At 48.3% G+C, this 244,611-nt stretch overlaps 3 protein-coding genes, 1 long non-coding RNA gene and 1 other non-coding gene across 15 annotated transcripts; 2 read left to right on the top strand and 3 right to left on the bottom strand.

Moving 5' to 3' along the window:
• The first annotated feature begins 17,170 nt into the window (after window positions 1-17,170).
• On the top strand, window positions 17,171-67,119 carry CTNNBIP1 (catenin beta interacting protein 1). Of its 4 annotated transcripts, none has more exons than XM_041773084.1 (5): window positions 17,321-17,377; window positions 39,931-40,015; window positions 45,287-45,405; window positions 45,964-46,054; window positions 66,417-67,119. In XM_041773084.1, the coding sequence occupies exons 3-5, from the start codon at window positions 45,310-45,312 to the stop codon at window positions 66,473-66,475; spliced, it is 246 nt and encodes an 81-aa protein (XP_041629018.1). In that variant the 5' UTR covers window positions 17,321-17,377; window positions 39,931-40,015; window positions 45,287-45,309; the 3' UTR covers window positions 66,476-67,119. The 4 variants fall into 4 exon arrangements, with proteins under 4 accessions (XP_041629021.1, XP_041629018.1, XP_041629020.1 ...); XM_041773086.1 differs by lacking the exon at window positions 17,321-17,377 and adding an exon at window positions 39,652-39,780; XM_041773087.1 differs by lacking the exon at window positions 39,931-40,015 and having other exon boundaries at window positions 17,171-17,377.
• A 10,793-nt stretch (window positions 67,120-77,912) lies between these two features.
• LOC121500993 lies at window positions 77,913-88,570 on the bottom strand. The gene is made up of 3 exons (XR_005990473.1): window positions 88,468-88,570; window positions 81,551-81,648; window positions 77,913-78,032 (listed from the first exon to the last, which is right to left on the bottom strand). It is a non-coding gene; the product is annotated as an uncharacterized LOC121500993 (long non-coding RNA).
• A 969-nt stretch (window positions 88,571-89,539) lies between these two features.
• On the top strand, window positions 89,540-171,080 carry CLSTN1 (calsyntenin 1). 4 transcript variants are annotated; one of them, XM_041770634.1, is made up of 19 exons: window positions 89,540-89,846; window positions 134,796-134,918; window positions 146,553-146,582; window positions 147,759-147,954; window positions 149,325-149,533; window positions 151,127-151,276; window positions 151,394-151,579; window positions 154,132-154,380; window positions 154,743-154,864; window positions 159,900-160,062; window positions 162,996-163,052; window positions 164,221-164,378; window positions 165,448-165,596; window positions 165,903-166,129; window positions 166,619-166,789; window positions 167,174-167,319; window positions 168,453-168,588; window positions 168,864-169,048; window positions 169,505-171,080. In XM_041770634.1, exons 1-19 carry the CDS (start codon window positions 89,756-89,758, stop codon window positions 169,700-169,702), a joined length of 2,946 nt encoding a protein of 981 aa, XP_041626568.1. In that variant the 5' UTR covers window positions 89,540-89,755; the 3' UTR covers window positions 169,703-171,080. The 4 variants fall into 4 exon arrangements, with proteins under 4 accessions (XP_041626568.1, XP_041626566.1, XP_041626567.1 ...); XM_041770632.1 differs by lacking the exon at window positions 162,996-163,052 and having other exon boundaries at window positions 89,553-89,846; XM_041770631.1 differs by lacking the exon at window positions 146,553-146,582 and having other exon boundaries at window positions 89,555-89,846.
• LOC121501082 lies at window positions 136,143-136,253 on the bottom strand. The gene has a single exon (XR_005990521.1). It is a non-coding gene; the product is annotated as a small nucleolar RNA SNORA40 (small nucleolar RNA).
• Window positions 171,081-171,411: 331 nt separating the features above from the next.
• Window positions 171,412-223,643, bottom strand: PIK3CD (phosphatidylinositol-4,5-bisphosphate 3-kinase catalytic subunit delta). 5 transcript variants are annotated; one of them, XM_041770627.1, is made up of 24 exons: window positions 223,518-223,643; window positions 199,618-199,736; window positions 184,734-184,906; window positions 182,515-182,743; window positions 182,210-182,439; window positions 181,678-181,857; window positions 181,180-181,329; window positions 180,583-180,672; window positions 179,310-179,531; window positions 178,160-178,256; window positions 177,941-178,071; window positions 177,465-177,515; window positions 177,230-177,397; window positions 177,012-177,133; window positions 176,730-176,873; window positions 176,500-176,599; window positions 176,158-176,336; window positions 175,957-176,069; window positions 175,614-175,692; window positions 174,884-175,051; window positions 174,146-174,269; window positions 173,891-174,036; window positions 173,577-173,709; window positions 171,412-172,896 (listed from the first exon to the last, which is right to left on the bottom strand). In XM_041770627.1, exons 3-24 carry the CDS (start codon window positions 184,872-184,874, stop codon window positions 172,759-172,761), a joined length of 3,135 nt encoding a protein of 1,044 aa, XP_041626561.1. In that variant the 5' UTR covers window positions 184,875-184,906; window positions 199,618-199,736; window positions 223,518-223,643; the 3' UTR covers window positions 171,412-172,758. The 5 variants fall into 5 exon arrangements, with proteins under 5 accessions (XP_041626561.1, XP_041626562.1, XP_041626560.1 ...); XM_041770628.1 differs by having other exon boundaries at window positions 199,618-199,732; window positions 223,518-223,540; XM_041770626.1 differs by lacking the exon at window positions 223,518-223,643 and adding an exon at window positions 201,538-201,670.
• Between the last annotated feature and the right edge of the window lie 20,968 nt (window positions 223,644-244,611).

Below are 244,611 nucleotides of genomic sequence, written 5' to 3'. Positions count from 1 at the left end.
AAAAAATAAACCCAGACCATTTCAACCACTTTCCTGTTCCTTCTTCCACCCCCGCCCCCCCCTTACTCTATTCATTACTAAGAGTGCTCTTCTTTGCCTCTCAAAATGTTTTTCAGCATTAATATGTAAATTAAAACTGTCAGCATTCGCACAGACCCCCAAGAACAAGCCTTAATTGCTTCCAGTCTGTTTGGCCCTGGAATTAAAGAGTTAGAAACTGGGTTAACTAGTATTCAATATTTTCTTTTGTATTTAATATTTTCTTTAAGTTGCAAGAAGCAGGTTAAAAATAAGGCTCTTCTAGATATTCCCTTAGAGTGTAGTCTTTTAACACCCTAACACTTTCTTTCTGAAGTCCCTTTCCCCGCCATACTGCCATTCTAGCAGCAAAGCGACGACACTAAGCTGCTGAAAGCCTCCTGAACCAGGGCTCGCCATTGGCCACGTTCTTAAGCTCACAGTGGAGTGTCTGCGGTCCACGCCAAGGACCCGGGAAGTCGAGAGGTTTGTGGCTGCTGGGCTGCCCGTTGGAAGCTTCATAGTGCTTGATTGTTTTCCTCTGGGAAGACCACATTCGTTATGCTCCCAGACAATGGACTGCAATTAAAAACAACTAAAGTAAAAAATTATTTTCTGTAAAGGTGAAGGAGAGTCACCAGCTTTGGGTTTTGTGGTGATTGTTGAGTAAAGAGAAAGATAATGTAGGTAAGGATTCTTTCTAAGATAAATGCAGCAGCCACAGATCCTCTGCCTCTAATTTCTGGCAATCTGGGGAACTTTGGAAGCCTTCCCACAAGAACCTCTAACTTTGTGTTACAGTCATAATTTCAATACATGATTTAAGCGCTTAAGTTACCTCGATTACGTATGTTTAAAACGTGAGTAGTTCAGGTACTATTCTTTGTTAATGCTAAATTGTTATTCGGGGCTCTTCTTTCCTATTAGAGGAGTTTAAGGGATTTATTTATTTATCTATCTATCTATTTATGGTTTGTGTGAAAACCTGGTTCCTTCAGGCCTAGCATCACTCCTCCAATACTCATAAATCAGGCCAGGTTGAAACTGAGGCAGTTATCTGCACAAGTAATCAAAGAGGTAGGTAATTAGGTAAAAGGCAAGTATTTGGCCTAAATCAGATTATAACCAATTGCCTAAACCCTGTGATTTGATTACGATCTTGCCTTGGGGTACCTGGGTGGCTCAGTAGGTTAAGCGGCTGCCTTTGGCTCAGATCATGATCCCAGAGTCCTGGGGATTGAGCCCACATCAGGCTCCCCACTCAGCGGGGAGTCTGCTTCTCCCTCTCCTACCCCTCCGCCTGCTCATGCTCTCTTTCTCTAAATAAGTAAAATCTTTTAAAAAATAATTTAGATTTGGTTTATAAAGTGCTGAGCTTATACTTTTTAAAGATTTTATTAATTTATTCATGAGAGACAGAGAGAGAGAGGCAGAGACATAGGCAGACGGAGAAGCAGGCTCCATGAAGGGAGCCTGATGTGGGACTTGATCCCGGGACCCCTCGGTCACACCCTGAGCCAAAGGCAGATGCTTAACTGCTGAGCCACCACCCGGGTGTCCCTATACTCTTTTATTTAAATATTTTGTGTCATATTTACTCAGGAAAGGAGCCCCTATACTTTTGGAACAAACAGGTAAAATCTCAGTCCCTTGGCCTTAGTCTTGTGGCCTTTCTTTTCATCCTGTCTTCTAGGAGTATTAGTAGATTGTTCCTCTGCAAGAAAATATGAGCAAGAGGGCAGCCCCGGTGGCGCAGCAGTTTAGCGCTGCCTGCAGCCCAGGGGGTGATCCTGGAGACCTTGGATGGAGTCCCACATCAGACTCTCTGCATGGTGCCTGCTTCTCCTTCTGCCTGTGTCTCTGCCTCTCTTTCTCTCTGACTCTATGAATAAATAAATAAAATATTTTAAAAAAGAAAGAAAATATGAGCAAGATTCTGTATAAAGGAGTACATATAGACATACCAAATCTACTTTCCAGCCTCAGAAAGGAAAACATGGACTCTGTCTTTAACTTGTGAGCTTGGTGGAGAAATGAGGGATGAGTGCATGCTCACTCCTGTGCATGCCTCTCTTCTGGGGTCTGACTGGACCAGTGGCATGTCTGCTCCCATAAGGCACTTACGACCTCCCACAGTGCTGCTCTTGCCAGAGTGGGAGGTTGACTATGCCAGGTTAATTCTGTTACAATCAAAGCACTGGGCAAATTGTGCACTCTAGGCCCTTTTGGTTTGAAAAACTCAAAATGTGCTTTTTTGGTGAAGATTAGGATTTGAGATTGGAGAGAAGAAAACTTTGTTTTAAGATTTTATTTATTCATTCATGAGAGACACAGAGAGAGAGAGGCAGAGACACAGGCAGAGGGAAAAGCAGGCTCCATGCAGGGAGCCTGATGTGGGATTCGATCCCAGATCTTCAGAATCACAACCTGGGCAGAAGGCGGCGCTAAACTGCTGAGCCCCCCGGGGCTGCCCAAGAAAACATATTTTGAAAAATCTTCACAGTAATTACTATGTGGGAGCAAGGACAGTTTCTATCTGCTACCTTTTCTGACTATGATGTCATTTCTTCTTTCCTTAGGCATTTTCTGAGCACTGATATATGCCAGACACATTGCTTCAGTTTCTTTTGTTAAATTTTCTTTTCTTTTTTATTTATTTTTTAAGTAGGCTCCATGCCGGCACTGACCCCAACATGGGGCCTGAACTCATAACCCTGAGACCAAGGCCTGAGCTGACATCAAGAGTCAGATGCTTGAGACGCCTGGGTGGCTCAGAGATTGAGTGTCTGCCTTCAACTCAGGGCGTGGTCTGGGAGTCCCAGGATTGAGTCCCACATCAGGCTCCCTGCGTGGAGCCTGCTTCTCCCTCTGCCTGTGTCTCTGCCTCTGTGTGTGTGTCTCTCATGAATAAATAAATAAAGTCTTTTTAAAAAAAAGAAGAAGAGTCTGATGCTTAACTGACTAAGCCACCCAGGCGTCCCATTAAATTTTTTTTCCATTAAATTTCCTAATATGGATATTGGATAGAGTCTTTTTTTAAAAAAATATTTTTTTAAACTTACTTATTTAGAGAGAGAGTCAGGGGAGGAGCAGAGGAAGAAGGAGAGAATCTCCAGCAAACCCTGTCCTGAGAGCAGAGCCTTACTCAGGGCTCCATCCCAGGACCCTGAGATCATGACCTGAGCTGAAACCAAGGGTCAGATGCTCAACTAACTGAGCCACCCAGGCACTCCTAGTGTCTTTTTTTCTTTTCTTTTCTTTTTCTTTTGAATGACTCTTTAAGGCACGCCTGAGCGACTCAGTCGGTTAACCTTCTGCCTTGGCTCAGGTCATGATCTTGGGGTCCTGGGATCAAACCCTGCGTTCTGCTTCCTGCTCAGTAGGGAGCCTGCTTCTCCTTCTCCCTCTGTCCCTCCCTCTGCTGCGCCTCCTGCCTGAGCTCCCTTTTTCTCAAATAAATAAATACAACCCTTAAAAATAAAAATAATTAAATGGAGGCATTGTATTTGGTTTGACTAAGAGAAGCTCCTGTTCATATTCTAGATATGTGACGTAATAAGAAATTAAGATCATAAAATTAACTAGGAGTATCTAATGTGGGGAAAAGCCTATATTTGTTACTTTTGTTTTTTCCTTTCCTGGAGGTGAGAAAAATTTCTTTTTCTATTATATTTCCTTTTAATGATATAAGTTCTGCTAAGGAGATCTTATAATAATAAATGACCCAAGACGTTCTACTGAAAGAATGTTACTGAGTTTATGGGAATTCGTGTGTATTATAGCCTGTCTCAGCAGGGTGTTATTAGCTGCAGAAATGGAAGGCATATTAAAACTAGTCCCTTTATCTTTTCCAGACACTGCAGCCCATTTAGCATGCTGTTTCTGTGTGTCTCTTACTCTAAAAAGAAATTAAATGGAAATTGCCTGCTCAAAGTTGTTTTTAAAAGTCACAATGTGTCACCTGTATGCTTGCTTGAGGACTCCCTGCCTCCTGTGAGCCTGTCTTTTCTTTCCTAAGAAAGCTTTTCTACTTTTTAGTGAAATAAGTGTCCCTTTCTGTTCTGCCTGTAGTTAGCCACCAATTAGTAAGATGAGCAGAAATGCTCGCATGCTGAGCTGGTGCTAGCAGGCATGGGAGAAGCTGACACTACTTCATGGTACAAGCTATATAAGCACCATTTTATCTCCCAGGAGAGGTTCTCAATAGGTTTGGTCTACCCCCTGGAGTCTGGAGCTATTTCAGTCTTAACTACTCATTAAAGTCAACCTAAGATATTGCAAAAGCCTTTGGGTTTTTTAAAGTGAATTGCCTCCACTTGAATTCAGCCAAGAATAGTTCACTTTTACTCCCCAGGGCTACTTCCAACTTAACTTGAACTTTCCCCTCAGCCTTAAACCCCACCAAAAATGTTGATGCCCCTAACAAGCCTCACTTCTTATTAAAGACTCAGGACAATTGCTGAGAATACATGCCTAACTGCTAAAGCTGTGCCCAAGAATATGAGATAAGAAAATCAGGGCTTTGGGGGAAAAATAGATTTTCTTTTTCCCTCAAAAAAAAATTATTTTTTAATGCAAAAAACAAAATTACATCTAAACATTGATGAGAGTACATAGCACTGTGCCAGACCTATCCATCATTAATTAGGTGCCTACTATGACTTTCTCTCCTGTCCATTTGGAGCCCATTGTAGAATTGGTAGCTTTGGAGCAACTGGCAGAAATGGGAGAGTTCCTGGGCAAGGCGGAGCCAGCCCTGACAGGAAGAAACTCCTCTTACGTTTACAGAGAAGTAAGTGCAAAAAGGGGCTGATTTATTTCTGGAAACTTGTAAAAATAATTCATCTTTGCATCCATAGAACCAGTGAAAAAACTGGGGTCAAGGGATCCCTAGGTGGCGCAGCGGTTTGGCGCCTGCCTTTGGCCCAGGGCGCGATCCGAGAGACCCTGGATCGAATCCCATGTTGGGCTCCCGGTGCATGGAGCCTGCTTCTCCCTCTGCCTGTGTCTCTGCCTCTCTCTCTCTCTCTCTGTGACTATCATAAATTAAAAAAAAAAAAAAAAAAAAAAAACTGGGGTCAAGGACCCAGTTTTGTGAATGATCGAAGTAGTTCTAGACTAAAAACATACTAGTTTATACCCTACCCCTGAAAGTCTTCAGGAAAATTAAAACAGTTATTTGGGGCTAAAGCAAGGTGACTTAGGGTGAGGAAAACAATAGGCTCTACCTTTTATTTGGTTTCCATCAGAATGGGAAATGCCTTGATCATACCCACTTTGTTATGTTATGTTATGTTATGTTATGGTTACTCACCATTCATGGGCTTAACCATGAGACTGGATGTGGCCAATGGAATGTTTATAGATATGACTTCTGGAGATGTCTTCCATGTACATCCACAGTTCAGCTTGGTACTCTTGTTCTTTTGTCATCATAAAAGGAATGTGTCTTGTATAGCCTCTGGTCTAAGGAGAATGAGGAGACATGTGGAACAGACTTAATCCCATCTTGCTGCTAAACCCTGCTGATCCCAGCTCAGATAGGCAGAGTCGGTCAACCCACTACCTGAAGTAGGCCCCACACCAGGCAGACCTCTGAGCAAAAAATATAAATGCTTGTTTCTGCCATTGAATTTTGAGGTGTTTTCTTAATGCATTGACTGATACATCATTTTTTTTTAATTTTTATTTATTTATGATAGGCACACAGTGAGAGAGAGAGAGAGGCAGAGACACAGGCAGAGGGAGAAGCAGGCTCCATGCACCGGGAGCCTGATGTGGGATTCGATCCCGGGTCTCCAGGATCGCGCCCTGGGCCAAAGGCAGGCGCTAAACCACTGCGCCACCCAGGGATCCCTGATACATCATTTTTTTTTTAATTTTTATTTATTTATGATAGGCACACAGTGAGAGAGAGAGAGGCAGAGACACAGGCAGAGGGAGAAGCAGGCTCCATGCACCGGGAGCCCGATGTGGGACTCGATCCCGGGTCCCCAGGATCGCGCCCTGGGCCAAAGGCAGGCGCTAAACCACTGCGCCACCCAGGGATCCCTGATACATCATTTTTTAAAAAGATTTTATTTATTTGAGAGAGAGAGCATGAGCAGGGGGAGGGGGAGGGACAGAGGGAGAAGCAGACCCCCTGCTGAGCAGGAAGCCCAAAGCAGGACTCAATCCCAGGAATCCAGGATCCCAGGATCCTGACCTGAGCCAAAAGCAGATACTTAACCCTCTAAGCCACCCAGGCACCCCTGATACATCATTATTGTTCTATTTTAGTCCATTCTCCAAGTTAAAGTCATAGTTCTCTATTTATTTGATAGAGCATGGGTAAGTGAGTAAGGGGGAAGGCAGAGGGAAAGAATCTCAAGCAGGCTCTCCTCTCAGCATAGAGCCCTATTTGGGGCTCAATCTCACAACCCTGAGATCACGACCCCGAGATCATGAGCCGAAATCAAGAGTTGGATGCTTACGGGAACCCTGGGTGGCTCAGTGGTTGACCATCTGCCTTTGGCTCAGGGTGTGATCCCATGGTCCCGGGATCGAATTCCACATCAGGCTCCCTGCGTGAACCCTGCTTCTCCCTCTGCCTATGTCTGTCTGTCTGTCTCTCTCTGTCTCTTATGAATAAATAAATAAAATCTTTTTTTAAGAAAAGAGTTGGACACTTAACCAACTGCACTCCATAGATACAAACCCACCATATCACATCCTTGTTTAAACCTCTCAGAGGTTCCTATTTTGGAATAAAGACCAAATGTTTAGCATGATCTATAAAGTCCTGTGTCATCAGTGCCTGGCCTCTTTCTCCATCACTCTGCACTCCAGCCACCCAGCCTTCTCTCGGTTGTTTGATATCACCATGCTGTCTTTTCTCCCCATGACCTCTTCATGGACCTGTCCCTGTGTGTGCTAACCTCTCCTCCCCACCCTTTGCTTAGTTAATGCCTAGTTAAGTGGAGGCTTAAATGTTACATTGCAAAGGAAGTTCTTGACCCTAATGCAAGGTTAGATTATCAATAATATGGTCTCACATCCTGTTGTATTTCAGCTTTTAGCACTTAACTATAATGCGGTGAATTGGTTTTTTTTTTTAAATATTTTATTTATTTATTCATGAGAGACACACAGAGAGAGGAGCAGACCCCATGCAGGGAGCCCAATGTGGGACTCAATCCTGGGACTCCAGGTTTACACTCTGGGCCAAAGGCAGGCGCTAAATGCTGAGCCACCCAGGGATCCCTATAGTGGCGGTGAATTACTCATTTGTTCAACTCAGCTTATGCATCATGAGGGCAAGGACAAATATTTGTCTGATTTGCCGCATTATCCCCTGCTGAGTGCAATGGTGTGCACCTGGGAGGCTGCTAATAGTTCTTGAATGAGTGATTGAGTATAGAGACTGCTTGAACAAAAGTCGGGGGCACAGAATAGGTCACATGTGATGTTGATGAAGATCTAAACCCATTCAACTGAAATATCCTGTAAGGACTTGGTGTAAGAGAGTATGAATATTTGAATATTGCAACAAGGTAAAAAAAAAAAAGAAAAAGACACCTGCTAAGGAAAGAGTCTCTTGTTAGTCACAGAGCCAGGCTGCTTATAAAGAGAGTTGGATTTCTAAATGTGATGGTATTAGAAATGAAAACTCTGATTATAAGGGAATGTCAGGGCACCTGGGTGGCTAAGTCATTAAGCATCTGCCTCTACCTCGGGTCATGATCTCAGTGTCCTGGGATCAAGCTCCACATCAGGCTCTCTGCTTAGTGGGGAATCTGTTTCTCTCTCTGCTCCTTCCCCCGCCTTGTGTTCTCTAATAAATAAAAAATTTAAAAAGAGGAAATGTCATTGGCAGAGGAACTGACAATATGGGAAGGTTTTGGACTGTACTAGAACCACCAATGAGTTTCAAGCAAGTGAAGGTAGTCCTAGAATTTGAAAATAAAAGCAAATCCACGTCCTTTTGTAGTCACAGCTTTGAGGTTCTTAGCTTTTTTTTTTTTTTTTTTTTTTTTTATTCATGAGAGACACAGAGAGAGGCAGAGGGAGAAGCAGGCTCCCTGCAAGGAGGACTTGATCCCAAGACCCCGGGATCATGATGTGACCCAAAGGCAGACACTCAACCACTAAACCACCCAGGTGCCCCAGGTTCTTAGCTTTTTAAATCATGTCACAGTTCATCTAAGAGAGAGAAACTGTTCTAGGTATCATAACATATACAGAGAAAAACTAAAACATACCAGGAATGACATGAGCTTTGAAATTTGAAGTGAGAATCTCATGAAGGTTTCAGACCAAAGTACAAAGGAAACAAAATCAGGGTGGAGGGAGCTTCAACTTTCCAGTTTTAATGTCCTTACCCCCTTATGAGCATGAGAGACACATCTCCAGGGGAGCCTTGGAACTCACCGCCTCAGGATTCTCTAGCACCTGCAAAGATCCTGCCGAGCACCCCTGCCCTGCCCCTGTGCCATCACTGAAAGGAGGCTATGGAAGCCATTTCACTGTCCTGTCCCCATTTATCAGTAACATACACAAGTATACTAAGTGGTCTTTTCTTTTAAGGAAAAAAAGTGGTAAAGAATTTTAAAAAATTATTTAGCTACAAAATATCTCAGTCTATTTCCCTTGGCTCTATTGCTTGCACTAATTAAAATGGTTTCAACAGAGTGCAGCTTCCTTTTTTTTTTTTCTGCCTGTGTTGGCTCTCATGTTCTTTGCTTAAATAATTAATAATCATTACTATCTGTTATACAGCATGTGGGAGAAGAGTGAGTATTGGATCCCAGGACATTTGCACCATGCCTGTCCCCTTTGCATAAGCTTTCATCTGATGCTCTTCATTAGCTGGCACCAGGGTGTACATTTGCTGCCCTCAGCCTTCAGTGTTTATTAACTATAAAAAAGAGCCCCATCTGATTCACCAGCTGGGGGCAAATACTGCTGATGGGAAGTAATTTCCCAGAAGAACAGAAATGAAGAAAGTGAGAGGAGGGGGATGTGGAGAAGAGAAACCCACAAAATTCATTTAGATTGAGCAATCTTTGCTGGCCCAAAATGCAAAATCTAAGTGTCTGTCACAGTACCACTAAGGCAGACATTGGTGTCACAAACAGCAAAGGGTTCAAGGAGACTCGCAGGAAACATATGAATTTGAAAAAGGAGGTTTTATGGTCTCAGGTTTGAGAATTTCTACTCTTACGACAGTGCAGGGGAGGAGCAAAGCTAATATATTTCATATTAACAGGCCCTTCTACTTGTTTGCAAAAATAAACTGCTGGGCAGTCTGTACCTCAATAGGGCAGGGAACTGCCAGTCAGGAATGGTCTTTAGCCTCACCCTGAGTATCCTGGGAGCATTGCAAAACCTACTGATAGAGAGCATGTTGGTATGCGCCGGGGGAAAGAGCTGTTTTATTGCTTTTTCCCAGAGAGTAAAGGCTATTTGCTTTTAGGAAGGGTAATTTTTTATACTTAGTTGGATGATAACCAGCAGGGGGGTGGGGAAGGTGATAAACAGACTCGTATGCTTAAAGGCTTATTAGCTGAGTGTTTGGATCCAAAGTGAAGTCTTATGTCTGTCTTTACTAGGTGATTGGAATGCTTTTGCACAAACTACAAGACTTGTTGGTCTATCAAAATACTGAGCCAAAGAAACAAATAATCATTTCTTTCTCTTGTTTCCAAGTGCAATACAAGCAGGGTTCTGAGATTTAGGAGGATCCACCCATGCAGAAACCAATGCTCTAGGGACAGGTTGGCAGAGAACCAGATGTTCACAGCTGCTGGTAGCCCACTCGTGACACACAATATGTATATTCACTGATCTACAAAATGCTTTCATTGTTGTGTTTAATGATTCCTTACTATCTCCCAAGTAAAATTAGATGACAAGTTATCTGCCAAAATGAAACAAAGGAGGATGGCACATGACTGTGGCACTCCTTGTCTGCTGAGCACTCACCCCCTTATCACTCTCTGTGAAAACTTAGATCTTGGGACGCCTTGCTGGCTCAGCGGTTGAGCATCTGCCTTTGGTTCAGAGCGTGATCCCGATCCCGGGGTCTGGGATCGAGTCCCACATTGGGTACCCTGCGTGGAGCCTGCTTCTCCCTCTGACTGTGTTTCTGCCTCTCTCTCCCTGTGTCTCTCATGAATAAATAAAATCTTTAGAAAAAAAAAAAAAAGAAAACTTAGAGCTCTACCAAACATAAACAGGAAGATAAATATTGGAACCAAGGCAAAAGACAAATTTTTAAAATTTTTATTTATTTTTTATTATGAGAGACACAGAGAGAGACACAGAGAGAGAGGGGCAGAGACACAGGCAGAGGGAGAAGCAGGCTCCATGCAGGGAGCCGGAAGCGGGACTTGATCCCCGGTCTCCAGGACCAGGCCCTTGGCTGAAGGTGGCGCTAAACCACTGAGCCACCAGGGCTGCCCAGCAAAAGATTATTTAACTTCCTATCTTACTGGAAATTATTAATTAACATTGAAAATTTGGCTTTCAAAACACAAAAAGAATTGGTCCTCATTTTTCTTTACTACCATACCTCTGCCCTATTTATTTATTTATTTATTTATTTATTTAGATTTATTTATGATAGACATAGAGACGGGGGTTGGGGGGGGGAGGAGAGGCAGAGACACAGGAGGAGGGAGAAGCAGGCTCCATGCCGGGAGCCCGATGTGGGACTCGATCCCGGGACTCTGAGTCACCCAGGGATCCCCTACCTCTGCCCTATTTAATGCAAAGTCTCTTCCTTTCTCTCCCATTCTGGTTTTGTACCTGCTAAACTCAGAGGCAGGAAGGCCATCTTATAGGGTCAAACTTGAGGACCATTCTTGGCACAACTGCTTCAGAAAGCTCTCCTTCCCTCAAGTCTGCTGTGGCTCTGCTGTTGTTTCATACTTGGCCTAAAATTTTTACTATTATAGTTATCCCTTGGGTAGACAGGATAGAGATTTTTTTGCTCTGGAAAGCAAGTATTTAAAAATACGTACAAGGGCTCCTGAATGGCTCAGTCAGTTGAGCATCCAACTGTTGATTTTTGCTCAGGTCATGATCTCAGGGTTGTCGGATAGAGCCCCACATCAGGCTCCAGGAGCTCAGCGTGAAGTCTGCTTGGGTTTCTCTCTCCCTCTGCCCCTCCAGCTTGTGCTGTCTTTTCTAGAAAATGCATAAAGAAATCTTTAAAAAATAAGAATAAGGATACATAGGTGTCTGGGAGCACAGAGAGGCCCTCCCCAAAGCTGAAAGGATACAATACAGAATCATAGGGGCACCTGGGTGGCTCAGTAGTTGAGCGTCTGCCTTTGGCTCAGGTTATGATCCCAGGGATTGAGTTCCGCACCAGGTTCCCCACAGGGAGCCTGCTTCTCCCTGTGCCTGTCTCTGCCTCTCTCTGTGTGTCTCTCGTGAATAAATAAATAAAATATTTTAAATAAATAAATAAATAAATAAATAAATAAATAAATAAATAAATGAAATACACACTCATAAATGTAATGACTGAAGAGTGAGGAGAGGGTTGATAGCATTGGGGCTGGGGGTGGAGCTGGGCAAGTAGGAGTGGCTGCCCAATGGAAGGGATAGTCCTGGGTGAGGTATCTACCTGGGTTTTATTTATTTATTCATGCAACAATAATTAGGTGGGCATTTGCATATGCCAGATATTGTGCTAGGTGAGAGGGTTTGCAGTGACATCCTTGCCCTCCTGAATTTATGCAGGCCATGCTGGACTGGGGCTAGCGTAGGTTAGGAAAAGTCTCCTTTAAGAAGACCGAATAGGGGATCCCTGGGTGGGTCATTGGTTTAGTGCCTGCCTTTGGCCCAGGGCATGATCCTGGAGTCTCCTGATGGAGTCCCACATCAGGCTCCCTGCATGGAGCCTGCTTCTCCCTCTGCCTGTGTCTCTGCCTCTCTCTCTGTGTGTGTCTCTCATGAATAAATAAACTTTTTTTTTTTTAATGAAGACCAAATATTCAGGGGCACCCAGACGGCTCAGTCAGATAAGCATCTGCCTTGGGCTTAAGTCATGATCTCAGGGTCTTGGGATCAAGCCCTGCATGCACTGGGCTCCCTGCTGAGCGGGGAATCTGCTTCTCCCTCTCCCTCTGCCTCCTCCCACCTGCTCATGCTCATGCTCATGCTCATGCTCAAATAAATAAATAAAATCTTTTTATTTATTTAAAAATTTTTAAAGATTTTATTTATTTATTCATGAGAGACACAAAGAGAGAGAGGCAGAGACACAGGCAGAGGGAGAAGCAGGCTCCACGCAGGGAGCCTGTCGCAGGACTTGATCCCAGGTCCGCAGGATCACAACCCGGGCTGAAGGCGGCGCTAAACCACTGAGCCACCGGGCTGCCCATAAATAAAATCGTTAAAAAAACAAACAACAAAAAAAAAAACAACGCAGCCCCGGTGGCGCAGCGGTTTGGCGCCGCCTGCAGCCTGGGGTGTGATCCTGGAGACTTGGGATCGAGTCCCACATCGGGCTCCCTGAGTGGAGCCTGCTTCTCCCTCTGTGTCTCTGCCCCTCTCTCTGTGTGTCTATGAATAAAAAAAACAAAATCTTAAAAAAAAAAAGACCAAATATTCAGTCAGGTGAAGGAGGGAGAAATGGAGAAGAACCACTCAGGCAAAGGGAACGGCACACTCAGAAGTTGTGAAGCACGAAGTAGTACCCTGTGGTCAAGGAACAGGCAGAAAGCCTATATGTGGCTGGAGCCCAGTCAGCCGAAGGGGTTCAAGACCAGGCTGGCGTCAGATGACACAATGCCTTGTAGCCATGTTACAGAATTGGAACTTCATCACGAAAATGAAGAGAAATCGGGGATCCCTGGGTGGCTCAGCGGTTTAGCTCCTGCCTTTGGCCCGGGGTGCGATCCTGGAGTCCGGGGATCCAGTCCCACGTCGGGCTCCTGGCATGGAGCCTGCTTCTCCCTCCTCCTGTGTCTCTGCCTCTCTCTCTCTCTCTATGTCTATCATGAATAAATAAGTAAATAAATCTTAAAAAATAAAATGAAGATAAATCATTGAATAGCAGAGGACTGATGCAATTGGTAACTTTTACTTTTTATTTTATTTACTTATTCATGAGAGAGAGAGAGAGCCAGAGACATAGGCAGAGGGAGAAGCAGGCTCCATGCAAGGGAGCCTGATGAAGGACTCAATCTCAGGACTCCAGGATCATGCCCTGAGCCAAAGGTAGACACTAAACCGCTGAGCCACCCAGGGATCCCATGATTGGTAACTTCTAGGGACAATGGAGTTGGGGTGGTAGGGAAAGGCTGAAGGAGAGAGCTCTTGGGAGTTATTGTTGGAGTCTGGATGAGAGTTGATGATGGGTTAAGAGAAGTAGAGGTGGTGGGAAGCAGGGAGATTCAACATAGGGTTTGGTGGTGGAAATGACAGGAACTGGTTATGAGGGATAAAGGAGACCCAGTGAGTCAAGGACACACTTAAGCTTCTGGTGCAAGCAACCAGGTGGGGTGTGGTGGCAGTTACTCAAGGTGGGAAGCACTGGGGGAGAGGCCGATCTGGGGACCTATTAGGTGTGAGATGGTGTGAGCAGAGCTGGTGCAAAGTCTACTGAAATTGTGGAATGCTGTTAGAGGTCTCTCTTCTTCTCTACCGGTTCCCCTTCCCTCCTTCCAAATATTGGTCCCTTTCTTTTTCTTTTTTTAAGATTTTATTTATTTATTCATGAGAGACAGAGAGAGGGAGAGGGTGGCAGAGGGAGAAGGAGGCTCCCCACGGAACAGGGAATCTGATGCAGGACTCGATCCCAGGACCCTGGGATCATGACATGAGCCGAAGGCAGACGCTCTCCCACTGAGCCACCCAGGCGTCCCAATATTGGTTCCTTTCTGTCTTGTAACATCGCCTTATTCTTTCAGTTTTCCATGTAGTGTGTGGAAGATGAATATTTTTTTTTCTTTTTTTTTTTTTTAATTTTTATTTATTTATGATAGTCACAGAGAGAGAGAGAGAGAGAGAGGCAGAGACACAGGCGGAGGGAGAAGCAGGCTCCATGCACCGGGAGCCTGATGTGGGATTCGATCCCGGGTCTCCAGGATCGCGCCCTGGGCCAAAGGCAGGCGCCAAACCGCTGCGCCACCCAGGGATCCCCGAATATTTTTGAGGTCATATCCTTCTAACTCTGGATCCAATAGGAAAGAGAGCTTCCCTTCATATCCAATTCAGAAAGTTTTAGGGAAGGACTCCAGTTGGCTCAATGTAGGACACATCCTGCTTCTTAGCTAGCAGTCAAGAGAATGTACTGGTCCAACTTGGGTCCCATGTCTCCCATGTTTGTTTTTTTGTGGAGAGAAGAAGACAGAATACTGTCCTTGATAACCTCATCAGGAATGGGGGGGGCTGAGGGGTGGAGGAGCTGGGGGTGGATGGTAGGCAGGAGCAGTTTCCCAAGTGGAAGAGACAGTGCCTCGCTGTCAGAACTAACAGATGTTTCCTACGTTCTAAACCTTCAGTGTTTCATTCTACCATCTTACAGATGGGTGGAAGCCCAAGTCAATCCTGAACTAATACTGTTGTCTAAAGGAAGAATTTTCCAACTCTGAGTTGATAGGGTAGTTGAGGGACTGACCGTGATGATGAACGTAGTGTAACTTTGGACAATAAAAACAACAGATTTGTGAAACATTTGAAAAAAGGAAAAGCATCCATTATTTCACACAGACACGTTTCCATTTTATGCATTCCGTTCCTACCTTAATCCTTAAGCATATATCTTTTTAAAAAATGTATGCGGGCAGCCCGGGTGGCTCAGCGGTTTAGCGCCGCCTTTGGCCCAGGGCCTGATCCTGGAGATCCAGGATCGAGTTCCGCATTGGGCTCCATGTATGCATTTGCGGCACCTGAGTGGTTCAGTGGGTTAAGCGGCTGCCTTTGGCTCAGGTCATGATGTCAAGATCTTGGAATTGAGCCTCACATCAGGGGCTCCCTGCTCCAAGGGGAGCCTGCTTCTCCTTTTCCCTCTTCCTGCTGCTCCACCTGCTTATGCTCCTGTGCTCTCTCTCTCAAATAAACAAAATCCTTAAAAATAGTATGCATTTATACATTGTGTCTTGAATACCAAGCAATTTTTTCAGTTTTAATTCATTTGTTTAAATATCAATATTCACATAAAATAATTTGAATATGCACATTTTTTGCCTTGGCTTTACTGGGAAACATGAAGGATCAGCTGGTACACTGTATTGGCAAATATTCAGCCCTTGCCATGGGCATAGTAGCCTGGATAGTAGTAGGGAATACAGACATGACTAAGACCTATTTCTGGCCTTTGAATTCATAATCTCATGATTTTAATTTTTTTTAAAGATTTTATTTATTTATTCATAGAGACAGAGAGAGACAGAGAGAGAGAGGCAGAGAGACACAGGCAGAGGGAGAAGCAGGCATCATGCAGAGAGCCTGACATGGGACTGGATCCAGTGTCTTCAGGATCAGGCCCTGGGCTACAGGCGACGCTAAACCACTGCGCCACGGGGGCTGCCCTCATGATTTTAATTTTAATTAAAGTCTATCTCATTTTGATAAAATTAAAATATTCCTCAAGTGTAACTAAAATAGTTATTAACTGAAAAGAGTCATATGGACATTACAGAATATAAACACAATAAAGTAAAAAAAAATTATACCATATCCTTCTTGCATAAGGATGGGAAAGAAAAAAATGTTGAAAATGAGACCACTATTTTTTTTTTAAGATTAAAAAAAAAGGGGGATCCCTGGGTGGCACAGCGGTTTGGTACCTGCCTTTGGCCCAGGGCGCCATCCTGGAGACCCGGGATCGAATCCCACGTCAGGCTCCCGGTGCATGGAGCCTGCTTCTCCCTCTGCCTGTGTCTCTGCCTCTCTCTCTCTCTGTGACTATCATAAATAAATAAATAATTAATTAATTTAAAAAAAAATTAAAAAAAATAAAAAAAATAAAATAAAATAAAAAATTATTTGGTAGAGAGAAATGAGGGAGCACAGGCAGGGGGAGCGGCAGAGGGAGAGGGAGAAGCAGGCTCTTTGCTGAGCAGGAAGCCCATGCAGGGCTGAATTCCAGGACTCTGGGATCATGACCTGAGCCCAAGGCAGACCCTCAACTGGTGGAGCCCTCCGGGCGCCCTTAATGAGACCACTCGTAAAGACACGCCTCCCTTTAAAATGGAAAGTGGGTGTTCAAAGCAATTCATATTTTGCCCCCAAAGGGGTGTTTCTCCCTCCACTGTCTCCAGCCAGAGCGGTCTAGCAGATATAGAAACATTTTAATCATGGATCCTTTCTCCTCAGAAAAGGTCCGTCACCAAGACACTTGGTACTTGAAGTTTAAGGTTCCCACGTAGGCCCACCCCTGGGCTCTCTGGCTCCGTGGACCCCAGGCTGGACAGGCCTCCAATTCAAGAGTGGGCCTAGCTGCTTCAAAGGTAGCAATGTTCGCAGTTCCACCGCGCAGGAAGACCACGCCCCTAAATGTTTTGCAACCTCGTCCATTTCAGATTTTTCAGGGGTCCTGGGGAACCCGGCCTCACCGAGCATTCCGCCCCGTCTGACCGCTCCCATTTTTAGACACAGACTCGTATGCGGGAGAGACCATTATTTTTACGGGATCTCTGTGCTCCTGGAGCAGCTAGGGACAGGCGGAGGCGCGTTACCGCAGAGCCAGCTTCAACCTCAATCCGGGCCCCGCCCTCCAGGCCACCTCCTCCTCCGAGCCCCCGCCCCGCTCCTCTGGCCCACCCTCCCCGCCCCCGTTCGCTCCACCCCTTCGCTCCGAGAGCCGCTCCGCCGCTACCCAGGACCGCCTTCCACCCGCCCATCTCGTGGCCCCGCCCCGGGACCGCTGGCCCCACCCTTCTCCCGAGGAACCCAATGAGTGTCCCCACGCTCCGCCCAGCCCCCGCCCTGTACGCAGAAGGCCCGCCCCACAGACCGTATTTAGCCAATGGGTGTGCCCGCGCACCCCGGGCCCCGCCCACAACAGGCCCCGCCCCGGCGCCCCGCCCTCGCCCCGCCCCTTCCCCCAGGGCCTTGCGGTGGCCGCGCCTCCGCCGCCCTCGCGGAGCCAGATGCCGCCCCCTCCGCCGGTCCCTCCCCCGGCGGCCTGGCGCCTCCCTCCCTCCCCGCCGCGGTGACTCACGGAGCGGGAGGCGGAGGCTCAGGCGGCCGCTCCCGCTACTGCTGCTGCTGCTGTTGCTGTTGCTGCTGCTCCTGCTCCAGCTCCTGCTGCCACCGCCGCCGCCGCAGTTGCTCGGGCTGAGCGCGCCCCGGAACAGGCCGCCGCGCGCCGCGCACGGACCCGCAGCCCCCGCCGGCCCGGCCGGGTCGGGCGGCCCAGGTAAGCGCCGAGGCCGGCCCCGCGCCCACAGCGCCCGGGCCCGCGCAGCGCTGGAGCTCGGGGGAGCCACCGGCCCTTTGTCTCCCGGGGAGGGGCCGCGGAGGGCGCCCCCGACCCCTCTCGGACCCGCCGGCTGGCCCCCGGCGCGGCGCCCTGGTCTGGGCCGGGCCTCCCAGCCCCGCCTGGTCGCCGCCGCCGCCCGCCGCCTGCCGCTCGCGGCCCAGACCCCGCCGCAGACCACCCTCCGGCCGTCCTCACCTTCGCCCAGGGGTCGCCTCCACAGGTGTCCGAGCCACCCACTCTGTTGTCCACCGCACCGCGTCGGCGTGGTTGTCACCGTCCGTCCGTCGCACTCCGGGTGCCGTGCCCTCCTGACTCTCCCCTCACCTGCTCCCCGCGCTCAGCATCCCGGCCCTCTGGTGAGAGCCCCTCCATATTTCCCCAAACTAAATGCTGCCAAGGTTTGGCCACTGGGCCGCCCTTCCTCCCTCTTGTGTGACTGAACTGTCGCTTCCCCATTCCGCCTCTCCTGATGAGTATTCGTGGAAGGCAGGCACATGTTTCACCTGTATGATGGGTGTGTACATGTGAGCCTGCAAAATGAACCACTGGGAGCCCCATACTGCACTTGTCACCTCCTTTTCATCGCCCCCCACCCAACCACCTTTCTTAGTTTTGAACTTGGTAACCGAGGCACATAGCTAGGTCTGGATACCCGACTTCTGTTAGGCCCCACATGCCTCCCTCTATCTTGTGTGCTGAACTTGTCTGAGCAGTACTTGCTGTCAGGTTAGCCCCTGGGAAGGCTGAGGAGGCTTACATTGGCAGCAAATCAAGAGTTTTATGAATAATGAGATGTGTGGCTTGCAGCACCTCCTATCTGAGAATCTAAGTATGCTATAGCTGTTAATTATTTTGTCTCCTGTCACTCAGAGAACTTAGGGAAGTGTGCCTGGCTGACTGCTGGGTAAATTGAGGCATGGGGTGTGTCCTGAGGTTTTGTTCCCAAGTACCTTAGATCTTAGCTCCTTGCTGCAACTCCTGGGCTCTTGTTCCTGGTCTTAGACCTTAAATGATACTCATCTTTTGGGCCATTAAAGTGTCCAGAGATACTAGTTTCCTTTGATTTAAAGCAGGACTTTGAATCGTAAAAAAGGTGCTGGCTTTTTTTGTTTTCATTTGTTTTTATTGAAGTTCAATTTGCCAACATACAGTATAACACCCAACGCTCATCCCATCGATGCTGGCTTTTAAATGTCGGTGTGTCATTCACGGTTTTCTGGTGGAGTTAGTGGGCCTGGTAAATACAAGTTGCCTTATAACGTGGAGACTCATCCATTCAGTGGTGTAAGTGCTTACTATGTGACAGGTGCCATGCCAAGCACTGGGACTCCCATGGTGAAGACAGACACAGCCCCCTGCCCTCCTGAAGCTGACATTTGAAAGAGGAGAGAGTAAACAAATAAGCAGACAAAATCATTTCAGGAGTGTTAAGTGCTCTGCAGAACCGGTTTGGATTTTATTCCAAGTGCAGTTAGAAGTTGTTAGAGGATTTTAAGTGGAGAGGTGATAGATAAGATCTAAGTTTTCAAAGATCGTTCTGGGTGCTGTATAGAGACTGGATTGTAAGGCGCAAAGGTAGAAGCAGGGATGCCAGTTAGGAGATAGATCACTGTAGCTTCTGGGCAAGAGATGATAGTGGCTTGGGGGACCAGGGTGGTAGCGGTAAAAGTGAAGAGGTGGAACCAGTCTCCTCCCCCTGGGAGAGGCTGAGAGCTGTAAAGTTAAACTACAGGGAATACTGACTCAGATTTACAGACAATTTCTAGATCAGGTTTAGCTCAGCTAGCCTTACTCAGCACCTATTGTGAGCTAGATACTGTGGTAGACTTCAGGGATACAGAATAAAACAAGGTGAATAGGGAGTGGTTCCTTTTTTTTTTTTTTTTTAAGATTTTATTTATTCATTCATGAGAGACAGAGGGAGAGAGGCAGAGACACAGGCAGAGGGAGAAGCAGGCTCCCCAGGAGGAGCCCAATGTGGGACTCGATCCCAGATCCCAGGATCATGCCCTGAGCCAAAGGCAGATGCTCAACCACTGAGCCACCCAGGCGTCCCTAGGAAGTGGTTTCTATATTATAACAATGTGCTCACAGAAAGGTCACCCTCTCCTTGATGGACGAGAGTTTGTGGGTTTAAAAACCAGTTAGATGGAGGAGCACAGAACACACTGGGTTTCATTCCCATATCCAGTTGCATTACTTAAACGAGAACATTATTATTGCCCTGCCGATGCTGTAAGATGTTGTTCAAAGAAATTGGGACTGTTCTCATGGTAGATGAGAGAACCAGTCAGTGGCCATGCACTTGAAATATTAACCAGAATAAAACTTGATTTCTGTGCTGCTCCAAATCTGTGCTGTCAGAACATGTCAGAGCCAGGGGGTTGTGTAGACCAGCCCCCTCTTTTCTGGATAGGCACCTGTGGCCCCTAGAGGCTAAGTAACTCTTGAAATCCCATAGCACTTTGTATATTTTTTAATGGCACCTGTCAATTTTGACCTCTGTTTCAGCTCCAGTGTACCAGTATGACTCAAAGCTTTCTGAGGCTAGGATCTCTAGATTCATTTTGCATCCATTACAATGTTGAGGTCAGTGTCCTGCACATAAAAACAAAAACAAAAACGAAAACAAAAAACTCATCAATTATCAGTTGACTCTTCTGAGTGTCTCAGCACCTAAAACTAGAAGCCAGGAATCCTGGCCCTGGCCCTGTCCCTCATCAGACCACACTTCCCTGCAGATCCCTCTTCATCCAGGGTGCAGTACAGTGGTAAAGCCAGCAGTCTCTACCTCACTGAGTTCACAGAGCAGGGCAGCCCTCCCATGATGGATCTCTTCTCTCTCCAGCCCTGCCTCCAGAGAACAGCTGTGGGGGGCGCTGACCCAGTAGTTATTTGACACTCAGCAAAGATGAAGTGTAACTCTTCATCAGAGCATGGACTTTGTACCAAGACTATCTGGGTTTGGATCTTGGTTTCTGCCATTATGAGCTCCTTGACCTTCAGCAAGTAACTTAACCTCCCTGTGCCATAGCTTCCCCATCTGTAAAATACTAATACTTCCTTCAGGGATGTGTTTGGGAAGATTGAATTAGTAATACCTATCAGATGCTTAGAACAGCACCCAGCACTTTGTTGAAGTAGTAGTTATTACTCTATTCTTATTTGTTTCTTATCTGCCACCAGAATTTAAGCTTTTTGAAGACAGAGATTTTGCCCTTTTTTTTTTTTTTTGTCTACTGTTGTAGTCCAGTAGGCACTCAGTAAATATTTGTTAAATTGAATGACTTATTGAACACCTACTATAAAGAATCAAGAACAAGATCACCAGGTTGCATGGTCTAATGAGATTATATTTTGTTGGGAGAGACAAGCAGTAAATAGGTAAACAAAATGCAGGAAGGTGAAAAGAGATACAAGGAGAAATGAAACAGGGTACTAAGATGGAGATGACTGGGATAGGGGTTAGGATCAGAACTCTAGCTAGCTCTCAGGAGATGACTTTGAATGGGGACCTGGCTGATGAGTAGAGGGGACAGCGGGGAGGCATAAGTACCATAAGTGGTGCTGGAGCATGGTGAGCAAAGAGATGACAGGGGCCAGATCTGTGGCCATGGTGAGGAGTTTGAATTTTACCCCTCAATTCTGAACAATAGGAAGTCACTGCATGAGAACTCTTCCTTGAGGGTCCATGCCAGGAGAAAGAGCAGGGTGCGAGGAAGAGCAGTGAGTGGGTACTCCTTGTTCTGGGAAGGCTTTTGGAGGCCAGCAGGCTAGTAGTGTTGACTTTATTCCTATCAGGTTCCTCATTTCTCTGGCCTAGGGTACCCAGGAGATGCAGGAGCCATCAGCTAGGTTAACAAAGGCCCTGTCTGTGTGTCCTGCAGATTCCCGTGAGCCTTCTTCTCCCCCTGAGAATGAGAGTAATCAGTTTCTCGAGTTGAATGAACAAGCATTGCCAGCTCTTAGCATCTTGCCTTATACAAGAGTGGCATGTCTTGGGTTCTCTGCGCCGCTCTGTATTGGAGTTAAAGCAAATGGAGTTTTGCTACTGATTTTTGTGTGCATCAGGGATGGCCATACACATATATGTCACAGTGTTTTTGTTGAAGGTATTCTGAGATTGGATAGCTCTCCTCCCCCCAGCCCACCACCACCTCTCTTCCAGCCCCCTGCTGAGTATCACTTGGCCCCCTATAGTGGGCCCAGCCACCCATGAATACCTCCTGTTTGGTCAGGAACACGGTGGTACCTAGAAAGCATTGACTGTCTTTGGTCTGAGCCGAGTGCAGTTTGAGAAGCTCAGCAGAACATCAGAGAAATGGTATTTAGAACCCAGGGCTTCAGCTGGTCAGGAATCCAGAGTTAGACTTCTTAAACTGGGTGCTGTTGGCCAGCTTCTCATTCAGGCATGCCCCCTGCCAGTTGGTGTTCGCGATGCCACTTGCTCTGCTCACCTTGTGAGGCCCATACAAGTCAGTGGGAATCTAAACTTGGTGTTGCAGGTCACCTTCAGGCTCATGGGACATTTCATTGGCAGAATCCAAAATGCCTGTTAGTTGTATGTCCTCTGTAGCCTTGTAAAAACCAAACCCAGAGTGGGTGCAACCCTTTTCTCAAGTAACTTTTTTTCCCCCAGTGAGAGTGCCGCCTGCTCATCGAGAAAATGAATGAAAACGGCATTTTACATACATTGTCTCCTTTAATCCTCACCCTAGTTTCAGAGATAGCACCATTAGTACCATTTTACATATTCAGGAGCTGAGGCCTATAAAGATTAAGTAATTTGTTAGAGATCAAGCTAGTTAGGAACAGAGTCAGGATTGAAACCCAGGCAGTATGTCTCCTGGTCACGAGCCCCATGTTAGAGACTGCTTCTCAGCAGAACAGTAGAGAAGAGAAAGATCTCTCTTAAGCCCAGTGTGGGTGACACTGTTAGTGTGGCCAGAGTTAGCTGAGTGGCTGCTGCAAAGGGTTTGAATTCTACGCCCTTTCCCTGTCTCATCCGACCTTGGGCAAGCTAATTAACCTCACTTGGCCTTACTTTCCCCAACTGTAAATGGGGATAATGATACTTATACCTTCATAGCTCCCAGGGGCATGTGATGTTTGAGCCAAAGTGCTTTTGAACTTCTTTTATGAAAGGGCTCTGAGCACCAATTGCTGTTATACTTGGTTATTAAAGACCTATTATGCCCTGATCCTCCACAAAGCCTTGTTAAAAGGGGAAGACAACAGTCCCCAGAGGGAGAGAGGTGTCCTTCTGGGGTGGACACAGCTGGACCAAAGCATTGTCTTCCTCCTTCTGAAGTTTCTTAAGGATTGAGGGTCATGACTGTTTCTCCATTTTTCCTGGTCATGTACTGTATAAGCTTCTGTGAGCAGGTCTGTATACTATGCCTCATAATATGGTTGAGGACTACTGATGGCAAAGCAAAGAAGGGGAATGAAGGGCTTGGTTTCTAATCCTGGCTATGATGTTTTTATAAGACAAACCAAGAACACAGAGATACCAAGCTGTGATGGCTGTCTTCCATTCGTCCTTCCTTCCTACCCTCCTTCCCTCTATTGATTCACTGATTCAATTAATAAATATTTACAGAGCTTTTATTTGTATTTATTTTTTAAAGATTATTTATTTATTTATTCATAGAGACACACACACACACAGAGAGGCAGAGACACAGGCAGAGGGAGAAGCAGGCACCATGCAGAAAGCCTGACGTGGGACTCGATCCAGGGTCTCCAGGATCATGCCCTAGGCTGCAGGCGGCGCTAAACCGTTGTGCCACCGGGGCTGCCCTACAGAGCTTTTATTAGGATCTAGGCTCCACCAAGCATTGGGAATATTGTAATGAGCAGAGTAAAAATAGTTCTTCCCCATGCAAAGCTTATAGTCTAGGGCCAAGAGACATATTATCTATATGGAGTCATGTGAATAAAGAATGTTTTGAACTCTTAGGGAAGAGTCATATATATATGTGTGTGTGTGTGTGTGTGTATGTGTGTGTATGTGTGTGTATATGTGTGTGTATATATATAAAATTTCCAGGTATACACATTGGCTTCTGTGGGTACCTGCCCTAGGTGGGCATTAAGGTGGAGGACTGTGTTTAGCTTCCCAGTAGGGCAAGGAAAGAGTTAATAGGTTAGAGCCCTTCTATGTCATACATAACAAAAGCTGCACTTGGTGTGGGCAGTAAGAAATCCTTGCCACTTCAAGTCTTAAGCTTTGTTACTTGAGTTCAAGTCAGGAGAGAATGATCATAGGCTCTTCTGAAAGTTTTTTGAATTTATGCCACCAAACTGGTGTCTTTCTTAAGAAATGACCACCAGACCTTGTCTGTCCAGAATTCTCTCCCTGCCTGTCAGATCTCCCTCTGCCAACTCTGGAAAGCAGGCAACATAGTAGCAGGTGGTCTGTGGGGCCAGCTGCTTGGTGCTCTCCAGCATGCCCACGGGGTTCCTGAGGGAACTGGTACCTGTGGACACCGTGTGGGGTCAGTATATTCACAGCAGGGTGGGAGGGCTATCTCTTCCCCATCTTCCCAGCATTGGCCTCAGGATCCCTTTGAAGAGTGAGGTCAGGGAGGCCCAGCAGGTCATGGGAAAGCACACAGTGTTCTTCCTCTGTCCCTCCAGCAGGGCTGGGGTGGAGGGGGCAAAGGGCTGGCACAGGCATCTGCCCATATTCAGAGTGAGAGGAAGACCCAGGACAGCATACACCTGAGTGATGTTATTCTCACCCAGCCCCTGACATGTCCCTGCCTTCCTGGTGCTGATCAACTGCCCCTGCGGTCTGGAGGCTCATCATCATTTGTTGCTGGATCAGGAGGAAACGGCCTGCACGGCAAGAAGACCAGGTTACTCAGTGCCCCTGGACTCCTTTAAGCGTGGTCGGAGCCCACAGTGACGTTGGTTCAGCTGGGAGAATGTGACCCATTTCCATGTCCTCTCCCACGTGGAGACCTGGGTGGGAGGCTTTTGGAGACCAGCTCCAATTAAGGGTTTTTCAAGCTCGAGTATCTCCTGAGTATCCCACCCACATGTTTCCTGCTGCTGGAATCCTGTGGTCCGTGCCCCTGAGCTGAATAACAGCTCCAAGACAGATGAAGTTACTTCTGCGTCATCCTGCAGTCCTAGATTCAGCAAGCGGGGCTTCCTGTGGGGATCAGGATCCCAGTAGTTTCAAACACCTTTCCCAATATGGGGCCCACCCTTTTTCTTCCTGCTAAATCCCCAGGCAAACCAGAGACCCTGTTTCCAAGGACATGGGTTAACCTTGACACCCTCACCTTTCCCCCACCAGACCAACGCCTCACAGGCCCCTTCTCCAGACAGCCCTGGCTTCCCACAGACCCATCCTGACCCTCATCTCATAGAATGTTCTGCTGTAGAATATGAACTGAAACGTGTTTCAGACCTTCCAGGTTTTTCTATTCTCTTTAGGTAGAGAATACTTGAATGATTTTCTCTTTGTAATTTTGGTTCTCCTGAGAGGGTAGGGGGTGGAAGAAGGCTGATTTATAGCCATGAAGATGTGAATACTACCAAGATCATTTGGGGATTTTAAATGGGTAAAGTAGTAGTTCTGAGCCCCTGGTGATCCAATCAGATTTATGAAGATGGGAGGAAAAGATAGTAGGGAAACTGCCAAGGTCAGCTCGGGTAGGCCACAATCTCAGACCTGTGTGAGGACCGTTGCTAATCAGGTGTTTACCTTCCCAACTGAGGCACAGGGGCCAACCCCTACCCCCGTCTGTTCCTGCTCTTGCAACCTCCTGGTGGCCTCTCAAGACACATGGCATTCCTCTGGCGGATCGCTGGAGTTGCAGGAAGATGGGGTGCTGGCGATTTTGGGGAGGGGTCTGTAAGCCAGCAGGCTAGCTATGGGGGTGTCTCTCCAGGGCCTGGGCTCTGCTTTCCTGCACAGAGCAGCCTTCTGGAGCTTATGGCAGAGCGGAGTTGGCCAGAACAAGTGCACAGTCCTTCTTCCCCGCCAAGGTGAAGCTGCCACTCCACCTGAGAGGCAGCGTGCACCCATTGCCTCACGTTTTCCACAGGTGTTGGCTGCCCTGTGGCCGTCTCCTAGGGAGAGTAGAGGTTTGTTAGGCCTGAGAGCCATGACAGAGGAGCTTAAATGCTCACCACCAAGCACTGCCTGGACTGATGGGACCACCCAGAGGAAGAGCTCTCTCTTACTCTTGTAATGTAATGGGGTCTTGTAATGGGGTCTTTTGACCCCATTACACTTCCTTTAAAAAATATCATTCATCTCTTTTGGACCAGGTAATCCAGACATAGTATAGGATTTAAAAAGTTATGTAGTCTTCCTTCCTGGCTTCCTGGTCCCAAAAGAGACCTCTGTCAGACAGTGTCCTGAGCATCTTAGCCAGAGATACTCTACACGTGTACACATGTACATGTATGATCACACACACATGCCTGACATGCACTATATGTTTTCACGCTATAATATGTTCTGCATCTTGTTTTTTTCCCTTCACAATAAGTACTGGAACTCATTCTATTCCAAGACCATCATTATTGTCATCATTCAGCTAATACCTCTTGAGCACTTCCTGTGTGCTAGGTATTGTGGTTTTTTTGTTTGTTTGTTTGTTTTGTTTTAAGTAGGCTCCATGTCCAACTTGGGGCTTGAACTCATGACCTTGAGATCAAATTCACATGCTAGAGGGGGCACCTGGGTGGCTAAGTCAGTTGGGCATCTGCCTTGGATTCAAGCCATGATCCTGGGTCCTGGGATCGAGCCCTGCATCTTGCTCCCTACTCATCAGGAGTCTGCTTCTCCCTCTCCCTCTGCCCCTCCCCCCCAACTTGTGCACATATATACACTCTCTTTCTCAAATAAATAAATAATCTTTTTTAAAAAAGAGTCACATGCTAGATGCCCCATGTGTGCTGAGTATGGTTAAAAGTGCTTTATTTATATTACTCATTTACTCCTCACAAAATTCCTGTGAAGTAAGTACTGTTATTGTCTGCAGTTTGCAGATGAGTAAACTGAGGCATGGAGAGGTTATGTTACTTATCTAAAGTCATTAGAACATCTCACTCATTTTAATGGTTCTATGGCATTCCTTTTATTGATTATGTTTTAATTTCTTTTTTTTTTAATTTTTTTTTAATTTCTTTTTTTTAAGATTTTATTTATTTATTCATTAGAGACAGAGAGAGAGAGAGAGAGGCAGAGACATAGGCAGAGGGAGAATCAGGCTCTATCCACAGAACTCGATGTGGGACTCGTTCTCGGGACTCCAGGATCACACCCTGAGCCAAAGGCAGATGCTTAACCACTGAGCCACCCAGGCGTCCCTCATATTTTAATTTCTTAAAAGCAGTCTCCTTAAAAGCATGAGCATTTAAGTTTTCTATCTTTTAGTTTTACTATTCTAAGTTTCACTATTAATGAGGAATATTCTGATACATGTAATTTTATGCATGAAAGGTATCTGTAGGATAAATTCTAGCTGAATTGCCAGAGCAAAGAGTGCAGCTCTTGACAGAAGTTGTCAAACTTTTTTATTGTTGCTAATCAGATAGATAAGTTAGAAGGAGTATGTCATTGTAATTTTAATTTGCATTTTCCTTATGAAGAAATAGAGGAAATTTTTATTTCATAGCTTTAAGAGCCATTTATGAGCAATACGTTATACTGTTTGTTCATTTCTTTCTTGAGCTGGCAGTCTTTTCTTATTGATCTACAGGTGTTCTTTATTTATTAAGAAAATTTATCATATGGCTGTGATATACATTATACAAATTTCAACAATTTTTTTTTTTTAATGATAGTCACACACACACAGAGAGAGAGAGAGAGATCGAGAGGCAGAGACACAGGCAGAGGGAGAAGCAGGCTCCATGCACCGGGAGCCTGACGTGGGACTCCATCCTGGGTCTCCAGGATCGCGCCCTGGGCCAAAGGCAGGCGCCAAACTGCTGTGCCACCCAGGGATCCCCTAAATTTCAACAATTTGTCATTATTCTTTTGAGTATATATTTCTATGCACAGAGTTTTAATTTTTATATGATCAGATTTTTTTTGAAGATTTTGTCTATTCAGGAGAGACACAGCAAGAGAGAGAGAGACAGACAGAGACATAGGCAGAGGGAGAAGCAGGCTCCATGCAGGGAGCTGAATGTGGGACTCAGTTCCCGGTCTCCAGGATCAGGCCCTGGGCTGAAGGCGGCGCTAAACTGCTGAACCACCTGGGCTACCCACAATCAGATTTTTAAATCGTTTATAATGTTTAGGTTTCATTTCATACTATTCTCTTGTCCCACTGTTTTCTTGCATTTTTGTGCAGTATGCTCTCTATTTTAGATATCTAAAACTTTGCTCCACAGCTAAGGAATCAAATCTGGCATCACCAAAAAGGGGGAGAACCAGTATTGGGTGCCTCTCCTGGAGTGTCAGCAACAGCTATGATAGCTTCTTGCCAACCAGTTAGCCTTATTCTAATTCTAGATGACAGGCAAATCCAGATTGTGGGATGTCCTAAATACAACATTCCTGGACTCTAAAAAATGTTCATGTGGGCAGCCTGGGTGGCTCAGTGGTTTAGTGCCGCCTTCAGCCCAGGGCCTGATCCTGGAGTCTCAGGGTCAAGTCCAGCATCGGGCTCCCTGCATGGAGCCTGCTTCTCCCTCTGCCTGTGTCTCTGACTCTTTCTCTCTGTGTCTCTCATGAATAAATAAATAAATAAATAAATAAATAAATAAATAAATAAATAAATAAATAAATAAATAAATAAAATCTTTAAAATATGAATAAATAAAATTTTTAAATGTTCATGTTGTGATACACAAGATCTGGTGGACCATTCCAGGCTAAGGGAGGTGAATGAGCATGGGGATTGAATGCACTTGAGATCCTCCATTGGATTCTGGATGAAAACCAGTGACAGCCAGAGTGCCTGGCCTCAGTGGAGTGTGCGATTCTTGATCTCCAGGTCATGAGTTCAAGCCCCACGTTGGGTGTAAGGATTACTTAAAAATAAAATCTTAACAAAACAAAACAGGGACGCCTGGGTGGCTCAGTGGTTGAGGCTTTGTCTTCGGCTCAGGTCGTGATCCTGGGGTCCTGGGATCAAGTGCTGCATCAGGCTCCTCGCAGGGAGCCCGCTTTTCCCTCTGCCTGTGTCTCTGCCTCTTTCTCTGTTTCTTTCCTGAATAAATAAATAAAATCTTTAAAAAAAAAAAAAAAAAGAACAAAACCAGTGATAGCCAAAGTGAGGGGTAGGGGGGCTGGGGAAACTCGGATGTGGGTGTACATCAGAGAATTCTACTGGGTCAATATGAAATTCCTTGGAGGTGCAAATAGTGTCCCGGTTCTATGTGGGAGGATGGCCTTAGGAGACGGTGATGAGACATTTAGCAAAGTATCATGATGTCCATGACTTACTTTCAAATGGCTCAGGAAGAAAATCAGGGTATACACCCCCATATGCCCACAACATGGAGAGGCATGAGACAAATGTGGCAAAATGTTAGCGAGCAGTGACTCTAGGGGCAGGGTATTAGGATGTTCCCTGTACTAATCTTTCAGCTTTTCCGTGGCTTTGAAATTTTTTCACAATAAAAAGGTGAGGAGAAAAAAAAAACCAACTTTGTTCCATCTGGAATCTATTTTGGTCTGGTTCCCTTGGCTTTGCCCGGCGCTCCTGGGTTAGCGTCCTGGATTTCTGGCTACTTTCCTCTTCTCTTCCAGCATGCACAGTTGTCTATTTCTCTTTCTCTTAGGAACCTCTTTTTTGAGTGAGTTATTCTTTTTCGGAGTTGGAAATTTTTATGACCTAGTATCTTTCTGGCAGACTTGTGTGACTTTTCTAGAAGCAGGTGAGAACTATTGCGTGTTGGTGCTGGTAATTGTATTTTGTTTCTACATTGTATTATGTGCTCCAAGTATATTTATAGGAAGTTTAGTTCTCCGAGACGGAAAGTCTCAATTCTTGAGAATACCATCAAACTAGTATGTAGTGTCATTAATCTCTCTCTCCACAAACCTTGATAGTAGTTTTCTCTTCTCAGCTGAGAGTTCTTGCAAGAGGCCAGGTTCCGCTTGCATTATGTGGCTATGGACTTGTAAAAGACTCCTGTGTCTCATTTTATGAAATGTGACAGCCTTGGGTGAGTAGCTGGCTGTAAAACCAGGAGTCTTTTTTGCCAGGGGAGTGGTAACAAGCCAGTTCTGCTGGGAGCTTCTGCTTGGTGACTAATGGTTCTGTGGCTTTGGGAATGAAGGATGTCATTACAAATGGATGGTGGGGATTTGGCCGCTGAACTGGATTATCTGGGTGTGTCTGGCCTGGATGTTTATGCCTACACCCATAGGGAATGGGGACAGTTTCTTTCTCAGAGCCCTGACATGGGCCCCAGCATCCTGCAGTCCGTTATGGTCCTGAGTTCTGAGCTTCTCTCTGGTGGCCCTGGCCCAGAGCCAACCCTCTAGGTAACTGTGGCTGGGTTCCTGCTGCTTTCCCACCTCCAGGGAGCGCCTGTATTTTCCTGGGCCATCCCTCATCCCTCCGGCCACCAGCACGTGGGCTGGGGTTTTGTGGCCCATCAAGGAGTTCTCACCTTCATGGTAACCTCTCCCTCTCCACCACCTGGAGTTGATGTAATAACAGCATGTAAATTCTGGAGTTGTCTTTGTTTAAAATATTTTTGTTTTTGTCTATCAGCTTGTTAAACATTTAGGGAGGGAGGAAACTAAATTTTCATAGCCTCTTGGGAGGAGGTTTCCTCTTTCCTTGGATTATTTTTTTGTTCAGAGGTAGCTGGAGAGAAAGGAGAGGGGAGGTCACCGTCTGTGTCATAGAGCAGAAGTAGTTATCTAAACAAACAGTGTGGCTTATGGGATGTGCGGGTAGACTGAATCCTTGCGATTTGTAGCGATGGCATGAGTATGATTTTGAGGTAAACAAACATACCTGTTTTATGCAAATTAACCCATAAAGAGGGGGCTGTAATCCTAAAACCTTTTTTTTCAAGATTTTTAAATTTATTTATTTGAGAGAAAGAGAGAGAGAAAGCACAAGCACACAGAAGGAGAGGAAGAAACAGGCTCCTTCTCTAGGCTCTTGAGTAGAGAGCCCGATGTGGGGCTCAATCCAGGACCCTGAGATCATGACGTAAGGCAAAGGCAGGTGCTTAACTGACTGAGCCACCCAGATGCCCCCTAAAACTTCTTTTCTCTTTTTTATTTTTTATTTTTACTTACTCATGAGTGAGGGCTCCCTGTGGGGAGCCTCATGCAGGACTCAATCCCAGGACCCCAAGATCATGCCCTAAACCAAAGGCAAATGCTCAACCACTGAGCCACCCAGGCTCTCTCTCTAAAACTTACTTTCTTAAGAGTTTATAGGAAGAATTTTCACCCAGGAGGGCATGCTTTGAGCCTCCCAGCTGGATCCCAAAGAGAGTCATCCCCAGAGCTGGGTGGTGAGGACTGGCTGGCTCTGGAGGCACAACCAGAGGACTGAGACTTCGCCCTGTAGGCGACCCCATTGATTTAATGACCTAATTCTCGCAACAGGAAGTTGGAGGCCTTCCTGGCCCTGGGGTTCTGAGGGGATGCAGTGAACTCATTCAGGAAGCTTATTTATTTGAACCAATTCTAAGGGACTTTAATGGAGGGAAAGGATGGAGGGAGAGCTAAGGCAGAGAGAGAAGAGCCAGAGCAGCCAGTGTGGGGAGGGGAGTACTGGGCCGGGGCCATGCCTGGGCCTGCCTCTGAGAATGAGGCTTGTCCCTGCCATTACCAGAGCAGTGTGAACGTGTACATAGGTTTCTGAGTGAAGGGACTTTATGCAACTCCTGTTAAATAAATAGCACTGGCAGTCTTTCCTCTTCCTCTTAGAAAAAAAATCTTTTTAATTTACCAATTTAATTAAAAATTTTAAATGATGACCCTCCAGTGGACATAGCTGTGGGTGGTGAGGTTGACAGAACTTTCACTGGTTGAAATTTTCATTCTGGCCTCCTTCTCTGGTGGTGACACAAGGCCTGTGAAACCTCCTGGCCAGGTCCTTCTCCAGGATTACTAAGCCTAAGGTAGATTGGATTTTTGTCCTCCAGGAGACTGACCAGCAATGCAAAGTAAGTTTTCCGTTGGTTGGGGGTGGGTTGTCAGCAAACAGGGAGCATCTCAGAGGTCGATCCAGGTCACAGGAGAGGGAAAGGGTCCTTCTGTCACCAGCTTGCACCTGGGTGGGGGTGATGGGGGTGGCTCCGACACAGCCAGGTGTTCAGCCTGCGGTGAGGGTCATCCAGCCTAGGAGGCCTCCTGCCCAGATGGGGACAGAGTGTGCTTGCACCCATTCAAGGGCTGAAGCTTCCAGTTCTTCCACTCACTTATAAATAGACAAGGGCTCTGGAGTCTGTGTTACCCACTCCTGGAAACCTGCCAGAGGCCAAGGGTCATGAATCAGACTGAATCAGAGGAAGACCCGCAGCCGGGTGTTGTAGGTGCGCTTGTTCTTGACTTCAGGTCTCTGGCTCTGGCTTGGCCAGGTTTCAGGGCTCCAGCTGTTCTCTAGGAAGAAAAAAGAATCTTTTAAAATGAGGTCAAAAGATAGCCTTTACCTTGTGTCCTCATCCCCCTCTGGTGCAGAGAGAAAGCCACCACCACCTGCATGTCCCTCTGTCAGTAACTTAGCCCCGACCAGGAGTGTCCCCATTGCTGCCAGAGAAACTTCCTCCGCATTCCTTTCCTGTTTGCATTGTTCTCAGCTGAAATGCGACATGCTGTCAGAGCAGAGCAGGCCCGCCAGGTACTCTTGCTGAGCTCTAAAATGGGGGATTTCACCCAAATCGGGACTTGAAGAGACAGCAATAGCTGAGGGACTTATTTTTCTCAATCAGGCCAAAATCATAGGAAAAGTTTCTTTTTTTCTTTTTTTTTAAATTAATTTATTTTTATTTTTTTAAGATTTTATTTTATTTATTCATGAGAGACACAGAGAGAGGAGCAGAGACATAGGCAGAGGGAGAAGCGGGCTCCCTATGGGGAGCCTGATGTGGGACTCGATCCTGGAACTCCAGGATCATGCCCTGAGCCAAGGAGAGACACTCAACCACTGAACCACCCAGGCATCCCAAGCCAGAAGTTCTAAACAGATGCCTTATATCAGTGCAGTCATATCAACATGATCCAGTCTGTACACACAGGCCCCTTCGAGTCCTCCATGTCTCAGATTCTCTGTGGTGAGGATGTTGAGGCTGGGGATCCTTTGTGGTTCCCAAGTGAATCTCACAGGCTCCCTGAATGTGTTCATTCACAGAACAGAGCCCCATATGTGACTGGCGGCATTATTTCCCCATTCCCAAAATTCGGATTCTTTGGTGCATAGCCCACAGCCTGCAAGCTCTCTGAGGGCCCACAAAAATACTGGAGACTGAAGAAAATGGATCAGCTCCTCCTGAGAGTTATAGAAGAATTGTATTTAATGAGATGTGTGGGTTCATTTGAACGTCCCTGAGAAGGCGGCCTGGGGCCTGTCTGTAGACAGCTTCCAGTTTGGAGGTGGGAGGAGGTGCACAGACACCTGGAGTGCTGTGTCCGGTAGTGCTGCAAGGTGGGAAATGTGGGCAAATGTGAGGCCAGGGCTCAGGGCAGCCCAGAGAAGGTGTTACAGAGCAGAGAACAGTAAGTAGGAAAGGGTATTCGAGGTGGAGGGAGCACAGCTGCTAAGGCCTAGAGGTGTTGAAGGAGCTGGGGTGCACCTGAGGTGACGACTGGCGGGTGTGGGAGCAGGGGCTGCTGCAGGCTCCCCAGGGCATTTGGCACTATCCTGGGCACCTACCCACTAGCATCCTCCCAGCTATGAGGATCAGGAATGTCCCAGGCTTTGCCAGATACCCCCAACTGAGGACCTGTCTCTGCCTGTGTGTGGAGTCGGTGGGGTGTGCGGGGGGTCTTCTCACCTCCTGTCCAGCAGGCAGGTCCTGAAGGAGCTCTCTCTGGGCAAGTCTGTGCCTGTCCTGCAGCCCTTTGTTGTTGTTTGAAGATTGATTGATTTTGAGAAGAGAGACAAAGAGAGTAGGGGAGGGGCAGAGAGAGAGTGAGGGATAATCTCCAGCAGACTCTCCACTGAGTGAGGAGCACAACATGGGGCTCAATCCCACCACCCTAAGATCATGACCTGCCAAAATCAAGAGTCAGCAACCTAACCGACCTAACCAACTGAGCCACCCAGGCACACCCAGGCAGCCCTTTGCTTTATGCAATGTACCCTTGAGTGGCCTTCAAGTGGCCTGGGGCCTTGCTCTGGGGGATGGGAGTCTACCATGGAGGCCCTCCTGATGCTTCCAGGGTCCACCTTCCCAGCCTAACTGTGAGTTTCCATGTGGATGCCTTTCCCATGGTTGTCAGGACAGCAGGGCTGGGTGGCTGTGCTCTGCTTATTGTTGGGTTGTTTTCAATCAGGTCCCATGGATTTGATTTTAATGCTGCAAGAACCTCACCAGAGGGCCTTCATCAGTGGTTCACGACTGGAACAGAATGTGCTGGCTGCGTTGCTGTGAAAGGCAGGTTGTAGCTTAGAGGTGGGAGCTGTGTGTGGGGTGAATTCCAAGAGTTTGGAATCACTCCTGCACCCACGGACCTGCAGCCAGAGAGGAGCAGGGCTCCTCTCTATTCAGGCCTCAGAGTTGCTCCGGGCTGTAGCAGGGCCTTCAGATTGGGCTACACTCAGCTCCCCACACAGCAACTCCATGAGCAACTGCAGGTCCCTCCTACTGCTTCACTTCACCATTTCCCCATGGCTTTTCTGTGTTTTCCCCACTAGTAAGTTTTGATATCAAATCTTCAGAAAAGTTGGAATAGTAGTGAGCTCTGCCCTTTGTCTGGTTTCACCAGAGTTCACCTTTTGCCAAATTTGTTCACCCACCATCTCTGTGCATGCTCACATGCACTTGTACACGTTTGTTTGTTTTTTTCTGAACCATTCGAAAGTAAGCTGCAAGCATTGAGATGTTTCACAAAGACTTCATTCAGCCTGTATCGCTTAAGGACCAGGATATTATCTAGAGCAACTGGGATGAAATCACATTCAACACATACAACGTTGATACGATATCATTATCTAATCAATATTCCCTAGTAAATTTTCCCTAATTGCCCAGTAATGGCCTTTACGACCTCCCACCCCCATCCCATCAAGGACCATTCATTGTGTTATGCTGCGTTATCTTTTCTTTTTCTTCTTCTCCTCCTTCTCCTCCATCTCCCCCTTCTCCCTCTCCTCCTCCTCCTCCTTCTTCTTCATTATCTCATTTTCTGATTGGCAGCAGTTTGGGGTTCTGGCCTTTTTCTTCTGTAAAGTGGATTTGCATTTTCATTTCAATTGAAACAACTGATGCTTCCCTCAACTCCTGAGCCAGGAGGGGCTTGATGGGATGGAAGGGACTCATGCATTCAAATCCAGGCCTGGTGGGCTTGGGCAGATTACTAACCATCCCTGAGTTACAGTTGTTTTATCTGTCAAATGGGAATAACTCTTACCTTGCAGGCTTGTGGCAAGGACTAAAATTAAACAAGGCAATGTGATGAATGTGACTGACTGTTTGCCTGGCCCTTGGAGAACACTCCGGCAATAGCAGTAATTACTGTTGTTCCGCCCCACAGCCTGGCTTCACAGAGCAGGAAGGAACTTTGGGTTAGGTTTGAACTTGGTTGGTGACCTCAGGACAAATTCTTTATCCCAAGCTCATCCCCGTAGAATGATGCTGTGTCCTACGAACTCCCTGACTGCCATTACACCTGTTTTGCTCATGCTGTTGGAACATAGTTCAAGAATGCTAAGCCTGGCTCTGGATTGAGGAGGCTGCAGTGTGGAATTTATTAATTAAGGCAGTTGCTCATGAGGCCCCAGAGTCCAGGAGGTTGCAGTTTAATTACCGAGAGCAGAGCTTGTACAAATCCTCTCTGGTGCCCCAGTTTTAATGTTGCTAAGGGTCTGAGCTGCTGCCGCCCAGTGTAGAGCTATATAAACCAGGTTCAGTCTTGCCTCCCTCTCCTTGGCCCTGAGTGTGTCTTACCCATTTACATGTATCCTGGACAGTGATATAGCATGGTGGTTCAGAGCATGGATGATCTGGGTTCAAATTCTGCCTCAGGACAGAGTAGGACAGACTGGCTCAGTGATCTCTGATCTCCACATCTACATGTCATCATTTGTAAAACCTTATAAGGATATCTGTTCTGAACACTGAATAATTCATGTACATGAAGGGGTGAGCACCGCACTTGGCCAATAGTTAGAATCGTGTGTCAACTATTTCTTTAAAGGAGTTCTCAACCGGAGGTGATTTGACCTCCCAGAGCACACATGGACATGCCTCGAGACAGGTTTGGTTGTCACAACAAGGAGGAGGTGCTGCTGACATCTAGTGGACATCGCCCAGGGATGCTGCTAAATATCCTATGATGCACAGGACAGTCCTCATAAAAAGAATTCCAAAATCTCCAACCTGCTAAGGTTGGGAAACTCTGCTTTAAAGCATCCCCAGTGATTCAGGGCGGCATGTGGAGCATGGAGGTGGGGTCTTGCGCTCCCCCTGACCTTGTAGCTCTTCACCCTTTATCATTCCTTTAAGCCAGCTAGGAGCTGATGAGTGAACTGGGAGGGAAGGAGGAAAGGAAGCCAGGTATTTTAAGCCTTTGATTTCTTACTTTTTAGTCTTATTCCCACCCCTGATCCTGGAAGAAAAATATCACTCACTCACATTGTCTATTATCACCCTGTGATCTTATCACTAGAGTAACTAGTGTTTATTGAGCCTTTGCTGTGTGCCAGGTACGTGCCTAGTGCTCTCTCTCTGTGTTATCTCATTTTCACAGCCCTTGAGGCAGATGCCATTATCATCCCCATTTTACAGATAAGGAAACTGAGGCTTATTGATGGGAAGGCTCTAAGCTGTCTGAAATTCAACCCCTGGTTCTTTCCCCAAACTGTTTCATCCGCTCTCTCCCACCTTGGTTGATAGGAGGTTGCTCAGCTCCTAGGCCTGAGAGTCCCCGTCCCATGCACCTGCCCCCCCCCACTGCATGCTGTACTGCTGGTCCTCCTGAAGTCCTGACCACTCCTTTTGCCTGGATTCCCACCACAGCCTCCCCCTGCTTCTGCTTTCACTGCCCCCTGACTCTTCTCTGCATCTGAGTCAGGGTGGTCCTGCCAAAACCCAGGTTAGATTAGACTACACACTCTGCTGGCTGCCCTTTCTTAGAGGTCACATGAAGTTTTCCAGAGGCCTCTCGGGCTCTGGCCATCCACTGCCCTGTGCCCCTTGTCCCCGTGTGCATTCCCTTCCTGTGGCACCCATGGCCTTTCTTGCTATTCCTCTAGCACATCCTACCCAGGGGTCTCCTTCCAGATCTGCTCTGGGCTCCCACAGCTCACCCCATCACCTTATTCCAGTCTTATTCCACCCAGCCAGGACTACATCCCTGGTCCCCTCACCCAGCTCAGTTTTTATCATAGCACCTGTCGGTCACCTTCTTCCACCCACATTGTATTATTTCCCATTGATTGATTTTTATTTTATTTTTTGTCTGTTCTCCCCTCTCACCAGAGTACGTAGGGATTTTTGATTTTTTTTTTCATTGATATATCCCAATACGCAGTTGGTGCTCAGTAAATTTGTTGGTTGAATGACTTCCCCAGGCCCACCTGGCTGGTAAGTGGGGTGACCGGGATACAGTTCTCCACTTTCACACATGTTGCGCCGTCCTCCCCACCCCATCCAGGGCACAGTGTCTCCCAGATCTTGTTACTCACCACATTTTGACTCTGTCTCCAGAACACTTTGTAGGTGTCCATGGTAATAACAGCTTTATCTAAAGGGTGGTTCTGCTCTGCTAACCAGCCCCCATGGGCTTCTCTGTGGCCCGCGGAGCCAGTCCTAGCTGTTGAGCCTGTCCTCAGTGTCCTCCTTCCTCTCTACCAGCAAACTTATATTCATCCTTCAAGACCTAGCTGTAGTTTCCTGTCCCTGGAGCTCGTGGCAGCTAGTTCCTCCCCCTCCGTGTTCTTGCAGAGCTCTGCACAATCCTTATTCTGTCACTTACCACACTGGGTCCGAGCCCTGGGTGTTTTCCTGGTGCTTCCAAGCTGCTCTAGGGTCGGTGTCAGGCCCCGTGCATTTTTTTTTTTAAGATTTTATTTATTTATTCATGAGAGACACACACAGAGAGAGAGGAAGGCAGAGACACAGGCAGAGGGAGAAGCAGGCTCCACGCAGAGAGCCTGATGCAGGACTTGATCCCAAGTCCCCAGGATCACAACCTGGGCCGAAGGTGGCGCTAAACTCCTGAGCCACCCGGGCTGCCCGGGCCCCGTGCATTATATGCATCTGGCACTCTGGCAATGTTTGTGTCCTCACCTGACGTCTCTCTTTGACTCATTGTTAGGCACTGTTTGTGTTGTTTTCCGTTTGCTTTGTGTGGTGTGATTTCCTCAGCCCCTCAGTCACTTCCTGGAAGGCAGGCTCAGTGTCACAGCCCCACTTTTGTGTGTCTTGTTCCACGAGCCTGACACAGGGCCATGTACACCAAGACAGGATTTAGGAAATCCTTCTTGGGTTTGTGTCATGTCTACTTAAGGTTCCAGGGCCCTTGGCAGGTTGAGAGGTGCCTTGACATTCTTTTTCTCATTCTGGACCAGCTTGATAATTTGCAGGGCCCCTTGTTCAAAAAGGATTAAGCATTTTGAGACTGTGATAGCAGAGCTTTACACCAAAGGTGGGGCCTTCTAGGCCTCAGCTCATGAACCCACCCTGATCTCATTGTGTCCAGTGAGGGAGGACGTGATAGAGATCATGATTTCCTTTTTATGGAGGGCAAAATGAAGCGCAAAATGAAGGGCCCAGACGGCAGCCACCCACCTAAGGGTGCCTAGCTGATTGGCAATGAAACAGAACCAGAAATAGCCCGGCTCCTGGAGCATGCTAACTGCCTTCCACTGGCTCAGGGACCCCCAGGACTTTGAGCCTCAGTTTTCTCCTCTGTAAAATGGGGACACTAACCTGATCGTAAAATGGCAAAAAGGATAGCTGGTTGCGAATCTCTGGACAGTCCCATCAGGAACAGCACTGTAGCCTTTGGATGCCTTCCCCTTAAAGTCACTAGTACAGAGGTCCTCTCTGCTTCTTGGAAGGGCCTGATTCTTGTAGACAGTAGGAGACTAATTGGCTCTTGTGGTAGTTGAAGAAATTAAAGCCCTTCAGAAGTGGGAGAAGGCTGTCTCTTCTCATCTCTTTTTAAAAGAGTGTGGGGACTTGGATGGAAGGTTCCCCAGGGAGCCTTGGTATTTCGGTGTTTTGATATCTAGAAGAATAAAAGAGCAATTAATCGCTAAAGATGCCTGTTCCTGTAGGGGTAGTCTGAGCGTAGAGGGAGTGGCAGGGGTGGGTGACAGCTCCTCCATCTGAGGGCCATTGCTGGTTGAAGAGATACTCAGACCAGAGACCCAGAGGGTTCGAGAAGCGTCTGCCCTGTAGGGCAGGCTTTTGAAATTGCATTTTCTCTGGGAAACATGTTTTCTTCAGCCCCCTGGGTGAGTGAGCATCTTTCTTTGCCCAAAGACAGTGGAAGAGGGGTTTCACGGTTGCCCTTGGTCCTGCATCTCCCAAGGAACAGTTACCTCAGTGTCATCCTCAGACCTCTGTCCTCACATAGCAGGGCCAAGAGTTGGGAGTCAGCCTGTAACCAGGGGCTCCGAGGTCCATGCCCATAAGCAGAAGACGTGGCCGGGCTGGAGTAGCAGGCACCTCTCCCTGGTGCCCCCACCTGCCTCGGCCTGTGCTCCTGCCAGAGAAACCTGCAGAGGACCTCAATGATGAGGCTGTGGGCAAAAGAGGAAAAGACTGTGTTCTTTGATCCCTGCAAGAGGTGTATTTGGGGCCAGTAGACATGGGGCCAAGCCCATAGGGTTGTAAATTGCCTGCAGCTGTGTTTTATGTGTGTGGGGGGGTTAGTTTATGTTTACATATACAGCTACAGATGTTCAGCAGGCACGAGACACACATAAATGCCTGTCTGAGCACAAAGCAGGTGGAGCGCCGCGGTACCTGCGCCTGGCTCAGGTTATGTTTGGTGGGTGGGACGCCTTCCCGTGCAGGTGCAGGACTTGCCCATCAGCTGCCCTGGAGTGATTCACATCTCCAAGCGCAGCTATCCATTGGACTTGGTGACTAACCCATGGAAGGCGGGTGTGTGGTGACCTGCTTCAGCCGGAAATGACAAGCGAGTATAGCTGCAGTCAGCACCTTATCCCAGAGGCGTCGGTGCAGGTTCCCTGGGCCGGCCAGACACACAGGTATTTCTGGACCATGTCAGAGCCCGTTGCCATGAGCTTCCCGCCAGTGTTGTGGATCCGCCAGCGTGGGGTGTGTGCTCTAGCTCCCACTCCGGCAGCCCCTCGGGCCCTCCCGGCTCCTCCCATGACCCGTGTTCTGTGTTTCCACAGGGCCCCACCTTCCTATTTCTCCCCGGCCACAGCCCGCCCATCACAGTTGAGCAGCTGTTTGCCTGAAGTTAATTTCCAGAGGCAGGTAAGGACCCCAGGGGAAGGACTTCTGGTTAACAGGATATAGGGCAGTGCCGGGGAGCGGGTCTTGGGTCTGGGCTGCGGGGCCGAGTGCGAAGAGAGCTCATCTTGCTTCCTCTTCCCACCATGCCTGATATTGCTCGCTTCTCCAGCCGTGTGGGTTCTTCCTCTCCATGCCGTGGCATGGCTCATTTTGTTCAGGCTAAGATGTGTGCAGTCTCTGCATTAATAGTTTGTATTATTTCTGTGAATCACCATTATATGATGCATTTTTGTGCAACGTAAACATTGCACGAATGAAAATGTACAGTTTTTAATGTAAGCATTTAAAATATATCACAACTTTTTAAAAATGAGTAGAACAAATGACGGGCTGGGACACGTGGAGCAGAGGTGGATTGTGTGTGTAAAGGATTCTTCTGCTCTTGGGCCCCAGCCTAAGGTCACTCACTATTTTCTAAGCAGGTATAAGACCACCCCGTATATAAATGTATATTCCTGTTTTATAAATGTGGGTATTCACACAACATAAGCTTCAAGTTTATAAAGAAGAATAAGTGCAGATGGCTGTGTTTGTATCCAGGGCCACTTATGCCTGTCAAAGGGAGGCCAACTTTCTAATCTGTTTATCAGAATGAATCTGACTGCTGCATGTAACACTCAGCAGTCCTATTCTGGGATTCCTTCTATACTGTGGTTCTTTTTTTTTTTTTTTTAATTTTTATTTATTTATGATAGTCACAGAGAGAGAGAGAGAGAGGCAGAGACACAGGCAGAGGAGAAGCAGGCTCCATGCACCGGGAGCCCGATGTGGGATTCGATCCCGGGTCTCCAGGATTGCGCCCTGGGCCAAAGGCAGGTGCCAAACCGCTGCGCCACCCAGGGATCCCCTACTGTGGTTCTTCTAAAGTGACAGCCACTGCTTCAAAACTGGAGATCGTGTGCTGGTAGAGGTTAGATCCCTGCAGAGCAGGGCAGGAGTATGCTAGCTCACATACGACCTCGATGTTTGCCACAGAATGCAGTGTGGCCTCTTAGGCCATGGGTCACTTTGTCACTTTGTGTGAATCCCTTCCAGTGGCTGGGATCCCCTTCCCATCAGCCTTCCTTTAACAGAGACGTGGGTTCAAAACCAACAGGAATGTAGGGGGTGTGGTGGGGAATATGTGTATCTGCACTGAGCGTATATACCTTGGTTTCTCTTAATTGCATTTGTCCCAACAGATATAAGCTTCTGGACTCATACCCACTTTTTGCATAACACATGGCTATCTACAAGCATAGTTTTTAGCCATGGGTCTCTGCCTTCACCATTCATTTGGGTAGTTGATGGTTTCCTGTTTCTCTCTCATCTACCTTTTCCCCTAGTTAGCTCCCACAGTGGTGGCAAGGGGAGGAAGTAAGTCTGTCTCTGACTCTTGCAATTAACACGGAGGCATTTTCTCAGGACTTAGAATGGAAGTGCCACAGTTTTTTGTTTTTTTTTTTTTAAGATTTTAAGGGATCCCTGGGTGGCGCAGTGGTTTGGCGCTTGCCTTTGGCCCAGGGCGCGATCCTGGAGACCCGGGATCGAATCCCACATCAGGCTCCCGGTGCATGGAGCCTGCTTCTCCCTCTGCCTATGTCTCTGCCTCTCTCTCTCTCTCTGTGTGACTATCATAAATAAATAAAAATTAAAAAAAAATTAAAAAAAAAAGATTTTAAAAAATTTATTCATAAGAAACAGAGAGGGGCAGAGACATAGGCAGAAGGAAAAGCAGGCTCCCCACAGGGAACCTAATGTGGGACTCGATCCCAGGACCCCAGGATCATGCCCTGAGCTGAAGGCAGATACACCACTGAGCCACCAAGGCGTCCCAGAAGTGCCACCAGTTTACATGATGGGATATTTACAGAGCAGCTGGGAGACCATAATTGAGAAGCATCATTACCTTTGCCTCTCAGGGCTGAACTGCATGACTATTGTGTCCAAATTAGTTGCAGTTTGGACTTATGTAATTCACACATCCCACTGGAGCCCAATTATTGATCCCTACAGAGGAGAATAAGGATTTTCAAATGAAGTTAATCTGATAGTTGTCAGAACTGTGATGAAAATTTAGAGCATGTTGTCTTGGACAGGCACCAAACTCAAACATGCCTTAATATATTTGTAGCATATCAGCAACTGCAATGTTATGTGTTGTTTGGGTTGATTATGACTTACTCTCCAATTATTAATTTTCTTCACATCGATACCCCTGATACAGACTCTGTTTAGGACAGAATCGTGTCAGTCATGATGTCTTCATCTATTAGAATTGAAGTGTGAAAGGTGGGCACGTGTGCTTGTAGCTACTACATTCTGCCCCAAATCCAGCCCTGGGTGTTTACCCTTGTCAGGCAGCAGGGCAAAGCTCAAAGTAGAGCTCGAAGAATACTAGAAAGCCAGATTTTTTTAGAAATGATGAGTCTTCCTCCAAGTGGGAAGAGAGTTTAAAAAAACTGTCTCTACCAAGGAAGCTGAAGTGGGAGTAGCCTGATCCCAAAGACCCATTCAGGCCCCATAACACCCTAGGCCCATGGCTGGGTGGTAAAACCCCTCTAGTAGTGACAGTATGAGTGTGGAAGGTCCCCCGGACAGTGTGGCTTCAGTGGAAGACAATGGAGTGATGTAGGTCTGTACAGGATGCCAGGATTGTTGGACAGAGCGACATTCTGTAAAAATAGACCAGGTAAAGTGATTCACGCACACTCAGGCTTATGGTCATACTCACACACTTCTGCTGGTTCTGAGCCCACATCTCTGTTGGAGGAAGCATGACTGGTCAGGAAAGGACAGTGAGGAAGGGGTTCCCAACCACTGCGAAGCCAGGACCCCTAGGTCCTAGGATGTGCAGCAAAACCAGATATGTATCTTTGCCTGACTAGAGCCCGCCTCTGAATGATGAATAGATCTTGCTCTGGGTTCTGAGACTGGGGTGTGGTTTGTAACCTGGGATCAGAATAAGGGCTTGAACCAGAGCCTGTTGAGGAGTTGGGGTGGGGGTAGGTATGGAATCTTGCTGGAATTCTGGTTCTTTTGTGCGTGGTGACACCTAGTGGCAGGGCACTGGTTTTCAATGCTGTCTTTCACAAGGAGAGAGCAAACTGACCATTAGCCTTTGGGCATAGGATAGGGTGGAAGATTTTCACTCCCTGAAGCCCTGACTCCTAGTTTGAAAGCTTTGTGGAGTGTTTCAGAAGCCCTCTGGAGAACGGGAAAGCCCAAGGCACTCCAACTGCTTGACTAGGATCCCTTTGTCAAGGCTCAGTTTGGCTATAGAGACTGGATTAGGTACTTTGGTCTGTTCAGGGTGACTTTTGGCCCTAAATCAATGTAGATATTATAGAGAGGGAGAAGCTGTCCTGATTTTCCACTAGCCAGCCGGGTGGTATCTGTTAAGTGCCTCCCAGACACAGCGCTGGGCTGTGGAGGACAGGGTGAATAAGTGGGCCCTGACCTTCTAGTGGGGCAGGGGAGAGACGATGAACAAGTACTCCAGCAAGACGCTTTTAGAAAATTGGGAAGAGCCTGGATGCTGTGACCCAGAGGGGGTAGGGGTCAGGGGACATAGAGCCTGCTTCAGTTATGCTGTCAGGAAAGCTTCCCCAGAAAGGCGTCTGTAAGCAAGTTGAAGGATGAAAAGAAGCCAGCCCAGGCTCAGGGGACACCTAGTACAAAGGCTGCTGGGGGAAAGAGCTTCTTGGTATGTTCTAGAAATAGACTGGAGTCAGGAAGGCAGGGCGTGAGGAGGAGGAGGAGGAGGCAGGGCCGCCCGTGCAGGCCTCATGGGTGTTCGTGTGGGGTAGTGGAGTGGGAGGAAGTGAGAAGGGGTCCATGTGACAAGAGGTGATGTGATGACCCACAGCAGGACTTTCCCGCTCAGCTGTACTAGGGAGTTAGGGTTGTCCACTTCACCGATGTGCATCCAGCCCCATGGGGTGGTGGGGCTGCATCTCCTCACAACCCTCTTGAGGTGCCTCACCCCTCTTAACCGGTATTCAGAGCCCGGAGGAGGTGGCAGGCGGGTAGACAATATAATAGGGGGCCTGGGGGGAAAGGAAGTGAGGGGAAAGAAGGCCCCAGAAGGAGAGAAGAAGCAGAGCTGCCTTGAGTGTACAGCTCTGCTTAAGCTCCAGCTTGCCAGTGTTTTAGCCCATCGTGTGGACTTTTGGGGCCAGAGCCCCTGCGAGCTTATGGGGACTGAGCAGTGGACGGGGACTCCAAGGAGGTTGCTGCCTGGGCTCGGGCACATTTCTGAGTCTGCCCTTTGCCCACAGAGCAAGCCTGCCCGGGACAGCCTTCTGGTCCAGGGCATGCTGGCCCCCAAGGGATGGACGGCACAAGGAGTGTCCTTGGCTCGCAAGCCAGGCTCCCTCGGTCCTCTGAACACAGCTCCTTGGCACCAGGGCTGCTGAGGCTCCACCCCCACCAGCTGCTGCGTTATTTCTGACTCATCCAGGAGTTACAAGTGTGTAACCCAAACCCCTCCACGCCTGGCTTCCTTTCTGCCGGCTCCTCCTGGAGGGGGGAAACCCTGGGACTTCTCTCCTGGGACCTTGTTGCAGGTTGGGTCCTGGCCGTACCTGGACACAGCTGCTGCCGGCAGGAGCTGCCCTCTGACTGGGGTGGGGTGGCGAGGGAGGGTGACGGCGGTGAGCTCAGGGGCGTATCTGTGCCCCACAGCCCAGGCCTGCCTGTCCCCATCGAGGGACTCCTTGGAGTGCAGCCCAGGCGCTGGACCTCTGGAATTCGCCAGGGGCTTCTGCGGAGGGGGCTGCCCCAGTGTTCGGGGCTGGGTACTGATCTCATGGTTTCTCCAGCCAGAGGCACCAGCCGGCTGCCTCTGGTCATGTCATTCTTGCTCCTTGCGGAACTTACATGCTTTGAAACCCTGGGACACTTTGGGCTTCATTCAGCACATCTCCTGTGGCGCATAGCAGGGTTCTTGCTGAGGTGGGGCCGGAAGGTCGAGCTAGCCAGAAGTCTGGGTCAGCTAGGCGTCCCTGGGCCTGACAGCTCCTTGCAGAGGGTGTTGGCCGCCAGCGCCTGCTCCGGGAGCTAGCCGCTCAGTCTGGCTGTCCGGGGCCAGTAGGGGTGAAGGAGGAACACGCAACTCACCACCTGCTCTAGGCTCTCAGAAGTGAGCCCCTGAGGCACTCTGGGCTGCCTGACAACTCCTGCCAAGCACCCTGTATGCATCTGGTGCATCTCGTTCTGACCCCCACTTCAATGCTTCTCCCCCATCTGCAGGAGGCCCCAGGGCTGGCCAGGGAATGAACCGCGAGGGGGCTCCCGGGAAGAGTCCGGAGGAAATGTACATTCAACAGAAGGTCCGAGTGCTGCTCATGCTGAGGAAGATGGGATCAAATGTGAGTGCTTTTGGGGTGCTGAGCGACAGGTCCCCCAGGGAGGGTGCCTGATGTGGGCAGAACAGAGAGCTACCTCCTGTAACACCCCTTCTCAGGGAAGGTGGGGTGCTGGGCTTGTGGTTTGGCTCTGTGGCCAATTCATGTCACTCGGAGCCCTGCCGGTCCAGTTCCAGGGTTCCTGGTGAGGCAGTCTTCCCATCTCTGTGCCGAGCTTGGGCCAGGCGGGTGTGAGCCCCTAAAGGTCCTGACCTTCCTTTCCTCCCGTCTCCTTGGGGGGTGTCCATGGGGCGCTGTGCAGGATGGGCACTGAGAGGGATGGGCTTCCTGGGCAGGCCTGTGCTTCTTCCTAGCCTTGTGCTGCCCTGGAACCCAGTCTCAGATCTGATCTGAGCCGCAAGGCCTGTGGGCCCCGGAAGCTAAGTTTCAGAGTGGGGGTCAGGGTGTTTGCTGTGGAACTGAGGGGTCAGAACTCAGGAATAGGGGCCCAGGGATTAGAGGAAATACCTTCAGGGAGCCGAAGCGTGCCGCCCCCTTACCCACAGCTGTCTCCCCTTGCAGCTGACGGCCAATGAGGAGGAGTTCCTGCGTACCTACGCGGGGGTGGTCAACAGCCAGCTCAGCCAGCTACCCCAGCACTCCATCGACCAGGGTGAGTCCCGGCTAGGGCACCCAGCCACACCCTTCCTTCCCAGAGAAGCTCAGCTGTGGTTCCTGGGGCGGACAGGAGGGGTTGGGGCTTTCCCCAGGTGGGAGCCAAGAACCCCATCAGGTAATGGTGGGGTTCCCCCCTTTTTTAGGCCAGGGGGAGGCAAGAAATAGAGGCATCGGGTTGCCCCTGTGATTACAGAGGCTCTGATTTTTGCCTTTCCTCAGTCTTTGGCTTGACCGCTGCCCACCCGTCACCCTGTGAAACCACCCTCATGGGCTAGGACTTGTTCTGGGCGCCAACTATGCAGGTGCTTGTGTGTTCCTGGCTGTACCCAGATGGGAGGCCCCAATGGCTCTGAGTACCTGAGGTTTCTGCCTGAGAGTTATTTCCTCCCTGGGTGCCCTCATCCAATCATAATAATTGTAGTGGGTAACATTTGAGTTATTTATTGTCTAGCAGGCATCTGGTGAGTCCTGGACACTCAACATTTTGTTTAACTGTAGAGAGGTACTGGTGGTATTACTTGACTCAACAGGTAAGGAGGGCAGCCCTGATGGCCCAGGGGTTTGGTGCTGCCTTCAGCCCGGGGTATGATCCTGGAGACCCGGGATCGAGTCCCATGTCAGGCTCCCTGCGTGGAGCCTGCTTCTCTCTCTGCCTGTGTCTCTGCCTCTCTCTCTCTCTCTCTCTCTGTCTCTCATGAATAAATAAATAAAATCTTAAAAAAAAAAAAGATGGGGATCACTGGGTGGCGCAGCAGTTTGGCGCCTGCCTTTGGCCCAGGGCGCAATCCTGGAGACCTGGGATCGAGTCCCACGTCGGGCTTCCGGTGCATGGAGCCTGCTTCTCCCTCTGCCTGTGTCTCTGCCTCTCTCTCTCTCTCTCTCTCTCTCTCTCTCTGTCATGAATAAATACATAAAATCTTTAAAAAAAAAAAAAAGAACAGGCAAGGAAATGGGTTCAGTAGTAGTAAGCGATCGCCCCAGTCTTACACCAGTCACCAGAGGGCTTGTGATGCAAACCTGCTGCCCAGCTCCAGAGTAGGACTAGTCATGGTCTGTCCTGGAGCAGCAGGAGATGGGGTACTTATGGGCTCTCCTATTCTGGAGGGCTTCCTCTGACCCTGGAGCCCACAATGTCCTGACCAGCCCTTCCAACTATTCCTTTCCTTTTATTTTATCTCCCAGTGGATATTATTGGCCATAAAATAATGTCAGATGTGAGCTGGCTCCCAGCAGCAGAGTGCCGAGGGGCATGTTGCTGATCCGTGGGGCCCAGGAGGAGAGCAGGTGTAGCACTCGAGGCCACTTGTCTTGAAGCTGTCTTGCTGTCCCAGAGATCATAGGCCTCAGCTCTGGCACAGGGCCCAAGTTCCCTAGCTCTGACATCGGGTGTCACCTGGCCTGTGTACCTAACTCAGCAGAAACATACAGGGCGTCCCCATGGCGCCGGCAGCTCCCCGGGATAGCTACTCACCAAGTACAACCTGCCTGGGCCACACTCATGCTGCCAGCCTGTTCTGAACTGTCAGGGGTGGAGTCTGCCCCTCCCGGGGTTTTGTTTCTGAGAGAGATCCTTTCTCATCCACAGCTGATCCGGGTCTCTAGCACGGGTCCTCCATAGCCCTCCAGACTCCTGGCTCCTGAACCATATCTCCCTGAAACCCTCAAGCTGCTGGGTCCCTAGGACATTGCCTTTTCTCCCACCCTGATTTTCAGTCCCTGAGTTAACCAGAATTTAGGATGGATATAAGAATGCCTCTAGTAGGATTCTCTTAAAGGAAAAAATCATAATAAGTTGTAGAACTGTATGTCAGTGTAGAGACCAGTGCCCCCGCAACACACACACACACACACACACACACACACACACACACACACTCACTCACATGTGTATGTGTATATGGAAAAAAGCTGAAAGAATGTATACCAGGCTGTTAATAGGAAATTTTAATAGAGAGTAGAACTATATAAGGGACTTTAACTTTCCAAGTCATATGTTTTTATAAAACTCAATTTTTTAACATTGCACTACATTTCTTTTGTAATAAGGGGAAGTTTTAAAAAGCATTAAGAGAACTTTCCATCTCACCTAGCTAATAGCAGTTGAGAACAAAAATGAACTCTGGGGTTAAGGTCACAATAACCTCACCTGGCCTCAAACTGCTTAATAGTCAGGAGTGACCTGTGGGCTTGTGAGTGTGACCCCAGAATTTGCACCCTCCTTGTTGTGGGGTGTCCATGGGACACCCAGGCAGGCCTCAGATATGTCTCCCCAGGGAGCAGGCTTCTGGAGCTGCACCAGGACCCAGCTGGTGGCTGGGGTGGTTCTCTGCTGTTGGGGTACCCTGCCTATTGCTCTGGGTCCCCACGGTTACTCCTTTTTTCTTTTTTAAGATTTTATTTATTTATTCATGAGAGACATGAATTTTAGATTTTATTATTCACGAGAGAGAGAGAAAGAGGCAGAGACACAGGCAGAGGGAGAAGCAGGTTCCATGCAGGGAGCCTGATGTGGAACTCAATCCTGTAACTCCAGGATCACACCCTGAGCCCAAGGCAGGTACTAAACCGCTGAGCCACTCAGGGATTCCCCCCACCACGGTTATTCCTGAGCTGAACCACACAGGAAGACACACTGGTGCACAAAGTCCTGAGGATTCCTGTAGGCTGAGAAGATAAATGGACAGCTGAGGAGATAAATGGACAGCTATGCCTGGAAGAGCTTTACGAACATTGCATTATTTTTGTGTGCCTAAGGACCCTGCAGACAAATGCACAAATGCACAACAAAGCAGCGATCAGTACAGGCTTTCCCATTGTGGGGGCACAACCCTGAGAGTGGAACCCCATGTTTCTGCCCAAACTGTGGGGCTAAATGAAATGGGTCTTGGCTAAAATTCTAGCCTGCCCACCTTATCTGTAGGTAGGGCCGACCTCAGCTGATGCCACAAGGATGCTGCTGTCAGGGGCCCAGGTACTGTCCCGGATCATTGCTTCCAGTGCATGGCATCTCAGCATAAAAGACCCCCTCGTCCCCAAGGCCTAGGAGCATTCAGGGTGATGATGGGCATGACAGTCTGGCAGAAATCTGGTGTGAGCACCTCCTGCCACAAGGTGGCACTGTGTCTCAGCAAATGCCCAGCACCGTCCTCTGCAAGACAGAGCAGACTCCTTGAGTTCTCCTTAGTGGGGGCCTAAGGCCACCCACCAACGGGATAGAGCTTGGCATTGATCTACCATTTTCATTCATTCATTTAAAAGATTTTATTTATTTATTCATGAGAGACACAGAGAGAGAGGCAGAGACACAGGCAGAGGGAGAAGCAGGCTCCATGCAGGGAGCCCGACATGGGACTGAATCCTGGGTCTCCAGGATCACGCCCTGGACTGAAAGCGGCGCTAAACCACTGAGCCACCTGGGCTGCCCAGTCTACCATTTTTAGATTTGCACATGCTTCTCCTCTGGGGCGGGAGGGGTCTGGTCCTAGGAGCACTGCTTGCCCTCCCTAGCCCCGAGGAGGAGTCTGGGCTGCGCATCCCTCACCCCACACCCAGGCCTCCTGCCCTCCTGGTCTTCCCTTGGTGAGCCATGAACGTGTGTGCAGTATCTGCTGGGTCTGAGCAGGTGCCAGAGACCATGCTGCATCGGCCTGTACCTCAGGGGCTCACTAACTGGTGCTGAGCCTTGGACCACCTGGCCTTTGCTGATCTGAGACTTCCAGGGATAGCCTCCTTCTGGAAGCTTGCCTCCCCCTCCCTCTTCCTCTGTGACACACTGTTTTCTCTGTCTCTCCATCTCCCCTAGCCTCATCTCCTGCCCCCTCTGCTTGCTGTCCGAGTGCTCCTTTTCCTGAATCATGCTGGGGCTTTCCACAGTCTGCCCCTGGGGGTCTCACAGGCTCTGGTTGATGCCCTCCAAATATACACCCCCGTCCCAGACCTCTCCTGACCCCCCAGAACTTTATTTTTTAATTTTTAAAAAATATTTTATTTATTTATTCATGATAGACACAGAGAGAGAGAGAGAGGCAGAGACACATGCAGAGGGAGAAGCAGGCTCCATGCAGGGAGCCTGATGTGGGACTCGATCCTGGGACTCCAGCATCACACCCTGGGCTGAAGGCAGGCGCTAAACCGCTGAGCCACTCAGGGTCCTCCCCCGCCCAGAACTTTACAGGCAACTCCTTCCTGACCATCTTGCCACAGACAACTCACACTCAGATCCAGATTCCTGCTCTACCCCCTCAAATCTGTTTTTCCACCTGTATTCTCAGTGACAAATGTATCACCAAATACCCAGTGCCCTGGGGACTCCTTTTTGAAGACTCAAGTGTCTAGTAAGTTACCAAGTCTTTGTGATTCTTCTGCCTTAATGCTCCTCAAATCTGCTCTGTCTTCTCCATCTTGGTTTCAGTCCTCATTTTGTTCAGAGCCCATGTTTATTTTTGTCTTTATCACTGCAAACAGCTCCTGGCATCCTGACTTCTCACCTTGCCCCTCCAGTGCACTTCCTGCCCCTACCTCAGCAGGTCTTTCAGTGGCTCCTTATTGCCCTGCAGTTGAAATCCAGCCCCCCAGTGTGATGAGCAAGACCCCCTGACATAGTGACCTCATGCACCATAGCAAATGGCTTTCAGCTCCTGTCTCGAGCTGCCCTTTGTATTTCTGCATTGACCTCTGGGCTGCCAGGAGCTCAGCCCTGACCCCCAGCCTTCCCCTGCCTCTTGCAGGCTGGGCCAGGCCCTTCTGGGATTGCCATCACACACATGCACCCCAGCTGTGCTTCTCCCCATCCTGTCTCCTGGTCCATCTCTTGAGCAACCCTGAGCCCCTTGAGCTTGGGACTGTGGCTTCCCTCCCTTTGTATTTCTGGGGCTGAGCCCCCACGAGGCTCAGGGCATGCTTGGGCCAATGAATGGACCAGGGTGTGTGTCTGAGAGCCCACCATCCCCCAGAAAGGCAAGAGTGTGGAGCCGATTCTCTGAGCACTGTCTCCTGCTTCCCTTGGGGATGGCCAAGCAGACCTGATAGCCAGGCAGGACTGACTCTGAGCCAAGGGAGATCAATACCTCTCTGGGAAAGTCGCCTTGCTGAGAAAGCCCAGCTGGAAGCATACGGGTTGAGAGCTGTAGCTTCCAAAAAGCAGGCTTAACAGAATGCTGAGTTCATTCCTTTCTTATCGCTGGTGCTACTCTCTCGAGAACACATATTGATCATTTTTCGTTGTTATAAAATAATGCATAGTCATTGTGAAAAGCAGGGAAAGGGAGAAGCAGCGGAAAAGCTGAAAGGATTGGATCCGACCACACAGCTGCAAGCATGAGTACCTCCTGCTCAAGTTCCCATCAGCCTTTTAAAAATAGGCTTGTATTTACGTCATAAATTTTGGACTGTACAGTATAGACATTTTAATATCCACCTTAACATCTACACTTATGATAATTTTATAGTATTTTTTAAAAGATTTTATTTATTTGAGATAGAACGAGAGAGAGCTAGAGAAAGAGCATGAGTAGGGGGACGGGCAGAGGGCAAGGGAGAAGCAGGCTCTCTGCTGAGCAGGGAACCCAACACGGGGCTTGATCCCAGGACCCTGGGATCATGACCTGAGCCCAAGGCAGATCCTTAATGACTGGGCCACTCAGGCACCCAATTTTATAGTATTTTGAAACAAGTTTCAAGAAAACATTTTCATGATCACATAACATGCAGCCCCATGGCTTTTGCCGTAAGTCATTGACCAATCGTTACCTGTTGGACATTTCTTTCTCATTTTTGCTATTAATTACAATACCAGCAAACATTTATTGAGCTCCTCCTGTGTGCCGGCTTGCTTGTCAGGTAGCACACAAAGGTTACCCCAGGGAGTCACCACGACAGTGCTGTGAGGCACGGGCTGTCAGGGCCCTACCGGGGCCCTGCTGTAGGGAGAAGACCTGCCTGGAGAGGGTTGCTGGTGCTCGGGCCACAGAGCTGTCAGGGTGGGCACTGGATGTGGCAAGCATCAATCATCTATCCTTGCATGTAAATCTTCCTCTTCATCATTTATTTTAAGATGAATTCTAGGAGTGACTTTCAGATCATGTGTGTTTTTAAGCAAGACTGCGTTTTATCTGAGGAATAGGGGTGATTCGGGCAATTAATGTCTTTTAAAGGTACAGAGAACATTTGAGAGTTTCTCACTGCCTTTTTATTCTGGGCCCTTCTCCTGAAGTTTCTCTGAGTGCTCCCAGTCTCTTCCTGCCTCAGCACCACCCAGGGAATGGGGTGCCCAGCAAGTGTCCATCCTGGGCCCCCACTGGCACTGTTCAAAGCCTCCCTGTGAGAAGTTGCCTGGAGGACTCTTGTCCTCGTGTATCCCCTTGGACAGGGTCTTGTCCAGGTGTTCTGGAGCCCTGGTCTAGACACAGGCCATTTTGTTAAGGAAACTCTGTCCTTTCTCCACTGAGGGGCATCCAAGGACATCCCCTGATCTGTTGCCCCTCTTCTTGGCTCTGGGAACCACAGTGCTGGCGTGGTGGCTGCTCAAGCCGTTCCAGCCTCCTTCTGATCACGCTCTTTCCCCGAGAGACTTTCCAGGGAAGGTCCCCAGCCTGGAGCCAGCTGGGCTGTCCCAGGGCTCTTCTGGCTTTCCCCCTTGGAAGCCAAGACTGCTGCTCAGGGTATGCTGCCAGAGTGCCTAAAATAGGTCATTTGGTCTCAGGGTTACTCTGGGAACCTTGTTAAAATAGTTGTGGTCACAGGCAAACCAACAGGGAGCCAGTGACTGCGAGGAGGGCCCACCACCACATGGGCTTCACGGTTGACCAAGTGAGTGCCCTTCTCTGCTTGCTCCCTCTACATAGCCCTCTCAGTGTCCCCAGTGAGGTGCTGGCACGATGGGCCCCATTCTCCAGCCAGCCTTCCTCCTGGAGTCCTCTCTCTCTCTAGCTTCTGCTCTTTCACTTCCTCCATGCAGCCCTCTCTGACACCCTCTGGGGTCAGCCCATGCCCCTCCTCTCTCTCCGGAGCTCCCTGTGACTTTTCCTAAGCATAGCTGCTGCCACATTGTCTGGAGCCCTTTGGGACCCAGAACTGTGCAGTGTTCCCAGTCACACATTCAGCCCTCAGTCCAGCTTCTGGCATAGAGCTGGTTTACTTAGTCCTTGTGCAGACCAGGCCTCTGGGAGGTGAGTCCTGTAAGAGCATGGGCTGTCTGCTGGGGGTTCTGCTCCTTTCTTCCCCCGGGTGGGACTCCACGGCTTCTCCCAGAGGCTCCTGATGGTGACAAACCCTGGATTGAAATGGCAGTCAGGGCCTAGGAGAATTCCAGGCTATGGGATGGGAGGCTAATTATTTTCTTAAATATTTATTTATTTGTTTATTTATTTATAAAGATTTTATTTATTCATGAGAGACAGAGAGAGAGAGAGAGAGGCAGAGACATAGGCAGAGGGAGAAGCAGGCTCCATGCAGGAAGCCCCATGTGGGACTCGATCCCGGATCCCAGAATCATGCCCTAAGCCGAAGGCAGATGCTCAATTGCTGAGCTACCCAGGTGTCCCAAATATTTTATTCATTTATTTATGAGACATAGAGAGAGAGAGGCAGAGACACAGGGAGAGGGAGAAGCAGGCTCCATGCAGAAAGCCCAATGAGGGACTTGATCCCGGGACCCCGGGATCATGTCCTGAACCGAAGGCAGGTGCTCAACCACTGAGCCACCCCGGGCGTCAACTTTTTATTTTTAACTTTAGTCAACACTTACATGAGAATTACGTGTAACCTAGTAATAATAAAACTGAACAGAAAAGATCACATATACATTGAATCAAACTGAAAAATGAATCAGAAGGATTGTGTATGTGATACACAGAAAAAGTAAAAAAGCATCCCAAGATAGGGTAAAGGATGTGCTGAAACACAGGGCCCATTGCCCTGTCCAGCCTCTGGTCCTGGCCTGGGAGGGGCTCCTTTGACCTTTCTGCAGTCTAATGGGTTCTCTTGTGTAGAACCAGAACAAGAGCCTCTGAGGCTTCAAAGCACCCCCTGCAACTCTGCATTAACTTCCCAATGCCCCACAAAAAGGCAGACCTCTGTCTTGGAGCAGAGCATCAATCCAGGATCGATGGGCCAATTTCACCCACTTTAGCCCATCAATCCATGTGCTGAGTGTGGTGCCAGTTGACACCCCCCGCCCTCAAGCTGCCAGTCCAGCAGGGTAGACAGACACAAGAATGAATGCACACAGATTACAGTGTGACTAGTTCTGAGGAAAGGGAAGCCCAGCCCGAAAGCCAGAAAAGGTGCTAGTGGCTGAGCCTTGATGGATATGTGGGAATGTGTGTGGGGGGTGGGCGGGGGGTGGCCTCTGGAGCCTGCCCAGCGTGAGTATTGGGTATCTTCGTGTCCCCCTAAGAGACTGGTATGGTGGCTTTCCAGTGGGTGGTCAGTGGCTCTGGACAGAGTTTATCCTGAAGACAGCCAGGGTCACCACGGATCTGAAGCGGGAGGGATGGCCAGGTCAGATCGTCATCCATTTAGGGTGAGCCCTGGGGAGAGATTACGACAGAGGGTAAGGCAGGGAGATAGCTGGAGGGTCACGGTGACCGCTACATGTGAGGGGATACAGATATTCTTCAGAGGCAGGACATTTGGGACCAAGAACCTACAGGCAGGGTGAACAGCTGGGTGGGGGTGTGTTTGAGCCCTAGGGCCCAGTGTGAGAGGCTCCTGGTCTGGAGAGGCAGGAAGGGGAGCTCTAAGTGGGAGGGGCCTGGGGATGTCTAGCAGGGGCAGGAGCTGGGTCAGAGCTCAGGTGCCACGTGGGAACAGGTGCAGGAGTATGGGCCAGGGACAGGTGTGGGGTCAAGGGAGATCACAACAGGCAGAGAGGGGAGGACAGAGCCCCATGAGCACAGCACCAAGGATGGCAGGGGACGCACTGCAGCTCTGAAAGGAGGGAGGGACAGCAAGGTCCCTGGGCTTGTAATTAAAGGGTCAGTGGCAACTTTCCTAAAACAGTTTCTGTGGAGCCCTGGCTGGAAGCCAGATTGCCGCAGGACTGGGATCAGTGAGGACGTGGAAGAGGAGGACAGAGGTCTCTTTCAGAATCTTGGTGGAGAGGGGACATCAGCTCGGGGGTGGGGGTGGGGGTCAGGGTACACTCTGGAGCACTGAGTTCTCAGAGTACGGGCCCCAGGCTACCACCCCTGAATCACCGAGGGTAGTTGTTAAAAATGCAGGTTCCTGGGCCCTACCCCAGCCCCGCTGAATCAGAATGCCTGCCAGGTGAGCCTGGGAATTGGCATTTGAAATAAACTCCCAAGGCAATTCTGATGTCCACTAGAATTTGAGAATATACCAGGGCTTTCGGTGAAGACCTGATCGTTCCTTTTTTTCTTTTTTTTTTTTAATATTCTATTTATTTGACAGCACAAGCAGGTGGAGCAGAGGGAGAGGGAAAAAGCAGGCTCCCTGTTGAGCAGGGAGCCCCATGTGGGCCTTGATCCCAGAACCCTGAGATCGTGACCTGAGCCAAAGCCAGATACCTAACTGACTGAGCCACCCAGGCACCCCAAGACCTGGTCATTCCTGACCCCTCCTCCCCGATTCTTTCCCTTCTGCATACAGCCAAGCTCAATGGTCTAGGAGAGCTTACATTTTGGGTGGGGGGAACCGATGGATTTGAAGAAACCAAGTACCTCACCTGGGAAGATAACCCCAGAGGTAGGGGGCATGTGTGTGTCAGGCTCAGCAGGACAGTGGGAGGGTGGGACATCATGAGTGAGTTTGAGGGAGCTTGTCTGGGATGAGAGCAGAGCAGGTGTACTAGAACTCTGAGTTGTGACCACACAAGTAGTGGCTTTTGATGCTTTCTGCTGCAGTGTCATCCTGGCCGGTCAGATGGGTGGGATAGGTGTGATTTTTCGTGTTTCACAGATGGGAAAGTGGAAGTAGGGCAGCCCCGGTGGCCCAGAGGTTTAACGCCGCCTTCGGTCCAGGGTGTGATCCTGGAGACCCCGGATCGAGTCCCACGTCAGGATCCTTGCGTGGAGCCTGCTTCTCCCTCTGCCTGTGCCTGTGTCTCTGCTCCTCTCTCTGTGTCTCTCATGAATAAGTCAATTAAAAAAAAAAAAAAGAAAGAAAACGGAAGTAGATGTGTGGGCACGTTGCCCAGGTGGGCAGGATCAGACCCAGGACTAGGTCCTGGGGTGCCAGGGTCCACTGAAGGGCCCGAAGTCCAGGGAAGCCCTTGCTGGCTGGTCAGGAGGCCCAGTGCCTCTTCTAGGAGCCTGTCCCCTATCTGGTGCCATGTGCTCACCTTCCAGCAGCCCGAGTGCCTGGTGATGTGGTTGTCAGCCTGGAGCCTGGTAGGCGCCACTGAGCCTGGGACCTGGTTTGGCTGCTGAGACTTTGGTGGATCTGTGGCCACTGTCCCCATGGCAACCAGTGTCATGCCGTCTCTAGGTAAAAGCCATCCCCTGGGAACTTGAGGCATCAGCGCTGAGATGTATAGAACCCCCGGGCTTCTAGGCCGTGGCTGCTAAAAACAGCACGTGCCACGCAGTGGGTTTGTCTGGGAGGAGGCCTAGTCCAGGGTGGTGCTGGAGCTTCATCCCCATGGAAACTTTCCCCTTTGGAGGAGAGTCTGGGACCTGTTTTTCCAGGAGCCTTGCTGCCTGGCTCATCTCCCCAGAGCTAGTCGCCAAGCCACTGCAGTTTCGGGTAGCTAGGTAGCAGACCCTAGTTAGTATTGACAACAAGCTCATGGGGCTCAGGAGGACATACCGCCACCGAGAATCCTAGATCAGGAAAGGGGCAGACATGGGAAGTGGGAGTTGTCCTGGACGCTTTGGAGCATGTGGTCATGTTTTCTCTCTTGCCTGTCACCCGTGTGCATGGAGGATAGCTGGAGCTCAGCAGGTCAGATGCCCTGGACTGTTTGGAAGCTCTTAGCTGAAATGAGCTTCCTGTGTCAGTTCTTGCTTCCAGCAGCCATGGGAATTTGACGCCTCTGAGGTGTCGGGGTTCCATTTCTGAGTTTTTCAGTCCCTCCTTGTTCACTCTCACGAGGAAGGTGTTAGGCCCCTTAGGAGGTCAGAAGCATCTGACTCTGGAGTGGTCCTGGAAGCTCTGGCCAGAGAGGGGTGCAGGGGTTTCAGAGAGCCTTGCTGCCTTCAAAGCCCCCTTCTTTCTATGGCTGTGGGAGGCAGGGCTTGCAAGAGCTCATGGCTCCTAGGTGGGTGATGTGGACCCACCCACCAGTGACTGATGCTGTTCCTGGGAGGCTCTCTTTATTCCAGTGACATCTGTGCAGGGCTGTATCCTGGACCGTGGGGCCCCGGGCTCCGGCCACCTTTGGGAGCCAGTTCAGGCTTTTCATACCATGTGTCAATTTCTTTTTTTTTTTTTTTTTAATTTTTATTTATTTTTGATAGTCACAGAGAGAGAGAGAGGCAGAGACATAGGCAGAGGGAGAAGCAGGCTCCATGCACCGGGAGCCCGACGTGGGATTCGATCCCGGGTCTCCAGGATCGCGCCCTGGGCCAAAGGCAGGCGCTAAACCGCTGCGCCACCCAGGGATCCCCATGTGTCAATTTCTAGGCAGGGTCTGCCCTAAGAGCTGTTTTCCCTCCCTGTCCACCTTTGAGTGCTGATTTTAAGGTGGGCTTTGCAGAATCCAGAGCTGGAAGAGCTCTTGGGGTCAGTTTATCCCCCTGCAGCCAGGTGCTTTGGAGGAATGCAGGCAGGAACTGTGCATCCCGGCTGCCTAGGAGGCCTTGTCCCTTCCTTCCCGTGTGCCTGTCTTCTCTCTCTGGGCAGGGTCCCTCCTGGAGAGGGAGTGTGGTGTCCATGGTGTCCAAGGCAGTCCTCCTCTGCCCCAAGGCTGGAGCTCCAGGGTCTGTGGCTTTCCGGTACCAAGCTCCATCTTTCCTGGAAAAGCATGAGCTGCTCCTCTAGGATTTCTCCCACCAGGGTTGTGCAGCAAGCCGTATGCATATACCGTCTCCACATCAGCCTCAGTGCTGCAGCTCCCTCCATGCTCCTCTTTCCTGTCCTTTGTCATCCATAATCACTGAGCCGACTAGAAACATATGGCAGAGAGGAGCGTCTTCTGGCAATCCAGGAAACATACTGAGGTGTTTATGCATTGATGAAAAGACCTTGGAAAGCCTTTATGTTAGAGCCTCAAATACCAAGAGGGATTCTCTGCATGCTGGGTGTTGTCTGTGTGCCCCTGGAGCATTCTCCACACCATGCTTCCCCCTGCATCCTGTAGGGAACCGGGCTTCTTGATGGCCGTGTGCTGGTGCTGGTGTGTGGAGCCTGTTCTGGGCTTTCGATTCCGCTGGTGTGAATTCATCCTGAGCTTGCAAACAGACCAGTGAGCCCATTGTCTGTCTCCCGCCCCCGGTGAGGGGCCAGCTTCTCTTTTCTAAGCTCCTGCATAGTTGTCATTTTTCTCTGCCCAGTCACTTGACTGGACTCTGTTAAAGAGGCAGAGCTGGCATTGGGTGTGGGACGAGTGCCCTGCCCTGGTTCAGAGAGCTGTGTTTCACCAGCACCTTGGCCCTGTTCCCATAGCAGGTGAATCATGGGACTAGGGAGACAGCTGGTAGAGGCCGGAGGCCAGGGCAGGGAGTTGGGCTCGGGAGTCCTCCCAGGCTGGTGTTTTGGGTTCCGTGTTGCATTCTCTGCAACTATCCCATAGCTGTTTTGGTGATGTTTTTGAAATCCTAGGTCTTAGTTCCATTCTGAGAGGAGCAGATGGATGGGTCTAGTCTCTGCCGGGAAGTCTGAGCCGCCACAGTGTTCTGGGTGACTGGAGAAGGTCAGTTACTGCCTTTTCCCGAAAAGAAGTGGTAGTGGTGAAGGCATGGACTTCACGGTCTAGGTCTGGGTCCTCCCTGTGTCTCGAGTTGCTTTGACTCTGAGCTTCAGGCTCCTCATCTATAAAATAAGGATTCATCTTGGGTCCCAGGAACTCTCCGAGGTGCTGTGAATATGTGAATGATCAAGAAAAAGTCCCTGATAGCAGGGAATGTGCTTTCCAATGAGGAACCAAAAATCACTTCAATATATCTGCCTCTGTAGGTCATGCTGAGGGTACTGAAGCAGGCTACAGCTCCCTGAGGGACTGCCACAGGACACTGTTTTGGAAGCTGTGGTCAGGGAGGGCCTGGGGAGCTGATTTTGCCCAGACGCTGGCATGAAGTGCAAGAGCTGTAACATGAACTTGGGGAAGAGCATTGAGGTAAAGGAAATAGCAAGTGCAAAGGTCCTGAGGTACAAGTTACATGTGCCTGAGGGCAGAGAGCCCAGGAGGCCCATATGGACAGAGAGCCCAGAGAAGGATATGTATAAAAAGAGGTAAGGAGGAAGCCAGAGGCCAGAACATGTTGGGTCTTACAGGCCAGGTGTGGAATTTGGAGCTTACTTTGAGTGCGACAAGAAAGTTTACTTAAGAAGCCTTTAGAGAAAAAAAAAAAAAAGCCTTTGGAGAGGGCAGCCCCGGTGGCTTAGCGGTTTAGTGCCGCCGTCAGCCCGGAGTGTGATCCTGGAGACCCAGGATCAAGTCCCACATCGGGCTCCCCACATGGAGCCTGCTTCTCCCTCTGCCTGTGTCTCTGCCTCTCTCTCTCTGTGGCTCTCATGAATAAATAAAATCTTAAAAAAAGAAAGAAAGAAAGAAAGAAAGAAAGAAAGAAAGAAAGAAAGAAAGAAAGAAAGAAAGAAACCAACCTTTGGAGAGTTTTGAGCCTCTCAAGGAGTGGCAGGATCTGACTTATGTTTTTACGAACTTCCTTCAGATTGCTGTGTGGAGAATGGACAATCAGGGGAGTGGGGAGATCCAGGAAAAGAGGTACAGGAAGCTAGTGAGGGATAGTGATAGCCTGGACCGGGTGGTGGTAGGGGAAATAGTGATGTATTCAGGATATAGTTTAAAAGTAGAGCCAGGGGTACCTGGGTGGCTCAGTCGGTTGAGTATGACTCTTGATTTCAGCTCAGGTTGTCATCTCGGGGTTGTGAGATTGAGCCCCACATCAGGCTCTGCCCTGAGCGTGGAGTCTGCTTAAGATTCTCTTTCCTTCTCCCTTTGCCTCTCCTCAATCCCCAACCCCTGCTTGCGTGCAAGAGTTCTCTCTCTTTCTCTCTCTCCCTCTCTCTCACTTTTTCTCTCTTAAATAACTAAATAAATGGAGCCAATATGAGGCACCCACTGGCTCATTTGGTAGAACATGCAACTCTTATTTGGGGTTGTGAGTTTGAGCCCCACATTGGGTATAGAGATTACTAATACAAAACAAAACCACTAAAAAATAATAAGGGTGCCTGAGTGGCTCAGTCGGTTGGGTGTCTGACTCTTGATTTTGGCTTAGGTTGTGATCTTGGGGTTGTGGTCTCTGGGTTGTGAGATAGAGCCCTGCATGGGCTCCACACTGAGTAGAGAGCCTGATTGGGGTTCTGTCTCTCCCTCTGCCCCACCTTTCAGATAAATAAAATCTTTGAAAAAATAACAAAAGTTGAGCCAGTAAGATCTGCTGATGTGCTGTACACAGAGTGGATGGGGCAGGGGGTGGAAGATGGAATCAGGAAGTCCCCTCTCAGGGTTTTTGAGCAACCAGAAGGACGGCATTGCCATTGCTGAGGTGGGTAAGGCTGAGGGTGGAGTGGGCTTGGGAGCCACACCTTTTGGCATTCCACCAGCAATGTATGAGGGCTCCAACTTCTCCACCTCCTCCCTAACTCCTGTCATTGTCACTTTTTGATTCCAGCCATCCTAGTGGGTGTGAAGTGGTGCCTCATTGTAGCTTTGATTTGCATTTCCATAGTGACTAATGATGTTGAGCATCTTTTCATGTGCTTGTTGACCATTCTTATATCTTCTTTGGAGAAATCTCTTTTCAAGTTCTTTGCCCATTTTAAAAATGGGGCTGACTTTTTATTATTATCAAATTGTATTATTTATATATTCCAGGTATATGACTTACAAATATTTTCTCCCATCCTATTGGTTGCTTTTACATTTTTTTTAAATAAAATGATTGTATTTATTTATTTGAGAGAGAGAGAGAGCAAAAGAGGGGAGAAGGTTAGAGGGAGAAACAGACTCCCCACTGAGCAGGGAGCCCAACACAGGCTAGATCCTGATCCCCAGGCTCCAGGATCATGACCGAAGCTGAAGGCAGTTGCTTAACTGACTGGGCCACCGAGGTGTCTTTTTTTTTTTTTTTTTTTTTTTTTTTAATACTAAGTCTTCTCATTGTATTTTAATTTTTGAAACTTTTCTCTTTTTTATTTTTTATTTTTTTTTAAAGATTTTATTTAGGGATCCCTGGGTGGCGCAGTGGTTTGGCGCCTGCCTTTGGCCCAGGGCGTGATCCTGGAGACCCGGGATCGAATCCCACATCAGGCTCCCAGTGTATGGAGCCTGCTTCTCCCTCTGCCTGTGTCTCTGCCTCTCTCTCTCTCTCTCTCTCTCTCTCTCTGTGTGTGACTATCATAAATAAATAAAAATTTAAAAAAAAAGATTTTATTTATTTATTCATGAGAGACACACAGAGAGAGACAGAGACACAGGCAGAGGGAGAAGCAGGCTCCTCACAGGGAGGCAATGTAGAACTCGATCCCAGGACCTTGGGATCACACCCTGAACTGAAGGCAGATACTCACCACTGAGCCACCCAGGTCTCCTGCTTTTCTCTTTTTTTCTTTTAAGATCTTATTTATTTATTCATGAGAGAGAGAGAGGCAGAGACATAGGCAAAGGGAGGAGCAGTCTCCCTACAGGGAGCCTGATGTGGGATTTGATCCCCAGACCATGGGATCACACCCTGAGCCAAAGGCAGACACTCAGCTGCTGAGCCATCTAGGCACCCCATGCTGGGGCTCGAACTCATGACCCTGAGATCAAGAGTCACATGCTTGGGATGCCTGGGTGGCTCAGCAGTTGAGCGTCTGCCTTTGGCCTAGGGCGTGATCCCGGGATCTGGGGTCAAGTCCCGCATCAGGCTCCCTGCATGGAGCCTGCTTCTCCCTCTGCCTATGTCTCTGCCTCTCTCATATATAAATTTTTTTTTTAAAAATCTAAATTAAAAAAAAAAAAAGCATCACATGCTCCTCTAACTGAGCCAGCCAGGTGTCCCCTGCCTTTTTACTTTTTTGGTAGTATCCTTTGAAGCATAAATGCTTTTAAGTTTGAGAAAGCCCAGTTTATCGATTTTTTTCCCTTTATTGCTTATGCCTAGGGTGTCATATATGAGAAATAATTTCCTGACCCAAGGTCATGAAGATTTACTCCTGTGTTTTCTTTTTTCTTTTTCTTTTCTTTTTTTTTTTTTTTTAAATTTTTATCTATTTATTGAGACACAGAGAGAGGCAGAGACACAGGCAGAGGGAGAAGGGGAGAAGTAAGCACCACGCAGAGAGCCTGATGTGGGACTCGATCCTGGGTCTCCAGGATCAGGCCCCGGGCTGCAGGCGGCACCAAACCTCTGCGCCACTGGGGCTGCCCCCTGTGTTTTCTTCTAAGAGTTTTATAATCTTAGCACTTACATATATGTACGTCGTTGATGCATTTTGAGTTAATTTCTGTATATGGTGCAAGGTAAATTTCCTATGAATTTTAGGAACAATTTGTCAATTTCTGTAAGAAAGGCAGCTGTGATTTTGATAGGAGTTGTGTTGAATTTCTTTCTATGATGTTTTTGAACAGTGATGCTTTGTACTTTTCCAAGTACAAAGTCTATGCTCCATTTGTTAAATTTATTCCTAAGTATTTTATTATTTTTGATGCTATTGTAAATGAGATCGTTTTAATTCCATTTTCAGACTATTCATTGCTAATGTATAGAAATACAAATGGTGTTTGTATATTAAGCTTGTATCCTGCAACTTTGTTAGTTCTAATGGTTTTTTAGTGGCTTCCTTAGGATTCTCTATATGCAAGATCCATGTCACCTACAAATACAATTTTACTTCTTATCCTTTCCAATTTAGATGCTTTTTATTTCTTTTTCTTGCTTAATTGCCCTGGATTGAACATTCAACACAATGTTGAATAGACATGGCAGGAGTGTACATCCTTCTTCCTAATCTTGAAGGCAGAGAGTTTCCAGTCTTTCACCACTGAGTATGATAACAGATGTGAGTTTTTAGTAAATGCTTTTTATCAGATTGAGGAAGCTCCCTTCTATTACTAGCTTGTTCAACGTGTTTCCATGAAGGGGTGTTGAATTTTGTCAAGATGTGTTTTCTGTGCCTGTTCAGACAATGTATGGTTCTTGTCCTTTTTCTATTGATAGTCTGTGTTACAGTAGCTGATTTTCAGGTGTTAAAACACCCTTGCATTTCTGGGATAAATCTCACTTGTTGAGAGTATGCAATCCTATTTGTATATTGCCATATTGTTCACTAGTACTTTGTTGAGTATTTTTGCATATCACAGATATTATAAATATCTATATTCGTAAGAGATATTGGCATGTGTCCTCTTTTCTCGTGATGCCTTCGGTTTTAGCCATCTTTGTCTTTTGGTGTGTCAGAGAGTGTTGAGCAGGAGAGCCTGGTCACCTCCTCCCCCCCAGTGCTCATCTACATCAGGTGGGAAGGGATGAATGGAAGTTCTGAGCCTGAGCCCAGACAGTGTCAGCAGAGGTAACAATGAGGTGGACGCAGCCTCATCTGTGTATTGGTGTAGGAAAGCTAGCTGACAGCCTGGAGACAGTGAGCTGGGCCTTCTTCCTGTTCTGAGCCTGGTGATTGCCAAGGGAGTTACAACATACTGGACTTTAAAGGAGAAGGAGGGACCATGAGCACCAACCTGAACCACCCTCCACCCCCTGCCCCAGCTCTAAAGCTCTAGGAGCTCAATTACAACACCTAACTGAGCAGCAATCTCTCTCTCTCTCTCTCTCTCTCTCTCTCGCACACACACACACACACACACACACACACCGTGAGGTTGCTGGCCCAAGTTTCATGGAGAAGAGGAGAGAGAAAAGCAACATCCTTGCCTGGAGGCCTGCATGGTTCCTGGCCAGGCCCTGGTGGAATGATGAGTACAGGCCAGCCGATGGAACAGAGGGGGCTCCGGCAGGGCCCGTCCCCTCTTGGTGAGGCCTGGAAACCAGCAAGCCCTATAGGAACAGAACCAGGCCCAGCATGGGCAGCAGCTCTGTGGGCCCTTCCCACCCTCAGCTCTAGCAGCAAAGTGGGAGGCTCTAAAAATGAAAGCTGCCGGTTTCCCCACGCCCGCCAGGGACGGGAGACCAGCTGGCACTGTGGCACCAGTGGGACTCTGGCAAATCTGCTTCAGGTGTCCTGCTTAATAAGAGTCTTCAGAGTCCCTGTGTGACCTCAAGGAGGTCCCCTCAGAGCGTAGCCCCGGCACACACACCAGGCAGGTGGCAGTGCTGGCCGTCTTCAGCCCTGGGTCCGGGCTGTCCCTCTGCAGACTCACTCTTCCGTCTGAGGGCAGCCAATGCTATGTTTGTGCCCGCAGCTCAGTACAGAGGCCTAAGATCCCCAAGAGAAAGCCCATGAGACGGGCAAGGGAAGAAGCAGGTGGGCCACCATGGCTCATTGCTGACCACTCCGCCACCCAGTCCCTGCCAGCCCCTCCTGCTTAGTGAGCAGGGCAGGCGGCGCCCGAGAAGAGCCAGCATCTGGTAGGGAACCAGCTCAGCTGCCATGCAGGGTATGATGTCATCTTGGATTCCGTGGTTGCTAGGAAAATTCTGCCTGCAGTGATATTTCATGGTCCTAGGACTGAGGCGAGAACAGAATGTTCCCAAGAAGACAGGGAAGGATCTGTGGGGCTTTCCAAGCAAAGGAGCCCCCACCCCAAGAAATCAGATAATTTGAGCCTCTGTCTGGAAGCTTACTCCCCCTTTCAGGAATAGAAGTTATGCTGGTTGCAGCAGAACCCCATCAAGGCAGGTTGGGGTGCGAGTGGCAGAGTTGGTTCCCTTGGCAGCACTTTGGTGTACTGGTGACCGGAGTGTGGGCACATCTCTGTGATGCCACCACCTTGTGAGTGAGCCCTTCTCCTGCAGCACCCGCAGCTGGTGCCTCCTCCAGTCCATGTGTGTTGGGACAGTTAGGACGAGGGGGGAGACTTCTCTGTGGTGTGGAAGAAGGCTGCCAACACCATGCCTAGGGCCCTTCCTGGACTCTGGGTCCCACGCCAAAAGCTCTGCCTTGCACCATCCGCATTGGCTCCCTCTTCTGTGGCCTTCCCTGTGTCTGCTCTTCCCATCCTTTCCTTCTGGAGAAAATCCCTTGGACAGTACAGGAGAGAAGTATGTCAGAAAGGCCGCTGAGCATTGTTCAGGGCATGACCAAGAGCCATCCTTTAGAAAAAGGGGACGAGCACCTGGCTGGCTCAGTCTGCAGAGTGTGGGACTCTTGATCTCAGAGTTGTAAGTTTGAGCCCCACATTGGGTGTAGGGGGTTACTTAAAGATTTTTTTAAAAAATTCTTATAAACAAGTGCTATTTAAAAAGGAGAAAGCAAAAAAAATAATAATAATAAAAAATAAAAAATAAAAAAAATAAAAAATAAAAAGGAGAAAGCAGTAGGTCTCAGGGAGGACCAGGGCCCAGAGGGTTGGGCGGGACCTGTTGGCAGCTCACTTGCCCCGCAGCCTCTTCTTTTGGGAGCAGCTTTGGGCAGCTCCAGCAGGTCAGTATTTTGAGCTCTTTCCCTCCTCCCTCTTGCCTTTTCTGGCTGCATGTCAGAGCCTGTCTTATGGAAAACAAGACAAAGGAAGTGATTTCATGAGTGCCTGGACCAGAATCTCAAATCCATGATTAAAAATAACAATAATAAAAATTCTGGCTATTATCTATCTCTGTAGGAGCCAGGCTGACTGCAGGCTGGAAATGGGCCTGGCTATGCTCCTTCGAGCAGGTGCTGGCTTCAGGCAAAGAGGGAATGGCTATTAGAAGCCCTAATGAGCAAGAACCTCCAAAGGGACACGAGTCTTGAGAAGAAAGAGGGAGGTTCCCAGCACCCCTGGCTTTGGTGACCTTGGAGTAAGGGATGTGAGCAGAGCCCTGCTCTAGGACCAGAAGCTCTGGGTTCTTGTCACTCAGACCTGTCAGTGGCATAGCCTTGAGCAAGCCTCAAGCCTTACCCCTGCACTCCCCCTGCCACCCTATGGCAGGGTTGCTGACGTGTGCCCTGGCCAGGCTGTAGGGAAGGCCCAGAGAGGAGATGGGCTGCCCTTGGAAGCACTGTGTACTGGGGAGGCACCACAGTGTGGTGGACGAGCATGATGGACCAGTGTACTGGGGACCCTGGCCACCTTGTATTGTCCTGACTGCGGCCCGACACCAGAGGCCCAGCCAACGGTTCTTTCCCCTGATCTGCAGGTGCAGAGGATGTGGTGATGGCATTTTCCAGGTCGGAGACGGAGGACCGGAGGCAGTAGCTGTGAACCCTTTGGAACACCCTGGAAGCTGGCAAGGGCCAAGAGATCTGTGTGGACCTCGGCCAGCTGAGTGGCAGCAGATCACCTTCCCGATTCCCCCTGCCCCGACACCCCACCCACCCCACCCCACAGTCACTCAGCAGGGCTGGCATCGAGGGAGTCACCGGTGATGCAGTTACAATTGGCTTAAAGGGACGGACTCATGATTGGCAGAAAGAAACCCCTTTATTTTTAAATCTTGACCAACAGAAACCTTTTATTTTTATTTCTTTTCTTTTCCTTTTTCCTTTTTTTTTTTTTTTTTTTTTTTTTTAATTTGCGCCTCGGTAGATGGCTTCCCAGGAAGCTCTCCGAGATCTGGTGCTTTATTTAGGTCACTTTTTAGGAATGTGAAGAGGCCCGATTGGCTGCTTAAACTGGAAAAGGATTCTGATTGGCCAGCTAGTGGGAAACGTTGTTGTTTTTTTTTTTTCTGTGATTGGCTGCAGGTGTTCTGCTGGTAGCACCAGCTTCTCTCTTTTGAATGCTGAAAACAGGGTTTGGGACATTGGTTGTTATATTTGACTTGAAAAGAAAAAAAAAGAAAGAAAGAAACCAAGTGCGCTTTGCAATATTTATTACACAAAGAGCTTGCTACTTTCAAATGTTTGTGTTTGCATTTGATTGGCTTCTGAGATGTGTGTTCGGTTTCTCATTGGCTCCTCCATGACTCCTGTTGCCATGGGCTCCCCCCACCTTAGGGGGCTCAGTCCACCTGCAATGTGCATTTGTTTTAGTGACCACATCTGGCTCCACTGGCAAGGGGACCCTTCAAGACCCCATGCATGGTCTACAGCTGGAAAACAGAGCCCCCAAGGAGGTTTGAGCTGTCCTGGACCAGCCGGCCAGAGCTTAGAGGTGATCATTAGGCAGGATTTATGTGCATCACTTCCATGAGTTGGCCAGCAGCCAGCTCCCCATCGGGGGAATGGAAGTGCTGGAGCACCAGCAGGGCCTCTCTGGCCTGCCCCTGCTGAGCAGAGGAGCAGCGCACTGGGCGGCTCTGGCTCTCCAGCCATTCACCCCATCTCTACTTCCTGAAGCCTCATCAGGGGCTCCCTGGGTAAAGGGCGGGAGCTGCTCCCAGCCGGGAGACCCCACAGTGGAGCAGAGGGCTCTGCCTGGGACCCTAGAACCCTCACAGAGGCCCCAGCTTGGCTCACAAGGCCCTAGAGGCCTTTGGCTCTAAATACCCAGCCCCGACCTCTGCCAGCCAGGCTCTCAAGGCACCTGCTGCTGGGCAGTAGGCCCTGGCCAGCACTCCGGGTTCTCTCAGAGCCCAGGCCCGTGCCCCTCACTGCACTGCCTTCAGAAGGGTCTCTCTCATGTCAGCCTGCAGTGGACAGAGTCGTTTATTTACGAAGTGCCAACTGGGACCTTCACTGAGCAGGTCCCATCAGGCTGGCCCTCAACCCAGTCCCCAGAAACACACTGCAGAGCAGCCGTATGCAAAGGGCTGGAAGAGAACCCCAGGTCTTCCCACCTGCCCCCCCTTCTGCCCTTGAGGATAGCCCCCCCTCCTCCCTGTATCTTTCACCAGAGTGGACCCTGGGTGGGGAGGTAGAGGAAGATGCCGGCCTCAGGAGGACGGGGAGCCTCCACCCTCCTCCTGAGATAGTAAATGCCCCAGGTGCCCGGAGCCAGGAGAAGACTCTTGAGCCAAATTTCCCCCTTCTCAGGGCTGGGGCGGTCATGGATCACTGGAGCTGCCCTGGAACTGTGTGGGCGGTTCATGCTGTCCTCTGAGCATTGCCTGGGCCTTGCACCAGAAGGTCACAGTGTAGATGGCCATGACCTCCACACATGGGCCCCCAGCCCTGCTTAGCTGACCTGCTCAGGTTAACCTGCAAAGACCGTTGATCCCCAAGGAACAAGGACTGTGGGGACTCCAGCAGGGGCCTGAAAAGCGTCGTCTTCTGGGAGAGGTGGTGCGTGTGTGCAGGCACACGTGCACATGTGCCCCCACAGACACACTCACTCCTGGCTCTTTCCAGCCCTTCTCCCCCAGGTTGTGACATCTGTCACCAGGCGCCGGTGCCGTGTTGCTGTTTGCCCTCTCTCTGTACCTGTAGCTCCCATAAAGGCTCCGAGTCCTGGCCTGTGGTGCGCTCTCTGCCCCAGCCCACCCTTGCTGAGGTCTCTGCCTCCCTCTCGGAACAGTGATGGCCCCAATCTGTCTTGTCATTTGAGCAGAAGCAAAGGTGTTGCTGTGGCTCCATATTTGGACTAAAATTATATATTGGAGGGAAAAAAAATTAACAATAAAGATTTTTACTAGTGTGGTGTGTGAGCTGAGTTCTCTCCCTCGGAGTTGGGTACACTCACTGATTTCCCCATGTCGCACAGGCTCTGCTACTGGGCCCTCTCTCCTCAAGAAAGCACCACTTTTGCTGGTTTAATTGCCTGCAACCTGGCTCGGAGCTTGGGCTTTGGAAGAATTCTGAGATCTTCCCAGCCTAGCCAATGGGTCCGTAGAAGGCTGAGCCTCCTTTTGGACCTGGAGATTCTAAATATCGTCCTATATCAGACTGAGGTCAGTAGTCTTCAGAGGTGACCTCGCCCCTCCAGGCCCACCCGAGCAGACACTAAGCACCCCAAAAGGGGCTCCCCTCCACCCTAGGCACCCCAGCATCCTGTGCAATGGCAGCAGTCTTGAGCTGCTTGTAGCAAAAGTCCAAATGAAATATCTGCCTCTTCTCTCATCCCTGAAATGGGGGGTTTATTGGTGTTCAGCTGTATATTCAAGTTTAGAAGCTGAAATCATTCCTTCTTTAGGAATTTTTGCTTTGGAAGCATTTTCTAGAATCTTTCATTTCCATCCTTCATCATCCCATTTTAGGTCTTTTTCTTTTTCTTTTTTTTTTTTTTTTCATGCTTACATGGACTCACTGCTTCTATTTCCTTTTCAAAGAGTTTCACCGGGTGCTAGACACCGTGGGGTTTATAGAATATGAGGACGGACAACACAATCGACATCATTCACTCTCAGTGTTGGGAGAGATGTTGGAGGTTGCCTAGCAGCCCACACAGTGACCAGATGTGTGTGTTGCCTCTGAAATATCTCTAAAAAGGGCTTGTCTAGCCTTGGCTTGAATACCCTCTGGGACGGGGGACTCACTGCCTCACAAGACGGCCCATTCCATCTTCAGCTAACTTACATTCATACATTGAGTTGGCCTGCCTTTCCCTGTAACTTCCTTTCCTGGGAAGGATTTCATGGTTGTTGAGAAAAAGACAAAACCAGCTTTGTGAGCCAAACATCACAGAGACAAATCAAGAGCTCATGTAAGGTAAATTATTTGTGTTCTGAGTTGTGGTGTCGGGAATTAGCCTCAGAGCCAATATGCTCTTCCAAGCCGAGCGGTTGAGCAGAGGGAGGGGCTGGCCATCCTGGAAGCCATGGCCCAACCCCCAGCAGAGAGCCTGGAACGGGAAGGCCCGGAGGGAGATACCATCTCAGGGTTGTCTAACTTGTTGCGTCTCTAACAAGAACTAGGCCACCAAGAAAGAGGAGTCGGGACACCTCAGCAGGCCAAGGGGAAACACTGCGGGCAGCCCTGAAGTCAGGGTCCCTCAGCCCACTCACCTTCTGGTTTCACCTTTCTAGGTACAGGTGCATCCAGCCGGAAATGACAACAGGTGGATTGGGACTGCTGGGGCCTGAGACCACCTGGGGCCCGGCTGAGTGGGGGAGGTGAGGATGGGCTGAGAAGGGGGGCAGGGCACCCTGCCTTTTGTTGGTGTTTCTCAGCCCTGGGGGGAGGGTGGTTGAGAATGTAGCGCTACTTCTCCCCAGGTGCCTAGCAGTTGGGAGAATCCAGGCTGCTCCAACCTTTGAACAGGACCCTTTGTAGCCGGGAAACTGATCCCTCTGTGGCACTTGGTTCGGTGGTGGGGGCTGGAGCCAGCTTCCAGGGCTGGGAGCTCTGTGGGTCCCAGGGGACCCCACCACTACCCACCTGCCCTGCCTGCCCGGGGCATTCTCAATTTGCCGGTCGCCCATGACACCCACACCTTTCCCAGATGAAATAGTCCCAGACTGACCTGAGGCCATGTTTATTTACTTATTTTTTTAAGATTTATTTATTTATGATAGACATAGAGAGAGAGAGAGGCAAACACACAGGAGGAGGGAGAAGCAGGCTCCATGCCCGGAGCCCGATGTAGGACTCGATCCCAGAACTCTAGGATCACACCCTGGGCTGAAGGTGGCGCTAAACCCCTGAGCCACCCAGGGATCCACCCAGGCCATGTTTAGAAAATGTTTCTCAAAAAAAAAATAATACTAAAATAAAGAAAATGTTTCTGTGTCCAATGAGGAAACTCACGTCTCTTGAGAAATAACTGGGTGTTTAGGAGATTTGGGGTATTTGGGGGTGACCATTGCTGCTAGTCCTAATTTTAAAAAAGGCTTCCTGAAAGGATAAGGACAGTGAAATGGTTGTTGAGTATCAGCCAATGCCTTGCCTTCACTTTCGTCCTTGACATTGGAACTGCCCCCTCACGAATGGTTTCCCAGAGGGACCTGCCCATCCTGCCAAGCCAGGAGGTCAGGGGAGCTGCTGCCCAGAGCAGAGCCACACCCTGCCCTGCCTGGGCCTCTTCCCGAGTCCCTAGAGAAGGAACAGGGTGTGCAACAGGTGGCGTCCCTGTTTGCACACTTGTGGGAGCCCCGCCCCACATCCACAGCCCTGGGAGGGGACTTCAGACCCAGAACCTCTGAGTTTCCACTTCGTTGGCCTTTAGCCTCAACCCTTGAAGGAAGGGGGTTTTCATAAACATCTTTTATGCAGGTTACTGCCCCGTCCCCATCTTAATAATGCAAGGAATGTGCATTGGGTGCTACCTGTGTGCAGGTGCATAGGACTGTATATACACCATCTTCAGTCCTGTATGGGGTAAGTATGGTATTATCCCCATTTTACAGAAGAGGAAGTGAGGGTTACACAGTTTGCTAAAGGTCAGTGTGGACAGTCAGAACATGAACCCAGCTTGTCTGACCCCAGACTCCATGCTTGGAGCTGCTACTTTGATGGGGTAGGCGGTGGAGAGTACACCCCACATCACTGGAATGCCCAATGCCCTCTCTGGGACCCCAGGACCACTCTGGGTGTTGTCAGTGTTCTCTAAGTCCTGTTGTGTCTGGACATCCTAGGTTGTTAAATATTCATTGGGTGCTAGGTCCTCGGGCTGGGCTGAAGAAGGTCCTGGGCTGGGCTGGGCTGGGTGAAGCTGGCCTCCCAACAACTCACGGTGCCCCAGTGGCTGCCCCGAGCCAGCCATCAAACTCCTGCTCTTTACCTCTTGCCCATTCGTGGGGACCTGGCAGTTCTCCAAGCTAAGCTGGTTTTTCTTTCTTTCTTTCTTTCTTTCTTTCTTTCTTTCTTTCTTTCTTTCTTTCTTTCTTTCTTTCTTTCTTTCTTTCTTTCTTTTTTAAGCTGGTTTTTCTAGAATAGGTTCCTCTTCCACTTCTCTCTGGCTCTTCCTGTTCACAGCCCCTGGCCAGTATCTGGTTCGAAGCATAGCTGTCCCCATGTGAGGTCAACTAGAGAGGTCAGAATTTGGGGACTGCAGACTGGAATAGGAGCCCAGCCTCCCTACTGTGACCTCTGTACTCTTGAGCAGGTCTCAGTCATTTCCTCATCTGTAAAATGGGAATGATAATAACAATGATTGCACCTTTGACAGATTCCACACCAACAATGCTTTGAGTCCAGTTGATTCTCTCTTGACCTTGGTTTATACTGTTTACTCCCACAATATAAATCTTTATGTCCATGCAGTTGGGGGCTGGGGAGACAGTAAGACCCCTGGGCTCCCACTGGTGGGATTAGGAACAGGCTCTGCCACTTAGTAGCTGCATGACTTGGGGCAAATTATCCAACTTACTGGAAAAATGGGAAAGAGAGCATCTATCCCCTAAGGCTGTTGCTGAGAATTATGATATAATGCAGATGACAAGTTTAGCAGAGACCTACCCACAGTGGGTGGTTGGCCCATATGAGCATCATTAAGTCACGTGATGGTGTCCCCCACCTCCATCCCTTCTACTTAGAAGTTATTCAGAGGAAGGAGTGTGTGCAGCTAGCTCCTGGAGGGGAGGAATGTGGCCATAGGTACCGTCAGGTGCTTGTGAAATGCTGCTTTAAAAAATTTTTTTTTTATTTGTTTATTTGAGAGAGAGAGAGAGAGAGAGAGAGAGCGTGCTAAGGTGAGCAGGGGAAGGGGCAGAGGGGGAGAGGGAGGGAGAGAATCTCAAGCAGACTCCCTTCTGAGCGCAGAGCCCAACATGGGGCTCAATCTCACAACCTGAGATCATGACCTGAGCCGAAATCAAGAGTCAGATGCCTAACGGACTGAGCCACCCAGGCGCCCCTGTTAATCACTTTTTTGATGAGTGAGAAAGAGCCAAGATGATCCCTTGATAGCAGCTGAGGGATAGCGGCTCCTGCTCCCCTGCCCGCCCCACACCTCTCCCTCTGCTAAGCAGCTTTTCGAGGGAGGAGGGTGTTAATTGGTGTAGTCCCTCAGCCTTCACTCAAACCTGCAACCTGCGGGGTTGAGGGTTTCCCCAGAAGGACCTCCTCGAATCTGGACAGGCAAGGAGGGGCCTTGCCGAGCCCAGAGGCGGGGAAGTCCTGTCTTCCAGAGACCTTCCTGCTCACTAGCTTGTGCAGAAACTCCAAATAGAATCACAGCCAGCCAGGGAAGGGGATAAAATTAAATCCTTGATCGTGATCAAGTAGTTAAAAAAAACCCGTCACTGCCAGAGGCTCCTTCCCACTGCAGCCGGCTCTGCTTCAGAGCAAACAGGAGGACAGGGGAGCCACTGTGCCCTGAGCCCTGAGCCCCCAGCACCCCCCTTCCTCTCCCAGGTCACAGATCTCAGCCTCCAGGGCCTGAAGTCCCTCCCCACCCCACTGAACCTCAAAGGAGTAAGATGCAGCCCCTCCAGGCCTCAGGCAGTGGTTGCCATCAGGGGAGGTCCTCCTGGGCTCTGGGCTCAGCTGCACACACCTGGGTTCCAAATCAGGCTGTGACAGTTACAAGCTTTTTTGGTTTTTTTCTTGCGACAGGGTCCATCTGGGGGTGCCCCTCATCTCTGCAGGTTCCGGGAGGCTGGGGGACTGCTCCAGTTAATGCCCTTCCCCCTCACAAGATCTCAAGGTTTCAATCCAGCGCGGAGCTGTGGGGCTCAATCTCATGACTCCTGAGATCAAGACCCCCAACTGAGATCGAGTCTGACGCTTGGGCAGCCCAGTGGCTCAGCGGTTTAGCGCCGCCTTCAGCCCAGAGTGTGATCCTGGGGACCCAGGATGGAGTCCCGCGTCAGGCTTCCTGCATGGAGCCTGCTTCTCCCTCTGCCTGTGTCTCTGCCTCTCTCTCACTGTCTCTCATGAATAAATAAATAAATCTTTAAAAAAAAAAAAAAAAAAGAGAGAGAGAGATGCTTAACCACCTGAGCTGAGCGCCCCAGGTGCCCCTGATTACGAGCTGTTGGATGGGGACACACCACCCAGCATGGTCAAACCGGCTTCCCAGTCTGGGATATGGGAGTGTACAGAGTCACTTTGTGAGCCTCAGTGCCTGCCCCCCAACCCCACAGGCAATGGGCGGGGAGTGATTGGCTGGGGAGAATTTCACACCAACCAGACTGACTGAAGGCCAGGCTCCTCCTTATTGTCTCCATGAACTGACAACTCTGACCCCTGGGGCTGAGGATAGGGGAGAGGGTTCGGCCCAACTTTGACCTTCCCTGAGGCAGGGGCTGGGCTGCTCAAAGGGTTGTTGTTTCTTCTTCTTCTTCTTTTTTAATTAATTTATTTATGAGAGACAGGCAGAGACGCAGGCAGAGGGAGAAGCAGGCTCCCTGCGGGGAGCCTGACGCAGGACTTGATCCCAAAACCCTGGGATCACTCCCTGAGCCAAAGGCAGATGCACAACCACTGAGCCACCTAGGCGTCCCTTAAGGGGTTTCTTCTGAACAGGCTGCAGGTCGAAATAGCCAGGTATTGGGAGGTAGACAGGCCCAGACACCCACTGGCCTTGGAGCTCCCAGGCCTGGCTCTGGCACCTTCTGTGTGCCTCTCCAGCCTCATGGCCATCTTCTGTAGAGGGGCTCTGGGGCTGCGCCTGAGGGAGAGCATGGCTGTGCTAGGGCCACCTGGCAGGGCCGAGCCCGGCAGGCCCCTGGGTGTAAGGAGGGAGGCCTGAGATGTCCCTCGGCCTGGGAGCTAGGACGCTGGGAGAGGAAACAATGAGGCGGTAAAAATAGCTCTTTGTTTCCCGTAGGCTGCACATCCTCCTGCGTCCCTGTGTTTGTGTGAAAGAAAAACACCAGCCACCCTGGGGAGCCAGAGCAGCAGGCCTGGCCCCAGGCCCCAGGGTGCAGGGCTCAGCTGTGAGTCGAGATGGGGCCTAGCTCAGGGGCAGCAGGACAGGTCCCAGGGGGGGCCAGTCTCCCCCTCAGCTGTGCCCACACACCCTCCCAGGCCTCATTGGCCTCACTGGCCTCTGTGGGCAGCTCCTGAGCCAGGGCCCTTGGCACTCCCTCAGCAACAGCCCTGCCCACCCACCCTTCTCAGCCTGCTGCTCTTGCTGGCTCATCCCTTGGGAATCTGTCCCGGCTCAGGGGTCCAGCCTCCCAGGAAAAGGTGGCCCGTGGACTTTTCTCTGGCTGAATCACCCCCACCCCCCATCCAGAGCTGCCTGGGCTGCAGAGAGGACATACCCTGAGAGGGGCGGCCTGGACTCTGGTCCCTCAAGGTTTCTATCCGGAACCTTCCTTCTCCGTAGCTCTCACAGATCCTCCCAGCTCACGTGGCTTGCTCCAGAGGTGGGTAAACCCTGAGCCATCTGGATGACCCCCCTCCACCCCCAACTTCTCTAGACTCCTGGAGAGTTAACCCAGCCCAGCTGTAACACTGAGCCAGTCAGGAACTGCTGACCGAAGACTTGCTGAATATGAGCTGAGGAGGCAGGGATGAGAGGAGGCATCTTTGCCCTGTGGTCTCCAAGGCCGCTGCGGCAGGCTGATCTGGAAATAGGCTGCAGCAGAGCAGCGTCCCATGGGGAAGGACAGGCTGGGTCACCAAGGAGGCAGAGCAGGGCTGGCATACCCAGGCTTGCCTGCAGGGAGCGGAGGGCATCAGGAGGGCCCCTCAGAACTCCAGCACCTGCCCATGGGCCAACCTTCTCTCAGCCATGCTCTGCAGCTCATGCTGGAGTCAGGGCAAGGTAGTGGCAGAGGCCTGTGTGTGCCCTGGCTGGTCCCTAGCTCCTCCCCAGTAGCCAGACCGAGAGAGGGCATCTGGAGAGGCCCAGAAAGCTGCCTCAGAAGGAGAAAATATTTGGAGTGATGTGTCAGGGCAAGTCCTTGGGTGGTGTTGGAAAACCAGCAGTGCACCATTACCTACCTGGCCTGGTGCATTCCTGCTGGTACTGGCTGGGTCTGCTCCTGGCACCACATCCCTCCCCAGGCTGTGTGATCTGCTCAGGACCCCAAGCATTTGTCTCTGAGGAGAGGAAAGACAAGAGGGGATGTCCTAGTACCTGTCCCCCCTCTGAGAAGCCAGGAGGACGAGCTCATGCTTGGGTGCTGAGGGCAGAGAAGCTTAGGAGATTAAGCTCCTCAAGGTCATTAGCCAGAAGGAGAGGCTGGGAGGTGAGGAGGGAGTGGGGCACTGCAGAGAGAGCACTGGACCACCACCATTAGCCCCCGACTTTGGTTGATTCTATTCTATGTGTCAGAGCCTCAGTTTCCTGGCTGTAAAAAGGCTCATGGGAGTCAGTGCTGCCCCTTAGGTTCTCCCAGCACCCTCCCCCTTTCCAGTAAGTGTGGCCCAAGCTTTAGCTAATGACTTATGGGTAGATGTGAAGGGTCATTGCAGGTGGAAGCTTTTTTTTTTTTTTTCAGTTAGCAATGTTTATTATTATTTTTTTAATAATAAATTTATTTTTTATTGGTGTTTAACTTGCCAACATACAGAATAACACCCAGTGCTCATCCTGTCAAGTGCCCCCCGCAGTGCCCGTCACCCATTCACCCCCACCCCCCACCCTCAGGTGGAAGCTTTAAGAGCCGCTTGGTAATGTTCCAGAGGCTGCTGCCTATCCGCCTGGGTCCTGGCAAAGCCCCAGCCAGTCCACAAGTGAGGAAGGAAGAGTGTGGCTCTGTGCCCTGCGGGTCTTGGGTCCATTTGTGTCTGTCTGCACCATCGGCTGGCCTCTCCCAACCACTACGTTGCCTCAGTGATCTCGAGCCTCTGAAGCTTCTGACTCTTGCTGCCTCTGAGAATACGCTGTCCCACTCCCAGCTCAAGGGCCTTCCTGAAAGGTTGGGTCTGGAAGCTGCTTGCCTTTCTGGGGCTTGAGAAAACACCAATAACACCTCCCAGGTCTACACCCTGAACTCTGTAGGGCAGTAGCTGCCCTTTGCACTCAGGATACGAACCTCCCCTCCCTATCGTGGGCAGCCGAGGCCTCAGGGACCCAGCTGCAGGTCATCTCTGACCTCAGCTCTCACCACCATCCCCTCCTCTGCACCACCAGCCTCGCATCCCTTAGACATGCTGAGCCTGCCCCACCGCAGAGCTGGTTCTCTGCCTGCACCGCTCTTCCTACACCACCGAATCCTCAATTTTCTTTGTCAGCTTAAATGTCACCCCCTGTCTTAGTCTCCTCGGGCTGCTGTAACAAAATCCCACACACGGGGTGTCTTATGAACAACGGAAATGCATTTCTCGCAGTTCTGGAGGCTGGAAGTCCCAGATTAGGGTGCCAGCGTGGTCGGGTTCCAGTGAGAGCCTCTCCCCAGGTTTTGTCTCCTTTCTGTGTCCTCACATGATGGAAGGGCCAAGGGAGCTCTGGGGACCTCTCTTTGACAAGGGCACTAACCTCACTGGTGAGGGCTCCACCCTATGACCTACTCCCCTCCCCAAGACCCCACCTCCTAACACCACCACTCTAGGGGGTAGGATTTCAACATATGAATTTGAGGGGACACGAGCATTCAGATCATAATACCCTCTCCGAGGATCCTAACTGACCACCCTATTTTACTTTCTATTTTCTATCGTGCTTTATTTTATTTATCTGAAACATGCTTGTTTCTCTCTTGCTCCACTAGCAGGTGAGGACGTGGGAGCAGGCCACCAGGGCCACATGCAGGGGTAGCAGTAGTGCCTAAAGGGAAGAATGCTGTGTGGTCAGGGACAAGCCACCCTCTGCTATTGGGCCCTGGTGCTGGCTGAACCTCTGCGTAAGGAAATCCCACAGCGACACCATCCCTGGTGCTCTGCCAGCCTGCCATGGGGAAGAGGAAAAGCAGGGGTAGGAAGGGGCCCTCCCATTGAGCTTCTTCTTCCCCATTCAGACCTGGTTTTGCCATCCTGGAGCAGTTCATGCAGTGCTGTCTGAAACAGCAGGTGTCCCACAAAAGGAAAAGAAGGCTGAAAAAAGTTGCATGCTGTACACATTCTTATGGAAAGTCATGGCATGTTGAAGGCTCTGAGAAGTCCTGCAATGAAGACATCCATGTCATTTAGCTTCTACTTTATCTGACCACAGAACTCTTTACGTTTCTTACATATTCCATAGAGGATTCCGTAGAATATTCCATAAGAACTGCTTTTGTGGAGGAAGAGTACTAGGTGTAAAATCAGAGCTCAAGTTCTGAATCCTGCTGCTTGTCTTCTCCAAGCCACAGATTTCCCATCTGTAGAATACAGGGGTCATCCCAACCTCCCAGGGTTGCTTAAGGGTGGAACGAACCCCTTAGGGTTGTATCAAGTAGACAGGTCTTTGGTAAGTATCTTATAAGCTGTAAAGAGCTGTGCAGCTACGTGACCATTTTAACTTGCTTAACCTGGGAAATAACATACACTGTTTACCTGACAAGGTAAGGGGATGCCAAAGGGAAAGGAAGTGACTCATCCAAGATCAGCCAACCCAAGTGACCCTGTTAGGGCTCAGAGAGGAGGAGGAACTCCAGCAGCAGTCCCATGAACAATGAAGGCCCCAGGGCCAGAAGAACACAGGTGACATGAATGTGGGGCAAGCCCTGGGAAGAGGTATCTGGTGGGAGGGAGGTGCTGACTATCCCTGCTGATCCCTGCTTGAGGCTTCAGAAGGGACAGCAATGCTGGTGGCCCCTCTCTCCCCCGCCTTTCTTGTCCCCCACCCCCACCCCCACCCCCGGGGGACTCTGCCTGGAGCAGAGTGGATCTGTGAGTTTGCTCAAACTACCTTAACGAACCCCTGTAGGTGTTTAACCAACAGAAATGTACTGTCTCACGGTTCTAGAGGCCAAAAATCCAAAGTCAAGGTGTGATCAGGGTTGCGTGCAGGAGAGTGTGCTCTAGGCCTCTCCCTTGTATTTTCATATTATCTTCCCTCTATGTGACTAAATGTACCCTTTTTATGAGGACACCAGTCATATTGGATTAATCCACTCCACTCCATTTTAACTCAGATGATGTCTGTAAAGACCCTCCCTCCAAAGAAGGTCACATTCCAAGGTACTGGGGTTAGGACTTCAGCATATGGTATTTTGTTTTGTTTTGTTTTGCTTTTTAAAGATTGTATTTATATATTTGACAGAGAGAAAGAGCACACAAGCAGGGGGAGCGGCAGAAGGAGAAGCAGACTCCCCACTGAGCAGGGAGCTCGACCAGGGTTCGAACCCAAGACCTGGGATCATAAGCTGAGCCACCCAGGTGGCCCCAGCATATGGTTTTTTTCGGGGACACAATCCAACCCATTTTCCCCAGTGGGCATCTCCCTCCATCTCAGCAGCCCAGCTCCTTGGCCGGAAGCATGTGGATTCCAGCCTGCCGGAAGAGAGAGCCCATAATTGTGTTAATTGCCACAATACTAGACCTGCAATTAATATGCCAGGGGAACAAAGAGTAGATGCGCTAATAACACATAATTGGACCTAAACTGCACCCTCGGCAGAGCAGTGCAACCAAGCTCTGCTGTTTGTGCTCCTTTTCAAATTAGCAAAGATGAGCAAATTAACATCTGCCTCCCCTTCGCCCTGCTTAGACGGGAGCTCTGGGGGGAATCTCGGGGATGGGGCGTGTATGGCCAGGCCCCCAGTCAGATCCTGTTCAGGGGCCAAGCACCGGAGGCCCGGCCTTTGGAACTATAGGCAAGTGAGAACTTTGAAGGAGTGAGGAGTCTAGACCTTTCCTCAAGGATTTCCTGACATCAGGACAGCCTGTCTGGGCCTTGGCAGGTACCCAGCCCAGGGTGGCAGGGACTCTTGTGATTAGGGCGTGTGGAATAACTCACAGAGCACTGTGATTATGTGGGGCCCCAGGGAAGGTTTGAGTCAATGTAGAGGCTGGAGGTTAATGCTCTCCTCCATTCCTGGGGTGGCAGTCAAGTCCCATGGGCAGGGGGCAGACCCTCTTCAGAAGGACCGAGAGGTGTTTTTGGCTTCTCTTCCTTCTGCCCTCCCAGCACACAGGCCTGGACTGCCCCTGGTCTCTGTGGCTCCAGGGCTGGGCTGTCTGGGGCCTGCCCTGCCCATGCTTACCTCCTTTGGCTGGAAGGTGCCCTGCACAGGCCTGGAGGCAGCTGACGCGAGCTTTAGTCTCAGCTCGGCCCACTGCTTGCCCAGCTAGTGCCAAGCAGAGCCTCCTTACCCCGGGCCACATATCTGGGGCTCCTTGTCCTTAGTCTCCCCATCTGCCTCTTCCCTCTTCCTCGGGCTCCCAGGCCTCCCGCACTGAACGCTCAGGGACCCAGCCTGCAGCCTGCAGGTCAAGGACCCTTCCCTCATTCTCTTATCACTGCACCTTGAGGGCTGTGAAGCTAGGGGATCATGGGACAGTAGGATTAATAGATTCCTTACTTGGTCCCTTCCCCTCCCCTTTTAGGCCACTGGGTTGCCCCTGCCTCCCTGGACCTGGGCAGAGGGTGACAGCCCTACTTGCTCAGCATTTTCTTGAAATTTGGGTCCCTGTGTTTCCCAGGCTGTGCTGGCCTCCTCCCTGGCTTCTGCCAAGCCAGCCACAGAAAGGCTCATTGAGAATTCTCTGAGACTTATCTGCCATCCTGGGGAAGACTATCTTCCCTCCACAGACAGTCTCCTCATTTGCATCCCCTAAATCAATGCCCTTGGATGATCAAAGCCCAGCACTGTGATGTTGGGGAGGTTGGCTTGAGAGGGAAAAAGGAGCAGGACTTCTCCCTTTCTTCCTGCCCCTTGAGACCCGAGGGGGACTAGAAACAGAAGGCCCTTGGGAGTGCAAAAAGGAGCAGGAGCAGAAGTCCCTCTCTAGGTAAGGTTCTCTCCCCTGCTTTTCCTGCAGGCTGAACAGACAATGGGACAGTGCCAGGCCCATGTCAACAAGCCTTGCTGTGACGTTGCAGGCCCTGAAGATGACTGGGGCTGTGGTCAAACCAGAGGGAAGGAGGCTCCAGGAGGAAGCCACCTAGCTCATCCTCCCCAGTCACACATGCAAGGGCTCAGGCCTCAGGGCTCTGAAAGAACCCACAGGATCTGGGGAGGCAGAGAGAAGAGAATTAACCCCCCCCCACCCTGCCCCCGATACACATACCCCTCCCTGTCCACATGTGGCCAAAACCGTCCTCACTAGAGTGACAGCCAACATCGATTGAACACTGACAATGTGTCAAGCACGGTGCTGAGTCCTTTCTGTGCATTATCACATTTAATCCACACAGCATCCCTCTTAGGCGTGTGTCATAAGACACACATCCCTGTTTTATAGATGACAAAACAAAGGAGAGGCCACCGAGCTAGGAAGTGGCTGACTTTGGGTGAAATGAGAGAAGGTATAAGAAAGGCTGAGTTATCTGAAAAGGGCTACAGGCAGAGAGAAGACCCTCTCTGCAGGAGTGTGAGCATGGGAGCCGGCCTGGGATGACCAGGACAGGACTGTCCTTACACAGAGGGGACATATTGGCTGCCCTTTGGGATGGAGTAGGAGGCCTGGTCATTGGTCGGGCATCTGCTTCCCCTCATGCCCCACTGAACTTCTTGGCTCCCTCCTGACCACTCACCATATCATGAGCCAGACGGGGATCAGCCAAGCAATTCTCCCATCTTGGTGTCTCTGACTTTCCAGGGCCATGTAGAAACTTTCACCATCGAGCAGCTTCTGGGAGATAGTAATGTCATGGGTAAGAGCTTCTACTTTGGAGTCAGAACGACCTAGGTTCAAATCCTGACTCTCCCACTTAGCTGTGTGGCTTTGGGCAAATTACTTAACCTCTCTCAGCCCTGGTATTGTGCTCTGGAAGTGAAGGGTAATACGGTGTTCATCAGACCATGCACACAGCAGGCTTCAGGCAAGGCCAGCCCACAGTAAACACTCCTTATGTGAGCTCCTGATCTCTAGGGGTGGTTAATCCCTGAGACGCAGATGAGGAAGGAGAGAAAGAGAAATAATCCTGAGCAAGTAAATGAGCTGGAGGCTTGAAAGGGCCAGAAATTCTGAACTCTGGCTCTTGATTTTTTTTTTTTAAAGATTTATTTCTTTATTCATTCAGAGAGAGCGAAGAGAGAGGCAGAGACACAGGCAGAGGGAGAAGCAGGCTCCATGCAGGAAGCCCGATGTGGGACTCGATCCTGGGTCTCCAGGATCACACCCCGGGGCTGCAGGCGGCGCTAAACCACTGCGCCACTGGGGCTGCCCTGGCTCTTGATTTTTTATTGGTATTTGATGACTAAGGGAGTTTGAAAGGCAAGGAAAAAGCACAGAAAGGCCAGAAGAGTCTCACCGGAGGCCAGCTGCACTACTTCTCCACTGTCAAGTCACTTAACCCCTCTGAACTCCTGCTTCCCATCAGTTAAACAGGAATGAGTGAAAACATCTACTAAGAAGATTGCCATGAGGCCCCAGAGTATATAGATGCCCTCCAAAAAAAAAAAAAAAGGAGCATGCTAAACAAATGCAAACTCTAAATGAAAAACTCTAAACTCCTATGTGAAAGCAGTATTTAAAAAATATTTTTTTAGAGTGGGGGAGGGAGAGGCAGAGGGAGAGAGAAAATCTTAAGCATGCTCCACACCTAGCCCAGAGCCCAATGGGGGGCTCGATCTCACAACCCTGAGATTACAACCTGAGCTGAAATCAAGAGTTGGAGGCTTAACTGACTGAGTCGCCCAGGCTCCACTGTGAAAGCAGTTATAGCCATCATCAACTCTGCAGACTTTTCAAAGCATAGTCACATATATTATCATCCTGGTGCGAACAGTTACTGCTAATTGAGCACCTACTATGTGCCATACATGGAGATAAACCCTTGTTATGCATCCTCTCATTCAATCTTCCCAATAATCTAAAGGGGGTATTTATTATTATTATTATTATTATTATTATTATGTGCCCATTTTATAGTTAAGGAACCTGAAGCTCACAATAAGTAAGTTGTCTGTTTTTTTCTGCTAATAACTGGAACCCAGGTCTGTCTTAATCCAGATGATGTAAGACATTCCTCCTATTTTTTAAACCATTTTATCCTACCCTCCCCCCAATTCCAGGAAATATGATGGAACTATGGATAGAACCCAGGCCTGTGCTGCTTCCACTATGCTCGAGGAGTGCCTGTGTTCCCTCGGTGGTGCTGAGGAAGCTGTGCTGTTTCTTTTTTTTTTTTTTTAATTTTTTATTTATTTATGATAGTCACAGAGAGAGAGAGAGAGAGAGACAGAGACACAGGCAGAGGGAGAAGCAGGCTCCATGCACCGGGAGCCCGATGTGGGATTCGATCCCGGGTCTCCAGGATCGCGCCCTGGGCCAAAGGCAGGCGCCAAACCGCTGCGCCACCCAGGGATCCCAGCTGTGCTGTTTCTGCCCCTACCCTTTCTCTCTTTCCTTGCTCCTTCCCATACACCTATTCCAGTCCTGTCCATTGGGATGTAGTGTGCAGACAGGGCACATCATATTTGGCTTGTGTATCCACAGACAGTCCGTGCCTGTCCATATGTTGTTTGTGTGTGTAGTGCAGTGTGTGTATAATTCATGCTGCAGAGTGAAATAGCCACCCCTCCCCTCCGCTATACAGAAAAGTGAGTAGGTCCTGTGCTTTCCCAGCTGCCCGTCCTAAGAGAGGAGGGGACTTTGCTGTGTGTTACCTTTGGGAAAAGCATAAATAGAAAACTTCAATCCTTGTCCCACCTTCTGGGAGTGCAAAAGCGAGCTTCCTGGCTTCTATGGGAAGTTGAGATTTTCCTTCTTTGGAAATTCTCAGCAGCCAGTGATAGCTGATGTTGCATCTGTGGGAATTCCTACTTCCTTTGCAAATGGAGAGCCATAGAAAGCATTAGAGGGAGTCTGAAACAAACTGTCGAGCCTCAACCTGACTCCCTGGAGACCACAGGGATGTCCCTTCCTAAGTCAGAGTTTCTGCCATTCCAGAGAGGCGTGAAGCTCTGTCTTTGGACAGTGATGAACAATAATGATAGCTAATGTTGTATGTTGGCTCATTTATTCCTCACTAACCCCCAGTGAGGCAGGCACAGACTTATCTTTGTTTTACAATTGATACTAAGATTGGAGAGATGAAGTATCTTAACCAAGAGGTAGAAATCCACAGTTAGCAAGAAACACAAAAAGGCTCACTGCAGCTCTCTTTGTAAAAGCAAAAGACTGGAAACAACCGGTCAATGTGGGAGAATTAGAGAACTGATCATCAATAGAGAACTGATTAAGTTTGGTATGTCCACATGAATGAAAACATTACATGTATGTATGTCAGACATATAAATGTTATATGTATGTCACACTTTTGACACCAAATGTGTGAGTTTTCTACACCAAGCTATTCTGATTCTCTGCTGACACCAACTAGGTGTGCTGGAATTAAATTCAGTTCTGAGGGGCAGCCCCGGTGGTGCAGCGGTTTAGTGCCGCCTGCAGCCTGGGGTTTGATTCTGGGGACCCTGGATCAAGTCCCACATCGGGCTCCCTGCATGGAGCCTGCTTCTCCCTCTGCCTGTGCCTGTGCCTCTCTCTCTCTCTGTGTGTCTCTATGAATAAATAAATAAAATCTTAAAAAAAATAAATTCAGTTCTGACACTAACTACTTAGAATTAGTGCAGACCCCACAGGTTAAGGGCTCATTCTCACACTGTCCCCACTTCAGATGCCATTTGCAAGTAGTGGGTTCCCAGATGATCTCCACTTCCGTCTAACCTGGGTATCTTTTCAGGGATTCCTATGACTTCCTCCTCAGGTTCAATGTTTTGCCATAAGTGCTCACAAAACTCAGGGAAACACTTTACTTACATTGATCAGATTGTTATAAAGGCTGTTATAAAGGATACAAGTGAACAGCCAGATGAGGAATACACGGGGCAAGGCATGGAAGGGTCCTGAGCACAGGATGAAGGTGCATGACCCTCCCAGCACATGGTTATATTCACCAACCCAGAGGCTCTCTGCATCCTGTAGTTCAGGGATTTGGGGAGAGGCTGCATCGCATTGGTGTGATCATTAATTTGATCTCCAGCCCCCCTCTCCTCCCAAATTGGTGGGGGTAGGGGCTGAAAGTTCCAAGCTTCTATCGTGGCTTGGTTATTCTGTTGACTAGCTCCCATCCAGGAGCCTGCCTGGAGTAGGGTCATTACAACAAAAGATGCTCCTCTTATTCAGGAAACTCCAAGGGATTAAGCAGCTCTGTGCTAGGAATTGGAGATGAAGACCAACTATCTGTTTCTCATTATGTCAGAATATCATACTGCATGAGAGAGAGCAATGCAGCACTGAAAGGGATACTGAGATGGAGCCATCGCCTGGATATTTTATTAAGTGAAAAAAAGCAAGATGCAGATGTGATACACTTCTTTTTATCTAAGAAAGGGGAGAGAAATACATTCGAATACTTGCTTGTACTTTAAAAACCCACGGTGGAAGGAGAAGCCAAAAACAGACAAGATGGTAATTTTAAGGGCGGGCAGGGACAGAGAGGAGACAGGAATGGAACTAGACTTTTCTGAGCCCCTTGTTTTCTGGATTTGACCTTGGAGACTTGTAACTATTTAATATGGCCATAAAACAAAATTAAATGGATATTTTGCAAAAGGAAAGGAAATGGATAGAGATGGGTTTGAGCTCAGGTGTCCAACTGGAGCCTCTGGTACTTTTGCCCCTCATTAATAATCTCTTCTCACAGGAATGGAGAGACCTGTCTGGGCCACCAGAAGGCAGAGACGGGGCCAGATCTTGAGGCTTCTGGGGCTCCAGGGGGACCCTAGTAATGATGCTAGGGGCTATGGTTTTAGTATTTGGGGGAGTTTATAAGTGGTAGCTCTCATCAAGATTCCTACAGCCTTCTTCTGCTGCATTCCTAAAGTGGGTTAACTCCCAAGCATATCATTCACACACTGTCCACAGTGACTGCTTACCTGCCTCCCACCAACACTGGCTTAGCGCACACTGTGCTAACAGTCCTAACATGCCACCTAAGAGTAGTTCAGCTTCCTGGCAAAGAGTTTTCCTTCATGCAACCATGTTTCCATCTCTCAGCAACCCTGGACCTGGGAATGACTGTCTTGGTGAGAAACCCAGGCTGGATGAGGATGCCTCCCATGGCTTCAGAAGAGCTGCCAGGTGGCACAGCCCCACGTGTGACTGTGGTGGACCAGGTTGATGACTCCACGCTGCAGGATCCTGCACAGGCCTTTTTTTTTTTTTTCCTCCTTTGGTATTTGAGGTGTCATTTCACATAGTGGCTGAGGCATTATTTGGGGCTCAGACCTACATAAAATTGAATCCCAGGTGTCCTTCTTTCTAGCAATGGGTTCCTTGATCAAATTTTACATTTTTTTTTCATCTAGCACAATAAAAATACCTTCTGGAAAGGTTGCTGGAGGCATAAATGAAATGACCCCAGTAAAGAGCTTAGTAGAGACTGTTGTAGAATCATTTCAGAAGATTCCAGCACCCTAGAAATTCTGTGTTCTTCTACCCTATTGCACAGACAGGTTGACTATATGCCCTGAAGCTCAAGTCTTCCTTGGCCTGGTTATCAAAGCCCCCTCCTTATTCTCCCATGTCTGACCCTGACTAGGACAAGCCTGGGAGCCGCCTCATTTCCCACTGCCCCGGGACCCCTGGTGCTCCTGCTCTCTCAGCGGCTGGCTCTGCTCAGGAGAGACTCGTCTCTGCTAACTGTTAAGACTGGATCGATCCCCATCTCAAGGCCATTTTGAGGATTAACTAATCCATCACGTGGAGACCTCTGAAAAGTGCCAATATGGCCGAGGCTATTGTTAGGCAGACTGGGAACTGAGTTCACTGGTTTCCCTGGCTTCCAAGACAGTCAAGCTGAGCCTTGCAGCTGGACTAACTCTCCCGTGGGCAAAATCTCAGCGTGCGCAGGTTGCACCGAGCTCACCAGCCTTCTGTCTGCCCACCTGCCGCTGAACCTTTTTGATCTACCTCTTTGTTTCTTGCAGGGACAGTGAGGGTAAGAAGATAAAGGGATCAGGATTCCAGACACCAAAGAGCTTTTGTTTGTGTTTCTAATAGAACTGAATACATTACATTTTCCCTCTTGGCATCATCCTATTGACTCAAGACATAGTTCTGAGATTTATACCTTTCCGATTTTGTGTTTTGTAAATCTCAGAGGTCCCTGGAAACCTACAGGGTATTTTTTTATCCTCTGAGGTGTGAGGTCCACAATACAAAAATGAATACAGGATTTCATTTAGTTCATCTCTGAGTATTTATTGAGTGCCTACCGTATGTTCAGTAGTATACAAGCAGCTCGGAAGATTCCCAAGGGAAAAAAGAGAAGTTCCTGTGTTTAGACATACTATGTATTAAGGTCTGCGAGGCACTTTCATTGCATCATCTCATTTAATTCTGACAACTCCAGGAAATAGGTATTGCTATCTCATTTCATCTCTTCATAGGGTGAGGAAAGTGACTCAAAGTTCTGTGACTTGTTGAGATCACTCATAGTAGAAGCAGCTAGAGTTCCTGTTGGGCACTGTCTGACTGTACTGTCTGGGCCCTTTTCACTAGAGCACTAACCCAGGGACACACATGGGTTAGCTGGTCAATGGCACAGCGTAGCACATTATCAATCCTAGACACTGCCTGGTTCAGAGCAGGTGGGGATGGGGGAGGGATGGCCTGAGGGTCAGGAGAACTTCCTGCAAGAGACAGCCTGGGTGTGACTTGGGGCAAAGGTAGCAGGAGATGTGCTATATAATGCTGGCCTTGGGCAGAAATGAACTTGAGCACAGACTGTGTTGAGAGAGCAGGCCCTGAGGTCAGCTGGGTGGGGCGTGAGGTTGTGGGTTGGAAAGCCTGGCAGAGCTGTCTGGACCAGATAAAGTGGCAACAAGGAGCTCACAAGAGCCAGAGGGGGAGGGAAGCAAAAGCAACGGCTGGAGAGGATGACTCTGCAGTGCTGGTTAGAAGGAGTGAGGCAGTGAGGCCTGGAGATGGTAGGAACCTGATAGGCAGGTACCTTGGAAAGGGTCTACCCAAGGGGAGTCTAGTCCTTTCAGATCCAGGGAAGGGGGTGGCAGGGGAAGGAAAGATAGAACCTGCAGGCTTTGGTAGAGGATGCCTTTGAGGGACAAATGAAGGCAGGAGCATATTCCATTACAGGTCACTTTGGAATTCCCATCAGGTCACATCATGCTTCTGATCACTGCTGTTCAAGGTCCTCCTGTGGCCTGTGGGACCATCCTGCCACTTCAGGCACCTCGTACTCTGGTCTGAATTCACTTTTGGGGCTCTTCACCCACTATTCTCCTAGATAAACCCTCTGCTCCGCTCCTACTTCTCCCAGCCTCCGGGTTTGGGGGGCACCTCCGGAACCCCATCCCAAGCCCACCTCCACAAAACCCACCAGCCTGCTAGACCCTCCCAGCTATCACAGCTATGACAAATACAGTGTTCCAAAACACAGTCGGATAGTTCTTCCAGCACAGTCTGGAATAGTTCACATCTTACCTTTATTTAGCTTTTGCTGTTGGGGTCTCCCTAATGTCACCGCCCTGTCCTCGAGGGCTGATGGTTCTTTTCACTACACGTGTCACATCTGGGGACGTCATTTTACCTTTCAGTCTCTGTTCCTTCATCTGCAAAATGGAGCCAATCATGTCTCACAGGGCACAGTGCCTGGCACTGGAACCCATCCATGACTGTGCCAGTCCTCACCTCTCGTGGGGTGGTCCCAGGGGCCGAGGGAAGGTGGGGGAACCAGGGGAGAAGGGGAGGACTCAAGCCCCCGGGGAGGAACCCTTCTCCATCCAGTTGGAGCTCTGAATTTCCAAGGGACCATTGGCATCCTACTAAGATCAGCGAGAAAGGGCGCGCACGAGCCATCTTTAAAAAGCCATCACAGATTTCTCCAGCGAATGAAGGAATCTGGACATACGGATTCAGGACAGACTCCTGGGGCAGCGGGTGCCCCTCCCAGGGCTGAACCGCGGCAGCACGTGCTGCGCGGTCCTTGACTGTTGACAAACTGCGTTTTGCTGACCTCCGTCTCCTTGAAAACCTGTCACGACCCCGCAGGCTCCCTGTCATCACCTCCATCCGCAGAAGAGGACGCCAGGACTCTGGGAGGCGACGTGCCTTGCCTGAGGTGGCCCAGCGTGTTGGCGCTCAGGGGCCCCCGGGCTGCACCCTCTGCCCCTGCCCCTCCAGGGGGTCTGCACTCCGCGGGGCTGGAAGGCGGGCGCCGGCCCCGGGGTACTGCTCCGCCCCGGAGCCTGGGGCGCGCGCAGCGTGAGGGTAAGGGGTTGATGCTCTCGCCCGCGGCGGGCGCAGAGGGTGCAGCCCCCGGACATCTCGCGGCCGCTCGGGAGGTACCACGGGCGCGGCCCCGCGTGCGCGCGCTCCGAGCTCCGCCGGCAACTGGAGGCGCGCGCCCCGCCCCCGCCCCCGCCTCCCCGCGCGCGCCCCTCCCGCCTCCCCGCCTCCCCGCCTCCCCGCCTCCCCGCGCGCGCCCCTCCCGCCGCCACCCCGCCCCCGCCGGTACCCTCGCCGGACCCGAGAGAGCGCGCCGCCGCCATCTTAGTTGCTGCCGCCGCCTCCAGCCCGGCGCTGCCTCGGCGGAGGGGAGGGCGCCCGCGGCCCGAGCGCGCGGCCCAGCGTCGCGGCGGCGGCTCGTCGGACCCCGGAGCTCGCCGCGGCGCGGAGCAGCCGGCCTCCGCCGCCAGAGCCCCGCTCGGCGCCCCGCGCGCGTGCCAGCCGCTCCCGCCTCGGGCCGGCCGCGGCGCCGGGAGCCCGAGCGATGCTGCGCCGCCCTGCACCCGCGCTGGCCCCGGCCGCCTGGCTGCTGCTGGCCGGGCTGCTGAGCGGCGGCGTGGTCTGGGCCGCGCGAGGTAAGCGGCGGGCCGGGGCGGGCGCGGGGGAGCCGGGGCGGGCGCGCGGCGCCGGGGGAGCGGGGAGCGGGGCTCCGGCCCCGGGCGCGTCTGGGGGCGTGCACACGGGTCCGCGGCGGCCGCCGGCGGGGGCGCGCCCCGGGGAGAGGCCGTGGAGGTCTGTGGTGCGCTCCGGGGTGCCCCGGGCTGGGGGCGCGCGCAGCCTTGGCGTGCGCTTACATAAGAGCCCGCTCCTCCGCATCCCCTTCCCGGAGCCCGGGTCTCCGCCGCTGCACCGCGGACGCCGCATCCTCGCCCCTTTCCGCCTCCCCCCGGGGTCCTCTAAATCTTGTCTGTCTGCAGACAAGCCGAGGCTGAAACTTCTCGCTCCCCTCCCACGTTTCACCCAAAGGTGAAAATTGTGGTGAGGTTTACGGTCGCGGTCTCATCCCGCGTTAGCAATCTGCGTCTCCTCCGCTCCCGCCGACCCCGCGGTGCGGTAATTTAGGTCGTGCAGGGGCTTACAGGTTCTCTTCCATTCCTCAGGGCCGACGTTATTGTGCGGGTACCTGGCCAAAAAAAAAAAAAAAAACAAAAAAAACACAAAAAACCCCAAAACAAAAACCAAAAAACTTCTTGGTGAATCGATGGTTTTGTTGTTTTAACCTTCATCCACTTAACCTTTTAAACGGTGCACGCTTTCTGATATTGACTGATCTTGCCAACGAAAAGCTTACGCATTGCAGATACATGCCTCCGAATGGATCTTGGAATCGTAAACATTTTCCTTGGCCTTGGAGCAAAGTAATCTAGGTGTAGTCTATAGAGTACTTGGATCTTTTTTTTTTTTTTTTTTTGAATTTTTAATCAAAGATCTTGGGGGGAGAGGGCTGATAAAAGTCTAGATGAAACGATCGTGTTTCATATTAATAAGCTTTTTTAAAAAAATCCTCATTTTTCTCTTTCTTGGCATGACAGACGGAGAGAAGTATGGTGTTCACAAATTAAAGGGCAGAAGAGGCAAATGCATCTTTTGTTCCATGTTCCTTTCTTCACACTGGGGATGATAAACTTTTGATTACTTCATTTCTAACATTCTGTTGACTGTCATAGTCAAGTCTCAGTCACGAAGTATAGAATCGCTCTCACTTTGGTTTTTAGAAGTTACATCAAGTTGAGTTTGAAATGTTCTTTCCAGATGTGGAGTGGAGGTCTGAAAGTCTAATATATCCAGGAGAAAATGTCAAAGTTCTGCGTCTCTTGGGGAAAACCCACACATTTTCAAAAATATGTGCTTGGACTGAGTATTTTGGGAACAGTTCAAATATGTTTAGTTTAGTCAGTGATAATGTTTCTTGTTAAAAAAAAAACATATTTATCCATTCACCTCCACTTGCTTTTCATTATTGAATTACTTAAATTTATATTACAAATACAAATTTCAGCTATTAAGTGGTGGGCAAACAAATGTTACGTGAAAGATGTATTGAGCGCTGAGTCCTTTGTAATTTGCTGATTTTCTATGAGCTTTTCTTGGTGCATTTATAGTACTTAAGAATAATTAGTCTGCAAAATAAAAATACATTTTAAACATCAGTTATTCTGTTGCTTTTTTTCTTTCCCCCAGCCTGCGGTAGAAAACGTCTTGTGAATATTACAAGAAATGCTAATAAAATGGTTTCATTTTGAGGGGTTACAAATGGATTTTATATGTAAATATGCAATTTATAGAGGCACTTTCTCTGAGCTCATTTTGAAGGGTGATCATTTCAACTGATATTTGACTTCTTTATTGCCATAAGACTAGCTATATCTAATAATTATTAATGGGATAAATATCATGTATAAATTGCTAGAGAGAATGTTAGATTTTGTAATATAAATTGCATCTTGACTATTAATTAGTTGTTTAATAGAGAACTCTGCATTTCACTTTAATTTGTAGCTGCGGTTCTTAAAAAAATATCAAGTAAATCAAAATGTTAGGCATATCCTTGGCATGCCCTAGGCTACCTGCTTTTCTCTTCAGTCAGTCAACGATCAGGAAATAGTCAATTGAAATGGAGAATATAGAAAGCTTATGAGTATATATATTTTTAAATGCGAGCTTGGACTGCCATTTCAAAGCCAAAGAAATAATTTTCATTGTTATTTTCCTGCTCGTTTGTGCACAGACCTCTCAGTGAGGCCTCCCCTCACCATCCTATGTAAAATTTCATTTCTCTTTGAACTCCTGAATCCTCTCTTCCCTGCTTCACTTTTTCTGTTTCCGTAGCACTTAATCCCATTCTGACACCCTTAATTTATTATCTGTCTCCCCTCACTAGGACATAGGCCCCAAGATGGAAAGGTAGTTTGGTCTGTTCTGTTCACATGTGAATCCTATCACCCCCACATCCATATAGTACCAGTAGGTACTCAGTATTTGTTGAGTGATTGAATGGATGGGCAACTCTTTCAGTTTTGATCAGTTTTGACAGCATAGTATTTTGATGTCCTAGTTTTCATCTGGCAGGTAAATGTTACATACTGAAAAAGGCATTACAGAGGATAAAACACACCTAAATTCTGCATTGTGGATATAGAAAATCATTAGATAATTTTTCAAGGATCTGTTCTGTTGATTGCACTGTTGGGGATATGAGAGCATAAAAATCTATAGCAGCTTTTGAGGTCTGTAGTTTGTTTTTTTTTTTTTTTAAGATGTTATTTATTTATTTATTCACAGAGAGAGAGAGAGAGAGAGAGAGAGAGAGAGGTAGAGACACAGGCAGAGGGAGAAGCAGGCTCCATGCAGGGAGCCCGGACGTGGGACCCCCTGGGTCTCCAGGATCACGCCCCCGGCCACAGGCGGCGCTAAACCACTGCGCCATTGGGGCTGCCCTAGGTCTGTAGTTTTGTGGCTACCACTCTGAGTTTAAAATTTTTAAAACATTATTTATTTATTTATTTATTTATTTATTTATTTGAGTGAGAGAGCAGAGTGAGTGAGAATACAAGTGGGAGGGAGGGGCAGAGGGAGAGGGAGAAGCAGGCTCCCCACTGAGCAGGGAGCCCTGACAGGGGGACTCACTCAGTCCCAGGACCTTGGGATCATGACCTAAGGCAGACGCTTAACCGACTGAGTCACTCACGGCCCCTGTGTCTAATTTTTAAAAATGCTGTGATTCTCTGCTTTTTTGGAAAGTGGTTTCTTAATTTGTTACCTTTTTTTCTGAAGTAACTTTGAGGAAGAATGCTTTGAATGTAGACTTCAATATTATATATAATCTAATCGTTGCATTTCTGGGAGTAAATGTCATTTATTTCATGTAGGAGACCTATATAACTACTAAAGAAATGATAAAATATTAATAATTCTGAATGTATTCCAATTTAAGAGCTCTAACTCAGTTAACTGGAACCTTCAGTTAACTACAAGAGTTCGTCTTCTGGCTGCAGACCACTTTAAGGAGGAATAACATAAAACCAAGCAATTTCATAGGAATCCTTTTGCAAAAGGAAGTTTTAGGAGTTCATATCATATGTTATCCGTCTCAGTACTATTTGATTTTTAAGACAAAACAATATTTCAGTTTTAGATGTAAAGAATATGACCCATAAATGAAATTTTAATGAAATAAAACATTTTTGCATTCAAGTTAGAGAATGCTGTAATTCTATGATACTGGTTGCAGGACTTGGCTAAGTTCATTAAACCATTTCTTAATCTTTAAAGTGAGGATGTTAAAGTTTTAAGACATTTTTTAAAAGGATTGAATTATTTTTGTTATTGCTTTCTAAGACAGGAAAATATAATAGCGGGTGGGGTTGGGTAGAAAGTCTTCATTTATAAGAGTTGAAACAAAATAGGTTATAGATTTCAAGGATAATCTATTATACCAGGAGTCTGTTGGTCACATCTTCTGGTTAATTGAGGTTTAGGATCATTATGCTTTTAAGAAATGTATCTTATGGGCACCCCTGGTGGCTCAGTAGTTTAGCACTGTCTTCAGCCCAGGGTGTGATCCTGGAGACTGGGATCAAGTCCCACATCAGGCTCCCTGCATGGAGCCTGCTTCTCCCTCTGCCTGTGTCTGTGCCTCCCTCTGTGTGTCTCTCATGAATAAATAAAATCTTAAAAAAAAAAAAAAACGAAATGTATCTTGCTTTTTCTGTGGTCTTGATTTGGTAACAGCAGATGTATTTGAAGATATATTGTGTCTTTTATAAATGGAATCTAAGATAATTGATTTCTTATAAAACAGTTTAGTGGAGCTTCAGAAATAGGGATTCAGGATTGGTGGAAATGATTTATGCAGCATTGTGTTCTAGCAGTGTAAAAAATCAAACAAAGGTGACATTTTGATAGCAGTGGAGACTATGCAAAAAGCCAGAGCTGGGAACCCTTAGACTGATATTCCCTTCCCTGCTGTCAGGCTGATGTGCTGCCCAGTGCTCTCTAGGCCACACCACCTAGGAATTGGGATACTGCATTTGATAGGCCCTTTCTTGTCCGTGTTTTAGGCATATTTTTGTTCATTTTCTTGTTTAGGTGTAGGATGATATTGTTAAAGTTTTTCACAAGATGTGTTGCTATGGCTTCTTCATTTTTAAAGTTTTAAATGAAAATTCATTTACTTCAAAGTAACTGAATTGAGAACATCTTAAAAACCTATAAAACACATCTTCTGTTCCAGAACCCCAGTAAGAAGTAGGTGGTAACATAATAAAGGAAAAATCACGTTTTCCTTTTTTACCTTGGGTCAGACATGAATATGGCTTTTTAGTCATCTGTTTTGGACCGGTTTGATTCTCTTGTGACAAGAATTTCTTAGAATCAGCTACTTTTTGGGCAGCCTGGGTGGCTCAGCAGTTTAGCACTGCCTTCAGCCCGGGGCCTGATCCTGGAGACCCGTGATCGAGTCTCACGTTGGGCTCCCTGCATGGAGCCTGCTTCTCCCTCTGCCTGTGTCTCTGCCTCTCTGTGTGTCTCTCATGAATAAATAAAATCTTAAATGGTCTACCAACTGAGCCAGCCAGGCGCCCTCCTTTCAGAACATTTTCATCACCTTAAACAGGAGCCCTTAGCTGTCACTCTAATTCCCCTTTCCCCAGCTTTTGACAACCCCAATCTACTTCCTGTCTCTATGGGTTTGACTGTGCTGGACATTCCGTATCAATGGAATCATGTAACATATGGCCTGTTTGTGACTGGCTTGTTTCACTTGATTTTTCAGGGTTCATCTATGTTGAAACGTGCATCAGAACTTCATTTTTATGGCTATATAATATTTGACATAGGTTTGTGTCCCTCCAGAATTCATATGTTGAAACCAAATCCCCAATATCATGGTATTTGGAGATGGGGCTTTTGAGGGGTAATTAGGGAAAGAGGGAGAGCCCTCACGAATGGCATGAGTTCCCTTATAAAAGAGAACCCAGAGAGCTCCCTAACCCCTTCCACAAAGTGAAGACACAGCAAGATGATGGCTGTCTGCAAACCAGAAAAGGATCTCAGCAGAACTCAAACATGGTGGCATCTTGATCTCAGATTTCCCAGCTTCCAGATCTCTGAAGAATAAATTTCTGTTGTTCACAAGCCACCCAGTAGTATTTTGTTTTGGCAGCCCAAATAGACTAAGGGAATATTTCTTTGTGTAGATAAGCCACATTTTGTTGATATGTTCACCAGTCGATGGACACTTGGGTGGTTTTCTACTTTGTGGCTACTCTGAATACTGCTGCTGTGAACATTTGTGTACAGGCTTTGTGTGCACATATATTTTCAGTTCTCTTGGGTATACACCTAAGAGTAGAATTGCTGGGTCATGTGGTATAACTCTGTTCACCATGTTGGGGAGCTGCAGAACTGTTTCTCAGAGTGGCTGTACCACCTACACTCACTCTTGACCTCTGAATCACTCCTGGGAGGTTTTTTCTAATCAGATACATATTTCACAGTTGTCTATGTTTTCTTTCAAGGGTTTTAAGTTGCTGATGTTTTCCTGCTCTAGGGATAAACTGGCGTTTCATCCAACCAGCTTCTTCCACCATCCTCTCCTGTATCATTTTCAGTGTTGAAAGGCCTGCCCTCTATGCAAGTAGCCCTTCCTGTAAAAACAGATGTTTCTTCACACTTCGCTGACATTTGATCATTCAGCCTGGGCACCTGCTAGCACAAAAAGCAATGCTTTTCTGAAAAACATTGAGACTTGGGTTGGCTTACCTTAGGTCTGAAGCTTACCAGTCCTTTAGATCTTTGCCGCATCTAGTCCTGCAGCTCTTTTGTTTTTACCACTCTCATTTTAAGAGTGGCTGAGCCCCAGGCTCTGATTTCTGGCTGTGATGAGAAATGAGCTCATAAGGTGCGGACTCTGTGGTTAGGGGATAAGCAGAGTGAACCTCCAGGTTCCAGGGGCAGGGTTTAACTTTTAGAAAGGAACTGGACGAAATGTTAGAATTCTTTTCCTTTTTTTTTAAGATTTTAATTATTTATTCCAGATAGAGAACAGGGGGAGGAACACAGAGAGGGGGACAAGCAGACTCCTTGCTAAGTGTGGAGCCCCACAAGGGGCTCTGTCTCACGACCTGAGATCAGGACCTGAGCCGAAACCAAGAGTCCAACACTTAACTTGGTTTCGGTGCCCCCGGAATCCTAGACTTCTTAAACAACTAGTTTGGAATATGATGTTTCTTCATTACATTTTTTTCCCTTCTAATTGGCTAAAAAGTGTGCTTTGTTAAAGTGAATTCTTTTGTCTGGTTCTTTGATTTTATTCTTTAAGTAACTATTTGTTATTTACCCAATTTTTAATCATAGTATAAAACATAGAAATGTATGTCTTTTAGATACAAAGTGAATTTTAAACTCAGTAAATATGAAAGTCATCTTTGTTTAAGGCCTTAAAGTGTAACAAAGACATTTATTTGGAGCTCTTCCTAATAGTTATAATTTTTTTCTTATATAATACAGTACTTTAATATTAAGAATCCCCAAGAAAAAAATCAGTCATCATAAACTTAAATTGAAGATATGTAAAACTTGAGAATCATTTGTATAAAGTTGTCTATTAAGTGGCTTTTAAAGAACATGATTTATTCCATCTGAAATTCAGAATTCAGTCACATTTAATTTTACATATTTCAGATGTAGTTTTTTTTTTTAATTTTTTTTTAAATTATTTATTTATTTATGATAGTCACAGAGAGAGAGAGAGAGGCAGAGACACAGGCGGAGGGAGAAGCAGGCTCCATGCACCGGAGCCTGATGTGGGATTCGATCCCGGGTCTCCAGGATCGCGCCCTGGGCCAAAGGCAGGCGCCAAACCGCTGCGCCACCCAGGGATCCCATTTCAGATGTAGTTAATGAATATTGTGAGGACCAGCTGGATAATATGTGAGGCCAAGTGCAAAATTAAAATGCTGGCCCCGGGGATCCCTGGGTGGCTCAGCGGTTTAGCGCCCGCCTTCGGGGCAGGGCGTGATCCTGGAGTCCTGGGATCGAGTCCCGCATTGGGCTTCTTGCATGGAGCCTGCTTTTCCCTTTGCCTGTGTCTCTGTGTCTCTGCCTCTCTCTCTGCCTCTCATGAATAAATAAATAAAATCTTAAAAAACAACAACAATGACAAAAAGTGCAGGCCCCTTTGCTCAAAAATTATTAATAATTTCAAGATGACAAAGAGTACTACACCAAGCATGGGGCCCAAAAGACCTAGAAAATTGTCTTGAATATTGATAGACTTACCCTGATGGTAGGATATTAATAGTTGGAATGCAGACTTGGCTCTGGGATTTTCACCAGGGCCTTTGGTCCTCTGGACTTGTTCAGATGAACCAGCTGATGCCCCCTCCTCAGTGACACCTTCCCCTGGTGCTCCCCTCCTCATAGCAAGACTGCTATTTTCTGGTGGCCTTAGGGTAGGGGGTGAATACTCTTCTCTCCTTAGCACCAAGCAAAGGACAGAGTATACTCAGCTCACAATAATAGTGCCAGCAAATCAGAGGTAGAAGCTAATTGAGGAATAGGGTCACTTTTGATTTGGGGGCTTATAGCCTTTGCATCAGCAGATTATATTTACTTTTAAAATGCCTTGACTAATTCATGCTGGTTTCCTATTACTTATGGAATCAGTAATGAAGACAACAAAAATAATTAAAATTCTTGGATAATCCCTAATTTTTTTTGCCACGCTTTTCAAACGTTTATCAGAGTAGTTGGTAAGTAGCAAAATTCACTGGCTTGAATTGAAATTTTTTCCTAGGCTTTACTCAGGCTGGAGTGCAGGGATTGAAAGGTGGGCAGTGGCCATTCTCAGTATGGGAACACATCAGTTACCTGTGCCGTGATAATGATAGGGTATCTTGATAATCCCATCTGTATTATAAAGCCCTGAATTGGCAATGTTTTGAGCTTGCTTCTGAGTTTTTGTAAGATATCCATTAATACCTGGCCATGGTTCCTGAATGAAGCATTTTCATTTGGCAAGGGTTTAAAAAGTCCATGCCCAAGTGTAAGAAACTTTCTCATGCTTAATTAAGAGGAGCAGCTAATAAGCATCTTCTAAACATTCAAAGCCCAGAATAGAAAAGGACTTAAATGCTTTTTTATATGAAATTGACCTTATTTATTTACTTATTTTTCAAAGATTTATTTATTTATTCATGAGAGACAGAGGCAGAGACACAGGCAGAGGGAGAAGCGGGCTTCATGCAGGGAGCCTAACATGGGACTCGATCCTGGATCTCCAGTATCAGGCCCTGGGCTGAAGGCGGCGCTAAACCACTGAGCCACCCGAGCTGCTTGAAATTGGTCATTTTTAAACCTTTTCTTACTGGAAGAACTTGTAACCAGTGGGATATTTTCATAACATAGTCTCCCCTTCCCCCTGATGGCAACTTTAATTAATAATAACAACTGCAACATTAGTATTTGTTTGATTGATGAAATGTTTTAGAAAGTTTATAAATGCCAGTGATTAGTAAATATTTGCTTATTCAGTTGATAAAATTTATTAACCCCACTTTTTCTAGAATTTTTTTTTAAAGATTTTATTTATTTATTCATGAGAGAGAGAGTGACAGAGAGGCAGAGACACGGGCAGAGGGAGAAACAGGCTCCATGCAGGGAGCCCGATGGGGGACTCGATCCGGGGTCTCCAGGATCACACCCCGGGCTGAAGGCAGTGCTAAACCGCTTGGCCACCAGGGCTGCCCTAGAATTGTTTTGAGTATTCTTGAAAGGTTTGAGATTTTTACCACTACTTTAAAAAAGTAATGCATAAGACAAGTATGTATTTGTTGCATTTTTTCTTTTCCTATTAAGTGTGTGTTTATGTGGTTCTCAGTGCTGATGGACAGAATGAAACCAGAAGCAGTGAGAAAGCAAATACGGGCCACTCCGACCAGGCTTTGGTGGTTTAGGCCTGAAGGAAGAATATTAGATGGGTTTCCTGAAGTTTCTGTTTTATCTGGAAGCTCAGGTCAGTGGTGTAGGAGAACAGATAGGGATTTGGGGCAAAAGCCTTGACTTGGAACAGAGCAGTCCTGACTGTACCTTCTTATCTTTTGGAATTTTAAGTAGAGACAGGCAGACTGAGGCAGGTTGGTACAGTGGGCAGCAATAGAACCCCAGGACTCTCAGCAGTGGATATGGAAAGTCAGTCCATGCTCAGATCTGGTCAGATCGAGAGCTTTTCTCCTGAATGCTGTGGTATGTTTTAGTCTTCTATTCTTGTATTCTCACATTCAATGGCCTGGGCACGGTGAACTCACCCCACGCAAAAGCTCCTTGACTACCTCCGTTCTGTGCAGTCTCCTAGTGCAGCTGCTAACCTAGCTTGGACTTGATGTGTTGTTTCCTGGGGCCCATTTCTGATGCCCTGATGACCTGAAAAGGCAGTCTGTATCCACCTATTAGGAATTCAAGGTAGATCTCAAATTGCAGTTTTCCTGGAAACAATGTTATAAACCGTTTAAGTTCTAAAAGTGATCGTCAAGACTGATTTAACCCATAACACAAGTGGAAACCAGGCAAATTTGTAGTTAAACACAGCACATACATCATTACAGTATTAATTTTATAAACCAGCAATGAAGTGCTTGTTAAAATGTGGAAAGTTGGTCTTGAAGTAGTAAAGTGGCTTTAAGAGATTTCATCAGGGCAGCCCGGTTGGCTCAGCGGTTTAGCGCTGCCTGCAGCCCAGGGCGTGATCCTGGGGACCCTGGATCGAGTCCCACATCGGGCTCCCTGCATGGTGCCTGCTTCTCCCTCTGCCTGTGTCTCTGCCTCTCTCTAGCTGTGTCTCTATGAATAAATAAAAAATCTTTGAAAAAAAATGAATAAAATCTTAAAAAAGAAAAGATTTCATTGGGAACATCAGCCGTGATCAGTCACTCTTGGCTCACACCTGGACAGAAGTGGGGTGACTTCCAAGTGACCTGGCCTGTGAGAGGGGCAGGAGGGAATTGTGACCTGTACGTTGTGATCTTGAAGAGGAAGGATGCGGAAGAGGAAAGATGTGGGCCAGCACGCCCCCTGGTGACCAGGTGGGAGCACTGCAAGGGTGGCTGATGGGGTGGGGGGGCAGAAGGGGGAGCGGCACAGTGGGTGCAGTGGGCTTTCTGCCAACAGCCGAGTGTCTGGTGCACGCTCCGAGAACTGCCTGTGTGTGCAGGTTTCCCCTTTCAGAGGATGCTTACCAATATGCATCATTTAAAGGAATGACTTATGGTCAGGTTATGTTTTCCATCAAAGAAAATTTTACTTAAGAATTGATCATTCCAAAAAAAAAAAAGAATTGATCATTCCTCGGGGCGGCCCCTGTGGCCCAGTGGTTCAGCATCGCCTTCAGCCCAGGGCCTGATCCTGGAGACCCGGGATCCAGCCCCGCATTGGGCTCCCTGTATGGAGCCTGCTTCTCCCTCTGCCTGTGTCTCTGCCTCTGTGTGTGTGTGTCTCTCATGAATAAATAAATTCTAAAAAAACTTTTTTGACCATTCCTTGAATTGTCCAAGTTCCAGAATATATACGAATTAAATTTACTCCCTGCAGGCTTTTAAAAAATATTTTATTTATTTATTTATTTATTTATTTATTTATTTATTTATGAGAGGCAGAGAGAGAGGCAGAGACATAGGCAGAGGGAGAAGCAGGCTCCCTGCAGGGAGCCTGATGGGGACTCAATCCCAAGACCTCAGGATTATGACCTGAGTCAAAGGCAGAGGCTCAACCACTGAGCCGACCAGGTGCTCCAAGCCCTAAGTATTCTTTTTTTTTTTTTTAAAGGTTCTATTTATTTATTCATGAGAACACAAAGAGAGAGGCAGGCTCCATGCAGGGAGCCTGACATGGGACTTGATTCCAGGACTCCAGGATCACAGGCGCTTAACCACTGAGCCAGCCAGGCATCCCAGGCCCAAGTACTTTTGATTGGATGTGTACATGTTATTTACTGGAGGTCATCCATTCTAAATAGTAGTGACCTGGTGACTTCTAACAGTAATGAAAAAGGGTGCCTGCAGGCCCCCTCTTCAAATCTTTGTTTAGGATGATCTCTGAGGTAGTCTTTCCCTAAGGATGTTATGTGTATAGGTGTTACTTGTTAAAAGGGATGTGTTGGTTACCTAAGTTTGGGAAATGGGGTCAGTGCTGCAGGACGTCTCAGACCTTTAGCGGACTGTGTTGAATTGCTGGGGGTGGAGAGTGGCGGAATGTAATCCACATTCATCTAGCTAACGATGGTGGAGCCTTTCATGAAACTATTTGTATACCATAGAGCAGTTTGGGAAATGCTGTCACCTCCATACTGTAGGAAAAAAAAATATGATTTTGTACAAAAAGAATAGGTTAAAATGACCTAAAATACTGTCTCTTTGAGATCACTAGTCTCCCCTTTGTGTATATCTCCCTTGTAAAAATGTATCTATGTAGTCAAAAGTTTTAAACAAAACAAGTTCATTTTTACTAGTTGTTTCATAACCTCATGTCATTTATTAAACATTTGTCTGGGTATGGTGGGTGTATCCATTAGAGGGATGTATGTAGTAGGTTCTATTTAATCCTATAGGGTTCCAAGCTCTTTGGTCTCAGAAACCTCTGTGCTCTCAAAAATTATTTTTTTAAAGTTTTTATTTATTTATTCATAGAGATGCAGAGAGAGAGAGAGAGAGAGAGATGCAGAGACACAGGCAGAGGGAAAAGCAGGCTCCATGCAGAGAGCCTGACGTGGGACTTGATCCTGGGTCTCCAGGATCACGCCCTGGGCTGCAGGCAGCACTAAACCGCTGCGCCACCGGGGCTGCCCTCAAAAATTATTAACAACCTCAAAAAGGTTGTGTTTATGTGGGTTATATTGATCAACATTTATTCTTAGAAATAAAACTGAGACCTTATTAAAATATTTATTAATTTATTTAAAATAGCAATGATAAACCCATTAAATGATAACATTATTTACTATATTTAAATTGAAATATAGTTGGGTAACCTTACATTTTTAACAAAACATACTGTATTTTCCAGAACAAAAAGCAATTTATTTATTTATAAAGATTTTATTTATTTATTCATGAGAAACACAGGCAGAGGGAGAAGCAGGCTCCATGCAGGAGAGCCTGACGTGGGACTCGATCCTGAGTCTCCAGGATCATGTCCCGGGCTGAAGGCTGCTGAGCCACCTGGGCTGCCCCAAAAGCAATTTCGTAAGAAGACTGGTATTGTTTTACCTTTTTGCTAATCTCTTTAATGTGGGTTTAAGAGAAGTCAGCCAGATTCCCCAGTCAACTCCTTGCTATCTGTTGTTTGGTTGAAGTAGGGGAGGAAAATTTAGCCTCACACAAATAAGCAGCTGGAGAAGGGCGGCTTTGTGGTCCTCCTGAAAGAGTCTTGGGGACCCCAGCAGTTCTCAGATTGACCATAGTCTAATAATGGTGGTTGATGTCAAAATACAGTTGAGGGATATGTCACCTGTAATTTGCTTCTAAATAATAGAGGAAGTAGAAAGCAAAGCTTGCAAAGAATATGCTTTAAAAAAAGAGAAATTAGAGTTAATTCAGCAGATTCCTATAATCCAGAGTATTTCTTTCTTATTTACATGGTCATTTGCTTTCTTGATTGTAGAAGATGTTGTGGTTCTGGTCCCCAGGTATGGATTTGCCTGTAATGTAATATGGGCAGCACGTTCTCCAATGAGGGGCTGCTACCGGTAGGCCATCAATACCCTCTGTGTGAGGAATCAGGATCTTGTGTGCCGTGGTTTATCACTTTGGTTTTCTTTTTAATTTTACTACAGGACAAATTTTTAATGAGGGAAAAGGCAAGAATAGGTGAACAAGTAGAGAAAGATACTATCATCAGATTTTGGGGGGCTTTTTCTTTGGGAGTATACACTTAATTAGTATTTTTAGAATGAGATCTAGAAAAAATCAAGCTTTTTTTTTTTTTAAAGTTCAATACTTGGAAAAGATTACCATCTTTGTTTTTCCTCATAAGATAGCCCTTTAAGACCTTTAAATGGCTGATTTCATTGTAAAAAATGCTTTTAATAACTACTGCAAAGAGGAATTCTCTAGTGCTATTTGCTTTCTTTTCCTAAAAAATCTTTTGGAGTTTTCTCAGAATTGAGTAAGTTATGCATAAGTACTTGTCCTGTTTGTCTTGGTGGGGAATGGTTGATGGGTTGTTTTGGGAGGACTCTTGGTTACCAGTGATCTAGTTCTTGGTGGGACTACATTCCATAAGTCCAGTTTCCTCTTGAAAGGTCATATAATCCTTTTCCCTCTTTTATGATAAAGACATTTACTTTAACTTTTAAAAAAGATTTTATTTTATTTTTTATTTATTTTTTTTTTTTAATTTATTTTATTTATTTATGATAGGCACACAGTGAGAGAGAGGCAGAGACACAGCCAGAGGGAGAAGCAGGCTCCATGGACCGGGAGCCTGACGTGGGATTCGATCCCGAGTCTCCAGGATCGTGCCCTGGGCCAAAGGCAGGCGCCAAACCGCTGCGCCACCCAGGGATCCCTAAAAAAGATTTTATATTTAAGTAAACTCTCAACCCAATGTGGGGCTCGACCTCACAACCCTGAGATCACAACCTGAGTGTGAAACCAAGAGTCAAGACACTTAACCAACTGAGCCAGCCAGGCGCCCCAGCCCCAGCCAGTCCTTTCCTTTTAAAACCTGACAACTTAGTTTTCCCAGTTAAGTAATCTCTGGTTACTTGCATATTATTATTGCATTCTAACTTCAGGTACTTTTTAAAACTGGAATCCTAGGGACACCTGAGTGGCTCAGTGGTTAAGCAGCTGCCTTTGGTTCAGGGCATGATCCTGGAGTCCCAGAATTGAGTCCCACATTGGGCTCCCTACACGGAGCCTGCTTCTCCCTTTGCCTGTGTCTCTGCTTCTCTCTCTCTCTCTGTCTCTCATGAATAAATAACTAAAATCTTAGAAAAGAAAACTGGGAACCTAAAAATCTGCTAATCTATCTAAAAAAAATCGGTTTCTGAATTATATGGCTAGAATTCTAGAAATGGAGAGGATTTTACCATTAATTTAGCTCAATCAGCCCATTTTACTGAAGAGGAGATGAGTTTAGTGGTTACTATTGTCAGTATGATGTTTTATAGCTCATACTATGAAAAGCAGTAATACATAAGCCCCATCTAGAGTCTTTAATCTCATTTTTCTCTGTAACAAAGAATATTCAGAAAGCATAAAGCTGAGTGACTAGTTAGGAACCTTTCATGTGCAGTTGAGTCAGGAATGATTATGAAATTGGGTTGGGGTTTTAAAAATTCTGGAGAAAGGGATCCCTGGGTGGCGCAGCGGTTTGGCGCCTGCCTTTGGCCCAGGGCGCGATCCTGGAGACCCGGGATCGAATCCCACATCGGGCTCCCGGTGCATGGAGCCTGCATATCCCTCTGCCTGTGTCTCTGCCTCTCTCTCTCTCTGTGACTATCATAAATAAATTTAAAAAAAAAAAAAGTTTAAAAAAAAAATTCTGGAGAAAGTGCATTGTATTAAAGTTACATCATTTTCAATTTTGTAGTACTTGTTTGTGCACATGTCCCAGAAGTTTGCACACTATTCCCAAATCACAGTGTCAGAGTTGACAGCAATTCCTGGCATGTGATTCTTCTCTACAATGAGGACTGGCATCATTAGCTAGTCTCTGCTGGAATTCATCTAATCAGGGAGCTCTTTTCATTTTGGGGGAAGGGTGGGCAGCCTGCATTGTCAGATTTAAATTAAACTTTTTTTTTTGAAGAGCAGTGTTCAGGGCAAAATTGAGTGGAAAGTGCAGGGAGTTTTCATATGCCGCGTTCGCCACATTTGTACAACGTCCCCCACTATTGACGCCTTGCACCATAGTGTTATATGTATTACAGTAAAAGAACCCACACTGACAACATCATTATCATCCAGATCCATAGTTTACATTAGGGTTTATTCTTGGTGTTGTATGTTCTGTGGGTTTTGACAAATGTCTGATGATATGTATTCACCACTGTAGAATCATATTGAATAGTGTCACTGCCCTGAAAATCCTCTGCACTCCACCTGTTCATTCCCTTCTCCACCCCCACCCCCCGCCACCTCATCAGCCACTGATCTTTCACTGTCTCCATAGTTTTAACATTTTCTAGAATGTCACAGAGTTGGAATCACACAGTGTGCAGCCTTTTCAGATTGGCTTCTTTCACTTAGTAATGCACATAAAGTTCCTCCTCGTCTTTTCATGGCTTGGCAGCTCTTCTTCTTCTTCTTCTTCTTCTTTTTTTAAGTGCTAAGTAATCCTTATCTGGATGAAGTACAGTTTATCCATTCACCTACTAACGGACAGCTTGGTTGCTCCCAAGTTTGGGCAATTATGAAAAAAATTGCTGTCAACATCCATGTGCAGGTTTTTGTGTGGACATAAGTTTTCTACTCGTTTGAGTAAATACCAAAGGGTGTGACTGCTGGATCATATGTTAAGAGTATGATTGGTTTTGTAAGCAACTTGCCAAACTGTCTTTCAAAGTGTCTGTACCATTTTGTATTCCCACCAGCAACGAGTGAGAGTTCCTTATGCTCCACATCCTCCCCAGCATTTGGTGTTATCAGTGTTTTGGATTTTGGCAATTCTAATAGGTGTGTAGTGGTATTGTTGTTTTAATTTATAATTCCCGAATGACATATGATCCCATGGCTTTTTTTTTTTTTTTTTTTTAATTTTTTTCTTTATTTATTTATGATAGTCACAGAGAGAGAGAGAGAGAGGCAGAGACACAGGCGGAGGGAGAAGCAGGCTCCATGCACCGGGAGCCTGATGTGGGATTCGATCCCGGGTCTCCAGGATCGCGCCCTGAGCCAAAGGCAGGCGCCAAACCGCTGCGCCACCCAGGGATCCCCCCGAATGACATATGATGTTGAACATGTTTTTATATGCTTTCTGTCTGTATATCTTTAATGAGGTATCTGTTCAGGTCTTTTACCCATTTAAAAAAAATCATACTTTTTTTTTTTCATACTGTTTTCTTATTGTGAGTTTGTGTGTTTGGTGTTTTTTAATGATTTTATTTATTTATTCATGAGAGATACACACAGAGAGAGGCAGAGACATAGGCAGAGGGAGAAGGAGGCTCCCTGTGGGGAGCCCGATGTGGGACTCTGTCCCAGGACCCTGGATCACGACCTGAGCCAAAGGCAGATGCTCAACCACTGAGCCACCCAGGTATCCCATATGTTTGTTTTCTTGTTGTTTGTGTATTTTGGACAGCAGTCATTTATCAATCTTTTGCAAATATTTTCTCCTAGTTGGTGGCTTGTGTTGTTATTCACCTGACATTACTTTTTACAGAGCAGAGTTTTAAAATTTTAATGTAGTCCAATTATCAATTCTTTCTTTCATGGATTGTGTTATGACCATGTCCAAGATGACCATGTCATCTATGTTTTCTCCTGCATTATCTTCCAGGAGTTTTATTTATTTATTTTTTTTATTTATTTTTTTATTTTTTTATTTTTCCAGGAGTTTTATAGTTTTGCATTTCATACTTAGGTCTACTACATCTATTTGGATTTCATTTTTGTGAAGGGTGTAAGGTCTATGTCTAGATTTCATCCTTTTTCATGTGGATGTCCAGTTATTTTAGCACCATTTGTTGAAAGGATTTTGTTCCATCGTATTGCCTTTGCTCCTTTGTTAAAGATCAGTTGACTGACTATATGTGGATCTACTTCTAGGCTCTCCATTTATTTATTCTGTTCCATTGATCTATTTATCTCTTCTTCCACCAGTATCGCACTGTGTTGATTACTGTAGCTTTGTATAAATCTTTGTTCTTCTTCAGTATTGAGTTGGCTCTTTTGCCTCCCTTTAAAAATTTTAGACTCAGCTTATTGATACAGCATAACTTGCTGGATTTTGATTGGAATGAATTGAATCTATAGATCAAGTTGGAAAGAATTGTCATCTTGACAATATTGAGTCGTCTTCTCCGTGAACATGGGATACCTCTCCATTTATTTGGTTCTGTTTTGATATCTTTGATTAGATTTTTCCTTATATAGATCTTATGCATAAATATGTTAGATTTTTACACAAGCATTTCATTTTTGGGGTGCTAATGTAAATGGTAATATGTTTTAAATTCTGTTCTGTTTGCTTACTGCTAATATGTAGGAAATTGATTGATTTTTGCATATTAACCGTCTGTCCTACAGCCTTGCCATCATCACTTATTATTTTCAGGAGTTTTTTTTGTTAATTCTTTCAGATTTTCTACATAGATCATCATGTATCATCTGAAAACAGAAGATGGTTTTATTTCATCCCCCCCAGTCTGTAGACCTTTTATTTCCTTTTCTAGTTTCATTTCATTAGGTAGGATTCCCAGGACAATGTTGAAAAGCAGTGGTTATAAGGCATGTCTGTCTTGTTCCTGCTTATTGCAAGAAAGCTTCAAGTTTTTCACCATTAAATATGATGTTAGCTATAGGCTTTTTGTAGATGTTCCTTACCAAGTTGAAAAAATTCCTTTCTTTCTTTTTTTTTAATTTTAATTTTATTTATTTTTTAAATTTTTATTTTTTTTAAAGATTTTATTTATTTATTCATGAGAGAGAGAGAGAGGCAGAGATACAAGCAGAGGGAGAAGCAGGCTCCATGCAGAGAGCCTGACGTGGGACTCGATCCCGAATCTCCAGGATCAGGCCCTGCACTGAAGGCAGTGCTAAACCACTGAGCCATCTGGGCTGCCCTAATCTTATTTTTAAGTAAGCTCTGTACCCAACTTGGGCCTTGAACTCACGACCCTGAGATCAGGAGTCCTGTGCTCTGCCGAGTCCAGTGAGCCAGTCAGGCACCCCAGGAAATTCCTTTTTATGCCTAGCTTGCTGGGAGGTTTGGGTTTTTGTTTTTGTTTTTGTTTTTCCAAGAAGATGTGTCAGACCTTGTCAGGTGCTTTTTCTCCATCTTTTTTTTTTTTTAAGATTTATTTATTAGAGAGAGTGTGAGTGGGAGATGGGGGGAGAGACAGAAGGAGAGGGAAAGAATCTCAAGGAGACTCCCTGCTGAACATGGAGCCCATTGCCCCATCACCCCATCGCCGGGCTTGATATCATGACCCTGAAGTCAAGGCTGAGATCATGACCTGAGCTGAAACCAAGAGTTGGTTGCCCAACAAGCTGTACCATCCAGGCACCTGACTTTTTCTCCCTCTTTTGATATGATTATGTAGTTTTTCTTCTTTTCCTTATTGATGTGATGGGTTACGTGAATTGATTTTTGTATGTTGAACCAGCCTTACATACTACATACAAATCCGACTTGGTCATGCTGTATAATTCTTTTTATACCTTGTTAGTTTAGATTTGCTAATGTTTTGTTGGGGATTTTTCCATAAGAGATATGGTCTGTAGTTTTTTTTTTTAAAGATTTTTATTTATTTATTCATGAGAGACACAGAGAGAGAGGCAGAGACACAGGCAGAGAGAGAAGCAGGCTCCGTCCAGGGAGCCTGATGTGGGACTCGATCTGGGGACTCCAGGATCATACCCTGGGCCAAAGGCAGGCGTCAAACCACTGAGCCACCCAGGGATTCCCGGTCTGTAGTTTTCATGTAATATCTTTGTTTGGTTTTGGTGTTAGGGTAATGCTGGCCTCATAGAATGAATTAGGAACTATTCCTTCTGCTTCTGTCTTCTGGAAGGGATTATGGGGTACTGATACAATTTTTTTCTTAAATGTTTGGTAGAATTTATTAGTGAACCCATATGAGCCTGGTGTTTTCTATTTTGGGGGGTTATTCATTACTGATTCAGTTTCTTTAGTAGATATGATATCCCCTCTTTCATTTCTGATATTAGTAATTTGTGTTTTCTCACACTCTTTCTCTCTCTTTGTTATGTTGGTTAGAAGCTTATCAGTCTTTTCAAAGAACCAGCTTTGGTTTTGTTAATTTTTTTTTTTGTTTTTGTCCTGTGTTCAATTTCATTGATTTCTGCTTTTTTTTTTTTTTAAGATTTTATTTATTTATTCATAGAGAGAGAGAGAGAGAGAGGCAGAGACACAGGGAGAGGGGGAAGCAGGCTCCATGCAGGGAGCCAGATGTGGGACTTGATCCGGAGTCTCCAGGATCACACCCAAGGCTGCAGGCGGCGCCAAACCGCTGTGCCACCAGGGCTGCCCTAGACTATTGATTTTAGATCTTCTTTTCTAATATATACATTCCATGCTCTTAATTTCCCTCAAAGTATGGCTTTAGCTGCACTCCACACATTTTGATAAGCTGTATTTTCATTTTCATTAGTTCAGAATATTTTCAAATTTCTATTGAGATTTCTTCTCTGATCTTTGTGTTATTTAGAAGTATAATGTCTAATCTCCAAGTATTTGGGGCTTTCCCAACTATCTTTATGTTACTAATTCTTATTTAATTCCATTATGGTCTGGGAGTAGATGATGTATGATTTTCATTCTTTTAAATCTGTCAAGGTGGGGGCAGCCTGGGTGGCTCAGCAGGTTTAGCACCTGCCTTCAGCCCAGGGCCTGATCCTGGAGACCTAGGATTGAGTCCCAAGTCGGGCTCCCTGCATGGAGCCTGCTTCTCCCTCTGCCTGTGTCTCTGCCTCTCTCTGTGTGTGTCTCTAATGAATAAATAAAATCTTAAAAAAAAAAAATCTGTCAAGGTGTGTTTTATGGCCCAGAATGTGGTATATCTTGATAAATGTTCCATGTAAGCTTAAAAACATGTGTCATCTACTCTTTTTGGATTAAGTAGTTTATACGTGTTAATTATACTCAGTTGATTGGTGCTTTTCAGTTCAGCTGTGTCCTTACTGATTTTCTGCCTAGTGGATCCATCTATCTTAGAGGGATGTTAAAATCTCCAACTGTGATAGTAGATTCATTTGTTTCTCCTTGCAGTTTTATCAGTTTTTGCCTCACCCGTTTTGCTGCTGTGTTGCTAGGTGCATACAAATGTGCCTGGGCTTTTTTTTTTTTTTTTTTTTTTTTTTAGCAGTGAAAGTGATTTATTGGCTATTAGAAGTAAAAAGTCCAAGGTAGGATAGGCTTCCAGGTGGTTTGATTTGGTAGTTCCACCATGTCATCAAAGACCTGGCTGCTGCTTCTCTGCCTTAGCCTTGTCAGCATCATTCCAAACCTGGCTTCTTTAAGTGGCAGAAGGAATCTAGAAACCAAAGTTTCCTACCCATAAACCACCCTGCCCAGAGGGGAGAGCATCATTTTGGTGGCTCTTCCAGAAAAGTGAGAAAACTTCTTTTCTAGAAGCCCCAGTAGTACAACGGATACACATTACCTTTTACTGAACAAAATTAGTCTAGATGTCCTTCCTGAACCAACATCTGTGCTTGAGAAACAGCATGTGCTATTTGGCTTAGGTGTTGGTCAAATGTGCTTGACATTTCATGTTTAAAGGTTAAGTCTTGAGCAGCCCTGGTGGCACAGTGGTTTAGTGCTGCCTACAGCCTGGAGTGTGATCCTGGAGACCCGGAATCGAGTCCCACGTTGGGCTCCCTGCATGGAGCCTGCTTCTCCCTCTGCCTGTGTCTCTGCCTCTCTCTTTCATGAATAAATAAGTTAAAAATCTTTTTTAAAAAATCTTTTTTTTTTAATTTTATTTATTTATTTATTTATGATAGTCACAGAGAGAGAGAGAGAGAGAGGCAGAGACATAGGCAGAGGGAGAAGCAGGCTCCATGCACCGGGAGCCCGATGTGGGATTCTTTTTTTTTTTTTTTAATTTATTTATTATTTATTATAGTCACAGAGAGAGAGAGAGAGGCAGAGACATAGGCAGAGGGAGAGAAGCAGGCTCCATGCACCGGGAGCCTGACGTGGGATTCGATCCCGGGTCTCCAGGATCGCGCCCTGGGCCAAAGGCAAGCGCCGAACTACTGCGCCACCCAGGGATCCCCTAAAAATCTTTTTTAAAAAATCTTAAAAAAAAACGATTGTTAAGTCTTTTTGGAGAACTGACTTTTTTGTCATGATGTAATGTCTCTCTTTATTCCTGATAATTTTCCTTCCTGAAGTTGGCTCTGAAATTAATGAAGCTACTCTTGCTTTCTTTTGATTAGTATTAGCATGGCATATCTTTCTCCATCCCTTCGTTTTTAATCTATATGTATCTTTATATTTAAGTGGCTTTCCTGTAGACAACACATAGTGGGGTCTTACTTTTTGTCCATTCTGATAGTCTCTGTCTTTTATTTTTATTTTTTTTATTTTTTTAGTCTGTCTTTTAATTGATGAATTTATACCTTTGATGTTTACAGTGATTATTGATTTATTTGGTTTATTTATTTATTTTTAAAAGATTTTATTTATTTATTAATGAGAGACACAGAGAGTCAGAGACACAGGCAGAGGGAGAAGCAGGCTCCATGCAGGGAGCCCGATGCGGGACTTGATCTGGGGGCTCCAGGATCACGCCCTGAGCCAAAGTCAGATGCTTAACCACCAAGCCACCCAGGCGTCCCGATTTACTTGGTTTAATAACTATTTTCTTTTGTTGTCTTGTTCTTTGTTCCTCATGTCTTCCAATATCAAGTATATTGTTACTGTTGTTATTTTGAAAAACTGTATTTGTTAGATCAGTTAAGAGTAAGAAAAATGCAAGTTTTTATTTTACCTTATTCATACTCCATTGTCCTTCCTCTCTCACGTACAACTGAGTTTCTGACTTAGATAATTTTTCTTCTCTCTAAAGAACTTTTAGCATTTCTTACAAGGCAGATCTTCTGGCAACAAATCTTTCTTCTCTTGTTTGTTTGATTGTTCAGTCTTTTTTTCTCTTTGCTTTTCAGTTCAGGAAGTTTCTGTTGTCATATCCCCAGGCTCAAAGAGTGTTTCTGTGGCTGTGTCCAGTCCAGTCCAATTGAGACTTTCAGGTCATTTTTCATTTCTGTTACACTGAACAGAAATGGTCCCTAGCATTTCCTTTTTATTCTTGTGTAGAATTTTCATTTCTCTCCTTACATTATCTTTCTGTTCTTGCATGTTGTCTACTTTTTCCTTAAAAACTCTTAGCATATTAATCCTAGTTTTATTTATTTATTTATTTATTTATTTATTTATTTTATTTATGATAGTCACAGAGAGAGAGAGAGGCAGAGACACAGGCAGAGGGAGAAGCAGGCTGCATGCACCTGACGTGGGATTCGATCCGGGATCTCCAGGATCGCGCCCTGGGCCAAAGGCAGGCGCTAAACCGCTGCACCACCCAGGGATCCCTTAATCCTAGTTTTAAAAGCTCCCGCCATATGTGGTGCTCCTGAAGGTTGTTCAGTCTCTTCAGACTGTGTTGATGTTTCTAATGTCTTGTAGTTTTTTTTGTTGAAAAGTAGACGTGATGTGCTGGGTGAAAGGACCTGCAGTGAACAGGCCCTCAGTGCAGTGGTGAGGGGCATAGGGGATGTTTCCTAGTGTTGTGATTAAGTCAGTCTTTTAGTAGCCTGTGCCCTGGGACTGTGAATGACCCTAGTGCTTCTCAGTCATCCCTCTAGTAGGTGGGACAGGATGGCTAGGGTGGGCTGGAGTTGGGTATTTCCTTTCCTCCAGCAGGTTGGGCTCTGATAAAATAGTTCCTCCCAAGGGCAGGCCTTGTAAGGAATAGAATGCTTCGATATATTTCAAAATGCTTATTCTCCTTTTCCTCTCCTGGAAGCCCCAAGGGATTTTCTCTGATATTTACTGCGAGGATCTAGTAGGGCTCCTGGAGATAAAACTCACAAAAGTGTGAGTGCCTTCCAGAGACTGAGCCCTCCTGGAGTTTTTAACTTTCAGACTTGTCCACACTGAGTCTCCAGCTATTCATCAGTTACAGTTCAGGTTCTCCTAGACAGGCACTGGTTCCTGCTGAAGGTTCTGCTCAGATGAATTGTTAATTCTCTCGCTGTATTCCTGTCTCTACAGTTTGCGGGACAGTGATCTGCCCTGTGACCTCACTTCTCTGATGATATAAGAAGAGTTGTTGATATTTCAGTTTGTTCAGTGTTTTACTTGTTAGGACAAAGTGGTGACTTCTAAACTCCTTACATGCTGTACCAGAAACCAGAAGTTCTCAGTATAACATTTTAAAAAAGAATTTTATTTATTTATTTATTTATTTATTTATTTATTTATTTATTTATCTATCAAAAGATTTTATTTATTTATTCATGAGAGAGAGAGAGGCAGAGACACAGGCAGAGGGAGAAGCAGGCTCCATGCAGGGAGCCCAATATGGGACCCAATCCCAGGACTCCAGGATCACACCCTGGGCTGAAGGCGGCGCTAAACCGCTGAGCCACCCGGGCTGCCCTATTTATTTATTTGAGAGGGAGAGAGAGAATGAACAGGGAGAGGGCGAAGCAGACTCCCCATGACGTAGGGCTCGATCCCAGGACCCTGGGATCATGAACTGAGCCAAAGGCAGATATACAGCTGACTGAGCCACCCAGGCGCCCCATCAATATAACATTATTTTTTATTTTTATTTTTTTTAAAGATGTTATTTATTTATTCATGAGAGACTCAGAGAGGGAGGCAGAAACACAGGCAGAGGGAGAAGCAGGCTCCATGCAGGAAGCTCGATGTGGGACTCCCATCTGGGGACTCCGGGATCACGCCCTAAGCCAAACGCAAACGTTCAACTGCTGACCCACCCAGGCGTCCCTCAATATAACATTTTAAAGCGTATAATTCAGTGGCATTTAGTATATTCACAATGTTGTGTAACCACCACCTCTAATTCCAAAACATTTTCATCACCCCAGAAGTCACTTCCTATTCCCTTCTCCCCTGAGTCCTTGGTAAGCACTAATCTACTTTCTGTCTCTGGATATAATTATTCTGAATATTTCATGTAAATAGAAATATACAATATGTGACCTTTTATGTCTGACTTCTGTCACTTAGCATAACAGTTTTGTTTTGTTTGTCCTTTGCAAATGTTTATTTGGGTAAGATTATAAAATACATTTTTATAATAGACGTTTGAATGAATACAAAATTAAATGACAAGAGGTGATGGGATTTAGTGTTTATAAATGAGATTGTCAGTAACTTAAACAATTCAGAGAAGAAATTCAAAGTGAATTTAAACGTTGCAAACATGCTTGGCAGTATTTTATAATTAAAAAAACGTATTAGAAAAAAATAAATAAAGCATTAGGCTTGAAAATGTAATGCATGACTTAAGTTTTTTAAAAGATTTCAAAAAAAAATAAAAGATTTCATAATGTGCTTATAGACACTATCATACATGGACTAGAAAAAAAAATACAAGAACTTTGGCAAGGAAAGTATTAGTCCATAGCAGCTTGGTAAAGTTTACTTTTATAACTTACTCTTCAGTTTACATTTATTCTTGTTACAGGAGTAGAAAACTGATACGCCAAATGAAGTCTTAGCTATATAGCAAAAATAATTGTTTTAAAAAGCCTGTACTCTATGAACATGTGCACCACATAGCATCTATAGAAACTGGGTAGATGTAAACCATGTGATTATTAACCCTCCTAAAGAAAACATTTAACCCTCAAATCTCACATAATATCCATGTTCACATCTTTTGTTTGAAGGCAGTCCCAAGCTTTAAACTAATGTAAACTGGCTACTTAAAAAGTTCTTATTTCCATTACTAAAAATGTTTCTGTAGAGTCACTTAGAAGTTTTTTTTCAGTATTCTACTAACAGGATATATCATGATCATTATTCTATAATTGTCTTTCACTGATTGACTTATTTCACTTAGCATAATACCCTCTAGTCCATTCATGTTGTTGGCAAATGGCAATATGTCATTTTCTTTGATGGCTGAATATTCCGTTGTGTATATATACCACGTCTTCCTCATCAGTTCATCTGTTGGTGGACATCTGGGCTCTTTCCATAGTTTAGATATTGTAGACACTGCTGCTATAAACATTGGGGTGCAGATGCCCTTTCGGATGACCACATTTGTATCTTTGGGGTAAATTCCTAGTAGTGCAATTGCTGGATCATAGGGCAGCTCTATTTTCAACTTTTTGAGGAACCTCCATACTGTTCTCCAGAGTAGCCGCACCAGCTTGCATTCCTACCAGCAGTGTAAGAGGGTTCCCCTTTCGCTATATCCTCACCAACATCTGTAATTTCCTGCCTTGTTAATTTTAGCCTTTCTGACTGGTGTCAGGTGATATCTCATTATGGTTTTGATGTGTATTTCCCTGATGCCGAGTGGTTGAGCATTTTTTCATGTGTCTGTTGGTAGCATGATGTTTTTGAGGCTCATTCACAGTGTAGCCTGTATTAGTACTCCGTTCCTTTTTAATGGCTGAATAATATTCCTCCACATTTTGTTTATCCATTCATCTGTTAATGGACATTTTGGGTTGTTCCTTCCTGTTAGCTGTTGTGAATAGTGCAGCTAGGAATATTAATGTATGGGTATTTGAGTACCTGGAACAGATTTTTGGTTATGTACGGAGGAGTAGAATTATTGGGTCATATGGTAATTCTTTGATTTGTTGAAGAACCACGGAACATGCCTGAATTATTTTGTGTTCCTGCCTGCAGAGGGTGTTACTACCCCCTCCACCCCCACACACATCAATTTCAAGGTGTCCTCTATTCCTTCAGCTGTTCTTCATATGACTTATGACTTTATTTCCAGAATCTCTGCCAGCCTGCTGGTTTCTTTCTCCTTGAGTGCTCCATGTGTACATACTACTTTTCAGATGGGGCAGATGGTTTAATGGGGCTCTGTACACAGGAGCAGAGTTGGAGCGGTATAGCCTAGCACCCCTTGTCTATACTTTTTTTTTTTTTTCCTTGTCTATGCTTTTTAGCCACCTTGTCACACCATCTTTATTTAACCAAGTCCCTCCACCATGTTGGTATTGAACCATATTTTTCATCTTCTAACTTGATGCTTTGTTTTAGTGCAGGCCTTTACATCTTATCTTGATACGTGTGACCCACCACCCCATTTTGTCAAGTGAGTTTTGATCTTAACTCCACATTCCATCTGTTCATTCTTTAATTTGATGTAAAGGCTGGAGACAGCCAACCAAGTATGAACTTGGAAAGATATGAGAGACTGTCCTGGGCTTCCTCAGGTTCATTATTCAGTGACCTTTTGGGATGTCATTAAACCCATTATAAGTTCACCCATCTTTTTTTTCCATCCAGTTTCCATTCTGCCATCTTAGTCTTAGTCACACGAAAATGAAAGTCTTCATCAGATGTCTCATCACAGTTTAATACACTTTTTCTAGAGTTTTGGTTGAGTTGTGGTGGTAGACATAGTTCTTATTGAGGTGTTTTGTATTTGATAAATTGTAGCTAATGTTCTTCCAGTATCCCTGTGACTTTCCTAATAACCCCCTCAAAAGAGAAAATGTGTAGATCACTTGTACTTGTACTGGTTACCAGTCCTTTGTGATTTTTTTTCCTTCTCTAAAGGCACAAAAACCAATCTAGAATTTTGTTTATGATCAGTGTCAAACTCCCTGAAATACACTTTTAAACTGTCCATCTTTTATGTGCTTTGCAAATTCCTTAAAGTTAAACTGTGGTGTGGGTTAGCAATTCTGTCCGAGTGTTGTCTCAGTGTCCTGTGACTTGAACATCCCCTCATAACTTCGGAGAAGTGCGTCCTCTTCTCCTTCATCTCTATGTCCTCCCCAGTCTTGGACTGTGGTTCTCTCATCATTATACTGATTCTACTTTTTTCTTTCTTTTTTTTTTTTTTTTTAATTTTTTTATTCATTTATGATAGTCACAGAGAGAGAAAGAGGGAGAGGCAGAGACACAGGCAGAGGGAGAAGCAGGCTCCATGCACCGGGAGCCCGACGTGGGACTCGATCCTGGGTCTCCAGGATCGCGCCCTGGGCCAAAGGCAGGCACCAAACCACTGTGCCACCCAGGGATCCCGATTCTACTTTTTTCTACTATAAATGTGCTTCTTGAGAGACACAGCATCAAAATAAGTTTGAATGAATGATTCTCTTTTCTGTGTTTATCATAAAAATGTTACATTAATTTTTAAGTAACGGAAGAACTCTACTTAAAAACATTTACCTCGGGATCCCTGGGTGGCGCAGCGGTTTAGCGCCTGCCTTTGGCCCAGGGCGTGATCCTGGAGACCCGGGATCGAATCCCACGTCGGGCTCCCGGTGCATGGAGCCTGCTTCTTCCTCTGCCTGTGTCTCTGCCTCTCTCTCTCTCTCTCTCTCTGTGACTATCATAAATAAATAAAAAATTAAAAATAAAAAAAAAAAAAAAAAAAAAAAAAAAAAAAACATTTACCTTAAAAAATAAAAATAAAAATAAATTTTAAAAAAATTAAAAAAAAAAAACATTTACCTTGCAGTGATTAGTATTGTAAGAATGTAAACAATGAGCAAGGACAGAATCTTCATCTTTCTAACTAGTTGTCCTGGATTTATTAGGCGATTCTAGTCAACTTAAAACAGTACTTTGGGTAACAGCTGTTAAGAACTCTGCTCTGAGAGTGAATGTCAGCAGGTCTTGAATCCTGGGTGGCCTTTTCTGAACTATACATGATAAAGTTTTCCATTGTATATGAAGGTCAGGAGTCTAAAAAAACACACAGAACTTGGAAATTACCACCAGACTATTACGTTACAATTCGAGACAGCGCCCTGTCCTATTTGAATTCGAGACAAATGATAAAGAAGAAAGGAAAGGGTACACTTGGCCTGTATTTTCTGATAATGTTGCAGAATAAGAAATTTAAGGAAATAATGGCCTGCACTTTGTTGTGTAGCTAGATTTCCAATTGACTTGCATCATAAGGGTTAATTGATAATTGGATGAATATGAACCAACGACTTGAAATGTTCTGATCGTGTTTTGGCAGTGAATTTGTTACTGTCATGTTATATATTTAATTCTGTAGAAAACTGCATAAAAATATATGTACTCTGAATCCTTTCCATGCACATAAGCTAGGAACTGAGAGGCGTGAAAGGGCTCTGTTCCAAAAATATTTTCCTCCAGCAGCTTGCAGCTTGCCTCCACTTCTTACCTTAGTTTCTACTTTTATATTAAATCATTGAAGTTCTTTGCAAAATATAAGTGCGGGTACCTAAGGCCTTATCATTGATTAACGCCCGACTCAAGTTTGTTTCTCAGACCAGCTGGCCAGTCTTAGCAGGACTGTGAGGAAGTGGAAAGTTGCTGCAGGTGAGTTTTGATGTGGTGCAAATGAAGAAATCAGGAAAGTCTGGAAGCACATACTGATGGGGGTGGGGGCAGGTGTACACATTGGAAACTCTGGCCTGCCAGGAGAAGCTCTGGGAACCTGTTAGTAGCACATATAGAAAGACAGTGGATTGACAACGAAGAGAAAGTTCACACTTTTGCATTGCTTTGCCTATGAGAAATGCCCTACGTTACATTTCTGAGAATTAATAGTCATGCATGAGATGATTTTGCTTAAGTGGGGGAGCTCTTGTGCTAAAATAAGCTCGGAGCCAATGGCCATAGTTGGTACCAGCTATGAGTAAGTGTCCTAGAAAAGCTAAGCCAAAGACAGGTCCCTACCAGAATAGCTCGGAAGTGGGGGAGTTTTGGGGGGAGTACAAAGGGCAGGAAAGCAAGAGAGCAAAAGTGAAAATCGCCCAGTTTCTCTGACAAGGAAACTCTCCAGATGCCTCTATTCATGAGCCTTCTGTGATACGTTTGTTCTTTGTTGGGGAGTGCGTCAGAATCTCCTAGAGAATGTTCCATTCCAAACCTGCCCAGCCCCAGGTCAGCCCGACTGACTCAGACTCCAGTGTGGGACCCAGGAGATGTAGTTGCTCGGAGGGCTCTAGGGGGTTCTACTTCACACCGGGCTAGGAGCTCTGCTGTGGCTGATGAACTGAGGCATATTCTTTTTTTTTTTTTTTTTTTTAATTTTTTTTTTTTTTTTTTTTTATTTATGATAGTCACAGAGAGAGAGAGAGGGGCAGAGACACAGGCAGAGGGAGAAGCAGGCTCCATGCACCGGGAGCCCGACGTGGGATTCGATCCCGGGTCTCCAGGATCGCGCCCTGGGCCAAAGGCAGGCGCCAAACCACTGCGCCACCCAGGGATCCCCGAACTGAGGCATATTCTTGGCTCTCTGGTCTCCCCTCCTCTGTTAGGATACTAATTTTAATAAATATAATGTCTCCAGTTTCGCACCTCCTCTACTTGCTGCAGAGATAAACATTGAAAGGAGGAAGACGCGTTCTCCAACTCCTGTCTCTTCCTAGCTTTTCACTACTCCTCATAAAACTTAGTTCTGCCACCACCTGAGGGAACAGAGCTTGGGAAGAACTCGATCCTCTGGACCAAACCCAGCAGCCACCCGTATTGGTCAAAGAAGCTCCCCAAGTCCCCTGGGGATGTAGAGCAGCAAACAGTGCTCTTCTTTCAGGCACCCATCTGTATTCATCACTTCTGAGGTGTTGTGGGACTCGGGCCAAGTGCCTGCTCTGTTGCCAGGGCTACTGTAGCTAAAGGCGGGGCTGCGGGCTCCAGGGCAACAAGGTTGGCCGCAGGGCATTACCAGCCCCTGAGAGAGATCCTGGGCCTCCAGGAGCACATCCACCTGGATCCCTCCAAATGTTACAGCCACATCCTGAAGGAGACCCCTTAATCCTTAAAAGTCTAAGAATCCAGTTCTGGGACCACCCTCTCTGCCTGCTCCCTTCTGTTCCTTTCCTTTCCTCCTTTAAAATTCAGGCTAGGGGATCCCTGGGTGGCGCAGCGGTTTGGCGCCTGCCTTTGGCCCAGGGCGTGATCCTGGGGACCCGGGATCGAGTCCCACATCGGGCTCCCGGTGCATGGAGCCTGCTTCTCCCTCTGCCTATGTCTCTGCCTCTCTCTCTCTCTGTGACTATCATAAGTAAATAAATAAAAAAATAAAAAAATAATAAAAAAATAAAATTCAGGCCAAAGGAATGAGGCAGGGGGTGGGGAGGCAGGGGACCAGCCAGTTGCTGCCCCGGGTGGCTGGTTGGGGATGTCAGGCCCCAGGCCTGGTGAGGGGGAATCCACACTGGAGGGTGGCCTGGAGGGAGAGAGGAATTAGAAAGGAGGGAGGAGGGATGCCCAGGTGGCTCAGCGGTTAAGCGCCTGCCTTCAGCCCAGGGTATGATCCTGGAGACCCGGGATCGAGTCCCATGTTGGGCTCCCTGCATGGAGCCTGCTTCTCCCTCTGCCTGTGTCTCTGCCTCTCTCTCTCTGTGTCTCTCATGAATAAATAAACAAAATCTTAAAAAAAAAATCTTAGTGCTAGAAAAATGAGATAGGAAGTAACTGAGGTGGAGCCTCTTTAAATGTAAACATTAAAAAAATTTGTTACAGATTTCTTTAAAATATACACATTTTCCTGATCACAGTGAATAAAATATACCAGCTGCTGGTTTAGGATGGGTGGTTATTCTGTGCTGCATGTGGGTGCGTGCACAGAGCAGAGCTTCATGGACCCCTCTATAGAATACACGGAGCTTGTTTAAAGAAAGAAGTGCTTATATTGTCTATCCATCTCTCTGCGTATCTGTCTACCTACCCATCTATCTGTTCCGTCATTCTCATATGGTGAAGTGAGAATACTGAGTTAGGTAACCCATTGAATAGTGTAACAAAGACATCCATCTCTAAAACCAGTGAGGGAAACAAAAAGGAAGCAATCCATGGAAGTTGTTAATTTGTTTTATTCTCAATAAAAGCATAATGTTATTGTATTTATTGTGTACTTCTTGCCACTATTCAAAGCATTCTCTGTCATTTCAGCTCCAAGCTAACTTCTTTGTTGTTTTCAACCCTTCTGTGTCACCATCTTCTGGAAATGCAGCACCAATGTCACACCTTGTTTGTGTCTCCTCCCTGGTCTCTTTCCCCAGGGTAGCATTTGGGGAAATCTCCTGTGAACTTAAGACATTGTTGCTGAAGATAATGCAAGTAAAATTTGAGAACAAGGGGGATAAAAGAAACAGTGTTACAACTTGATTTCCAGTTACTTTGAGGTGCCAGATGAAGATGCCAGATGAAGATTTGTTAGGGTCATTTTTTTTTTTAAATTCATTTGATAGCGTGAGCAGGAAGAGAGGCAGAGGCAGGAGAGGGAGAAGCAGACTCCCCGCCGAGCAGGCAGCCTGACATGGGGCTCAGTCCCAAGACCCAAAGATTATGACCTTAGCCAAAGGCATACACTTAACCATCTGAGCCACCTAGGTGCCCCTCTTAGAGTCATTAGTAGAGATTTCACTATGTTTTAGAATAGTGATTCTTGGGATGCCTGGGTGGCTCAGTGGTTAAGCATCTGCCTTTGACTCAGGTCATGATCCTGGAGTCCTGGGATTGAGTCCCACATTGGGCTCCCTTCATGGAGCCTGCTTCTCCCTCTGTGTGTGTGTCTCTCATGAATAAATAAATAAAATCTTTAAGAAAAAAGAAAATTAGTCTTAATGGTAAGCAAAATTGAGCATACAGAGTGCCTGGAATGTAGCTGATGATCAGTGAGTACATGCTGTATTTGATGTTCAGTATACAAAACCGGATATTATTTAAGCCAATAGAATTTTTTTTTTTTTAAGATTTTATTTAATCTGGGATCCCTGGGTGGCACAGCGGTTTGGCGCCTGCCTTTGGCCCAGGGCGCGATCCTGGAGACCCGGGATTGAATCCCACGTCGGGCTCCTGGTGCATGGAGCCTGCTTCTCCCTCTGCCTATGTCTCTGCTTCTCTCTCTCTCTCTCTCTCTCTCTCTGTGACTATCATAAATAAAAAAAAATTTTAAAAAAGATTTTATTTAATATCTATACCCAACATGGAGCTTGAACTTACAACCCCGAGATCAATAGTCACATGCTTCACTGACTGAGCCAGCCAGGCATCCTTCAGGCCAGTAGAATTTTCAGGTCAACACAGAAGTGAATTGAAATTATTGAAATATTTTTTTAAAGATTTTATTTATTTGAAAGTATGAACATGGGTTAGAACAGGGGAAGGGGGAGGGGGAGAGGGAGAAGCAGTCTCCCTGCTGAGCAGAGCTGATCCCAGGATCCACAAGATCATGACCTGAGTCCAAACCAGACACTTAGCCAACTGAACCACCCAGGTGCCCCATATTATTGAAATACTTCTGGGATGCCTGGGTGGCTCAGGGGTTGAGCATCTGCCTTCAGCTTGAGGCATGATCCTGGGGTACTGGGATCGAGTCTCACATTGGGCTTCTTGCAGGGAGCCTTCTTCTCCCTCTGCCTATGTCTCTACCTTTCTCTGTGTGTCTCTCATGAATAAATAAAATCCTTTTTTTTTTAAGATTTTATTTATTTATTCATGAGAAGACACAGAGAGAGAGAGAGAGAGAGAGGCAGAGACACAGGCACAGGGAGAAGCAGGCTCTATGGAGGGAGCCTGATGTGGGACTCGATCCTGGGTCTCTAGGATCACGCCCTGGGATGAAGGCAGTGCTAAACCCCTGAGCCACCCGGGCTGCTCCTAATAAATAAAATCCTAGGGAAAAAAAAAAAAAGATCCTTTTAAAAATGACAATCTCAGTAGAACTGTTTGGAAAAAAAAAAATCCCCATTCTGCTATTAGCAGATCAAATCCAACAATGTATAAAAAGAATTATAAACCATGACAAAATGGGGTTTATTCCAAGTACACAAGGCTGATTCAACATTTAAAAATCAATAATTTGGGATCCCTGGGTGGCGCAGCGTTTTGGCGCCTGCCTTTGGCCCAGGGCGCGATCCTGGAGACCCGGGATCGAATCCCACATCGGGCTCCTGGTGCATGGAGCCTGCTTCTCCCTCTGCCTGTGTCTCTGCCTCTCTCTCTCTGTCTCATGAATAAATAAATAAAATATTTTTTAAAAAATCAATAATCCACCATATCAACAGATTAAAGAAGAAAAATCACCTGATCATGTTGATTAATGCAGAAGTAGTGTTTGACAAAACGTAATACCTGTTCATGACAGAAATTCTCAGTATGTTTAGAGGGGAACTATCTCAACCTGATAAAGAATAATTATAGAAAAACGTAATTAGTAGGCATACTTATTGTTGAAAAAAGTCGGGGAAGTTGTGGAAACCACTAAAGGATTGTTTAAGGTTTTTCCCTTTCATAGCAGTAGACTTTATGATGAAACATTTCAGGGAGATGTATTGAGTTAAATCATTTGCTGTAGCAAAACAATCAGATAAGTATGAATCCTGACTGGAGATTTGATACTATTAGATAATTACTCAATGTAAAACTTGTTTGGTCACACCCATTAGGATAGGTACTATCAAAACCCAGAAAAAAATAAGTGTTGGTGAGGATGTAGAGAAACGAGCCCTTATGCACTGGTGGTAGGAGTATAAAATGGTGCAGCCACTATGAAAAACAGTATGGCAGTTCCTCAAAAATTAAAAATAGAACTACTGTATGATCCAGCAATTCCACATCTGGGTATACACCCAAAAAGAATTGAAAGCAGGGTCTTGAGAAGATATTTGTGCAGCCATATTGTGAATAATGGTGCAGCAACGCAAGTGTCCATTGATGATGATAAAGTGTAGTGTATCCACACTGTGGAATATCATTCAGCCTTAACAAGGAAGGAAATTCTGATGCATGCTATAACATGAATGAACCTTGAGGATATTATACTAAGTGAAATAAACCCATCATAAAACGAATACTTATTGGAGATGCTTAGCATAGTCAAATTCAAAGCAGTGGTCACTAGGACTGGAGGAAGAGGGAATGGAGAATTATTAAGTGGAGGTGGTTTCAGTTTTTTGGGATTAAGAGTTCTGGAGATGGAAGGTGGCGTGGCTGCACAACAATGTGAATGTAGCTACTACCATTGAATAGTACACCTAAAAATGGCTGAGATGGTAAGTTTTATTTTATTTTATTTTTTTTTTTAAGATTTTATTTGGGATCCCTGGGTGGCGCAGCGGTTTAGCTCCTGCCTTTGGCCCAGGGCGCGATCCTGGAGACCTGGGATCGAGTCCCATGTCGGGCTCCTGGTGCATGGAGCCTGCTTCTCCCTCTGCCTGTGTCTCTGCCTCTCTCTCTCTCTCTCTCTCTCTGTCTCTCATGAATAAATAAAATCTTTATTTATTTTTTTTGTTCTCGGAACGTCATGGCGATCACCTTCCTTGCTGGTGAACCTGACGTCTTTTTTTTTTTTTTTTTTTAATTTATGATAGTCACAGAGAGAGAGAGAGAGAGAGGCAGAGACACAGGCAGAGGGAGAAGCAGGCTCCACGCAGGGAGCCCGATGCGGGACTTGATCCTGGGACCCCAGGATCACGCCCCGAGCCAAAGGCAGGCGCTAAACTGCTGAGCCACCCAGGGACCCCCTTTATGTTGTATTTTGCTCCACGATTAAAAAGAAAAAAACTTGCTTGGAATTTGAAGGAATGATTAGAAGGCCCCCTTTAATCTTTGAAAAGTTGATTTAGAGAAAGTGTGATTTCAACTCCCTAAGAATTCTTTAGCAGAATGTGCTTAAAACTAATAATTTAATCAACCATAACATAAGCTCTACAAGGACAGGGACTGTTTAATTCCCTTTAATTGTCTCCTCAGCATGGAGGAGACTACCTGGGGCTCAGTAAAGGTGGGTGGACAGATGGATGGATGGATGGAGTGGATGAATGAGGGGGGTGGATGGAGAGACAGATGGATGGTTGGAGTGGGTGGTTGGAGGGGTGGACAGACGGGTGATGGGTGGGGTGAATGGATGGGGGGTGGTTGGACAGATGGATGGGTGGAGTGGATGGATGGATGTTTGCGGACAGACGGATGGGTGGGGTGAATGGTTGAGGGGGTAGGTGGACAGACGGATGGATGGGTGGAGTGGGTGGATGGACAGACGGATGGATGGGGGTGGATGGACAGACAGGATGGGTCGAGTGGATGGATGGATGGATGAATGAATAAAAGAAAAAAGCCCCTTTCCCTGGATTCTCCCCAGTCCTGTTTGTCCCTCCTGACCTTTCAGCCCTGAATGGGACCAGCTACCCCATCAGCCCCGTGCTGCAGAAGCCTAGCCACTAATCCACAACCTTAGTTCAGCCCCTCACCGTTTCTCATCTTGCCCCTGTAGCTGACCTGTAACTGGCTCAGTGGTTCCACTCTCACCCCTCCTGTCACTTCCATTCTGTGGCTAAGCATCTTCCCTCAGGCGCAGCATCAGGTCTCCCCCGGCTTCCTCCTTCAGTGCCTCCCCACTTTGCATACACTGTGAGGTTTGAGCTTGTAAAAAACGCATCTAGGCTCCTCCTCATTCGACTTCTGCATCCTCTCTGGTTTCATCTCGTGGCACCCTCCTTGTGGGCCATGCTCCCGGCCACATGGAACCACAGGGAGCTCTTCAGGCTGCCAGGGTGGCTGACGGGGAGCCTGGCCTCACCCAGGGCCGATTTGAGGGGCCAGCGGCCTCCCCGGCAGGTCACTGTTCCTACCTTTTGTAAGGGCAGCACTCACCGTGCGTGCTCCTGGTAGCTGTGTGCAGTATGTGGAATGCTTGTCACATGAAGAGTGAATAAACAGAAACTTCTCACTGTGCCATTCAAAAGACCAAGTGTTTGCTTAATTTAAGGATTTGTTTCACACAGAATTGTGGTTTTATGTTAAAAATGAACTCCACATTAATGTAATACACATAAATTATAAAGTTGGCTATTTTGAAGTCTGCAAATGATTTTAATGTGGAAGACCTTGGTTTTCCTTAAGGAAGTGCATATGTTAGTGGTTCTCCAGGGATCTGGGGAGGGCGTTTGTCCCCTGGGCACGTTGGCAACGTTTGGAGACATTTTTGGGTGTCACAACTGGGGAGGGTGCTACTGGCATCTACTGGGTGGCGGCCAGGGGAGCTGCTAAACACCTGCAGTGCACAAGAACACTCCAGGACAGAATGATCTGTCACCCAATGGCAGCAGTGCTGAGGTTGAGAGACCCTGAGCTAAATATATCTATTATGTTGGGGTTTTCCAAACACTTTAATAATAAATTTAGCTGGGATTGTGATGAAGCCCTTAAACCTGTGCTTACAGATTTTGTCTAGAGGTTCTTTGGAAGTATCCTATTTTAGAAGAAAGTTGAGTAATTTTTATTTTTAAAGATTTTATTTATTCATGAGAGACAGAGAGGTGCAGAGACACAAGCAGAGAGAGAAGTAGGCTCCATGCAGGGAGCCCAATGTGGGACTCGGATCCCGGGTCTCCAGGATCACGCCCTAGGCCAAAGGTGGCGCTAAACCGCTGAGCCACCCGGGCTGCCCAGAGTAATTTTTTAAAGTGTTTTACAAAGGCAGAGGAAACCATGCTGTTAACCAGACCATTAGTAGCTACAATATCAGCTCAAAGGGAGCTGCTGTTTGTAAATTTCATGCACTGTTACTTTGGTTAATTAAAAAGTTTCCTCTTTCACTAAAAAAATGCCACTTCTTTTGTTTGCTTTTTGTTTTATACTTAACAGTATTACTGTGTATAATACTACTTAACCCCTTTCTTTCCTGAATAAAAGGGATAAAGTGAGGCCCCTAAGGGCCCTTGACTGTAGGGATTTCCTGTAGCTCTGGGCTCTACTTGAGATGATGATAGTGAGGTCATCATAGGAACGGCCTCCTGAGTCTCCTTTGCTATGTCCTACCAGTTATTTCTGAAGCTTAGCTCTCTCTCTCTCTCTTTTTTTTTTAAGATTTTATTTATTTACTTAGGAGAGTCAGAGAGACAGAGAGAGAGAGAGAGAGAGAGAGAGAGAGAGAGAGAGGCAGAGACACAGGCACAGGGAGAAGCAGGCTCCATGCAGGGAGCCCAGCATGGGACTCGACCCAGGTCTCCAGGATCAGGCCCTGGGCTGAAGGTGGCGCTAAACCACTGAGCCACCCGGGCTGCCCTGAAGCCTAGCTCTTGCTTATAATCAACTTATCCACAAATATTTGTTGAGCACCTGTGTGGCAGGCACAGTGTGGGCTATTCACGTATGTTATTTATAATCCTCCAAACAAGGTTGTGGAAGGTGGTCCTGGACATACCTGATGTACGGTACAGAAATAGGCAGGGGGTGGTTAAAGAATCCACACTTAGTTACAGAGTGAGTCAGAAACAAAATTCACTTACTATGTTCTGTCCAATCCCAGAGTTCCTGCCTTTGCTACCAGACTGCACCTATCTAAAACTTTTAGCAACATCTTGCTGTCTAAAGAATCGAGAGGGCACATTAGTGTAGTACTGAAGGGGATGCTCACCATAAGTGATAAGTCAGGCCTCTTCCAGGTCCACCTCATCACTCTCTTCGAGCTGTACATTTACCAGTCTCGCTGGTCTCAGAATGTGCCACATACCTTACTACCTTTATACCTGATACATGTTTTCATTCTGTTTAAAATACTCCCTCACACCCAGGAGACCTCAGTTATGTCCTTGGGTAGTCTCCACTTGTGCTTTGATGGACTCTAGAGCTAATCTCAGGTATTTCCAGCCCCTCTTCCAGACACAGGGTTAGCATGGCACTTCTCCACCCTGGTGGGTTTGGGTGGGGCCATGTGACTAGGTCTGGCTAAATGAGTTAGGAGCCATTTGTCCCTTCTGGGTGGAAGATTTAGCTCCCATGAGAAGACCCTCCAGGGTGCCTGCCCTTTCTCACTGGCACAGGACATGACCATTTTTGAGATGGTGGCTACTTGATCATGTTGGTCTCTGCTCACTGATGAAGTTGTCAGCACTGGGTGAATCCTCTTCTATAGTCTTTTTGTTTGTTTTTTATTTTATTTTTATTTTTTTAAAAGATTTTATTTATTTATTCATAGAGATGCAGAGAGAGAGAGAGAAAGAGAGGCAGAGACACAGGCAGAGGGAGAAGCAGGCTCCATGCGGAGAGCCTGACGTGGGACTCGATCCAGGGTCTGCAGATCACGCCCTGGGCTGCAGGCGGCGCTAAACCGCTGCGCCACCGGGGCTGCCCTGTTTGTTTTTTAACACCACCCTGTATAGCCCTTTAATTGTAGCCATGCCATTTTGGAATGTTGTAGATGGTTGTTGCTATGTTTGTGTTCTCTGAGAGATTGTGATTTGATTCCCCAAAGCCCAGCACCTTGTGGCATGCTTCTGTATAGTAGATATTCAGGAAAGATCTCAGAGCAAAATCAGTCAGTGGGATGTGAAGCTTAAAGGACCTTTGACGTTAAGCTGGTATGAATGAACAGGGATGGTCTGATTTAAGTATGAATTTATGATTGAGTTACTGTACTTAAGAGAGTCTCTGAGAATGTATGCCTTTTTACATTTTGATTTGGGAACTGTATATTTTACTTATTCGAAATATTTCTTTGGCATAAAAGAATCAGTGGGAGATTTTATACTTCTATTGTGTAGGACACTTTTCTGTGCAGATCATCTTTAGCAGAGGGCCTGGTGACTCCAATTACATTCTGCTCCTTCAGTGAGGAGAGGGCTAGAGTTTTTCATCTAAGCTGATCAAAGGTACCTGTCGTCATCTAGTGGCAGCATTTCTTAATTGCAGATTCTTTCGGGCCCAAGATTAAAAGCTGATTCTGCAAACAAAACGTAGCACCATCTAGGATTTGCTGGTGAAATGCTGGCAGTCTCTTAAGACATCCAGCTGTTATTAATTGTTATGTTATTGGCCCACTGTGACCAGCCTGGGTTCCTGGGAATGAGAAGGGGCACAAGTCAAGTTCTCTTTTGAAAACAGTGGGTTTCTCTTTATAGTAAAAGAAGGAAATCAGAGGGGAACTGCTTGGTGCTGGGTTGATATCAAGGCCACAGCACCCCGGCTCTAGAACCAGATCTCCAGGGGTGGATGACTTGGGTGGCCTGGATGAGTGACCAACCTCTCCTTCGCCCACAGAATTGGGATGTACTAGGGAGGCATAAGTATTACATTTGAAGTTAACCCTAAGATTAACTGTTGCATTCTTTTTCTCTTGATTTTTAAATTGGTGGCAATTTCTTTCTTTTTTTTTTTTTTTTAAGATTGTATTTATTTATTCATGAGAGACATAGACAGAGAGAAAGGCAGAGACACAGGCAGAGGGAGAAGCCGGCTCCATGTGGGGAGCCTGATGTGGAACTCGATCCCAGGACTCCAGGATCATGCACCAGGCCAAAGGCAGGCCCTAAACCTCTGAGCCACCCAGGGATCCCCTACAGTTTCTAATGATTAATGTCTACCACAGGGGCACCTGGGTGGCTCAGTTGGTTAAGCGTCCAGCTCTTGGATTTTGGCTCAGGTCATGATCTCAGGGTCATGAGATCCAGCCTAGTGTTGGTGCCTGGCTCTGTGCTTGGTGGGGAGTCTGCTTGGGATTCTCCCTCTCCCTCTGCCCTCCCTCCACTCATGCTCTCTTTCTCTCAAGTAAATAAATAAATCTTTAAAAAAAAAAATCTACCAGAATCACAAAAACTAGCCATGTCCTAAAGTCATAGATGTGCCCCTAGATGGAACTTACGTGTATGGAAGGTCTGATTGCCAGCCATGCTATTCCATGATTTCCATCAAGAGTGCCATTCAAAATTTAATTGGCTTTTTAATGATCTAGAATGTGGTGAAATGAATCAGGTGAAAACCCCCAACATGGGTGACATGTTCCTTTATTTGTGATTTTTTTTGGAAGATTACAGAAATATCATTCACTTGTTTCTATAAATATTTGATAAGGCCAATTGAATGTGATGAAATATTAAAAATATCATTTATTAAATATTTAAGAGTTCAGTCCTTGGAACTGGCCGAATCTCTTCATCCCACTGCCAGCTGAAAGGACCAATTTATAAATTCTGAATTACAAAATTGGAATACTGGGAATATAGCTATACAATTCTTTTGGCCTTGAACCATTAGCCGTTTTCAGTTACGAGCCTTTCTTTTTTCTTTCTCTCTCTTTCTTTTGGAGATTTTCTTTTTAAGTAATCTCCACACCCAACATGGGACTCAAACTCACAACCCCAAGATCAAGAGTCGCACGCTCCACTGACTGAGCCAGCCAGGTGCCCCACCACAGGCCTTCCCTCCTGTAGCAGAAGGGCACCTGTTGTGCTCCTACCCATCACAGGTTTTCTGTAGTTTGCTCTGCCTGGCATTTCCACATTCCTACTGGGCTGAATACAGTAATTCAGTTTGTCAGGACTATTATGGACTCGCACATTTGAATAATCTTCAGCTTTATTTGCCATGCTTATAACTTCATTAATAAAACCTTAAATATAAAAACAAATTGGAATCAAACATTGCTGTTAATGGTGCATTAATAATAAGTTGAACTAACATCTTCTGTGCTTTAAAAATGAGATTAGTGACAAACAACAGAGGGCTTTGCACTACTTCCTTCAAAGTGGCCTGTTTCTCAGTATTGTATCTGTAACTGCAAGCAGCGTTCCAGCTTACATCCTAGCATGGTTTAACCAGAAATCTGGGGAGGATGGGAGTCTTGGCAACTGGGTAACACACTCAGCCTGACTGCAGTGAGGTTATTTCCTGTGTTTAGAGTGACCATCTCAGACCAGAGGCCCCAACTAACTGTGGGACCCACTCAGGCAGTCCCCCAGGTAACTTGCCTCTGTCCTGGGGAATATTTTTGAAGAGGGGCAGGTGGAGCATGACCATCTGAATTCTCTTCTTTACCAAATCTCTTGTCCTTGCAGCAGCTTTTGTGAGGGGAGGATATATTTTCCAAAGGCCCTTTGAATTTCTGGTCTTTATGATCAGGGTTTGGTTTCACATCATATCCTCGTGAAATCTAATTGCACCGCACCTTTCCGGGCAGATCCCACAGTATTTTTATGTATTCTGTGCCTCTGGAATCTCTAGTCTCTTCCACTTGGAAGGAACATCCACCTGCCAGAAACAAAAAGCACCTTTGCAATGTCTAAAACTCCAAGTCATACCTCTTTTTCAGCTCTCAGCACCCAAACTACCTTCTCTATGAGACAGTTTACAAACCAGAGCACTGACTTTAATTGTACTACACATGAGATTCCTTATATACTCATCCATTTACTCAGTAGTTCCTGAGTAATGACGTGGTGCTAGGTGTTGGGAATTAACAGAGAACAAGAGGTCTCACTCTCCCAGAATCTGTTTTTGTTCATGAATGAGTGGAAGAGGAGAAATAACACCACCACCTATGGGCATTTACCGAGTGCCGGACTCTGTCCTAAACATGTCACAAAATGTGACTAGTTTGATCACATAGCGACCTATCCAGTGGGTACTATTGCTGTCCTCAATTTATGAGTGGGGAAACTGAGACCCATGGAGGAAGCCAAGTAACCTGCCCTGAGGCTCCAGGTTGGCACCACTGCCCTATGTCTGACAGTGTGCCGATGAGTAGCAGAAGGAAAGGAAAAAGGGAAGTGAGGAGCAAAGCAGCAGATGCAGTAGTAGTGGTTGGAGGAGGGAAAGTTAGAACAGAGACCTGAGTGAGGTGATGAGTCCCCTGAGACCCTGTTGGGTTTGAAGAGGTCAAAGCTATTTTAATAATGTTAAGATTTTACTTGCCTTTTTCCTCATTCTCTCTTGCGTGTCTGGCGGAGTTCTCTAGAGGCTGCATGACATGTGACAGGGCAGCCTGTTGACTGCAGAAGAAGTGAGGACTCGGCTGTCTTCTGTTAAGCCAGATGGTAGAAAGATTTGCAAAAATAGAAAACATTGCCACCCTTCTTAGTAAACTCTATTTTAAAAAATATAGTTATTGGGGCACCTGGGTGGCTCAGTTGGTTAAGCATTTAATCCCCTGGGGTCGTGGGATCAAGCTGAATCAGACTTCCTGCTCATTGGGGAGTCTGCATATCCCTCTCCCCCTGGTTGCACTCACTCTCTCTCAAGTAAATAAAATTTAAGTACATATATTATTCCCCATAAAAATGTTATTTATGTTAACATATGTTGTTTTTAAAAATGAATTGGTAAATGATAAAATTTTTTCTTGATTTTTGATTCCTGGGGCAGTAAATGCTGATTAAGTAGCCAGATAATAGACAGATCCCCCATGAACAAAAGCCATTTAATGTCCTCAATAACATTTGGGGTCCATGGGCTCTGGGAACAGAGGCAGAGAACCACTGGTTTAGAAGCTTCCCTCTGGCTGCTGTGTGAAGAGCACATGCAGGAGGGTAAGGGTGAGGTTGGTTACCTGAATTTTGCAGATAGTCCAGGTGAGCAGCACAGATGACGAGAAATGGCTCTGTCTGGATTTTATGTGTGGGTTTTATTTTTTTTTAAGATTTTATTTATTCATGAGAGACAGAGAGAGAGAGAGAGAGAGAGAGAGAGAGAGGCAGATACACAGAGGGAGAAGCAGGTTCCATGTAGGGAGCCTGACGTGGTACTCGATCCTGGGTCTCCAGGATCACACCCTGGGCCGAAGGCAGCGCTAAACTGCTGAGCCACCTGGGCTGCCCTGGATTTTGTTTTAAATTGTGGTAACGTACATGGAAAACCTCTCATTGGAAGTGCACACTGTGTTAAGTACATCCATTCATTTTGCTGTGCTGCCAATTCCCGGAACTGTTTTCAAAATTGTTACAAAATTGGAACTCTATACCCATGAAACAGCTCCCATGGGTCTGGCTTTATTTTGCAAGTGAAGACAACAGGATTTGCTCTTGGTTTAGGTATGGTGTGTGTAAATGTCTGGTAATTGCGTCATTAATTAGTGAGACGGTAGCTTCTCCCCTTGCATGCCTGCTAGTTCAGAATGGCACACGTGAACGCCACATCAGAGTAAATACAGGTGAAGCCTGGTGCTTTTGATTGGCACAGTCTCCTGTCTTCACATAATGGTCATCAAGCAACAGCAGACACAGGGTATCACATCATTGAATCTTATTTTTATTTATTTTTTATTTTTTTAAAAGATTTTATTTATTCGTGAGAGACAGAGAGGCAGAGACACAGGCAGAGGGAGAAGCAGGCCCCATGCAGGAGCCCGATGCGGGACTCAATCCCGGGACCCCGGGGTCACGCCCTGGGCCGAAGGCAGGTGCCAAACCGCTGAGCCACCCAAGTGCTCCGAATCTTAGTTTTAAATCCTTCTGAAGATGGACTTACAGAAAAGAAGCAGGTAGTTCATTTGACAAATAGGTACCGTCTCCTTGAAAATGAAGTTTCATGCCATTCCTTCTGCTTAGATCGGCTCAGCTGGGGCAGGAATATACATGGCCAGGGTTATGATGTGTGCACTCGTGAAGGCAAAAAGAAATGAAAAAGGTTTGGGCTGCCCATTATATGCTGGAGGAATGGGGACTCAGGGAGGGCCCTGGCTCTCAGTGGGAGAAGGTCTCACGCAGGGTCCGTGGGAGCCAGGCCCCAGGCAAAAACAATGGATAGGAATGAAACTTAGATTTCACTGGTGTGAGCGGACCACTAGGATGGCAGTTCTTACCTTACGGATGAAAGCAGCAGTGCTGGTTCCCATCTAAGAGGGATACAGGTAGCTGTTCCAGTGATCTGCCCCAGCCTTGTGGCTTGCGAGGGTGTCTCTAGTGTACAGGTGAGGAGACTGAGATTAAGAGGTCAGTTATGTACTCAAGGTCACACAGCGAATAGAAGGGAGCTGGAATTTGACCCCAAGTCGGCCTGACCTCAACGTGGGTTATTTGCAAACCCTGTTTTCAGTAAAGTTTTTCAGAAATTTTGCATTTAGTTTGATTTATACTCTATATTTGTAATTTTATGTTCATAAATTTTCTTTTTCTTTTTTGAGATGTTCATAAATTTACTATTTTTATTCATAATGCTAGTTTTAAATAGGTGATTCTATATTTTTATTGCCATAAAGAAGTGTGTCTTTTTCTTTGTAACTTTCCTATGATAGGCTAAAAACAGATAGTTTGTCTATAGCCATCAGTCTCTCTTAATTTCTAGAGCAGCTTATTTCTCAATTCTGATTGCTTCATAGACTCAGTTTCTACATTACTTACTCTGGAATTAATCCCATTAGGGTCTTAATACCAAACTGCACAAAACACAAGTGTTGGGGGACCTGGGTGGCACATCTACCTTTGGCTCAGGTCATGATCCTGGGGTCCTGGGAAGGAGCCCTGTTTCAGGCTCCCTGCTCAGTGGGGAGTCTGCTTTTCCCTCTCCCTCTGCTCCTCCCCCTGCTTGTGCTTGCTCTCTCTCTCAAATAAATAAATAAAATCTTTTTTTTCTTTTAAAGATTTTATTCATTTATTCACAAGAGACACAGAGAGGCAGAGACAGGCAGAGGGAGAAGCAGGCTCCATGCAGGGAGCCCGATGTGGGACTGGATCCTGGGACTCCAGAATCATGCCCTGGGCCAAAGGAAGGCACCGAACCGCTGAGCCACCCAGGTGTCCCTAAATAGATAAAATCTTAAAAACAGACAAACAATTATTGCCTTCCAGACTAATGAATGTTTTGTTATTTTAGTAATAGATGGGTGTTTTTATTAAAAAGCAGTGGAGTTTAATAATTCTGACCTGGTGTATTTCCATCTTTTTCTCTTTTAAATACAGTTAACAAGCACAAACCATGGCTTGAGCCCACCTATCATGGCATAATCACAGAAAATGATAATGCAGTGCTCCTCGACCCTCCTCTGATTGCCCTGGATAAAGACGCACCTCTGCGATTCGCAGGTACGAATGTGGCTTTTATCTTACTGTTGATAAATGTGGATTGGATGCAGAGCATTTCACATAAATGCAGTCAGGTTATTTTTGAGCCTTTCTGAGAACGTCTTGCTAGCTAAGAGGTGTTTGTGGCTTCTATGTACTGCATCTTTTGATTTTAATAGTTGTTTGGTAGCCGAAAAAAAGCCTGTCCTTGTAGAAAAGCAAAATATTTATTGCATCATTGTATTCCTTGGTGTGACCAGATAGGTAACATCTGGACCAGTGTGCCTCAGACTAGCATGCACACAGAGTGCCTGAGGATCATGTTAAAAATGCAGATTTGGGTACAGTAGGTCTGTGGGGACCTGAGATTCTGCTTTCTGACCTTTGTAAATAACCTTACCAGATTATCTAGCTTATGTTTTTGAGTGGACTGATACATTTCCTGTATTTTAAGAAGTGCCTGGAGTCAGGAGTTCTAGACTCACTCCCTTGGGCCTCTATCTAGGGTGTCCACTGCAGACCTGTTGTGTCTAGAGCACCCTCCTGCTGCATTATTAATAATACAGAACGTTTATAAAGCCTTTGCAATGTTGCAGGCACCATTCTAAGTGCTTTCCAAACACAAATTTGTATTTAATCCTCCACAGTCTTGAGGTAAGTATGCTTCCTGCCATCCCTGGTTTCTTTCTTTCTTTTTAAAGTTAATACATTTTAATGTAAGGAATTTCAGATGTCGTGCTTCCTTACGCTCCCAGTCACTCTGGTTCCTCCAAAGTCAGAGTCATAGTCTTCACAGTAGCCCTTTCCAAGAGAACGTTTGTTCCATCCACACTTGCACTGTCCATCCACACTTCTTCCAGTTGGGCTCCTTTGACCTCCACTTGAATATGGACATACATAAAAAATTCCCCTCCTGTGTTGGGTCAGAATAGATGGTTCTCAATTTCAGACACCCTCTTCACATAAAGAAGTCCAAACCATGTTCACCCCGGAACATGGAATGCCCCGGAACTGGAAACATTTGGAGGATATGCCAGTACCTCTAAGTCAGACATTGGGTTCTCAAGTGAAAAGCTTGGAAAAAGAAGGCATATTTGTTGCAATTTGGCATAAAAATCAAAATGCTAATTCAGCATAGCTGAGACTTCCCCCATATCGTGTATTTTTAGTGATTCTGCGATAACTCTGCAACCAACCTTCCTGTGGATCAGCAGCCCTACCGTCCTTCTCCTGTGTTTTGGGTGTCATGTTCCTTCTCCTCTGTATCAACATTCATACTGAACAGTGAACTCTGGGCTGCAAGAGAGGACTTGTGTTCTTGTCTAAGTCTTTGCCCACAAATGAAACAAAAGCAAATGCCAGTGCTTTCTGCTATCCTCATCTTTAGGAGAGGAATCTGGGACACAGAGCAGTGACCTCATCCATCAGCATATGTCAGAGGCAGGATGCCAAGGCAAGCAGGGTGACTCTTTGCCATGAAGCCCATGGTGAGCACCGCAGGAAGCTACAAGGGAAGCAGGAAAGTGAAATATACTTTGAAGGAAAAAGTCATATTAATAAAATATCATTTATTTTTTCTTTCTCTCTGGATTGAATGTTATTGTATCATTTACCAAAACCTAATGTATTATGAATGCAATATTACTTATTTTAAAGTTGTACATTTTTAGGGATTCCTAGCTGTTTTTTATTAATGCACAAAAGATACATATTAAGATTTAAAAACTATAAAGAGAAAGAAGCAGTTTACAGCCAAGTCATAGTGGTAACGTGATTGTATTTGCCATAGTAGACAGGTAAATCAATTCCTTCCTTCTGGAGATTTTCATGGGGAACAGTTATTCTTAGATTCTTTTTAAAAAATATAATCCACATAGCATAAAATCCACTCTTTTAAAGTATACAGTTCACTGGGTTTGAGTGTATTCACAGGATTGTGCAACCATCAGCCACTGTCTAATTCCAGAATGTTTTTATCACCCTAAAAGAAATCCTTGCACCCTGTTGGCAGCCACTCCCCACTCTCCCCACCCCTTTTGGCAACCATTAATTTAATTCGTGTCTATGGATTTGTCTGTTCTGGATTTTTTTGTGACTAGTGTCTTCACTTCGCATGGTAATTTAAAGCTTCACCCATGCTTCAGTAATAGCATGCATCTGTCCTTCCGTCCTTTTTATTGTTGAATAGTATGCCATTGTATGGACATACCACATTTCTCATTTATCCGCTCATCAGCTGACACGCATTAGGATGGTTTTCACTTTGTGATGATTATGAATCATGCTGCTGTGAACATTAGTGTACAAGTCTTTGTGTGGACATAGGTCTTCACAGCGTGCTTGGGTGTATGCCTGGGAGTGGAGTTGCTCTGCAAACACTCTTACTAAAGCATAGCCCTCCTCCTGCTGCCCTGGAGGGGAGCCTCTGCAGGGCCTCCCTAGTCCTCTGTTGCCATGGCACCTATCCCGCACAGAACACTGCCCCCCTGGGGCCATGCAGGCGGGTACCATCAGGAACACAGATACCTGCCCTCCCCAGCCCACTGGCCTGGGCTTGAGTCCTGCCTCTGCAACTACTGGCTGGATGGCCTTGGGCAAATGACTGAACATCTCTGTGCTCCAGTTTCCTCATTGTAAAACAAGGATAGTGATGCCACATACTTCAGGGGTTTGGGGATTATTTGCTTATTTATAAATAGGAAGAGCTCAGGTGCCTGGGTGTCACAGTGGTTGAGTGTCTGCCTTTGGCTCGGGTTGTGATCCCGGGGTCTGGGGATCAAATCCAACATCAGGCTCCCCGCAGGGAGCCTGCGTCTCCCTCTGCCTGTGTCTCTGCCTCTCTCTCTCTCTCTCTCTCTCTCTCTCTCTCTCTCTCTCTGTGTCTCTCATGAAAAATAAAATCTTTAAAAAATAAATAAGTAAATATGAAGAGCTCAAAACAATGCCTGGAGTGTAGTAAGTGCTATATATAGTGTTTGCTGCTGCTGTTATTATTAATAGTTGAATATTTTAGAAATATTTTTTTATTTAACATTGTGTGATAAATATTTTTTCTTTCTGTAATAGCCTTCATGGTATTCCATTTTCTCACTGAGTTTCTTAACTAGTGTTTTGGGGTAAGCCAGAGGCCCCATATGGAGGCTTATTTTGATCTTTGATTGGTTTTGGTGATGGCATGGAGTTTAATTTGCCACCATGATGGTGCTGGTGCGGGTAGTAGCATCTACTACTTCCCGAGCACTTACCGTATGGCAGAGGTTGTTCAAAGGGCTTTCCATGGGTCACTTTATCTGATTCTTTTCAATAGCTTCCTGCAGTGGGTACTCCCGCTGCTGCTGGCTTTCCAGATGAGGGAATGGAGGTCTGAGTGTGTCCATCAGCAGCCTGACAACCTTGTTCTTCAGTTAATCCCCAGCGTCCAGGCCGGCATGTGGGAGTAGCTGATGCTCCACAAACATTCGTAGAAGGAATGAGAGGCCTTGCCCAAGATCACACAGTTCATAGGCCATAGAGCTGCCTTCCAGCCCAGTGGTCTGGCTCCAGTGTAGATTGGTACATTTGCTGTGTCCACTTCCCTGATGTTCTCTTTTTTAAAAACTATTATTTTTTAAAAATACTTTATTTATTTAACAGAGAGGGGGGGGCACCCAAGCAGGGAGAGTGACAGGGAGAAGGAAAAGCAGGCTCCCCGAGGAACAGAGAGCCCAATGTGGGGCTTGATCCCAGGGCCCTGAGATCATGACCTGAGCCGAAGGCAGATGCTCAACCAAATGAACCACCCAGACACCCCCTGATGTTATCTTTAAAATGCTCTATAAATGTCCTGGCTCACAATCGCATCCCATCACAGGACATGAGTGTGGACAACCACCAGAGTTCACTTGTCGAAGCCCCGAAATAAATATACACGTAGCGCTGGAAGTTTAGTCACCAGAGTGCATTGTGAACCGTCACCAATCAGACACTCATGTTGAACATACAGGGTCCAGCCCAGATTGTTTCCTTGGGAGAAACCCAGAGACTCAAGTCTTGGTACTTGTCAGCTATTCTAGGAAATTAAAATGAGTGAATTCCTTTCTCAACCCTTTTCCATGATCTGCTAATAGCCTAAGTAGATGTGAATATGAAAGCATGTTGTATGTTTTATGTATTCAGTGGGAAGTTAAGTCCTCACACCCCTTATACAGGGCTTGTTCCGCTGTTTTGACAGCCATCCCTCCCCACTGCCTGGAGGAGAAGCCCAGCACCACCCATCAGCCCCCCAGCCCTTCCGTTTACTATGTGGTTCCTGCCCAGTGCTCTTTTTCCTGCCTTCCCAGATGGAGTTTGGGTAATTTATAAGATGTTAAACAGTTAAAATACGAAGAGAATTCGAAAGAAATTTCAGGGCAAGAATGGAACCGTATCTTTGTTGATATCTAGCTAGAACCAGCTCAGATCTGTAATCTCCACATTCGGTCTCATTTGTGTGACTCATGTGCCCTAAGGTTGGCCAGTGGGGTTGACTGCCACACATCATCACCAATTCTGCTTTTTTAGCTCATGTAGCTGGGCAGGCATTGTGTTTGCCACAATGAGTTGGATATATTCTGTTATACCACATGAAATTGTCATTGTTGTATATTGAAAATATCAAAATACTGGAAAAAATAGAATGCCAGAAATTTCACGTGGTTCAGCCTAACATAAGGCGATACTCCATTGGGTTAGCACTTTTTAAATTTATTTTTTAAAGATTTTATTTATTTATTCATGAGAGACACACAGAGAGAGGCAGGGACACAGGCAGAGGGATAAGCAGGCTCCCTGTGGGGAGGCCGATGAGGGACTTGATCCCAGGACCCCAGGATCACATCCTGAGCCAAAGGCAGACGCTCAACCACTAAGCCACCCAGGTGTCCCAAGTTAGCACTTTTAAGTGTCTGGACAGAAAATCCATGCTAAGTGCTAGAGGGAATTCATTTTGAGTGCAGTTGCCTCCAGGAGAGGTTTGAGATAGTAATTATTAAATATCAGGTAGCCATGCCAGGTCTCCTAGAGAATGGAAAGAAGCATAAAAGTTGGTCCCTGTTTTCTAAGCACCAATAATCTAGGTGGGAAGGCAAAACCAGCATTGACAAAGAGTTAAATGGGGCTACTTGGAGTTTCTAATTTAGTGCTAATTGAGAGCAGTCTGAACTGCAGTGCTAAAAAGACGAGATGGTGTGGGTTAGAGAAGGCTCATAGATGACTGGGCTTAAAGGATGAGCAGAATTGACATACCCAGTGAAGGCAGGAGAAAGATAGGAGCAGGGGTGGGAACCGGAGGGGCTTCCAAAGGGAGTCAGCTCGTGTGGCATGTGGGGTGAGCACACAGTGCAGGAACAGAGGGCTGCAAATCAACTAGGGGCCAGAGGATTTCTGTTGCCAACATGAGGAGATGGGATGTTACTGCACATGTGATTTTTAATGCCCTGTTCAAATCACCCAGGCATGTGCCTTGAGTGCAGGTGACCTACTCTCAGCTGAGTCTGTATCTCCAGGGGGAGAGCCTGAGAAGCCTGTATCTAGCCAGTGAGGTTTGGAAGCCTCCAGCAGGCCAGTCTCTTGAGTATAGACTACAGCTTACCTGCATTGGAGCTATCTGGTGACACTTGTTAAAAATGCAGCTTTATTGGGCTCCACCCCAGAGCTGCTGAGTCAGAATTTTTGGGGATGGAGCCTGACAAACTACATTTTTAGCAAGCGTCTCAGGCAGTTCTTAGCATACTGAAATTTGGGAGTTGTTGCTGTAGCCAGGGAGGAGCTTGGAGAATGGGTGTAGTAGCCCTTGGTTGTTCTGCTTGGGTTGTTCAGGGTAACCCTTGGGTGGGTGGCGGGGTCAGCCTGGACATCCACCTGGTGAGCGTGGGCACCAAGGCTATGTAGAGACAAACGGGTTAGGGACAAGAATGGGACTAGCAAGGGTGTAGTAGTAACAACCTCTAACCTCTTCCCCACTGGGTTCAGATTGGTGGATCTGCAGTCCATTACCACGCCTTCCCCAGCCAAGTGCACACACTACCCAAGCTTGGCCAACCAGATGCTCCCTCCGTGAATATGAATACTGAGAAAAGGGACAAAGCTGCTAATACTGTTTGCAATTGCATTCCATCCACCCAGGTTGTTTTGCTCTGGTGGTTATGGGTCCTATTCCTGCCTTGGTTTTGGGGTCTTTCCAAGTCCTTTCCTCTGGTTTGCAATCAATTTTGTGAGCTCCTGATGGCTTTCCACTGAAGTCCCTTTTTGCCTGAGTTAGCTGGAATGGGTGTCTGTTACACCCATAGAACCCTGAGTCACCACTAGAGACCATAAGGAGTGCATATAAGGGCAGGACCGCCCAGGAGCCGGGAGACTTACAGGATAGGCATTGCAGATACCTTCCATTTAGGGAAGAGCAGTGTAGTGTGGGGCCATATTCCGGTTTGGAAGAAGGCAGGGCCAGCCTGAAGCTGGGTTTCTCAAAGGGAGGGCTGTCATTGTCAGCCCAGAACCCTGGATGTGACTTTGGACACGGAGAAGTCAAATCTGTACTCTGAGGGCTCCTGGGTGGCTCAGTGGTTGAGCATCTGCCTTCACAGGACAAGATCCCTGGGTCCTAGGATTGAATTCTGCATCAGGCTCCCTGTGGGGAGCCTGCTTCTCCCTTTGCCTAGGTCTCTGCTTCTCTCTGTGTGTCTCTCATGAATAAATAAAATCTTTTAAAAAATCTGTACTCTGTTGAGTTTAACCATTGTTATGTTTTTATGTTTTGCTTAAAAAATGCATCAGTAAAGTTCTTTTGGCTATTTTTTTAAAAGATTTTATTTATTTATTTATTCACGAGAGACACGCAGAGAGTGGGAGAAACAGACTCCCCACTGCAAGCCCAATGCAAAACTCAATCCCAGGACCCTGGGATCACACCCTGAGCTGGAGGCAGATGCTCAACGACTGAGCCACCCAGGTGTCCCTCTTTGGCTATTTTAGATGCTCTTGGAGAATGAGAGAAGAGAGCGGGGGAAAGGGGTCTGGTGAATGTGGAGGCCAGCATGGCTGGAGAGGTCACCTAGGAAAGCTGGTGGGACATTTTGCATATGATGAGAGTGGGGGTTTCTGCAGACTTACCTCGCAGAGCAGCAGTAGATGGTCTCAATTGGGTGGGACGGAGCAGGGCAGAAAGAAAGTAGGATGGGAGAGGTGACTTTGAGAAGTCCTTCCTTGTGAAGGTTGAAAGAAGGCTGAGGCCAGGGGAGCAGCCTGGGAATACAGAGGGGCAGAGATGCACCTTACACGCAGTCACCGTGAAGTGCCCATGGAACATGTATACTACACATATGTAACTGTCATGTATGTGTAATAATAGAGCTGTAGGTAGAAGCATGGAGGAAAGAGGGAGGAAGAATGGATTGTGACAACTTCAAAGTTTAACAGATCAGCTCCTGGGAGAATGGGGACAGAAAGTAACGGAAACCGGGCCCTGGCTGGAGGGAAGAAGATGATAAATTGAGTGTAATTGGAGAGGCAGTAGGACACTCACTATGAAAATTCCTAACAAATTCTTAATTCTGTTGGCCGTGTCATGTTACTGTAGTTATGTTTTATTGAAAGGGCGAGATGGGTCCGTCCAGTGGGTACACTTCCAGGTCTGCAGACGGTGGCTTGGCAGGCTCAGTGACGCAGAGGGTCACCCAGGTCTGTGAAGGGAAAACCCAGGTCTGTGAAGTGGGTACAGCTCCTACTGCAGCGAGCTGCCACCTGGCCAGACAGTGTCTAAAGTCGTTCTAGGCGAAAGGACCCAGCCTGCCAGCGATTTAATAAGTACCTGTGGATTTGAGGCACTGCATCTTTCTGGCGCAGCCCATGATTCAAGTAGCCACTTAAATACTCAAAATAGGTGGGGACATATAGGAAAGATGGAAGTGCACCCTTTGCTCTTCTCATTATAAATGGATCCAGTCTTTTAGAGAGAAGTCTAGAAATACGGGAGTTTCAAAATAATTTGTATTCTTTAATTTGATAATCATATCTTTGAGACACTATTCCTTATAATAGATCATAATACAGATGAACGTTCAAAGCTGAAATATGAATTCCCCTTCCCCCATCCAGACCTTCCATCTGTGGTCTCTCCCATGTCAACTGAAGGGAATTTAGGAGTCCTTGGGTTTCTCACTCATAATCCCTGACATTGTCCGTACCTTCAGAACACACCCCAAATCTGGCCACTTCTCACCACCCCGCTCGCCCCCGGTTCTGGCTTTCAGCCTCTTGTGTCTGCGTCATTCCTGTAGCCATTCTTGCTTATAGACTTATTATCAACACAGAAGTCAGTTAGATTCTTTCAAAATATAAACTGTAGTTTTTTCTCTGCATAAAACATTCCAGTCATTTCCTGCTCACTTGGAGAATGAACTGCAATTCTTGTAGCAGCCACTGTGGCTTCAGGTTACTTGTCTTTGTAGGGCCCCATCTGCTGGCCTCCCCTCTGCTTAACCACTGCAGCAGGGTAGGGCTCCTTGTTCCTATGCAGCCTGCCTCTGGACCTTTACACTTGCTGTCCCATCTGAAATTCTTCCCTAGATAATCATGTGGCTTGTTCCCTTAGTACCCTCTGCATTCTACTCAGACATTATCAACAAAACCTCCCCTGAACGTTGAAGTATAAAATTGAAACTCCCCATTGCCTTCCTATACTCTACATTCTCCTCCTCCTACCTCCCAGCCTGGAGAGAGTTTGAGAGTGTATCTTTTGGCAAACAGTTCCACTCCTCATGATAATCTCATGGTCAGAACAGTCTCAAGGACGTTGCTTGAATGGGCGTCTTTATACTTTTATTCAGCAATGACTACATAGGCAGCATTACCCAAGTCAGATACTTCATCGCAGGGTCTTAACTCCACACTCACCTACGCAGTGGCCTTCATCAGGAAGGAATCCTTTGTCACTTTCAGGTATGCCAACTCAGATCATGTGGATCTGATCACAATTTTCTCTTTAGAAGCGTAAACTCTGAGTTGAAAACTGAGCAACCTGACTTATTTTAAAATGCATTATGCAGTATTAATATGCACCCCCCAAAATGTAAACATAATATAATGAATTAGAACATTCTAGAAATTTGACATACCTTGACATACCTGACACTCAGTAGTTCTATTCATCTTTTAGTGATCTATTCATCTTTTAGTGATCAGCTTCTGTAAGGGGCTAGTAGTAAAAGTCTTAGAATTTGTGGCCTGTAGAGTCTCTCTCGTGGTGACCCAGCATTGCCACTTTATGGAAAAGCAGCCATAGACCATACATAAATAAATGAGTATGTCTGTATTCCAATAAAACATTACTATGGGGGGAATCCCTGGGTGGCTCAGCAGTTTAGCACTGCCTTTGGCCCGGGGCACGATCCTGGAGTCTTGGGATCGAGTCCCGCGTCAGGCTCCTGGCATGGAGCCTGCTTCTCCCTCCTCCTGTGTCTCTGCCTCTCTCTCTCTCTCTCATGAATAAATTTTTAAAAAATATTTTAAAAAAAAACATTACTATGGACACTGAACTTTGAATTTCAGTCAATTTACTTGTGTCACAAAATATTTGAAGAAGTAAAAACCACTCTTAACTTCTAGGCTATTTGAGAACACACAGAGGCTAGATTCAGCATGCACACCGTAGTTTGTCTGCCCTGACTCGGAGCACTCTGTCCACTAGAACTTGCCGTCCTGGGTCTGCATCCTGCGCTTGATAGTTACTAGTCACCCATGGCCACTGAGCACCTGAGGTGTGGCAGCCAGGGTGCTGGAGGAACTGATTTCTAATATTACTCAATTTTTTAAAAAGGTTTTACTTGTTTATTTGAGAGAGAGAGCACGAGTGTGTGTGTGGGGGGGGAGGGGTGGCAGAAGGAGAAGCAGGGAGCCTGATGGGGGCATCGATCCTAGGACTCCCAGATCATGACCTGAGCTGAAGACAGATGCTTAACCGACTGAGCTACCCAGGTGCTCTAATATTATTCAATTTTAATATGGATTTTGATTTAATTTTAAACAGCCCATGTGGCTAGTGGCCCCTGTTTGGGACAGGACAAGGTCTACAGTGACTGCAAATGTGCAACAGGAAGCATGGTTAGAAATACCTATCACAGCATTGTTCACAGCAGGAAACAGGAATTGTGGTGCACTCACACAATGGAAAATATAGTGATAGTGAACACTTGTTGAGTGCCAGGCAGTGTCTTAAGCATTTACCTGCTCTAACTCCTTGGGTTCTCGCCGAAGGTAGTAGTGAAAGTAAATAAACTGTATTCTATATCCACTAAGAGGAATGAATAAATCTTAGATGCACAAGGTTGAGTGAAAAAGCAAGGCACAGAGTGCCAGTCAGTAGAGCATGCAACTCTCCATCGCGAGATTATGAGTTCAAGCCCCATGTTGGGCACGGAGCCTACTTAAAAAAATAAAGGGGGTCTGGATGGCTCAGCGAGGTAGGCATCCAGTCTTTTTTTTTTTTTATTGGTGTTCAATTTGCCAACAAATAGAATAACACCCAGTGCTCATCCCATCAAATGCCCCCCTCAGTGCCTGTCACCCAGTCACCCCCACCCCCCGCCCACCTCCCTAGGCATCCAGAGTCTTGATCTCAGCTCAGGTCTTGATCTCAGTCAGGGTCATGAGTTCGAACTTTGCATTTTAAGTAGGCTCCTGCCAAGTGTGGAAGCTACGTAAAACAAAGAAAAAAGAAATAAAATAAGTAAACTTAAAAAAACGCAAGTCACAAAAATTGCATACCATGTGATACCACTTTTTCAAACCTCAAAAACAAGCAAAATGAAACACAGTTCAGGGATATACAAATACATGGTAAAACCATTGAAAAGCAAGAGAATTCAGGTATGTTGCCATTAGGGAAGAGAAGCTGCCCTGCTGAGGCCGGCTCTGTGGCTCCCTCCCGGAGAGGCAGCAGGACTCTCTCCTGGCCTCCTGACCTCTGCGTGTCAGCCCCTTCCCCCTACCACCATAGGCAGCAGTCTGTTGACTTAGTAGGACTGCGTTTTCACTAAAAGCCATGGTCATTGTGACATCACCGCATTTAAAATGGAATCTGGTTTCAGTTCACATTCAAGCAGATATTCCATTAGAAGAGGGGTTTGTGTGCATTGCCTTAGTTGGGTCTTTTAGGTTAGAAAATTGTGATTATTTCTCCAGCTTAAGAACAAAGTTTAAAAACCCGTTGCTCCAAATGTTTGTTTTCTGTTTCATCAGAATCTCTTCCTGGGTTGAATGTTACCAGATTTAAGCCACAAGAACTTAATTTGAAAAGGAAAAGTCTGAAAACTGCAAACTAACGAATAGGTTTACTTATTAACTGTGACTGTGAAAGTGGTCATTTTTTAAAATGGTCCAAATGACACCTGTTGGTGTTATGAAATTTTGCAGCAGATTTCACCTCTAGGACATCACGTAGTAGTTTGTGGGGTTGGGTTCAGAGACACTGGGCTCCTGAAGATCTAGTTCCACTGTAGTGATTCTAGGGAGTGGCTACCAAGCTGATTGTTGAATTATGTCAAGCTTTTCTATGTAATATGTGCATCTTTGACTTTTTTCCTTATTGTTCCATCTTTATTCTTTCCTGCATTACTGACATGGGTTTATCTTTTCTCCCTTTAGAGAGTTTTGAGGTGACAGTCACCAAAGAAGGTGATAAAGGGTTCTTTCTATCCCTCTTATAAATATTAACCCACTAACTTTGTTTATAAAATTGGGAATCAGCCCTTAAACAGAAGAAACTGTCATGCTCTTTTACTCTGATTTATTCTCCTACTTTGTTTCTATTTTTAAATATATGACGGAAATTGTATGTAACCAAACCCTTGGTTAGAAATATCTGGAAATCAGACATCCATTTGAACTGTATGGATAGTACTGTACATTTTTCCTCAATTCAGAGATTCACTTTGTAACTGTTTTCTGTGAAGTATAATTTTGGAAGAGGGCAGTCTCATTTTTATATGAAATACATTTTTTTTGAAGTTTTATATGTACATCAAAACACTTATGTTTGTTCTCCCACGGGCAAGAACGGAAACCTAGATTTTCACCCCACCTAAGTTTGTGAGCCAACTTAGATCTCTGGATGTCCCCAGGCAGGCTTCTTTTTCAGGTCTGATAGGGTAGCGTTGGAAACAAAGGCAAGTCTAGCAAATCCCTCCCCATGATGGAACCGATCTTAATAGTAGACTCTAGCTGTTGAAATGGATGCCTGAGAAGTTGGTATTTCTACCTTTCTCGTTCAGTAGTTTGTTTTGATTCCCTAATTTTAGCCAGGCTCATTGCACAGGAAGACTTGTTTCTTTTGACTTTTTTTTTTTTTTCTGGACAGAATTTCTGCAATTATGGTGCTGAACCTATATGTCATACTTCTTCCTCTCTCAACACTTAACTGCATTTTAGCCTTCTCTCTGTTCCAAATCTAAATCACTGCCCAGCTGTCCCCAAGAGCTGGGGTCAGTTCCTCAGTGTTATCAGGCCATGGCTGTATGCTAATGAGACTACTTTTACCCTGGAGCTATCTTAAGTACTCCTGTGAAATGCCTGTCTATATTTTCTCTTTTTCTCTTTTGTACTCCTGCATGAATGGATGCAAAGTTAAGCAAGTTGCTTGGAAAGCCAGACACATGCTTCTTTTTACTAAAGCTCTCAGAACTTACCCCACAAAGCACAGTGCTCTTGCTTTGTCCACAGACCCTCTAAACCCCTGGCTGCTGAACTGTTGTTGTTTCTTTTCTTTTTGGGAGCATAAGGATGGGGAGGGGCGGGGGCAATGTGTGGACTCGTGGGGCAGAAATTCTAACCTGTGCTGCTTTGACTCCCTAGGTGAGATTTGTGGATTTAAAATTCATGGGCAGAATGTCCCCTTTGATGCAGTGGTAGTGGATAAGTCCACTGGTGAGGGAATAATTCGCTCAAAAGAGAAACTGGACTGTGAGCTGCAGAAAGACTACACATTCACCATCCAGGCCTATGACTGCGGCAAGGGGCCGGATGGCACCAGCGTGAAAAAGTCTCATAAGTAAGTAAGCTGGGCAGAGACAGGGTATGTGTGAAGAAAGCAGTAGTGACCAATGCCCCTGTCCCCAAGACTGTTGATTTATTTTTTAGATTTTATTTATTTAATTTGAGACAGAGAGAGAGAGAGAGAAAGCAGGAGCCGGGGTGGGGCTGTATAAAGGGAGAGAGAGAAGCAGACTCTCCACTGAGCAGGGAGCCTGATGCGGGACTTGATCCCAGGACCCTGGGATTATGACCTGAGCTACAGGCAGACGCTCAACCACTGAGCCACCCAGGCGCCCTTCCTGTGGCTTCTGAGGACCTGGAATTCCTTTGTGCTGGTGAGAGCAGGCTGGCCACTGTGCCCCATCCTGGGCTGTGCCCCTGTCCTTCCTGCCTGCTAAGGACTACCAGGGTTACCGACAAGACTCTGGACAAGACCTGGATTTAGATAGAATTCCCGTCTTCTCCATCATTCGCCATCCCTTGGGCATTAGGCAGACTTCGTTTGGCTGAGTCTCAGTTTCTACTTAGCGCCTAGGCACAGGAGAGAGGGGCAGGCAGGGGACAAGAGCAGGGGAGCCCCTGTAAGGGTCAGGAAGGACCCAAGGCACTGGGCGCAGAGGGTCCCGGTGAGCGCCAGGGTGCTGAGTGCCAGCGAACCCCTCCTCATCCCTCTTGCACAGTGTGGCATGACTGTGGTCCTTGCAAAAGGCCTGATTTCAGTAGGAGATCTTGTCAGAAACACACCCTGATCAACAGCCCTCTCTTTGCATCGGGCCTCACGGTGCCTTGGTTACCTCTTGCCCTAGCAGGGAGGCAGAACGTGGCAGCAAGGGGTCTGCGGGGAGGGCAACGTTGAGGTCACGTTGACATCCCCCGTTTGTTGGATCACTAACAAGTGATGGGCAACAGTGGCTTGCTGGTGGTCTCTGTTCCTTAGAGGAGGGACAGTGCTGTGCGCGTGCTCCTAATCAGACTCCCTGTCCATCTCCTGTCTACGTCTCGCCCCTTCTTCCTCTGGCTCTCATTCTGTCTTATCTAGTTCATCTCTCTTCTGCATGCCCTGACCCACACTGTTAGGAGAACCCCAAGTCTCTTTTATTTTATATTATTGCCCCCTTTTTTTTTAATGAGCTGTCTTCCTCCTGGGACCTGGAATAATCTGCTCAGATTCCTATTTTGACTTTCTTAAAAGTTATCTCCACATGAAAGTAAAAGCAATGACTTGTTTGATTTTTATCTCCATCATACGAACTTCATGAAACGAGACAGTAGCAGAAGGAAATCTAAAAACACAGCTGAATCGGTAGACTTTGGGTAAACAACAACAAAAAAAACAAACCGAACACGCAGCTTTTCTTCTCCTTCTCCTTCTTCTTCTTCCTCCAGAGCAACTGTCCATATTCAGGTGAATGATGTGAATGAATATGCGCCAGTGTTCAAGGAGAAGTCCTACAAGGCGACCGTCATCGAGGGCAAGCAGTACGACAGCATCCTGAGGGTGGAGGCCGTGGACGCGGATTGCTCCCCTCAGTTCAGCCAGATTTGCAGCTATGAAATCGTCACTCCAGATGTGCCATTCGCCATCGACAAAGATGGTGAGTCAGAGGAGCAAGCCTTCCTTGCCGAGGCAACGGTCCGTGGGCAGGTCTGCACGCCAGCGAAACTCAGATTGGAGATGATCTTCTTCCGTCCCTTCAAGCTCCTGTAACAAAGTGCCATAAGCTGGGGGCGCTCAGTCGACAGACACTTCGTACGGGTTTGGAGGCTGGGAGCGCAGGCTGAGGTGCTGGTATATTCAGTGTCTCATGAGGCCTGAGGCCTGGTTCACAGGTGGCGGTCTTCTCACTGCATCCTCATGTGGCGGAGGGAGAGAGCCCTCTGGGATCCCGTGATCCCTCACGGCCTCACCTAAACCCGAGCTCCTCCCCAAAGCCTTGCCTCGTAACACCATCACATTGTTAGGACGTCAGCACACAGATTCGGGGGGACACAAACATAACGCCATCACATTGTTAGGACTTTGGCACATGAATTCGAGGGGACAAGCGTTCAGTCCATAGCAGAACCCTAGTGGTGTGTGTGTCTCACATTTTTTTATCCTGTCCCCAGAAAGCATCTCTTCTGTACCTGAAGTCATGTGTTCTATTATGGGGCGCCCTTCTTTTTTCCTTTCCCACCAAGGTCTAAGAAATCCCCCACCTGGCATGTTTTTAATCTGTACCTTCTCATCTTTCCACTGATATGCATACAAAAAGACTGACCTTTGGTTGTTCTGTTTCCTGTCCTCTGTTGGATTTGGGCCTTCTGCCTCATTTGAACATGAAGGCTCATGCCTTCCTGCCAGATTCTCCATCCTTTGTCATTGAGCAGAATGAACTCATGCTAAAACTCAGCTTCTTTATTAGGTTACGGCTTCTTGCCGGTGATACAGTGTCTCTGTTGTTAATGCACAGGCCAGAATCTTCTGATGAAATTATGGACATTGCAAACACTTTATAGACATCTGTACTCAGATTCAAAAGTAGGCTCCTGTTCTGGTGGGTGGTAGTACGAAGTCTCTCTACACACACACACATACGCGCGCGCACACACACACACACACACACACACACGGAATAAATCTTTTAGCAAGAAATATTTACTGCAGCTTGATCTTGTACTTAGTATTTGAAATACTTGAATTATTATGTCTTTTTTGTTCTCTTACATGTGAACTGCATAATCTTAAAGCAAATATGAGACCCAAAAAGATGGGACCCCTGGGTGGCTCAGTGGTTGGGCAGTGCCTTCAGCTCAGGTTGTGATCCCAAGATCAGGGATCGAGTCCCACATTGGGCTCCCTGCGTGGAGCCTGCTTCTCCCTCTGTCTATGTCTCTGCCTCTCTCTCTCTCTCTCTCTCTCTCTCTCTGTGTGTGTCTCATGAATAAATAAATAAATCTTTAAAAAAAAAAATCCAAAAAGAAAAACTATGAGAATAAATGAAGGTTGAATTGTGTAGACTGGGTTTCTTGTTTCACCAGTCTGTAAGGTGGATTTAGTGTCTTTAGGCTCAGGAAAGCCAGACCGAGTGCTAATTCCCACTAGCCCAGGGTTTATTTCTCTGCTGGTGTTTCTGACACTTGAAGCCCATGTACTTTGAGCTCAGCCCGGCTTTGTATCCTCACTGTTGTTTCTCCCCCTCTGGAAGGTTATATAAAAAACACAGAGAAGCTAAACTACGGGAAGGAGCACCAGTATAAGCTGACAGTCACTGCCTATGACTGTGGGAAGCGAAGAGCAGCAGAAGATGTGCTGGTGAAGGTCAGCATCAAGCCCACCTGCAGCCCCGGGTGGCAAGGTGAGCCCAGTCTTCCTTTCTGCTCTCACACCTGTTCTTAAATGGCATCTAGGAGAGAAAGCTAAAGTGTCAGTTTGCCTCCTTTCTTCTCACCCCAATCTCTGTGGACCGACCCAGGATGGAACAATAGGATCGAGTATGAGCCTGGCACAGGCACTTTGGCCCTCTTCCCAAATGTCCACCTGGAAACGTGTGATGAATCTGTGGCTTCGGTGCAGGCAACGGTGGAGCTGGAGACTGGCCACATCGGGAAAGGCTGTGACCGTGACACCTACTCAGAGAAGTCCCTTCACCAGCTATGTGGTAAGGAGGCCCAGTGGTTCAGTGAAGGCGAGAGACACCCTTTCAAGTGGAAGGGAAGTGTGTGCATGTATTGCTGGTCACAATCATGTGCTCAATCAGACTTTGACTCTCCAGTGGCCATTACTGCCTTCCTGGCTAATTTTCTTACTGGATGGGCTTTAGGAGGTTCATAAACCCCTGAAAGTCTGTTCAAAATGTTATGTGGAAGTGCATTTTAAGAACGAGTGATTTGAAGAAAGTGTTTCTCTAACCTAGAGACTCATTCAAAGAGGGATTGTGTAAGTAGGAAATGAAATGAGATGTTTGTCTAAGGACTGAAGAAGAAAAACATAGGTGGTACAATAGCTTTTGGCAAACGTGAGGTAGAAAATCAAAACTAAAGATATATCTAACGTTGAGTCTCAGCAGATTGTATTTAGCACAAACATTACGTCAAGTCAAGAGACCAGTGGTTACAAATCTGATCAAAGCCTTGAGCTCTGCCTTCACCATCAGTTGTGAGCATTTTTCTAGTTTATCTAAATGAGGTAGAGGTGAGATATGGATGCCTTTTGTAGAAAATGCTGAGGAGGAATGTTTCACTTCACCAGTGCCAGAATACACATAACTTGAGTGAGCTCTTTGTAATCAGAAGGGATTTTGTCTTCAGAGCTGCTCAGTATCAGCTCTGCAGAAGGCATTTGCCCATGCTTACCTGTCTTTCCACCAGCCTGATAATAGCCAGTAGGTTTAGGATTTCTTACAAAACTGGAATAAGCAAAAGCAGAAAAGTATATTCTTTGCTAGCTTATCCCAATGATGAATATATGCTGGTGTTGCGTGACTCTGAGTCCAAATATTCATGTGCTTAAATATATATATATAGTTAAGAGAACTGGGACAAATTCTTTTTTAAACTGTGTTTGTATATATAGACATATAGTTTATATATATTACATATATATATACTTTTTAAGATTTTGTTTATTTATTTGAGAGAGTGAACATGAGCAGGGGAGGGGAGGGTCAGAGGGAGAGGGAGAAGCAGACTCCGCACTGAGCAGGGAGCCTGATGTGGGGCTCAATCCCAAGACCCCAAGATCATGTCCTGAGATGAAGGCAGACACTTAACCAACTGAGCCAGCCAGGCACCCCTGTATATATTTAAGTGTAATGTTTAAAACGTACTTTCTCTCTCCAGTGCCATGATTTTTTATGGTATTAAGTGAACATTTTCTCAGCAGAATAGTTTAAAGTCAGGAAGAATGGAAAGAATTTCATATGTGAGTGCTTACTGTATGTTCTGTACTTCCGTATGTGCTACCTCATTTCATGTGCCCATCACGCTGACAAAGGAGGTGGTGTTGACCTCATTTTTACTGAGGAATTGATTGTGACTGAAGAAGGAGAAGTTCACACTTTTAGGAAGTGGCAGGCGCTCACATTTGATCAGCCTTATATGTTAGATCATGTAGCTCCGAGGAACAGAGAAGGACCAGGTGACTGGGAGAGCTCACAGTCTTTTGTGTGCACATTTAAAAGAAAATTGAGGGTTCCTGGGTGGCTTAGTTGGTTAAACATCTGCCCTTCGGCTCATGACACAATCCTGGGGTCCTGGGATCAAGTCCTACATTGGGCTCACTGCTCAGTGGGGAGCCTGCTTCTCCCTCTGCCTCTGCACCTCCTGCTTGTGCTTGCTCTTGCTCTCTCTCTCTCTGTCTCTCATATAAATAAATAGAATCTGAAAAAAAGTAAAAAGAAAAGAAAACTGAGCTTGGCAGTGTGTAATCACAGCTGGAAAATTTTTTTCCTGTTGTTTGGCTTATTAATTCCATTTCTAGGAATTTCTGCTAAGGGAGTAATCATGGAGTCTCACAGAGGTCCTCATAAAGGCAAGGTTTGTCATAGAAAAAAGTGCTCACAACCTCAGTGTTCATTAGGGAGATCAGTCAGGTAAATCACAGGATATTCATGCAACACAATGCCTTTCAGACATTTAAAATTACACTGTAGAAGAATAGTAATGGGAGTGTATATGTATGCACATCGCTTGGCTCCATTTTTATAATATGTGTATATTCATAAAGAAAAGACTGGAAGTGTTTATACTCAGATGTTAATAGTGGACATATTTGAATGGGATTACAAGTAATGTTTTCTTCCCTTTTTTCCCTTTTTAAAAATATCCAGTTACGGGGATCCCTGGGTGGCGCAGCGGTTTGGCGCCTGCCTTTGGCCCAGGGCGCGATCCTGGAGACCCAGGATCGAATCCCACATCAGGCTCCCGGTGCATGGAGCCTGCTTCTCTCCCTGCCTGTGTCTCTCCCTCTCTCTCTCTCTCTGACTATCAAAAATAAATAAAAATTTAAAAAAAAAAATGGTGCCTGTAAGGTAGCCAAGCTGCTTTAAAAAAAAAAAAAAATCCAGTTACTATTTAAGATTTTTTAAAAATCAAAACCGTTATTTTTGAGGGAACAGAAATTGGAACCAGCAGACTAATTGCCTTAGTGTGGCTTTGAAACTATTTGAAGTCCTTCCTATAACGTGTACTCGGTGTTACCATGTTGGCATAGGTGCTGCGTCTGGCACTGCCGAACTGCTCCCTTCCCCAAGTGGGTCTTCGAACTGGACCGTCGGCCTCCCCACTGACAACGGCCATGACAGTGACCAGGTCTTCGAGTTCAATGGCACGCAGGCAGTGAGGGTCCCAGATGGCATTGTCTCAGTCAACCCGAAGGAACCTTTTACGATTTCTGTGTGGATGAGGCACGGGCCTTTTGGCAGGAAGAAGGAGACGATTCTTTGTAGTTCGGACAAAACAGGTAGGTTCCAATTTTGCCGTCAGGGCAATGGTCATACTCAAGTGGTTCCTGAAGTGGGTGCCGGAGGTGGGACGCCATGCTCTTACCCCATAGGCTCCTGCAGGCTGCTTGGCGACACACAGTGTTCTGTGGTTCTGTCCTCAAGTTATTGCGTGCACTGCTCTTTGGTTGTTTGTTTTACAGTGAATCGGGCTCCACTTCTCAGTAAAACCCGAGTGTTTGTTTCTAAATCCTGCCTTGGCCCAACTAGAGAGTTCACTTACTCTGATGAAACTGCGTCTTCAAAATCCATTAAGGAAATAGCTTTTACTTCTCCTTAGGGTCTTAAGTTGGCAACTTACCAGTAGGATTTCCCTTTGCAGACATGAACCGGCACCATTATTCTCTCTATGTCCATGGCTGCCGGCTGATTTTCCTCCTCCGTCAGGATCCTTCGGAAGAGAAGAAGTATAAACCTGCGGAATTCCACTGGAAGTTGAATCAGGTACAGACCCAGAAAACTTGCTCATTCTGATCTTTCAGAGAGTATAACTAGGTTTTGCAGCTTTACACAGGACCAGCTACTCTGGGCAGTGTATATTTATATTTATGAATAAATATAAAAAAAACTTTTTGCAACCTACATCGGCTTTGTAGGCATAGTTCTTTTTTTTAAAGATTGTACTTATTTATTCATGAGAGACACAGAGAGAGCGAGGCAGAGACACAGGCAGAGGGAGAAGCAGGCTCCATACAGGGAGCCCGATATGGGACTTGATCCCGGGACTCCGGGATCACACCCTGGGCCAAAGGCAGGTGCTAAACCGCTGTGCCACCCAGGTATCCCTGTAGGCACAATTCTATTATAGTAACTGTAGTAACCATATTTAGTTTCCGCTGATGACATTTTTTAAACACTTTATTATATTACCTGTGGGTAATAGGATAGCAGTTAAATCCTTTGAACTCTTTTTCACTAAAAGCCAAAGTTTTTCTTTTTGTAAGTGGGTATTTTATACAGCCAGTATTAATATAGAGGAATTAGATGCTTTACATTCAAAATACTGTGTTGTAATTTATTGAAATAAGCAGCACTTGCTTAAAAATTGGGATTGAGATCTTTGTATTGGGGTATTCATTACTTAAAGCCTTGGCTCCTGAATTGTGCCAGGGAGCCCCCAGGAGGGGGCTCAGGAGACTTAGGGGTGCCATGGGATTTAAATTGTCACGAAGCCAGCAATCTTGACATCTTTCAGAAACCACACAAACTAATAGCTTAAGGGTGTTGGCAGTTTCGACATTAGGTCACGTTATATCCCTTTTGATGATAGCCTATCTCTGCAAAGCCACTTTCCCAACAGTTTCTGTGATAAAAAGCAAGTATCACATTAAAAAAATCGATGTGTAACAGGAAACAAGGGGACGCTGTAAACTGAGGAAGCCTCTCCATTAATATCACAGCAGACCATTTCTTCTCTTGATTTCGGGTGGGGTCAAGACAGAAACCTTTAGCCTGACCTTAGTTTTGTCTCCTGGAGTTAGTGGGCCAGAGCTGACAAACATGCCTGTGGAATACAGGAATCAGCCACAACACTGACCAGACAGATCAGTGTGTGAGAGCATAGCATAAATGAGAGAGGAAGACCACATGTGATAGTGGAAAGACGAAGTGACAGTCTAGTTGGTAGCACTTACTGGTGTTGTTTTCATTTACATAGAGAATCAGTCTCAGAAACTTCTATACATAACATTTTTTTTCAAGAAACTAAAGAAAGGCACAGTTCAAAAAACCTTTTTGCAATGTATGTAGACTTTGTAGGCAGTTCTGTTATAATAACCATATTCTATATTTACATATTTAGTTCTGATGAAAAAAACTTCATTATGGGGAATTTCAGACATATGTAAAAGCAGACAGATGAGTATAAAGAGGAACCCCATGTACCCTTCACCTAGCTTCAACAGTTAATACTCGGCCAGTCAGGTTTCATGGTTACCCCCACTCGCTATTAATAATTGTTGTTATCTCCTTGAGGTAAATCCCAGATGTGATGTTTTGTTTTCTGTGGAGATAATGGAATATGTGTCTCCAGATGATAAGCATAATCACAATACTTTTTTGCATTTTACAAAAATTAACAGGGCATCTGGGTGGCTCAGTCAGGTGAGCATCTAACTCTTGATTTCAGCTCAGGTCATGATCTCAGGGTCATGAGATCAAGCCCCCACATCAAGCTCCATGCTCAGCATGGAGTCTGCTTGGAAATTTCTCTCTTTGCTTCTCCCATGCCACCCCCACCCCACTTCTGCATGTGCGTGCTCTGTCTCTCTCTCTCTCAAAAAAAAAAAAAAAATTAACAATTACTTAACATCGTCAGCTGTTTAGCCACTGGTCAGGTTTCAAGTTGTCTTGTAAATATTTTTTAATATTTATTTGAGATAGTGAGAAAGCATAAGCAGGGGGAAGAGCAGGGGGAAAAGGAGAAACAGACTCCCTGCCAAGCAGGGACCCCAGTGTGGGGCTCAGTCTCAGAACCCTGAGGTCACAACCCAAGTTGGGTGCAGACACCCAACTTACTGAGCCACCCTTGTCCCTGTCTCATAAATATCTTTATGTTTATAATCTGTTTGAATCAGGATCTACATAAGGGGCCATACATAGTGACTGGTTGATAAACCTTTTGAGTTTATTTTACAATCTGTAGATTTTTCTCTTCTTTCCTGTAATTTATTTGATGACACAATCAGGCTGTTTGTCCCACAGAATTTCCCGTAGTGTAGATTTGACTGGTTGCATCCCTGTGGTGCCGTTAAACATCTATTCCACTCTCTTCCTTGTAACCTGTAAATTGGTAGTGTGTCTTAGAGGCTGGATTGGGCTTGGGTTTATGTATTCCTGGTCTCTTTAGGCTCCATGTTTGGTGGTTGGTTTCCCTTTCTGTGATGTAAGGAGCCAATGGTGCTCACTGGGTCTCGGTCATCTGTGCTGTAGGGAGTGTGTCCCCAGGAGGAATTCACGGAAACAGCCTGAGTTCCTGTATGTTTAATAGTGTGTCTGCAGTCTTTACACAGAAGGTCAGTTTGGCTGGATATAAAACCTCTGGCTCCCATTTAGGATTTATAAGACTAGATCTCTCTGCTCAGAAATGCTGCTGTTGCAATCTGATGGCAATCTGATCTTTCCCTTGTAAAAAACACTTGGTCCTTCTGTTTGGGTGACCAAAGAATGCATTTCTTTTCGTTTTAAGAATTTATTTTTTTATTTGAGTGAGAGACAGAGCACGAGCTGTGGGGGAGGGACAGTGGGAGAGGGAGAAGCAGGAGCCCAATGCCATGCAGGGTCCCCAGACTCCAGGATCATGACCTGAGTCACCAAAGGACTGAGCCACCCAGGCCCCGCAGGATGTGTTTCTTTTCTTATTTGAAGCCAGTTAATTTTACGCATAGACTTAATTGTTTGGGGTCTGTTTTCCCAGATATGTGGTATGCCCTTTTTTAGTATGGAGCTTAAAGCTGTTTGGTATTTCAGGCAAGTTTTTGGTGTTTGTTGTTAACAGTTCTTAGCATGCCCCCTTCATCATTTTGCTTTTCTTCTCTGGGGACCCTTTGCCTTTGGTTGGTATTTCTTACCTGTTTTCTGTATCTATATCCTTCACTTTCTATCCAAGTCATTCCTGTTTTGTTAAACCATCTAGTCTAGTTGCTCTAGTCATGAACTATGTTCTTTTGTGTCGTGTGACACTTTCCTGACATTTCTAGTGTGTTTTGAGACCATAGATGATCATTTTCACGTCTATCACTAGCGTGTCTTGAAAGGGGGTATGGAGAGATATTATTCCAGCAAATCTCTTTCTTTTTCTTAAAAAGTTCATATGGGATTGAGTTGTGATCCTTTCCCTCTTTATTTTTACATAAATTTACTTTTTCTGTACTTTCAAAGGAGGGAGTTGGGTAGCATGACCCTTTTCCTAGTTTTCGGGCTCTAAGCATCTCAACAAACATGGCCTCTCTTTACTCTCTGATATCCCCTGGACCGGGAGCCCCCTTGCTTTTCTCCACACGCATCTCAGGGTGTTCACAGGCATGGGACTAAGGAATGTCGTGGGTTGTCTGCCGCTTTGGGCTTGGCTATTCCCATTGCCCAGTTTTCAGGGAAACCAGAAAAGTATGCCAGTTCTATCCCCGTCTTCTCAGAATACTCTCAGGGACTTTTGACTATAGCCAGATGGACTTCCAAATACAGAGTCATTCTGCTGATGCCCCAGAAACCAGCAATACTTCAAGAAGTAGGAGTACAGGGATGCCTGGGTAGCTCAGTAGTTGAGCCTCTGCCTTTTGCTCAGGGTGTGATTCCCAAGGTGCTGGGATCGAGTCCCGCATTGGGTTCCCCACAGGGAGCCTGCCTCTCCCTCTGCCTATGTCTCTGCCTCTGTCTCTGTGTCTCTCATGAATAAATAAATAAAATCTTAAAAAAAAAAAAAGAAAGAACTAGGCATACAGAAATTCCTTTTGAAGAAGCTAATACTACAGAACTTGTTTTAAATAGAAACAAACCGAAATTAAGATATTGCCTACCTCAAAAATGAATTACCGGGCAATTCCTTCATTTAAAAATGTTTCATGTAATATATACATACTTCTACATTATGTATATGCAGCAGACATGGGCGCAGTGTTAGAGGTTTGAACTTTTTTTGTAATAGACTCATCAGGAGCAGCTGCTGATGCTTGGGGGATATTCTTTAGTAATTTCTTCATTTATTGTGGTGTTTCTAGTCTAAGTTCTCATGGGTTCAGTTTTTAAGAATGTATTAATTGGGCAAGCTTATTTAGGAATACGTTTTTAAAAACATGATCTCATTCCATCTCTTCTCTGCCTATCTCTGTTCGAGTACCTGCCTCTTTCTCTGAAGCCAAAGATCAGGGAGTGCCGGTCCAAAGGGGCAGTGGAGGCTGCCGATCAGCACTTTCTGTCGGCAGCAAGGGGGGTGCTCATCCACCACAGGGAAGGAGTGCAGCTTAATTTATCATGCCCTCTGAGCTGTATTGCTCACATTTATTTAGCTCATCACCTTTGAATTGAAAAAGAAAATGCATGTGCTCCAGCATACCTTATCCTCAGATCAGAGGTGTTTTTCATTTTGATCCAGAAAAGGAAGCATGGCCAGTTTGCAGGCTAAGCTGGCTCAGTGGGAGGCTGTCCAGCCTGCCAATATGCGAATCTCCTGGTGTCAGACTATTGGCCAAAGAGAATTGGGCAGCTCTGTATTCTGAGGCCCTGTCACATGATGATTGGGCACTCCCCCCTGGTCTGGAATGTCCTAGATGTGATAGTCTTACCTTGCTCCTTTTGGGTGAGATGTGGTTGAGTGAATGAGATGTATTTTGTTGTTAGATTTTTAAAAAATCTTTCCTTTTTTGGAAGACATTATTCTTTATGGGTGACTTGCTCTCAGTATCCAGTTTATGGCATTTGTTGTCTCTGGATGAGAGGGAAGGTAGACATTTCATGCTCTGGTTTTTCCCTTGGCCTCTCATAGGTCTGTGATGAGGAGTGGCACCACTACGTCCTCAATGTAGAATTCCCAAGCGTGATTCTCTATGTGGACGGTGTTTCTCACGAGCCCTTCTCTGTCACCGAGGATTACCCACTTCATCCATCCAAGATCGAAACTCAGCTCGTGGTTGGGGCCTGCTGGCAAGGTAATGGTCGTTGGCACCCTCTTCCCCAGTCGTAGGAATGAAATCTTGCCTTGTGGCCTTAGTGGTGGAAGCAATCTCATCTTGGTGTCTTAACCCCTGACCCTCATGGGCTTCGTCTGCTTGTCCCTTCTTCCGGGCCTGGCCTTTCTGAGGACACTGATGATGCCATTGTCTGGGGCGCTCACTAACCATGTGTTACAGAACTGAAGCAATCATCACCTTCCCTGGGAACCTGGGAGGGAGCCTTACACAGAGGGAGAGTGCAAGTGAGGGATTGTTTTGTAAATTAATCTGTTTATTGAAAAGCTTGCAAAAATAAAGAGGTGGCAGCTGACCATCAGGCACAGAACTGTAGGTGTACTTTGACCCAGGGGACTCTTCCAGAGCATTTAGTGCTGGCCAACCCAACAGGAGCACCGTCCACAGGTGCTGTGCTGGAAGAGACTTCCTCTCAGGACATCTCTGCTGCAAGACCAGAAATGGGATCAGAAAACCACCAAAGCGACAGTAGCATTTATTCATATGTTCTAACTGGCAGGCTGCTTGGCAGTTACCTGCATTATTTCATTAATCCTGAACAGTAAGTTTGTGGGGGAAGGAGCAGTTTTTAGTCTCATTTTATAGCCAAAGAAACAGGGTCAGGGCCCAGGGTTTACCCGACTGGTTAATCTTGGCCTCAGGATTTGAACCCCTGAAACTGGTGCATGAGAGCCCATGGTCTGATGGGGACCCCTTCTCAGGATAATTTTTTATTAATCTATGCAACAAAATACATAGGATTTCCAAGGTAATCAATTAAATTGAAAGACTTACCAAAGCACTAAAAGGCTAACATTTTGAAATGATAATGCCTGTGCTGCTCCATGAACAAATGGAGAACAAGCTCTAGCAGCAGGTAATTTGGAAGTAGTGATGGGCTTTGTGATGTTTGCAGCCACACGGCGTGCTAGGAAGTAGCCATGACAGCCAGAGCTACTGTGCTTTGTAGCCGACATTTGTTCTCAGAGGAAAAGCTAAGCTTCAGAAGTTAGTGGAAATAAGCACAAAATCTTCCCCGCCCAAGTTCACGGACCTCCGAGTCTGCCCTCAAGGTTCACGCCCTCACGTGACCACTCACACTTGACGGGGTCACCATCACGGCCCAAACCTGCTAAACAGACCTTCTGAGTATGTTCTTCTTCCTGTAGAAACATCATACCTTGACATGGGCGAGAAGTTTGCAGAACAGCCTAATTCCCACAACAGCATTGCTTTAATTTCAGAGAATTTGAACGTCATTTTCCTGCAGATCCTTCTAAATTGAGAAAGGTTAAGGCAGCATTTTAGAATGAACCTCTTTAGTTGATACTCAGTTTATCTTTGGGGACAGTTAATCTATGAACCTTAAGACCGTAGACCTTAAGGCCGAGGAACAAGGGGCCGCCTGGGTGGCCTAGCAGTTGAGCGTCTGCCTTTGGCCCAGGGTGTGATCCTGGGATCCAGGATCAAGTCCCATAACAGGCTCCTTGCAGGGAGCCTGCTTCTCCCTCTGTCTGTGTCTCTGTCTCTCTGTGTGTGTGTGTCATAAATAAATAAAATCTTAAAAAAAAAAAAAGGCCAAAGAATGAGGAACAGATCATCAGGGAAATAGGAAATGTTTTAGTTGCTCAGTGTTAGCATTTCAGTCCAGAGTTGCTTCCCAAATTAAATAATATTTTGCATTGTTATAAAAGTAGGAATGCAAACCTGAGAGCTGTGCTGCTTGGGTCGAAGTAAACCCCCTATTCCCAGCTGCTTCCCGGGTCCTGTTTGTGTCACAGCGTCTGCCACCCAGTAGCCATCAGCTTCATCTCTTTCTGCCTCAGTCGCTCGAGATCCTCAGCCAGAAAACCATGCCTAAGTTCCCAAATCAAACACACCATTTATAAAATTTAGTTACCTGGCAGGAAGATCTTCCTCCTTTCAGCAGATTTGAAACCACTTTCCTTACAAATTCACGGTGGTGGGCTTGTGTGTAAGCCTCAGCCTCATGCGCATCAGCCGAAATGTCATCTGTAATGGTGTTCTCAGGGCACATGGAGGCATCATACTAGCGCAGCCTCACACCCCTGGCCTGTCCCCAGCACGTCCCCCCACTGATACTAGGCAGGAGGTGTGGGGGCCTGTGCCCTGGGTTGTGGATGCTCCCACGACATGATCTGGAAAGTGGAGATTCTATGCTCGGTCATCGGGCTGGTGTTACTGTCAGAACCCTGGCCTGGGACCTATAAGAGGGATCAGTGGTTAGAGGCCCCAGGCCTACCACCTGTTTCTCCAGGTGAGTTCCTAAACCTCAGATTCTCCTTTTCTGTTCAGATAAAGTGAATAAAAATGCCTTCATTTCTCTGTGACTTAGGGGTTCAAGTCTAGACCAAAGTGAACTTGTTTGGAGCTCACAAAAGTACACACTTTTCCATATTCACCATACATATACCAGGCTTTGGATGCTTACATGTGCTGTCCCATTTTGTCTATATAAGTGTCCTCCCTGTCAGGGGAATGGTACTGTGGGCCTGGGGCTTGGTTGTATATTTCTGGCACAGCTCTGCCGTCTGTGTGAGCAGCCTCCTTAAAATGCTCCAAGTAGCAGAGGTCGGTCGGGAGTTCAGTGGACGTGCTTTTGTTCATCTCATTGTGAAGTCAGCCTGTGTTTTGGCAAGGTGGATGTACAGAGAGGAGATAAAAGAAGAATGCGGAAAGGCAGGGAGGAGGGGGTGGTAAGGACAACTCTTAGGAAAAGACAGTCAGGTCCAAGCTTGCTTGGGGAATGGGAGGCATGTCTCCAAGGGGGCCCAGATGGGAATTCTTCTCTTTGTGTTTTATATTCGGTAGGTTCTCAAGACTAATTTTCAAGTTCCAATGTGAAGAGCCTAACCTCTTGGTCCTTCTCTATTGTCTTTGTCTTGCTTCTACAGAGTATCCAGCATTTGAAAATGACAATGAAACCGAACCTGTGCCTATGGCCTCTGCAGGTTGCTGGATCTTTCCCTACGGTTCACTCTTGTGTTTCATTTAAAGACGAGATATCAGTTCATTGCACATTTCGCATGAGATGCCCGAGTTGCATTTTCATCCCAGACACCATCTGAGCTGCTGCTTTGCATTAAGCTCCCTCAGTGCTTCATGGGGTTGACCTTTTGCCCAGTCTGATCCCAGTTGCTGTGAGGGCAAATGACTCATTAATGCACTGCACTAATGAGACCCTCCCCACCATCAGATGTTACCCTGATCCCACTGCATGAGGCTCCCTGCTGAAATCTCACAGGCCACATCAGGGAGGCCACCTCCTGCTTCCCATGTGGCTGAACCACAGGACAGGAAGAAACTCATTACTAGATACTCTGTCCTCACCAATACTAAATTTTAAACATCTGCTTCTTAGAAATCTCACTCCCTGGTGATGGCTCACAGTGTCTAAAGTCCTTATTGGGAACGAGACATGCTTGGACATTGGTCTCCTTCATCGTTACGAGAATAAGTTCCATTTCACCTGCTTTTGGCTCCTGGCTACAGCCCCTCAGGACCACTTTCTGGGTCTCTGTCTTCCTTATAACACCGTCAGTTCCCAGTTGTCCTCAGTAGTGGGGGCCGGGCACGATGGGACTCAACCAGATAAGCCACACAAGGCCTGTTATGTGCAAACAGCGAGAGTAAGCGTCCCTTTCATCTTCCTTGTCCTGTTGGCATGGGTTCATTCCCAAGTTTGTGTGTATCCTCAAGTATGCTCGGTTAGAAAAAGCAGCCCAGTGTGTGACCCACCTGATTGAGAAGGCAGTGATCCACCAGCCTGGCGCTGCTGGAAAATGTCACCTGTGCACCAGCGTGATGGGTGCAATGTAGGCCACCCTTTCCAGGGAGTGGTCAGTTGCGCAGGGATACTCATGGGACCTCTTGGCTTCTGGGCGTCAGGTGAGGGACCCCCAACACCTCTTGTCTCCAGGCCACATGCATGATCATAAATTATTTAATTTCTCCATTGCGCTTCCATGTAGATTGCAAGGCTAACAGGATTTGGTACGAACTAACCCGCATGTCCCTCCATCAAGCTGCCACCACTGGTAACACTGCGTTGAAAAGTGAAGCAGGAGGCCCCGGGCTGTGCCCATAATAACTGCCTGCTTTGATCCGTGTGTCCCTAAGGTGGTGACCTGCACATGACCCAGTTTTTCCGAGGTAATCTGGCTGGCCTAACCATCCGTTCTGGGAAACTCGCGGACAAGAAGGTGATTGACTGTCTGTATACCTGCAAAGAAGGGCTGGACCTGCAAGTCCCCGAGGACAGCAGTAGAGGCGTGAAGGTAACCCTGGCATTCCCTCACACGACTTCCTTGGCTCACAAGTATGCAGGCCATTGGCAAAGGATTGATATGTGATTGATCCTGGCTTGTTTTTACTCACAACCTCTCTGACCCCAAGTGTGTAGGGTTTTTTCCACTAACCAGTTCCAACTCTCCAGGCACCTGTGAGGGTCCCACATTTGGGTTCACTTCTGACCCTGACTACCTGGAGTCAGCACAGACCCTACAGGTGAGGGCTCAGCCCCATGAGACCACCCCCCACCACAGATGCTTGTGGCAAGTGTCGGGCCCTTTGGTTACCCACCCTGCTGTCCAGCTTGGCTACAAAGTCAGGGATCCCCAAAGTCCCCCCACCTTTCGGTTTCAGTAATTTGGTTGACCTATCCAGAAAACTGCAGAAAACACTTTGCTTACTACCATTGGTCTACTATAAAGAATACCACTCGGGAACAACCAGATGGCGACAAGGCAGAAGTCAAGGAAGTAGGGAACAGGAAGGAGCTTCCCCACCCTCTCTAGGAGCGCCACCCTCCCACACACCCCATCATTCTGGGGTGTTTATGGAGCTTCTGTATGTAGGCACAGCTGGTTAAATCATTGGCCAGAGGGTCAGTGTTGGGACTGAAAGCACTGCACAGATTAGCACAGATGCTGGTGTGCTTGGAAGGGGCTTGTTACATATAACAAAAGGTGCTCCTGTCACTCAGGAAATTTCCAGAGTTTGGGCGGACTCTGTATCAGAAACTGGGGACAGAGGCCAAATAGATTTATTTCTTTCTTTAAGTTATCTCTATCCCACATGGGACTCAAACTCATAGCCCCGCAATCACAAGTCACACAATACACTGAGCCCGCCAGGTGCCCCTCTGTTTCTTATGCCACAGATATATTTGTGCCTTCGGTGTTTATCCTTGAAGAAAGGGTCTTGTCATTGCGATTATGTGAGCTATTTCTCGCCAGGTCACTGATGCAGATTGGTCCCCAGCAAACCCTGTTTGCCAGCATGTGTGTGGTTTCAGCTTCTTACAGTTAGAACCCTTTTTCTCTTCCCTTTCTGGCATGATTTCAGATCCATACCAACCCCAGTCAGTTGGCATTGACCTTGGAGGGAGACGATGTTGGGGAGCTGGATAAGGCCATGCAGCACGTCGCCTATCTGAACTCACGGCAATTCCCCACACCTGGGATCCGAAGACTCAAAATCACCAGCACGGTCAAGTATGTGCTGATTTTTAACTATAAAGCTGCCTTTGCTCATGACTCTCGAGAAGAAAATGGTATATTTAAGTTTTTAAGACAACCCAGCCTCCCTTCTGTAAGGACAGCTGAGCCATCGCTTGTTACCAGAGGGTGTGGACAGTGTTTATGAATGGTGTCGGAGGCCTGTGCCTGGCCTGTGGCTGCCTCTGTGCCCCCAGTGCTTGGGGGATCCAGTCAGTTGCAATCCATAGGCCATTGTGTATGTAGCCTACAAAGCCGCTTCTTGGAGCTCTAACACTTGCCTCCTCCATCTCTTGTTGGCAGGTGTTTTAACGAGGCCGCCTGCATCTCCGTGCCCCCAGTGGATGGCTACGTGATGGTGTTGCAGCCAGAGGAGCCCAAGATCAGCCTGAGTGGGGTCCACCATTTTGCTCGAGCGGCTTCTGAGTTTGAAAGCCCAGAAGGAGTTTTCCTTTTCCCCGAGCTTCGGATCATTAGCACCATCACAAGAGAAGTGGAGCCTGAAGGGGAAGGGGACGAGGACCCCACAGGTAACACCTCTTCTGCCTGGAATAGTCACCCTCACCTTGGCTCCAACCCAGGTTGCTGAGCCCCCACAGCCACTACTTTCCTACTGTGTTGTGTTCTTCTGAGATTTTTGAGAGATTTGAATGTTTTGATGTTATTCTTCAGTCTGCTTCCAGAATCTGACCCACGTCTAGAGCTCATTATGCTCTTTGGAAACCCACCTGAAAGAGTCCTTTCCTCCTTTACTGGCATGATGTCCAGATCTGAAAGGATCTGGGCCGATTATAGGGGACACTGTGGCTCCTGCTGGCTGCACAGGGGCTCCCCATTCTTAGGGCTGCCTGGGGACCAGTCCTCCCAGACACATAAAGCACCCCGATTCTTGAATGGGCCTCTGGCATCAGTCTTTTAAAGGGCTCTGTGAGCTCCAGGAGAGCCAGCAGGCCACCCAGTGTGACCGGCCTCCCTGGGCTTCCCGGCCTCTGCTAAGGGTGCTTGGTCTGTTTTTGTAGTTCAAGAGTCGCTGGTGTCTGAGGAGATAGTGCACGACCTGGATACATGCGAGGTCACGGTGGACGGGGAGGAACTGAACCCAGCCCAGGAGAGCCTGGAGGTGGACATGGCCCGCCTGCAGCAGAAGGGCATTGCAGTGAGCGGCTCCGACCTGGGCATGGTCTTTACAGGTGAGCAGGCCAAGGCCCCGCTGGGGGCAAAGTGTGAGCCTCAGCCCTGGGCCCATCACCTTCAAGCTCTGGGAGAGTCCTGGAAGCGATGGTAGAGGAGAGGCTCACCGGCATCGGTGTGGGCTGTACATGTTCTCCTGGCATGAAGGGAAGTACAGGCATCGCCTTACTGCCTGTCCTGACAAGGGGGTGGAAGTCAGGCAGGCGATGGCACCCCCCTTGGAGAGGGGCAGACGTGCCCACACACTTGCATTTCCCCCTTGCAACCAGAAACCCAGAACATGTGCCCGCATGGTCCAGCCACCCCTGGGCCTGACTCTAGCCTACCCCTGACCCTGGCTTTGACCCCAGTCACCAGGAGATCTTTGCACCCTCTCCCTATAGGTGTGGACACCATGGCCAGCTACGAGGAGGTTCTACGCCTCCTGCGCTATCGGAACTGGCACACCAGGTCTCTGCTTGACCGGAAGTTCAAGCTCGTCTGCTCAGAGCTGAATGGCCGCTATGTCAGCAATGAGTTTCAGGTGGAGGTGGGTGCAGGGCCCCCGCTGGGAAGGGCCAGTGGTGGGTGATTTGGTGCCCATCCACCTACGGCCCTTATACTTGCAAACAGCATTTTTAGAACATTTATGTGGCAACTGTTGGGGTACCTCCCAGGTGCACTAGCCTTTCTGGGGGCTGCTGCAGGTCAGACCTGCACAGGTTTGGGGGACAGGGTGCAGCTGATACACCCCTTTCGTGGGAGTCTGAGGAGCCTTTGGAAGGAGGTGGTTAGAGCCAGAGGCAGTTAATACCTCCTGAGTAGGGCCAAGGTGGTTTGTTGAGATTTGATACTGCTTGAGAAAGAGCAGTTCCCAGGGAACCAAAGATTCTTTGCAGACTGCTGGCCTGGGGAGAGAGGGGTCCCCATGTAGGCCTGACCTGGAGAGAGGGGTGCCGATGTGAGGCTGGCCTGGGAGAAGAGGGGTGCCAACATAGGGCTGGCCCAGGAGAGAGGGGTGCCGAAGTGGTGCTGGCCCGTAGAGAGGGATGCTGTGCTGTCTGCTGAGCCTGGTGGTGGTGGTGACTCAGGGCATAGTGATCAGAGAGTGCTCACCCTGCTCTGAAGTCTTCCACAGGCCTGGACGGCAGCCCCTTCATTATTCAGGGCCTCTGTGGTCTGGCGAAATGGGCCCAGAGTGATTTTCAGCAATTGAATGTCTGCACGGTGAGCTCAGAGCAGCAAATGCTCTCACGGTGCTGAAGAATTGAGGAGGGTTTTGTTTGAGCCACAGGGTAACAGATTTGAAAGGAAATAAATGGTTATGATTTGTGCTCTTTCATGTTGCTGTGATTTGGGGGAAAAGCAAGAAAATGGGCTGTGCTGGTGCTTCCCGCAATGAAGGACGGTGCTGGTGGCTTTTCTAGTCTTTTGTGGACAGGTTCTTTTTATGAAATACAATAAAAAGGAATTCTTAGAACAGCGCTCTATTTCTGGGATGTGTGACAATATCAGGTACTCAGGATGGTTTCCAAGAGCTGACCCTTGATTTTGTTCTTTTCCCTTGTCGTCCGCTCAGCAGTGCTGGTCCAGGGACCCCTTTGAGTTGCGCTAGTCCTGGTCGCTTCTGAGCCGCATTTCTGCCCTGGGCCTCACTTGGACTGCTGTGTCTCTCTGCTGCAGGTGAATGTCATCCACGCAGCCAGCCCCATGGAGCACGCCAGCCACATGGCTGCCCAGCCGCAGTTTGTCCACCCGGAGCACCATGCCTTCGTTGACCTCTCGGGTCACAACCTGGCCAGCCCCAACCCGTTCGCAGGTAGGATTATGGGCAGCCGCAGGGCCATCTGGGTCAGGTCTGGGATGGTGGGGATGCTCTCCCACTTCCAGCCGGGAGCCCAGCCCCCAGTCCCAATAGCCACAGCCGGCTATTGGGAGAGTCCTTCTGTGCCACCACGAAGGACTAAATAAAGCACCAGCAGGGCAGGAGGTGGGCAGCCCACAAAGCATCCACGTGTGTGTAGGGAAGGTTGAGGGCACAGCCCCATCTGGGGCAGGTTCCAACATCACAGTCCTGTGTCCTCTCGATTACAGTTGTCCCCAGCACCGCCACTGTTGTGATCGTGGTATGTGTCAGCTTCCTGGTTTTCATGATTATCCTGGGAGTGTTCCGGATCCGGGCTGCACATCAGCGAACCATGCGGGACCAGGACACCGGGAAGGAGAATGAGATGGATTGGGATGACTCTGCCTTGACCATCACCGTAAACCCTATGGAGGTAGTGCGGGCAGGCAGCCCCCGTGACCAAACACCACCACAGGCCAGGGCCTAAGGAACACTCGCCCTGCAAATGCAGCATGGCCCTGGCATCTCCCCATTTACGTGGCTTAAATGTCCCTCGATCCACATGACAAGTTGGTAATGGGCAGGTGTTCCTATTCCTCAGGCAGGCAAACCGAGGGTCCAGCGAGGCCTTACTCCAGCTCGTGCCACCCAGTCAGTGTAGAAACACTCCCTCCACTTGACAGACCCTGGGGGTGGTGACCAGAGCTGTTTTTGCTCTCATCTGGGATGGGGTGACCTCCAGCATAGTCCAGCCCTCCATGGACGTGGAGTGTGATGCAGCATTCCCTTTTTCCGCGGCTCCGGCAGGTGGATGGCAGGGGAGGGGACATTCGGGTCACGCACCCAGGTGGGGCCCAGGGGCTTGGCTCATGTGCTGTCTCTTTATCAGACATACGAGGACCAGCACAGCAGTGAGGAGGAGGAAGAGGAGGAGGAGGAAGAAGAGAGTGAGGATGGGGAAGAGGAGGATGACATCACCAGTGCCGAGTCAGAAAGCAGCGAGGAGGAGGAGGGGGAGCACGGGGACCAGCAGAACGTGAACAGGCAGCAACAGCTAGAGTGGGATGACTCCACCCTCAGCTACTGAGCCAGAGGCTGCCCCCCCACCTGCTTCCTGCTTCAGGAGACTCTGCCGTCACGTGTCCTCCCGTCCCCAGGGTCCACGGTGTACAAATTCATTCTGGCCAGTAGGTCTACAGACCCTCCCTGTCGCCGCCCACGCGCCTGTGCTTGGTGTGTAGGCCCCCCCACCCTGCTCCTAAGTTATGTGGGAAACTGCTGCTCCCTCCCCACGGCTCACGCTGTGCGGCCCCCTCGCGCCTCTGGAAAAGCTGCGATGACCGGACTTGTTGGCAAAGGGTTCAAATTGCTCACTCCCACCTCGTAATCCTCTTCTCTCTCCCCTTTTTTTTTTTAAGTTTTTATTTTTCTCCAAACTAGTGCATGTATAAAATGGCAGAATGGGGGTTAAATATGTAGATGACAAACTGACTTTTTAATATTTTGTAAATAAAGTGGGATTCCTCGTGTCCACTGTGCTCGTGTCACCCAGGACTGGCATGCCAAGTGAAGCTTAAAACACAGTGCAGGAGAGACCCCATGGGCTCCTGCCCCACCCTTGCCCCGAGAGGAGAGGGGGCTGCCCTGCATGGGCCTTGCTGGGTGTACCCCCTCAGCAGGGTAGCAGGCAGTTAGGGGGCACAGACTTGTCACTCCCCCCCCCTGCTGCTCAGCAGGAGGGCACTGGATCAGGGACCCCAAAAATGGCCGGGGCTTTCTTTTGGGATTCTTCCCATTTCTGACTTGGCAGAGGGGAGAGGGTGCCCAGGTCCCTGGCCTCACACACTCCTCCAATGACCGGCAGCTCCTTGCGCAGGAAGCTGGACTCCTCGTGCGCAGCCTTGGGTTCACACCGACTAGATGTCCGTTGCCCTGCTGGTGAGTGTACGTGTGGATGGTGCAAAGCGTCTGGCCACCTGGTTTGGAGTCAGAACCCACCTGAGGGGTCCATACTCAGAACGTCTGAGGACAGACACGCTCCCAAGGACACCCCGTGGCCCAAAGGCAAAGTGCCAGCTTTCCCTCCAGCAGCCCCAGAGGTAAGCCCCACTCCCCAGGAGTGAGGAGCCCTGCTGCTCGGCCTGGCGTGGAAGGAAAAGGAGAGGACAAGTCATGAGCTAAAACCCCTATGGCACTTCATTTTTAATTTACATGTAAAATTTTAGATTTCTAAAACTGGGGGATAATAATTTTGAATACTGTTCTGTGATCATAACTGCTAGTTTCGAGGACAATGCAGCTGTCCTGCGTCGTGTGTGGCCATCCTCATGTACTGTCACTGTAGCTGCTCTGTGTAGACAATGATAGATGCTAATGCGGACTCCGCGTGGTATCACTTTCCAGATGTGTATATTGATGAGGTCAGAACGTGTATACACTACAATAAAGTGCTGGTTCTAACTCCAGTGGCAGAGTGTGTCAGGTTTTGTCCTGGTTTTGTTTTAATCTTGCATCCTCTTGCGTTTTGGTTTTTGTTTTTTGACCTGATAACAACATAAGAAGGCTTTTTATTTCTTCTGGTATGCTTTTACCTCTCACGTCAGGGCTTCACAGAGTGCTTGGTCTTTAACCCACATCTCTTGTGTTGAAGTCACCTTCCCCATAGAGAACATTAAAAGACTGAGAAAAAAAAAAAAAAAAAAAAACTCTTCTTGCCAGCGCACAGGCCATGATACCTGAACCAGAATGCCAGGAAGCACAGAGACGTGTTTCAATAAATAACATGACATAGAGACATACACTTGTCTTTTCCTATTTCCAAACTGGCGAGGTGGGGCAAAGGAATTCAGCACTTAGATGAGGACAAGAGTGTGGTCAGTGGTGTTCTGGGGGCGGCACTTATTGCCTTTGGACTGCACCTAACCAAAAAAGGTCAGCATCTGGGCTATTTTTTTTTAAGCCACGCACCTGTCCAGAGGGCAGCCGCCCCGGCTCTGCTGGGCCTCGAAAGGCCTTCGAGAGACCAGTAGTGTTGCTGGGTGTGGCCCAAGGAGGCTGCTAATACATTAGGATCACCGTGGGCTTTGAGAAACCCAGATTCCTCGTCCCCTCTCTAGCACTGGCTTCAGATGGCCGGGAGAGGCCCAGGAACCTGGCATCTCTAGAGTTCTTCACATCCACCTCAGGCTAAGCCTGAACCGCTTCAAGCAAACTATACCATCAGAGGAGAAGATTCCACCCCAGACCCACCTCACATTTCTGGTACCTGATTCCTCACAGCAGGTTCTTAAAAGGGAGAGTTCTGGAGATCAAGTCCTCCCACCCTCAAAACCTGCTTTACGAGGGCAGGAGGAGGACAATTGCACAAAGTACTCTGACCTGCTTGCGCCTGCATCCATGGTTGAGCTCCATCAAGCTCAAATCTTTTTAATGTCTTGAGGACCAGCATATATTATACTTTATGGGGTGGAGGCCATTCTGAGCCATCAAGGTTCAGTATGTAGTTTGGCTATTTTTTTTTCTTACCCGCAAACAAAATCGCTTTACAGCAGAGGAGATGAGAGGATTCCCGTACCCAAGAGTCACTTTAAAAGTGGAAAGCAAGCATCCCTGAATCTAGAGGGTACCCAGGCTTCCTCTGGGAGCTGCCCAGCACTCACTCAGTGGAGAGAGCACAAAGGTGGAGGGGGTGAGCGGAGTCGTGGGGGCCCCGTCTACATGGCGGGTGCCAGCTGACCGCCAGGAGCCCAAGCCCATACAGCCCGGCAGGAGCCTGTGAGGAAGGCAGGCTTCCCAGCGGCGGGGAGAGCAGTCTTTGCTGGGTCCTGATTCACCAGCTGGAAGACTCAGGGTTACAGTCCTTGGCAAGATGCAGCCTCCCAGGAGCCCGAGCCCCACTCACAGTGTCATCTCATCAGAGCCCTGACTGGGGGTGCTGGAGGGCGGCACCCACCCCTGCGCAAAGGATGCATTTCCATGTATGGCTGTTTAGTTCCTGAAACATTTCAAGTCATAAATAAATAACCATTGTAAACAAAAGGCAATTGTGTAGGTTCTTTCCCATGGGGTGCAGTTCGGCTCTTCGGCCCTAAAGGGCAGCTGAGGGTGCCTGGTTCCGGGGCCCAAGGGTTCCCGAAGGGGCCGCTATTGCCTGTTATCTTTGGACACATTGTGGGCCAGCCAGTTCACTTTGGTCTTCCAGCTCTCCCGGAGGGCTTCGTTAAACTTCACTCGGAAGTGCTTTAGAGCCTCCTCCTCTGTCTTTCCCAACGCCAAAGAGTCCTGAGGCAAAACCATCAAAGCAGTGAGCTCCACCGGAGGAAGGGGGCCACTGGGAGCTCAATGCCGCAACCCCTCTGCCCCCAACATTGTAAATTCCCTCCTGAAAGAATTTGCAGGAAGGAAATCAGGAGACACCCACCAACCTCTCCCCTGGGAAAAGCTCTTGGTTCTGATCCCAAACCAAGATGGGCCTCCTGACCCACCATCAAAGTGAGATACCAGCTCGAGCCAGGAAGTCTCGGCCCCCTGGGGGAGCGGTGGGAGACATGTGGCCTTGTCTTCTGCATTGGAAACTAACTCCAGGGGGAGGGAGGGGGTAGCTTCATTCTGCATGGACCAGGCACCAAAGAGGGGCTTGGGGCTGACCACCCTCATGAACCCCCAGCTTCTCCCAAACTGAAAAGACACAGGGAGGAAAAGCATTTTAAACAGAGAGGGAGTGTAACTAATTCAGCCCTCTTGTACAAGAGGAGCCACAAGAGGGTGGCCCAAGGGAGGTCCCAACACATATGCAACAGAACCAGGTTGTCTCCACCAGACTCCGCGGTTGGGTCACAGGTGGCATGAGGAAGCCACACTGAGGATGCCCTGTGGGCTCCCCCATGCTCAGGGCTCCACAGGCCGCAATGCCCAGAGGTGGGCCTGGGGGAGGTGGGGGCTACCGTCTGCCTGGCATTTACCTTGAGATACTGGATGTCTTTGGAGCAGCTGAGCTCAGGCAGGCCGGCAGCCCGCATCAGGGCAAAGAGGTGGAGGAAGAGCAGCCCATGGCGCCGCAGGATGGTGTAGGCTCGCTCACAGTAACCTCGGAATCTGTGCAGGGGTGGAGGGAGGTGGGAGGCAGGGCTCTGGGTCCTCCCAGCCATTCCCACCCTGCTCTCACCCTGGAAATAGCCCCCACACCCTCCGGCCACCCCCACCCAGCTTCCTCTTATAGGACCCGACCCTGCAAACCCTGCAGCAAGCCTGGTGCCCCCCTCCCGAGCACCCTCACCTTTCAAATTTCTCACTGTTATTCGTTTTCCCTTGCTGGATCACGTGCACAAAGTCATATGTGAGGATGAACGGGACTCGCTCACGGTTGATTCCAAACTTGGTCTTGAAATTCCCCAGAAAGTGGCCAAAATCGATGTGGAACAGCTAAGAAGAGGGAAGGAGAAGCATCAGACAGGAGAGTGCCTAGATGGGGGTAGGGGGTGCCCGGAGGGATGGAGAAAGCCAGAGGAAAGGAGCCATTGTCTGCCCCTACCTGCCCATTCTCGCGGATCATGATGTTGTCGCTGTGCCGATCACCGATGCCCAGCACGTAAGTGGCCACACAGTAGCCGGCACAGGAGAGGGTGAACTCCTCAATGGCTCGATCCAAGGCCTCCCTGTGTATGCGTTGGTGGGAAGGGGGATTCAAAACCATGACGACCATTTCCCAGCAACTTCTACCAAGAAGTGGGGGCTACGTCCTCTCCCCTTGAGTCGGACATTAGGACTTGCTTGAACCAATGGGCCATGGAGGAGATAGTGTCAGGCTCATCCCAGAGCCCAGACCTTAACACCACTTTGCAGCTCTTGAACCTAAGCCGGTGCCACAGGAGGAAGCCAAGGCTGGTCTGATGGCTGAGGGGAGGCCATGTGGAGACACGACTGGGGCCATCCGGGCCAGTCAAGCAACCAGCAGCCAACAGTTGCAGGAGTGATTCCAGGCCAAAGAACAAGGCAGCTCAGCCAGCTCAAGCTACAGATTTGTGAGCCCATAATAACTGGTGGTTGTTTTACGTTCCTAAGCTGAGAGTTGTCCTTACATGGCGATGGCTAACAGACACCAGGGTGGGGGGATTGAGACCTAACCCACCCCAACAGAGCAGACCTGCTCCTCAGCTGAGCCCAGAAGCCATGGAGATGGTCATGGGCCCTGTGCCTCACTTTTGACTCCTAAACTACACTGCACGTCTTGGAAAGGAGAGGGTGTCTGCCCCTAGGACCCAGAGCCTACCCTGGGTTCTTGGACTTGAGCCAGTTGAGCAGGGCATCCTTGTTGAAGGCAGCTGTGGCCGCCATGTTGCTTTTGTTTAGCTGGATGTTGGCGATGGTGTCCGAGTGAAGCACCACCTCGATGAGGCCTGTGCGGTCCCCGGTGGAGAGGCAGCCATAGGGGGTCATCCTAGCCAGGTGGGAGGAGAGACAGGGAAATGCCATGGCCATCGGCCGTCCCAGGGGGCGCCTGACACCCCGCCCCTGCCCAGGGGAGCTCAAGACAGCCGAAATACCCAGAGAAGATGCTAAAAAGGAGAAGAGAGGTGTTGAGGAGGAGTCTTTGACTCCTGGAACTCCGAAGGAAAGCTCCTTAGAGAGGTCAGCACCTGCATGCAAGGTGCATAGAAGAGACGGTGGTGCTGTGGCCGAGCTCAGGTTTGCTCAGGGAAAAATCCGGGTGGTTGGAAGAAGATGCCACTGCTTCCCAAGATAGGGCAGGAAGCCAGGCATGCATGGGGCACAGGAAACAGTGGAGCCAGACAGATGCCAAGCGCCAGGCCTGGCCTTCTCCACTCTTACTGTGGCCCTGTCTCCTCTCTGGGCCCTAATTTTAAATTGGTCTCTGCTCTTCTTAGAACAACCCCTTTTCCAACTGAGGTGGCAATGTTGGCTTTGACAGAGCGCGCCTCCTTGGGGTCAGGGTCCTAGGCCTGCAGGAAGTGCAAACGGATGACAGGAGGGCCTCTCACCTCAGGTCCAATCCCTCCTGCTTCCACAGGACGTCCATGAGCTGGATCATCTGTAAAGTCAGCATGTCCTGGCGGAGGTCTGTCCCCCAGAAGGAAGAGTGTGAGTTTCTGGTGGGCTCTCAGCTCCCAGCCTTGCCTGGGCCCGAGTCCTAGGACCCCTATCCCCCTTCGGGGTGCAGCACAGCATGCATGGGGATGGGGTACCCAGGCCCCAGTATCCCAGGACCCCATCTCCCCAGCTTGCCCTCCCTATCCATCCGCCACTGCCTGGGGCATAGAGTGGCACGCGTCAGGGTGGGGGGCCCAAGCATCCACAGATCCCTCCCTGAGCCAGCCTGCTCACCGTCCCCATTCTTGAAGATGATGCCCACGCTGCCATCACTGCCTGCCTCCTCGTTGCTGTACATGACCCACAGGGGCTTCATCTTAGAGTCCATGAAGGTGCACTGCTCCACGCTGTGGGCCAGAGAGCAGTCAGCAGGGGCCCCTCTGCAGGGTGTCTGGCAGGGCGGGAGGTGGCCCTGCAGGGGGGCTTGGGGCTCACCAGACTTCAGCCAGCAGGGTACTGGGGTCCAGTGGGGACTGCAGGTTGGAGAGGGCCTCCAGGTAGGCCTCCTGGCGCATGCACAGGTGCATCAGCTCCTTGGTCTGGGGCTTGGTGGTCTTCTGGGAGCTCACTTTGACAAAGTCGTTTAGAGCCTTCAGTTTGCTCAGTGCCTCCCCCTGGCAGGGAGAATAGGACAGTGGTGTAGGAGGCCAGGAGGGGCGCTCTGAGCCCTGGCCCAGAGGAAGGACTGGGCAGGGGGAGTGTTGGGAGAGTGGGCAGGCCTTCTAAACGGCCAGCCAGAGCCTGGCAAAGGGCAGGACCTCAGGGCTTGAGCCTCACCTGCTTCATGAGCACCTTCATGTGGTGGGTGCTGCCCCTGCAGTAGGCCTCCATGATGAGGCCGAAGCGCAGAGCCACGGACGGCACGTGCATCTCGGAGCTGGAGGGAGGAAGGGAGGCTGAGCCTCGCTGCACCCGCACACCCAGCCAGGCGACCATGAGGCCAGCAGGCCAGGGGCCCCTCCTCCCCGGGGTCCTGGGGAGACACAGGGGGCCACCAGGTCCACTACCGAAGGTGCCAGAAGAGGAAGTGGCCAATCTTGCGGTTGGCCAGGGCCCGGTCCAGCAGGAACTTGGTCAGTTCGCAGTCGAGGTAGGATTCGTATTTGAGCACCTGCACCAGCTGCAGCAGGTACTGGAAAAGCTCATCGTCCCTGTGGACAAGGGAGGCGGGCCTCACCTGAGCAGACCCCAGGCCGGGTTCAGTCCTTACCGGGGCCTCCACCTTCCAGGCGGCGGGGCCCAAGCAGCCCTCCCCGGCGAGCAGGGAGCCCAGGGACCATGGGACTCACGTCAGCTTCCGCAGAGACTTGATGGCGAAGGAGCCCACGTGGCGGTCCGGGAAGCTGAAGTCCAGCAGCTCCAGGGCACTCAGGACGGGCAGCTCAGGCCACGAGCACAGCAGGTAGAGCATCTGGGCGGGGGGCCCGTGGTCAAGGTGGTCAAGGTGTGATCGGCAGGAGACTCCCCCGCCCGCCCCCCCACCCCCACTCCCGCCCCTCCCCCCTACCTGGGCCACATCCTCATGCTTGTTCCACTTGGTGACCAGCAGCAGGCGGGCCAGCGCCTCGGGGAAGCGCTCCTGGACCTCGTGCCGCATCTTCCACACCAGGTCCTTCTCGTGCTCATACAGCTCCCCGGACCCCCGCCGCTCCAGGATTTCCCGCAGCTGTAGCTGCTGAGGGGTGCAGGCAGGGTGAGCTGTGGCCCAGCTCAGCGCCCCACCCCCACAGCCCCCAGCTCACCTCCTCCTCACTGAAGCGCCCATGCTCGCCATGTCGCCCCAGCTCCAGAATCTGCAATAAGCGGCCTGATCTCAGTGGAGACCCCAGCCCCGGGCCAGGCCTGACAGGGCCCTGGTGTGGGGGGGTGTCCACCCCTCAGCATCCCTGGCCTCGGGCCTGGCTGCTCTCAGTGGTGAGGGCTGCCTCATGCCCAGCATCCCCAGCCTCTACCCCACAGGTGCCAAGAGCATCTGTCCCATTAGCTATGACACCAAAATGTGTCTTTGGACATGGCCCCAAGTCCCTTGGGAAGCCAAGTGGCCCTGAATGAGAACCACTGCCCTAGAGCATGTTAGGATTCTGGAGAGTTAAAGAAGTCCCCAAATGTGTGTGGTGACCAAGCCCCAGCCCTGGGCCGCTCAGGGGATGGTGAGGGGAACCATGCTCTGGGGAGCCCCAGGGGCAAGTCCCAGACCCTGAGCGATGAGGAGGCTGACCTTGTCCAGGGTGGGGTAGTAGACGGGGTAGGGAGCCACCTCAGGCAGGCAGATGACCAGGGCCGCTGCGCTCTCTGTGTTGGGGTTACTCCGCACTGTTCCTGTGGGGTTCAGCAGCTCCCCTTTCTCGTCTGGACACAGGGACAGATGGGAGTTGCGTGGGGGATGCCACCATCTGGGAGCCCGCGCACCCCAAGCCTCTCCCTTCACCGGGCCGACCTGGGACCGAGGGCCACATGTACAGGCAGCATTCACCGGTCTTGAGCTGGTCCTTATAGTCAAACAGCATGAGGTTGGCCCAGGCGATGGGGCAGTCCTGGGAAAGACCACGGGCGGGTCAGGGCCAGCCGCTGAACAGCCTCTGTTTGCTCAGCTGCAGGGTGGGCGTAGCCTGCAGGCCAAGCTCCCCTGCCCTCCCCTGGACTCCCTGTGAGGAAGCCGGCAAGGTCCAGCACCTCTCAGCTCCCTCTGCCCTCAGATGCATCCCTACCCCCTGCTCTCAGATGCACCCCTACCCCCTGCCCTCAGATGCATCCCTACCCCCTGCCCTCAGATGCACCCCTACCCCCTGCCCTCAGATGCATCCCTACCCCCTGCCCTCAGATGCACCCCTACCCCCTGCCCTCAGATGCATCCCTACCCCCTGCCCTCAGATCCATCCCTACCCCATCCTCAGATGCATCCCTACCCCCTGCCCTCAGATGCATCCCTACCCCCTGCCCTCAGATGCACCCCTACCCCCTGCCCTCAGATGCATCCCTACCCCGTCCTCAGATGCATCCCTACCCCCTGCCCTCAGATGCATCCCTACCCCCTGCCCTCAGATCCATCCCTACCCCCTGCTCTCAGATACATCCCTACCCCCCTGCCCTCAGATGCATCTCTACCCCCTGCCCTCAGATGCATCCCTACCCCCTGCTCTCAGATCCATCCCTATCCCCAAGCCAACCATACCAGCCCCAGAAGGCTAGCCCAGCTCAGCGGTAGCTCAACTGGCATGGCTCAGTGGCCAGTCACATCCTGGGCCTGGTGACTCAGTGCCGACCTACCACTCCTTCCCTGTGGGCTGCTGATTCAGGCCACCCTGCTCCCTGTGAGGACAGTGTCTCGGTCCTGCCACGCCACAGAGCTGCCTGCGGGTTCCCACCAGGCCTAACGGCTTAGGCCCGATGTTCTGAGTCACCCTGCTCACCAGCCCTAGAACCCAGAGCCATCACATGGCAGGGGTGGTGGCCGGGGTGGGGACCCAGGGCCTGCCAGCCCTCCGGGGGACCCCATGCCCAGGGCATGTGCCTGCTGGGAGTGGCCCTGGGCCACAGCATACCCGCTCCGGAGGCCTGGCCCCCGCCTCCCAGCCTGGCCCACCCACCGCCTTCTTGGACTTCTTCTTGGTCGAGCGAGCCTTCTTGGCCTTCTCGATCACAGCATAAAGTGCAAAGCAGAGACGGGCCATGCGAGGCAGGTCACACACGTTGATGTCGAACTCCAGTCGCTGTTTCCACACAGGCTCTGAGCACACGCTCACCTCCGAGCTCGAAACCGTCTTGCACAGCGTCTCATTGCCGTGGAAAAGCCCAGCCTGCACCACCAGCTGGGGAAGACACAGGTGTAGGTGACGGGTGGCCGAGGCTCAGCCTCCCTCGCCTCTCCAAGGTCCTCCCACCCACGTAAGGCTCAAAGCTCTGAAACGTCCTCCTTTCACAAGGGCCTGAAACCCACTTCCCGCTCGGAAGAGTGGCACAGAAGAGGGCCAGCTGACTGCTTGCTGGGTCACAGGGCCACAGGGTAAAGGGGAGGGCACCGCGGGCTGTGTATGGGCTCCCCACAACTCTGTGGGACTTCAGGGCATGTCCCTGCCCTGCTTGGGGCTTCAGTGTCCCCACCAGGGTTTGGAAACTCCAGGGGGCCCTTCTTGCTTTGATACCCAAGAACTCCTCCCACTGCTCAGAATTGGATGAGCCCCGTGGGCAGGGAAGGACTTCGTGCCACCTGGACACCCCTCCCTGCCTCCTCTGACTCCACCATCACGGCCCTTAAGGCTCTCCGGCCAGTGCTCCATGCTATCAGGGAAACCCAGACGTGCCAGGCTTATGAAATCAGCCCAAGAAAAAGTGCTCCACATGGGACTCTCGACCTCTGAGGACTCAGGTGTAACGTCCAACAGATGGGACAATGAAATAAGCACCTTGCTGGTTGTCCTGAGAACTGAGGGAGATGTGTGTGTAAACGGCCCAGAGAGGGCTCGGCCCCTAGGGGTCCAGGCAGCACACCTCCCAAGGGCCCCCTGGGAGTCCCATGGCCCTGGGGACAAGCCGGACCTCCTCCTCTCCCACACCTGTCACCTCCTAGACTGTAGTTCCCACATCCCTGGGCCTGGGCCTGGCCCCACAACTTCCACCAAAGTCAAATACCCAGAACTCACTGGGCCTGGTTTCTACGAATTAGCCTCTCTGGCCGGCCAGCCTGCTCCCCTCCCCCCTTCCTGTTTTGAAGCGGCTCACAACCACCCCAGGCAGGGATGCTGGGTAATGTGGTCAGGTGGCTTTCATGTGACCCCCCCCTTCTTCCTCTGCCACCCCTTTAGACCACAGCCACCTTGTTTGTGCGGAAAACATCCCCCCTCCCCCCCAGGAGCCCCCTACCTTCATCCGCTCATCGGCATTCACTTTGCTGCCCTGGATCAGCTCCACGCAGAAAGGCTGCTCCAGGGACCACAGGGACAAGGAAGAAGGCTGGGGGGAGGGGGCGGGGGGGAGGGGGGCCGTCAAAGCAGAGGAATCCAGGGGAGGTTCCCATGGCTGGCACCCTGGCCACCAGCAAGGCCCATAGCCACTCGTGGGTAGGGTGAGAGTGTTGCCGGTTTGTGACAAGGCTCAGGTGTCCACCCACAATACTGCCCTTTGCCAGCAAACCTGCCGTGCAGGTGCCCCAGGACCCCTAGCTCCACAGGGCATGGAGTTCTCCCTCTGCCTAGCACAGGGGGACGGGAGGACATGAGAAGGGTAGCCCGAGAGCCGGGCCGGGGGGAAGCTCAGACAGCACCCTGCAACCCAGCACACCAGCGTTGTGGGCGCTGGCCAAGCTCCAGGCCCAACTCTCAACATTGAGCAACCAAGGAGCATGAGATGAGGGGCCCTGGACCCACTGCCAGCCCACAGCGGTTGCCACTGTGCTATAGGGTTGAACAGTGGCAGGGAGGAAGGGACGGACAGGAGGGTAAGCAGAAGGCACCGGCTCACCTTCTTCATGGGAATGGGGGGTGGTTTGGTGCGTGGTTTTTGGACTTGGGGGGCAGGGTTGCTCTGCTCGTCCCGCATGGCGAGGATGGAGGAGGAGTGCACCATGGTCAGGTGGGGGGTCAGCCCGCTGTGCAGGCAGCTGCAGATGTACTGAGATAGGGGGGCAGAGTGAGTGGTCGAAGGGCAGCCCCAATATTCTCTGGGTAACTGGCCACCCAAGGACTCCCCGACACTGACCACCGCCTATCCCAGGCCCTCCAGGCCTGTTCTGAGGACTCTTCTGCCCCCACCCATATCCTGAGGATGGAGCCCTCCTCGTGCTCACAGGGAGGACAGCCCAGCAAGGGGACACTGTTGCTGTGACACCTCTCCCATCGTGCTGGAGAGGGGCCAAAGGCCCAGCTGCCAAAGGCCTGTGCCATACCACCTGGGCCCTGGCACAGGCTACGGGGACCCCAGGACCTGAGCGCAGGGCCTCTCCCACACCCCACCCCTTACCTGGAACTGGCAGAGGGGGTAGCTGCCATACAGGTACTCATGCTTCCCGTTCACCTGCAGCGTGTAGTCCTCCGGCTGCTCCACCAGCGGCTGCCGGAACACTGTGGCCTTCTTCCGGAGGGCACAGGCCATCAGTGCCAGCGGCACATCCTTGGTGGACACCTGGAAGGTGAAGCTCTCCTGCGGGGAGGAGGGAGGGTCAGAGCTGCCTAGGTGTCTGTAATAGGTCCCCCCACATCGCCTGCAACTCGAGGCAGAGTCTGATGAACACACACTGCCGACACCTAGGAAATCCTTACTGAATGAATGGATGGACCAATGACCAAGGCCACCTGGTCAGTCTGCTTTACCCACCTTTCCCGGTGGGATATTTGCCTGAGTCCCTTGCAGGTATGGATGCCCCACTGGGAGGAGGGTGAGTTTGGGATGCTGGTGGGGGACGGGGAAGTCTCACAGGGAAGCATCCCCTGCAGGCACAGCAGCCTGGACACTGCAAATGGGCTGGAGTCCCCAGCAGGAGCCAGGGGCTCACCTCGCTGCCCTCGAACTTGACGTTGACCAGGAGGGCCCGGCTGGGGACCCGCAGGGTGCCAGGCCCCCAGCTCCGGGCCGAGGGCTCCAGCTGCAGGGGGAAGCAATACTGAAGCCAGGCCTCCCAGCCCAGTTGCTGCCGCCGGGCAGCCGCCTCCTCACAGAACTGGCGCATCTTGGTGCGAAAGTCATTCACCTCGGGGTCCCGCAAGGAGTCGAACTCATGGAGGCCTGAGAGGTGGGGAGGCTGGGTCAGCAGGGAGGCCAGGGCCGGGGCTGGGGCTGCCCCACCTGCACGCGGGTTACCTTTGCCGATGAGAAGGCTGATCTGTGAGTTGACAAGCTTCTTCACCCTGTCACCCTCTCGGGCCACCAGGCGCAGCACTGGCAGGAAGGGCTGAATGTCACATAGCCGCCGCTGCTCATCTTCCAGCTCCTGCTGCTCCGCAGTCTGGTTGACGCAGGTGAACACATAGGCCTCAGGGTCGCTGAGCATGTGGAAGAGTGGCTCATACTGGGCTCGGTGCCACAACACCTGAGGGGACGAAGGCCGGTCAGCCCCTCCAGCCAAGGTGAGCAGGGCCACAAGGAGACGGAGCTGGCCAGAGGCTGGCCTCAGTCTGGGTGTCCCACCCTGCATGACCCTGACCAGAGGGCAAAGGCAAGATACCCAAACCTTGTCCTCTCCAGACTCCCTGAGCCCTGACCACTTGGGTCACCAGGAGTCTCATTTCTGCCCTTCTGTGGAGGGTGCCTGGTATATGCTAAAAGTCAGTCCACAGTCTCCCTTGTATGTTACCCTTGAGAGACAGCCAGCAGGACGTGACCTCCAGGCACCCCCCAGCTAATCCTTCTGGGGTTCATCACCCTGATTTCTAAATGTTGGCTACTAATTCAGAAACGTTGAGCCCACAGAGAGAGCCGTAAAATCCTTCATGGGTTGTGTTAGTGTATGCCTCAAGGACGAGGGGTCCCACAGGCCCCTGGCAGAGCCATCTAATGGTCGAGCTTTAGAGCAAAGGTGTTCACCACTGAGTCACAGAGAAGATGGAAAAGGAGAAAATAGCCCTATTTGTCTTCCATGGGGGATGGATAATTATGGTCTGTCAGCACAAAGGGACAGTTTGGAGGTAAGGGTCATGACCCAGAATCTAGGGATACCTGTATGAATAAGCATAGAAAGTTCCAAGAGACACGCAAAGTAGGGGGAAAAAAACCCCAAGGTATGTAACAGGAGATGTGATTCAAGTCCATTTCCATAAAAACAACTCTAATAAACATAGTAACCAGTAGAGACCAGGATTTGATAAAAGGAACTAGAGTTTACAGGCAAAACCTGGTCCACTCCTAAGTTCTTAGAAGACAGCCAGGCCCACTCATTTACATGTTGTGTGAGGCTGCTCTGGCCCTACCCCAGCAGAGTTGAGTGGTTTCCACAAATACCAGATGGCCAGCAAAGCCTAGAATATTTACTAGCTGGCCTCTTGTATAAATAAAAGTATGAAGGAATTAAAGTTGAATTGGAGTGTGTGTAGGAACCCATGTGTTTCCCATTTCTGCACTGTTGGAATTGTAGTAGCATGCATGTGTGGTTCAGAAAAATCAGATTACCCTTAAAATAGAGTTAATCACTTGAAAAAGATGTTACAATGTTAACTCAGAAAAAAATAATCTCAAAGTTCATAATCAGAATTATTACAAAAAAAAAAAAAAAAAAAACACTCCATAGAAAACAGGAAACAGCCGAAGTGTTAACTGTGGTTGTCTCCCAAGGGCTGGATCACAGGTGATTTTTTTTCCTTTTACTTTTTCCTATTTTCCCAAATCAATGTGTCCATATTGCTTTTGAAATGGAAAAAAAAAAAATCAGCAATTTAATTTTTAAAGAAATCTCCCAGGAAGGGGAGATTAAAAAGCAAAACAAAAACTCAGGGATGATCCACTGCTTCTTTCCCTTTTTTGGTCCTGCTCCCAAGTATAAACTTTTAAAATTCTGAGCTGAGGACTTGTCCTCTAAAGTGGGCATGACCTACTAAACCCCACACTTCCTAAGTGGGACAAGCCCTTTGAAAGATCACAAGACAATATCTACCAAATATTTTCCAGATGGCTAACCCTTTGACTCAGTAATCCACCCTGAAAATTATTCAGCAAAACCAAAAACTCTTTCCAAAGATGATGTTTACTATGATGACAGCTCTACAGAGAAAAGATTGATAAGACTCTTTTAAGTGGACGTGGACAGGGAGTGGTTCCAGAAATGATGGCACAGTCATGGAGAGAAGGAAAAGCCACCATGGGAACCACACCCTGGGGCTCCCAGTGGAATCCAGGGAGTGTAATCCTGCCATGATAAAGGGGGAAGCTGAATTCAAAATGCCAGCTGGGCTCTAACTATAAGCTTCTAAACCAATTTTAGATATTACCCATCTTTTACAATTAGTATTGTACGATCTCAAATCTGAGCCCCAGTGTCTGTCTGTCTTTCCCTCTGAGTTCCAAGCTCTAAGGTCAGGATCGTGTACCTTCTTGATGGTGCTGAGGTTGGCATTCCGAGACACAGGGAAGTTCAGATAGACCCCAGTGGGCAACAGGAAGTCAACAGCCACACTCTGATTCTCCTCCTTGGTCCAGAATTCCATGGGGCAGTCAACCCCAGGGGGCATCCTGCTTCTTCACTTCTCAGACACCAGCTTTCCTGAAAAGGAAGGAAAGGCAAAATGGGCCATCCCAAGGGTGCCAACTGAATCCTTGGAAAGGATCCTCTGTAAAAAAAGCATGGCAGGAGCTTTGGTGGCAGGAGGTTGGGGAAGGGACGTTACCTCACATAAGCACCCAAAGCTCACCTCCTCCTGGGCCTCGTCCTGCCTGGGGTGGCTTGTGGCTCCCACTGCCCCCAGACCCCACCTCACCTCTCATCACACTCTGCATCCCTCACCATAGTGACCCAAAGTCAAGACACCAACACACCCATTCCAAATCACGTTTTCTCAAGAACATACACATGTGGGAGACTTCCCTCCATGGGCACCAGCTGTCAGAGGTGGGGGATGGCAAGGTCGCTAGTCAGACAATCTAGGACAACCCAGGAATTACTTCCAGTAATTCTTGGAAACTTTCTAACCAGAAACCAAGTGGCTTAAAAATGGCTTTGGCCATCAAAAAATTTGTTGAAATATCTAAGTCATAGCAACCCCTCCCCATAACAAAATGCTATAGACACAATTAAAGGTCTTTTGAGTCTCTCCCCCGCTCCAGGCTACCACCATCTGGATTCTGGTTGTTTATAATTTCCAAGCATGTTTTTATACTTTTCTTGTACTAATATGTATCCACAAACAATTCCTAATATTTTTGCATGCTTTCAAACTTTGAAGAGCAAATAGCCAGTCTTCTGTAACCTGCTTCTGACAGTCCACATTCCATTCTTTAGGCTTATCCATGCTGATACATGTAGCTCTAGCTCATTTATTGTAACTCCTATGGTATTTCCCTGTGTCCATAAACCACAATTTATTTACCCCTTCTCTTGTTGATGAACCCCAGGGTTTGTTTCTACTCTTTTAGGTTATTACAAACAATGCTACAATGTGTATCCTCAGACATCTCACTTTGCCCCTGTGTAGAGTCTGGATGAGTGTTGTCCAAAGAAATACAATGCGAAACACATGTTGTAAAGTCAAAGTTGCTAGTAGCCACATTAAAAAAAAAAAAGTAAAAAAGATAAAATTAAGTTGAGTCCTACATTTTGTTTAACCCAATATACCCAAAATCTAGTCATCTCAGAATGTCATCAACATAGCAAAATTACTAATGAGGCATTTTACATTCTTCTTTTGGACATCAGGTCTTTGAAAGCTGGCATGTATTTTTTACTTCCAGCACATTGCAGTTTGGACACAAGATTTCCATCAGAAACACCTCATCTGTATGTCGATGTCATGCACTTAACAGATGAAAAACTAGGTCCACAGACTGAAGTTGCTCCAAACATACTGAAAAGTTTTCCAAGAAGTGAGTTGAGTATCCATTCTTACATATGATGAATCAAAATTAAATAAAATACTTAAAAATGCTGTTCCTTAGTTACTGTCCACATTCTCAGTGCTCAAGAGCAACAGGTAGCAGGGGGCCGCCACACTGGACAGCACAGGTCCAGCGGAACTGTCAGATCACAGTCACCACCTATGACATCTAGAACAACACCCTGAGCTTTAGATCAAGTAGTGGTGCCCATTAGCAATGGCACCACTGTCCACTGCTTACTCTCCATACCTCCATCAGCACATAGTATTGTCAAATTCACTCATTTCTGCCAAACTGACAGGCACAGAATGCTCTTTTGTTGTTTTAATTTGTATTTCCCTGATTATCCATAAAATGTTTATCTTCTGCAAAGAAGATAAACCTCTGTGGGGTTATCTTTTTCTCATTGGTTTATAGGGTGATATATATATATATTTTTTTTCTAGATTCAATTCCTCTGTTGATTAAAAGAGTTGGAAATATCTTCTTCTGGTCCAAGTCATCTTTTCCCTTTATTTATGGCACCTTTTTGAGAGGACAAGTTCGTAATGCTGATGTAGTCAAATACTGTCCTTTGTGTTTTATGATATTTATTCTTGAGAAAAATACTTCCTACTCTAGGGTCACATCCTCCTACATTTAAATGACTTTGAAAAATAACTGAAAGGAATTTTTCAGTTTATGAGAGCTATTCTTCTGGTGGTTCTGCCAATAAAGCCCAGACTTCAGCCTCCAGAAGGGCTAGACGCAGAATCTGCTTGGAGCAGCAGGATGCGTGCATCACACTGTGCTACCATGTTACCACTGCTGGGATCCACTTCCTCTGATTGTAAAACCACATCCTACTCTGGGTTCCTCTTTCTAAGACTGGCCAGGCCAAAGGCTTTCTTTTTGATTCAAAATGTGGAGGGCAGGCAGGAATCCTGGAGGATCCACTTACAATGATAAATGTCCTTCCGCCATGCTCAGGAAGTCAGGAGCACAAGAACACGTTTGGCCACTTGGATCCCAAGGAGAAGATGAGCACACGTGGCATGAGCTCCCTGGGACTCCAGCCAAAGGGGTGGAACCTGAGACAATTGTGCCCCCTTGCTCTTCTGCCTCTTAGTGCTGTGTGGGATGAAGCCTTTGCTTCACTCACCCATCTGGGATGCACGGAAATATTTTCATGTATAAAGGTCATGCCTAAGAAATGAAGACCCAGGATGGTGTGGGCAGGACATAATCAAATGCCAGAGATGGGTCAGGAGGAAGCAGGAGCCTTCTCTCTCTTTGCAGGTGCAGGACCCAGGTATGACTGCTAACAAGCCCCAACTCTACGAAGCTCAGACTTATCATTGTGCAGTGTCTGGAACAAAGATGCCAACTAATCCAGCAACTTTTTTTTTAAGATTTTATTTATTTATTCATGAGAGACACAGAGAGAGAGAGAGAGGCAGACACACAGGCAGAGGGAGAAGTAGGCTCCCCGAGGGGAGTCCAATGTGGGACTCAATCCCAGGACCCAGGGATCATGCCCTGAATCGAAGGCAGAAGCTCAACCACCGAGCCACCCAGGCATCCCTAATCCAGGGACTTTAGAACTACTCCAAGAATGCAAATTGGTGCAAGCACTTTGGCGAAGTATCTACTTTTGGCAAGGTATCACCAAAGCTGAGCACACGTGTGCCCTGTGACCCAGCAATAAATTGCACTCCTAGGTATACACTCAACAGAAACAGGAGTCCATGTGCGCCAAGAGACACAAACAAGAGTATCTACAGCCAGCGCTGCCATTTATAATAGCCCCAAACTGGAAACTTCCCAAATGTGCATCAGCAGTATAATGGAGAAATAAATTACAGTATCTTTTCCCAGTGGAATGTTACATACCAAGGAGAAGGAACCATCTACAAATACACACAACAATGTAAGTGAATCTCATAAACATGAAGCTGAACAAAAGTCAGGCACAGAAGAGTTTGTGCTCATGATTCCAATTATACAGAGAACAAACACAGGCAGAGCTGATCTATGTTGGCAGAAGAAAAGACAGGTGTCTCCCCAGAAGGAGGGCAGTTACCCCAGGGGAAAGGTGGTATGAGGGGGCTTCTGGGTGCTGGTAATTTCCAGGTTCTTGATCTGGTTGCTGGGGACTTTTCACAAATTCAACACAGCCTCAGTCTGAGGGGTTTAGAGGAGTTGGCTTCACATCTGGCCACTAGCATGGCCTGAGACTCAGACCCAGCCAATCAGAGCCCTGAATTTCCCCCGGGGCCACAGGGATTGGATTAGAGTTGGGAACGGGCCTGAGGCCCAGCCAATCACTGTATGTCATCTCCTGGCTACAGCGATTCCAGGATGGGCATGGGAATGTCAAGTCAGTCCAGTGGGTTTTGACATCTGGACTTCTTTGGGTACTTCCTCCTGGGGGAGCAGAAAAGATAGAATATTCACCTAGGACTGATGGCGGCCACCTCCTGCTGCTCTTAGGAGTGGAAACTGAGAAAAGAAGTAGGAGAGCGGAGCTGAGCGTTGACTAGTGGGGCCCTGAAGACATCCTCTGAATCCCTGGATCCAGGCATGCCTGAAGCTACACACTATCCCTGGACCTTTCAGTTCTATGAGCCAAAACCTCTCCCTGCCTTCCGCTCCCCATCCGCCCCCCCCCCCCCTTTTAAACTTAGAGCGGTTTGAGTTGGGTTTTTTTTGGCACTTGCAGCTGCATGTTCCATTTTAGGAAGCTTCTAGTGTTTTGAAAGTTCTTTCCTTGGAAATTGGCCTGCCTCTAAGAGCCATCTCTGACCTTTGTGCTGTCATCTAGAGGCACACAGAGCTGTCATCTGATGGCTCTTTCTGCTGGATAGTGGGTTCAGTACCTCTAGAAATACAATTTCTAGATCTTGCCATTGTTTGGAACTCTGGGAAAACAAGATGCTGTGGATAGGGCCTGACAGGCCAACTATAGAAATTTTCTGGGTACCAGATTCCTATTGCTTAGCCTAAAAGCATATCAGTCCCCTCCCCCAAGAAAGTTCTTCAGCAATCATATCACTGAGCTCCAACCTTTATATCATTGGCTGCCAACCTTCCAGTTATTTCTCACAAGACCCCACGTTCTCCCAATTAATCTCCTGAATCTGAATAGAGGAATTCACATTTACTGTTGGTAATTTCATCTCGTGGGAATAACTAGCACCCATGTATTACTGGATTTGATATTTCATACATAGGACTCAGTGTGAGATATATTAGTTTAAACTCACATTTATTAAGTGCCAGGAGTTGTGCAAGGTGCTAGCACACAGTGGTGGATTAAGCCTATACTCCAAGATTACACATTTTATCAACACAGTGAAGACAGCATACACCAGATGGTGATGTAATGGAGGACAGCCTGCAGGGAAGGCTGGAAAGCCTTCCCTTCCCTGCAGGGAAGCCAGGAAAAGCCCCTCTGAGAAGAGGACACTGGAGCAGAGGACCAGAGTGCACCAGTCGTGTCCAGAGCAGACGAAAGGCAGGCCACTGGAGCGTGTGAATAGGGCAGGGCGGGGAGGGCATGGGGTGAGATGAGTTGAGAAAATCAGCAGGTGCCAAGTCCGGAGCCTTTACAGGGGAGACGCCTGGGTGTCACTCCAAGAGTGGTGTGGGCAGTCTTAGCACAGGAGCCACAGGATCTAACTTGTATCCAAAATGAAGCCCCTGGCTCAGTGTGAAGCTCAGAGAGGAGCAAGCACATGGGGAGTGGTGGCAGGGGGTTCATGCCCCTGGTGATGAGAAAGGCAGGGAATCAAGATACATTAGGAGCTTGGTGGATGAGACGGGACGTTCTGGGGGAGGATGCAAGGATGACAGCCAGTGCGGCTGGGAAGACCGGAAGGCTGGTGGAAATACACTGAGATGGGGAAAATACACTGAGATGGGGAAATATGAGGGAGAAACAGATCTGGAGGCAACAAAATGGCAAGAGGTCCATTTCAGACATGGTGAATCTGAGCTGCTTAAGTGAGCATCCCCGTGAAGAGAGCCAGGGAGTGGTCCCTAGCGTGGAGCTTAGAGGAGAGGTCTTTGGGGTTCCCGAGGTATCATTTGGGGTCAGGAGGCTACCTCCAGAGACATGTGAGCTGGCCTGGAGACAGAGGGTATGTGAGGGCCAGGAACCCCTCAAGGCACCAGAGTGGCATCAACCAAAGATGAACCATGAGCAATCCTTCCTTGCTTGCTGAGTCAGCCAGACTCTCGAGGCAGACTTTCCTGTCAGTCCTCCTCTGAATCATGAATAAAATATCAGACATTGGACAAGAAGGAGCACCATTCCTTCCTTTCACCTTCCCACTTCTGGCCAGCCCAATCCACGGCACAGCTGTGTGATGGCGGGGCGTTCCCAGCTGGGGGTCTCAGGCCCAGGAGCCACCACCTCTCCGCCAGCTGCTCTGAGATGTGCCCAGTTAGACACACCTTCTCTGGGCCGAGGTCGAGGCACAGTTTCTCCTGCTGCCAATGTCTGCGTCCTGAGCCACCAGCAGAGGAGTTTCTCCCAAGATTTCGTAAGAGCATGTGTGCTGCCATCACCCTTCCGTTTCAAGGGCCTTAATTTCTTCGTCTTTTTTTAAAACTGAAGTTGATTTTTATTTGGGGGGGAAGAGGGACAGAGAAAGGGAGAGAATCTCAAGCAGGCTTCATGCCCAGTGTGAAGCCCGATGCAGAGTTCCATCTCAGGACCCTGACATCATACCTGAGCCGAAATCAAGAGATGGATGTTTAACTGGTTGAGCCATCCAGGCGCCCCTAGGGCCCTAATTTATTCCTAAGAGAGGAGGGCAAGCAAGGGATATAGTTTGGGCAAGCAAAGGCCCAAAGTTTGCTCCAGACTGGGAATGAGGTGGCAACCCATGTGCTAGTCCCCCTGGGCTGGTGGCCTGTGCCAAGCCCGGGACTCCTGAAGTGTCCCTCTCATTTCTTTTGAAGTTTTACCATGTTAGGGCTGTGAGCTAGAGACTGTTTCCTGAGTCTGTTAGGGTTCCACGGATCTTTCTAGTGGCTATCACAAATGTGGCTGACACTCTGAGTAGAAGCCACTGCCCAGCATCCGTCAATGTAAAGACAGGCTTTTTGGTGCTAGAATCACATGCCCTGGGGAACAGCTTCCCAAGGGAACACATGAGTCACTCTCAGCTGGCTCTGAGCAGGGGACAGGCAGCAGGGAGAAGGGAAGTTGTATCCTGCTTATCTGAGCAATAAACATCCTCCCTAGGGGCGCCCTGGGCAAGACATGCCACGTACCTTCTCATGTTACTCGAGATCCACATGTTATTCTAGAGCAAGAGTCTAAAGGCCCCTCGAGGTCAGGGCTAGGAATCTGTCCATAGAGAGAGATGCTCCTGTTAACTCTAGGACAAAACATCTGTTCAAAACCTGGTTTCAGAGCCAAGAGTTACCACCCAAATAGCTCGAGAGGAGTCTCAGAAACGTCTCCTAGGTGGTTACACATATTGTCCAATATCTACCATCAATCCAGGCTGGGAGGAACCAGTACCCACTCTGACAAGGAGCCACATATGCTGGCTTTCTGCACCATGCTGAACAGAGCAGAGTCCAGTTAGGCCTCCTGACCTGGGCTGGATTTCAGGTATTTTTCAGCCTCAAACAGTTCTTCTAATGAGTGCTCTGTTGCCCAGACTCTCTTCCGTGGAGAATGAAGCAGATGCTTTTCCTGTTGCCTAACTTATGTGGAAAGTGGATGCACATGGGCACTTCATAGCTAAATTCCAAAGGTGCTTTACCCAGAGGCCCCACTTCCCAGCAGAGCTCCTGGATGTTTGCCTTAAAGGAGCTTTCTAGAAACCACCTCTTGCTCTGGCATCCAGGGACAAGCCCAGAGATCACTCAATAACCACATCTTCCCAGAGACCCTCAGGAAAAAAGGACATAATGGGCCCCCCTGCAGCCCAAGATGCTGCAGGCTATAAGTCCTATTCATTCATTCATGCAGCAAATATCTATCTGAGCATCAGGGAATGGGACAGGCACCATCCCTGATTCTACGGAGTTTTTAGTCTAACAGGAGAAAATCAAAAAAAAGAAAAAAGGAAAATGAATAAACAAGATGACTTCAGATAAGAAAAGAGTTGTAATGAAATAAAAGGGACTTGCAGGGAGGGAGGATATCCTTTGGATGGCAGGTCAGGGGAGGGTGCTCAAGTGAGCTATATTGGAGTTGAGGCCCGAAGGAAGATCAGGCAACGATCCATGAAATAGGGTTCACTGGACCAGGAAGTGCAAAGGCCCTGAGGCAGGAGATCCGGTAAACTGGAGTCAAGAACCCAGAGGGGAGATGACTGGGAGAAGCAGTGAGGTCAATCTGGCAGGGCCTTGTAGCTGCAGTGTGGAACCAGGTTTTATTTATTTATTTATTTATTTATTTATTTATTTATTTATTTAAAGATTTTATTTATTTATTCATGAGAGACACACAGAGAGAGGCAGAGACACAGGCGGAGGGAGAAGCAGGCTCCAGGAGCCGGACGTGGGACTCTATCCGGGGTCTCCAGAATCACACCCTGCGCTGAAGGCGGTGCTAAACCACTGAGCCACTGGGCTGCCCAAGGAACCAGGTTTTATTATCACTGCAATGGGAAGCCACTCGACAAGAAGCAGGAGATTAATATGGCCTGACTTTATGCTCTACAAAAATTACTTCAGCTGTGCTGAGGAAAATGGAAGTGAGGGAGGCAAGAATGAGGTGGGAAAGGAATTAGGCCAAGACCCCTGGCAAGAGTTGGCAGGGCAAGATGAATGAGGGAAAACATGGGCCCTACCTGCCACAAAATGCCCCAATCCTCTGCTCTTACCAGTTGAGAAGAAGGGATCCCAGCACCCCCACCTTGAAACCTTCTGTCTATAAGAACTTTCTTGACAAAGAACTGAAGCCATAGACCAGATGGAAAACAGACTGGCACAAGGTCCCCCTAACAGGTACAATTTTAGGATGGGTGAGCTGTTCTTCCAAAAAACAGAACTTTTCATAAGAACCACTTCAGTGTGTCTCCCCTGGAGACCCAGCATCCTCTGTCCCTGGTGGCCACCAGAGTTTGTAGGGCAGAGTCTCTGCAGCACAGCAAAGGCATGTCAGCCACAGCAAAAAGGAGACCTTTGCAATCCAAGTGGCACATTGTGAAGCTACTGTACAGTGGGATCAGTTGGAGGAGGAACCTGTATCCAAAACAGGAATGGGATCGGGATCCCTGGGTGGCGCAACGGTTTGGCGCCTGCCTTTGGCCCAGGGCGCGATCCTGGAGACCCGGGATCGAATCCCACATCGGGCTACCGGTGCATGGAGCCTGCTTCTCCCTCTGCCTGTGTCTCTGCCTCTCTCTCTCTGTCTGTGACTATCATAAATTTAAAAAAAAAAAAAAAAAAAAAAACAGGAATGGGAGGGAAATCTCCAGAAGCCAGAGGCCAGCCAAGCAGGACATCTCCAAAACCCTGCCCAGGATTAGGAAGGGCTTGTCTGGAGGGTGGTCTGACACCCCAAGCTCCGGCGACAGGAGAAAAAGGGGTGGAAGGAGTGAAGGCCGAGAATTGATGAAATAACAAAGTGCTGTGAAATTGTGCAAAAGGCATCCCAATGTCTGCTTGACAGGTATGGTAAGGACATGAGCTGCCTTACTCCTTGTCTATCTGCTTCTGCCTCCCTCTGTTCTTTGTTTCTTCCCTTCTTCTTTTGACTGTCTCCCATTTTAAATGTGCCTCCCTTGAAGCCATATTAGTTAATAGAGCAATATCTTTTATTTTGAATATTTAAGAATGAAAAAAAAAATCGCCAATGGAGGAAAACCGAATAGACATGGAAGAATGAAAGGCAAAGGTCTCTGGAAATTCCCTTCTATAAAAAGGGAGACTCCTGATTTCTTCTGCTGTCATCAGAAAAGTGAGCCAACTACCCTATCAAAAAAATTCTATCCCAACTATCTCCTATGATGTTCAGTTCATGGCCCATTGAAGGCCACGGGTCTGGCACTATGCATCAAAATCAAGAGAAAGATCCATGATCTCAGGTCTGGTAATTTGGGGAAATTGGTAATTAGGACAAATTGGTAATTTGTCCTAAGGAAGCAATTCAAAGGAGGAAAAAAAAAGCTATATGTATAAAGATACTCATTTGTGGTATTGCTCGTGAAAGTGGAAAACCAAAAATAATAGAAAAGTATGATAATTAATAGGACTGAATACAGTCATTAAAATGACACCTGTGTACACAGCACAGCACTGCAAATATGCCCCACATTAAATGAAACAAAAAAATGCACATCCATTTGCCATGGCAACATCTGTCTGTGGACAAAACATTTCAGAAAGCATAGAGAAAATGAAAACAGCTATCATATGGGTGGATATGAATGTTAAAATAATTACTTCAAAATTTTGTTATCTATGAAAGTTACACAAGCACATGATTTTAAAAATTAATTAAAGCTAAAATGTTTGCAGGAAATAAAGCAGCAGCCTCCTGCTCTGCACATCCAAACCTACCACCCATGACTACAGTTGTTTCTTAGGGTTTTTATCTCTATATTTCTAAATAATCAATTTATATGGATATTTCTCGATTTTCAACCTTTAACTTCTCATCTTAGAAGATGACGTTGTGCTTTCCTGCTCACACACACACACACACACACACACACACACACATACACATATCCTCTCCTCCAACTTCTGAACATATCTATATGATAATTTTTTGTTAATCAAACTTGAGTGCTTACATTATTATGACTACATAAATACTGTTCAAAACCAAACCACATAGTATACTATGGTTTTATTTCCTCTCTTGTTCAATTTTTTGTTATTTCTATAGTTGATAGCTGCCTCACTTATAATTTGCTTCATTTTCTATGTACAAACATATTTTTTTTCTGTGTACAAATATATAATTCTTCTCTAAACTCTCTAACAGAACTATAAAACTTCTAAAAATATGGTAAATATGTCGGATAATCCATGAGCTTCATTTTTTTTCTTGGAGATATTCCTCCTGGGGCCCTCAGCCATATTGCTCCAAATTTGCCTAGTTGATCTCTAGATGAGCTGTGCAGCTATACTGTACAGCTGGAACTTTCCTTCACCATTATTATGGGAATTCTCACCAATCTCTCTACCGTCAAGGTTCTTGGTTGCAAGTAAAGAAGCCAACTCCCACTGATTAAGCAGAACAGGTGCTGACAAATTATCTGATTTGTGAGGAGTTTCACAGTTCTGTTGGAGAGTTTGAGGGAAAATTAGTGATTAGTACATTGCAAACATAGCAAATAAAAAGATGAGGTGCTTATCAACCCCAGGAAAAACAAGAAGTTGAACAAAAAAAGAAATATAACTAGTACCCTGGATTCCATAATGCATGTCTGATGGCAAAATTGCCTCTATTGCCACTGAATACTGATGGCCAGTTTGTTCCTCTGCCACTTCTGAGCCAAGAAGCTGATCTTGAGGAGCCCCTCATTGTTGCCACCACCATAACCACAGATACAGCACATGCATCATCCATCTCCTCTGTCAAAATACAGTGGGTGCATCTCATCAGTGGAGTCTAGGTCACAGGTCCTAGCTACAGGGAAAGCTTGGAAGTAAGTCCTTTGCAGTTCCCATGGTGAGGTAAGTGTTTGTTTGTTTTTTCTCCAAACTCAAAGTAAGATAACAGCTGAAATACTGAAAGCCATTTGGAAGCTGAACCAAATGAAAACAAAAGACAATTACATATTGTATCATTTGTTCCTCTTTCTTAGTTTACACTCATTTTAGTACAGCACAATCTCCACTAGTTTCCTTGAATAGTGATACAAAGGTATGTGTGTATGCATGCATGTGCACACACATAGCTTTGGAAAATCCACATTTACAAAGGTGCTTTTATCCTATTATTTTGCTTGAATGATAATTACAGAATTCTTGCTCAGGAATTAATTTCCCTTGGAAATTTGAAAGAGTTGCTCCATTGTCTTGTAGCTTCTGGTATTGCTTTTGTAAAGTCCAGAGCCATTCTTTTATCTGATCTTCTAGATGTGGTCTCTTTTCTCTTTGTTGACTTGTAGAAATTTCTACCTCTGAAGTTTTCAAAGTTCATGATGATGTCCTGCAGTACATACTTTACTTTTATGTAGTATGTCTTTTATTATTCATTGTTGAGTACTACTCAGAGGCTCTTCAGTTCTAGAATTTTTTTTACTATAGTTTGATAATTTCCCTTTCTTCATTTTTCTCTTTGTCTTGAGTTTCTATGAGGTGGATATTGGGCATCTTGAACTGATTCTCCAGTTTTCTTATATTTTATTTTCTATTTTCCTTTTTTTTTAATTTTATTTTTTTTAATTTTTTAATTTTTAATTTTTTTATTTTTTATTATTTTTTTATTTTCTATTTTCCATCTTTTTGTTCTACTTTCTATAAATTTACTTTTCAATCTCCAGCTCTATTCTATTGAAATGTTTGCTTTTACTATTAGTTTTTTTGTTTTGTTTTGTTTTTTAAGATTTTATTCTTAAGTAATCTCTATACCTACCATGGGGCTCAAACTCACAACCCTGAGATAATGAGTCACATGTTCTACCAACTGAGCCAACCAGGCACCTCTACTACCCCAGCTTTTATATCTAAGAGCTTATTGTTTTATGAATATTCCCATTTATAAACAACTATGTTTATGACTTCTGACTCCCTTTTTTCTGTTTGTTTGGGTCTTTGTCTTTCATGCTAGAGGCTTCACTCTATGTGGAATGATCCACAGCTGCCCATTCAAATTTAAGACAGAGGCACTAAAAGCTGTTTGTGCACAGGAAAGTCCAGTTGCCTGGCAGACATCACTGTGAAATGATAAGGTAGCAAGCTAGCTTTCCAAGAGAGTCCTCTCATTGTCAGTATTTGAGGGTCACCTTTTATTATGAGGTCCATTTCCTTAGAGAGAAGTTTCTCAAGGGCCTAACCAGAGAGGGGTATAAACTAGGTTGCCATGTTCTGGGATCCAACCAGGAAAGGATCTCACTGTTCAGTATACCAATTTTCACTGACTCCTTCTGTTCTCAGTAGTGTGCCTCTTGCCCTCAGCTGGTCCCCATACCACCTCCTTCCACCCTCTGCTGGGCCTGAGCTGCTCCAGGTCAGGAATACCTCTGGGAAAACAGGCATCTTCTGCTAGGCTAGAGGAGAGAGTCACCTGATCATGTGGGCTGAGAGAGGGGTTGGTTGTTCCAACACATACCTCCGATCAATCTTCCTGCTTCCAGTCCACCCTGCACTCTATCATCAGAAACACTTTAGCTCCCACTCTTGAGCCTTTGGTGGCTCCTTGAATACACCAGTCTGCCTCCACCATGGCACAGGACAGTCAAGATTCTAAGCTTTGCATCTCTTTCACCAACCTATTTTCTGCCTCTCAATGTGTTTGCTTCACTGCTCCTCCTCAATCATTTCTTTGTCTGTTTCCTTAAGGATGCATTCCTTTTTTATTCTTTTACTCTCATTTTAGTGAGCTTTTGAAACAGATCCAGGATAAACCTATGCATTCCATTGGCTAGGTTTTCACGGAAGTTCATAATAATATTTAACAATACATCATAGTCAAGTTTCTAAAGACAGACACAGGGCAGCCCGGGTGGCTCAGCAGTTTAGGGCCACCTGCAGCCCAGGGCATGATCCTGGAGACTCGGGATGGAGTCCCACGTCGGGCTTCCTGCATGGAGCCTGCTTCTTTCTCCCTCTGCCTGTGTCTCTGCCTCGCTCTCTCTGTGTGTCTCTTATGAATAAATAAATAAAATATTAAAAAAAAATAAAGACAGACACATAGAAGGCTTTCTGGGGGATCTGGGGGAGGAAGTTACTCCTATCAAGGAAACAGTGGTTCTTTGCGGGGTTGGGGGGAGTTAGGTTATGCTAATTGATTTTGCAAACAGTAAGTAGGTAATTGATTTTCAACAGTAAGTAGGTATTTTTTAATAAATGAAAAAGCATCATGGTTAAAAATTATTAAAAGGCATCTGCTGAAACAAGAATCAAGATATTGTTGGGGTGCCCAGGCAGCTCAGTTGGTTAAGTGTCTGACTCTTGGTTTTGGCTCAGGTCATGATCTCAGGATTGTAAAATGGATCTGCATCAGGCTCTGTGCTCACATGGAGTCTGCTTGGGATTCTCTCTCTTCCTTTCCCTCTGCCCTTCCCCCTGTGTTCTTTCTTTCTCTCTCTCTCTCTCAAATAAATCAATCTCAGAAAAAATATTGTAAATAGGTGTGTAAACAGGTGTATAGAAGAAACTCTAATCCCCCAACAGAGGTCTACACAATCTATGGATTTTTACTATGTTCCAGGGGGTCCTGGGGTTCCACAGAAGCAGTCCCAAGGTCTTCAAAGGGTGGCAGAACTGAAATAGAGCACTGAGTGGAAGTCCTAAGCCAGTCTCTGCTTGTCCCACAGGGCACTCTGTTTTTATCGACTCTATAGGTCAACATTATGCTTTTAATATCTTGATCTTTTTAAAGAGAGCCACACTAACAGAGAAGTTTGGAAAGTACTGATGAAAATCTAGAGAAATGAATCTGGAGTGGGGCCAGGGGGAAGCTTCCAAGGGATGACACCATGATGTAACCCTGTGCTCCTTCCCATCAGAAATGACAGTAGCTGCTCAAGCATCCAGGAAAAGAGGAATTTACTGTGCAGCCAGACATACCTATGTACCCACAGGGCTTGCAAATAGGACTGTGGCCTGCCAATCTGGGAGCCTGCTAACCATACCCAGCTAGCCCCAGACACCAAAGCCAATACTCAATGTCAGTCTCTGGCCTCAGTTTCTTCATCTGCACAATGAAAAGACTGCATTCATCTCCCAGCGAATGTCCTAGAAGTTCCAAGGAGCATTGTCTTACTGATACGGTGACTGCCAACTCTCTGGGGAAACAGTGTCCCTACCTAAGGACTCTTTGAGAACCAATACCAAGTTACAAGAATTCAATTCACAAAAAAAAAAAAAAAAGAATTCAATTCACTTCCTCTGGAAGAATGTTTTCATTTTTCTTTCCCCAAATGGGCCAGCCCAACTCTACCATGACTGAAGCAAGTCAAATAGCTTAATAATGAGCTCCAGGGCTCCTGGGAGCAGAGCCCCCCTTCCTTTCACAGACAGCAGCATCCCTCTCTTGGGGAGCTGGCCGAGGTCTGGTTCACTTCCCTTTGTTGGCTCATAGCACACATCTGGGTCATTCTCTTCCTTTGCGTGATCTAGTTCTAGATCGGAAGCTAGAGAGAGCTTCTCCTTTGGCTGGCTGGTCAGGGAAGGCAGAGTCTGTTCAAATTCTTAAGCTATCTACAAAATGACATCTCTTCTTCCCCACACACTTCTCTCCTTCAGCCAACCTACCTCTCTGGAATGGTCCAAGAAAGAAAAGCAGCAAAGGCCCCTCTGTCTGGCAGATCAGAGATGCTTTGGAATCAATGAGCACCATTCCGCCCCTGCCTGACTCTGAGCTCCTTATCTGTCTGGGGGGAAAAAAAAGAAAGAAAGAAAGAAAGAATGAATGAATGAACGAATGACATTTTTAAAAGAGAAAGTTTCACAAACCTTCTAAGCATTCCCTCACAGGGTTTTAGCTTGAAAGCAATTGTTTCACCTAGACTCCTATTTTGCAAACCAATCACATTCTGCTTGATGGGCCTTTCCCACCACCTGTGTCAATGCCACCCCCAGCCTCTTTGATGGCACTGAAGCAAACCATCGGAGCATTTCCAGGACCTGAAGCAAGATCATAAGATGACTTACATCATTTTTAGAGTTATTCATTGGTTTTGTTTGGTTTCTGAAAGCAAAGCAAATGATCTGTGTCAAGCCTGGGTTCAAGTTCCATTCAGTGGATGCAAAAAGCAGATTCCTGCACTTGAGGTCCCTACTCAAGTACTAAATTGTATCATACAGGGACACTCATCCCTGCTTGCTGGAGATGAAAAGGATGGGTGTGTGGGGAGAGGCCTGTCCACTCACTGCATTGGTGGTGTTTCTCTCCCCCGCTGCCAGCCACTCCTGCAAATAATCTGACCCCAGAGACAGGAAGACACCTGAGCTCCGGAAGCCCAGCCGGCTGGATTCTAAGAGCAGGACTTGCCAATTTCTCCAACCCAGAGCTAAGGCCACAGCTACCTCCACAGCAGGGAGACTCCTGCCTGGAACCCACTGGGCAAGGCTAGGGAGGCTTGAGGAGCAGGAAACTTAAATCATTTGCTTCTCCACAGCAAAAAGCCCATGCTGGGAAGCCATTGGAAAAGGTGTCCATTCCAAGGATCCACTTCCAGAACCAAGCTAGAATTCTCACTGCTGAGAGCCTAATCCCTGGAAGGACACCCCATGGAGCCTGCTGCAGGAGCCCAGGAACAGGACCCTGGATGGTCTCTTCATTGGGCATCCAGGGGAGGATAGCCAGGACTTCCTAAGAGAAATCAGAGGTCAGCGCCAGGGGCTAAGGAAGAAATAACTTCCATCACTGACCAAGGAGTTAAGAGGACAAACCCCAGCAATTCAGTCACAGGGAAATAAGACATGGTTATAGAGAAAGCACTTGCAAAAGGAGGAAAGACAAAGCAGAATGCACGATGGAGATGGAGCAGAGGGAAGGAAGAGTTAGGGAAGGCAAGAAGCAATTCGTCCTCAGGAATTCAGGTCAGGAAACAGGGAGCTGGAGCAGAATTCACCAGAGGGCGGCCAAGGAGGAGGCTCTTCCCGGAGGAAGGTGCGTCTTCTGCTCCGGCCCTCACGCTGCCCAGGACCTCAGGATCTGGGTCGGCCGCCCTCTAGCCCTCTGGGTTCAAGGGCAAAGCTTGGGAAGCAATGCCAGGAATGGGCACAGCGCAGGATGCTCCGTCCCGAATCGGGGACAGGGGGAGGGGAGGATGCGCACGGCAACTGCTGGGTCCCTGACAAGTAAACAGCTTGCTCTGAACAGGCGCGTCCACGTCCAGAGCCCGGCTGAGGGCCCTGCTCATCCCATCAAGGGCGGCAGCGGGACACCCTGGATCCCCGCCCCCCCGAGGCACAAAAGGGATGCATGGAGAGCGGGAGAGCAGGAGAGCACGAACCAGCCCACACCCGAGCATCACGACGCGAGCGCGACCCCCTGACTCGGCCTCCCCAGCCGGGTCCGGTCCGCCCCGACACGCGCGCGCCTCCCCCAGCCCCCACGTCCCTGGACCCCGACCGCCCCGGGCGGACAAAGCCCTGCGCCGGGCGGGGCGGGGCGTGCGCAGGGGGGCACTGGGACCCCGCAGACGCCCGCACAGGTGGGCTCCGTACCGGGTCGGTGCCGGGGGCGGGGCCCGATCTCCCTGGAGACGGTTGCCCAGGGGACGCGGCGGGCGGGTCCCGGAGCTACGCGAGCCTCCCGGCGGCGGCGCCGAGCCCGCGGGGGCCTGAGGGCAGGCCCGCGGCGCGGAGCCGGCGAGCCGGGCAGCGGCGGAGGGGCGCGGCCCGGGGCGGGGCCCGGACAGCAGGCCGGCGCGGGCGGGGCCGGGGGCGGGGCCGGGGGCGGGGCCGGGCCGCCGGGCGGGGGCGGGGGCGGGGCCAGGGCCCGCCGCGCCGCGCCGCGGGCACCGTCGGCAAATTCCCGCGGCCCCAGCCAGGCGGAGTGTCTGAGCGCCGGCGGCCGCAGCTGCAGATGCTTCCCGACCCCCGCTGCTCAGCCCCGGGCAGGTGGAGCGTGCGCCCGGAGCCGGGAGCCCCCCAGCCGCCGCGGGACCCCGGGCAGCGCGCGCACGCTGGCCCTGGGCCCCCTCCCGCCTCGTGACTGGAGGATACAAAGTAGTGTTTGCACAGGGAGTGAGGGCTGGGGGTCCCCCAAACCGCTCTCCCCTCCCGGGTTCCCGGGGAGTCACCAGAACCGCCAGGGCACTGGACCCCCGACGCTGGTCCGGAGCCGGGGTCACCCTCGGAACTGGCCATCCGGGCTCTGAGCTCCCATCCAGTGTGCGGGCCGTTCCCCAGCCGCTGGGCCTTCCTTTCCATCGGGGTTCCCCGCACGGGTCGGATTCAGAAGGTAAATGGGTTTGCCGGGGGCCTTCGCTATACCTCCATTCATTACAACGAACTCCCGGCGCGCTGGCGGGCGCTGGTGCAGTAAGGCAGGGACCCTCTGCCCCGCACCGCACACAGCGCTCCAGGCAATCCAAGCATCCGCCTGCGAGGTGCCTGCGAGGTGCGTGCTGTTTGCCCTCGGGGTGTCAGTGCGAACCCTGAAGCCCCGAGGGCAAGCAGCTGACCCCTCGCATGCACCCAGGGCCGGGCGCAGAGCTAGCCTCGGAACCGCCGTGGTTTGGTGCAGAACTGCTAGGCTTCTTGCCCTGCCGAGTCCCGTGCGGTGGCCCTCAGAATGTCCCTTGGGGTCCATAGCCCTAGACCTAAAGCTTTGCCACCGTGGAACGCAAGGGAAGGAGGGAGTGTGGGTTCAGAATCCACCCCCTCCCCGGGTGTCCCAGCGGGTGCGGCGGGCGTAGGGATGAGGAAAGTGGTTTGAGGACCACTCTGGTGGTCGTCTCGGCCTGCATCGAGGGTCCAGGTGAGGTGCCTCCCGCAGGGCCCGTCCATTCCGCCCCAGCGTTGCCCGGTGCAGGCGGGGAGGAAAAGGACACAAACAGCTTTAAGCTCCTGGACTCTTGAAGAAGCCTGGGATGACAGGACCCCGCCGCTGCGTTGTGGGGTCGTGTCTCCGCCCCCAGCACCTGGCGACCCTGTCAGGGCTGTGGTCAGCATCCCTGGCATCTCAGGGTAGGAGGGGGCACCCCTCCCCATCGCAGCCCCGTTTGTCACAGACATTCACACAAAGCAAACACTCCCATACACATTCACACACACACACACACACTCAGGCACAATTACGTAAGCTGACACACGTCAAGTCACACACTCCCTCACATGCACTCAGACACAGATCAATGGCACACACGGATGCACTTTCACCAAGACACACCCACACACACACAATTACATGAGCTGACACACGCTGACAGACACCGAGATCAAACACACACCCATCACGCACATTCACACACCAAGCCTTGCTCTGCCACCTACTCGGTGCAGCGTGGCTGTCCACTTGGCAGGTGACATGGGCCTGCGCTGGAGGACCCTGGGCCACTGGATACGGACCGCCCAGCGTGCCACCCGTTCCCCTCCAGGGCTGCACCCGCTGGCTTCTTCTACTTTGCTCTTCACTCCTCCCCCCAGTCTGGGAAGGGGATCCGTGAGGCAGAAGACAGTCTGAAGGAGGTCTGGGTGGTGGAGGACTGGCCTCCAGCTGGGCGGTCCTTGACCCACAGGCAAGGAATGTGGGGTGCGGGGGTGGTGTGGGGTGGGGTGGAGGTGTAGTATGAGGATGAGAAATAAGCTGCCAGGAGTCACGGCCTGACCTTGGATAGGTGGACTGAGCTGGGAGTTTTGACAGCCATCCTGGCTTGGGGTCAGTATCCCCAACAACCCCCAACTGGAGAAGGATAACGACTCCACACTGCCGATCCCATCCCCATCTCCCCATCGGGGAGAGATTCTCCATGGGCAGACAGGCTCCTGGGTTCCACTCCACCATCCACACAGTGGGCGCCCTTCTCCTTAGGGGCCCAGTCCTACAGACTTGCCTTCCTTTCCGGCATGAAAGTCAAGTGCAAAGACAAGGTCCTTATCAGCAGGGGAACCCAATGACATGGCTTGGGGTCCAAACTGGGGGTGTCAGGTACCATCTTCTCTGGAGCCCAGAGGAAAAGCCAGCATTCTTCAAAATGGCAGAAGCCACAAAAAGTCATCCTGCCTGTATTACAACCATGTACTGGAACCACACTAACAAATCCAGAAAGACACATAATGTAATAATTTGGGAGAGAATTAAGTGAATTAATACAGGTGAGTGGAAAGCCTCTAGAACAGTGTCGGGTGTGTACAGTAATTGCTCAAAAAGCGTTTGCTCTCACTGATGGGAAACATAAAGAGGTGGAGTGCTGTGCTCCACGATCAATTGGTGGCAGAGAGGAAAGGAATACCAAAGTGTCCAATTCCTGCCTCATTCAGGGCTCAGGAATGTTAAATCCTTTCTGAAATACAGATGAGGGCATAAATAAATTTGTTTAGTGACTAAATAAGTTTCACCAATCTTAGGAAATCAGAGTAAATAGAGAAATTAGATTCCCGCCCTTCTACTTGCTACAGCTAAAAGACTGGATCCTCTTTATAAGTTCCCAAGCACGAGGCAGGAAACCAGAGGAGCCTCTGCTCCCACGCCTGAGAACCCTTGCTTCAATCACCAAGCTCCAGAAGAGGGAAGCCTATCTGCTCCATTAGTCACCCGCCCCCCCCCCACTTCTCTCATGACACTTCCAGGTAACCTCACTGTGAGGAAATGTCAACTTCTCCCAGCTGCCCACCAAAATCCCAAACACCAGCCTTCCACATTTGGCACTCTGCCTGTAGGGGTTTATCACCTCCACCCATGCCACTTTGGGATACTGAATATCTTGAATTAAAGGTATTTGAGAAACAGCAGTGCAAGAAGGACACTGAACCTCCTTTGTCCTCCTGAAAACAGGGGATAAATCTTGCTTGTGAAAAGTACCCCTCCCTGTAGGGAGCAGGGTGGGGGGGTTGGGAGGGTAGAAGGCAGGCTTCTCACCAGAGACAGGAGATTTAGGGCCAAGAAGACCATATAAATACCATTTTACTGGTGAATGCCATTCACCATTTTACTGCCCAAAGCCCGAACCCCTTTGTCTTGTCAATCTTTCATGAATTAATTGTTTGTCTAAAAAGTATAAAGGTCAGGGATCCCTGGGTGGCACAGCGGTTTGGCGCCTGCCTTTGGCCCAGGGCGCGATCCTGGAGACCCGGGATCGAATCCCACATCGGGCTCCCGGTGCATGGAGCCTGCTTCTCCCTCTGCCTGTGTCTCTGCCTCTCTCTATCTCTCTGTGACTATCATAAATAAAATTAAAAAAAAAAAAATTTAAAAAAAAAAAAAAAAAAAAAAAAAAAGTAGGGGATCCCTGGGTGGTGCAGCGGTTTGGCGCCTGCCTTTGACCCAGGGCGCGATCCTGGAGACCCGGGATCGAATCCCACGTCTGGCTCCCGGTGCATGGAGCCTGCTTCTCCCTCTGCCTGTGTCTCTGCCTCTTTCTCTCTCTCTCTGTGTGACTATCATAAATAAAAAAATTATTTAAAAAAATAATAAATAAATAAATAAAATAAAAAATAAAAAAAAAAAAAGTATAAAGGTCAGACCCCTGGGTAGCTCAGTGGTTGAGTATCTGCTTTCAGCTCAGGGTGTGATCCCGGGGTCCTGGGATCGAGTCCCCTGAGTAGCCTGCTTCTCCCTCTGCCTGTGTCTCTGCCTCTCTCTGTGTGTCTCTCATGAATAAAGTCTTTTTAAAAATAAAATGTATAAAGTTTCCTGCTCTAGTGACTTCTTTGAATCTCGCATTTTTGTGGGGCTCCCCTACTTTAGTGATTAAGTTTGTTTTTCTCACGATAATCTGTCTTTTTATCATGGGGTGGAGGGTTCTGAGCCAAGAATCTAGAAGGATAGAGGGGAATTTATTCTCCTGCCCTACAGCATTTTTAAGTGTGATCAGAGAAGATGCAGAGTAGAGTCGAGAACAGGAATGCTCCAGTCAGTAAAAATAAGATGCAACTAACAAGAAAAAAGGAAAAAAACCCAGCTAAATGTTTTTAATTCTTTTAGGGAAAACAGGAAGACTCTGGAAAATAATCCTCCTCAAAGGGGAGAGATAGCTTCCCCAGTTATTCATATAATCCCCCCATGGCTTTCTTCCCTTGATCTTTTTACTCTCCAGGCACACAGATGAGGGAGCCTAATTATAGGAGTGTCTGGCCCCTGTTCCCTGCCATCTTCACATATTTCCATTAATCTCTGAGACTCTCACCCCCAGTTAATTCAAAAAGTGGCTCATCTGTAGTTAAAAAGCAAAGTTAATTAGAATTCGGAGCTTTTTTCTTTTTTCCTTTAGCCAAGTCTCCAAGCTTAGACAAAAAGTCTGCCTTAATTGAGACTTTCTGAGTTTGTGACCTGGGGTGGACAGGGGAACAGCAGAGGAAAAAAAAAAAAATGATGCTCTTGTTCGCAATGCTCACTCTCCCAAGTGTATACCAAAAGCACTCCTGCTTGCAGGGACTCTCTCGCAGAAGGTAGGAGCAGGAGCCCTGGGGTTAGAGCTGGATTTGGAGGAGTTGCCTAACCACTCCAGAGCGGTTTCCTCATCTGTGAAAGTGGGTGCCGGCACCCCGTGCCCAGCTCGGCCAGCGAGGCAAATGGCAATGGGACAGCATCTGGAAGGGGGCTTCCAGCCAGGACCTTGCAGCGGAGCATCTGGCGACACACTGCATTCTGCAACCGTTTCCTGCAGTCTTAGGTCTGTCCAATTCCAGAATGTGATCCTCATGGGAGGACACCACGTCTTAGACTTCTTTATAGCTTTTATAGAAGAAAAGCTATCCCTTGTTTGTGGAAAAGATCAATTGCGAATCCGTCCTGGGAGAAATCGGAGTAAGGGGGTAAAGGGACCAACAGGGCGTTCATTGTGTGAGTCACACATCAAGGCTCACGGAAGATACCCTGGGGACTCGCGAAACTGATCTGCTAGCCGCTCTGTGGGAAGCTTCTAAGTGTATTTGAGCCTAAAACTGCTTCTCACAACAAATATCCCTACTACCTTAGGGTTTGAGGCTCAGTTTTTTAATGCATGATACATGCTCATTTTAACAAGACCTGATCTAAAAAAAAAAAAAAAAAAAAAAAAAAAAAAAAAAAGACCTGATCTGCCCCTCAAGACAGTCTCAAGGGCCATCGGGAAAGGTGTCTCCAGTGACTTCTGTGAGATGGTGCGACCCAGTGCCATGGTGGGGAGTGTCAGACCCACTGGGATGGCTCCTGAGGACTCATCTACTCAACATCCTTCTGGACAACATGAATGAAAGGAAATCCAAAAGCTGGCTCATCAATTTGATAGGAATGCAAACAGAATTCACAAATACCTGGAAAACTGTCTATAAAAAATTATCCTACGTGAAGTGGATAAATCTGGTGGCACCAAGTGCAATGTACATAATCACCCGCCGCAGGGGCGCCTGGTGACTCAGTCAGTTGAGTGGCTGCCTTCAGCTCAGGTCATAATCTCAGGGCCCTGGGATACAGCCCCACATTGGGCTCCCTGTTCAGCGGGGAGTCGGCTTCTCCTTCTCCCTCTCTCTCTCTACCTGCAGCTCCCCCTGCTTCTGCTCGCGTGCTCTCTCTCTCTCTCTCTCTCTCTCTCCTGTCAAATAAATAAATAAATAGGGCAGCCCAGGTGGCTCAGCGGCTTAGCGCCGCCTTCAGCCCAGGGCGTGATCTTGGAGAACAGGGATCGAGTCCCACGTCAGGCTCTCTGCATGGAGCCTGCTTCTCTCTGCCTGTGTCTCTGCCTCTGTGTGTGTGTGTGTGTGTGTGTGTCTGTGTGTCTTTCATGAATAAATAAATAAAATATTTTAAAAATAATAAATAAATAAATAAATAAATAAATAAAACCTTTTTAAAAATAATAATAATTACACGCTACATTCCCGGGTTACAGATACAGGGCAGGGAAAGGTAGAAGAGGCCCAAGTGGAGCATGGAACCCACAGAACTCACAGCTGACCCAAGGCTCATTCAGAGGCAGCCTGGGGGGCCTTTTATGAACAAGCGGGCTGGGAGCTGACTATTGTCAGAGCCATTGTCCACATGAAACCATACCCAGTTACTTGCTCCTCCTGGTATTCACCCCTCCTTGCAGCTCCCCACCACATTATAGCAGGTTGGGTCTGTGTGACCCAAAGAATCTAGCAGTGATGGCAGGTCACCTTCAAGATCTGGCTCACAGGGGGATCCCTGGGTGGCTCAGCAGTTTAGCACTGCCTTTGGCCCAGGGCGCGATCCTGGAGTCCTGGGATCGAGTCCCACGTCAGGCTCCAAGTATGGAGCCTGCTTCTCCTTCCTCCTGTGTCTCTGCCTCTCTCTCTCTCTCTCTCTCTCTCTCTCTATCATGAATAAGTAAATAAATAAATCTTAAAAAAAAAAAGAGAGATCTGGCTCACAGAAACTATGCAGCTTTAGTCTTCGGCTCCTTGTCTCTCTTCTCTCACTATGAGGTAAACCAGCTGCCATGTTGTAAGGCCACTCAAGCTGCCCCGTGAAGAAGCCCACATGGAGGGGGGTGCGCATGGAGATATCTGGCCATCAGCAGGACAGTCACGGAGATCTGCCAACAAACCAGCTCTAGACACCAGCAGCCCCAGCCGCTTCCAGATTCTGGACCCACAGAAACTGTGAGATGATAATTAGTGTTTGTTGTTTAAGCTGCTAAGTTTTGGGGTAATTTGTTACACGGCAGTAGATAACTAATACACCATCCATGGCTGCTGTGTTCCTTGCTGTGTGGCCAAGCACCTGCTTCCTACAACAGATGCCCCATCAATACTTGTGACAGAGTAATAGATTGGTATAAACCCCTCTACTGTAACTGTATGAGTCAGACGTGTTTCTAAAGAAAAGGCAACAGGCTGAGTGCAAGAAGCTGGCCACAAAAGACCACATCCTGTATGATTTCATTTACACAAAATGTCCAGAATAAGCAAGTCCATAGACATGGAAAGTAGATTCATGGTTGCCTAGGGCTGGGAAGGCTGAGAAGTGGAGAGGGAGGGCTAATGGGTATGATGTTTCTTATTAGAATGATGAAAATGTTCTAAAATCCATTCCGGTGAAAGTGGTACAACTCTGTGAATAATGAAAACCATGGAATTGTGTACATTAAGTGATATAGAAAGCTTGTTTTAGGGATCCCTGGGTGGCGCAGCAGTTTGGCGCCTGCCTTTGGCCTAGGGCGTGATCCTGGAGACCCGGGATCAAATCCCACATCAGGCTCCCTGCGTGGAGCCTGCTTCTCCCTCTGCCTGTGTCTCTGCCTCTCTCTCTCTCTGTGTGTGTGTGTGACTATCATAAATAAATAAAAATTAAAAAAAAAAAGAAAGAAAGCTTGTTTTATTTACTTATTTTTATTTTTAAGATTTTATTTATTTATTCATGAGAGACACAGAGAGAGAGGCAGAGACATAGAGGGAGAAGCAAGCTCCTCACAGGGAGCCCGATGCAGGACTCAATCCCCAGACCCAGGATCACATCCTGAGGTGAAAGCAGATGCTCAACCACTGAGCCACCCATGTGTCCCAAAAGCTTGTTTTATTAAAAAAGGAGGAGGAGGGGCTCAGGCAAGGTCTCAAGTAGGGAGTGATACCTAGGGATGCCCACCATTGACAAGGCTGAGGAAAGGAAGTGGAGGGGTCTCCCCATGCTTGGGGCAGAGACCATGGTGCGAAGGTCACAGGATATAGCTAGCTAATCAATGCCTCGGGTGCCATAGTATGGGATGCTCGGGGCCAGCCACACAAACCACTGCCCCCGACTTGGCAAAAGGAGGTTTGCCTGCTAATCTGGAAGACCCTGCTTGGTCTCGAGCTGCCTGGGGCCCAACATGCCGAGCCTGGACATGGTCCTGACTTCCCATCCTCCGTAAATGACACCACCCACCCATGACGTATGCCCACCTCTCCTAGGCCCTTCCACCTGCCCCAGCCAAGGCTCTTCAACACAGAAGGGAGGGCCACAAAGCCACAGGTTACAAGTGTCCCAAAGGTCAGCTGGCTCCATAAATGAGCTGACCTTACAAGAGAGGATCACCAAATGATCCAGGTAAGTCAGTCCTTGCTGAAAGCACCCCCAAAAGGAGCAGTGAATTTAAGACAAAAGAAAAGATTTAGGGGCAGCCCCGGTGGCCCAGCGGTTTAGCGCTGCAGCCCAGGGAGTGATCCTGGAGACTCGGGATTAAGTCCCGCATCGAGCTCCCTGCGTGGTGCCTGCTTCTCCCTCTGCCTGTGTCTCTGCCTCTCTCTCTCTAGCTGTGTCTCTATGAATAAATAAATAAAATCTTTAAAAAAAAAGAAAAGATTTAAACAGCACAGAGCAGGGGATCCCTGGGTGGCTCGGCGGTTTAGCGCCTGCCTTTGGCCCAGGGGATGATCCTGGAGTCCCCGGATCGAGTCCCACTTCGGGCTCCCTGCATGGAGCCTGCTTCTCCCTCTGCCTGTGTCTCTGCCTCTCTCTCTCAGTCTGTGTCTCTCATGAATAAATAAATAAAATCGTTTAAAATAAATAAATAATTTAAAAGACCCCCAAATAGTTAATATTTTTCAAAACTGCAAATTCTACTTCTCTCTTCTGTCCTGACCCCCTAAGCTAATTACACACACACACACACACACACACACACACATGGGGGAGGGCAGTGGAGATGGGTCCCCTTCTCAATAGTCTCAGCTAGAGGGATCCCTGGGTGGCACAGTGGTTTGACGCCTGCCTTTGGCCCAGGGCGCAATCCTGGAGACCCGGGATCGAATCCCACATCGGGTTCCCGGTGCATGGAGCCTGCTTTTCCCTCTGCCTGTGTCTCTGCCTCTCTCTCTCTCTCTCTGTGACTATCATAAATAAATAAAAATTTTTAAAAAGTCTCAGCTAGGGATTCCTGGGTGGCTTAGCAGTTGGGCACCTGCCTTTGGCCCAGGGCATGTTCCTGCAGTCCTGGGATCGAGTCCCACATTGGGCTCCCTGCATGGAGCCTGCTTCTCCCTCTGCCTCTATCTCTGCCTCTCTCTCAGTGTGTGTGTCTCTCATGAATAAATAAATAAAATCTTAAAAAAAAAAAAAAAAAGAGTCTCAGCTAAGTGGTGGTTTGCCCCATTCTCCTGGGTCTGGCTCTGCAGCTGGCTGCCTACCCAGGCACTCAACACTCCACTTCCCCATCGGCCATGGGCTTACATGGCCTCCTCCCCTCCTGTTCTCATGAGACCCCAGATCCGCACACAACTTGTAAGTGTTGGAGACAACACACAGTGCCCTGAACACCTTCCACCACCCGTCATCTGGTCGCTCTCTTCCTAGCAAGTGCCCTCGTGTCACCTCCTTCCCCTCCTTCCTGTGCCAGAGCAGGTCTCCGGGCCACTTCTGCCCCTGGGAGCTCTGGGGCTAAGCTCAGACTCTGCCCAGAACAACAGCTATGCATGGCTCATGAGACAGCAGCACCGATCCCTGGGCACCTGCCATCAGCCGGCAAAGTCTAGGTGCTTCGTGTCTCTTTGCTCATTCATTCACCACGCCAAGCCCCTAGGGCAGGCCTTCTGTTTGTAAAGGAGGAGAGTGGGACGCGGGGCAGGACCACTGACTGAGAAAGGCAGACTAGAACCCAGGCTGACTCCAGGGGCTGCTCTCTTTGCCCCGAACGTCACCCCTCCTGGGTCTGTGCAAAGGAACTGGATCTGGGCCCCTGGCTGAAGAGACACCAGAGTCCTGCTGCCCTGATTCAGTCACCCAGCAACTTGAGGGCTCTCAGACGGACTTCCCGGAAAAGGTTCACGAGTTGGGCAAGGAGGGGATGAGATTTCAAACGCCAGGCCCTGCTTCCTGGGGACAGAGGCAGGGAATGGGCAGGCGGGGCTGGGGTTGGGTACCAAAGCCTCAGCCTCCTGGCCTGTCTGTAGGGGACCAGAGCCCACGGTCCCAGCTCTACCAGAGGTGCAGAACCTGCAAGGACAGGGAAGGCGGGATGCCTGGGTGGCTCAGTGGTTGAGAGTGTGCCTTCGGCTCAGGGTGTGGTCCTGGTCCCAGGATCGAGTCCCGCGTCGCATCGGGCTCCCCACAGGCAGCCTGCCTCTCCCTCTGCCTAGGTCTCTGCCTCTCTCTGTGTCTCTCATGAATCAATAAATAAAAGATTTTTTTAAAAAATTATCAGACAAAGAAATAGCACGGTTAACAAAGGCGGTGACGAGCTGGCTGATGGGGAAGCTCCAAAGGAGGAGCGCTTGCTGATTGGATCCACAGAAAAGGAAACTGATCCCGATGCCTCCCTTCTAGGGCTGGTGGTGCCTGTTCTCAGTGCGAGGGCCTCTGAATTTCAGCCGGGAGTTCTGACCCGCCTCTGGCCCCTGCCCTGTAGTCCTTCCCATCCCTCCAGCTTACCCGACCTCTCCCAGCAGAATCTGGAGCGAATTGTGCTCTCCATCCCCTCTGGAATACATCCTGGCTGATGGCCTCAGCGTGATGAGCCTGGGGGCCAGCAGGCTTCTCCTCAGGGCACTGACACGCCTGGTCCCAGTCCTTGGCCGCTAATAAGAATTGGCTGTGCTTGTACCCACATAAGCTCATGCTAGTTGCTCACCTTAGTGATCACACAGTGTAGAAGAGATGAAATATGGGTGTGTAAGAAAAGAGCTGTTTCCATGACAACAAAGCACAATGCTTTAGAAACCCAATAAAGAAGAGCCACTAACACAAACTTTCATTGCAGTGGAATGGCCAAGGCTTGAAAAAGTCTGGGGAGAAAGAGCAAAGTTTGACGGGCCCATTCCCTGCAGGAGACCTTCTGCAAAAATGACCAGCCTACTCAGGCTGAAGCCCTTGGCCTTGCATCCAGGCCAAGGACCAGCATCTGGTCAGTGGATCAACATATATGTATGCATTTTAGGTTAAAATGTGTGGGTTTGAGGGATAGCATTTTATTTTATTCTTTAAATTTATTTTTTGAGGTAGACTCGGGGCCCAACATGGGGCTGCAACTCATGACCCTGAGATGAAGACTTGAGCTGAGATTGAGTTGGAGGCTTACCTGACTGAGCCACCCAGGAGCCCCTGGATTTGAGGGGTAGCATTTTAATACTCTCTACACAAACCAGAGTTTCAGTGACTCAACCAACAAATCACTGAGGGAACAAAGGGTTCCTATTAAACTATGCATTTCTTGTCATGTTTGCAGCTAATCATCCTTCACACTGTTTTGCCCCAATCCACACTTTCAAACTACAGTGGGAGATGCTGTCCTAAGAGTAGCAGAAGCCACAGAAAAAATACAAACATCTTCCGAGAGTATCCATCTGACTCAATGTTTAGGGGGAAATATGCCTCATAGTAAAATAAACACGAGCTTATCATGGAATAGAATGTAAAATTAACATTAGTGTTAAAAATAAAACTGGAAGCTTCAAAGTGAGGTCACGGCTGGAGCGGGCTGCTGTGGCCAGGATTGCACATCCCAATCCCCAGCAGGAGACACGCGGTCCATGAGGGTCAAGGTTGCCGCCAGCTGCCAACCGCTCCCCTAGCCACTTTCCCACAAACCCACAGCACAAGGGCTCCTGGCACGGCTGCCTCCAGGGCAGCTCGCCTACTTGGTAGCCCGACTCACGGCTGCCACTCACAAATGACAGGTGTCTGACCCAATGTGTCCACTGCCACAGCCAAGGTCACCAGATGGCAGGCCTCACTGGCAAGCGGCTCTTACCTGCCAGGCCAGGCCAGGTGGGCTAGCCCAGGGGCTGGTCCTGCCACCCACCTCCCTGCACTTCCTGCAGGGCAGAAGGAAGGAAAGGCCCAGAGAGATCTCACCCCCTCATTCCTTTGCTCTTGTTCCTCAGGTTCCTTTAGATGCTGAAGGGTTAGAAAAAGCTGGGAAAAACAAAGCTTTAGGACTTGACACATCTAAGAAGAGCAGATAACAAAGGACTTGTCCTTGATAACAAAGGACAAAGCCATTCTGACCTTTACCTATAAAATGGTAGCATTTATTGCCACCTGCTCTGTGCCTTCCACACGGGTCAGTCCCGGAAGGGTCAAGTAAGATGATGAGTGGAGAGACAATCTGTGACAGAGAACCTGTCACTCAAAATCCATTCGCTCCCACAACGTGGGCTACAAGGAATCATTCATCCAATGGCAAAAGTAGCCATTTTTGGAGAGCCTGTTACTTGCGACAGGTCTTTCCTTATTTCTTTTTTTTTTTTTAAGATTTATTTATTTATTTATTTATGATAGACATAGAGAGAGAGAGAGAGGCAGAGACACAGGAGGAGGGAGAAACAGGCTCCATGCCGGGAGCCCGACGTGGGACTCGATCCCGGGACCCCAGGATTGCACATTGGGCCAAAGGCAGGCGCCAAACCGCTGAGCCACCCAGGGATCCCCCGGTGTTTCCTTATTTCTAATCCTCGTGATAATCCAGGAAAAGAAGTACTTGTTCCCGGTTTTCAGAAAAAAACTTGGAGACTCAGAGAGGGAAAGGCATCGTGTGTCAACCATCAGAGACAAGACCTGAACTTTCATCTCATTCTAAAGTTCCGGCTTTTTTTTTTAAGATTTTTATTTATTTATTCATGAGATAGATAGATAGATAGATAGATAGATAGATAGATAGATATATGATAGGCAGAGACGCAGGCAGAGGGAGAAGCAGGCTCCATGCAGGAAGTCCGATGTGGGACTCGATCCCAGGTCTCCAGGATCAGGCCCTGGGCTGAAGGCAGCAGCGCCAAACTGCTAAGCCACCCGGATGCCCACTTTTTTTTTTCTTTTTAAGATTTTATTTAATCATGGATACCTGGGTGTCTCAGCGGTTAAGCATATCTGTCTTAGGCTCAGGGCGTGATCCTGGAGTACCAGTATCGAGTCCCACATCAGGCTCCCTGAATGGAACCTGCTTCTCCCTCTGCCTGTGTCTCTGCCTCTCTTCTCTGGGTCTCTTATGAATAAATAAATAAATAAATAAATAAATAAATAAATAAATAAATAAAATATATTTTTTAAATATTTCATTTTTTCATTTGAGAGAGAGAGAGAGAGCACGAGAAGGAGGAGAGGGAGGAGGGACAAGCAGACTCCCCACTGAGCAGGGATCTCCAAGTGGGACTCAATCCCAGGACCCTGGGATCATGACTTGAGCTAAAGGCAGATGCTTCACCATCTGAGCTACCCAGGTGCCCCAAAGTTCTGGCTTCTGACACTAACATTCAGCTTCCTTTCAGCCCATTCTTGAAACGCTGTGCCTTGCGCCATGCTTCTCACTGGAAATATGAAGCCACACACGTCTTGAGAAACTACCACATTTTCAATGTGCTGCTGCATTTAATTTTAAAAAAGCCCACAATTCGTCACTGCTTTCCAACTGACAGCAGATGGACTATGTTACTCAAAAATTCACCACACCACACAACAGGAAGCAAACATTCGGGTCCCGGGCCCAGGAACCACCAGAAGCAGGAGGCATGGTCTTGCTCGTCCTTTCATTGGCTCTGAACATAGAGACAGATGACAGGGAATGTTGGGGTTTTCTATGTTTTCCCCCAAAAGAAACTTCTTGAGAAGAAGTTGAGAGTCAGATCCCAGTTTCATTAACCGCCCCCCAGACCTGGGTCGGCAGCAGCAGAGAATGCACACAGTAGGCATGCACAAGCATGCACAAGCATGCACAAGCGTGTACAAGTGCTGTGTGTTCCACCGACATCCCCCTCCCCCGGGGCTGCCCAACGTCTCCCGGAGAGGGAAGTGCCTCCCACCCTCCTCCAAGGGGCTGTAAAAGCTGGCTTTGTGGGCAGCGACCCATGCTGGCACCAAAGCCCAGAGGTCCCGCCCTTGAAATGCCTGCCTCAGTTTCCCAAACTGTTTGAAGGAGCATCTGGATATCAGTAGTGGAACAGCCACCAGTATGAACTCTGGACTCAATCAGGGTGGCTTTATCTGCCATCTGCGAGCTATGGAGGCCGCAGGACTGTAGGAAACAGGGTCCTGGAGAAACAGCCCTGTTGGGCCCTCGGGATTCTGGGCACCCCGTCGAAGCTCTTCTCATCTCCCAGGGAGGTAAAGCATCCCCTGGCATCTGCTTGCCTCGGAGAGGCTCATGCCCAAATCCAGCCAGACAGTCAAGGACGCTGCCCACTTCACCAGAAGGCGGCTATCAGCTCCCTCCTAGGACCGTCTGTGTTTATAGCAGGAAACTGATCCCTGTGCTTAACCTAAATCCCTTCAGCATAAGTGTGTACTGTCTCCCCTAGATGAAACAAGATGAATCTTGATGGCGAATGGAGACTTGTTAACTTAAATTAGAATAACAGTAAGAACAATAACAGCTAATATTTCCTGGCTGCCAACTATGTGCTAGCTAATGTTCATCATCTAATTTAATCTTTTTTTTTTTTTAAGATTTTATTTATTTATGAGAGACACAGAGACATAGGCAGAGGGAGAGGCAGGCTCCATGCAGGGAGCCCGACGTGGGACCCGGGTCTCCAGGATCACTCCCCCAGCTGCAGGAGGCGCTAAACCGCTGTACCACCAGGGCTGCCCTCTCATTTAATCTTTGACACAATCCTATGAATAGGTTGCATTGCTTCATTTTACAGAAGAGGAAACCAAGGATCAGAGAAGGTAAGTACTCTAGTCAAGGTCACACAGCTGGCAAATGGGGAAGCTAAGGTTTTTGATTTGAATCCATCTGATTCCAGAGTTCAGGAGTTTAAATGCTATATTACACTGCAGCAAACCCCATGTTATACACACGGCCAGAGCCAAAAAAGGAAGCTGTTTAACCTTATTAGCAATAAGAGAAACACGTTTCAGATGATTACCTTTGGGGCCTATGAGTAAAACATGTTTTCCCAATATTATTCAATATTAGTGAGCATGTGGGGAAACTATTATGTATCATCGGGATTAATTGGTCCAGTCTTTCTTGGTAAACCATTTAGCAGGAAGAGCCATCAAAATATTCAATTTCTTTAATGCAATAATTCTTTTCTTTTTCAAAGATTTATTTATTTAGGGGCACCTGGGTGGCTCAGCAGTTGAGAATCTGCCTTTGGCTCAGGGGTTGATCCCAGAGTCCTGGGATTGAGTCCCACATCGGGCTCCTCACAAGGGGCCTGCTTATCTCTCTGCCTCTATGTGTCTCTCATGAATAAATAAATAAAATCTTTTTTAAAAAGATCTTTTTTTATTTATTTGAGAGAGAAAGAGCTTGCACACAAGTGGGAGGGGCAGAGGGAAGGGGAGAGAGAATCTCAAGCAGACTCCATGCTGAGCGTGGAGCCTGACATGGGGCTCAGTCCCATGACACTGAGATCATGACCTGAAGCAAAACCAAGAGTTGGATGTTTAACCAACGGAACCACCCAGGTGCCCTGATATAATAACTCTCAAATATGAGAAAATGTCAATGACAGTATTTTGAGTCTCATGTGCCCGTGTGTGTATGTGTTTACACACAGCAACATAAATGTCCCACAATGGAGGATGCTTGGTATAACGATGGTGTTCCTTTGACACTTACAATGCCACTGAGAAGGATGGCTAGGTTGTGAAGCAAAGAGGAAACATGCCAATGAGCCAACATTAAGTGAATAAAGCAAACTACAGAAGCCCAGCCTTGCTCCTCAAACAATTAAGCATAGGAATACCAACCATATGATCCAGCAATTCCACTTCTGGGTATGCATCCAAAATAATTCAAAGTAAGAACCTGAACAAATATTTGTATACCTGTGTTCACAGCAGTATCATTCCTAATAGCCAAAAGACAGAAGCAATCCAAGTGTCCATGGACAGATGAGTGGATAGACAAAACGTGGCATATACACACCATGGAACGTTATTCAGTCTTAAAAAGGAAGCCTGTTTTGACATGTGCCACAACAGGGATGAACCTTTGAGGATGTTATGCAAAGTGAAATAAGCCAGTCACAAAAGGACAAACGTTGTATGATTCCACTAATAAGGTACAGATAGCAGTCAGATTCATAGAGACGGAAAATAGAATGGTGGTTGCCAGATGGTGGGGGTAGAGGGAAAAATTGCTTAATGGGGACGGAGTTTCAATTTTGCAAGATGAAAAAGTTCTGGAGATGGCAGTGCTGGTTGCACAACAGTGTGAATGTGTTAAATGCCACAGAACTGTATATGATCAAGATGGTAAATTTTTTCATGAATATTTTACAACTGAAACACAAAAATTAATATAAAAACCCCCACATGCTTACTAGGTACAACTATGTCAAATGTGTACCCCCCCAAAGTGGGAAAGATACTCAAATTGGGAGTGGCTGTGTTGGGATAATGGGATAATGATACTTACGGATCACCCACTATCCACCAGCTCCTTTTTTTTTTTTATAAAGATTTTATTTATTTATTCATGAGAGACACACAGAGAGAGGCAGAGATACAGGCAGAGGGAGAAGCAGGTCCTTTGCGGGGAGGTCGATGTGAGACTCGACCACAAGACCCGGGAATCAGGACCTGAGCGGAAGGCAGACGCTCAACCACTGAGCCACCCGGGTGCCCCTGCACCAGCTCCTTTATAGGCATTGCATGTTTTGCCATGTGGCTGTGTGTGTGGCACTAAACATGTGACAACATATGAAATCTTACAGGATGATGGTATTACTCTACCAATGCTATAGTTGGGGATTCTGAGACTCAGGAGGGTTATGTGATTTGCCAGAGGGCACTCAGCAGATAAAAAGAGGTTGAGGGCAGCCGAGGTCGCTCAGTGGTTTAGCGCCGCCTTCAGCCCAGAGCGTGATCCTGGAGACCAGGGATCGAATCCCAGTCGGGCTCCCTGCATGGAGCCTGCTTCTCCCTCTGCCTGTGTCTCTGCCTCTCTCTCTCTGTGTGTGTGTCTCTAATGAATAAATAAATAAAATCTTAAGAAAAAGAAAAAAGAAAGAAAACCCAGTCCAAAGACAGGACTTCTTCCCTGCAACACTCCCACCACCACCTCCGTACCCCACCCCACCACACTTAAGTGACTTTTCAAAGTTGCAATAACAGGGCTATGACCTTGCTTCCCTGTTGATAAGAAAATACTTCTCCCAGATTTCACAACCAAAGCAAAGCATAGCAATGCACACATACCCCCTCCAGCCTGGGGGGGAGGGGGGAGGGGGAGGGGTGGCAGGAGAGGGGCCCCACCCTCCAAAGAGCCCTGGAGCACTCCTTAATTGCACCCTCCTGTCCCGGGAGCTCCTGATCCGTCTCAGCACCCATCCCACAGCCAGGGCCCCTTGGGTGGCCAGGCAGAAGCAGCAATAAAACTGAGCCCTGCTCCCACCTCTAGAGGAGGCGGCGAGCGGCTCAACAGAGGAAACTCCAAAATGAGAGGTGCTCTGTGGCCCCAGACAGAGGGTGGGGGGAGCCCTGGCTGGGAGGGACCCTGAGCAGAGTTCTTGAAGAGAAGAGGAAAGATCAGGAGGGAGACTGGAGGACTGCCAGGAGGCGGAGGCATTTCTGCAGGTGCAGAACTTAGTCTGCAGGTAGCCTCTTCCAGCTTGGAAGTTGTCTTTTGTGCTCTTGGGACCCTGGGGAGGGGAACTGCCAGTTTACAAAGCTGGAGATAGGAGAGGAAGGGTAGACACTAGGAAGCAGCAGCCCAGGGCCCAGACCCAGGGGACAGCTGGTTTCCTGCAAAGATAATTGTGTTCAACACCTTCCCAGCAGCCACTGAAAGAAACGTGCTCCTGTCCATCTGCCGCAGACTGAATAGTGGCCCCAAAAGGATGTGCCCTAGTCTCGACCCTCAGAACCTGTGGATTATTTGGGAAAATCATTATCCAGAGAAAGGATCTCCACAGATGTAATTAAGGATGGACCCTAAATCCAATAAGTGTCCTTTAAGAAACAGCAGAAAGATACAGACACAGACAAGACGAGGGAGCAGAGAGTAGGGTGGTGTGGCCTCAGAGCCACCTGAGCTGGGAGAGGCAGGAAGGATTCTTCCCGAGGCCTGGCTGACACCTTGACTTGGGACTTCTGAGCTCCAGAACTGTGAGAATACATTTTTTGCTGTTCTAAGCCACAAAATTTGTGGTGGTTTGTTACGGCGGCGGCCCGAGGCAACAAACACAGCATCATTCCGGGGACCGAAGCCTGAGCCAGGCAGCTCGCTCCCTCCCCGGCGGCTGTTCCTCAAGTTAACCACCCACTCCCCACTCTCCTGGCATTTTCTCTAAGTGGAGAAAGCATTTCCCTCAAAGTGAGTGAAACCGAAGCTAACTGAAATGCCACTCTAGAAATGCCACACCCATTACTACAAGCACTCTCCCTCTTGGCCCAGAAAGTAGGCGGCCTTGGGAAGCACCCATTTCTAGGAGACATCCTGAGCCTCATCAGAGGGAGCCAGGTTATCACCCTTGGGGAAGGAGTGTATGTAGGGGAGCGGTTCTCACAGGCACACAAACCAGGGCAGCTGGAGCTTTCACTGCACCAACCTCAGACCCCAGGGACTCTGCTGCCCCCAGGGAGGGTGAGAGTGGGCCATATTTTGCCATATTTTGGTAGGACCCACAGAAAGTCACAGTGTGTGTCTGCTAGGAAAGAGTGAGGAGGAAGGTTCCTGGGTTTTTAATTTTTCTTTTTTTCCATCTTGAAACTGGCAGCATTTCTGATATGATTGTGGGGGGATTTCCACCAACCAAATTAAAGAAAATTCAGTTTTAGAGAGAAGTTTTGCAACCCTTGTCATTTATGAAACACTGGCCATGACACAAATAGGAGAAGTCTCCCTCTCCTCCTGAGAAGTCAGGCTTCTGCCATTGTGTAGCTGGTGGTCAATGACTACATACCTCCACCATCAGACAGGGCGGCGCTCCCGGATCCTCCTGGGGCACATTGCTCTGGACATGCCCTTCCAACAGCTTTGCTGGTAAACATGATTGTCCCCTGGGGAGTGGCTCAAAGAGCTCTTCTAAGATCCCATGGTAAAGAAACATTTGGTGGGGCCCCACGACCCATCACCAGACCCACAGAAGCAGCTGGCTTCTGAGAGGGAGGAGACTGCTCTCTAAACAAAAATCGTTCTGAAAAATAAGCCAGCCAAAGGGGAATTGCCTCATGAGTTGCACATTCACTTCTCCCTTTAACTCCCTTTAACTGTGCAATTGAAGAAAAACAAGGTGAAGCAGGAACTGACCCCTCACACCCCCGTTCATATCCCCATGAACTCCCTGGACAAAGCAGTGTTGAGAGCACAGGCGAATGAGGCCCAAGGTTGGTCTTTAGTTTCAGGAGGACTGTCTGTGTCTCGGACTGTCTGTGTCTCGTAAGATGCCGATCCACCCACCTGGGGAGGGGGCTGGTACCCTCCCTGCCTGCCTGCCTTGTTCTTAGCACAGCCCCTGGGAGGGGATCTCAATAAATACTTGTTAGATGTTAGGGGTAGTGAAGCAAGAAAAGTCCTGGTGGAAGGGGACCATTGGCGTGGCCAGGAGTACCTCAGGGGCACTTGCCCTAATTCCAGAAACATCTATATATGCAGAGCGGCCAGCACTGTTTCCAAACATGGGCAGAGGAGGTGGGGGCAGTGGGGCTCAGAAAGAGGTAAGCTGGGATGTCTCAGAACAGGCAACGCCAAGGTTTCAAGAGCACCACTCCCATCTCGCCTCCCAGAGTGTCTTTCATCACTTGCAGGAGTTTGTGAAAGCAGCAAAATAACCAACCTCAGCATGTGCTAGGCAGTGTTCTCATGAGGCAGGATGGATGGAATCCTGAAGTCAAAAAAATCAAACCACAGCAGGGCGTGGAAATGCTGAAGCATTGGCAAACTTCTGCTCTAAAGAGCAGAAGAGAAAGTTCTATTCCCATCTCTTTGTGTTTGGTGGCAGCTTCCTTAATCAGAAGATTCTTTATCTACACTTAATCACCCCGGTCAAAACCTGATGGTTAACAGGGGATTATCAAGGTGGGTCCCTTAGAGGCTGCATCTCTGAAAGGCCATCCGAGATTCCCCATGCCCAGGCCAAGAGAACTATTAGAAAATGTTCTCCTTAATCTGCAAACCACAGCACCTACAGATGACCCAACGCTTCAGTGGGGGGGAAGGTACTGGGGTTCTGGATCAGCTACTTGCAAATTGTGTGGGTCGCGAGTTATTTAACTTTTCTGGGCCTTTTAGTTTCCTCCACTGGAAAATGGAGACATCATTCAGCTCCTATGACTGTTCAACTGAAAACATGTATGTAAAAAGGTCGATCCTTTGCCTGGGGCGGGGGGCGGGGGGGGGAGTCCCAAGGGTACCGTTCATTCACTTGGCAAGAACACCAAGGCACTGCCAGGGGCTCCAATAGTCCTCTCTCCTGGAAGTGAGCAGAGGGATGAATCCTCCGTTTCAAGGTGCCTTTGGAGTAGCGTACTTTCCCCTCCCACCTATGCACACACACACACACCCCGAGGGCACACTTCCCGCGTCCACCCGCGACTGCACAGCACATTTGGGGGCGGGGGTGCGCGATGGGGCTTTCTGCCCCAGGAGTGCAGGTGAAGCAGCCCCACTGGATATTCTGTTGGGGTCCGAGACCCTCAGCTCTCTACTTTCAGGGGACCTGAACGAAGCGAAAGCTGCTCGGTCATTCGAGGACTCCCGAGGGCTCCAACCGCAGTTCCCCGAGCGTGCCGGGACCAGGTCTGGTACGGGGGCCGCCAGCCCGGGCCGCCCCAGGCGCCCGACCGCAGTCCCAGAGATCCCATCCCGACCCTCGTCCCGTCCGGAGCGTACTTTTCGGGGCCTCCCGTCTGTCTTCTCCTGGCCCTATGGACCCCATCTCCCACCCGGGCGGAGCATCGGCCGCTGGGTGCTCCCGCATCCCGGTCCCCACCAAAGGTCTCCTTGTTTCCCCTGTCCTCGATTTCAGGCGAGGAGCAGAGAAGGACGCCTAGATAAAAACAGGAAACCCGATTTAAAAAAAGATGAAGCCTCACTGTGGCTGAATTACGGGTAAGAGTATTAAAAAGAAGGGGGGGAAAAGAGTCCGGAAATGCAACTGGAGGCGGCTTTGCCGCCGTAACCCGGGCTCAGCCGCAGATCCGGGGGCAGGTCTCCGCCCGCGGCTGCAGTAAACACGCGGCGAGCGGCGCCCGAGGCCCGGGGCCCCCAGGCGCGCCGGGAGGGGCCGGAGGGGGGCGCCCGGCAGACTTGGCTTGGGCCGCTCCCCGCCCGGTCCCCGCTCGCCCGCGCCAGGCGGGAGCCCGGAGCCGCACGGCAGCGGGAGCGCGGCCGGAGCGCACCCTCTGCCGGCTCGCGGCGCTCGGGGCAGGGCGCACGCGGCCGAGCACCGCCGGGCTCCACGCCCGCCGCTGGAGCGCAGCCCGGGCCCGCCGAGCCGGGGAACTGCCGGTCGGGCCCCGCGGGGCGCGCAGCAGCGCCCAGGTCCCGGCGGCCTCCCCGGGAGGGCGCCCCTTGCAGCGCTCGCCAGACGCGGAGACGCACCCGGCCAGGGCGCGCCGCTTGTGGCACCCGGAGACGCCCGCGAGCCGGCCCCCGAGGTCCCCGAGGTCCCCGAAGCCCCGGGTCCCGGGGCTCTCTTCCCCACCTCCCCAGACGCAGCCAGAGGGGAGCGCTTACCGGTCCCGGCGCGGTTGGCAGGGGCTGGGCGGCTCGGCCCGGCGGCCGCTAGGAGCTATAGGGCGCTGGGCGCGAGAGAGCCTCGAGGGAGGGAGGCGGGGCGCGCTGGGGGCGCCCCGCCTGCTGACAGCCCGCACACTCCACTTCCCACTTTGTTTCCTTTTTACTTGCAACAGGAAAAACAACAGGTCCTCCTGCCGCCCGCCAGCCCCCCCACCCCCCACCCCGTCCTCTCCACCCCCCCCAAATCCGCACCCCGTCTGCGGCTGGAGGAGCAGCATCCCAGGTGTCTGGAAGCTGCATCTTGCCCTTCTTCAAAACAAGTTTTCTTTTTATACAAAGAAAAACAACCAAATAAAGGTCCTAAAGCCCATAAAACCCCCACGCTTTCCACGTTCACACACCAAGAATTTCCAGTGGCCAGAGAAAGGTTGGAGGGCGGGAGAGGGACGTGGCGGCTGCAGTTCTAGGCACCCGGCAGTGCTCCCAGCGCCAAGAGTGGGGTAGCTGGGCTGGAGGGAGGGTAACGGAGGCCCAGGGTGCAAAGTCCCATGGGCTCAGCCCTGGAGGAAAGCCATGGCCTCTAAGCTCAGGCAAGTCAAGAACAAAGAGGGGGTGTGGGGGATCCCTGGGTGGCGCAGCGGTTTAGCGCCTGTCTTTGGCCCAGGGCACGATCCTGGAGACCCTGGATCGAATCCCACATCGGGCTGCCGGTGCATGGAGCCTGCTTCTCCCTCTGCCTGTGTCTCTGCCTCTCTCTCTCTCTCTGTGTGACTATCATAAATAAATAAAATTAAAAAAAAAAAAAAACAAAGAGGGGGTGTGGGATTAGCCAGGTTCCAATAGTAGCTTCAAACCCTTCTAGGGTGTGATGGCCAAAGAGTCAGTTGCTTAGACAATGACTTAAGGACCCTCCCCAACCGGGTCTGGGAAGTAAAACACCTGTTGTTCCCCTTGGAGATATGAGGAACCTGAGGTTTCAGAAGGGCTCTTTCTACCCAAGCAATACCCCTGCCTCCGGGGACCAGCATGGGCCCAGCTCTGGCTGCAGCAAAGAGAGGACCAGAGACTTCCCTTTGCAGCCAGGAAAGGGAACAGCATGAGGAAAGACCCATTGGTTACTCAATGCTTCCAGTGTTCTGAGATCTAGGCTGCTGGCTCTCTGGACTCTCAACAGGACGCCGGTGGAGGAGCTCACAAGGGCCCATATTGTCCCTTTAAGAAAGAATGTTGGGTCGCCTAGGTGGCTCAGCAGTTTGGCGCCTGCCTTTCGCCCTGCCCGGGATGTGATCTTGGAGTTCCAGCATCGGGTTCCAGGTCTGGGTCCCTGCATGGAGCCTGCTTCTCCCTCTGCCTATGTCTCTGCCTCTCTCTGTGTGTCTCTATAAATAAATAAATAAAACCTTAAAAAAGAAAAAGAAAAAATGTTGGGTCTGTCCCCAGGAATTTACCCTAATATCCTTCCCAACAAATCATCAGAGGCTCACAGCCCAGGCCATCCTACCCCAGGCTCATCTCACTGTCCTCGGCAGAAGTCTCCAGCCCACTCCAGGGAGATACAGCCAAGAGCCAGAAGAGAAATGGACACATCAGAGAGAAAATCTGATGGCAGGGGAGGCAGCCCGCTTGAGGTTTCCGACACCCGTCCCAGCCCTGCTTTTGCTAGTTTGCAATTTAAACAATTTACTCCCTGGCTTTCAGAGTTCCGTGGAAGAAGCCATCAGGTGAGGAATGCTTTTGCATCATTCAAAAGCACTCTTCAGGGCAGCCCCGGTGGCGCAGTGGTTTAGCGCCGCCTGCAGCCCAGGGTGTGATCCTGGAGACCCTGGATCGAGTCCCACACCAGGCTCTTTGTATGATCCCTGCTTCTCCCTCTGCCTGTGTCTCTACCTCTCTCTGTGTGTGTCTATCATGAATAAATAAATAAAATCTTAAAAAAGAAGATAACTTTTTTTTTTTTTAAAAAGCACTCTTCAGTGAATATCTGAGGACAGCCATTCACGTCATGCTTTGTAATGTGCAACACGGGGAACCAAGGTGTGCCAAATGCTCAGATACACTCCTCATATTGTTATCTCCTGTCCCTAAAACAGCCTCCCAAGGGATAGCTTATCCCCACTTTACAGATTAGAAAACCGAGGCTCTGGAAGGTTTAATCATTTGGGGGCCACACAGTGTCTAACTGCTGCCTATGCCCCAGTCCTAGAAGTTTCACTTTCCTGAAAACCCAGCACATTTCCTTTTTGAGACCAGCACCATACGACGTATCTCCCTCTGTTGTTGCCTGGGGTGCCAGGAGATGGATGCCGACCATAACATCCAGCACAGTCATCACTGTCCCTTGTCTCTCAAGTTCCAGATAGACTTGCCTTTTGCCTTCCTCTCTATAGTTTCTGATCTCTTTCTTGCTTTATTTTTAACTGCTGTCATGTGTGTTTGGAGGAAGCTACTTCAAGTTCCCTTTGAATTGTAAACAAAATAGACGAGCCATGGTGGAGAATTTATAGCAGTCCCAGAAGAAAAGGAGCATCTTAGCCGCCTGGAAGACCAGGCCTTATCACTCACATGACCCCCTGAAGGGGAAATCCTTCCGCCCCATTTTATGGAAGAGGAAGAAGAGGTCTCGGTTATTAAAGGAGCTGCTGGTCGGTGGAGAACAGGCTCGGGTAGGCAGGCGGCAGGAGCGCGCACAGGCCTCCAGACCTGTTTCCTTCTGCTGCTTCTCCTGCAGAACTTCCCCTCCAAAAGCCATCCAGCGTCTGCAGCTTCTCGCGGATGCAGTAAGCATCTTTGTTCGACCTTGAGTGGCTTCACCACTGACACCCACACATGCCCACAAGCAGGGTTAACTCAGGGCAGCCAGAGCCAAGCTCATAAGCCTGGCGCAGGGGTGCAAGCATGAGGAGCCCACTTCCTCAGCCGCTCCACGAAGGACTCAGGGCACCTGCCTGCCTGGCCCATCCTGGCAGGAAGCTCACTTTGCTGCGGGTCCTTTCCTCCCAAGCGGACATTAACCAGCTCAAATCCTTGCCCATTTGCCTCAACTAAGAAATGTATGTATAGTGAAGCTTCTCACTAAGAGCACCTTCCCTGGAGCCAAACTCCTTAGCTCTGCTAGCTGTGGAGCTGTGTGACCTCAGGCAAGTGACTTAATTTTTCTGAGCCTCCACTTCTTATCTGAAAAAACAGGGAGGCTAATCATGGCTTTCAGCATTTAGAATTGTTCTTAGAGGGCACCTGAGTGGCTCAGTCGGTGAAGGGGCTGCCTTCAGTTCAGGCCAGGATCTCACCAGCTCCCTGTTTGGGCTCCCTGTTTGGCAAGGAGTCTGCTTCTTCAGAACTCCCCTCTGCCTCCTCCCTCCTGCTCATGCTGTCATTCAAGTCTGCTCAGTCTCTCTCTCTCAAATAAAATCTTTAAAAATTTTTTTTCTTAGAATTACATGACATAATACATGTAAACTGCTTCGAACAGTACGGAGTGAACCCCCAGAAAATGTCAGTTAGTGAGCTATCCTAGAACAGAGTGCCTGTGCTCTGTGGGACTGGATGTTTCTGCTCTAAAACAGTATTTTCGGGGCACCTGGGTGGCTCAGTGGTTGAGCATCTGCCTTTGGCTCAGGTCATGATCCCGGGGTCCTGGGATCAAGTTCCCCATTGGGCTCCCGCAGGAAGCCTGCTTCTCCCTCTGCCTATGTCTTTGTCTCTTTCATGAATAAATAAGTAAAATCTTTAAAATAAATAAATAAATAAAAATAAAACAGGGGCAGCCCAGGTGGCTCAGCGGTTTAGCACCGCCTTCAGCCCAGGGCCTGGATCCTGGAGCCCCGGGATGGAGTACCGCTTCGGGATTCTGCATGGAGCCTGCTTCTCCCTCTGCCTGTGTCTCTGCCTCTCTCTCTCTCTCTCTCTCTTTCTGTCTCTCACGAATAAATAAATAAAATATTTTAAAAAATAAAAATAAAACAGTATTTTCTCCTAATAGCAACAATTTTCTGCTAATAGCAACAGCAAGATGTGACATACGAACACTTTTGTGTACTGTAAACCCATTCAGTGGGTCAAGTTTACAAAAATGGAATAGAATAGAAATGACCAGGTCGTATTCCACTGCAGGAGCAGGATACCACTTCCTGCGGCTTTTGCCCTTTTAGGTACGCATGAGTGTGCATTAAGTCAAGATGTAAAATGCATTTCTTATTGCAGGCTCTAGTCCACACGACGAGAAAGCTGCTGCCTTGGACAATGTCATGATAGTGGTGGTGCTGGTGGTACAAGGGCTGTACAGACTGTGAGGGAACTGATTCCTGGAAAATCTGACTTCTGAGGACATAGGCTCAGAGGAGCCCAGAGAGTTGGCCAGGTGGAGGTGCCTGAGAAAAAGAAGATGGGGGGGGGGGCGGTCCTTGCAGCCCCCACTCCCAAGCCGTGCCCTCTGGAGGAAAACTCAGGTGGATGGTTTGTGCTTCATCTTGGGTCACAGATGGACTGAATGGTCCAGAAAGACCCAGATAGCTTAGAGGTGGCCCAGGTGAACGAGGCCCTTATGGGGCCAATGTTGAACAGATGGAGATTGAATTTCTGGGCCCAAGTATATGGGGGCTCCAAACGGAAATCGAGTTATCCTTTTTATAAAACACAAATACTCCAAACCCAGGATGCCTGGTTTCAAATCCCAGCCCAACAACCTGCCCGCTGTTCAACCCTAGGAGGAGATCATTCCTGCCCTCCTGACCCAGGGCTGGGGGAGGCCCCTGCCCTTGGCACAGAGCCAGTGTTCCAGAAACAGCAGTTGCCTTTTTTTTTTTTTTTTTAAGATTTTATTTATTTATCTGACACAGAGAGAGAGCACAATCAAGGGCAACAGCAGGCAAAGGGAGGGGGAGAAGCAGGCTCCCTGCAGGGAGCCTGATGCAGAGGTCAATCCCAGGACCCTGGGATCATGACCTGAGCTGAAGGCAGACACTTAACCCACTGAGCCACCCAGGTGCCCCCAGCAGTTGGCTTTTAAACATACCTTCTAAGACTCTTCCTAGTCCAAGGTACAGGGGTACCAGGGGAAGGGGGTGGTGGGGAGCAGCAGGGTTTGATGTCATGAGCCTGGATCCAAACTCCTGCCTCCATACACTGGGGGTGACCCAGGCTTTGCAACACTGACTCATTCAGCCGGTGTGCCTGCTACAGTCAGGGCCCTGGGATATAGCACCGTACAGGCCAAAGACCTGCCCTCCCAGGGTTTATACTCCATGAAGAGAAACTCTGCAGAATAAAAATAAGATACAGTGTCGTGAAGTAGTAAGTGCTGCAAAGAAAGAAGAGGCAGGGAGAAGGGGAGAGATGGAGGAGGGGCAGTGGGATCTACAAAAACACCTGAGCAGTCCTCAGAACTGTCAAGGTCATCAGAGACCAGGAAAATTGGAGCAACTGTCACAGCCAGGAAGAACCTAAGGAGAACATGACTATGAATGTCAGGCAGTGTCTTGGCTGGGCTCCTGAAACAGAGAGAGGACAGTAGGTGAAAACTAAGGTAGTCAGGATTTAGTTAATAATAATGTATCAATGTTGGTTCAACACTTGTGACAAACCTACTGTAGTAGAGTAAGATTGTAGCGATAGATAGAAGAAACTAGGTGTGGGGTGTGTGCGAACTCTGGATCCTCTTTGCAACTCCCTTATAAATCTGAAACTGTTCTAAAAGTAAATATTTATTTAAAGAAAAAATAATAAAGCTCCTGGATGGCTCAGTGGGTTAAGCCTCTGCCTTTGGCTTGGGTCATGATCCCGGGGTCCTGGGATTGAACCCCGTGTGAGGCTCCCTAGTCAGCGGGGAGTCTGCTTCTCCTTCTCCCTCTGATCGCCACTCCCCACTCCATCATGCTCTCACTCAACGCTCTCTGTCTCTCCCTCAAGTGAATGACTTTTTAAAATCTTTAAAAAAAAAAAAAAGAAAAAAGAAAGAAAAGAATGGGGAGGTAGGGCAAGAGGAAAAAGCCAACCAATCCTAGGGCTTGAAGCAGGACCTTCCAGTTACAAGCCTGAATACAATGGTTTGGGGTAGGGGGCAGGCAGAGTCAGAGAAGGGGGTGCTGCAGAAAGTAAGAAGGTGTGGTCTTATTCTCTGCCCTCAGAGTCTGATGGAGAGGGGGAGTTGTTGTTGTTTTTAAGATTCTATTTATTTATTCAAGAGAGACACACAGAGAGACACAGGCAGAGGGAGAAGAAGGCTCCATGCAGGGAGCCTGATGCAGGCCTCTATCCCAGGACCCCAGGATCACGACCTGTGCCAAAGCCAGAGGCTCAACCACTGAGCTACTCAGGTGCCTGAGGGAGTGTATTTTTGAACCTTCTCTGGGGATTCTGAGACCCAGTCCTGCCCCCACATCCTTCCAGGCTGTCCCCTCCTCCTTAAGATGGGGCTTATTATTCCAGCTTCAGAGAGCCTATAAGACTAACAAAAGATATGTCAGTGAAAGTGGTTTTGGGACAGTCACACCTTTGCAAACAGGGTACCGAAGAGGTAGTGCTGGAAGGAGCCAGGTTTTGCTCCCCAGTCCTGCATCCTGCCACACTACCACCTGCTCTAAAAATCTCTAATCTAGATAAGTACCCCTCTAGATAGATATCTATCTTTAAAGGCATCGATTCCGAGGAGCAACCCCATGTGAAACCCCAAAAACCTCAACGAGGAGGCATGCGTCTGGTGACTTTTTCCTCAGACAGGAAAAAGAGAGCAAAAAAGCGTAAATGCTAGAGAAAGAGAAGTTAGAAGGAGAAGGAAAGCCACTTTTACCTGGAGGGGGCTGGCTGTGACCTCCAGAAAGGTATGTTCAAGCCATAGCCCCCGGAACCCTGGAATGTGACCTTGGAAATAGGGTCTTTGCAGATGTAATTAAGTTAAGGATCTTGAGATGAGGTCATCCTGGATTATCTGGGAGGGCCCTGAATCCCATGGCAATCGTCCTTATGAGAGAAAGACAGGAAAAGTCGAGACAGAGAAGGCCATGGGCAGTCGGACGCAGAGGCTGGAGTGATGCAGCCATGAACTGAGGAACATCAGGAGCCTCCAGAAGCTGGGAGAGGCAAGGAAGGATTCTCCCCTGGAGCCTCTGGAGGGAGTGGCCCTGCTGACACCTTGCTTTGAACTTCTGGCCTCCTGAACTGTGAGAGAAGAAATTTCCAGTGTTTGGGGTTTTGTTTTTTAAGTCTATGTATTTATTTATTTTAGTGATCTCTACTCCCAATATGGGGCTCGAATTCACAACCCTGAGATCAAGAGTTGCATGCTCTTCTGGCTGAGCCAGGCAGATGCTCCCAAATTTATTTATTTATTTATTTATTTATTTATTTATTTATTTATTTATTTACTTACTTACTTACTTACTTACTTACTTACTTACCACAGTGCTTGTGGCACTTTGCTATAGCATATATGCAACCAGTAAATGTGGCCTTATGGGAAGGTCTGGGCTACACAGTGAATGGAATAAAGTAGAACTATAGGGAGCTTCCAGCATGGGCCTTTTTCATGCATTACCCTGTTTTGTCCCCTCGGAGCCATTTATCCTTATTTTACAAAGAAGCTAAGGCAATGCTGTAAGTAACTCGCCAAGGTCACCTGGCTGGCAGGTAGGGAGTTCATTAGGTGGCAGCCTTCCTAGGACTCTGAAGTCAGGTGACAGAAAGGGTGTGGGCTCTACTGGACCAGCAATCGTAGGAAGTTGGGACTGTGAACCAAAAATGGAAGGAAGAAAATGTGTCACCTTCACACTGCAAAATGTCTGCCTTTTCCCCTGTGGCCAGAACAGTCCAGAGGAAGGCATGGTACATCCACTTAATAGAATAGTGTGCAGCCATTGAAAGTGGTGATCCTGGAGCCCCCGCCCGGGTGGCTCAGTTGATTAAGCGACTGACTCTTAGTTTCCACTCAGGTGATGATCTCATGGGTTATGGGATCCAGCCTTGCATCAGGCTCCGTGCTCAGTGGGGAATGTGCTTGAAGATTCTCTCCCTCTGCCCCTCCCTTGATTTGTGTGTGCATTCTCAAGTAAATAAATAAATCTTTAAAAAGGGGGGTGGGGGCAGCCTGGGTGGTTCAGCGGTTTGGCGCCGCCTTCACCCCAAGGCATGATCCTGGAGACCCAGGATCCAGTCCCACATCGGGCTCCCCGCATGGAGCCCGCTTCTCCCTCTGCCTGTGTCTCTGCCTCTCTGTGTGTCTCTCATGAATAAATAAATAAAATCTTTAAAAAAAGGGGGGGGGGCATTGGTACCTGCATGGCTTAGTGGTTGAGTGTCTGCCTTCAGCTCAGGTCATGATCCCGGGGTCCTGGGACCGAGTCCCACATCGGGCTCCCTGCAGGGAGCCTACTTCTCCCTCTGCCTGTGTTTCTGCCTCTCTCTTTGTGTCTCTCATGAATAAATAAAATCTTCAAAAAAAAAAAAAAAAAGAAAAGGAAGTGGTGATCCTGAAGACCCATGGCATCATGGAAAATGATGACATCATCAAGGGGCTCCTGTTCAATGCAGAACTGCCCCTGTGCAGGACTGCCACTGTGTGAGTGGTACCTATGCACACATATGTGGTAGGAGGTGCCTGAACAGTGAAAGCCTCAGAACAGGAGGGTTACAGAAGTTTTCCTTGCCACTTTTTCCTTTGTTACACATTTGGCCAAATGTGTAGTAAAGCTGCAGAAAAAAATGTAAAGCCTGGGGATCCCTGGGTGGCTCAGCGGTTTAGCGCCTGCCTTTGGCCCAGGGCATAATCCTGGAGTCCCGGGATCGAGTCCCGCGTCGGGCTCCCGGCAGAGCCTGCTTCTCCCTCTGCCTGTGTCTCTGCCTCTCTCTATGTCTATCATGAATAAATAAATAAATAAATCTTTGAAAAAAAAAAGTAAAACTTTAGTTCTCTCCCCCAGGCCAGAGCTAATTCCTTTTGCTGCTCTTCCCACCAGGACATTGGAGGAGCAGCTGTTTCATTCCACAAACCACACTTTTGCCCCGTCTCTCAGGAGCAGGGGTGACCCTGTACAGGGATGAGAAGCCAGGAGAAGGACTCCTTTGGGAATACAGATGGCATCAGGGAAGTCCATCAGAGACTAGTAGGGCCTCAGCCAATGGGAGCAACAGCTTGGAGAAGTGCTAGATGGCAAGAGCATGGCGTGCCTGGGGTGTGTACCCACCTCCCTTCTTAGGAACACTTCCCCGTGTGTCCACGTGGCTATACCTGCAGCCTTGGGTCAGATATGCTTGCTTTTAAGCATGCCCAACTTGATCGTCCCAGGGGTGGTCACCTGGCCCCAGGTTCCCCAACGAGTGGTTTCCTTAGGAATATGGAATTAGAACCAAGACAGTAATGATTCTTCAGGTACCTGGGCTAAGGGAATCAGAGAAGCTGCTGTGCAGAGACAGATTGAGAGAAAACCAGCAAGCAGGTGCACAGAGAGGAAGAGAGGATCACAGGTTAGAGAGATTATTTTGGGGCAACTTTTCAGCTCCTTGTCCTTGTATCTTTTTTGAGGTTCCACTGCATTCTTGCCCTTGCCCTGAAAGTCCCCTACACCCTTATGCCTTACTCCCATATTCTGCTTAAAATCTCTATCAGTTTCCTAGGAGTGCTGTAACAAATTAGCACAATCTGGATAGCTTAAGACAATGTAAATTTATTCTCTAGCAGTTTTAGAGGCCAGAAGTCTGAAATCAAGGTGTTGGCCAGATTGGTTCCTTACAGGGGCTCTAGGGAGATTCAGTTCTCTTATCTTTCAGTGTTGCCTGCGATTCTTAGCATTCAATGGCTCCTAGAAGCATCCTTCTGATCTCTGCCTCCATCTTCACTGGCATTCTCCCTGCATGTCTATGTCTTTGTCCAAATTTCCCTCTTGTTATAAAGATACCCTAATCCAGGATGACTCATCTTAACTAATTAGATTTGCAAAGACTGTATTTCCAATGAGGTTCACATTTTGAGGTTCCATGTGAGCATGCATTCTGGGGGGATGATATTCAACCCAGTACAAACTCTCTTGAGTTGGTTTCTGTTTTTTGAAACAACAAAGCAACATTCAAAATTAATATAGAAATCCATATCACAAGTGGAGCGTTGAAAGAAACAGCTTTTCTTTTTTTCCTTTTTTAAAAAAAGATTTTATTTATTTATTTATTTATTTATTTATTTATTTATTTATTTATTTATGAGAGAGAATGAGTGGGGAGAGGGACATAGGAAGAGGGAGAAGCAGGCTCCCTGCTGAGGAGACCCCAATGTGGGGCTTGATCCTAGAACCCTGGATCATGACCTAAGCTGAGGGCACACACTTAGCCAACTGAGCCACCCGGCACCCCAAGAAACAGTTTTTCAAGGAAAGTATTGAAACTAGGTGACCTGAGGTAGAGTGAGGGGTGACAAGGATTCCCTATACTTGGATGGAATACCAGCAATTCTCACTATGTGGTAACAGATCAGTTGAACTATTTTCAATGGTTCCATGGGACTCAGAACATGTGCCAACCAAGGCTGATGTTTTAGGAAACTTGGTAGCAAAGTGTCCAGCATATGAGTATACGATTTACTTCTATCACCCTTCAGAAGTTGCTACAAGAGGAGCTTTTTTTTTTTTTAAGATTTTATTTATTTATTTATTCATGAGAGACACAAAGAGAGAGAAAGGCAGAGACACAGGCAGAGGGAGAAGCAGGCTCCACACAGGGAGCCTGACGTGGGATTGGATCCTGGGTCCCCAGGATCTGGCCCTGGGCTGAAGACAGTGCTAAACCACTGAGCCACCCAGGCTGCCCATACAAGAGGAGCTTTTGTTCAATTCTGTACAAGATTGGGGGAAATCAGAGCAAATATTTAACTATGTTAGGGGAAATCCTTCTTTTCCTATAGCCAATGACAACCAGCAGCAGCCACATTCCCTGCCACACCCTGTGTCTAACCCTAAGGTTAGCACACAAAGCAGAAAGTCTGTGAGCTTAGCATTGGAATAGGGCTATCTGGGAAGAGCCACAGGAGTGAATAACCCTTAACCTCTGGTCTTTTAGCCTCTCATTGTCAACTGGTATGAAGGCAGGTAGGGGTAACATTCCAAAAGAAATTAGATAAAAAGCCTTCTTTCCACTTAAGTTAGATGATTTCCTCTTCACCTTTAGGCTAAAAGAAGAAACTAGCCGCTGTGCTTGCTGCTGAGAAACCCCAGCCCTGGGGGATGGCTCAGTCTAAGACCAAATATTCAATCAGACAGGATTTCATGGGGGTGGTTATTGGTAAATGATATGGCCCAAAATAAAATTGACAGTCAATTAACTAAGCTTCTGTACGACTGAAACTCCAGGAAATCCTAAAACCTGGCAAATTGGCGCTTTTGATGTCTTACCCTCTGGGTGATTCCAAAGCTCAAGTCCCAGCACCAGGATGAAGCAGGCTGCCAAGGCCTGAGTTTTCCCAAGAACCTCTCAAGGGCAGGCCTGAAAGACCCCTAGAGAAGGGATCCCCTCCCAGTGGGCAGAACCTGGGACAGCCATGTTTACCAACAAAGAAGCCAGAGAAGGTAACCAGCAGAGCAAACCCCATGCAGTATCTTGTTCCTGATGTTTAATTTACCCTGCCTGACTAGAAGACCATGGTGCGTACTCTGTATGGTGCTTCCCTTTTCTGCTCTATAGATCATGCATGGAAGGAGAGGCTAAATTGATCACTTAGTCTATAGATTGAGGAGGATCCTAAAGAGCCATCTTAGAGGAGATTCGGTAGAAATAGACAGGAGTGGATATCAGCTGGAGATGGTAGCTCTGAGATCAGAGTCCTGGAAGCAATAGTTTGACCTGCCGTGGATTGCTTCACATTTGGCAAGGGGAGAAATATTTGTGGTGGACTTTGTGGTATAAAGATTAAGCAAGAGCAACTGGAATGGAGGTATCTGGGGAAAGCCAACAGAATGAAACGTGTGTGTGTGTGTGTGTGTGTGTGTGTGTGTGCGCGCGCGTGTGTAGGATAAAAGGGCATGGCCTAGAGTGGACACTACTGGCTTTTAGGCTATTAGGTTGTCCATCTGGCCCCCTTTTCTGGTAACCCTCCCTCACGTAGTCACTACAGAAAGGCAGCATATAAACATGACCACTGGCCATCACTGATTCCCGTTTCCCAGGGGTTGGGACCTAGAAATATTTCTCTTTGGGTTAAATGATCCAGGTATGACGCAGGTGTGATGCAGGTGGACAAATGGGGACAGGCAAGCAGTGCTGAGAAAGTGTCTGAGAGCTCTGGTTCCAGTGTTCCAAAGCTGGGCTGCATCTCTGGGTTCCATGAGAACACCTTGTACCTTTGCTAAAAGTCTCCTTTCCTGCTTGAGTTACCAGGCACTGATTTCCTTCCTTCTTTCTTTTTTTTAAGTAATCTCCACACCCAATGTGGGGCTTGATCTCACAACCATAGATTAACCATAGATGGGCCACCCACACCTTCCATTTGCACGCTCTACAGAGCCAGCCAGGCACTCCTATCAGGGACTGATTTTTTTTTTAAGATTTTATTTATCTGAAAGAGCACAAGCAGTGGGCAGGGACAAAGGGAGGGGGATAAGCAGACCCTCCACTGAGGAGGGAGCCTGATGTGGGGCTCAATCCCTTGACCCTGGGATCATAACCCGAGCTGAGGGCAAATGCTTAACCAGCTGAGCCACCCAGGGACCCCAGCAAGCACTGATTTCTGATCTTTGGAACAACTTATTTGCTGGGACAGCGACCAACACTGGAGTACCGGGTCAGCTGTGGCTGGAGAACGACCTCAAAACATCTAAGAATCAAGGGAACCAACCTGGCTACCCCCCTGGGGTTCCTCCCACAACTTCCCCCACCCACCCTTCATGCTGCAGCACCATGGGCTGTGCCTTGCAGCTCCAGACCACCCCAGGCGCTCTGACTCTAAGCCTTTGCTCATGCAGTTCCCTTTGCCTGGAGTCTCCTTCCCAGCTCTTCCTTTTACTCTCCCTCTCTTTATTTGCCTAGCCAGTCAGAACAGATATTATCCACTCAGCCCCCTTGTCTAGAAGGGTCTTTATTCCAGGCTGTACCATCCCCCACAGGACTCAATTTGCTCAACTGTACTGCCTAGGTGCTCAGCTGCCCTGGGAGGGGAGCAGGGCCTCTGCCTGGATCCAGGCTGGCATCCCGGCCCTGAGCTCTGTGTGGTGCACCCAGAGTCTGACAAGTGAGTCTGTAGAAATGTTGAACCAATGAATGAAGGAAATAACCCTGTCGTGGCTGGACAGGCTTTGCCAGGTAGAAGGGTCAGGGGTCTGGAGCCAAGGGAGAGGAAGGACAAGGTCCTGGTCCTGCCAGTGTGGGAACAGCTCCTTCATTTCCTCCCAGGGGTAGCCCAACACCCAGTGACCTGGGGAGCCAGATGCTCAGAGGCCTGACAGCCTCAGGGAGTCCAGACTCACCTTTCAGAGCAGCCCCTCCACCCCTCATTTCACCAGATGTGTGAGTTCGGCCTGTATCACTCCATCCCTAGGTCCTGCCCCCAGGTCTAGGAAAAACCACTGCTTCCAGATTGAGGATGGGAACAGGGACCCCTCAGGTCCTCCCATCAGGTGGACCCCTGGCTTCTCCCACCAGCCTCCAGCCTCCACTGCTGCATCTGCTCTGAGCCGGAGATCACAGAGTCCAGAGCACACCCGGCACACTTCCTGGTGCCCCCACCCCTGGGATCCTCTGACCCCCAGGGTTTCTTCCCAGGCAGGCCTCTGCCTTTACCTCACCACCCCCCAGCCTGCTCTGATGAAAGAGCAATGGTGCAAAATTCGTTGGGGAGAAAAACAGGAAGTGGAGCCTGAGAGCAAGTCTGCAGAGGCGCTACCCAGGCGAATGTGGCAGCCCCTTCCACCCGCAGCCTTACAGGAAAGTGGCGAGGGGGCAGCCCCAGCCCGAGCCATGGGGGTACAGACGGGGGGCGGTGCCGATGGGAGAGTCCAATAAAGACCCTTGGGCTGTATTTTTAGGGGCTTTGCTTTTAGACAACATTACATCTGTGTTCTGCATTTTGCATCTTCTCTCACCTGTTCACAGTAGCTCATCAAGGTTAGTCCAACCACCCTAGGTTACAGATGAGCAAATAGGCCCAGAGAAGTTAGGTGACTTGGCCAAGGCCATACAGCCTTTCCCACGGCCGGGTCATGGCTCCCTGATTCTTTCTCAGACTTTGACTTCTATTTGTGGTGTGTTTTTGTTCTGGGCTTGTGAGCGGACGGCGGGGGGGGTGGGGGGCAGGAGGGGAGCACTCTTTCTGGCTCCTTCATCTCAGCACATCTAAACTGGTGGTAAGAAAAGGCTGCTGAGGGCTTATCCCTTGAGATTCTGTTTCCTGCAACGTGTGAGCCAGAAGGTCCGAGTGCCCTGGTCCCTTTGTTGGAGAGGGGTTGGTGCCAGGGAGGGGAAGTCAGCCAACTGACAGGCATTGCGGGGGGCATTGACCCCCAATACAAAATCAAGTACTGATAACCTCAGCTGGCGGACAGCCCAAAGGACTCAAAAGTTCAGGTGAGTCCAGAACCTTCTTTCCCTCTCAGGCCTGGGACTCAGGGGAGCCCCAGTCCTATGGTTTCAGGCCTGAGAGGCATTATCAAAACGAGAGTCCAAGGAGGAGCAGGGAGACTGGCTCCAGGTATCCAGAGAGGGGTGAGGTGATGCAGTGGGGAGAGAACCCTCCGAAAGCCACCCCGCCAGTCCCTCACTTGGACACCAGCACTCCCAGCCCTGGGATGTGATGCCTGGTTTACCCTGCTCACCCCATGCCAGGACAGACCATAGTAGGCAAATCAGGACGTCTGGGGAACCCCCTTCACAGACTTCTACCCCAGGTTTCCAGGTGCCGGCTTCCACAGATCTGAGGCCTTGAGGCAGGAGATGGCCCTTCCGGGCCTGGTTTCTCCCAGGCCTTGACAGAAGGGTCATGCCCTGTGCTTCGGCATCCTCGGCCACCCACACTTTCCTGGCCACCGCCTCTTTACCTCTAGCTCTCTCTGGGCATCCTCCAACACCCCACAGAGCTCTCAAGCAGATTTTCCCAGGCCCACCGAATCTGGCCACCCCCTACCCACCCACCTCCATCTCTGAGGTTGAAGCCACAGTGTCGTGCTGTGGCCTTCACTCACACGCCACGACAGGGTGCTTTTCCCAGAAGCCTGGGGGCTGTCAGACCACAGCAGAAGCCAGGAACAGACAGGACAGGAGGTACCGTCTGCCTCAGTGGTCCCTCTGCTGCTCTCTGGATACTGGGTGGGCTCCACGTCTGCTCCCCACAGGCCAGGCTGCTGAGCTCCACAACTGGAAACAAGAGAGGCTCTCAGCCTCCAGCCTCAGGCCTCCCTGCCTCTTTCTGCCTTCTTCAGCTAGCAGTACCCTGAGTACTGAGCAGCACTCCGGGGCCAGGGGGATGCCTCCTTTCCTTTGCAGAAAAGACCCAGCCTCTGTCTCTGGCTCCTCCACGTAAGAGGGAGCTTTTTTTTTTTTTTTTTTTTTTTTTTTTTTTTTTTTTTTTTTTTAATAATAGTCACAGAGAGAGAGAGAGAGGCAGAGAAAGAAGCAGGCTCCATGCACCGGGAGCCTGACGTGGGATTCGATCCCGGGTCTCCAGGATCGCGCCCTGGGCCAAAGGCAGGTGCCAAACCACTGCGCCATCCAGGGATCCCAGAGGGAGCTATTAAAATGAGGTGTTACAGGGGTGCCTGGCTGGCTCAGTGAATGGAACTTGTGACTCGATCTCAGAGCTGTGAGTTCAAGCCCCACAGTGGGTATGGAGCCTATTTAAAACAAACAAACAAACAAACAAACAAACAAATAAATACGGTGTTATATGTAAAGTGGTTAGAACAATGCCTGACCCTTAGTAAAGAGCTCAATATATGGGTATTATGATCATTTTTTTCTTTTTTTTTAATATTTTATTTATTTATTCATAGAGACACACAGAGAGAGGCAGAGACACAGGAGGAGGGAGAAGCAGGCCCATTGCAGGGAGCCTGACGTGGGACTTGATCCCGGGTTCCCGGGATCATGCCCTGGACTGAAGGCAGTGCTAAACTGCTGAGCCACCTGGGCTGTCCATTTGTTTTTATTTCTTTAAGATTTATTTATTTCTTCATGAGAGACAGAGAAAGGTAGAAACATAGGCAGAGGGAGAAGCACGCTCCCCATGGGGAGCCCTATGCAGGACTCCATCCCAGGATGTGGGACTGGATCCCCCAGGTTGCGCAACTGGATCCCAGGATCCTGGGATCAGGACCTGAGCCGAAGGCAGAGGCTCAACCACCAAGCCACCCAGGTGTTCCTTATCATCACCATCTAATTTAATCTTTTGTTTCTTAAAGATTTTATTTACTTATTCACGAGAGAGGCAGAGACACAGGCAGAGGGAGAAGCAGGCTGCCTGCAAGGAGCCGGATGCGGACTCGGTCCTGGCACCCCAGGGATCACGCCCTAAGCCAAAGGCTGACTCCCCACCGCTGAGCCACCCAGGCGTCCCCATCTAATTTAACCTTGACGACACCCCTGTGAGGTCAGGATTACGTGCCTATTTTACGAGAGAGGGAAGTGAAGTCACAGGCCTACGTTTAGGCAGTATTAAGTGCCTGAACCGGGATTTAAAGCCAAGGCCTTTGGAGGCTTGGTTGGAGGCCAGCTTTGGATGCACACTCCCCAGGCCCAGCCGCACCCCACACAGACCCCCGCTCCACCCACACGACCAGCCCCCTCCCACCACCCACACACCCACCTCTGGGCTGCCCCCACCCCCGCAGGAGGGCAGGATGGGGTGCGAGGCTGCACCCCAGGAGGCAGAGGCGGAGCCCGGGGCGGGTCCCCGCGCTGGCCAGTCCCGCTCCCGCCGCGGCGCCGACCTCGGGCCTCCCGGGCGGATCCAGGCAGGCACGGGCGCCACCTGGCGGCGGCGGGTGCCTCGGCGGAGCTGCTGGACCCGCGCCGCGGGCTTCATTCCTGCTTTCCCCGCTCGCAGCTTCCCGGCGGGGTGCGGCCGAACGCGAAGACCCTGGCGCCGCTGCCGGGTTGCGGGCAGGTATCGAGGCGGCAAGCTCGTTTTGCTGAAAATGTATGTTCCCCCAAACTTCTGTCCCTTCCTCAATAACCGCACGCACGACGCAGGTTATCCCAGAGCTGCCTTCGGGCTGAGCTCGGCGCCCCCGGCCCCAGCCGCTCGCAGTTCCTGGGCCCGGACCCCTGCGCCTCGCCCTCCGGGGCAGCTCCGTGTCCCCTCCACCGGGGTGGACCCCAGCTCAACTTCCCGCCCAGCCCAGCCGGGCCCCTCACTTCCTTCCTGCCTCAGTGAAGGTGGCCCCTGTTCACCCCGCGGCCGGCGCAGAAACCCGCCTCCGGCTCACTTCTCCCTCTCCCCAGCCCCGCGCAGGTGTCCCCGAGCCTCGCGGTCTGCACCGCCACCGAGGGGCGGGGCCCTAAGCTTCACTCACCCACTCAGCACCTGTGTCCAGCCACCAGACGCGGTCCTGTGCGGTCCTGTGCCCTGAGGATACTGCGGCCACCAGCAGCCCTGCCTCCAGGACATTCAAGTGAGGGGCGGGGCAGGTGACTCAAGTAAGAAACAAATGCATCCAGAACACCTGGCAGGGTGGTGGTACTAGGGAGAACAAAGCCGCGTAGGGGGCCGCCAGATTAGGCAGGTGCCCCCCTCACCCTGCTTGGGCTCCACACCCCAGCTCAGGCTGCTGCTGTCCGCAGGCCTTCCTGACTCTCTAGGGTACAGACCCCAGGCGAGGATCCTCCCTCCTTTCTCTCTCTTTTTTTAAAGATTTTATTTATTCGTGAGAGACACAGAGAGAGAGGCAGAGACACAGGCAGAGGGAGAAGCAGGCTCCATGCAGGGAGCCCGACTTGGGACTCGGTCCTGGGTCTCCAGGATCACGCCCTGGGCTGAAGGCGGCACTAAACCGCTGAGCCAGCCAGGGATCCCCTAGGGTCTTCTCTCTAATCTGTCCTCCAGCGCTCTTCCACCCCTCGCCTCCCCTCCCCACCCCAATCATGCTCACTCAGGAACAAGCAGTAGTTTGTCACCAGTGTTACAGACAAGGCACCTTCACACTACTTCCATCTAACAGCTACTCTAAGAGGTAGGAAACAATTGCCAGTTTTGTTTGTTTGTTTTCCAGGGGGAAATTGAGGCTTGGCAAAATAATTAATTTATCCAAGGTGAGTGAACCAGTAACTCACTGGTAGAGGCAGAGTTCCACCCAGTTCTGCCTACTGCGAGCCCACACCTTTTCCACTGGCTGGCTGGCTTCTCCCTGACATCTCCTCTTACATTCTGGAGGTACAAATATGTTACCAAAGCTTGAGTGATTGTAAACATGCAGATACAGAAGGTTACAAGAGGTCCTTGGGGCTTTCACTCTGCCCCAGTCCTATTTCCCAGGAATAGCTACTGGAGCGGTCCCTTCCTGCCAGCACTGGCTACAGAACTGTGGGGCCCCAGGTTCAAAAATTATTAAGAATTTCAAGATGGTGCAGCAGAGCAATACTTTAAGTGGGGCATGGGCCCTTTCTGCACATGGGGGGCTGTATTGCTGCATGGGCCTCACACTCCTGAAGCTAGCTCGGCGTCCTGTTTGCTTTTTTTTTTTTTTTTTTAAGATTTTATTTATTTATGAGAGAGAGAGAGAGAGGGAGAAGCAGGCTCCATATAGGGAGCCTGATGTGGAACTCCATCCAAGGGCTCCAAAATCACGTGATCCAAGATCACGCCCCGGGCCGAAGGCAGGTGCTAAACTGCTGAGCTACCCAGGGATCCCCTGCTCCCTGGTTTGCCTCTTCAGAACACTCCCAAAATATGTTCAGGACTTTAAATATATAAGAAAAGCCAGCCTCCTCACAGGCTATCCTCCAACTGGTATTTGCTTTTCTATTTATGAAGAATAACAGGAAATGCTATGTACCAGGCACTGTGCACGCCTCTTTTACAGCACTGTGAGGTAGGCAGCCCAGGGTACAGGCAAACTGTCCTAATCCCCATTACACAGTTGAAGAAGGTGAGGCATGAAGGAGACCAGCAGCTGACCCAAGGCTACGCAGGAGTGGCGGACAGAGGATCGGAAGACAGGAGGTGTGGTCTGGGGTTTGCCCAGTTGACTCTACCTGGTTACTCTGGAGACAGAGACTGCAGATGAGCCGACTTCCAGGTCAGCACGCACAGAGTTTTCTCTTTGCTGTCAGCAGCTGCCCGATGCTTCGCCGGCTGGAGATGTGCCACGCTCATTTCATCAGTCTCCTGACAACGGATACGCAGGTCACTTCCAATTTCTCTATCTCATGACCAACATGCAGCAGCCTTCTGGGGCCACTACCTCTGCCTGTTTCTGGGGAAAGGATGTTTCCATGCGGTGGGGCTGGAGCTTGCAGTCTGAGCTGAGCCCTAGCCAGTGGGAAGATAGAGTCCTCGGGAGAAATAGAGGGGAGTGCCAGAAACGTTTCACCTGGAACATGCAGGCCGAGGGTGAGAGCATGGAGGGCACAGAGGGGAGCAGCATCAGGCAGGTGAGGAGGCCGGCTCTGGGCTGGGGGCAGGTGCAGGCGGCACAACAAGGTCACGAGAGCTCTGGATCTCAACCTGGGCAGGTGGCCAGTGAGAGAGAAGAGCAGCTCAAGTGCAGGCAGGGCTGCCCCCTCCGGCGTGTCCACATGGACACCAGACATCAGGGAGGTCGCTGCCTTAGCTCCCGGTAGCTGCGGTAACAAGTAACCACAAAGTTAGTGGCTTAAAACCACACACATTCATCACATTCCAGTTCTGCACGTTAGATGTGCCATTGGGGGTGGGGGTATCTCACTGGGTTAAGATCAGTTAAGGAGTCAGGGCTCATTCCTTTCTGGAGGCCCCAGGGGAGAATCTGCTCCCCGGCCTTCTACAGCTTCTAGAGGCGCCTCGCTCCTTGGCTTGTGGCCCCTTTGCTATCTTCAAAGCCAGAGGCAGAGCACCTCCCAACCTCTCCGAATCCAACAGCTTCCAGGAATTAGGGTGCAGGCAGACATCTTTGGGGGCCATTCATCATTCTGCCTGCCACCATGTCCCTTTAATTAAGTTGGGAGCCATACATCTGAGACAATAAAAGAGTTTTTAGGGGGATTCCTGGGTGGCTCAGCATTTTGGCGCCTGCCTTTGGCCCAGGGCACCATCCTGGAGTCCCGGGATCGAGTCCCACGTCAGGCTCCCGGCATGAGGCCTGCTTCTCCCTCCTCCTGTGTCTCTGCCTCTTTCTCTCTCTCTCTTTGTCTATCATATAAATAAATAAATAAATAAATAAATAAATCTTTAAAAAAAAAAGAGTTTTTAAAATCCCCTTCTTGGGGCGCCTGGGTGGCTCAGTGGTTGAGCATCTGCCTTCAGCTCAGGTCGTGATCCCGGGATCCTGAGATCGAGTCCCACATCAGGCTCCCCACAGGGAACCTGCTTCCCCCTCTGCCTGTGTCTCTGCCTCTCTCTCTGTGTCTCTCATGAATAAATAAATAAGTAATCATTTAAAAAAGGCCAAAACCTTTAAAAAATAAATAAATAAACCTTTTGGGGCACCTGGGTGGCTCAGTTGGTGAAGCTTCTTTCTGCCTTGATCTCAGGTCATGATCTCGGGGTCCTGGGATGGAGCCCCTCATCAGACTCTGCAGGGAGTCTGCTTCTCCCTCTCTCTCTGCTGCTCCCCCTGTTGTGCTCTCTCTGTGTCAAATAAATGGATAAAATCTTTTAAAAATAAAATAAAATAAAACCTTTCAGAGTTATACGTTATGTATTGCAAACCACATCCATTTACAGTGTCCTGTTGGCTGAGTTGTGACTCACGTATTTGCCCTTGAAACACTGACTCTGTCAAGATAAAGAACATTCCTATCACTCCTCAGGATTCCTTGGGGCCCTTTGTATCTATCCTTCCCTCTGCCCCAGTCCCAGGTAACTACTAATCTGTTTGTTTTTTTTAAATTACAAAACCCAATATTTGTTGAAAACAAAGAAAACCAGTTGGCACAGAGGTCTGATTTCAATTCATCAAACTTCAGCTGAGGATGGGAAATGGGAGTAGGGGGGCAG

Source organism: Vulpes lagopus, chromosome 10, assembly GCF_018345385.1.
Source record: "Vulpes lagopus strain Blue_001 chromosome 10, ASM1834538v1, whole genome shotgun sequence".
Taxonomy (NCBI): Eukaryota; Metazoa; Chordata; class Mammalia; order Carnivora; family Canidae; genus Vulpes; species Vulpes lagopus.
Note: the sequence above shows the minus strand (reverse complement) of the source record. Positions and strands in the feature narration are given on the sequence as shown.

Coding starts and splice junctions, on each gene's coding strand:
- CTNNBIP1 (XM_041773087.1), top strand. CDS start 45,310: ATGAACCGCGAGGGGGCTCCCGGGAAGAGTCCGGAGGAAATGTACATT. Junction 45,406..45,963: donor TGAGGAAGATGGGATCAAAT/GTGAGTGCTTTT, acceptor CTCCCCTTGCAG/CTGACGGCCAATGAGGAGGA. Junction 46,055..66,416: donor CCAGCACTCCATCGACCAGG/GTGAGTCCCGGC, acceptor CCTGATCTGCAG/GTGCAGAGGATGTGGTGATG.
- CLSTN1 (XM_041770634.1), top strand. CDS start 89,756: ATGCTGCGCCGCCCTGCACCCGCGCTGGCCCCGGCCGCCTGGCTGCTG. Junction 151,580..154,131: donor GTCCCTTCACCAGCTATGTG/GTAAGGAGGCCC, acceptor ATGTTGGCATAG/GTGCTGCGTCTGGCACTGCC. Junction 164,379..165,447: donor ACAGCAGTAGAGGCGTGAAG/GTAACCCTGGCA, acceptor GCATGATTTCAG/ATCCATACCAACCCCAGTCA.
- PIK3CD (XM_041770627.1), bottom strand. CDS start 184,874: ATGCCCCCTGGGGTTGACTGCCCCATGGAATTCTGGACCAAGGAGGAG. Junction 176,600..176,729: donor TTCCTCTTCTGGCACCTTCG/GTAGTGGACCTG, acceptor TCCTCCCTCCAG/CTCCGAGATGCACGTGCCGT. Junction 174,037..174,145: donor TGATCCGCGAGAATGGGCAG/GTAGGGGCAGAC, acceptor CCCTCTTCTTAG/CTGTTCCACATCGATTTTGG.